At 42.1% G+C, this 288358-nt stretch overlaps 1 protein-coding gene, 2 non-coding genes and 1 pseudogene across 3 annotated transcripts; 3 read left to right on the top strand and 1 right to left on the bottom strand.

Annotated features, from left to right (window-relative positions):
• Window positions 1-5488: 5488 nt before the first annotated feature.
• Window positions 5489-5563, bottom strand: Trnat-ugu. The gene has a single exon. It is a non-coding gene; the product is annotated as a tRNA-Thr (tRNA).
• A 291-nt stretch (window positions 5564-5854) lies between these two features.
• On the top strand, window positions 5855-5929 carry Trnat-ugu. The gene has a single exon. It is a non-coding gene; the product is annotated as a tRNA-Thr (tRNA).
• A 79695-nt stretch (window positions 5930-85624) lies between these two features.
• Window positions 85625-85742, top strand: LOC124607869 (annotated as a pseudogene).
• A 60435-nt stretch (window positions 85743-146177) lies between these two features.
• On the top strand, window positions 146178-281714 carry LOC124606174 (probable sodium/potassium/calcium exchanger CG1090). The gene is made up of 10 exons (XM_047138140.1): window positions 146178-146209; window positions 171465-171516; window positions 183472-183775; window positions 197493-197781; window positions 218669-218943; window positions 247745-247881; window positions 247990-248197; window positions 248321-248422; window positions 266138-266269; window positions 280421-281714. The coding sequence occupies exons 1-10, from the start codon at window positions 146178-146180 to the stop codon at window positions 280618-280620; spliced, it is 1731 nt and encodes a 576-aa protein (XP_046994096.1). The 3' UTR covers window positions 280621-281714.
• The last annotated feature ends 6644 nt before the right edge of the window (window positions 281715-288358 follow it).

Raw genomic sequence — 288358 nt, 5'->3', positions numbered from 1 at the left:
ATTGGAATTATTATATTCTTCTTGAAGTCTGAGGGTATTTCGCCTGTCTCGTACATCTTGGTCACCAGATGGTAGAGTTGTCAGGACTGGTTCTCCCAAGGCCGTCAGTAGTTCTAATGGAATGTTGTCTACTCCCGGGGCCTTGTTTCGACTCAGGTCTTTCAGTACTCTGTCAAACTCTTCACGCAGTATCGTATCTCCCATTTCATCTTCATCTACATCCTCTTCCATTTCCATAATATTGTCCTCAAGTACATCGCCCTTGTATAGACCCTCTATATACTCCTTCCACCTTTCTGCTTTCCCCTCTTTGCTTAGAACTGGGTTTCCATCTGAGCTCTTGATATTCATACAAGTGGCTCTCTTTTCTCCAAAGGTCTCCTTAATTTTCCTGTGGGCTGTATCTATCTTACCCCTCATGAGATAAGCCTCTACATCCTTACATTTGTCCTCTAGCCATGCCTGCTTAGCCATTTTGCACTTTCTGTCGATCTCATTTTTGAGACGTCTGTATTCCTTTTTGCCTGCTTCATTTACTGCATTTTTATATTTTCTCCTTTTAATCAATGAAATTCAGTATTTCTTCTGTTACCCAAGGATTTCTATTAGCCCTCGTCTTTTTACCTACTTGATCCTCTGCTGCCTTCACTACGTCATCCCTCAGAGCTACCCATTCGTCTTCTACTGTATATCTTTCCCCCATTCCTGTCAATTGTTCCCTTATGCTCTCCCTGAAACTCTGTACAACCTCTGCTTTAGTCAGTTTATCCAGGTCCCATCTCCTTAAATTCCCACCTTTTTGCAGTTTCTTCAGTTTTAATCTACAGTTCATAACCAATAGATTGTGGTCAGAGACCACATCTGCCCCTCGAAATGTCCTACAATTTAAAACCTGGTTCCTAAATCTCTGTCTTACCATTATATAATCTATCTGATACCTTTTAGTATACCTCAACATATTTTCGCGAAAAGAGCGTCTTCTGCCATCCAAGAAGTTCCAACTAAGCTCAAAAAGCATTTCCGTAGAACTCTCGCAGCGATAGAACCTGCTGGAAACACAACCAGCGGCATGCCTCTGAATTGCTTCGAAGTTCCTGTGACCATCATCACCATGTACTGTACTGCACGCAAAACTTACTGTCTCAGTTTATCAAGGTGTTCAAAAATGGTTCAAATGGCTCTGAGCACTATGGGACTCAACTGCTGAGGTCATTAGTCCCCTAGAACTTAGAACTAGTTAAACCTAACTAACCTAAGGACATCACAAACATCCATGCCCGAGGCAGGATTCGAACCTGCGACCGTAGCGGTCTTGCGGTTCCAGACTGCAGCGCCTTTAACCGCACGGCCACTTCGGCCGGCTAATCAAGGTGTCTTACAACAACAACTATCTAGCGACAGAGCTCAGTCAGAGTTGCAGTGTTTTACCCCTACAGAAAATACAATTCTTACTCTTATAAAGAGACCCAGATGCCAAGATGATACGATGAGCGCTAGCATACACGCTGTCGTCCAGGAAGTAGACAACAGTAGACCACTGTGGACTTCTCTGTGACGCTCGTACGCAACTGGTAGATAACTGTCTGCGTTGGGTCGTGTGGCCCCTGAATACTGTATAAGCTGACGGGTACAGTCACACTACAGTTCAGAGCAAGTAACGTGCTTTGTGCAGTACTGCGTCCACGTTGACGTCCTGTGGCAGATCTGGCGCCATTCATGAGCTTGAGCAGAACTATGAGCGCAGATTTTTTTTTTCAAAGGTCCGATGGGTCTATGAAGTGGAAACCACTGTGAAAATCAAAAATGTTTTATATGTAAGCTTTAGCTACACCTTCCAGCTATTTCTCTCCACAGTTGCCGCTCTGACTTAAACATTTGTGGTAGCGTTGTATGTAGTGTTTCCTTTCCTCCGATGTGCATTTTCGCGTCTTTAATAAGACAGTAAAATGTTATCGAAGTAAGTAGGGATTGGCAAAATTATATCAATACATCTAAGTATCGATGTTGCTTCTAAGTAGTATCGATATCTACAGCCGTCCTGAAATCCCAAGTAGATGGATTAATCGATAATTAATACTGAGTATTAAAAGCGAAATTTTTATCGTCTATCTTTTCTTGATCGAGAGGTACTATAGTTCATCAAATTACTTGCCCATCCCAACTACTACCATTCTTTGCAATCTGATAGAAAATGTCTTCAATAGGCTTAATTAAATTTGATATTCAGTCCACAAATGAGCACCAAATTCGAAAATGAATGTATGAGTACTGTATATTCAGAATGCTTGTTGCTTCCACGTGTCATTTCTGCAATTGTTAATGATTGGTACAAGGTGCAAAATGTTTACACTTTTTGACAGCACTGTATGAGAATGATGAAAATTATTACTTGCCTCTCCCAACTATGAGGCAGAATGTACCCTTCTCTAACCCTCTTGTTGCCTGGATCAAGAAAAGATAGACGCACTGTAAAAGTAATGGCCACTCGGTACAAAAGTCGCACATATTACTGCATTTGTATTTAATGGAAATGAACTCTGTTGCCTCAAATGTTTAGTCATCATTTCACGCCTGTTTTGTCAGAAATTGCTTAACAACACGTAATATGCCAACCTCTTCTGTTTCGTTCGAAACTGTGGCTTCCTTAGTAAACTTGATTGTGTCCAATAACAGAAGTAGACTGATAGGGAACATATTAAACAAAGCGTTCTGTTAGTGTCCGTCTTTGATGATTATTGATGTCATTACTTAGTTTTTTTTGTAAATCAGTGATTTTACGGAACATTTTGCGTCTTTTATTGCTTAGTGTTAGATGTAATAAGGCACATGTCAGTTTTTAAATGTTGGTTCATCAGTTCTGTGACCTCGATCAGTTTTTTAAAAACTCTTAAGTATTGAAAGATCTACCGAGGCATCGAAATATCGATACTTTCGTCAGGATAATATCGTTACCTCGTATAAATATCGATACAATATCTACCGATGTTTTTATAAATTTAAATTATCCCAGGAAGAAAGGCCAATTCACGTTGCCATCAAGAAAAGAAAACATGTAGTTATGAACATTAGAAAGCATTGAACTTTTCACTGTTCTTGTGGCATAAAAGGATTCTGCAAGAGGTTCTTTCTTTACTTTCGTGAGTTTTGCTACAGGACTAGAAGTCGTCATTGGGAAGCAGCAAACTTGGTGACACAAAACTGTGTTATTGTTGACCATTAATGTAGAGAATTAGTTTGCTTGATAATGATAATCACAATCCGAATTCCTTAAAGTCATAGAGTGCGCGTTTGGCTTACAAATATTGAAATGTGAGAATGGTGGCACGCTTACAGCGTGACAACTTCAGCTGATTTGAAAAGTCAAAAAAATATACAAAATATTTCATTTTACAGGAAACTCAACTACCAAAATAAAGTCGTAAATAACTTTAAATTCTAAGATGGCAAGAACTATGCCCCTTACATGAAGTCATTATAGATCACCGAACGAACATTGAGCGAACAGTAGGGCTGAACAAAAATGATTGACAAGGCACAATGCATCTTGTAGAGGGTATAGTATGGACGTATTGGAATAAGTAATGTTGGGTGATGGTTTTAAAGTAATTCACGTGACATGAAAACTTTGTGGAAACGCATCGATTTACTGGAGGCTAGTTTATCCCAGGGAAGTATTCAGAGTTGACCACGGCTGGGTGGCAGCATGCAGCTGGGGAACGGCAAAGGGAAGCGACAATAGGCAGCTTAGCGTGGCTCAAACTCTGAGAAAGCGGCCTCCAGCTGCCTTAAGATGAGTGACAGTGAGAGGGTGGTTGACCCCATGCTGGTGTACTGGGAAGCAGACAGAGAACTTGTACGCCTGCTGATAAATGTCTGTCGTCACGTTTTCAGTGAAACATGTGAGAAAGCAGTGCAAAGCTATGGTGGAGTAGTCAACAGAGGCCGAAATATGTATGTTCGTGACTATAGAAACTTCACGCTGAATTCACGGTCCGCAGGATCTGAAGTAACTCAGGTGAAGAGCGACAGAATGAAATATGCCAGCCTCCGATGGGAATGTAGGACCAAGGAATTTGAAGTACTCTCCTGGGAGTCAGAATTTCGGAAAAATTCACGGTCCGCAGGATCTGAAGTAACTCAGGTGAAGAGCGACAGAATGAAATATGCCAGCCTCCGATGGGAATGTAGGACCAAGGAATTTGAAGTACTCTCCTGGGAGTCAGAATTTCGGAAAAATTGGTGTTTTATGCAGATGCTAACCTTGATGGGTGGCCTTGGAGGAGCTAAATAGCAGAAGTTGAAAGGAAGGGAAATTTTGTGGGAATTTGTTCACTTCCCAGAGCAGGCATTGGTCGGCACTGGGAAGCGACGCATAATTAACGTGACTTGCACTGCAGCTGGCATAAGTGATTTTGCTGGAGGGGAAACTGAAGCGAAGAGCAGACTGACAGAAGTCTCCATAGGGGTTTTTCTGTTCCCAGTTTGCCTAGAGTGTGGACATGGCGTTCTTTACTCAGCTCACCTGAGAGAGAGAGTGAGCATCTCTGCAGTTTAGGACTTAGCAAACGGAACGATTGAGCTTGGAGATAAAAAGTTTTCATTCAGCTATGTACTGAGCAAGATAGCTAGGAGTGAACAGATGAGTGCAGCCATGCAGCACCACGAGGCTGGCTGACATCCGCACAACGATGACGCCCCGCTACGCTGCCCCGTGCCAGCTTGAGTTAGGCCACTGATTAATTTGTTTCATCACGTCAGCATAGTTTCCATGAGTGTTTCATGGGCCGTATATTGTAGGATTCTTCTCGCACTTCGCATTACGCCTGGCTCAGTCGATAGGAATTAATTTTGATTTATCGTGCTTTACTCCACGTAAACGCAATTTATTCCCACTGCCTGTTAGGAGAGTCATGTAATGTGATGATTGAAGGCCGTGAGCTAAAATAAATTTGTGCTAATCGACTGCATCTGTTTTCAGTCAAGTAGTTTAAATACCAAGTCACTTTATTAATTAATTTTATGTTCAACATTTGCATCTGGTGTTCAATAGCTGAATATAACACCAATGTGCACCCCTTTTTAATTAAAAGGGATCAATTCTGAATCAATTAATGTCAACACTGCACTGCAGTTCAATCAGGAGTCACAGGGCCTTATTACTTTCTTTGCATTATCTGATATTGCGGTAGTGTTGCACTCTCTGTTGATCTGTTAGACAATTAGCTGGGGTGAACACACGCCAAAACCAGATAAGTGATGGGTGGGGTGTTGCAAAATATGTTATTACGGTATTTCACAACTTCCCAGCAGCGCGGCTCGAAGAACAAGAATATCAGTTCTAACTATATATGACGGTAGTATCTGTTCCCGAAAGAGCAGTTACCGTGGATGACCATGCAGCTTTGCTAGAAATGAAATGATAATTAAATAGACACCCTAGCTGCAAGCAGGCGTTTATACACTTCATTGGGGACATGTTGAAAATGTGTGCCCCGACCGGGACTCGAACCCGGGATCTCCTGCTTACATGGCAGACGCTCTATCCATCTGAGCCACCGCGGGCGCAGAGGATAGTGCGTCTGCAGGGACTTATCCCTTGCACGCTCCCTGTGAGATCCACATTCCCAACATGAGTTAAAAATATAGGTTCCCGGCCTTTGATCTTCTTGTGCGAACGCACACGCTATGCCCGAACTCGTACGGGACTTGGTAGATTAATCTGCCACGAGTAATGAGTATGATGGGCAAACATCTATTAGGCGCACTACGAATGTAGTGGTGTGGACATGTTGGGAATGTGGATTTCACGGGGAGCGTGCAAGGGATAAGTCCCTGCAGACGCACTATCCTCTGTGCCCGCGGTGGCTCAGATGGATAGAGCGTCTGCCATGTAAGCAGGAGATCCCGGGTTCGAGTCTCGGTCGGGGCACACATTTTCAACATGTCCCCAATGAAGTGTATCAACGCCTGCTTGCAGCTAGGGTGTATATTTAATTATCATTTCATTTAATATCAGTTCTCTTATTTTTTTACAAAAAAAAGCTCGAAAATTTCATAGATAACTGAGACACCAAAACAATGTTAACACTATGAGAGATAATCTTACCACTAATGTACTTGAAACACAATGACTTGTTACCTGTACCAACTCTCTAATACCCTTGTCGTAGAAGGCAGTCGGCTATACTTTCCGCCAGTTCTTCACGCTGGTCTGTGTGTTGTTGCCTGTGTCAAAATTTTGTCCTCATAGCTATCAGATCGTTGAGCAAAGAGAAGAAAATCAGAGAGAGACAAGTGTGGGTTGTGTTGTGGATGATCAAACACTTCCCATCGGAAACTCTGCACTGACTTCCTTGTTGCAGCTGGCTGAGCGGTTCTAGGCGCTACAGTCAGGAACCGCTGCGGTCGCATGTTCGAGTCCTGCCCCGGGCATGGATGTGTGTGATGTCCTTAGGTTAGTTAGGTTTAAGTAGTTCTAAGTTCTAGGGGACTGATGACCTCAGAAGTTAAGTCCCATAGTGCTCAGAGCCATTTGAACCATTCTGAACCTTGTTGCAGCTGCAGTGTGGCGCCAAGCATTGTCATGAAGAAGGATAATGCCGGTGACAACATTCATCTTCGCTTGTTCTGATTTTCCCTTAGTAGACGATTTTCTCGAAACGTCTGATCCACTCGCTGAACAAGATCGTCGGCTGACATTCGCTTCCTTCCCTGACTGTCTGCGTCATGAACGTCTATGTGTGCTTCAAAGTTCTTGCAGCACTGCCGCACGTTACATGGGCTGCACGAAATTAGATGGAACCCCTCAGCACGAAGAAACCGAATGACAGCACGCACTTCACACTTGGTGGGAGACACTATTGTTCTAGTCGTCTTGTATGCGCTCACTGTGCGCTCGGAATAGAAAAGTGTGATGTGACGTGATAGAGTGGCATATTAGACACACTGCGGAACACATCTACACGAAGCGTCATCGGAGTTTCACTGCAGTTTTAATTTCGTGTCCAGTCGGATCTTGAAATGAAAATAGCTCTCGTATGCTAGCATCTGCCGAGCAGGCAACCCTGCAGGCTTGGGTGTACCGTGGGAGGTCTCAGTGCCCCTTAGCACAGCATAAGTCTTCCTGTAACGTAGTGGACTTCCCACACACCCGGGTATTACTCTAGAATAGGTTATACAAGTGTTATGTATGTCGCTTTCTTTATTGGTGCGCTACACATATTCCGAATTCTCTCTAGAAACTACGGTTACTATTCGCCTTCATTACAATTTATCTAATGTGCTCGTTCCATTTCATGTCATTTCACAACTTTACAGTCATATTTAATTGATTTGATAAGCAGCATACCATTAATATTGTTTTCGGACATCGTAGATGTGGTACTTCTACCCTTCAGTAACTTACTTTTATCCACATTAATTTGATATAATTGACTAAAGGTTGCCTTTGAGAATCATTACACGCCTCAGTTTTAGTAAACATTGAAATATACATTTCTGAAACGCCGCCACTCGTTAGTGAAAGATAGTATCCCTGTTTGCCATCAAAATTGTGTGGAGTAAAATTAAATTATGCTGCATGAAATGTAATTGTAACTACCTGAAAGAAAAGAAGTATTATAGTTTATAAGCCGTCTTCCAATAAAGTAACTAAGTTCACATATTTGCGTGTTTCAACTGATAACCATAATATTCACAGGAAGGCTAATCTACAATCTCGTTAGATATCTATAAACCTACGCTGATCGATTGGTGGAATTAGCGACACTGTTATATATCTGAGATTATCCAACTTTGTAGGTTTAATGTGGAAGAATCACACTAATATTTTGGTGGAGAAGCGTCCGATTGAGTCTTGAGTAATGTTCAGCAGCCACGCACCTTTTCTGAGTTGAATACAGCAAGAGCTGGGCAGACTCAAAGAATAACACTGCCGTGACCAAGATGTACTTGGCGCGAGAGCAGAAGCTGCTGCATGTTATGAAGCCTTTTATAATTCCAAGAATAACATTCGAAGATGCAAGAAAATTATTACTATTATTCTTCCCACACATCATCCGTTAATGGAATTGTATGGGCGCAATAGAATACTGGTCTCATTGTGCCCTCCTCCAAACATTGTACGAGATTTTGGAAGAAAACTTTCGCATGTATTACAAGTTTTTCCACACAGGTCACGACTGTGTGCAATTATAATCATTTGCAGTATCGTAATATGGCATGAAAAGGCAATCGAGCTCAGTGGCACAGCAAGATAACATCCACAGGAGTTGAACAAAAATGTGGAAACACCTAACACGGTGTAGGTAATACGTTGTGATTCGAAACAGATTCCGGTAGTCTCGGAGTGGATAAATGCATTTTCTGTATGGTTTACAAGGGAATCTTATACCAGTCTTCGTGCAAAATAGTGGCTAATTGAGGTAACAATGATAGTAGGGAGGGGGATATCGATCGCGCACCATTCTCTCCGAAATAAGACCGCAAGCCTCAATAATATTGAGCTCTGACGACTGTGGTGGCCAGGAGAGACGCGACAATTAATCTGCGTGCTCGCAAAACCAGCCCTCGACGGCGAGAGCTCTGTGAATAAGGATCCTTCGTCTTGGAACACAGCATCACCATTGGGGAACAAATACTGTACCATCGGATGGACGTAATCAGCGAAAATGGTCACATAATCCGTGACAGTAATGCGACCTTGCAGAGCAACCGTGGGGCCCATGTAATACCACGACACGGCTGCCAAAATCATCAGTGAATCTCCACCGTGTTCACTCTTGGGACGTAAACTCGGCCAGAAATTGGAAACTTTGAAAGAAGACTAATTCGACCTAACGACTTTCTTTCATTCCTCCGTGGTCATGGTTTCATGGCCTTGGCACCATGTTACCCAGTTATAGGTATTTGCATCACTGCTGTATGGTCTGGAATTCCAGCTTGTTGTGAAATTCCCTGGTTATGTTGTTTTGGTACTGACAGCATTCGCGAATGCGACATTCGGCTCTGCAGTGACTTTTGCATTTATGGGCCTCTTATTTCTCCTTACAGTCATGTTGAATTACCGTGTGTCACGATCACTCAACACACACTTTCGTCCGTGTTGTAACTTAGCGGATGTTGTTTTTCCAGTTTCCTAGTGCTTGCACCAACATTTTGCCCAAGTTCGAACGCACTGAGCTCTGATACAATGCAATCACAATTACGCTGAACGCTTTTCTGACTACGAGTAACACTTCTTATATATTGGAGACACTGTGCAGGTGCCTTTCGAGGTCAGCTACCACACCGTCACCTGCTGGCTTGGCTAAAATCTGCACTTTTGTTCAAGCATGTATTTCTCGCGATGTTTCCATTTTTTTTCAACCTCTGTAAATGTACGTCTATAACCCTCAGGACAGCTTCTAATGTGTGCGGAGAGTACGTCTACGGTAACAATGTTTTCCAGTTCCATTATCAAATGCCACAGGGGAAAAACAACTGTTTGTCATCCTTCATGTGATTTTGTTACATCGTGTTCATTCCCCAAGATGTGTGCGATTTGACGTAATATTTTCCCTGACCTTTCCGGAAACATACGCCTCCGGTATGTTCACGTGAAATCTGCCCAAGATGCTCGACGCCTCTCTTGTAACAACCGTTACTGGAGTTTTAAGAGCATGTCCGTAACATAGTCACGTGTACTGACGAACCCCTGATGAACACGCCTCTTTCTTTGGATCTTCTCTGCTCTTTCTGTGTATCTTACCTGGGATTCGGGGCTTGTGAGGCAAGTGTCTTTGTCCAGCCATCGTTATTTAGAAAAGAAATGAAGGATGGAGTTCAAAATTTGGTCGAAATCATTACAGCCGGAGCTCCAGCGCAGTTAAACGAGGACGGTAAAGAAAACCTACGGCGGCCTTGCTGAAAGAATCAACCGGGAATTCACCTAAAGCTATTTTTAGAAAACGCAGTAAATCTAACATGGGCTAGGTATGATATGACGTCGCCCTCCTCATGAAACTCAAGCACTATGGCACCATTTCATTGACTCAGAAAAGCACCCTTTCTTCCTTTTTTCTAGAATCGCACTGTGTGACATATCATTTGTGCCTTTTTATAATCTAACAGCAGAAACTACAATTCATCATCCCAGATCGGTATTGACGGCTCATCTAACAATGAAACCACACGGAAATTGGATTTTTGTAATTTTGTTTAGATTTATGGTATGTGAAGCTCAGAACTGGAATACCAATCATGCAAAGTAAATAGTCGCAACTCTCAAAAATTCTCGAGAAAATAGACTCTGAAATCTTGAAGTTTTCCGAGAGTTTTCAGTAACCTAAAGTAAGATCGATTTCTTTACAGGCAATATTGCTTTCTGATAGAGTGCTTGTCTGCTATACGAGCAGTCTGGGTTCGATTCCCGGCTGATGCAAATTCTTAAGCCAAGGTACGAGCATTTCCGTGAAGTGCAAAATGCGTAAAGATACAGGAACTCGGTGGCGCACGGTACTGGCGATCGGTGGTTTGAGTTTCGTTTCGGTCATCATTTTTTCGTTGTTGTTTTCATTAAGTTCAATATGAATATAAAATTCGTCAAATATATGGTAATTAACACATACTTCATTGACGTTTTTATCTAAAATGAACGTCTTCTATTTATAATTACATAGCACAGGTGAAAACCCAGTTTTCATTGCAAATGTAAATTCTTAATCACTGATTTTTTTATGAAAAATATTAATGAAAATTGTTTCAAAAATTACAATTTTTTTTCATCTTTGTATATAACAAATACGGAGATTCAGGTCGAACATGCACTTTTGGGTTAAAAAAAAATTCTACAGCCAATAATTGAACCTGTGTCGCCTATGTGGGAGACAAGAAGTCTACCAAAGCGCCATACTCTCTATTGGAAAATCGGTCTTGCCCGCCTCGATAGTTGCGCGGTCAGCGCGGCGGATTGGTAAATGTAGGGACCTGAGTTTGATTCTCGGAAAGGTTGGAGATTTTCTTCGCTCGGGGACTGAGTGTTGTGTTGTCCCTAGTTCGTATCGTCCTAATTGACATTACACTGTGGAGATGGCTGAACAGGCACGCCCCAAAAGACAATTTAAAAAAATCGTTCTTAATTTGAGATATTAAAGGTGTTCGGAAAACGTCAAATTCCATTTTCTCGACAATTTTGGGAGTTGCGTCGAATAGCTTTGTGCGACTGATATTTGTGTTCTGATCTTCACGTGCCATAAATGCAAAAATTTCAAAAATACGATTCTTGTAAGCCAAGACTTTGTAAACTCGCCAAGTTCATCTGTCTTGTGTACTGGCGTACTTCACGGCTTATCTACTCCTAAGGTAAATATGAAGTTAAGACAGTTAATTTCATTGAACATAACCTGCACTGTTAACACTGATTGCATTATTTACACACTACTGTGAAACTATGCAGTGAGGTACCGTCGCACGTTCCGTTTGAAATGAAGTGGTGCTGTGTCGTGTATAGTCCATACTCATTATCTTTCTGCAAGGGCAACGTTCTTCAATAGCACTGATAATTACACGCGGTGATGAACAGCACCTGTTAATCTGTTCGGAAAGAGTTTGGCCCTGTGTGTTTGTCACCGGCAATTCCTGCCCATACACTGATACTGGAGCGATCTTGATGGTTCACTTCAATGATCCTAACCAAACCTAACCTAACCTAACATGCCCATACACTGATACTGGAGCGATCTTGATGCTTCACTTCAATGATCCTAACCTAACCTAACATGCCCATACACTGATACTGGAGCGCTCTTGATGCTTCACTTCAATGGTTGCCACAGTTAGCGTCCTCCAAATTGCAACGATTCAGACATCGCAGAGAGCTGCAAAGGTAAGAGAGCCTGCACCACTGAATACTACACACCCGCAGATATCTCAACAAGTTTGTTTCCGAACTTATAATTTGGGAACTTTTCTTTTAGTTTTGACCAGTAGTGCTGGCACAGTAAGGATAAGAGGGTCAGGGAGTGGTAAACGACTGAGCTCACACTCAGCAGAAAATTTTCACAAATTTAGTTCAGCCAAAGAAGGTAGTTCAAAGGCACCAATAAGATATCATAAAAATTGTTTGAATGCGCAAATGAATAAACAGCAAAATAGTTTAAGGGCGCCGATGAGTAAATAAAATCACACTAATGCATGCCACGATTTTAAACTCGGTGACAGAATTCCAAGAAGGAGCGTTAAACTTACAGAATGGCAGTAACCGACGAAGAACGTCAAGGCATCACCCCGAAAAACTTCGTTTAGAAGCCGATATGAGCATATTTACATTCGGCACAGTTCCCCAATAAGGCGCCACACCGGAATTAAACGAGTAGAATAACACAATTAGGTTTTATAGCTCTAAAACAGAAGAAAACACAATATTACCACATGTACAATAACATCCTAAAACAGTAACATACAATTTAAGAAAAGATACCGCTTTTGGGCCTTTCCGATAATTTAACACGCCAAATGAATTTACCAAACCGACGATCCAGTAGTCTTCGGCGTGCACGCAGCCTCGTGATGCCAACTGAGGAGCTACTCGACCGAATAGTAGCGGCTCCTCTCAAAGAAAACCATCATAACGACCGGGAGAGCGGTGTGCTGACCCCACGCCCCTCCTATCCGCATCCCCAGCTGAGGATGATGGGGCGGTCGGATGGTCCCGATGGGCCACTTGTGGCCTGAAGACGGATCCAGTACGCAGTTCACTACACGGCCCCTCTGGTCGAGTCGCACACAGTGAAACCTAGTGCCAGATCAGGCAGTTTACGGCAAGATGTCGTGCAGGAGGTACAATACTGTATTTACAGTTAGATTTAAAGCACAGTAACAAACACAAGTTACCGCTAGCACTCTGTTTGAATCTTAAACGAAAAGAAAACACAAAACTGACACTTTTGTACCACAGTGGTTGGTATCTAATTTCTCAACAACCAGTACAGGATCAGAACGTAACTGATAGGGCACTCGGGCTCCCACGAGCACTATTAAGACTTGACTCACGCGAGTAATGCGTTCAATCGTCTTGGCCACAACAAAGCTCCGTTAAGATCTAATACAGAAGATGGGAGCTCACTTCCGTTGTTAGTCCAGTCAGTTGCTCCTCAAAACAGCTGTTTTCGTAAGAAAATTACGGAAGTCTTTTTCTCGATGGTTTTGTATGTTTTTTGGGATAGTGAATCCGAATTTCATGTTTGCTACCGTGTAGAAGATCGGCTTTACAGAGAAAACCTCAAACTTTTGACACTTTTCAGTTTTTTAAGCATACGTCTAAAACTATACGTTTTTCGAAGCTGTGACTAGAATTAAAGTAGACAATATTTCCTACTGAATGCATTAGTCAAGTTTGATTTTTTGACGAGCTGTATCGGCTCTAGAGCGCGCTGATAAGCAGAGAAATTTTGTTTGTGCGAAATGTCAAAATCGCCCACTCTCTCGCCCTACAACTCGAAAAATATACATGTTACCAACAAAAATACCTAAGCCACGTGAAAGTACATTAAATTTTCTGCAAGAAATGACCGTAACATAAAGTTTTCTCTTAAGTGGGAGGGAAGAAAACAAAAATTACGAAAAATGTCTTCTGCGCCCTACAGCCAAACGAACTCTCCCAACTGTCTGTCTCTCATGGGCGCCATTCTTTCGGTGAATTAAACTTAAAAGAAGCCAAGATTGGCCTGCGCAGGAAAATGAATATGAAATCTGTATGTAATAATGTTCATTATAAAGAAATGAATGTCGATCCCAGGATTAGGTCATTACTTCGAGTAGGTTTACATCCTGAAAGAGAAAGAAGGTATTTAGTGATGTAATATGGATACAAAAAACAATTTAGTTGTGTAGTGAATTATCAGTTGAAGAAATACCTGTTCTGTCGTCATATGTGCGGTGTTTTTTTACTTGTCTCAGTTTGGTTGTTGATGGCTCCAGACAATCTTTCTTGGGCACTAGAAGGTCCATGTGAAGGGTGTTGGCCACTGGAAGGTGCAGGTAAAGGGTCAGGAGCTGTCGAAGATTTCGGCAAAGGATCAGGGGCTGCGACAGCTCCAGGCTGAACATTGAGTTGTTGCTTTTCTTCAGCTGAAAAAAATTTTAATTGAATTGTTAATTTTACGCTAGATAAAAGTGATTAGTGAAGATGCATAATGCTGTATGTCCGAAAGAGCTTCTGAATAACACAGGCACTGTAACAACATATTTATCCTCCGACACTGGGCAAGTGACTTTCAATTTTCTGTGTACGGGAATATACGTAATGAACTTACCAGTGCATGTTGTAAACACATGTCTGACGACCTACAGAACTTTGGGTTTGGCCTTTAGTCATGCTCAGGTAGCCTTATGGTAAGGCGACCGATCGTGGTAAGCGGGATATCAGGGTTCGGGTCCCGGTCTAGCACAAATTTTCACTATCATCATTCCATTATACAACTGATGGTTGTCCATATTCGCAACTGCGATTACATTTCATAACGGCGCTAGTCGTTGCAGTGTGTGTTCCTTCGGACGTGCATGCACGTTCGAAGGAGCTTTGTACCGTACTTCTGAAGAACATAGGCACTGCAAGATCGTCGCGTACCATTTGACTGGGCTATGAATGACGATAATGACTGCCACCACGGTTTCGCAGCGGGAACACCTCAGTAATCTACCTTCGTGGTGGAATTAAACTCTGGACTCACCGCATTAAAATGCTCGAAATCAGCAGTGGAAATGGCACGTGAGAACCGACGACTTTATGTGTTGCTCCCCATCACATAGCCACTTCCACACAATGTACTTCTCAAGCCAGTGTCCATTGTATCGCGCTTCTGCCCCGTCTTCACACCGGCGCATGCGGAACTCAGGTCCTCTCGCGGCGTGCCAAGGACACTGCAGACCATTGACGTCGAAGCATCGCCGCTAAGTTATCAAAATATTGAAACGAACGTATCAACTACCTCCTACAGGAATATGTGATACCACTTTTTAAACACTCTGAATAATTCCCGTCAATCCACTACCTTCAAAATTTAAAATCTATAGTAAGCATTTGATCGATATCTGATTGATTTCTCTTGGCAAACAGTTCTTTGGCTCTCTGACTCAAATTTCCACTTACGAAAACTTGATTTGTCCGCAGCTCGTGGTCGTGCGGTAGCGTTCTCGCTTCCCACGCCCGGATTCGCGGGTTCGATTCCCGGCGGGGTCAGGGATTCATTTTCTCTGCCTCGTGATGACTGGGTGTTGTGTGCTGTCCTTAGGTTAGTTAGATTTAAGTAGTTCTAAGTTCTAGGGGACTGATGACCATAGATGTTAAGTCCCATAGTGCTCAGAGCCATTTGAACCAAAACTTGATTTGACGTGACGTAATATATAGTTTTGACCATAAGAGAAATATGCTTGAGGTTTCCGATCTCTTTCCCTACTAACAATTTTACACATTAATTATATCCAACATTTCGTTACTTAAGTAAATTTTCGTTATATCCTACACACCACGTTCCTAGCTTCCAGGTATAATTGATCCAAAATACGTTCCTGTAACACCTCCGTTTCATGATGAACCTGCAGTGACTCGAAAAGTAGTCATTTTAATTAATATCCACTGCTTAAAACACTGATTACTTTCAATACACAGGGTGGCCAGCGAAGGAGTCCTTGATTTCACCATTAAATATCTCGAAAACTAAGATCTATAGATGACTGCAACAAAAGATGTGTTTATTGTGAAAGCTGCAAGAATTTTATACAGAGGTTATACAGAAGTTTGACCGAGCGAGGTGGCGCAGTAGTTAGCACGCTGGACTCGCATTCGGGAGGACGACGGTTCAAACGTGCCTTCGGCCGTCCTGATTTAGGTTTTCCGTGATTTTCCTAAATCGCTCCACGCAAATGCCCCGATGGTTCCTTTGGAAGGCTACGGCCCGTTTCCTTCCTTATACTTGATTCAGTCCGACTTTGTGCTCTGTCACTAATGACCTCGATGTCAACGGGACGTTAAACCCTATTCTTCCTTCCAGAAGTCTGGAAATAGTTCGAAAAGCTGCTAACAGATGGCGCTGTGCGTCTAGTACAGTATTGCATGTTGCGATAACAACGCCATCAATATTAGCTGTTTTTCGAACTAATTCCAAACTTCTATAAAACTTACTGCTTTCATAATAAACATACTGTTTTTTTTGCACTCATCTGTCGATCCTAGAATCGAAATATATATATTTTTTAATCAGAGACTCCTTCGCTGAGCACCCTGTATGTTGCGTAGACGCAATCTTATTTCAAATTCAAATGCCCTAAATTAGACATTATAGGTTGATATACGTGACGATAAAGATTCAGACTTATTTTGGTAATATTTGATTTTTTCCTAGTACACCATTCACATGACACCTCGGTTCAGTTAATATGTTACAAACATGCTTTGCATGCATATAGACTCGGCGCATTGTGTCATTAACCCAGTCTGTAAATTGTCCTTCAGCCTGATTTAACACTAGTCATGTCACCAATATGAGTTATGCTCGCTTGACACTCAACTGATAGCGTCGCCAGATTCTGGTCAACTTCAGCTGAAAGTTGGCAGTGTGGGTGAAGTGCCAGCAAACACGTAATGAGTGCCATAAGTGTTACTTGCATAGCTGTTAGCGTGTTCGTGTGACGCATGATAGCGAGACTGATTCCAAGCAACTACAATTTAAAAAAAAAGAAAAATCAGTATCATCAAACCCTAAAACCCAAAGAAAAGACGTAGGCCTACGCTCTTGGAGTTGAAAGTTTTAAAAGACGCCTGCCGCGGTAACCGAGCGGTTGTTTAAGTACTTCTAAGTTCTAGGGGACTGATGACCTCAGATGTTAAGTCCCGTAGTGCTCAGAGCCATCTTTTTTTAAAAGACAAACATATTATCTAATAAACGCGTAGACCAGTCAATACACAAATTTACATTCATTGACGCACGAAGAACCTGTCAATAACCAATAAACGTTAGGTTGATTGTAATATACACTCTTTCTAACGTTGTCTGGAGGCAACATTGTCGTAGAAAAAATTAAAAATAGCTCCAGTCCCCTCGCTTAAGACCAAAGTTTCTGGGAGATTTCTGTTTATCGGATGACCCCTTCTATCGCACTCCTAGCTCTCTGGAGGACCGAAAATTCTCTAATAGCACCCCTCCCTCCCTCCCACCTCCTTCCCGATTAAGGCAGGAAATGATATCCGCCAAAGAAGTTCGGTTGAATTGTATCAAATATTTTATGAAACTGCAGCATTAATCACTTGACCCCTCGGCACCTACACGATAACGCCCCTTTTACAACACCAGTAGCTAAACTAGGTATGAAATCAATGTTTAAAATTTTAGAAATACCTTTGCAATCCGACTCTCTCGCTTAAGCTGTGGATTGTGTCAGAACCAATGTGAAGATCTGAATGTATGACCAAAAACAGAAGTACAGAAGATTACTGGTTAGCATGGGACACAATATTCTTGTCTGATGAATTGTATTGGCGGCCGAAAATTTAATCACTTCACAGTGCCAACTGTCCACGTGTAAGAACGTCTTAAATCGTTGATTTGTTTACTACTCACGGTGTCCAGCGAGTTTACGTCAGAGGAATCCAATGAATTTATTTGTATAAAAAGTCCGCCCCGATAGCTGAGTGGTCAGCGTGACGGATTGCCGTCCTACGCGCTCGAATTCGATTCCCGGCAGGGTCGGGTATTTTCTCCGCTAGGGACTGGGTGTTGTGCTGTCTTCATCATCATTTCATCCCCATCCGGCGCGCAGGCCGCCCAATGTGACGTCCAATGTAATAAGACCTGCACCGACGCTGTCGGACCTGCCCAGCAAGGGGCCCCCCGGCCAATGACGCGAAACGCTCATTTCCATTTTCCATTTGTATAAAAACAAAACACAACTGAGATAGCTTTCAGAAAATCTGAAAGGCACGTTCTCGGTCGATTATATGTTGATATATTGTGCCCAAGAGAGGTCTTCCCTCTGAAACAGAATGGTTTGGGGAGGGGGGGGGGGGGGTGACGGAGGTAGATTTGAAGTAGTAGTTCCGAACTATCAAGTGAAATCTTGAAGCAGTTGACAGCCACCGGCTTTTACGAAGCAAAGCCTTAATGCCGACACTGCAGCGTATTTTCATGTAGAAACAGTGATAGTTGCGTCGTCATCGTGTTAAAAAACGCACGTTCCAAACTGGTTTTATTCCTTGCCTCTTCAGGACTCTGGCTATCTTGCTCGTTTTCCGACCACCTAGGAAAATTAAGGAAATGTTGAGACCAGTCAAAGATAGTCTCGGCTTAAGAGTGCCGGGAATTTATACTATTCCTTGCGAATGCGGCAAGAATTACGTGGGCCAGTCTGTAAGAACCGTTGCCGACCGCTGCATCGAGCACCAACGCCACCTGAAATACAGGTATTTGGAAAAATCAGCGGTGGCTGAACATAGCCTGATTAACAAGCATAAGATTTTATTTGAAGAAACCAGAGTAATAGCCCACACATCGAATTACTGGGACTCTGTGATCCGGGAAGCAGTCGAAATTAGACTTAGCGATAATAACTTTAATAGAGACAAAGGCTATGCACTTAGCAACACTTGGAAGAGTGCACTGGATAAAGAAATATCGCAGAGAAAAACTTCTCGCACTTTTCCTCCTGATTTAAGGGATGGCGCTGCAAGCAACGCGGGATAGCAACTACATCTATGGAAGTAGAGGGCACCACTACGCTACGCGCCATATCGCTGACGTATCCCAGCCAATAAGAAGCCGCCCTTTGCATATAAAAGTGGGAACCTCGCTAGTTCACGACGACCACCTCGTCACACGGATGCAGCGCCAACTAGATTTAGTGGACCACTGGACCCACATGAACAAAATAACGGTCAATGCGGAAAAAACCAAAGTTATTGTCTTCACACGTCGGAGACCCATCGTCAATGACCGCCTGCGGATATCAGACCAGCCACTCCCCTGGGCAACAACTGTAAAATACCTGGGAGTGCATCTAGACGCCAAACTGTTGTATAGTCATCACATTATGGAGAAGAAGACGTCTGGCCTCAAAATGCTGGGAGCTCTCCTCCCCTTTCTGAAGAGCTCATACCTCAGCCAACGCACGAAACTCCAGTTGTACCATGCCACAGTCGAACCATCTATTTTGTATGGATCGACCTCTTGGGGTACTACGTGTGCCACTAACTACAAGAAGTTACAGGTTGTACAAAGCAGATGCCTACGATGGATCACAGGAGCCCAATGGTGGATCCGAAATCATGACATTCATCGAGCCTTAAGCGAATCGTACCTCTCAGACAAGGTCAAGGAGAAGGCACGAACTTTATTTCGGAAGTTGGACATGATACGTGACAGTACACCACAACTCACCACAGTAGGTACTGTAGAACCCTTACGCAACCACAAATATAAAGTACCGAAGGCGATAGTATTTGAGCCTCCGTAAATGATATCCCTACGTAATTCTCCATAATTTAAGGACATATCGTCCTTTAGCACTTCTACACACATGTTTTCAAACACATACCAAAAGCAGCGAGTTAAAGGACCCTTCTGTGTGCCCAAACTAAAGCTGAAAGAAGAATAAAAAAAATAGAGAAAATTTTTACCCCTTCCATTCCCTACAGAAGTAAAAATCAACGAAGTTGATCAGACTTCAGCACCACCACACACACACACACACACACACACACACACACACACACACACAAAATAGTTCACGACAGTCAGTTTTAGCCCTGACGACGACCATGGAGGTAGTGGTCGAAAGCTTGGAGATTTATCCTGATTTGACGCGGCATGTACACCGAGAAATTTTTACTCAGGAAATACGTCGCGAAAGACTTCGTAGCCAACTTCGCATCATATTTCTGAACAACACAGGCACTGCAATATCGTATTTTGTAGATGTTTTATGCAGAAAACTTGATGCAATTACTGATAATGCAATTGTCACAGTCGGCCACTTTAGCGTCCCAACGATTAATTGATAAAAGCCACTCAAATATCTGTGACCAAATTTCATACTTTGTGCATTTCACAGCGTGCTGTGCCGTATTTCAGGCGTAACGTCGTTGTTGTTTCCATCAACTGCTCCGAAGCCACGTTGTACCATTGACACATTCAGAACCTAGAAATCTCATTTTACGACTGCTGTCATCCATATTGACAGCGTGCCAGTTTTCAGACAGAGCATGAACACACTGTGACACAGTTCGCAGACTTCCCATGTAAAGGCAGTGACCACAAGCTGCAACATGGTCGCGAATTGAACAGTGACCCGAGTTTGGAATAAATTTTCTTTACTTCATGTCTATGGTCATTTTTTTTTTTTTTTGTCATCAGAATACCGGTTTCGATCTACACTCCTGGAAATGGAAAAAAGAACACATTGACACCGGTGTGTCAGACCCACCATACTTGCTCCGGACACTGCGAGAGGGCTGTACAAGCAATGATCACACGCACGGCACAGCGGACACACCAGGAACCGCGGTGTTGGCCGTCGAATGGCGCTAGCTGCGCAGCATTTGTGCACCGCCGCCGTCAGTGTCAGCCAGTTTGCCGTGGCATACGGAGCTCCATCGCAGTCTTTAACACTGGTAGCATGCCGCGACAGCGTGGACGTGAACCGTATGTGCAGTTGACGGACTTTGAGCGAGGGCGTATAGTGGGCATGCGGGAGGCCGGGTGGACGTACCGCCGAATTGCTCAACACGTGGGGCGTGAGGTCTCCACAGTACATCGATGTTGTCGCCAGTGGTCGGCGGAAGGTGCACGTGCCCGTCGACCTGGGACCGGACCGCAGCGACGCACGGATGCACGCCAAGACCGTAAGATCCTACGCAGTGCCGTAGGGGACCGCACCGCCACTTCCCAGCAAATTAGGGACACTGTTGCTCCTGGGGTATCGGCGAGGACCATTCGCAACCGTCTCCATGAAGCTGGGCTACGGTCCCGCACACCGTTAGGCCGTCTTCCGCTCACGCCCCAACATCGTGCAGCCCGCCTCTAGTGGTGTCGCGACAGGCGTGAATGGAGGGACGAATGGAGACGTGTCGTCTTCAGCGATGAGAGTCGCTTCTGCCTTGGTGCCAATGATGGTCGTATGCGTGTTTGGGGCCGTGCAGGTGAGCGCCACAATCATGACTGCATACGACCGAGGCACACAGGGCCAACACCCGGCATCATGGTGTGGGGAGCGATCTCCTACACTGGCCGTACTCCACTGGTGATCGTCGAGGGGACACTGAATAGTGCACGGTACATCCAAACCGTCATCGAACCCATCGTTCTACCATTCCTAGACCGGCAAGGAAACTTGCTGTTCCAACAGGACAATGCACGTCCGCTTGTATCCCGTGCCACCCAACGTGCTCTAGAAGGTGTAAGTCAACTACCCTGGCCAGCAAGATCTCCGGATCTGTCCCCCATTGAGCATGTTTGGGACTGGATGAAGCGTCGTCTCACGCGGTCTGCACGTCCAGCACGAACGCTGGTCCAACTGAGGCGCCAGGTGGAAATGGCATGGCAAGCCGTTCCACAGGACTACATCCAGCATCTCTACGATCGTCTCCATGGGAGAATAGCAGCCTGCATTGCTGCGAAAGGTGGATATACACTGTACTAGTGCCGACATTGTGCATGCTCTGTTGCCTGTGTCTATGTGCCTGTGGTTCTGTCAGTGTGATCATGTGATGTATCTGACCCCAGGAATGTGTCAATAAAGTTTCCCCTTCCTGGGACAATGAATTCACGGTGTTCTTATTTCAATTTCCAGGAGTGTATAATGACCATCTTCAGTCTGATTTATAAAAACATGTCCTAATATATGGCTCCAGTATATTAGGATACGCTTTTATAAAACAGATCTGTAGATCGTCATAACAGACCGAAATTGGTAGTCTGATGACAAAAAGAATTGTGACCATGGACTTGAAGTAAAGGAAATTTATTAAAGGCAGTGATGTTAAGCGAAACTGCTGCCGATACGTAGGTCATTCCTGATGTAGTCCGACACACAGCTATGATGACTTCGCCGAAGCGCGTAGTAGCAAGAGTGTTATTTGTATTTCAAAAGTAAACAAAGCCGTATTTTGTAAGAAAATACTGATTGGATAATGCATACAGCCCGTGTGGATTATGATTACTCGATATCTGCATACACACGCGGAAATCAGAAACTATTTACGTTATTATACGCCATGAACCAATGTACAGGATGTCCCAGGAGGAATGGTCAGTATTCCAGGATATGACAGGAACGATCTTTCGAAGCAAAAAAAGTCTTACGATCATGTGCTCTAAAATGCACACAGCGATGGACCGACTCTAGCTCGGGGGCCGCATGCAGACCGCCCTCACCGTTCGTTCTTGTTTTATTTTATTTTTTTACTCATCTTTCGTCACCTCCCTAAATGGACAGGGCGGCCCATTGTAGAACTTAGTTGTTTTGAGACCAGGCTATTTGGCATTGGGGCAGTTGAATCCGAATTCGGAATAATAACTTGTCTCACGGCACTACATTTTTGAACTTGTGGCCCTTATGTAATCACAGTAAGGGGTGTGTGACCCGCGCTACTAGCAAGTCTGTACACATCTGCCTTAAGCGCTGTGAGAACTTGTTCATATTCGATACTGTGTAACTCATCTATTCTTCTGAACAAGTGCTCATAGTATTTAAGGTACACATTTTAGAGCCCACGTCTACAGGCCATTTTTTTTTCTTATGATGATACATACTACCTCATGCCTAAATATGGAAAGCAAATCGCCTACAGTAGAAGAGATTTGTTTCACAATACTGAAGGTGAAGAAATGCTTATCGTTCTTTTAGATGTGCGTATTAGACCCCATGTTTACCTCTTGGTTTCGGATCATCGTTCCTGTCACATCTGTGATTGTTGACCATTTCTCCTAGGATACACTGTATTGTGACAATAGCTGTTTCATTGTGTTGTAGACAATATTTATGTTGCCACAGACGGTGACTCACATTGGACAGTGAAAATTCTGGTGATACGAAATCGGTAATGGTAAAATTGTCTGTCAAGTTAGTGAAAAAATGAAGTAAATGTATGCTATCACATTAGAGATGAAAGTAAGTATAGAATGAGAAGGTTGGGATAAGTTGTGGATTCCTTGTCGCTGACTAACTTAATTGATGTATCTTTTATGTCATTTCCTTCTAGTAGTACTCAAGTATAATTTATGTTATTATTTCATTGTTTAGAAATTATATAACTTTTCAGTAATCCAGTTACATATACAGATAGTAGATACGAAGAGATGTGGGCATTCTTATGCAGGGTGACGTTTCGATATATAAGGAAAATAAAACTATATGCAGATAATAGTGGTAGGAATCGGAAAGGTATGTAATAATGTCACGGAAAGTAATATTTATAGAGCTAGAACCACTCTTCTGCAGCTCACAAACTACAGGTTGCAAAAATTGAAACTAATTTGTTCCTACGTGAATTTATCATATTATAATGATTTTGTTGAGCTGATTTGTCTAAACAAAGTACGTTGCTCACAAACTACACGAAGAACTTCGGTAATGAACCATACGAAAGGATCTTGTACTTCGGATACATAGTACTTTCTCTGGACTAGGAGGGCAGAGCTATTTTGAGAATGTGGCGTACGTTTCCTTGTTTTGATTCGCAACGTATTGTCGACAAGAAACAGGAAGTATCTTGCGCGCCTGCTTGTTCTCACACTCACAGGTGGACGTATCCATCGAAAAGTTACTCGGCGTGAATCGTTTTGCAGTTTGTGGAAATTCAAAATAATTATGTACTACATGTGATGGAAGAGCGTAATGTAACGTTAGACAGTTAGATGCTGTGATAGCTTATCGCTTGAAGCGTCCACTGCGTAGTGAGCTAGCCATCCAAAATATTCCTCAACAGACTCTGAGAATAGCTACGAAAACCTCTGTTGAAAGTGTGCGGCGTTTCGATAAACTTGGTAAAGACTTTTTAGATCTGTAATTCTAATACCACTGCATTTCTAATTTTCCTCTGTGGACTAGTTATTTATTATATTTAGCCAAATGGCAGCAGTCTATATAAGCCATGTAATATAGTGCAGTTTCATTGTTGGTACATGCTAGTCAACCTTTTATTCTGATGTAGATGACGCATAGGAGCTCAGATTGGCAAGGTTAGTAACTATCATTAGACATACTTGCTGGACTCCAGTCAGACTGAGGTATTGTTAGTGCTGTTACGGTGTTCTTTGCGAGGCCCAGTTCTTCAACAGCTAGTTGTAAAAAATCGCATGATGCGGAAGGAATGAATCGTGGGTTCCAAAGTGCTACGCCATTCCAGCTAGCACAATGACAGTGCATAGGGTGTCAGTATGAATCGGATACAATGTTCAAGAAGCTGCTCATAAGACACACATTTCAGTTGTGACAAGCGACGCTTGAGATGGTGTAAAGAGCGACGCCATGAACAGTGCATGACTGGAAACAAGTAATTTGCAATGGGAATGACGCTATACGACGTAGCAATCCAGTGAAAGGATCTGGATTTGACGAAAGCCTGCAGAACCTCACCTACCGTCAAGGAGGATTTCAAATTAAACACCTTTCAGCCGTGAATTTCCAACCTTATTTTAACCTTATTTTACTAGGCAACCAGTTTCAGCGCTTTATTACTCCATCTTCAGACCCCTGACCGACGTGTAGGAATAATCTATCTCGCTTATGATCGAAGCAGGGGCCAGCAATATTGGTATTAGTACATATCTACTTGCTACATCGTGTAGGGCCCCCCGCGAGCACGCAGAAGTGCCGCAACCCGATGTGGCATGGACTCGACTAATGTCTGAAATAGTGCTGGAGGGTATTGACACCATGAATCCTGCAGGGCTGCCCATAAATCCGTAGGAGTACAGGGGAGTGGAGATCTCTTCTGAACAGCACATTGCAAGGTATCTCAGATATACTCAGTAATTTTCATGACTGGGGAGTTTGGTGGCCAGCGGAAGTGTTTAAACTAAGAAGAGTGTTCCTGGAGTCACTCCTTAGCAATTCTGGATGTGTGGGGTGTCGCATTTTCCTGCTGGAGTTGCCCAAGTCAGTCGGAATGCACAATCGACATGTATAGATGCAGGTGATGAAACAGGATGCTTACGTACGTGTCACCCGTCAGAGTCGCATCAAGACGTATCAGGGGTACCAATCACTCCAACTGCACACGCCCCATATCATTACAGATCCTCCACCAGCTGCTGACAAGCAGGGACCATGGATTCATGGGGTTGTCTCCATATCTGTACACTCCATCCGCTCGATACAATTTAAAACGGAACTCATCCGACTAGGCAGCATGTTTCCAGTCATCAATAGCCCAATGTCGATGTTGACGGGTCCAGGGGAGGCGTAACGCTTTGTGTCGTGCGGTCATCAAGAGTACACGACTTGGCCTTCGGCTCCGAAATCCCATATCGATGATGTTTCGTTGAATGGTTCGCACGCCGACACGTGATGCTGGCTCAGCACTGAAATCTGCAGCAATTTGCGGAAGGATTGCACTTCTGTCACGTTGCACGATTCTCTTTAGTCGTCGTTGGTACATTTCTTCCAGGATCTTTTTCCGACCGCAGCGATGTCGGAGATTTGTTGTTTTGTCAGATTCCTGATATTCACGATACACTCGTGAAATGGCCATACGGGAAAATCCCCACTTCATCGCTTACCTCGGAGATGCTGTGTCCCATCGCTCGTGCATCGACTAGAACACCATGTTCAGACTCACTTAAATCTTGATAACCTCCCACTTTAGCAGCAGTAACCGATCTAACAACTTCGCCAGACACTTGTCTTATATAGGCGTTGCCGACAGCAGCGCCGTATTCTACCTGTATTCCTATATCTGTATTTCAGTACAGATGCCTATATTAGTTTCTTTGGCGCTTCAGTGTATTTGCACTGAAAATAACCTCTATTACATATAATTAAACTAGGCCAAGGCTAACTATAAACTAAACAATAAACAAAATACACAACAGTGAACATGTCATGTTTTGCCTTTCATTTCACGTATTTCTCCACTTAGGCCCTATATTTCTTAAAGACGTGGTACTTTTCGAGTCCTGGTTTTCTAGAACATGTTTTGCAGTGGTAAACAGTTTCCCTTCTATTACCTTTTACCTTCCTGTTATCGCTCACTGCAGTTTCTTTACTGTTACCCTTTCCATTGGAGTATATGAAGTGTGACTGCTGTGATAGTATCTCTTTGTCATTGAAAGTATACAGTCTTCCCGTCTTTCTTTCGTCTCTGTTCCGTACATTTCCAACCGGAGTTTTCAGAAGTGCCCCTTTTTCCCTTGTGGCGTTTTCGGTTTGTAAGACTTGTAAATGACAAGCCCCATAGATCCAGTAGTGCTCTCATCAATACCTATGCCTTCCTGGAACGCAAAATTCACTGAACTTGTTGTCAAGGCATTGCAGTATGCTTTTCATTGTAGGCCCCCTTGTGACAGTTCCACTTGGAGGTCGTCTTGAAATTGATCCGCCATGGAACATCCAAAAAAATTGAAAAAAATCTTTTTCGACTGATTACATCTTTATAAATTAACGTTTTTGTGTCCATTGTTCAGTGAAGTAATTCTGATATCCGGCTTAGCACACGTGCCCATATTCAGAATAACGCTTACGAACGACTTCATTTCATCGAAAGCAACATCTTGTCAATCTTCGCAGAGTGATCTCTGCTTCAGTGGTTCGAATTTTTTATTTGAAGCCGGCCGGAGTGGCCGAGCGGTTCTAGGCGTTGCAGTCTGGAGCCGCGCGACCGCTACGGTCGCAGGTTCGAATCCTGCCTCGGGCATGGATGTGTGTGATGTCCTTAGGTTAGTTAGATTTAAGTAGTTCTAAGTTCTAGGGGACTAATGACCTCAGCAGTCAAGTCCCATAGTGCTCAGAGCCACTTGAACCATTTTTTTATTTGAATCTTACCATACTCATTTTCATTTTTAGTTATCTCATTTATTAGTTCATGCGTAAAAAATATCCAAAATTCCAGCATCTCGTTAGGACCCTGAAGAGGGGGGGTTTCAATCTACATACAACAGTGAAATTTGTTTTTGCAAAGTGCGGTTGTTTTCTGTATTTTCGCCAATCGTCAGAAGCAGGCTGGTCGTCAGTGTCACTATTATTTGTAGACTTTGCCTGCTCATCTGTAGCAATTTATGTATTTTCACCTTCAAAAATGGTTCAAATGGCTCTGAGCACTATGGGACTCAACTGCTGAGGTTATTAGTCCCCTAGAACTTAGAACTAGTTAAACCTAACTAACCTAAGAACAACACAAACATCCATGCCCGAGGCAGGATTCGAACCTGCGACCGTAGCGGTCTTGCGGTTCCAGACTGCAGCGCCTTTAACCGCACGGCCACTTCGGCCGGCTATATTTTCACCTTCGCTGTCACTGTTTTGTGAACTGTAATTATCATTGTCATTACTCAAATCACTCACACTTTCATCCAATATCTCCAATATTGCTTTAGGATTTTCAAAGAAATTCGGCATTTTTGATGTTACGGTTCCGAACACCGCCTTCGGAGTGAATCAGAAACGTGAAAACAAAACAACAGCAGTATGCGTTCGACAAATGCGTGTTCTCGTCATTATGTCTCTTGCCGACGGATGTCGCAACACATCAGTACAAGAAATACGGCGCTCAAAACTCTGACATACGAGTCACAGAGAATTGAAGTTCGTCTGTTGCGGTATTTACGCGGTCAGGGCTGCCCCTCTGGCCGACCGCTAAGGGTTAATAATGCTATAGACTCTGTCGTTCAAAATGTAATATTATTTCGCTTCTGTGAACATGGAGGGCGACTTTGTGAAGCCGCCTAAGCCGCAGGGGAGGGTGGTAAAGTTGGGGTGCGTGCAGAATGTTAGCGGGAGTGAGGCCGGTCGGCGAGTAAACGGCAACTTGCTTGGGGAATCCCCTTGGGTCACTGACCCAGTGACGTCACCGAGAGCCAATTAGCAGACGGGCTAATGGCGCACTCTGGGCCGCGCCGCTCGCCCCTTGCCGCCGGCAAATTATCGCGGCGCGCGGCAAATAATTATATTCCTGGGTGAGCGAGCGCGCAAGAGTGCGGGCCGCGCCGCTAAATGGTCACCGAGAGCGCGCCGCTGCCGCCTCTGAGCAGGCTCGTTAAAAAGCCGGCCGGCCGTGTAGCCAGCGCCCTTGTTAGAGCTGGCAGTCAGAGAGCAAGGGGTGGCACGCTAGGCTCGCAGCTCTTTTTCCAGCCACTGTTTTACCGAGTAAGGAGCAGGTTTCACTGAGGCGATTCAAATGCGACTTTCGATACAGCATAGTAGACATGCACTTTGGTGGAGTGCATAGGAGCGAAGTTGAAGAGACTTGACAGCGATGCAACTGACGTATCGCCCTGCGCAGCTGTATCGTACGATACACGTGGAGGAAAATGTCAGGTGATCTGATGTGCCTCAAAAAAAAAAATTGTTTTGTACAGAAACAATCCTGTCGGAGGAACGTCCTCAGCTGAGGATTGTGGTAGAGATTGAAAAGACCGCTTCATTTGTAATTTCTTTTATTTTTCAATGCGTTGACCTCGACTGGTTTCGAGCTATTACATGACCATCATCAGGTGTGAAAATTTTGTGCTGTGACCCCGAGTGCCGCGATGGAGAGTACAGGACGCGGTGTACCACCAGCGAGCGGTCTACACTCTCCATTGCGGCGCTCGGGATCACACCTGAAGATGGTCATGTAATACCCCGTAACTTGTCGAAAAAAAATTACAACCGAAGCGGTATTTTTAATCCCTGTTTTATGTAAATACGCATGCAACTCCTATGTCCATACCAAGCGAGGTGGCGCAGTGGTTAGCACACTGGACTCGCATTCGGGAGGACCACGGTTCAATTCCGCGTCCGGCCATCCTGATTTAGGTTTTCCGTGATTTCCCTAAATCGCTCCAGGCAAATGCTGGGATGGTTCCTTTGAAAGGGCGCTGCCGACTTTCTTCTCCATCCTTCCCTAATCCGATGAGACCGATGACCTAGCTGTTTGGTCTCTTTCCCCAAATAATCCAATCCAATCCTATGTCCGTAGTTAGTTTCTCAGTAAATCTTTTACTTTTCGCGTAGAAAATTAAAACCGAAAGTTTTGGGATTTGCATATATTTCTCATTCGATTGTAGTCTGACATCACAGCTTGATAATGCTTGCCCTCTGCTGGTTAGGTAGCAACAAATTGATTCCAACTGGCGGTTGATTTCACATCAGCCTAACAGTTACCAAACCCTCCGTGTAGCTACGTAACATCCTGTACATCCTGTTTCTAGTGGGGATAACCACTCACTACATTTACTACCTTACGAATTTTCTTGTGAACAACTGAACTCCGAAACCAGCAGTACCATTTATGACTGTAATACTAGAAGGGGAAATGAACTCTCTATCCGCCACTGATCCTTATTACGGCACAGAAAGGAATGAGGTTTTCAGCCGCATAAACTATGACCACTTATCTAATGTATTGGCGAATCTAACACACAATGAAATTAACTTCAAATAAGAATTTAATAGATTATAAAATGAACTTCAAACACAAACTGAAATCATACCAGATTGATAGCTCATTCTATTTCATTTCGGTTGCTAGCTCATCGCCAGCTACAAAGATAAATATGTGTGCTTTTTACCTGATGTAACAGCAGAAAATAAATATTGTAAAATATAAGGAAAACCTCGTGTGTTTTTCATTCAAAAAACGGTATATTTTCGTCCTGATGCATGGTGCAATTTCTCGCTAACGTTGGCTATGGATGAATGTTCAATTCGTAAACGGACCATTTTCAACAATTCCCATTCTCAGGAAGTCAAAATAAAGGTTTGCCGTGTCGCTTTTGGACTGTGGATAACAACTGACTTGGTTCTGTTTACGAGGACTGCAGTCACACGGTCCCGGGTTCGATTCCCGGCGGGGTCAGGGATTTTCACCTGCCTCGAGATGACTGGGTGTTTGTGTTGTCCTCATCATTTCATCATCATCCAGGAAAGTGGCGAAATTGGACTGAGCAAAGATTGGATAATTGTACGGGCGCTGATGACCACGCAGTTGAGCGCCCCACAAACCAAACATCATCATCATCATCATGCAGTCACACGTATCGGCTTCTATGCTAGTGTGCTGGGAAGGTACCTACAGCCCTGTGCTCGGGCGACGGCATCCAGCGAGCGGGCAAGGCGGTGACGCGAGATCTGGGATGCAGAACTCGATCGACCATCCTGCCGAAGCTTTAACAGTTTCCCTAAATCATTGCAGCCGAACGTTGGGAAGGTCCGTCATCGAGGACAGACGACACCATTCACATAGGGGGTGACGGAAAGAAACAGAGCTATTGGTAAAACATAATGAACACAGTTGGGGCTTCTACAAGTCATGATATTCTACAGCGGGAATGGTGAGCTATCCGATTCTCAACGGAGTAACCATATATTCGTTACTGAGAACCTGGAGACACTGAAAGAAAGAACGCAAAGTGGTGCACATGTTTAATTGATGATGCCCTAGGGAGCGAAAAGGCAATGAGAAAACATCTTTTATGTTCAGGAGGAAGTTCTGCTCACAGAAACTTTCATAACATAATGTCACATACTCACATAAAATTATTCAGAACAGTCTCAATAGCAACATTATTACTCTGCTGTTAAATAAAATGAGAACCTCCAGTGTAACTAAAATCGACAGTTAAGTAGTAGGACAGACAGTGTTCAAGCATATAAAGGAAAAATCAGAATACGACACATTTCCACAGTGTTGCTTGCACTTAGTAACAAACTACATTATAATTGAATGAGATTTTCACTCTGCAGCGGAGTGTGCGCTGATATGAAACTTCCTGGCAGATTAAAACTGTGTGCCCGACGGAGACTCGAACTCGGGACCTATGCCTTTCGCGGGCAAGTGCTCTACCAACTGAGCTACCGAAGCACGACTCACGCCCGGTACCCACAGCTTTGGAAGGTAGGAGACGAGGTACTGGCAGAAGTAAAGCTGTGGGTACCGGGCGTGAGTCGTGCTTCGGTAGCTCAGTTGGTAGAGCACTTGCCCGCGAAAGGCATAGGTCCCGAGTTCGAGTCTCGGTCGGGCACACAGTTTTAATCTGCCAGGAAGTTTTACATTATAATTAGTAGGAAAATGTTTTTTGATCAATCACCGTATGCTGTAACAAACAGGTTCCACATTTTAGTGTGTATATGAGAAATTACGAAGACAGACTGACGTGTTAGTACTATAATGTACTGTTTTATTTACTGCAGGTAACAGTGTACTAACGTATTGTGTTAATTTTTTGTTTACACGTGTGACTTCTGTCCGTTTCATTATTTTATGCATGATTGCAGTGATACGGGGTGGCTTTATATTATCTAATGCAGCAGTAAGAACTCCCATTATGCAGAATGTTGTAAACAATATTCTGTGAGTATGTGATACCATATTAGGACTGCTTCCGTTAACATGAACACTAATAGCGTTGCACTGATTGTTAAATAGTAAATGTACCCCCATTGCTTTACAGAAGAGCTGAAAGTGACCAAACTTCACAAACCGTAATAAACAAAGACTTATTTTATGAACAGCGCATGGTGATTTTCTGATTTTTTTTTTCCCCTTCAAAACAAGAGATCACTCACTCTACCTGACGTTTCACTGAACGTTTTCATTGTTTCCGCTAACACTCATGACAGCAACGAGAGACAGTAAATATCTTCTATATAATTTGGCAGAGACTCCAGCACGAGGTACATTACTCCAGTACCTACCGAATGAATGTAGAACGAGGCTCTGCAAGCAGCAGATGGAGCCGTTCGTTAGAGCTCTCGCAGCGGCGGGTCACTAGAGAGCCCATTAAAACGTAAATGAGAGAATTAAAACGGAGCCCGGGGGTGCGCTAAGTTCGGGCGTCTGCTCAGATAACTGCCGGGTTCCCAACTTTGCCGGAGCAGCGACGCGAGCCGCTCCAGCTTATCACAGACTGCCTTCCAGTCGTTCAGAACTGTTATAATATGTATATGTTGTCGTGCTGCCGAAACGTCAGAAAAATCATCAAACAAACGTCGGCCGAATAACCAGAGACTGAAGCCAACAGGCAGTTTGTCTATTTAAAACTGTTTATCTGCTCACAAAAAAAATGGTTCAAATGGCTCTGAGCACTATGGGACTCAACTGCTGAGGTCATTAGTCCCCTAGAACTTAGAACTAGTTAAACCTAACTAACCTAAGGACATCACAAACATCCATGCCCGAGGCAGGATTCGAACCTGCGACCGTAGCGGTCTTGCGGTTCCAGACTGCAGCGCCTTTAACCGCACGGCCACTTCGGCCGGCTATCTGCTCACACACTCCAATTATTTCTAAAAGGGGACAACTCACGATTAATAAATTACTCAGGATGAAAGAAGAAAACATTTCACAGCCTAATTTAATGCCGAATATCTTTCTGCCATGTGAAACAATTTATTATATGTATGAAGATGGTAGCTGTTCTTTCGGACATGCCCGAAAGAACAGATACCATATATATTAAGGCTCATCGGCCATTATCGGCCATTTGACCATCTCCTTCTGTGCGGATGCGCAAACAGTGCCCGAACTCTTACGAGAATCGGTAAAAAGCCGCGAGTAATGAGTATAACGGGTAGGGGCGCTATGAATATATTGTGGGACAAGTTGTGAATGTGGATCTCACGGGAGGCGTGCCAGAGAAAAGTCCCTGCAGTCGCACTATCCTCTGTGTCCTCGGTGGCTCAGATGGATAGAGCATCTGCCAGCAGGAGATCCCGGGTTCGAGTTCCGGTCGGGGCACACATTTTCAACTGTCCTCGTTGACTTATATCAACGCCTGTATGCAGCTAGGGGTATTCATTTCATTATTGTCTGAATGTGTCAGGCTAATATCAGCTAGTTTGAAAAATATTTGTAGCTACTATGACGATTTTTTTTTCGCTTGGAGCGAAGTAAATGAGGAAGCAGATATATTTTGAGGTATGTATTTAAATTACATGAAAAGTAAAAGCTTGTATTTTATGAATGACAGTATTTCGAATGCAATAAATGTAATGTAAAGTATATATGTCTGTCTGCATGTACCATTACACAGAAAAATTGCCTTACATAATCATGACATGAAATACACTTAAATGATAACTAATTAACTTACTGTTTCTCATCGCTTTTGAACCTGAACCACTGAATATGTAAATAGTATCTTTACAGTTCTAAGTGTTCTCAAAATTACGCTGAAGTCCATATAAAAACGAATGCGAAACGTGTTACAAATGGTGACTGATCACTTGTTCACAGAAATATAAAATAAGTACGAAACATGTTACAAAAAAGATTGGTCGTAGTCACTTTTCAGTCATCTTCATCTACTTCTGTTGTAGGCTACGTCTTCAACTGATAATAAAAACTTGATACTGTCTATCTATAACATACTTCATTTGTATCTCAATATCACCTTTTTTCTATTTTTTATGGAAACTTCTTGCTTCTGTTTCGGAAGCCTAATGTTATTCTTGGGAAAATATGCCCTGCCTTTCACTAATGTAATTTTGTGGACATTAGAGTGCTCCGAAACAGATCTTAGTAACTACTTTGCTTTACTTTTCTGACCTGTAGTCATAGTAGAGAAACAAATGGGGAGCAACCGAGCAAATGATACTTTATTCTGTTTTCTAGTGCCTCTTCCAATTGTTTCAGTTGACATGACGACCTTTTCGCCTAAAGTGATCCGTCGTGTTTTAAAATTCACCATTTCACCAGATTTTTCTGCGTAAACTGTAAGATGACAAAGGCGACTGGATTCGGTGACAAATGGCATGTACTGATTTGGAATAAGTACTTGGTCACACATTCGTAGTTCATTTTCACAAGAACTAAGTCATGGTCAGACTGCGAAATAGCGGTAGATTTTGTCAAATCTTCCACTGTCTTTTAGTAACATTCTTATAACATATTTTTAACAGTGTCTGAAATAACAGACATTGGTGACAGACCTGCAGCTGTATTAAATTTGTGACATTTATTCGCAGTTGCGAATAAACTTCATAAATTCTTATAACCACATACTGCAATTTTCGCCTCTGCATGCATTGCTGAAAAAGTTGCGTTTTTTTATGGGGACAAAGTACTCAGTGTAAGGTGCACACTTCATTAGAACCTTCCTTGCCTTGGCCCACATGTAACAGCAAAACTACGCCCGTCTGTTTTCATGTTGTGTACCTCAAAATTAAACACCCATAGGTAATAGCATACTAAAGTGATCAGGCTTATCTTTCTTTCGTTATCTTTTTACAATCATTATTTGAAACTTCATACGCTGAGCTACTCACCACAATATTGTAAGTGAAATAGTTAATCAAGTTTTCGATAAAAATCACCGTTTGATTCAGCATGATTTGCCGACTCCTATAAGCTTATATCTAAAACGTGACAGCTCCGGGAGTCGTCCCATGTTAGACATAATTGCAGATTTAAATGCGCTCTTTGCAAGCAGCTAGGCAAAGACGGCCTCCCATTTTAATTCCAGCCGATGCAGCTATGTCTCAAGTAATCGAAATCGAAAAAAATCTGCATTTTCAATTTTTTAGTAACAAACGATTCATCCTGATCGCTCATGGAATTATTAAACATTTGATTTAGGTCAAACTACCCGCGACAGGGGCCTAATATTTAAATCCTCAGAATATGCACAACGGATTATTAAACTGAAATGTTAATAGTTCAGCCCTGGGTCTTCGTCTAACTGCGTTGTGAAGTTACGTCTTCCCTACATGAATGTGAAGTTCTGTTTTCCCTCAGAGATTACAGTTTTCCCAAGAATAAATATTTCTTCCTCCTCATAATTATTTTTCCACTTTAAAATAAAAGCGTACACCAAGACACCTTCAAGCTATCAGTAAGAACTGCTGTAACGCATTTCATCTATAGTTTAAGCTCTTGGTAATATATTTACGGCGCCGTATATTCTTTGTCTATTCTTAAATATTTGACGATGAAAGAGGAACACCGACGTCAGCAGCATGAAGGCATTAAAATAATTCAGTGGTGACAAGCGGAAATTTTTACCGGAATTCGGATTTCCCGCTTTACGCGAGAGGCCATCTTAACTGCTTCGGCTATCCGAGCACGCTTCATATCTGACCAAATTCCCAACTTGTCGCTTACTATTTCCGTAGCCCTCCTGTCCGTTTTCCTCATTGTTCGCACCATCTCGCATGATTCCCTCAAGAGGTCGGACATAGGGTGCATCCACACTGAAGACATCGTGAAATTTTATGAAATGCATTTTAAACATCAGCTGTTTATTTGTGCAATTAGTTATCAACAGGTTTCGGTTATTAACTATCGTCCAGAATGTAGGGTACAACAGATTAGCTAAAAGCATCCCATATTCCTTTGAAGCTGAACAGTATGGGAATTATCCAGTGAAATTGTACAAACACCTGACATAATTTGTCTTAGAATACTGACAGTTAGTCTTCTACGAAAAGTTAATGTTCACTAAATAAAATGTTTATTGAGCCCTTGTTTAACGCTTGTGTAGGAGGGAGGCACTAGTTTAGCTCTAAGTTTGTCACTCCTCACAAATACATGATTAGTATCGTGCTGATCTTTACTAACGATTAGTGTTTCCTTTACCTTGTGGAAAAATTCTGCAGAGTGTAGTTTATCCGTATGTTGCCGTAACTGAGAAGTGAATGCTCGCAGATCTATTTCTTGTTTGTTTTCCGACCTGGCAATGTTAGAGTTGTGCCATACAGCATCTCAGCAGGTATTGAGTTACTTTCTTGTCTCACACAGCAACGCAGTACTAGGAGAATTGTAGAAGTGATATCACTCCATTTACTTTTATCATATTACTGGTGCCTGCCTTCAATGTTCGACGAAATATCTTTATTTTGTCATTTGATTGTGCATGATATGCCGTAGTTTGTGTTAATTTAGAACCACAAATCTGAGCCAATGCACGAAACGGCTCTGATTGGAACTGTGCTCATTAGTCACTCACTATTTGGTTAGGCGCTCCAAATCTAGTGATCCAGGAGTCATAAAATGCTTGTGCCACTGTTCCTGCTGCAACATTACGTTGGGGTCATCAGGTTTTAGCCCTATTGTACCGTTAAACACAAAACATAATATTTTAAATTCAGATATCTTATTAGGAAAGAAAGACAAGTATTACACGCTCTAAACAGAACAGCTGATATCTGGACCTCCTCTCCTATTTCAAATGTCATTTACCTTCAAAGAAAAATAAAGTATACACAAAGAAGAACTATTTACAGAACTGTAGGTTACGTAACCCTGTTCCTTGCCCTACCGTCTTTCTTTAATACTGAAAGACATTAATGTAGTGTGTTAGTTATATCAGTCAGAAGTAATAATACGAGAAAAAATACTTTCAGACATTTCGTTTTCCATTGCGGGGCGGGGTCAAAAATACATAATCATTCGTAATTACCTCCTGGGGTTCGGAAGACGAGTGCGTAGAAAGTACCAGACACACAGACAATAGACACACTTCAATGGAAGAGCATCTATCCAGGTTTTTGACTCACATTACAGGTGCTCAGTATGAGCACCGTTTGTGACGCGGCAAATGTTAATACGTTCGTGCAGTTCATTGACACTAATTTTCCGGGAAGCCGCGACAGTAGCCCGCTTTGGAAATCTGTTCATTGCGCGAACTAATCAGATCTGACAATGAGAAACGGAGCAGAGAGTTAACCATGAATCCTGAAGACAGCACAACCTTTACCTACAAGCTGCAGTTACAAGAATTCTGCAAACCATTAGCATGCGCCCATTTACCAGCGAGACATTGATTCATAGCAATAATATGAACTGAGATTGCCTCACCACGTTGCCGTTCATAGTTGAAGTTCGTAAAGTCGCTAGTGCACAACTTTTCAAAGTCCGTGAACCTACACAAAAATTTCACAAGTCTTTAAACCCGCTCTGCTGTTCAGAGTGAAGAGTCCATTAGTACGACCGTCAAAAACCTCTCCAGCTTCCCGACCTCCTGCAGAAATGCTGCAAGACGCTAGCTAGTCGCCTGAAATATTTACACGCCGCTCATCAGCGCATGCCTTGACTTACCGACCTAGCAAAGAGAACTGACCCAGGTCTACCTGGTCGCTGCCATATAGAGCTGGATCTACAAAACCCACAGCGTCACACATACAGTTTTATTACTATAAAAATTACACATCTAACAACTTTACATTACTCACACTAGCATAATGGTTAGTTTGAGTTGTTAATAATTCCAGTTTGATTGTCTTTATATAATTAAAGCTAACGTAATAACTTTCGCTGGTTGCGCGTGAACCTTGCAACAAATCAAAATTACATTTATCTTATTCCTGCTGTAAGTGTTTCACAACGATTAGGGCTCGAGTTTCACCAGTTTTTCTGTGGTGACATTAGCGTTTTGCATCTTATTCAGTGAAACGATCGAAACTAACGTTATTTACAATTATTTAGTTTAAACCCAAGGACCACCAAACATCTACAGATAGCTATTGTTGTACTCCGTTACACTTATTTTTGCAATTTATATTGTACTAAATAAGTTTTTTTAACCCTCAGAATCAACATTCTGGCTCATACTCAAATTGTACTGCTTTAGTAGAAATTCTGGGGCTGTTTTCCAGTAAGGTTTTTCAAATGGTATTAGGTGGTACTTTGTTCGTTAATACAGCTTAAGGCTTTTAGACTTACTAATTTTTGAAGATAATAAAATGTCCATATTGTGTACTGTCAGTACGTAAAGTTCCATTATATCTGCAAAGTGGCTGGTTAGGTATACTTCCTCGTCTCGTTTTTGTGTATTCTGAATATTTCCTGGCAAGGATTTTACTAATGCGTCAGCTGTGAAACAATTTGCTGCCTCTTGAGTTTTCACCATGGTGGCCCTCTCACGCCAGGCAAGGACTAGCAACGAGCAGCTGGCTGTGAACTCCACTTGCAGCAACCCATCAGGTTACCTACTGCCCATCTAACAGACGAATTATTTTATGGCCCACATATTTTACGAATGACAGAGACTACAGTCTCGTCTGCTGATTAAGCAGACAGTATGAAACATTTATCATCCAGTTTTAGGGCAACTGTTTGGTGAAAAATTTGATTCTTCCGCATCTAACACCCTGATATGTTTACTCGATAAAGGACTGAATTTATTTTCGTTATTCGTCATAGTTCCTGTGTTGCACAAATGTAAGTAAAATGCAGCACAAAATTTTGAAGTGTGTGCAAAAATAAAAACGCACTGCATAGACTTTGAGTTTGGTGCATTTTAAGTCATATGTTCTGCCGTATGAAATGTAGGCAATGTGTCGAAACGGTATTTAAAATTGAGAGGTGAATGATATCGCTTATCGCTCTGAAGATTTTGGTTTTTACATCTGGCGGAGAGGTTGCGTGCAATGTACCCATTCGTATCGCTGTTCATTGTGAAGAATGTGGTCGTGAGAATCGTCATATTTCATAAATGGTTCAAGATATTGAAACAAGGTTTTTTTTCGCAAATGATAGCATATAAAGAGACACATATTTCATTCCATGATTAGTACTCAACTGTATATATATAATCAGGTCGAAGAGGGACTCATCACTGAAGACAACTCTACTCCAGTCAATGAGATTCCACGCCCCAATGAGCGGCGAAGATGTGTCTGGAGACGACGTAGACAGTTATATTGGTTCTGTTATATCCAATCATTTATATACAGTTCTATTATAACGTGATTACTGACACACACACACACACACACACACACACACACACACACACATATATATATATATATATATATATATATATATATAATAAAAATGGATGTTCATATATAGGTTTGTATAAACATATAAACTAGTTTAGCACCCAGCATTGCCTGAGTGTGTATTTATTCCTACCTTCTATTAGTCCATCTCCTCGTTCTCTCTCTCTCTCTCTCTCTCTCTCTCTCTCTGTCCATCTTCACCACCCCATCTCTCTGCCCATCTCCTCTTCCCCCTAATTCCATCTCATCCTTCCCCTGTCTTTGTTACTCTCTTCCTCCCCCTCTCTCTGCCCACCTCCTCCTCCCATTTCTTTATCCATCTCACCCTGCTCTATGTCCATCTCCTCCACTTTGCTTTCGGTGTCCATTTCGCCCTCTTCCCTTTCTCCAACTATTTCCTCCTCCCTTCTGTCTGTTCATCTACTCCTCCCCCATCTCTTTGTGTGTCTCTTCCACCCCTGATCTCTGTCCAACCCTTCCTCTTCCCTTTCCTGTCCATCTCCTCGTCTCCTCTCTCTCTGTCGACTTCCCCCACCCCCATCTCTCTCCATCTCCTTCTTCCCCATACTGTCCAATTCTTGTCCTCCATTCTCTTTCCTCATAATCACACTCACCTCTATAGGAGGCTAGTGGTTCTTCTCCCTACTGTATTTCTTCCCAGATTATAACTAATATATGCACGAAATTTTATTGAAGTCGTTCCAGGGATGTAGCGTGAGCTTTTTACCCATGGCTTTCCTTACATTGTTCAAATGTCAAATATACGCTCTAAGACAAAAAAAGACGCATCACAAAATGAGACGGAAATCGGTAGACGTGACGTTCAAGTACAGACAGACACATGATTACAGTTTCAGAAAAATTGTGTGATTTATTCAAGAGAAAGAGCTTTACAAATTGACCAGATCAATAACGCAGTGGTCGATCTCTTGTGAAAGCAGTTATTTGGCACGGCATTGACTGATAGGGTTCTTGGATGTCCTCCTGAGGCATATCGTATCAAATTCTGTCCAATAGACGCATTAGATAGTCAAAATCTCGAACTCGTTGGAGGACCCTGCCCATAATGCTCGAAACGTTCTCAGTTGAGCGGAGAGCCGGCGACCTTGCTCGCCAACCAAGGGTTTTGCAAGCACAAAGACAAGCAGTAGAAACTCTCGGCAATATCTTGCTGCAATTTCCCATGATAGCTTTACATGAAGAGCAATAAAACAGGGTGTAGTGTATCGCCGACGTGTCGCGGTTCCTTAAGAGCGCCATAGATGACAACTGAAGGAGTCCTGCTGTGAAAAGAAATACCACACGAGACGGTCACTATTGGTTGTCAGGCCGTATAGTGGTTGACAATCCGGTTGTGCATGCCACCGCTGTCCAGGGCATCTCCAGGCGTATCTTCACTGACCGTCAGGGGTCAGTTCGAAGAGAGACTCATCACTAAAGACAACTCTACTCCATTCAATCAGATTCCACGCCCCAATGAGCAGCGAAGATGTCTGGAGACGCCGCAGACAGCAATGGCATACCAACCTATCGCCCGTCTTACGGCCTGACAACCAGGAGTAATCGTCGGTAGTGCCATTTCATTTAATAGCAGGAATATATGAAAGAAAGACGAACTTTGGTGAAGACATTACTATTTTTTTTAATTTTCTTTGCGACGTCATGTGTTACATATTTCATTATTTATGTATTCTTATTTTGACGTAAAGGATTTGACGATTTACCGTCCGCAACATTTAGAAAACCGTTCACCCCTGAACAAATGTATTTTAAGTAAAAGACACACCACGAAGGAATTATCCGAAAGGGACGGAAATCAGTGGCCGTCCGGCATTTGCTAGCGCCTCTCGTTTCCGGGTGGAAACGCCAATTTCGTGAGCAACTGCACCACCACGGAGAAAACTTGCCACCGCTGTTGCCGCGTGCTGCACTGCTGCTCTCTAGTGGGAACCAGCCTTCAAACCGGCGTGCATCAAGAGGTTCCCATCTGTCACCTTACAAAATACATACGCACGCCCACACACAAAGCGAAAGGTTGATCGGCTTCGGAGTTCCCGCTGTGCTCGCTCCCGAGCGTAAGGCCATAGTAATCTCCCAAGGATGCCATATTTTGGTAATGTCTTGTTATACACTGTCCAGTCACATTAATGTGGCTAAAAAGCCTGAATAACCACCTATTGCAGCACGAACGCGCAGAAAGAGTGTCACTGAGATTCTAGAGGGTACCTACAGGGATTTAGCGCCATGCCGTGGTCAGCTCCGCTAGGTTTCACTATTGAGAATCCATTGCGCTAACAGCGCAATTGAGGTGGTCCCTCAGATTCTCGACTGGAGAAACCGAGGAGGCCGGTGGCCAGGGGACTACGGCAAACTCATCCTGGTGCTGTTCACACCACTGCAAGCTGTGTGACACATTGCATTCTCCAGTCGGTAGACGCCATTGTAATGAGTAAAAACAAACTGCTTACAGGGATGGACATGGTCCTGAAGGATAGATGCATAATTGAGTTCATACGTTGTGCCTTCCAGAATGTTCAAATGGCTCTGAGCACTATGGGACTTAACATCTGAGGTCTTCAGTCTCCTAGACCTAGAACTACGTAAACCTAACTAACCTAAGGACATCACACACATCCATGCCCGAGGTAGGATTCGAACCTGTGACCGTAGAAGCCGCGTGGTTCCGCACTGAAGCGCCTAGAGCCGCTCAGCCACAGCGGCCGGCCTTTCCAGAATGACGCGATCACCTAGCGAATGCAACGAAAACTATAACGCTCCCTCTTCCGGCCTGGATTCTACCGATGGTTGTTCTAGGGCTGTACACGTCATCGACTGTCTATCCGACGGAGCACAAAAAGTGATTAATCTGAAAAAGATACCTGTCGTCACTCAGTGGACGTCCGTTTGGCGTACTGGCGTGCAGATTACAGCTTTCGTCACCAATGAACACCAGTCAACACAGGTGCAAGAACCAGGCATCTTATGCGTAGGCCCATACACAGCAACGTTCGCTGAATGGAGCTTGAGGAGAAATTGCTGGTAGCTAGCTCCTTGGTTCGCCTGGGCGGTCAGCTGCTCAACAGTCGAACGTACATTCTCCCATACACAGCTCTGCAGCCGCCGCTAGCCCTGCCCATCTATGGCCCGTGGTGCACCACTGTTGCTATACCGCCAGTTTTGGATAGCGCCATTTTGCCATGCACGATATTCTTAACCACGGTGGCACACGAAGAGTTTACAATCTTAGCCGTCTCGGAAATGCTTCCACCCTTGGCCCTAAAGCTAATGATCATTAGCTTTTGGACTTCAGATAAATCGCTCCGTTTAGGCGTTATGACAACAACTGAACTCTTTTCCGCGTACCGTGACAAGCTTTATATACCCTCCACTGCTAAAGCTGCCACCTGCCGTCCGTGTGTCGTTATTCCTCGGTGAGCTCGAAAATGCACTGCTGGCCATTAAAATTGCTACACCACGAAGATGACGTGCTACAGACGCGAAATTTAACCGACAGGAAGAAGATGCTGTGATATGCAAATGATTAGCTTTTCAGAGAATTCACACAAGGTTGGCGCCGGTGGCGACACCTACAACGTGCTGACATGAGGAAAGTTTCCAACCGATTTCTCGTACACAAACAGCAGTTGACCGGCGTTGCCTGGTGAAACGTTGTTGTGATGCCTCGTCTAAGGAGGAGAAATGCGTACAATCACGTTTCCGACTTTGATAGAGGTCGGATTGTAGCCTATCGCGATTGCGGTTTATCGTATCGCGACACTGCTGCTCGTGTTGGTCGAGGTTCAATGACTGTTAGCAGAATATGGAATCGGTGGGTTCAGGAGGGTAATACAGAACGCCGTGCTGGATCCCAACGGCCTCGTATCACTAGCAGTCGAGATGACAGGCATCTTTTCCGCATGGCTACAACAGATCGTGCAGCCACGTCTCGATCCCTGAATCAACAGATGGGGACGTTTGCAAGACAACAACCATCTGCACGAACAGTTCGACGACGTTTGCAGCAGCATGGACTATCAGCTCGTAGACCATGGCTGCGGTTACCCTTGACGCTGCATCACAGACAGGAGCGCTGCGATGGTGTACTCAACGACGAAACTGGGTGCACGAATGGCAAAACGTCATTTTTTCGGATGACTCCAGGTTCTGTTTACAGCATCATGACGGTCGCATCCGTGTTTGGCAACATCGCGGTGAACGCACATTGGAAGCGTGTATTCGTCATCGCCATACCGGCGTACCACCCGGCGTGATGGTATGGGGTGCCATTGGTTACACGTCTCGGTCACCTCTTGTTCGTACTGACGGCACTTTGAACAGTGGACGTTACATTTCAGATGTGTTACGACCCGTGACTCTACTCTTCATTCGATCTCTGCTAAACCCTACATTTCAGCAGGACAATGCACGACCGCATGTTGCAGGGTTGCAGGTCCTGTACGTGCCTTTCTGGATACAGAAAAAGTTCGACTGCTGCCCAGGCCAGCACATTCTCCAGATCTCACACCAATTGAAGACGTCTGGTCAATGGTGGCCGAGCAACTGGCTCGTCACAATACGTCAGTCACTACTCTTGATGAACTGTGGTATCGTGTTGAAGTTGCATGGGCAGCTGTACCTGTACACGCCATCCAAGCTCTGTTTGACTCAATGTCCAGGCGTATCAAGGCCGTTATTACGGTAAGGGGTGGTTGTTCTGGGTACTGATTTCTCAGGATCTATGCACCCAAAATACGTGAAAATGTAATCACATGTCAGTTCTAGTATAATGTATTTGTCGAATGAATACTCGTTTATCATCTGCATTTCTTCTTGGTGTAGCAGTTTTAATGGCCAGTAGTGTAGGTGGTGGTCACATTATAAAACTGAAATTTATACACCGACTGAGCACGCTAGTGGTGCAGCGACATGTTCGAATTAAAAATGTAAATAAAACAAAGAGTGAGAAGGTTTAACCGCGCCGTAGTTTCGAGGGCGGAGCTCTTGGACGAACAGGAGCAATCTGGTGGAGCCGCTGCAGGAGCCGGTGCCGGCGCTAATGAACCCTTGTAGCAGCGCGCCGGCTGGAAGAAGCCAGACCTGGAGCCGGGGTCCGGGCCAATCAGCCGGATTACGCTGCCCCCGCCCCCAGCTTCCTTTCTCTACGTGCTCCAGCGGCTGTTATACAAGCAGCGACACGCCGAGCGACTTTATTGTTGAGTTGAGATTAAATCTGCACAACTCCCGTACCGTGTAAAAGTAAAGCGACGTCTCTCGTTTATTTGAGCACAGTTGAACTACGCACAGTAAATCACTGGAAGGGAGTATTACGCTGAGTTGTTCAAACTATGAAGAAACTAACTTATCACGTACGCATATTGTATCTCACAGGTTTCATACATATTGCATTTAAAGGGCTATTCGAACAGAACAAACAAATTTCGAACATTTATTGCTTCCAAACGGCAAAAGATAGTAATACAATTCCAATGTTCCTGGATATATTCAATGTGAGTACCATGTTTACACGATAAAATATCAAAACGGTGGCTCATTTCCTGCCTCAAACGAAACAGCTGGTCTCTCGTTATCAAATTCACAGCTTTACCATTGCGATGTCGCAGATTTTCAAGATTGTCAGATTAGGGGGGATAAAAATACCGTATTTTACGCCACAGATAGGTCACAAGACGTGTGGTCCCGGTCGTTGGATTGGAAGAGGAGGAACAGAAGTTGAACTTCAACGCTGGTGACCTCCCAGGTCTCCAGACCTCATACCTTGTGACTTTTGTCTGTGGAGTTACCTAAAAGACACTTTTTACACCCCTATGCCTGACCCTCTTCAAAGTCTGCAACATGGCATTGTTGAAGCTGTGAATTCTATAACGAGGGAACAAAAAGAAGGTTCAAATGGCTCTGAGCACTATGGGACTTAACATCTATGCTCATCAGTCCCCTAGAACTTAGAACTACTTAAACCTAACTAACCTAAGGACATCACACAACACCCAGTCATCACGAGGCAGAGAAAATCCCTGACCCCGCCGGGAATCGAACAACGAGGGAACAGCTGCTCCGTGTGTGACAGGAAATGAACCACCGTTTTGATACCAGACATGTAACACATGATTTTCACTCTGAAAGCATAAAAATTTGAACTTTTCTCTTTCCAGGAATGCTAGAATTATCTTTCTATCTTTTGCAGTTTGGAAGCAATAAATGCTTGAAATCTGTTCCTTCTTTTTGAATAGCCCTGTATTTCACATTTTTACGTAGAAATCTGAGTATTATTTGCTAATTAATGAGAATATGATCTTATGTGTAACCACATGGGCGTACATAGCAGTCGCGTGGACAAGAAAACACTGTCTACTTCAACACAAAAGAAAATTCTAATTCGAAAATCGACATGTATATTGAACACATATATTATGGATATAAAAACACAAGGCTTAATCCCCTGTGAGAATGTGGTTCAATGAAGGCACAAACCATCAAGTTTCCACAAATCGATAAAAATAAAAAAATTAAATACCATATTCCCCTTAAGTTTACTTGGTATATTGGCAATGAATTAACATTATTAATCGTTCTAAGGAGGCATTATATCTTTGTAAAACCAAGCACGTCGTAGCAATTCGATCTACACACAGAGCACTTCTCACAGTCATCACAGATATTCACGTAGATGTAAAACTACACTCGACATGGGTACTATAATTTCCCACTTGTAACCTCCCCTTTCCTAACCAGCCTACTGGACATATTGGAAACTCGAAGCGTGGAAACGATTCAGTGTCCTGCTCTGATTTATCAGGCGTTGCACCGTGGAGTCGATATGCATGCTGACTTGATTTCTGCTGCCGCTCAGGCGTATCAAGCGCTGCATCGGAGATGTCAGGAAGCTGTAGTGCTGAGCTAGAAACAAGAGGAAACACTAAAAACATACACCTACATATACATACTTAACAAATAATAAACAGTGAGAAAGAGAGAGGAATGGTTTAATACTTACTATTGACTGTACGAATAATTTTTTCTGTCTGGAGGTGGTACATCTCGGATGACACTTCATGATGACGATTGACCTTTCACTGTAGAGTACAAAGCACAATTCGCAGGTCTGCTAGTCAAGTACTAGTAGCAAGCCTTGATAATAAGGTTGGATGGTGTGGGTACACGACTGCAACACCACAGAAAATGGAAGAACTGTTTTGGACTGGTAACGTTGGAGAGTACGCTCTTATCTCTAGGCCCATCATTTTGGATTCGAATGTAATTGATGACGTCATGAATCGCCATCTTGTATTTGCTATCTTGAATTCTAAACTTAGAACCACGCAGACTGTCAGTTCCCTCAGGACAGCTATCTTGGATGACTCGCCATCCATACTGCATTAAGGTCAGTCACTTTCAGAATGAGATTTTCACTCTGCAGCGGAGTGTGCGCTGATATGAAACTTCCTGGTAGATTAAAACTGTGTGCCCGACCGAGACTCGAACTCGGAACCTTTGCCTTTCGCGGGCAAGTGCTCTACCATCTGAGCTACTGAAGCTCTCCTGCGCAGGAGAGCTTCTGTAAAGTATGGAAGGTAGGAGACGAGGTACTGGCAGAAGTAAAGCTGTGAGTACCGGGCGTGAGTCGTGCTTCGGTAGCTCAGATGGTAGAGCACTTGCCCGCGAAAGGCAAAGGACCCGAGTTCGAGTCTCGGTCGGGCACACAGTTTTAATCTGCCAGGAAGTTTCATGTCAGTCACTTTGTTTACAATTTTGGAAGGTATTTTGCTACAGTTTTTGGTGAAACATATAGATGTGTGGTGAAGTGTTATGCAGTCCCCCTGTAAAGTGGACAAGTTCTCCAATTTCCCACCATATTCCAACTTCATACAGAACACCCAACGTCCAAACTTCTCCAAAATATTGCAGAGTAGTCTTCATAAGACAAAACTCCTGATAGCCTTAAATAATTCTAAGTTTGATGATTGCTGGAACTATTTCACTACAGTCCTACACACTTTAGTGTCTATAACATAGAAAGCATGTAGAATTTCCTCAAGACAACGTACTGCCACTTTACATCACATCTCCTGATATCAACTAATGTGACCAGCAGAAAGACCTCCTACTGAAGCGCACTTATTGGTGGAATGATGACGACATTCATCAGGAAATGACTTAGAAATCCTGTTGGAGCATGAATGCTTGCTAATGCCAATGCTACACCAGTTAATTACGAGCTTGTTTGACGTCTCACTCACATCTTCAGACACCATCTGTCACAATTTGAAAGAAGACTTATGTATAATGTAAAACACTTACAGTTTGTGACAGGAACATGTAAAGATGCAGTGCTAGGTTGGACACTAGATATAATTATGTTTATAGGAATGATGGCTGGAGTTTAACGTTTCGTCTACATAGATATCAAATTTTCATCACAATAAGGCGTACCTACAGCGAAAACTAGTATTAGTGAAAAAACAATACTGTAACCCATCAAAATAGCGTGTGGACGCTGTGGTACAGTTGACTGATAATCCGTGGTTATGACGCTGCTACTGCGGCCATTTGGAAACCTTTTGCAATCTATGGTATGAATTTTCTGCTACCAACTTACTTAACTTGCCATGGGACCTAGTGTTGGAATCATTGCCTCTGTTACTACTACAACCAATAGTACTCTACCAAATGGACCACATCAAGTCACACATCTTTCTGAAATATTATAGCACATTTTCCTGTCCGAGCACCCTTACAATTGGTCACAAATGATACAGAAATCCGTTTGAAATGTTTGATGTATATTTCAGTCGTTTATGTATCTTGAGATGTAGGTCATTCGTAGTCCAAATCAAAAGGACAACTCTTCCATGTCAGGGACTACTTGCAACATTTGTAACTACAAGACTTTCATACTAATTCTGCTGAGCTACAGACTGAAACCTTAGAAAAGCGACTATGTGGACCCACAGTTCCTTTCAGTTAGGTACAGACCGCTGGGAAACGGATTTCAAAGTAAAAATTGCTGTCTGTGATGAAAAATTGAAAAATAAAGTTGCATCCCCTCTTTATGTTAGAGTCCTTCAACTGAAGATGCATGTAAGATGATATGAAGTACACCACTTCCCTCTCACACCTTGGATATAAATTGGGTCATTCCGTTTTATCGCTTTAGCGATTCTACAGTAAATTATGAGATTCTGTCAGCTCTATACATACCTTTCTCTAGTCATTTGCTTGACAATTATTGTGTGTGTGTGTGTGTGTGTGTGTGTGTGTGTGTGTGTGTGTGTGAGAGAGAGAGAGAGAGAGAGAGAGAGAGAGAGAGAGAGAGAGAGAGAGAGAGAGATAGAGATTTTGGTAATCTAGTGTTCTGTTCTGTTCTTGTTCACTATGCTAGTGCATCATACTATTTAGGTTCTGACGTTAAGTGCTCTTTTTTTTGTCTTCTAACTGGTCTGATGAGGTCCACGACGAATTCCTCTCTGTGCCAACCTCTTCATCTCAGAGTAGCACTTGCATTACTTCCTGAATGTATTCCAATCTCTGTCTACTTCTACAGTTTTACCCTCTAAAACTCCCTCTAGTACCATGGAAGTTACTCCGTGATGACTTAACAGATGTCCTATCATCCTGTCCCTTCTACTTTTCAGTGTTTTCTAAATATTCCTTTCCTCTTCGATTTTGCGCAGAACCTCCTCATTCGTTATGTTATCAGTCCGCCTAATTTTGAACATTCATCTGTAGCAAATGAAGTACTATTCTCGAGACTTACAGAGATTTGAAAGACGCATCATCAACGAATCTAGTGCCATCAGCGCTTTTTCGAGGAACCACAGTGTAACTTTGTTGGTGATTCTCTTCGAAAACGAAATGTTTCTCTCAGTGGAGTCAGGCAGGAGACAATATGACAGATCTACTCTCAGTAGTTCTATCCATAAAGTACTTAAGTTATTTATGATGACACTGACTCATTAGCTCACAGGTCCACATGATGTTAAACCGCGGAAGACAGTATCATAAGAAATCGACTGGAAATGTTGGATGTACAATGTAAAACGATCATAATTCATATGCGGAATCGCTTAAAGTCACCTGAATAGTAGGTCGCTTTCTGTCTGTAGGAGGGATGACTCGAGTTTAACGTACCGCCAAACGCGTGAAATTATTATTACGGTATTCCAAGCTAAAGACTTTCACGCTGCTTCTGCTACGCTGCAAACCTTAGAAAAGCGACTACGTATACTCCACAAGCCTTCATACAACGTGTCGTGGAGTATACCTTACATCACTGTCAGTCGTTTCCTTCCCTATTCCACTCGCAAACAATTATATACTTTTGTACGTTAGGTGTTCTCCGTCAAGTAACTTTAAAAAATTCCAAGTGCCCTGAACTGCTCTTCCATTTTGTTGTCAAGTGTGTGCTGGAAGATAAAGTTCGTGTAGCTGTCTTATGGTCAGTGTTACAAATCAGAGGTGTCACCACGTGAGCAAAATACAGAATATCACATCAGATTCATGATTGGATTGAATAGTTCCTAGTTAATAGCATGCTGTACTTAACGGCGGGTATTAATTTCATTAATTTCTGTACTATATTCCCTGCTTTCAACCCAAAATTCAGTGTTATCGGTACAATATTCGTTTTAAAGGCCTAAGATTGAATCTGGAGAGGGATTCTGCAATTCTTTAGGTACAAATTTCAATGATTCCGGTACTATATTCGCCGGCTGTTATGGATTCCATATGAATGGTTGAAAAAATCACAACTACCGAACCGGTATGTGACGGAGATTTCATAAACACTTGAAGCTATATACCCCAAAGAAACCTGTCAAAGGCTCGTGGTGTGCTGATAGTTCTCATCGGCTACAGCACAGGCGTTTCATCCCCTTATAGTATGACATCGAAGTATGTGGAACTCTACACAGAGCAAACATTGCTAGGTGTAACTATGTTACGTGCTGGAAATAGATATTCCACATTTAAATATTTACGACGTCTCACTCTCGAAAACCAGCAGGACTGGAATAGCTCTCACAAATGTTGTAGAGTGTTTGATACAATTTTGCACTGTCATCATATGAATAATACACGAAATAGCAAACTAGATTTGTGGTTGCGTTGAAGAGTGCCTAGCAAACGGCGTGTTGTTAACGCAAAGGAAAGTTCAGATTTAAAAATTGTTCATGCATTTTTTAGAGAGATAGGTGCAGTAGCGTTTTTCCGTAAGGTGAATAAACACAACAGGTACACATAACAAAGACTTTAGTCATCAATAAAGTAGTCTCCTTCACTGTTTACAACAGACTGCCAGTCTCGATTCCACAACTGTAGAAATCAGATGGTTCTTTGGCGAAGAACTCGTCGAACCATGTTCGGAGCGCATTTTCATCCATAAGGGAAGTTGCTTGAAGGTTGTTCGATAGAGAGCAGAAAAGGTGAAAACTTGAGGGCATAAGATCGGGTGAATAAGGTGGGTACTGAATGACTTTACAACCCATTTCCTGTGTAGTGTTTTTTCAGTCTAGCAGAAAGCTGTCTCATAGTAAATACACTACCAGAAAAAAAGTTAGTACACCCTTTTAGCGGTTTCCAGTTCAGTCAAGATTTATTGCTGCAACAGTGCATATGGAGGACATGAAATGATTATGTTTACAGATCAATAGCAGAAGCAGTTCTGAGGTACCAGATACCGAACCACGCTGAAATAACCATATTAATACGTCGTGTAGCCTCCACTTGCGGATATGTAGATGCTGACTCCGGTGTCCAGTCGATCGTACACATGGCGAATACTCTCCTGGGTTATGTTATTCCACGCCCGCTCGACCTGTTTACGTAGTCCCATAAGAGTTGGTTGAGGAGTCGCATGAGTCACTTCTCATCTCGCCGTATTCCATACGTGCTCGATTGGAGACAAATTCGAAGATCGTGTTGACCAGGCAAATTGCTGCACATCTTGCAGAGCACGTTGAGTTTCAAGGGCAGTGTGTGGGTGAGGATTATCCTGTTGGAACAACACATCACCTTCCTGTTGCAAGAACGACAGAAGAATGGATCTAAAAACATCTGTACATATCGAGCGCTCTTTACCGTCCTCTCTAGAAACACCAAAGGTGATCGAGAGTTATAGCTTATTGAATCCCAGACTATTTGCTCTTGGAGGGGGGGGGGGCAGTGTGTCTTGGACGAATGCACTTTACAAGACAACACTCACAAGGTCTGTGTCGTCACTTGCGTGCAAGCAGAATCTGCTTTCATCGGTGAAGACCACGGAGAGCCATCCCACCTTCCAAGTGATCCACTGACGGCACCGGTCGAGCTCTGCACGTCGGTGCTGTGGCGTGGGTGGAAGACAGGCTAGAGGTGTCTGTGTGCCCGTTGTCCCACTGATAATAACTGGTCCGTACCCGTTCATGTTGGTACGTCAGGGCTCATAAGCCCTCTTACCTGTTCTGTGTAGCTGTACGATCTGCCTTTATAGCCCTTACAATATGACGATCCTGGCGGGCGTCTGTGCAGCGTGGATGTCCAGAACCTCATTTATGGGTGTGAGGATGTTCACGTGACCACTGATACCAGTACTGTTGCACAACTGACGCAGCACGTCCAACTTATGTGGCAGTTCTCCGAAAGGACCATCCCGCCACTCGGAAGGCCACCCGCCATTCGGAAAGCCACAGTTTGACCCCTTTCAAACTCGCTCAGTTGGCTATAGGAAGCACGAGCGCGTCACGGTGACACGGTTGCCTGCTTGCTTTACACTTTTGCACCACAGTGAGCCTTCTGGCTCTGAGCAGTTCCTATTAAATGGAAATGAAATGGAAATGAGCGTTTGGCGTCATTGGCCGGGAGGCCCCTCGCGGGGCAGGTCCGGCCGCCATATCGCAGGTCTTATTACATTCGGCGCCACATTGGGCGACCTGCACGCCGGATGGGGATGAAATGATGATGAACACAACACAACACCCAGTCCCTGAGCGGAGAAAATCTCCGACCCAGCCGGGAATCGAACCCGGGCCCAGAGGACGGCAATCCGTCACGCTGACCACTCAGCTACTGGGGCGGACTCCTATTAAATGTTAGACAACGATGGGACTCTGGTAGCTATGCCACTACCCAACCTGTTGGCGGGCAATGTTGAAATCATTATCAGTTCATCTACTCTCCCCCAGGCAGCACATGCCGTCAACGGATAAAATCGACATCGCCTTTCCAGATGCACTAGTTTTTTTTGCCGGCAGTGTACATTGTCAGTACAAGCTGTCCATTTTCGAAAACCGTTCTGTTCTTCTTGAACAGTGACTCTGCTATTGGCTTCAATCGGTTATTTGATATACCAACGTACAGTTTAAAAGTTGAAATTAATATTCTTATGCCTCCGTAGTTTGTAGGTTTATTTCTTTCCTCTTTCTTAAATATAGAAGGGACGGTTGAGGTTAACCATGTATCAGGGATATTCATTGTAAGACAGCAGGTGTTTAATAGATGAAGAAGGTGGAGAGAGAGCAAAAGTCATTCATTCTTTACGAGTTCTATATTTATACCCTCTGGTCCTGGCGATTTCATATTCTTTCGTTTTTTTATTACTGCCTCTGTCTCTCTCCCAAATAAGTAAGTCAATGTTTTTAATTAATTCTGCGGCCCTATCTTCATGGTCGGTAGAAATGTCTGCTGACATAATTTCACTCTAAGTATCTTCCCCGCCATCCTTCTATCAATCCCTCCCAACCCTGAACGCCACACACTCTTAATCAACAACCCTGGTGTCCTATCGGATCTCATCAATACAACATACCACCAACTCTACATTTACTTACTCTCCATATGCTCTCCCAGCGCTATTTTAACACACTCGCACTCCCTGACAACGAAATCCGGCCTTGCGTCTATTCCTCCTATCAGCTTTAAATCTCTTCTTCCTTTGGTTTCCGAGTTCAGGGCTGCCATCATTCTCCGTCTCTCCTTTTCCCTTCCTTTTCGTGATCACGGCCTGGCTTCCAATTTAGCTATTCGTACCCTCAATTCCATGTTTTCCTACCAGTTATCCTCCCATATTATATCTATCTTCACAACCCAAGACAGCTGAACTACACACATCCACAAAAATTTAACTACCTCAAAGGACTCATCCACATCCCTCTCCTCTTTACTCCTACTCAATACGTGTCCTTCCCATAAAATGGTAGTGAAGTGAATCGTAATGCAGAGCAGTCTTTATTTTAACTTTGTCGCAGCTCATTATCACAAAAAAAATGGCTCTGAGCACTATGGGACTTAACATCTGAGGTCATCAGTCCCCTAGAACTTAGAACTACTTAAACCTAACTAACCTAAGGACATCACACACATCCATGCCCGAGGCGGTCGCGCGGTTCCAGACTGAAGCGCCTAGAACCGCTCGGTCACCGCGGCCGGCTCATTATCACAGTTTTAAATCTCAATTAGCGTTGTCCTGTATGTTATATTTAAATATCGTCGATGAAAATAATCTTTATTATATTTAAAAAACATGGAAATACAGTTAATTCTTTTAAACATTTTATTTCAATCTTGGTAGCTTTTAAACTCTTTTAGCTGAAGAGGTCAGGGACAAGCTGGATCCGTAACAAGGGTGAGCTAGACGGAAAGCACGTTATCGTTACCTATAATAACTTTAACAGAGTGTAACTGAATATTTGCAGCCAACAGCTCGAACAGTTGCAGTCGGGTATCGCAATACTGCCGTTAATAAGTCGTACGAGTACTGTTAAATTTTTGTGGTTAATAGAAGCAACTCTGCGTCAACTAGTCACTTACTTCCCTCCTTCTCCCCTGCATGACTCTCTCTTTATGTTTTTTATTTTCGTCCTACACATAAAACGCGTCTCGGTAATGGGCACCGTGTACGAAGTTTTATTCGTATTACAGCCCCCATCTCGTAATTGCTGTGCGGTGCTCGGCAACAGGAATTTATTTACAGGCCAGTGGCTATCGCGGCTGGAAAAAATGACGTCGGCAGAACCACGCTGATATAGAATAACACAATAAATTAAACGCAGCGAAGTAGCGCTGCGCACATGACGCAGCCAGCAATTTCTGCCGCATAATTCTGATGGCGATGCGATTACGTCCACTGGCAATAGCTGCATTTGCAACCCCTTATTTTTAGTCCTCCACTATGGGTTTCAGTTACAGCGTTGTGCTCGTCATGCAATTGCATACAAAATTATCTTTATACTGTGCAGGTAAGTAGAAGTAAATCAATTTTGGCTTTAAACGTTATGGTAGCAACAAATATACTTTCTGGGAGTTTTGGACTGTAACCACATATTACGAGGGCGAGTGAAATGATAATTACCGATTTCTTACAGTGTCTGGAAGGAGTTTTTCATTTGTTCATCGATCATAAAAATGGTTTGCTCACTAATATAAAATTCACGCTGTTTACCGGAAACCACCTCATGGTTACCATTAACTCAGCGCGCAAAGCTTTCACCATGCATCCCAAAAGAGGGCAGTTTTAAACAGTGATATTTAGAGCTAAAAATATTTGTAACAAGAACCACATAGATTTCCGCACTAAATATCTGGGGAAAGGTGTATCGGAAGAACGGCTATGGTGAAAGAGATATTGAGTTAGCTTTATCTAAGAAACGAAAATACAGAGATAATAAATACAAGCTGATCATCCCGTAAAACTATTCCTCTTCTTCTGAGCCACATCAGATAAAACAGGCAGGGGTCTGAGTGCACTACGCGTTCAGTCGATTTTGCAACCACTCAAGGAAATTAAAAATGTGATACGCATAATATAAGGCAGCCTTGATCTCAGTGTTCCGGAACTTTATAAAATTCCTTGTGAATGAGGTAGCAGTTTTATTGATGAGTCTATACGTCTTTCGGAACACTGTACTGAGCACCGACACCAAGTTAAGCTTCGTGATTTTGACAAATCTGCTGTTTTCGAACACAGTCTCACACGTTTTATGAGACGAAAATCATATGCCATACATCTACCTACTAGAGTTGTGTCACCAAAGAAGGCGTTGCGATCAGACTGCTGACCAACAACATTAACCGAAACAGCATGGAAATGTACTCTTGGTTCTGAAAGGCTAGAGAGAAATAAGTTATCAAATCAGACGCCTACTGCCTTCCTTCAGAAGATTAGAATTATAGCATTATTGGCGAGCGTAAAAAAGAACCATGTGTATGCAGCATAGTACTATAGTCCTATTGCTCATGGTACATATCTTATGTACTAAGATCCATATGACTACAGTGCTATGCTGCATACACAAGATTGTTTTTTATGCTCGTTAATAATGCTATAATTCTAATCTTCTTAAGGAAGACATTAAGCGCCTGAAACCGGCAAGGAAATAAAATTTCTTTTGTGCTGCCCTCCCCCCCCCCCCCCCTCCCTCGCTTTCTCTCTCTCTCTCTCTCTCTCTCTCTCTCACACACACACACACACACACACACACACACACACACACACACTCCATTTCGCGGTAATACAAAATGAGCTGCCAAATTTCTTTTGGCGTACGGACGTTGTTCCTTGTTATTCATTTCACTCTGATAGTTTCTTCTGTGGGTCACTAATGCCAACATGGCATGCGATCGGGAATAGCGACCACACTACTCGTCGGGAAAAGAGGACGAGGTGTTCACCTAAAAAAAAAATGGATCAAATGGCTCTGAGCACTATGGGACTCAACTGCTGAGGTCATTAGTCCCCTAGAACTTAGAACTAGTTAAACCTTACTAACCTAAGGACATCACAAACATCCATGCCCGAGGCAGGATTCGAACCTGCGACCGTAGCGGCCTCGCGGTTCCAGACTGCAGCGCCTTTAACCGCACGGCCACTTCGGCCGGCCTGTTCACCTCAACAAAAACATGAATGATATAAGAGATAAAAATGACTTCTAAACCTTTTATATACAAAGCTATCATCCGCCCTTTGCGGCAATTTTGAATTAATTTTATTATTTAAAACTGTGTCTGTTCTATTTTGTCTAAAATAAAAGTCCGATTTAAAAGGATCTGCTGCAAGCGCATGGTATTCCTTCAGATATCAGGCTGTGAAGATGCCTAGAAAATGTGCCTGGAAATCGAAAAAGGTCCTGTTCCGATTGCACGAGCCACAGTACCCGTTTGGGCACCGAAAATTAATAATTATGAAAGCCTTCTCTTTTTCACTTAAAAATATTTGGTGTGGTGCTTTCTAGTACGTAGATTCAAAATGTGCAAGAGTTAATAACCATGGTCTGGTGAAAATTGAATTTCTCTTTGAGGGGTCACGTTCCACCTCCCCCGCCCCCCCCCCCCCCCCACCCCCCCCCCCCTTTCTATGCGACGCAGGGTGTCACCCTACAATGTCGTTCCCCCTTCAGTGAATTCTCTTCAACGATGAGCCTACATTTTAACTCGTGGAACACTGCATGTATGAAATATATTCCGCACTGAGAAGGGCAGGTTGAGCATCAGAGGGAGTGGAGTGTGAACGTTTGGTGTGGAATTATTGGGGACTATATAATTGGTCTTTAGGTTACTGATGAAATCTCTTCTGCCAAAGTTCTACCGGTTCTCTTACAGGAAGGTCGCAGATTTATGTGATGCCAGCACGATGGGTGACTGGCTCATGAGCTGCTTGTGGCTAGGAAAGCACTCATGTAATCATCTCCTGGCCCTGAACAGGATGTGAAGGTATTGTCATCTGGTGTGTTCGTTCACGTGATTCAGCACCACTGCACGTTTTCTCTGGAGTAAGTTCAAAGACGAAATCTATGCGCTAGTTCCGTGTGTGCAATGGTACTGAAGGAATCCCCTCTGTCTTTCTAGAAGCCTGCAACAACGATTGCAAATTTGTCTTGTAGTACAAGATTGGCATTTCGAATATTTGATGACACAAATGAAATTTTATGGATATGTTTATGAACACTTTCTTATGTTATTTCATTCCATCTTTTTTTGCAGTTTTAGTTTAGATTTTTATCTCAAAATTAAAGCAATGTTAATTTTTTAGTTCAATTCCCAATTTCATAAATCCATTCAATTTCAAAATTAACTTTCTTTAAAGGCTCCAGCGCTGTGCTCGTCAAACGTTTTTGATTAAGTGAAACAATTGCATGCATCTCCTGCAGTCCCGCTGCTTAATCTGTTAGCGAAGTAACAGGCAATGCGGATGGAAGCTGTTTGTATGCAAAATGCCAAAAACATTGAATTTACTTGTTCCAGGGGCATTTGCTGTTTCTCTGGAGCTAACGTGTGCTTTGTGAGTGACAGCTCGTTGCAGACTTACTTCTTACCCCCTGCGTGGCACCCCTCTCGAATAACAATTTTTTGCTAATTCGGTAAATTATCATTCTCGTTGGATACTGTCTATAAGGACACTGATTAGCGTACAATTATGTCCGTTTCGCAATCCTTGTCCATTCTCCTTAAGAAAGTGTAGTCGTTACGTATTTCCTTATTTGAATCTGTAATGCCGGCCGCGGTGGTCTAGCGGTTCTAGGCGCTGCAGTCCGGAACCGCGCGACTGCTACGGTCGCAGGTTCGAATCCTGCCTCGGGCATGGATGTGTGTGATGTCCTTAGGTTAGTTAGGTTTAAGTAGTTCTAAGTTCTAGGGGACTGATGACCACAGATATTAAGTCCCATAGTGCTCAGAGCCATTTTTTTGAATCTGTAATCATTAACTTTCCTTTAATATAATGTTAGAAGCTGAAGAAAGGAATTAATATCTATGCCAATGTTGGGACTCGAACCCGTGTTGGTTCAAATGGCTCTGAGCACTATGGGACTTAACATCTGAGGTCATCAGTCCCCTAGAACTTAGAACTACTTAAGCCTAACTAACTACTTAAACCTAACTAACCTGAGGACATTACACACATCCATGCCCGAGGCAGGATTCGAACCTGCGACCGTAGCGGTCGCGCAGCTCCAGACTGAAGCGCCTAGAACCGCTCGGCCACACCGGCCGGCCGAACCCGTGTCTCCTTGCTCACTAGGCAGGTATAATAGCCATTACACCACCAGAGCAATATAGGTGACAGAATTACACGGATTACCCTAGTCCGCTGCTCTCCCTAACACAAACTTCAGTCCACATCTTCAGCTTACTTTCTTCTTCTTAAATTTAAAACTCGTACGTCTCAAGGAAAATTTAATTCCAAATGAGACATCATTGAATTGATATGAAGACTGGTAAATCCTAAGATTCTCCGATACTACTTGCAGTATTTCAAGGGCAACACCCGATTTAATTCGTGTATTGTGTGTGCGATCATGCAGTGTAAGCTTCCTAAACCCTCGCATCACTCGATGGTCGTCATTACCAGGATTAGAGTTCGAAGTGGAGGCTACGAGCAAAGATGAATTTACGCTTGTTATTTAGTATATATTATATAATATTTTGACACACTCGAAAAATACCTAGAATGTAGAGCATAATATGCTATATGATATCTTACAAACATGTAGTTCGGCAATGTTCCAAATTGCTTTTCTATTCCATCTAATTGTGAAAGTTTATCAGGTAGGCCTTGTCTCTTCTCCAACTAGAATTAAGGAAACCGAATCGCGGAGCAACCAGAGGACGGCATCAGCACATCAAGACCACCAGACCACTTTTCTTTGACACGTGCTCGTTGGGTACCCTTCGGAAAATTGAACGACTATTTTATAAGGGTTGCCTTTGTGTTTTGAGGCTGTACTTATTTGTGAGGAACGGTAGACAGTTGTTTCGTTTATCTGCCTTTATATTCCGAAGAATTAACCGACTACAAACAAGGAAATGCACCATAATCCTCAAAAAATTCCATGTATTTCTCATTAGACCGCTCAGCATAGCTAACTCAGCGGGGAAATTAAATGCGTGAGAAGAAACAGAATCTTTTGTCAAGTCAGCGGTAGTAAGAATCGAGGGCTGGTGCAGGGCTGTTGTACGTCTCTCTCCGACTGGTAGAGGGAGATTCCGACGTCTGCGCACTGAGGCCGGTGCGTGCAAATTAGATGCTTGCGTGGCTTTTTTGCACCGTTGCGTGCGTCCGCTAGCATGCTCGTGCAACATCCACATGCTCCCTGTGCGCACGCGATATTGCGCAGGTGCAGATGCTAAGTCCTGAAAACATACAAAGGAACAGAACAGAAGTACTTATCCAAATTGAGGCCAATTGCAAGCGAGAGTAACTGTGTACAGTCTGATAAGCTGTAGACGTAACGAGATTTGAGCTCGAACCGAAGTGCCACCTGCTGCTGATCTTCAAATGGTAGTTCTGCAGTCCTGCTGTGCACGAAGTTCAGTTCTTTGGATTGTGTCGTCTTGTCTTCATTTTTATATTCGTTTTACAATTGTCTTCTACATGACCTATGCTTCCTCTACTATGCACCTGGATGTTTATATTTCGAAAGTTGCGGATCTTCGTGTAAAAGGCGTACCAGCAGACGTAACGCCAGGCACCCCGTGCACGATTACCGCTCCCCGCCTCAGTGCTCTACTTTGATGACGTGTCGTTGCCCTCTTGTCATGTTATATACCAGGGGTGCCTAAATGCGGCTCTCGCCTCAGACCAGGTCTGCTCTTGTCGACTTGCGACTGCTGTACACGTGCAACCTTGTCGTCGGTTTGAGAGCGCTGTAGACGGAAATTAGTAGTCAAGTGTTGTTTAGTATTTACAAAAGCTAAACGTACACTGAAGCGCCAAAACAGTATTACCACCTGCTAAAAGGTGTGTTGAAGAGGCCTAGACGATACCTGTGGAATATCGCGCTGTTGTCATCAATGATGAGAGTGGGTTCTGTCTGTATGCGAGTGATGGACGTATGCAGTGTGTAACAAAAATGTAAGGCACAAATTGCAGGACATTTTCCTCATGGGTAGACCAAGGAATTAATTTATATGAACATGGGTCTGGAAACGCAGCTCATATTCCCCACTCATTAATCATAGGAAACACACACGAACAGAAGGCACCAGCGTACCACACGCAACTCTTTCTCACATGAGATGTTCAATATGCTCTCCGTGGGCACTGACATATGCATCAGCTCGCCGTCGTACTGAATCCCGGATGCGCCGACGTATCCCTGTAGTATTGCGTGTGGTTTCTCGGCCTTCCATAATACGGGCACAGAAACTGAACGTCTTGTACTGGGGTTCCATACATAAGAGCTTCCAATGCCCCCGCAAATAAAAAGTGCAATGGGTTTAGGTGTGGAGAGAGTGGATCCGAGTCAGTTAGTCCATCTCTACCTATCCATCTGTCACCGATTCTGTTATTTAGAAGCCGACGTACATTAAGATAAAAATGAGGAGGTGCTCCATGGAGCATGAAGTACATTTTGTATCGCACAGCTAAAGGCACATCTGCTAACAGATCAGGTAGAACATCCTCTACTTATTTATGATAATTTTATCCGCTGAGACTGGGCGGAAGAAAGTGAGGCCCTACCGAACAGTCACCAACAATGTCGGCTCAAACGTTGACAGAAAATCTTCGTTGATGACTTGTTTCAACAGATGCGTGAGGATTGACATCTACCCGTACATGCCGACTGTGAAAATCTACAATCTGATCTCTTTGAAACGACGCCTCAACTGTGAACAAGACCGTTGCACAAAAATCAGCGTTGACACTTTGTTTAGTAAACCATTCGCAGAAGAGTACCCGTGCAGAAAAATCAGCTGCTTATAGTACCTGCACACTCTGTAAATGGTGTGCATACAGCTGGTCTTCGTGTATCACTCGCCAGACAGCCATGTTGTCAACATTCAGTGTTGCAGTTACGTGTCTTGTACTGAAACTAGTGTCGTCTTCAAGTGTCGGGGAACCTTCCTTCTGGAAATCTGTCCCCGTATAAACGTTGAGCGCGAGCTAATCCATAAATTAACTGGCCACTGCCAATTCTGCACTTTTGTACACTGCCATTGCACGAGCCAAGTCTGTGATTAGCTCTACGTGGTAACCGGTGTGCTTGCAACGATCGTACTGATTGCTGGAACAGTTGATGTTACCTGTAAAGAAGCAATGACGTACGTCGCATGTAAACAGGGACATGTAAAACAAAACACTGGAGGTGCACAACGTAACCAGACGTGACCAAGAGGGATTGTTCCCCATGATTCTAACGTTCTGTTCTTGTGTGTTTCTCATGATAAATGAGTTGGAGAAAATGAACTGCAACATGGAAACAAAGCGTTTCCAGACCAATCTTCATATAACATAATTTCTTTGTCTACGGGTGAGGAATGTGTCCTGCAGATTTTGCCATACATTTTTGTTACACCCTGTGTGTAGCTTTGGTGAGAGGCTTATTCTGGAGTGCATTCGTTCACATTGCATAGGTCTCTTCACAGGCTTCAGGGGGAAGGGGGAAGGTGGGGGGACAGAAGAGTCACAACTCGCGGTCGCATTTGGTGTTCCTGCAGGGTCAAGTAACCTAAGCGCCGCTACATTGCGCAGGCCACTTTTTCGGCAAGAAGGTAATTTGCTTTTTACGTAGAAAAATGCACGTCCGCATATAGCTGCAGCGAATGAAATTGCTATTCGTGGTGTACAACTACCCTCGCAAGCAAGATCGCCCGATCTCTCGCCAGCTGAACACGTGTGGGACATGATGAAGCTGGAGAGCACCCATTCTCCAGAGACTGCAAGAACAACTGCCGAATAGCAACAAGATGGCTGGGACAGACTGTCGCAGGATGCCATTCGCAACCTCTGTGACCGTTTGCATGCGAGAATACACAACTGCTTTACCGCCAAAGCAGGGTACACTATGTGTTTCTGGAACTGTTTGGGCTTCTTTTACTGTGAGACATGTGTTTCGTGAGTTTTGTCATATACTCCTGCAGTGTTGAACTACCTGTCACAACACTTGTCAATAAAATGACCTTCTGCTCGAGGGCGTTTTTTTGCCGGCAGTGTAGACACCAAGGACAGCTGGGGAGGTTGTAACGTATCCACACCGTCCGGTAATTATATGACACTTGTCTGTGTGACAGTTACCGTCCATCTTCAACAGTCTGCCATTTCAGCATTTTAAGCGTTTATATGATATTCTCTTGTGAGTCAAACAAAACACGTATCTATTTGTGCTGTCCTCTTTTGTCTTCCTTCACTTTTTCCTGAACCAAAATCTGCCGCCTGCTTTTCCTACCATTGAGCCTATAGATCATTCCATTTCATCTACTCATAAAATGTTACGCCCAGATATATTTTTATGCTTTGGAAGATTCCAGTTGTACCTCACAGGTACTGTAGTTCAAATGGTTCAAATGGCTCTGAGCACTATGCGACTAAACTTCTGAGGTCATCAGTCGCCTAGAACTTAGAACTAATTAAACCTAACTAACCTAAGGACATCACACACTTCCATGCCCGAGGCAGGATTCGAACCTGCGACCGTTGCGGTCGCTCGGTTCCAGACTGTAGCGCCTAGAACCGCACGGCCACTCCGGCCGGCGGTACTGTAGTCATAGAATACTACGCTTCTGCTAATTTGCAACTGCACAGTTTTTACATTTCTTCCATAACATTGCATACTTGTCCCTACGTCTTTGTGTATATTTTTTCTTTGTCCAAGTATGCTGATGAGATTGCGCCTGCACCTTAGTGGTCTAAAACAATTATCATCATTATTTTCTTTGTCCATACCCTTTCTGATACAATGTGTAATTTATGCAATAGCAGAGCCAAGAGTGTTAATAAAGATAATGTCTTTTCACGTGTAATTTTTTTTATTTCTGATGAGGACTGGGCCCAGGGTTTTTATGTTATTATTGACTGGAGTGATTTTGCTAACAGCTGTTGAAAATAATTAGTGCGACTGCCGTTTCGAAATTTTATCATTGTCAAGCGTATTGAAAGTCAGCATTCTCAACATATGGAGTAAGCTGGGATTGAAAAGAAAGTAATAGAACGTTAAAACTCAAAAAATGAGTAATAGCTACATGGGATATTAAAGCTCAGTAAACTGCGGTAAGTCATGATGTGCTAGAATATAGTTTCCAGCAGTCTGAAAGCAAATAGCAATAGCGGTGTAAGTATAACTGTACTTCTACGCTCCATGTGAGCATGTGCCATGAAGGGAAACACAAAAACTGCATTCCACGAACATAGGAGCTGAAACTTCATCCACAATTTACACAAAAACCAATCACTCGCGGAGCCACCGTGATGGGAGGATTACAACAGCGGTAAAATCAGAAAAGGGCGTGAATACGCAAAGAGCGTAAGCTTGGGACAGTAAAGATATTAGTACCTGGAGACGATATCTAATGGCTTGGGAAAAGTGTAACCACAATGAGCTAGTGTGATCAGAATACGTACGGTCGTGTAAAATGGTTAACATAGGTAAAACTATAATGCGAATTACAAGTAGATAATGCGTACACATGTAAACATCTACATGATCTGATCAAATGCATCTGGACACCCCTATCTGATGCGTCCACAGCTCGTGGTCTAGTGGCTAGCGTTGCTGACTCTGGATCACGGGGTCCCGGGTTCGATTCCCGGCCGAGTTGGGGATTTTCTCTGCCCGGGGACTGGGTGTTTGTGTTGTCCTAATCATTTCATCATCGTCATCCGTGACAGTTGCTAGATTAGACTGTGTAAGAAATTGGACTGCGAAAAAGTTGGGACTTCTTACGGGCGATGATGACCGCACGATTGACCGCCCCACAAACCAAACATCAACATCATCACCTATCTGATGCAGAATTGACCGCTAGATGCCACGAGAGGCGGACCCGCCAGTGCAAAAGGCGACGGAGAGGAATGTGTCGTCAGTAGAGAAGCAGTTACAGCACAGTGGGCCGGTTAGGAGAGCTCACTGACTTCGAACGTGGATTAACCATTGAATCTCACTTGCGCTACAAATCGATCAGTGACATTCAACCGTTCTAAAGCTGCCCAAGTCAGCTGTTGGTGATTTGACTGAAGTGGAAACGCTAAGGACCCATCAAAACCACGCAAACGTCATGTACTGATTGACAGGGACTCTCGAACATTGGAGAGGATGGTTGCAAAAACTCATACGAAATATTAGGAAAGAATCACTAGTGAGTTCCAAACTGCTACCAGTATTGCAGCCAGCACAAGGTGCGTAGCGAGTTAAAGAGAATGGGGTGATAATGATCGAGCAGCACCTCATAACACGTTTCTGTAGCCGGTGCTAAGAGACGCTTGAGGATACAAGTCATCTGGATTGATGAATCACGATATATCCTGTAGCAATCCGTTGGAACGGTTTGGTTTTGGCAAATGCTCGGAGAACGTAATACGGCACCACGTGTGGCGCCAACAGTGAAGTACAGAGGTGGTGGCGTTACGGTACAGAAGTGTTTTTAGTGGTTAGGGTGTGGTTCGTTTATTACACTTAACAAAGCTCTAAATGCGGAAGGATATGAAGACTTTTGGAGTGTTGTGTACTGTAATGCGAATTAAAAGTTGATCGTACCTGCACACGGAAATACACTTACATCTAAAAAATGGTTCAAATGGCTCTGAGCACTATGGGACTCAACTTCTCAGGGCATTAGTCCCCTAGAACTTAGAACTAATTAAACCTAACTAACCTAAGGACATCACAAACATCCATGCCCGAGGCAGGATTCGAGCCTGCGACCGTAGCGGTCTCGCGGTTCCAGACTGCAGCGCCTAGAACCGCACGGCCACTTCGGCCGGCCTACACTTACATCTAATAGTCATTTATGCTACCATACGTATTTCCATTCAAGCTGTTGAAAACTATGTTGCACAATGTCACCACTTAAGGTTGTAGAATGGGCTTTAACATCCCACGTAAGCACTGTATTTGTTTTCAGTTTTAAAGTTTTTTTGTTCTTGACTTTACTTTAATGTGTAGCGTCATCCTGTCGTCGTACCTGTGCTGTGTCGTAAGTGACGTAGTTTCTTACTTATCACATTTTTATCTCTTCCAAGTATGTTGAACACCACATATCAATTCAAACAGTAAAGACTCACTCAAGATCCTATGTTCTTTGCTGTGTGCCAGAAGTCTTCACTGACTGATATTAATAATTTTCAGATTTAGGTTCCAGGTTCGGCTTACTACAACGTGAGATGGAAAAGATAACAGGATGTGTAGAGCAGGGATGAGGTCTGTGATAAACTTCGTATCTATCTGTCTTCAGTAACCTTCATTATATCGCCCCTGTGCGGGACAATACTTCAACGTTAAAAAAGAAGTAAACAAATAAAATAATAAATTCTTCCCTCTTAAAACTGTCTTGTCGAAATAATTCATCAACCTTTTGTCGTACATCCCTTTAATCATCTCCGGGCTCCAACGTAAAGCAAAAATTATAATTTATTCTTCCAATAAAATTAATTTCTGTGTCCTCCCCAAAAAACAATGCATACAAATACAGAGCAACTATTTATTATCTTCCAGTCTACAACAAATATTTATTGATGGTACATGCTTTGTATATTACAATGAGCAAACATATCTGATAAACTGGAATCAGCACAAGCAAGTCAATTAACCTAAAGTCACGAGTTTTCGATAAAAACCTCACAGATAAAACAGGGACAATATTTGATCGTTGCTCTGAGGGACGATGGCTTTCAACGCGTAACGGCTAGTGACCAGGTATTCACCAGTGCGGCCCGTCTTCAGTGGTTACGTGAAAAGAGAAAAATGGAATTTCTGTAGTCACATAAGATATGTACATATTATTCAAAACATGATAAAAACTTAAATAAAAGTTGTGCTTCATTTATTACACCGGCTGCCGCGAAAAATGAATCTCCCAAATGAATCGGTTACTGAAGAAACCCAATAAGTGATGTATTGTAAACATGACAGAAAAGATAAAAAAAAACTGATCGCTAAATAAACTAGAAACTGTTTGTGAACTGCCTTGACTGTGAGCATTAATACTTACAGAAAGGCATAATGGAAGTGTGTCATGAATTTTAATTACTTATTAAATTTTCGTATAGATAACTTTAAAACTCTGTGACTTACGAGCTTTCAAAACGACATGAACAACATTTTGTTACAGTTTTTTTTTAAAAAACAAAATTTATACTCGTAGCGGTTATTGATGTATCAACTTTATTTGAGTGTGAAAAGTAATAAACATTTACAATACCAATAAACTGCGCCCAACTTCCACAAGAAAAATATTTGAGTACATGGAACTTGTTTCTTAAATGAAAATTAAAACAAAAATTCCAGCTTTTAGTGATACTCCTTATACACATAATTCCGAAAACTTTTAATCTCCTCTTCAAAAATCGTTCAAATGGCTCTGAGCACTATGGGACTTAACAGCTGAAGTCATCAGTCTCCTAGAACTTAGAACTACTTAAACCTAACTAACCTAAGGAGATCACTCATATCCATGCCCGAGGCAGAATTCGAACCTGCGACCGTAGCGGTCGCGCGGTTCCAGACAAGCGCCTAGAACCGCTCGGCCGCTTCGGCCGGCAATCTCCTCTTCCTTAGGCAGGTATCCCTCTGGCCTTTTCAGATCCTCCATTTCCATTATATCAGTTGGAAGATTACTGTAGTTCACTCCGTTTATTGTTGTCGTAATCGTCCTGGAATCACAGGTTACATATCTGAATGTGTGATGTACAAGGTCATTAATCCATTGGCTAACCTTAATAACACGAAAATGATATCTCGAGTGAGGAGAATGGTCATATAGTGATACCTGAAATGATGCTTTCTCACCTTGAGGCGCCGCACTACCGTGGTATTCAATGGAAAATTTGGCTTTCTTGAATGAGGAAGGACAACAAGATTTGTAGGAAACAATATTATTGCCTTCTACAACATTGACTGTGAGTCAGTTATTGCTGGATGCACCAATAATCAGTGACACGTACTCCATCAGTATGTATGCCGTATCACACTTCCTTACCTTTCGGAATCAACAGGCTAAGTATAACACTTACTCGCAAGAAACATTACAACTTAGTGCATCCACTTCTTTGTTATTGTACCCTGTGTCACTCTCGCTATTTTTACTATGTTATACATATACGAACACGTATTTCTAATTATTCTTTTTTTTGCACTAACATAGTTAGCGTCAGAAGATGACAGCTTAAACAAAGAGAAACGCTTCCATCATAAACGCAAACCAATATGCCTCCCTCGATTGGTGGAATTCGTGTTACCGACAGCTGATGCCAACAACACGCACTAGCGGTCAAGCACTGTTACATTGAGAAACCCTGCAACTCAGTGACTCACGGAGTTTCAAACCAATGCAAATATTTACTATCCCCTCATGATCGTTTTACACAGAACACATACGGGCTTTCTATTCGTAATAACTGCCTACCTTCGAACTTCATTTTCCGACATAAAACGAAATCGTCAAATTAGGTGAAACTAACCGATTCAAATAAGTTTGTGTCAACAGACACCAGCTTAGTTCAAATGACAATGTAGCTTTTCAAAATAGTAAAAAGTGGCAGTTAGTCGCTGTTTCCGTTCTAGCTTTATTAGGGCAGATACCGATTTCAAGCAGTAACTAGCCGTCAGCAATACTAAAAATACAAAAAGTACATAGTTATAGTACAGTGTACAAAATTTGCCACTCATGACATGACCTATATAGCTTATATATCACATACAAATATTTCAGAATTGTTATACATGCCCTAGCACGCGTACACCTGTCGTTCGGGTTCCTGTCACAGTTCATTAAAGACTATTGTGCAGTGGAGGTAGACTATTGCAGAGAACGCATCGATTGGCTGTGTGTTGCTCTCTACATTAAGAACGTTATACATGACGTTCATAGGAAAGAAATTATGCTCTCTAATAAAATTTAAAATTTGCACAGGAATTAAATTAAATTATTGACGTTGCTGTACTGATTTACTGCCACATTTATGGTTAACATAACAAAATTTGAAAAAAATGCCAGATTCGTGTTTTTTGAGCCAGTTATTTTGTTAACCTTTAAAAGCATAAGTAACATTAGCTTCAAAAATTTTTTTCTTAAAATTTTAGTAACAGTTAGGAGGTACATGATGACTACTAGAATTGATTTGAAAATTTTTCTTTTTTCATTCTTTTTTAAGCGTCACACCGAGGTACGTGGCTCCTCTTACGTATTGAATAGTTCAAAGAGGGAGACAAATATCACCAAGATAGATCAGTCGTGTTATTTGCCAATCCGTAACGGATGTGGAGAGTATTGATCTCGCAGCCACTTCAAACGGATTTTTACACTACTTGCCATTAAAATTGCTACGCCAAGAAGAAATGCAGATGATAAACGGGTATTCATTGGAGAAATATATTATACTAGAACTGACATCTGATTACATTTTCACGCAATTTGCGTGCATCGATCCTGAGAAATCAGTACCCAGAACAACCACCTCTGGGCGTAATAACGGCCTTGATACGCCTGTACATTGAGTCAAACAGAGCTTGGATGGCGTGTACAGGTACAGCTGCCCATGCAACTTCAACACGATACCACAGTTCATCAAGAGTAGTGATTGGCGTATTGTGACGACCCAGTTGCTCGGCCACCATTGACCAGACGTTTTCAATTTGTGAGAGAATGTGCTGGCCGGGGCATTATCCTGATGAAATGTAGGGTTTCGCAGGGATCGAATGAAGGGTACATCCGCGGGTCGTAACACATCTGAAATGGCACCCCATACCATCACGCCGGGTGATACGCCAGTATGGCGATGACGAATACACGCTTCCAATGTGCGTTCACCGCGATGTCGCCAAACACGGATGCGACCATCATGATGCTGTAAACAGAACCTGGATTCATCCGAAAAAATGACGTTTTCCATTCGTGCACCCAGGTTCTTCGTCGAGTACACCATCGCAGGCGCTCCTGTCAGTGATGCAGCGTCAAGGGTAACCGCAGCCACAATCTCCGAGCTGATAGTCCGTGCTGCTGCAAACGTCGTCGAACTGTTCGTGCAGATGGTTGTTGTCTTGCAAACGTCCCCGTCTGTTGACTCAGGGATCGAGACGTGGTTGCATGATCCGTTACAACCATGCGGATAAGATGCCTGTGATCTCGACTGCTAGTGATACGAGGCCGTTGGGATCCAGCACGGCGTTCTTTATTACCCTCCTGAACCCACCGATTCCATATTCTGCTAACAGTCATTGGATCTCGAGCAACACGAGCAGCAATGTCGCGATACGATAAACAGCAATCGCGATAGGGTACAATCCGACCTTTATCAAACTCGGAAACGTGATGGTACGCATTTCTCCTCCTTAGACGAGGCATCACAACAACGTTTCACGAGGCAACGCCGGTCAACTGCTGTTTGTGTATGAGAAATCGGTTGGAAACATTCCTCATGTCAGCACGTTGTAGGTGTCGCCACCAGCGCCAAGCTTGTGTGAATGCTGTGAAAAGCTAATCATTTGCATATCACAGCATCTTCTTCCTGTCGATTAAATTTCGCGTCTGTAGCACGTCATCTTCGTGGTGTAGCAATTTTAATGACCAGTAGTGTAATTATAAGTATAATAAAAAGAAGATACTGAATTGCTGTTATTAACAAATGTAAATGCATCTAAATCAATATAACTATGTAGGTTCTATATTACAGCTAGTGTACTCGAAGAGCAGTACGTCAACGGCTACTACGTATTGGTAAGAAGTCAGGACCTATTTCGGAACCCCCTGGGTCCAGCCTTCAAATAATTCCCAAAAATGGGCATTTTACATACTGACTTGACCATTAATCAGTTTGCACTTAACATTTTTCTTATGCCAAAAGATCTCGAGCTCTTCCAGGAGGTGTAGGAACGTGCAGCAAACTCATTTAAGACGTCAATGTCGGCAACCTATGTTTGCTCTTAGTCTGCTTTAAAATGACACAATATCGAAACATAAATTCCAAGAAATGTTTCCAGCAGCCATAAATGGATTGACTACGTCCAGTTTGTTATTTTGTTCGTCCCATGTAGGGAGGGCGCGCATAGCGTGGATGCCCACGCTCGCTTTCCGATCTGACATTTCTATACAGCTGGGGGCAAAGTCCGCAAAGCAGATTACAGAGCCAATAGCCTTTCTGGAGCGATACTTATAATGAATACGTGGGAGACTACTTGCGCGAGGAGCCTCATTAGGCAATTCATTAGCGGGCAGCGGCGCGTGCTTGCCGGGTTCGCGGTCTGGGAACCGTGGAACGGCAAAATACGGCCGAGAGACGAGCGGCAGGGCGGGCGAAGAAAAGGCCGGCGTGGGGTCTGCGGGGGCGCGGAGGGCGGCGGGGCTTTCTGATTCTCTTTGTGGGCCCGGCCCGGCTTTGTGCTGTCCATTAGGGGCGTAATGCAGTCTCCCGAGTGCTCAGAGGCGGCCGCCCGTCTTCTGAGCCCGCGGCGAGCTGGCGAAACAGCGGCCCGGCTGCGCCCTCGCGGCCTCTGTGCTGTCCGCAATCTGAATAGATCCAGAGCTGTCTCAACCATCTGGGTCAGTACTCCGCGAACCACTACCAAGTGCCTATCGGTGTGTTATCTTTTTCAGGCTGTCGTCGCGCTGAGGGGGTGTGTGACGTTATTTCAGTGATAACAAAATCGAGTTAAATTTAGAAAGAACTTTTCAGTATGAGCCCACTCATCAGTATGACGTTGCCCCCACCCCCTTCTATGGCCTGGATGGTTGCTCTGATTTGGTTGGAAACGTTGTCATAGAGCTGTTGTATCCTCTCCTAAGGCAAGCTGAACCGTAAGTGTTGCAACTGGCCTTTGATATTCTGCATACTGTCACTGGGATCAGGTTGACGTGCGAGCTGGCCTCACACACGTTCTACTGGGATTAGATATGGGTGACTTGTTAGTCACCGCCGGCCGGTGTGGCCGTGCGATTCTAGGCGCTTCAGTCTGGAACCGCGTGACCGCTACGGTCGCAGGTTCGAATCCTGCCTCGGGCATGGATGTTTGTGATGTCCTTAGGTTAGTTAGGTTTAAGAAGCTCTAAGTTCTAGGGGACTGATGACCACAGATGTTAAGTCCCATAGTACTCAGAGCCATTTGAACCATTTTGTTAGTCACCAGCGTACCTCAGTATGACGTAGATAGTTAATACAGACACGAACCATGTGTAGACGAGGACTATCTTGCTAAAAAATGTCACCACGATAGTGTTGAGTGACTGGTAAAATATGGGGACGCAAGATGTCCGTCACTTACTGTTGTGCCGTCAGCGTTCACTTGACAGTGCCAGCTGTGGCCTTAAATACACCTGATAACTCCGCAAGCAATGACACCAGGAGTAACAGTGCTGTGGCTCTCCAAGACATCAGAAAAACGGGACCTCTCCTCATATCGCCGCTGTACTCGCCGACGATGGTCATCTTCCTTGCCGGCCGCTGTAGGCGAGCGGTTCTGGGCGCTTCAGTCCGGAACCTCGCGGCTGCTACGGGCGCAGGTTAGAATCCTGCCTCGGGCCTGGATGTGTGTGATGTCCTTAGGTTAGTTAAGTTTAAGTAGTTCTAAGTCTAGGGGACTGATGACCTCAGATGTTAAGCCCCAACATTGGGGCAGCTTCATATTCGAATTCCCCACAAATCTGGATACTGCACGATTCGACCAGCAGACCAAATGGTGACCCACAATGAGGCCCATCTCAAACTCTGTGAGGTGGTGATAACGCTGTCCTGTACGAGTGCGTGGTATTTCCATGTCATTCACAGTGGCCATTCAACATCTGACACTGTTCACACCTGGCCTGTATACCGATGCCTTTTCTTTAATCGTTTTCTTCTTCTTGTTTATCCCGGTTTCTTGAGATCTCTTGTGAAGAGACACAATACAACAAGTTCAGCAGTGGTGTATCAATGAAGTTACACAACAGTTAAAATTTAACTTTTGAAACTGCCGGTTTATTGGCATTTGTGGAAAGAAAAACACTCTCACACTCTCATGCAGTCAGCAAACTTCGTGTAACATTTTGTGTGTGTAATGGACCTTACTACGTCGCAAATCGTTCTAACGAATTAATTTAGCTGCTTTACAGTGTTTGCTAGGCTACGTAACCAACAAGATGATACGTGTCTCAATTAAAACTGGCCCTCGATATATTGAATAAACTTTCGGTTCATTTCTTTTGTCGAAATCAGCAGTTGTCTCAAAATTAATTTCCAACTTCGCGCATTAAGTCCAAACGCATTTGAAACTATTGTACTCGATTTAGTGGACAGCTCGTTCACGCACTGGCGTGTAACGTATTTCAAATCGAGCGCGCAGGTTTCAGTTTTCCCGAATGGGCTAAACGACTCTTTTATAGTAAAGTGATGTATCTCTCTCACGTAAAGTTTAAATGAAACTGAATTTACTCTCCATTCGGGTCAAGATAACAAAATAAAATTCACCAGATAGGTCAGCGAACTGTACACGCGCACTTTTAACACTCTAAGTGATGACTCAGAGTAAAAGCCGCACATAAATTGACGCTTTTTTCTATGCATACACAGTTCAAAACACCTTTATGTTAAACAAATAAGTTATGGCATGCACTTACTAACTAAACATTTCCGATTCTGAATAAACTTCAAGAACTTGTATTTCATATTCAATAAAATTTTATCACCTGAGAGAAATTATTAGTTTGCTAAAACGGATTCAGATTACTGTCAACTCGTGTCTGGACGATGACGTCACGAATCGACACTTGCTTGGAATGAACGAAATACCTGTACTGAAAAATACCGTCCGTTGAGTAATTTACTGACTTTTATAACAAATTTGGTGCCCCTTGCATCGCTACACCTGGAAACAACACTGATGCACTCATTTGGCCATTCTCTCTGTCACAGAGAACTGTAGCTCTAATCACTTACATCGCCTCTAGTAGTGTGGAAGTGTACAAAGTTCCGTTCACGTCTGACTATGACACTGTCACATGACAGGTACCATTGTACTGTCAGCTCTCTCAGTCATTGCCGGCCGTGTCCTAAAGTCATACCCAATGGCTCCCCACATTATGACATCGCTGTGTCTCTAGAAAACACTGGAAGAATAGGTCTTCTCCTAAGGTCACCACCGTACTCACCAATGTTGGTCATCCGCACTAGTGCAGAACTGCGATTCATTACTGAACAAAATGTACGCCATTCATCAACATTCCATGTTTCTCACACTCCAAACCGAGACGTGTGTGTTGCGGTATTAACGGTAGCCTACACATGGGACAGTAATTCCCTAGTCCACGTGGTTCTAGCCTCTGACCAGTGGTGCGGCATGACACAGAATTATCAGTAGCAGTGCAGGGAGTCCATTAATTGTTCTCAGATGGGGGTTGCAGATTCAAAGAGGTTACGTTTTGTTTGGTCCACAGCACGGTGATCCTCCCGCGTAGTGGTCAGTCGTGGCCGACCAGAATCTTGACGACTAGTATGCCCGAACTCACATTGCCAAGCAGTTCAACATACCCTCACTGTCACATCCGAATGCGCCACACATCAGAATACTGAACGATTCGACTAGGCAGCCAAATGGCGACCTACAATGAGATCGTTTCAAACTCTATCAGGTGCTGATAACGCCGTCTCAAACTTTTATGCGGTATCACTGTGTCCTTCACACTGATCCGTTAACAGCTCACGCTGTTAACGCCCTTTATATGTCTTACAAGGGCTAGCAACAACAATGAACACGAACAACACCAATGGAGCCTAATGGCCATTCTACCTGTCACAGAAAATTGCAACTTCTATCATTTACATACTCGCGAATGGTGTGTACGTAGCTGCACTGACATCTGACAGTGTCCTCAGAGTGCTTCATTTTTGTTGTCAGGCAGTATAGTATGTGACGCAAGTTGGCAACGAGTCACTTGCAAGTTGCTTCCTGTGTGATTCAGTCAGACATATAGAATTATGAAAGAGAATTTGCGATATCAGCTGTAATCAGACAAACATCACACATGTAAATACAGGGTGACTTTTTCTACCGGTACAAACTCTAGGGATTGGTCGATGAGAGGATACGGAACAAAAAAGGTCTAATGAACTTATGACTGGAAATGTATGGTTTCTATGCTACAGACCATTTATTCAGTCGTACATTGTTACAGAGACTGCGCTCTAATACGCCCTGTACCATGCTGCCACAGTTACAGAATGTTTTGAAAATGGTTTCCATATTCCTCAACGCATGTGCGAAAGTGCTATAGCATGTTCTCTCTCACACGTTCACATGGGTCAGGCTGCATTCGAACAGTGTCAAAAACAGCATGCTCCACATCTAGAATGGGCTCTACATACACGATACTTTTGAGATAGCCCCATAACCAGAAATTGCACAGGTTGAGATCCGATGAACGAGCATGGAAACCATGCATTTCCGGCCGTAAGTTCATTTAGACCTTTTTTGTTCCGTATCATCGATCTATTCCTAGAATTTTTACACGGTGGAAAAAATCACCTTGTATATGATCTGTCACGGCAAAAATGATATCTTTAGCGTGGGTACACTCCTCGTTCGACCTCTACGAGAATCAGGTGAGGCTGCGAGCAATGAGGATAATGGACAGGGGACACTATGCAGTGTGCGACATATGGGAACTTCAGTTGGACGGGAAGCATGCTCGGATAGCCGAAGTTGTTAAGCCAACCACTCGCGATAAGTGGGAAATCTGGATCAAGTCCCGGTCTGGCACAAATTTTCACTGGCGGCCATTGGATTTATTTCAACGCCCAATTGCAGCTGATATCGAAATTTCCTTTTATCATGTATATACGGCTGCAGGATCATGAATGATGCCTCTTGGGACCGAAATAACAGATATCACACATGTAAAGACATAGAATATCACGGCGAAAGAACACTGCAAGGACAGTGAAACAAGCTGAACAAGTCACCGTCATGTTTTATATCCTCAAAACAAAGGAGTATGGCGTAGGACAGTGGCAGAATATGTAAACTAACTACAAAATAACATCTAAATTTTTATAATCAATTACAGCCAGGAACGAAATTATCCCTGATTACAGCAGAATAACACTGTCTCTCAGTAGTGACAGGAGCGTACACTGGTGAGCCAAACAATTATGACCACTTGCTTAATAGTGGGGTGGTCCACCTTTGGAACGCAGTAAAGCAGCGACTCAGAGTACCATGGATTCGCTAAGTCCTCAGCAGGTTTCTGTGGCACCAGATGGCTATGCAAAGATCACGCAGTTCCTGTAAACTATGGCTCAGTGTTTTGTGGTAACACAGCTGGAACCCGATACCGTCCCGGATGTATTCCAGCAGGTTTAGAGGAGGCGAATTTGATGGACAGGACATCACTGTCACATGCTACTCAGAGCAGTATTGCGTGACTGCGGCCTTGTAACACAGACAGTTATCCTGTTGGAAGACGCCATCACCTTTGGTGAATCCATCAACACGAATTTTCACGTAGTCTACAGCTACCATGGTGCTCTCAGTTACTACCTCAAGTCTCATTGACTGCCAGGTGATTGTCCACTATAGCATGATACTGACCCTGCTGGCCTGCATCGGAGGCGCAGTCGATGCCTCGAGCAGCTGTTCGAATTGATGATGTCGTGTCCAGAAACGTTCACCAGCCTGAAGAAACGTGATTCATCCAACCATGCGAAACGTTTCCGTTGATCTACGATCCAATATCTATGATCCAGCGCCCACCGCAATCTTATCTGACGATATCGTTGGATCAGGATCGGAACATGTAGGGGTCGATTGTTGCAGAGCCGCATGATCGGCTATATGCGCTGGACTGTGTGCTCCAAAACACTTGCGTCTGTACCAGCATTGCACACTGTCGTCACATATGCCACAGATCGCAGCCTATCCTGCTTTACATAGCGAGCAAGCCTCCAGCCTCTACATATTGTGATGAGGACTGGACATCCAACACTGTACGCCTAGTTTCAGTTTCACCATTCTTCGACCACTCACCATAGATCTTCACGACGGGAGCACGCAAACAGCTAACCAGCTTCACTATTTCAAATGGTTCAAATGGCTCTGAGCACTATGCGACTTAATAGCTGAGGTCATCAGTCCTCTAGAACTTAGAACTACTTAAACCTAACTAACCTAAGGACATCACACACATCCATGCCCGAGGCAGGATTCGAACCTGCGACCGTAGCGGTTGCGCGGTTCCAGACTGAAGCGCCTAGAAGCGCTCGACCACTCTGGCCGGCAGCTTCACTATTCCCGAGATGCTCGTTCCCAGGCACCGAGCCCTAAAAGTCTGCCCTTTCTCAGAGTCGCTTATAAAAGTAACCGATATCGTCGCTAGAATAATTCCCCATTCTTCTCTGCTCCATTTATGTAGGGTGAACGTTACTAAAACCGACAAATTGCAGGGACGAATTCCTGACCAGAAATGGAGGGAAAGAGGTCTATGAACATGTGTCTGGAAATGGAAGGTGTGCGTGCAAAGACAACAAATCATCTCGGAACACATTATAGAGTTGCATCGCATCCGCGTCACAACAGCTGTTCAAAGTGGCGCACGTTCGTCTGTCTGAAAGGACCCATGATCGCACGGACCCCTAAAAAGGGCTTGAAATATTGTGCGATGTGGTTGGTGTCTGTGAGGGTACTTGTTTTTGTATAGCCAAGCTCTTCTCGGGCGTTTCTATCTTTTTGGCAATACACAAACACCATCTCGGTTTGTTCCCGACATGAATACCGGGCCATTTTGCTGCTTACAGTACGCTGCGTCAATCACACAGCCTGCTACACACAAGGAACACACGGCACTTTGTCAGAGGACCTCTCATTCGTCAGCGTCATATACCGTGGCAACGATGCATTTCCGGACACATGTTCATAGGACCTTTTTTCCTCCATTGCTAGTCAGGAATCCGTCCCTGCAGTTTGTCGGTTTCACTAATGTTCACGCTGTGTACGTTCCTTACTGAGTCTCGTACTCCAATCCACCCAGGCAGCATTTAATCCTGTTGTGGACGGTGGTCGTAAGGTTTTGGCTTATCAGTGTGTGTAGGAGGAAGTAATATGTTGGGTGACTGTTCTAGGAGCGTACACACTCGGAATTTCAACACTAAACCACACCGTAATGCACTACGCCTCTCTTGTAGCCTCTGTCACTGGACTTGGATGTGTATCTCCACTAATCTTTCGCATTTCGTTGTTCCATTTTATCAGTCCTGTCTGGTAAGAGTCCCAGTGCAGTGTGATATAGAGAAAACTTGGCAGCATCGCTGGTGCGCTCTCTGTGTTTGCCCGACGCCACATGTTCCAGTTGTTGTCCATCGTGGTAACTGGCAACGCTGGGGTAAACATCACACTAGAAGTCAGTTGGCAGCCCTGCAGCCAGGCGGACGCGCGTGTACGAAGCTCTCACTAAGTTAAGCGATTAATATTGAAATAAGAGCTAATTTAGTTAATATTACATTTTAGACTACTGCATTTACTTCTTATCTATCGATCTATTGAAGGTTTCGCTTTTCTAAACGTAATTACATCGGAAAGGGAGTATTTCGTAAAGGCCGGCAGTCGCGAAATTGTTTACATACTTCGGCGTAAATTTCGTACGAGCGTAGATATTTGTTTATTGTCTAGACTTAGCGCTTCAAAGTTAAATTAATTCGTGTCTCTCATTCAGAATTTGTGTGGTTAATTAAAAGTTTCTAAAGTAAGTTTATAAGATTGTTTACATTAGTGTTTAGTTACGTATTAGTACAGGTTACGAAACTATTGTGTTGTTGAAGTTTTTTTGTGCTTTTGTGTAACGTTTTGCTATAAAACGATGTGTGACAAGTGTGGTGGTTGCCGTAGAAATTTGAAAGACTGAGTGTTCTCTATAAACTGTAGGTTGTGGTTTCATTCGGGCGAGTGCAGCGGAGAGGAAACGAGGGTAGATAATGAGGCTCTTCCATGGCAGTGTAGGTTATGTAGAAAGGACAGAAAAATCGCGGAACAGGAGGCAAAGATTTGTGCCCTTAAGGCTGAATTAGAAATCGCGAATTTGGAATTATGTAAGCTAAGGCAGGAAAAGGACTCTGGGCGCTGGGAAAAGGTAACAAGCAAAGGGCGAAAACGGGAATCAATTGACAAAACTTAAATTCAGTTAGCAAATCATATTGGCTTGCTATCTGAAGTACTGGAGCAAGGGCCTCATTCAGATGTAGTTAAATGTAGGTTGAAACAGAATACTTGCTTAAAGAAAATAGACAGGTCGGGATCAAACCAGAACAGGAAAAGAAAAATTCTGCTTATAGGTAGCAGTCATGGGAGGGGTATGGGCCAACAGATTCAGGAGAAATTAGGGACAGAGTACCAGGTCACAAGTTTTGTGATACCAAGTGCTAGCATTAGCCAGGTGACAGAAAACATAGGTCAGCTATGCAAGGACTTTGATAAGGAAGATCAGGAAATTATAGTTGGGGGAGCAGGAAACAGCCTCGCTATGAATTCAAGATATAGTATTAGGAGTGACCTGGATAAAATAGGAGCAGAAACTGGACACGCGAATGTGGGGTTTGTGGAGGTCTTTCAGCGCCATGATCAGCCCTAGGTAAACACTGCTGTAAGGCGTGTTAACATTGAGCTGAACGGGATGCTCCAGACACTGGCAAAGTCTCACATGAGTATTGTACCAGTTGATGCTATTGGTAGGTGGGGTTACACCAAATATAGCCTGCACCTTAATAGGAAGGAGAAAGGTAAGTTAACTTCTCCATCAGCAGATACTGTAAGGGGGGCCACAGTCACACAAGGGGTGATCCCTGTGGTTATTGGGACCAGGCAGACAGGTTTTTTAGGTTAAAGCCAAATTCCAGACAGACAACAACCAAGGAAAATAGAAGAAAAGAAACTTCATGCACAGCAAATAGGGATAGAGCTAAGGTTGGTATCAACTTACTTCACCAAAATATCAGGGGAATAAAAAATAAAGTAGATGAGCTGATAATGTGTTTAGAGGATCTCAAAATTAAGAATGAGATTGATATACCTTGTCTGTCTGGGTACCATGTAGCTGTGGGGATGGAAAATGTCAGTATAAATGGGTATAATTTAGCATCTTACACTTGTAGATCTAGTATGGATAAAGGAGGAGTTGCCATATTCATAAAACAAGGGTATAAATACAGAACTGTTGAAGTTAGCAAATTTTGTGTTGATCAGCATTTTGAGGTTTGTGCATGTGAACTTCAGCTAGATAATATTGTGTTGATATTAGCAACAGTGTACAGGTCTCCTCTAGGAGATTGGGAGCTACTCACAAAAAAGTTTGACTCCCTATTATGCTGTCTGTCAGACAAAAAGAAGTAGTTATTGATCTGTGGTGATTTCAGTGTTAACTTTCTAAGCAATTCTGATAGGAAAAGTGAACTAGAAGTTTTGTTAACAACATATAACTTAGAATCAGTGATCAATTTCTCTACACATATACCTCAAGACAGTAGTGGTCTAATAGATAATGTATTTGTACAGCAAGAGGATGTAGGACAAACACATGCTTTCCCTGTGGTAAACGGATTATCTGACCATGACGCACAGCTGACAAACTTACAAAACCTAACAGGGTGTACACTTCAGAAACCATTAAGTAAAAGTGTGAGGGTGCTCAACCCAGTATCTATAGATCACTTTAGAGAAAGTTCAGGAAATGTAAACTGGGAAGATGTATATAATGAGCCAAATGCTATCGATAAATGCAGCATATTTGTTGATAAATTTATATCCATTTTTGAACATTGTTTTCCAAAGAAAATCACTGAATGTAACACCACAAAATTTTTAAGAAACCTTGGATTACTACAGGTATTAAAGTGTCTTCAGAAAGAAAAAGAAAACTGTATGAGACAGCAAGAACTAGTAAAGATCCAGAAGTAGTTTTACATTATAAAAATTATTGTAACATACTGAGAAAAGTTGTAAGGAAATCAAGAAATATGTATGTTAGAGAAAAATAACAACTCCAGCAATAAAATCAAATCAGTATGGAATGTTGTTAGAAGGGAGACAGGAAAAGTAACCACTGGGGTAGGTAGTATTACTGTTAAAGAGAATAAGACCATCTTAAGCAACAGTACACAGGTAGCCAATGTATTTAACAATCACTTCTTAAGAGAGAATAGTTCAAAAGAAAAAACCGGGCAGTACATGGAAGAGTCAGTTTTGAAAAATTTTAGTCAGATTCAGGTTCATCTAACAACCTCTTGTGAAATAAGGAAAATTATTAAATCTTTGAAAAATAAATGTTCTGTTGGAATATATGACATCTCTAACAAGTTATTAAAACAATGTGGAGCAATTACAGCTGATGTTTTGAGTCACATATGTAATACATCACTGACTCAGGGTATTTTTCCAAACAGGTTAAAATATGCCATTTCAGGCCTCTCTACAAGAAGGGGGAAACCACATATGTCAATAATTACCGGCCAGTATCCTTGCTTACAGCATTTTCAAAAATCTTTGAGAAATTAATATACTCAAGAGTGGTTAGCCATCTCAACAGTAATGGGATACTTAGTAAATCACAGTTCGGATTTCAGAAATGCTGTTCCACTGAGACAGCAATATAGAATTTCACTGTCCACATAATAGAGTCTTTAAATAGTAAAATGTCACCAGTATGAATATTCTGTGACTTATACAAACCATTTTACTGTGTGAACCATGACATTATGTTAGAGAAATTACAATTATATGGTATAAATGGAACAGCATACGAGTGGTTTAAGTCATATCTACAGAACCGGAAGCAAAAAGTCTCTTTATATGCTTCAAGTGATTCAAAGGAATTTGCCACTTCATCTAACTGGGTTGAAATTACATTAGGTGTTCCACAAGGTTCGATCATGGGTCCCCTCCTGTTCTTGATGTATGTGAATGATCTCCCTTCTTATGTGAAACAAGATGCTGAACTGACACTGTTTGATGATGATACAAGCATAATTATTAATCCAGTAAAAGAAAGTCCGATAGAAAATGATACAAATAAGGTCTTTGCAAAAGTTATTAATTGGTTTTCTGCGAATGGGCTTGCTCTGAACTTTGAAAAAACACAGTACATCCAATTTTCTGCTGCAAAAAGTATAATTCCTTCAATAAATATAACACATCAAAAGAAGTCAGTAGCCAGGGTAGAGCATACTAAGTTTTTGGGTGTACATATACACTCCTGGAAATTGAAATAAGAACACCGTGAATTCATTGTCCCAGGAAGGGGAAACTTTATTGACACATTCCTGGGGTCAGATACATCACATGATCACACTGACAGAACCACAGGCACATAGACACAGGCAACAGAGCATGCACAATGTCGGCACTAGTACAGTGTATATCTACCTTTCGCAGCAATGCAGGCTGCTATTCTCCCATGGAGACGATCGTAGAGATGCTGGATGTAGTCCTGTGGAACGGCTTGCCATGCCATTTCCACCTGGCGCCTCAGTTGGACCAGCGTTCGTGCTGGACGTGCAGACCGCGTGAGACGACGCTTCATCCAGTCCCAAACATGCTCAATGGGGGACAGATCCGGAGATCTTGCTGGCCAGGGTAGTTGACTTACACCTTCTAGAGCACGTTGGGTGGCACGGGATACATGCGGACGTGCATTGTCCTGTTGGAACAGCAAGTTTCCTTGCCGGTCTAGGAATGGTAGAACGATGGGTTCGATGACGGTTTGGATGTACCGTGCACTATTCAGTGTCCCCTCGACGATCACCAGTGGTGTACGGCCAGTGTAGGAGATCGCTCTCCACACCACGATGCCGGGTGTTGGCCCTGTGTGCCTCGGTCGTATGCAGTCCTGATTGTGGCGCTCACCTGCACGGCGCCAAACACGCATACGACCATCATTGGCACCAAGGCAGAAGCGACTCTCATCGCTGAAGACGACACGTCTCCATTCGTCCCTCCATTCACGCCTGTCGCGACACCACTGGAGGCGGGCTGCACGATGTTGGGGCGTGAGCGGAAGACGGCCTAACGGTGTGCAGGACCGTAGCCCAGCTTCATGGAGACGGTTGCGAATGGTCCTCGCCGATACCCCAGGAGCAACAGTGTCCCTAATTTGCTGGGAAGTGGCGGTGCGGTCCCCTACGGCACTGCGTAGGATCCTACGGTCTTGGCGTGCATCCGTGCGTCGCTGCGGTCCGGTCCCAGGTCGACGGGCACGTGCATCTTCCGCCGACCACTGGCGACAACATTGATGTACTATGGAGACCTCACGCCCCACGTGTTGAGCAATTCGGCGGTACGTCCACCCGGCCTCCCGCATGCCCACTATACGCCCTCGCTCAAAGTCCGTCAACTGCACATATGGTTCACGTCCACGCTGTCGCGGCATGCTACCAGTGTTAAAGAATGCGATGGAGCTCCGTATGCCACGGCAAACTGGCTGACACTGACGGCGGCGGTGCACAAATGCTGCGCAGCTAGCGCCATTCGACGGCCAACACCGCGGTTCCTGGTGTGTCCGCTGTGCCGTGCGTGTGATCATTGCTTGTACAGCCCTCTCGCAGTGTCCGGAGCAAGTATGGTGGGTCTGACACACCGGTGTCAATGTGTTCTTTTTTCCATTTCCAGGAGTGTAGATGAGAATCTTAATTTGAAAATTCATATTTTGGATCTCTTAAAGGGACTAGGTTCAGCAACTTTAGCAATCAGCGTAATTGCCAATTTTGAGGATATAGAAATTAATAAGCTAACATACTTTGCATACTTCCACTCTCTGATGCCATACGGATTAATAGTCTGGGGCAATTCAACACTTAGGCACAAGGTATTCACTGCTCAAAAGAAAGTAGTTAGGATAATGTGTGGGGTTCATAGTCGCAGATCTTGTAGGCATCTGCTTAAAAGGTTAGGAATTCTTACAACTGCTTCACAGTACATTTACTCAGTAATGAATTTTTTTCTCGACAACATGGACCAGTTTAAAATCAACAGCGACATTCATGATTACAATACCATAAAAAAGAAAGACCTACACTATCCATTACTTAACCTATCTTTGGCACAGAGAGGGGTAAAATATGCTGCTATAAAACTTTATGATAAATTACCAGATGAAATAAAATGTCTGACAGACAGCAGTAATAATTTCAAAAACAAATTGAAATCATACCTCCTTGACAACTCCTTCTATACCATAGATGAGTTGTTGAAAATTAGTAAATAAATCTGAACATATAATATATGCATTTTGTGCCATTTAAGGGAATGGGATAAATAATAGAAATGTTTAGGTATAACACTATAATGGAACAAAACTGTTTCCTGTGCGCATTTCTTGTGCATTTGACACGTTCCACATCATAACGGTGTTTCCGTGCTGTTGATCAATGGAACACGTAACTAGCTAACTAACTAACATCGAGCCACTGCGCCTCCTTCTGACTGTCCCTAGAACAAAATATATGCTCAATAAACTATCGTTTGATAACTAATATCCGGCGGGTTTGCGCTGTGCCATCCACAATGGACACTACAGTGAATAGAAGTCTAACCTGAACTGAAAACAAATGCTAAATGGTTTACTTGCATGCCAAAGCTCACACTATAGACTGATGCGACATTATGACGCTGTGGACTGGGACGTCACGTGGTGTACTACCCTTGCCGCTGTGCATCGCCCCACAACTGCCTTATCGAGCGAAATGGCACAGTGATTTGCACACTGGACTCGCATTTGGGAGGATGAAGGTTCAGACTCGCGTCCGACCATCCAGATTTAGGTTTTCTGTGATTTTCGTAACACACTCAAGGCAAATTCCGTGATGGTTCCTTTGAAAGAGCACAGCCGGTTTCCTCCTCCATCCTTAGCATATTCCGAACTTGTGCTCCGTCTCTATTGATGGTGACGGCACATTAAATCCAGTCTTCCTTTCTTCCTTCCCCCACCAACGTCTTTTTCTGTGCACAGCATTACAATAATGAACAAATGGGGCTTTCCTAATCTATGTTATGGTTGGACAACGAGTTCCGTGGATTCTTCCAAAGAATTTGTCAGGCATCTGCCTTTCGTACAATTAGTTACATGTGTTCATTAAATTTTAAACCCCTTTGTATGCATACACTCACATTTTTAATGAATATGATGCCTTGCAGTATTGTGACTGGGGAATATTTTATTAATATGTCATACTGTAAGGAGAGAAAATTCATCCGAAATCCTTGGACGGGCAGGCCTGTGAGATTACGAAATAGTTTCGCATTATGTGACTACCCACTGACATCAGCTATTTGCGACACATGAAAATTTGTGCCGGACCGGGACTCGAACTCAGATTTATCGTAAGCGGCTGCTTTAACCGCTTTGGCTATCCGAACGGGCTTCAAGAACGGATGGAAATTTCCATGTCATGTAGACACAACCCTTATGCTCGCTCAGTTCATGGTTCCCGCACAGGGAGACAGTATATATCCTCATTTTAACGTGTGTAAGCATGTCTGATGGCAATGTATTGTGAAGACGCCGGCACTTTATAAACACAGACATTGTAATCATCAGTAAAGCCCGCGAGGGCTATGAGGCGCCGATGTGGTGGGCAGGATATTTAGAGAAAGCAACGCAACTGGGAACAACTGCTCATACAGTAAGTACATGGTAAATTTTTGTCAGAAGACCAAGAGGCGAAGGTTCGGGGCCGCGCTCGGTGTAAGAATGATTTAGCTACAAGCCTGTCCATAACTTACATTAGGTCACAAAGATAATGCAGGGCGTCGGCTGCAATCATACCGGAGTGGAAAAGACCCTCAATAAACATACATAAGGGCGGACATAGCCATTATCAAAGTATTATCACAGAAGTGTCCAAGTAGTAAGCAGCCAATGTAGCTGAGACGGAGCCAGCGACCTTGGTTGACAGCATCAGCTACTGATAGAGTAGTAGAACTTCAGCCACGAAAAGACAGTAGTACTTCGGGGGGCGCAACTACGACTGATGGATAAGTAGCAAGCTTACAAGTGTCTGAAATATGTTTCACTGATCAGTGTAGAAGAGAGACAGCCTGTTTTTGTCTCGAATATCATTGTAGCGGATTTCATTTGCTAGTAGTCACAAGAAACTAAATACCACTTGTCTCCTATGAGTTCGACCAAGGAGCCAGTGATATGACAGTTAGGCCAAGTGGCCACTGATTTCGTAGTTAGACCAAGTGGCCATTGATTCAGCGGACTGCAGAACAAATGGCAACCATCACTGCATTTGTATCTGAGTGGGGCACTCCAGGTAGTCCGTCTCATAAAGATTAGATGAAGAAGCCAGGTGGGTCTTGTCAATTGATGGTGTGAAGCCCATGTGTAATAGAGCGGAATAATAGTGAAAGGTATTCCAGCTGATGTACACGTGTTAGTGGATTTGGTGGTCAGACACCTTGCATACAAATATGTTCAATGGTAAATAAACTTGTTTAAAGGGTGGATATTATCTAGATACTTTGGCAGACAAGCATTCTTGACAAAGACCCTTCTCTGTTTCCTAGAACCAACCCTAAATGACCAGAACGGCTCTACTCCATCTCGACTCTGTCATAAAGGTTAATCAGCGGAAATCAATTATTACAAACAGAACATATTGTAGTCAACGTCCTGCTTGCGCCACATCAATTACGTATTGGTAGCTTATACCAGTACCGGGCTTGCGACACGAGTGCTCGTAAATGAGTTGAGTTACTGCGGAATATGAGCTCTCTAATAATTTCCAAGAGCTCACTGACAAAGGAACATTCTTTTAAGTGTTGGGGCATGATTTGGTAACTGATCGGTATTTCCGTTGTGTATTTCCCCCTCAGCCAACGGTCTTGCCGCAGTGGTAACACCGGTTCCCGTCAGATCACCGAAGTTAAGCGCTGTCGGGCTGGGCTAGCACTTGGATGGGTGACCATCCGGTCTGCCGAGCGCTGTTGGAAAACGGGGTGCACTCAGCCCTTGTGAGGCAAACTGAGGAACTACTTGATTTAGAAGTAGCGGCTCCGGTCTCGTAAACTGACATACGGCCGGGAGAGCGGTGTGCTGACCACATGCCCCTCCGTATCCGAATCCAGTGTCGCCTGTGGGCTGAGGATGACACGGCGGCCAGGCGGTACGTTTGGCCCTTCATGGCCTGTGCTGGAGGAGTTTAGTTTATTTCCCTTCAAATGAATTCAGTCAAGTGGTCATATTTTTTCTAGTAGCCAACTCAAATGGTCGTTTTCCGTAACGAAGTTGCGGATGTTTTTTCTCAGCGGTTCTGTGTGTTTTTTGGGGTGCTGAATCACAATTCATGTTTTCTTTGTTGTAGGAGGTCGGCCTCAAAACAAAAAACGCAAAAAACCTCAAAGTCTTTCCAGTTTTTCCTGTTTTCAATTATATATCCAGAACTATGCGTTGCTCGAAGATGACCACTCCGTGCAGAATAAAAGTAGACAAAATTTCCTATAAAATGCACTAGTCGTGTTTGATTATATGACGAGCGATAACGGCGCTGGAGCGCGCTGAAAAGCAGCCTTTTTTTTTGCGCTCTATTGGATGAGAAAAATTGCCTGGGTCACCTACAGCCAAACGGAGACGAATAAAAAATTGCGCACATTGCTTCTTTCTTTTCCACATGGAGGTCCCGCTCGAGTGACCCAATTCTGGGTTCGACATTCACTCATTTCATGTCACATGTACATTACTAAGTACATATTTCATATTCATCTTTCTACTGAGTGTGGCCACTCCCGCCGGAGGTTCGAGTCCTCCCTCGGATATGGGTGTGTGTGTTGTTCTTAGTATTAAGTTAGTTTAAGTAGTGTGTAAGTCTAGGGACCGATGACCTCAGCAGTTTGGTCCCTTAGAAATTCATACACATTTGAACGTTCTACTGAGTGTCATGTGCCTAACCTGTTGTAAATATAATTTATTACTGTTTTCATCAAACATGCTTTCTCATCAATACATTCAAAAGAACCTCCGCTCATTATAATACATCGAAAATATAGTGCCCGTGAGAGACTTACAATGGGAGGGGTCGTGTTGCTGTAGGACGCAGAAGGCATTTTTCGTAACTGTCGCTTTGCTTCCTCCCCCATTATGTGAAAATTGAATGTTACTGACGTCTCTCGTAATAAATTTCATTTACTTTCACGTAGTGTAGGTTTTTTAGTTGGTAATATGAATATTTTTTGAGTTGTAGGGGGTGAGAGTGGGAGTTTCTAACGTTTTTATAGAACGGCCAAAAAATGATTGCTCTTCAGAGCACTCTAGCGGCAATACCGCTCGTCATAAAATGAAACGTGACTAGTGCATTTTATAGGAAATTTTGTCTACTCTAATTTTGTATGAGCGTCATCTTCGAGCAACGCATAGTTTTCAAAATACAATCGAAAAACAGAAAAAATCGGAAAAATCTTGAGGTTCTCTGTGTTTCTCCCTGTGAAGCCGACCTCCTTCGAGGCAACAAATACGATATTCTGATTCAGGTCACCAAAAAACATACAGAAACGCTGAGAAAAAACTTCCACAATTTTGTTACGAAAACTACTGCTTTGAACACCAATTGAGTGGACTATAGTGGACACTTCCTTTACTGTGCCTGGCGACACAGGTTCCTGGTTCGGCTCTGAGAAGTAGTTGACGCTGGTGGTAATGAGTTTCAGCGGCGACAAGTCGTGGTTGCGACGTGGGCAGGCGGGCAGCTGAACTATGCTGTCGGTCCGCCTGCTGGAATCGCGGCGTCGATCTGCCGCCCAAGACGACGACAGGCGTTCGTCTCCAGAGGAAGGCGCGCCGATCGATGGCGCCGGAGCTGCCGGATTACCCCGGCGCGGCGGTCTGATGGAACCACAACATTCCGGCCGGTAATCTCCTGCCTGCGGGCAGAGAGGGGGGTGGGGGATGCGGGCGCATCCCAGCCCTGCGTCGTCTCTCTTGTTTCCTGAATTCCAGCTCCAGCAGACTCTCTCCCTAATAAATACACAATTGTCTTGGTCACATTTGTGGCCTTAAGTCACGTTTACCGTTTCGACACGTACAGGTTATCATCAGAACTTCTGTTTTTGGGTCATCACTTTTCTGACGGGTTTGATACGGCCTGCACGAATTTCCCTCGTGTGTCAACCTCTTTATCTCAGAATAGCATTTCCACCCAACGTCGCCCGCATCTCGTGGTCGCGCGGTAGCGTTCTCGCTTCCCACGCCCGGGTTCCCGGGTTCGATTCCCGGCGGGGTCAGGGATTTTCTCTGCCTCGTGATGGCTGGGTGTTGTGTGCTGTCCTTAGGTTAGTTAGGTTTAAGTAGTTCTAAGTTCTAGGGGACTGATGACCATAGATGTTAAGTCCCATAGTGCTCAGAGCCATTTGAACCACCCAACGTCCTCAGTTATTTGTTGAGTATTTTCTACTCTGTCTTCCTCTACAGTATGTACCCACCACAGTTACCTCATCCCTCGTGGAACTTATTCCTTAGTGCCTTAAAATACGTGTCATTGCCCTACACCTTTTTCTTGTCTGTTTCTTCATGTTTCTCTCTTCTGCCGAGAACTTCCTCGTTCTTCACCTTTACCATAAACCTAATTTTCAACATCGTACTGTAGCGCCACATCTCAAACGCTTCGATTCCCTTCCCTGCAGTTTTCTCACTAGCATACGATGCTGTGGTCCAAACTTTCATTATCAGAAATTTCTTTCTCAAATTAAGGCCGATGTTTGATACTACTAGACTTCTTTTGGCCAGGAATGCCCTCTTTGTGTTTGCTATTCTGGTTTTTACGTTCTCATTGCTGCGACCGTCATAAGCTAATTTGATTCCAGGGTAGTAGAATTAGTCCACTACCTGTACCTCCTCGTCCTCAATTTTGACAGTACCTCATTTCCGCAACTCCACACTCCTGTCATTTTTCTACGGTTTACTGTCAATCGTTTTTTTGTGCTCAGTAGACTGTTCATTCCATTCAGGACGCCCTGCAATTCTTCCTATATTTCAATGAGGTAAGGAATGTCGTTGATGAACATTATCATTGGAATTCTTTCACCGTAAATTTGAATCGTACTCCCAAACATTTTGAAAGTGGTCCCCATATATACACAGAAGTGCCAAAGAAACTGGTACACCTGCCCAATATCACGTAGGGCCCCGCGAGCACGCAGAAGTACCTGAACGCGACATAGCATGGACTCGACTAATGTCTGAAGTAATGCTGGAGGGAACTGACACCATGAATCCCACAGGACTGCCCATAAATCTGTAAGAGTACGAGGGGATTGAGGTCTACTCTGAAAAATCCGTAAGAGTACGAAGGGACTGAAGTCTCTTCTGAACAGCACGTCGCAAGCCATCCCAGATATGCTCAATAATGTTCATGTCTGAGGAGTCTGGTGGGCAGCAGAAGTTTTTAAACTCAGAAGAGTGTTCCTGGAGTCACTCTGAAGCAATTGTGGACCTGTGGGGTGTCGCGTTGTTCTGCTGGAATTGCACAAGTTCATCGGAATGCACAATGGACATTAATGGATGCAGGTGATCGGACAGGATGCTTACGTATGTGTCACCTGTCAGAGTCGTAGCTAGACGTATCAGGGGTCCCATATCACTCCAGCTGCACACGCCTCACACCATTACAGACCCTTCACCAGCTTGAACGGTCCCCTTATGACATGCAGGGTCCGTGCATTCATGGAGGTTGTCTCCCTACCTATACACGTCCATCCGCTTGACACAATTTGAAAAGAGACTCGTCCGACCAGGTTACATGTTTGTAGTCATCAACAGTCCAATGTCGGTGTTGACGGGCCCAGGCGAGGCGTAAAGCTTTGTGGGGTGCAGTCATCAAGAGTACACGAATGGGCCTTCGGCTTCGGAAGCCCATATCGATGATGTTTTGTTGAATGTTTCGCACGCTGACACTTATTGATGGCCCAGCATGGAACTCTGCAGCAATTTGCGGAAGGGTTGCACTTCTGTCACGCCGAACGATTCTATTCAGTCGTCATTGGTCCCATTCTTGCGGGAACTTTTTTTAGCCGCAGCTATATCGGAGATTTGATATTTTACAAGATTCCTGATATTGACGGTACAGTCGTGAAATGGTCGTGCGGGTTAATACCCACTTCATCGCTGCCTCGGAGATGCTGTGTCCCATCGCTCGTGCAACGAAACGTTCAAACTCACTTAAATCTTGATAATCTGCTTTGCGGCAGCAGTAACCGATCTAACAACTGCGCCAGAAACTTGCTGTCTTATACAGGGTGGTCCTTTGATCGTGACCGGACCAAGTATCTCACGAAATAAGCGTCAAACGAAAAAACTACAAAGAACGAAACTTGTTTAGCTTGAAGAGGGAAATCAGATGGCGCCATGGTTGGTCTACCAGATGGCGCTGCCATAGGTCAAACGGATATCAACTGCGTTTTTTTAAATAGGAAACTTCATTTTTAATACATACTAGTGTAGTACGTAAAGAAATATGAATGTTTTAGTTGGACCAATTTTTTCGCTTTGTGATATATTGCGCTGTAATAGTCACAAACATATGGCTCACAATTTTAGACGGACAGTTGGTAACAAGTAGGTTTTTTAAATTAAAACACAGAACGTAGGTACGTTTGAACATTTTATTTCGGTTGTTCCAATGTGATACATGTACCTTTGTGAACTTATCATTTCTGAGAACGCATGCTGTTACAGCGTGATTACCTGTAAATACCACATTAATGCAATAAATGCTCAAAATGATGTCCGTCAATCTCAATACATTTGGCAATACGTGTAACGAAATTCCTCTCAACAGCGAGTAGTTCGCCTTCCATAATGTTCGCAGATGCATTAACAGTGCGCTGACGCATGTTGTCAGGCGTTGACGGTGGATCACGATGGCAAATATCCTTCAACTTTCCCCACAAAAAGAAATCCGGGGACGTCGGATCCGGTGAACGTGCGGGCCATGGTTTGGTGCTTCGACGACCAATACACCTGTCATGAAACATGCTATTCAATACCGCTTCAACCACACGCGAGCTATGTGCTGGACATTCATCATGTTGGAAGTACATCGCCATTCTGTCATGCAGTGAAACATCATGTAGTAACGTCGGTAGAACATTACGTAGGAAATCACAATACATTGCACCATTTAGATTTCCATCGATAAAATGGGGGTCAATTATCCTTCCTCCCATAATGCCGCACCATACATTAACCCGCCACGGCCGCTGATGTGCCACTTGTCGCAGCCATCGTGGATTTTCCGTTGCCCAATAGTGCATATTATGCCGGTTTACGTTACCGCAGTTGGTGAATGACGCTTCGTCGCTAAATAGAACGCGTGCAAAAAATCTGTCATCGTCCCGTAATTTCTCTTGTGCCCAGTGGCAGAACTGTACACGACGTTCAAAGTCGTCGCCATGCAATTCCTGGTGCATAGAAATATGGTACGGGTGCAATCGATGTTGATGTTGCATTCTCAACACTGACTTTTTTGAGATTCCCGATTCTCGCGCAATTTGTCTGCTACTGATGTGCGGATTAGCCGCGACAGCAGCTAAAGCACCTACTTGGGCATCACCATTTGTTGCAGATCGTGGTTGACGTTTCACATGTGACTGAACACTGCCTGTTTCCTTAAATAACGTAACTATCCGGCGAACTGTCCGGACACTTGGATGATGTCGTGCAGGATACGGAGCAGCATACTTAGCACATGACGGTTGGGCATTTTGATCACAACAGCCATACATCAACACGATATCGACCTTTTCCGCAATTGGTAAACGGTCCATTTTAGCACTGGTAATGTATCACGAAGCAAATCCCGTCCGCACTGGCGAAATGTTACGTGACACCACGTATTTATACGTTTGTGACTATAACAGCGCCATCTATTACAAAGCGAAAAAAGTGGTCCAGCTGAAAAATTCATAGTTCTTTACGTACTACAAGAATATGTAATAAAAAATTGAGGTTCCTATTTTAAAAAAACGCAGTTGATATTCGTTTGACCTATGGCAGCGCCATCTAGCGGGCCAACCATAGCGCCATCAAGTTTCCCCCTTCAAGCTAAACGAGTTTAGTTCTTCTTAGTTTTTTCGTTTGATGCTTATTTCTTGAGATATTTGGCCCGGTCATTATCAATGGACCACCCTGTATACCGAGCGAGGTGGCGCAGTGGTTAGACACTGGACTCGCATTCGGGAGGACGACGGTTCAATCCCGCGTCCGGTCATACTGATTTAGGTTTTCCGTGATTTCCCTAAATCGCTCCAGGCAAATGCCGGGATGGTTCCTTTCAAAGGGCACGGCCGACTTCCTTCCCCGTCCTTCTCTAATCCGATGAGACCGATGACCTCGCTGTCTGGTCTTCTTCCCCAAAACAACCAACCAACCAACCACCCTGTATAGGCGTTGCCGGCCGCAGTGCCGTATTCTGCCTGTGTACTTATCTCTGTATTTCAATACGCATGCCTATACCAGCTTCTTTGGCGCTTCAGTGTATACAATTTTTCTTAAGTGGGGTCACTTCGGCTTATACCAAGGACTCTGGAGAGCTTAGCGCTGTTTATTAGTAACGTGATTGACATTATTTATCCAGCCCTGAGTGCCAATTCATCTGAAGTTCCGTGATTTTTCAGTTTAATAATAGCCCCAATTTCGGTCCTAGTGAGAAACCTGCGCAAGAGATCAATTGTTGAACTTGAGAACGACGGATCAGCGATCAGATTTTGCTAACATATTTACTAACTTTCTCTTACAGGGTACAGGAGCCTAATGAGTACAGGGCATGGGGGCATCCGCTTTCGAGGACTTCGGCGAGAAATTCTGCAACTAAGTAACTGCATTTCCATCATTTATTCATTATTTTTTGGTCTATGGAATGAGATATTCGATCTCAAAGAGTTAATACTATGAATCACATATATTTAATAGTTGAGAAAAACAGTTAAAGACTGGCATTAGTTATAACAAGTGAGGCCGGGTCTGAACTAAGAAACCGAAACAGTCCGGTGGCCACAAACGTCACAGCACACGACGTCACAAATCAATATCATTGAGTGAGTGGCCGTGCAGCTCTGGCAGCTTAAGAAGCGAAAGGAAGAAAATGAACACTACTTGGCTAGGCTCGGATACCCAGTTTAATGCTGTCCGAGATTACCTGACCTGAAATCCGTCTCTATCCTTTCCGATGCGCGCTCATTGCTCCGCATTGCTCAGACCTCACCGTGGCTAACTCACAGTTAGAGCGGCCGGCGCCGGGGTTTGGCCGCAGCTCTCCGCCCGCCAGTTGCCTCCGTCGACCAGCGACCGTCTCCATACCAATTTGCGCCGAGATTGGAACACTATGGCCGATCCCTATCAAAACGCATGGTCGAAGGCCCTGTCTCAAGACCCCTTCTCTCCACCTAGACTGGGTGCAGAGCATCCTCGCTTAGCCGTCGACCGGTCACTGGGCAGAGGTGAGAAGTAAGTTTCAGACAAATTTGGAGTAAAATTTAAGCTCCCACCCGCATGCCTAAGAGGGAAGAGCCAGTCAGATTCGCTCCGCCTAAGGCAGAAAGTGTGCCCAAAACCACCCATCCAGCGACACGTCGGAGTGAAACTTCCTCTCCCCCAAATATTTAGTCAATTATCAAACATGGTATTTTCCGTTGGTTGACTGGTCGCCGGTGTCCGGTGAAGAAGCTGTCGGGTCCTGAAGGCCCTGGCGCTCGCATTCCTCGGTCGCAGGCCACACTCCAAACCAAGCATTAGCTGCCGCCTATTCGTTCCACGACCACGACTGAAGCTAAAGTTAATGCTATATCTCCGTCCCTCAGTATTGTTCGCGTTTGCATCTCTGAGAAAGCGATGTCAGAGCGAAATAGGTGCCAGAGCAACACCGTCCATTCGGGACAAAGATCCCCTGCTGCTAGCAAGGCCATTTGGCGGCCACCAACACAGCTTCAGAAAGCAGCTGCAAAATCTCGGCGCCCACACGAAAGGCGTCTCCCGGTCGGCCTCTTACCGGACGTTGCAACATTTCCCAATTCGTCCTGCACAACAGAGTGGTGGTAACTAAAACGCTGGCTCAGAAAGCTACCCTGCGTACACAATCACCGTAAGAATCTTAACTGCAAGCAAAAATCTGAAAAGAAATTACTGAAGAAACTTTACACCTTAATCTCGTAGTCACTCACTTATTGATCGAAAACAGAAGTGAGCTAACATCGAAAGGAAATCGCATCAACTCGAATGTGATCAGTATCACTGCAGAAATGAATATGAGGGTTGACCGACAAAGCCGTCACCTCACTCTTTTTTTAATCCCGTCATTGTTTCTTCGATGTCTAGTCTGAACAGTAGGGGAGCAAGACTGAAACCATTTTTAATACGTACTTCGTTTTTGGGCTTCCATTCTTAATGATCCTTCTTGTTCTTGTACATAATGTATATTACCTGTCTTTTCCTGTAGCTTACACCTATTTATCTAAGAATCTGGAACATCTCGCATCATTTGACATTGTCAAATTCTGTTTCTACGTCGACATATCCTACGAATGTGTCTTGATTTTTCTTAAGTCTTCCTTGCGTTATAAAGCGCAACGTCAGACGTGCCTCACGGGTGCCTTTACCTTTCCTGAAGCCAAACTGATCTGCATCTGACATACCCTCAATTTTCTTTTCCATTCTTCCGTATTTATTCTTAGGTACCTGAGCTGTTAAGATGATAGTGCAATAGTTCTCGGACCATCTTCGGAATTGTGTGGATGATATTTTTCCGCGAGTTCTATAATGTGTCTCCTGTCTCATAGAGTCTTCACACCAATTTGAATAGTAGTTTGGCTGCCACAACGATTTTAGAAATTCCGAACGATTGTTATGTATGTCTTCCTCTTTAATTGATCGTATGTCTTCCAGAGCTCTATTAAACGCTAATTCTCGAACCTCGTGTGTCTTCCATATCGACTCCCATTTCTTGTTGTACCACGTCATCAGTTCCCTCCCCTCAAAAGCCTTCCACCTAACCGCTCTCTACTCTTGCGTTCTTAATGTTTTCTCCTTAGCTTTCTGACGGCCATACCTTTTTCGATTTATGCGTATCTTTCGGCAGCTATTTCACTTTGGCTTCCCTCCATTTTCTATTTACTTCATTCCTAAGATACTGTATTCCTGTCTTTTCCTGGGCGTTTTTGATCTTCCTTCTTCTGCTCTCCAAGGTTTCTTCGGAGCTATTTTCCGTGGACTTATATTTGTCTTTTCAATTTCTGTGACTGTCCTATTTAGAGATGTTCGTTCCTCTCCACCTGAATGGCCAACATAGGTATTCATTAATGCAGTATCTACAGCCTTAGAGAACTTTAAACACATATCATTCCTCAGTACTTCAGAGCCCCACTTCTTTCTAAATTGATTCTTCCGAACGATTCCCGTAAACCTCAATCTACTCTCCACTATTACATGAGAACCAAAAACCCAGAAAAGACAAAACACAAAATAATTATAAATTACAGAGTGATGCACGTATTTTTTAACTCTAATTACGAGAACAATTCGGAAAGTAAGGCCCGATAAGTCGCGAAATGGAAATCACAGTGAAAATATGTCTACATCTACATGGATACTCTGCAAATCACACTTAAGTGACTGGCCGAGTGTTCATCGAACCACTATCACAATAATTCTCTATTATTCCTCTCTCAAACAACACGAGGAAAAAACGAACACCTATATCTTTCCGCACAATCTGATTTCCCTTATTTTTTTATGATTGTTTCTCCCTATGTAGGCCGGCGTCAACAAAATATTTTCGCTTTCGAAGGAGAAAGTTGATGAGTGAAATTTCGTGAGAAGATACCACCGCAACGAAAAACGCCTTTGTTTTAATAATTTCCACCCCAAGTCCTGTATCATGTCCGTGGCAGTCTCAGTAATACAAAACCTGCTGCCGTTCTTTGAACTTTCTCGGTGTAGTCCGTCAATCCTGCACACCATGCAGCAGTACTCCAAAAGAGGATGGACAAGCGTAGTGTAGGTAGTCTCTTTAGTAGATCTGTTGCATCTTCTAAGTTTCCTGCCAGTAAAATGCAATCTTTGGTTTGCCTTATTTTCTATGTGTTCTTTCCAATTTAAGTTGTCCGTAACTGTAATTCCTAGGTATTTAGTTGAATTTATGGCCTTTGGATTTGATTGATTTCTCGTGTAACCGAAGTTTAACGGATTCCTTTTAACACCCATGTGGACGACCTCGCACTTTTCATTATTTAGGTCAATTGCAAATTTTGCACCATATAGATATCTTTCCTAAATCGTTTTGCAATATGATGATTGCCTGAAGCGATTTTAGGGAAATCACAGAAAACCTAAATCAGAATGGCTGGATGCGGGTCTGAACCGTCGTACTCCCGAATGCGAGCCCAGTGTGCTAACCGCTGCGCCACCTTGCTCGGTGAGGTTTCGCCTGATTTCATGCAACCCCACTAACCAAACTGTCGTGCATTTCCCTCTTCATGACAATTCTCATCCACACACTGCAGGGGCAATGAGGATGCTACTGCAGCGTTTTCGATGATAGATGCTTGATCACCCACCACACTGCCCGGAGTTGGCACCCTCTGATGTTCACATGAACCGCTCGCTATGAAGACAATATTTCCGCACATACAAAGAACTGCAGACCGGCGCAGAGAAGTAGTGGAAAGCACCGGCGGCTGCCTTCTATGATGAGGTTATTGGAAAGTTGGTACAACGCTACAACAGATATTTGAAGTCTGAGCAGTAATAAGTAAGTGAAAGTTGTAGCAAAGAGCTCCATATAAAACATTTTTGATTTTCATTGTGGTTTCCATTTCGCGATAGATCGGACCTTACTTTCCGAATAGCCCTCGTACTTTTGACGAGCTGAAGAAATCTGTAATCTGCTTTTACTTTGATGTACAGTGGTCAGGGAGTCATGGAAAAAAAATGACGACGCTTGCTCGCAAACTTCATTAACAATCGAGGTAGGCAAATTAGCTTTTTTCCTTTAAATGCAACTGTTATGTCTTTAATTTGCAAGCTGTGTGGTTCTTTGGTTGATAAAGAAGCGAGGAACAGATGCTGTTCATGACAGAAAATTCAGATATTAATTTATTCTACAGCTATTGTCAAATGCTGAAAATAATACATAACTCTGTTGCTCTTGCTGCAGCGTCAGTTGTTAAAAGTAGCACTGAATACTGAAACATACACAGACACAAAAATGTATAAATCTCTCACTCATCACTACAATGCCTATTGAGAAGACATCGAGTCCTGGCCATTATGAAAATCTGTAAATGTTATTCAACTGGGAAACACACTAAATGGGCTCAGTACACGAATGTTCGAACTTAAATACACCCGCCGTTGAGACTCCGGAGAGGATTTAGTCGCATGACATTGGCACTGGCGTAATCTTTCGTGGCCGTCGTGAGGGCTGTAGGAAACGCGGCGGCGTAACTGGCGGAGTGCGTATTTGAAAGCGCGGCTAACTGGATTGCGGACGATACCGCAGGAACTATGCTATTTTTTACGTTAGGACAACAGATCTCGATTAGAGAAAGTCAGTGACATAACCATTCTGTGGATCTAACAAGAAATACAAAATACATCGAATATAAGGATGTTTGTGCTGTTGTTGCCACACAAGGAGTTTACGCCACTCTCCAAGAAAATTTATGCCACCGAGTCAGTAGGCACGTGATGTTTAAGTTGCTGCAGACAGAAACTGTGTCGTCGAGACGACCTGCGTCATCAGTTGTGTGTTGTACTTCGAAGGAGTTAACAGCAGTGCAGTGGAACCACTACTTACAGGATGAAATGATAACTAAATCAAGACCTTAAGCTGTCGACAGGCGTTGATATACGTCAATGGAGACACTGTCAAATGTGTGCCTCGACCGGGACTCGAACTCGGGATCTCCTGCTTACATGGCAGACGCTCTATCAATCTGAGCCACCGAGGGCACAGAGGATACTGCGACTGCAGGGATTTATCCCTTTCACGCTCCCCCTGAGACCTACATTCCCAAATTAATGTCCACACACTACATTCGTAGTGCCCCTGCCCACTACAGTCATTACTCGCGGCAGACAATCTTACCGAGTCCCTCAGAGTTCGGACAATGCGTGTGCATCCTGCGCAGAAGAAGAACGTCAATGGCCGGTTAGCCTTAACTATATATGAAGATTGTATCCGTACTTTCGGACGTGTCCGAAAGAACAGACGCCATCTTCCTATAAACTACTTACAGGGGTCAATTTCTGTAAAAGATTTCTGGGTTATAGTCTAACACAGCATCATGTAAAATGCTGTACCAACATTGCAGCTATAGTTGTAAGTGGGCTTCATGCTGCTTGAAAAACGACGTTGTATGATTTTGGCTAACACCCTCATTCTCTTACACTGGCAGGACGAATAAAATGAGAATAAGTAAAAATCGGATAGGAATCGTGGTGTTTGTAATCAACGCTGTGAGGAAGATTTTGGTTAAACATCAGTTCCGTATGTGCACCCATGGGCGTGAGTATACAGGAATTAAATCCACTCCTGCTGTAGACTGTCGTCCTGTTTCAACAAAGCAATACGAGAATCTATATGTGTGTTAACAAAGCACATACCTTGATCCGTAATACTGCTACAAGCGCTCTTCAAGACTTGCGTTCTTCGTAAGGCAGACGCGACGGAGGACGCGCCCACTGGCCGCAGTATTAGGGTACGGGATGGGGTAGGGTGGGGGAAGGGTGCTCAATCTGCCGGAGGTGGCGTAATTTATTCTGAGCCCCGGATCGATACGGCGGATTGAGTTCACGGAGACAGGGGGAGACGGGGAGGGGGATGATGGGAGGAGCGCAGCCGGCTAATAGCGAGGGCGGACGTCCCGTTACAAGCGTCCACGCACCAGCTGCGTAATGCGTTAGCCAAACCGCAGCAGAATAAAAAAGAAAACGAAAACTTCACTGGAATACATACGGGTGCGAAATAAAATGCTACTATGCTTACATACGTAGCTGTACGTCCTCAGTTGCAACGGAAGGGACCAACCACAGATTACAATCTTTGCATTTTTTCTTATATAAACATGCGGAAAAATGCACCTATCGAAGCACAAAAAAGATGAGTATCCTCCTTTGCATTAAAAAACTCTGGTTGAAAAGTGGTGTTTCAGTTGCCTCATTCTACCTTCCTTAGCACCTTTAAAATTTTTCCCAAATCTTTTGCACGTGAACATATTCGCAGTCTGTTCAACATGAAACTCAACTATCACTCCCACAAGCTCCCTTAATTGTAACTCTTTCACACCCATTAGTCCAGTGCTGAAAGTCACTCACACCCATCCACTCCCACTTGCCTGTTCTCACTCACCCATTCAGCCCAGCTCATTGTCATTGTCCCTGTGTATCTCTCTAACTCTCACTGGCCCCTGTGTTACAGCAACTGTCGCCTCCGTTCTATCCTACTGCTGCTCTCACTGTCATTTCGTCTCTCCTGATCCCTCTTACTGCTGCTATCTCATTCATTCCTTCCCACTGCTGCTGTCTGTTCTTACTGTCACTATCTCTCTCATCCTCGTTGTCACTGTCGTAGACTCTGCATCTCTTTATGACTGGCTCTAGCCCACTTCCATTTTTTCCTACTCTTTGTTCGTATCGAACTGGCACTATCTCCTTCACTCTTTTCCTAATATGTGTCCCTCTCTTTCTCTCACACTGTCATTGTCTCCTTCACTCTTCCTATGACACAACCACGGTCTACTATCTTCCAATATTTATTACTTTTCCACCGCTTTCCCACTGCCACTATCTACTTCTTTCCCAGCTCGAAAAAGCGCGAATATTTTCGCATGCCAAAAAGTGTGAGAAAATTTTTAAAGGCGCTTAGAAAGGTAGAAAAAGGCAACTGGTAACCCACTTTTCAGTCAGGGTCTTAATAAAGACAAAATATTCACATGTTTTGTTGTCCGATAAGAGCATTTTTCTGATGGTTTCCTTCTTTTCCCTGCTCCAGTAGATGTCATATGAAAAGAACTTCATGGGTCAGTAAAATTTTGGTAGTTTACTTATGTGAAATTGAAACAACGAAAAACTAGTTTTAAACCTCATTGATTTTTTTTCATACACCCCAGTATGGATAGGTTTACTGATAAAGAGTCGACCGACACACACCTCGTGTTTCGGTTCACTGAGCATAGTGGAAGAGGGGCACGACGACGCTATGCTGAGCTCTTCCCGCTGCATTGATAGCCACATCGCAGCACTTTTGCATCTGAGGGTTGCTGCATTACCTGTGTTTTGTGTAGTATGTTTTGCTAATTGCTTACATCAGACTTTTCGCTGTTCTGAAGGTATTTTCACAGGAACAAAGGTAAGTGCGGTAACAAACCAAATACATCACAAGTCCAGTATTATTCTGTAACAATACACCGGGGACCACGAATTCCTTATACCAAAACACTTAATAAAAGTCCCTGAAAAACATACGAAAAATTTTTCGGTGCAGTTCGGTCATACAATTGACGAGGTAGGGTGCAGGAACTGTGACCAGACCCCCAAGAAGCCGGAGAAATCACTGTAAAAGAAATTAATCTTTTTAACGAACACTGTAACCAGCCGCTGTTTTTGATAGCTTTGGTTTTTTGTGAGGAAGCGTTTCGGAGTTTCACTCATCTTCAACTGGCGTAATACATCTTCGATAGAATAATAATTTTATAGACTACCCTTTGAAAACTGCAGCTGCCCTTTGTTCGGCAGTTTGTTGTTCCTTTTTCTGCTGCTATCTCCGTCGCACAAACACTTTCAGAAAATAACTATTTATGATGTCCATATAAAGTTAACTAAACCAAAACTGTAATACTGACCAATCATGTTGTTCTCCTACCACCCTATACCTATTTCATTTGGCATTGCCCTCAGCTAATTTGTATACTGAAATGTTTGTGTGTGTGTGTGTGTGTGTGTGTGTGTGTGTGTGTGTGTGTGTGTGTGTGTGTAATTTATAACTTGCAACCTGATTGCTTTATAATGTTTCGTTAAAATGTTAGCTGTCGGTTGTTAAAAAATGCTGAAAACTTTAGCCCTGTAAATAATTAGCTCGTTGTTACAGTACGAGCGTTTTTCTGTTATTAATGTGTCGCACCTCCCACGTATTTTCTTTGCTTGGGTTAGATCTTTGCTCAATGGCAAATAAGTAATATCTTTTTCTAGGGCACATACTTTACTTTGTAAAGAAAAGCATCTAATGCAAAGTGCATGTGTGAAGCTCATACTGACATGAAGAATATTAGGAAGTTTGTTTTCATGCCACAGTGATTATTTCGAATATTTGCGATGTTTTCCCTGCAACTGCTTGTAAATTGTATTGGAAAAGGGTAAAGACCTTAGCAAGACATGCGCCGACCATGGGAACTTACGTTAAGTGTATACACACATCAAAAAAAGTTTTGTATCGCCACGATTCCCAGAACTCCTGAAAATAGAAGTTGACTGTGGATATTGTATCACAGACACAGCCCCTTTGACTGTTCAGAGATGTCACTAAACCCACCCAAAGATGTAAACAACCATGCATGAGCAGCGCCTATTAGACGGAGGGGGTCTGACAACCGATCAATTCCAGTCATTCCACCAGGAAGGAGGTACATGGCTCGAGTTGTCTGTAGTTCAACCATGCCTAGACGGTCAATACCACGGTTCCATCACTTCCGCATTGTTACTTTGTGCCAGGAAAGGCTCTCAACAAGGGGAGTGTCCAGGCGTCTCGGAGTGAACCAAAGTGATTGTTGTTCGGACATGGTGGAGATACAGAGACACAGGTACTATCGATGACATGCCTCGCTCAGGCCGCCCAAGGGCTACTACTGCAGTGGATGGCCGCTACCTACGGATTATGACTCGGAGGAACCCTGACAGCAACGCCACCGTGTTGAATATTGCTTTTCGTGCAGCCACAGGACGCCGTAATACGACTCAAACTGTGCGCAATAGGCTGCATGAGCGCAACTTCACTCCCGATGTCGACGGCGAGGTCCTTCTTTGCAATCACGACACCATGCAGCACGGAACAGATGGGCCCAACAACATTCTGAATGGACCACAGGACTGGCATCACGTTTTCTTCACCGATGAGTGTCGCATATGCCTTCAGCCAGACAATCGTCGGAGACGTGTTTGGAGGCAAGCCGGTCAGGCTAAACGCCTTAGACAAGCTGTCCAGCGAGTGCAGCAAGGTGGAAGTTTCCTGCTGTTTTGGGGTGGCATTATGTGGGGCCGTAACGGCTGTACGATACGTGAATGCCCTCCTCCCACCGGTAGTGCAACCATATCGGCAGCATATTGGCGAGGCATTCGTCTTCATGGACGACAATTCGCGCCCCCATCTTGCACATCTTTTGAATAATTTCCTTCAGGATAACGACATCGCTCGACTCGAGTGGACAGCATATTCTCCAGACATGAACCCTATCGGACATGCCTGGGATAAATTAAACGGGCTGTTTATGGACGACTTGACCCACCAACCACTCTGAGGGATCTACGCCGAATCGCCGTTGAGGAGTGGGACAATCTGGACCAACAGTGCCTTGATGATCTTGTGGATAGTATGCCACGATGAATGCAGGCATGCATCGATGCAAGAGGACGTGCTACTGGGTGGTAGAGGTGCCGGTGTCTGCAGCAATCTGGGCTACCATCTCTGAAGGTCTCGCTGTATGGTGGTACAATATCAAATGTGTGGTTTTCATGAGCAACAAAAAGGGCGGAAATGATGTTTATGTTGATCTCTATTCCAGTTTTCTGTACAGGTTCCAGATCTTTTTTTGATGTGTGTATTTCACCTTATATTTAAACAAATGCTGGCACATTAGCAAGTTTTTGCCATCGAAACAACATATAAAGAGGCGCAAAGCATTCAAATGTTCTTCGGTCAACGACGTGCTAATGATGAGAACATTGACGTAATTAGAAAACATTAGCCATCTGAAGATGGGCATGAATGGCCGAAACAGGTTATGGCATTGAAATAAAGCAATTTAAAAGTATTTCTGGCTGGTCGCTTTATTCACTAGCAGCTGTTATGTAGCGATGACGATTATCGCTGAAACAACTGGTTTTCGGTTAAATCAGGTTCTTCTTTTTTTTTCAATGCCAGTTTAACCGGAGTACGGCTCGAAATAACCTGTACCTGAAACAACCGATTTTAGGTTTTTTACTCCGATTGTTTCCTGTGATTATAGAAATCGAAGAAACCAAAAAATTTTATTCCATCAGTTTAATCATGGAATCAAAATATTAAATACAGAATAAAAATAAATCTTGGTCCTTCCGCCGTTTGCTGCTTTCTTCAAAGGTGGTAGGCGGTTGAATGCTACAAAAAATTATCAGTATTCTCGTATAGATCGTAATTTTTTTAAACTCAGCTCAAAAATAGTATTATAACCGAGGGTCACACCACTGTTTAGGCGCTACAATTAGTCAGTGCTAAAGGGTGAAAACACAGGCTGAAGAACTATTTTTCGTGTTAATTCGTCCGGTTTCTAAAGCTACAAGCAGATAAAGGCATACTGTGCAGACGCAGGCGACAAATCAGCTACTTTCTATTTTTGTTTTGAACTGTGAATGAACTGTTAAGCTTTTTCTTCTTATTTGATGTGGCAAGTTTGTTGTGGTTCATCGCATTCTTGATCTTTTAAAGCAAATGCGGCATAGTACTTCACCGATACCGCAATTTGTAAAATACTTCCTGACTAGGGATAGTGCCAGTCTGTAATACAACTAATGTCCGACGACAACAACGAGCAAGAAACTACTATATAGAAGAGTCGGGCCGAGTCTCGTTTACAGCGTGTACATGCGTACCTTCCAGTAGGCCACGCCACATGGTAGCGGGTACTTTATTGTCTCAGAAAAGTTGCACCAGTCCTTACGCCATGTGTTTGTCACTGGTTTCTGTCGGCATTGTTATTAAAAAAGCACTGATCGCTTTTCCCATTTTATGTAATAACGTAATATTTCAAAGCTATGGAAATCTTACGAATAAAAAAACTCGTTTTAAAAAAAAAAAGATTAATTTAAAAACAAAATATTTTAGCACTGCTGCTTTGGCTAACAGATATTTCGGTTTTTTACCCGGGTATAGATAAAAAATAAAAAATAGCTGTTCTAACAGAGACCAAACAAATGCCAAAAAATCGCAGTTATTCAAATGGTTCAAATAGCTCTATAGGAATTAACATCTGAGGTCATCAATCCCCTAGACTTCGAACTACTAAAACTAACTAACCTAAGGACATCACACACATCCATACCCAAGGCAGGATTCGAACCTGCGACCGTAGAAGCAGCGCGGTTCCGGACTGAAGCGCCTAGAACCGCTCGGCCACAGCGGCCGGCCCAGTTATTCATAACTAAAATACCGGTATCAGTTTCAACTGGCTGATTTTTCCCATCCTTACTTTAGGTTCACTGAGTCAGCGCAGAGCTTACCAAAAATGCAGTTGATAAAAATATTACACTGAAGAAGACATAAATGTGTGGGGGAAAGACTAAAACACGCCCAGGCGTAAAATGAACCAATACAAGTCAGTGGTTAGTTGTGTTTCTTCAAGTAACTGAATCCACAGGCACAGAGATCGACCACCATTATATCGTGGATAAATGAAGTGGTTGGTATTCACACAAGAGAAGTCCGGCTGGGCGGAGCCGGCCTGTTTGCGTATTAGCGTGGAGAGCGCTTTGCTGCGCTGACGGGCCTCGTCCGCGCGACAGAGCGACGTCACGGCGGCTGGCTGGCGGGCCATTAATCTCCTGCAGACACGCGAGCACGGGCGCCACCAACACGGGTGAGGCGAAGCGAAGCAGGCGTCCGGCCGTGACGACACCCGGTCGCGGCCTTCCCGTCACGAGCGCCATATTCTGTCAGTGTTCAGCTGCCTGTGGACACACCATTTACCTTCATTATTTACCCGCCTGTTTGCTTTTGTTTCACCCGGGAAGAAGGATCCTGTGATACTGCCATACTATAGGGCCTGTGCCGCAGTTTACGAACATACGAGAGAAGGATTTTCTTTTATGAGAACCGAACAGCAATTTAAACGTCACTTAGGTCGTTACACATGAGATTCGTTCAAATGGCTCTAAGCACTACGGGTCTTAACATCCTAGACTTAGAACTACTCAAACCTAACTAACCTAAGGACATCACACACAGCCATGCCCGACGCAGGATTCGAACCTGCGACCGTAGCAGCAGTGCGGTTCCGGACTGAAGAGCCTAGAACCGCTCGGCCACATCGGCCGGCGTTACATAGAATATAACCTATCGGAGCAATGATTTAACAGGGGTGGTTGTCGTTGGTTCGAAAACTATTGTTATGTAGGTCTTCATTCGGGTCTATCCTGTGTAAGCCTGTTCGCTCCTGCATACCTATAGCAACCTACATCCATCTGAACCTGCTTCACTGTAGTAAAGTCTTACTCTCCCTCTACAATTTATCCCCCACACCTCACCTCATTACCAAACTGACGATTGCTTCATGTCTCATGGCATGGTCTATCAACCTATCCTTTCTTTTAGTCAAATTGTGCCATAAATTCCTTTTGTCCCTAATTCGATTTAGCACCACCGAATTGGTTTTCGATATACCCTTCCAATCTTCAGCATTCTTCTGCAGCACCAATTACAAAAGCCTTTATTCTGCTCTTGTGTTACATTTTCGTACGTGGCTACAATACAGACAAATAGCTTCAGCAAAGACTTCCCAATTCTTAAATTCCGATTCCATATTAACGAACCAGCGGAAAAGTACTCCTATCGGAGCACAAAAAAAGCAAATATACTCCCGTTTAAAAGATCCAGACTGACAACTGGGGTACCAGCTGCTTCGTTCTACCTCCCTCAGCAGCTTTAAAAAATTTTCTAATAAATTTTGGCATGCGAACACATTCGCGCTATTTTTCAAATGCAGCTCACCTCTTACTCCTGCAAGCTTCTCCCTCACACCCGCTACATCGCCGTAAGCCGCTCATACCCATCCATTCCCACTTGCTCATTCTCACTCACTCATTCAGCACAACTCATTGTCACTATAGACACTCAAATCAAACAAAAAATAATAATAAATAGGCTTTTTGTATCTCTCTAATAGTCACTGTCTCGTGTCTCACAGCCATAGTCCCCTTCGTTCTGCCCTACTATTACAGTCTCGTCTCACTGTCACTGTTTCCCTCTTGCTCTCTCTTACTGCTACTATCTCATTCATTCCTTCATTCATTCAATTATTCATTCATTCATTCCCAGTGCTGCTATCTCTTCTCAGTGGTACTACATATCTCCTCTTCATCAACACAGTAAAAAAGGCTCTGAGCACTATGGGACTTACCATCTGAGGTCATCAGTCCCCTAGAACTTAAACTACTTAAACCTCACTAACCTAAGGACATCACACACACCCAGGCCCGAGGCAGGATTCGAACCTGCGGCCGTAGCAGTCGCACGGTACCGGACTGAAGTGCCTAGAACCGCTCGGCCACTGTGGCCGGCGACATATTCAAAGACTATGTCACTCATTATTATTGGCTCTCACTCACTTCCACTTTCTCCTTCTCTTTATTCCTCTCCCATTCACACTGTTTCGATGATGATGATAATGATGCTTGGTTTGTGGGGCGCTCAACTGCGCGGTTATCAGCGCCCGTACAAATTCCCAACCTGTTCTCAGCCCAATCTCGCCACTTTTCATGAATGATGAGGACAACACAAACACCCAGTCATCTCGAGGCACGTGAAAATCCCTGACCCCGCCGGGAATCGAACCCGGGATCCCGTGCTCGACACACTGTTTCCTTCACTCTTTTCCTAACAATGTTCTGTCACTGTTACTTTCTAACACTGCATTCTTTTCACATTTGTCAGACATCAGCAAAAACACCCTGTGAGTGCGTGAGCATTACTAGAGTAATTCACTGAGGTTAGGGGTGAACCCTTATTCTATGACAGAGAACATCGATGTTTAGCTGTAAAATTGCTTCAATTGTCACATTGATTGTGACATGACAATTTCAGGACAGTTGTCAATATAACGCATTACGTCCTGTTTAGCAGAAATAACACTAATCTCAACAATATCAAATTTAAATAGAAGGCCCTCTACAAGATTTTTCTTACTTCTAGGCAGTGAAGTTGACCAATATGACGACAAATCATCCGATTCCGGTTCTATTTACGGTACTGTTTAGGATGACAATCAAGTGTACGGAGCATGGTTAGTTTTTGTGACAAGATGAGCAAAGGATTACTTAAGGTTGCTCGAGTTCACAGTGGATGCAAGCTGGTGATCCAAAAATTTTACACCTCTCCGAACGGCATTTACCTAATACCCTCAGACTTCAAGAAGAATGTAATAATTCCAATCCCAAAGAAAGCAGGAGTTGACAGATGTGAAACTTACCGCACTATCAGTTTAATAAGCCACGGCTGCAAAATACTAACAGGAATTCTATACATACGAATGGAAAAACTGATAGAAGCCAACCTCGGAGAAGATCAGTTTGGAGTCTGTAGAAATGTTGGAACACGCGAGGCAATACTGATTAAGGAAAGGCAAACCTACGTCTCTAGCATTTGTAGACTTAGAGAAAGCTTTTGACAATGTCGACTGGAATACTCTTTCAAATTCTGAAGGCGGCAGGGGTAAAATACAGGGAGCGAAAGCCTATTTACAAGTTGTACAGAAACTAGATGACAGTTATAAGAGTCGAGGGACATGAAAGGGAAGCAGCGGTTGGGAAGGGAGTGAGACAGAGTTGTAACCTATCCCCGAAGTTATTCAATCTATATACTGAGCAAGCCATAAAGGAAACAAAAGAAAAGTTCGGAGTAGGTATTAAAATCCATGGAGAACAAATAAAAACCTTGAGGTTCGGCGATGACATTGTAATTCGTCAGCAAAGGACGTGGAAGAGCAGCTGAACGAAATGGACAGTGTCTTGAAAGGAGGATATAAGATGAACATCAACAAAAGCGAAACAAGGAGGATAATGGAATGTAGTCGAATTAAGTCGGGTGATGCTGAGGGAATTAGATTAGGAAATGAGACACTTAAAGTAGTAAAGGAGTTTTGCTATTTGGGGAGCAAAATAACTGATGATGGTCGAAGTAGAGAGGATATAAAATGTAGACTGGCAATGGCAAGGAAAGCGTTTCTGAAGAAGAGAAATTTGTTAACATCGAGTATAGATTTAAGTGTCAGGAAGTCGTTTCTGAAAGTATTTGTATGGATTGTAGCCATGTATGGAAGTGAAACGTGGACGATAAATAGTTTAGACAAGAAGAGAATAGAAGCTTCCGAAATGTGGTGCTACAGAAGAATGCTAAAGATTAGATGGGTAGATCACATAACTAATGAGGAGATATTGAATAGAATTGGAGAGAAGAGAAATTTGTGGCACAACTCGACTAGAAGATGGGATAGGTTGGTAGGACATATTCTGAGGTATCAGGGGATCACCAATTTAGCATTGGAGGGCAGCGTGGAGGGTAAAAATGGTAGAGGGAGACCAAGAGATGAATACACTAAACAGATTCAGAAGGATGTACGTTGCAGTAGGTACTGGGAGATGAAGAAGCTTGCACAGGATAGAGTAGCATGGAGAGCTGCATCAAACCAGTCTCTGGACTGAAGACCACAACAACAGGCGAGAAAACATGCACTCATCCCTACTCTGGAAAATATGACGATATACACGTGCACAGATGGAGCAGCATGTATGATTCAACCCTCTCTCAGTTTTCGCAAGAACAACTAACTACGTGGCTGTTTCGTTTCTCCGCTAGTGGAGCTTAACGACTCCTCAGCTAATTTCTAGCTGAATGTCAGCCAAAGTGTTCACAGTGATCACACAAAAATATCTCTTTCGTCGTCATACAGAGCGTGATGCGCCCTGTTCTATACTTGATGCTGGTTCAGAGCAGAGTCTCCGAAGCTTTCGGTGTTGTGTCTTTCGTAACAAACTGTCCCCCACCTGTGTCCTTTCGTGTTTCACGTCACGGCTTTTTCAGACCAATGGGAGCGTTCCTTTCATCTTGTAGAAACTACCCTTGCCAATCGCAAAGGGCCTACTTTTAAACTGCGTTCGCAACATCGGCCCTTTTTCTCCTTCGAAATTTATTTCAGGCAATCGGACATTTTGTGCCCACTCCTGATGCCTAAAAGTTACACGCATACATCAAAAGCTTACCACGGGCCTTTCATGTGATCAACTGCGTTGCTGCCTACTCACCTCGCTGTATTGCCCGGCGCATTCCTTGTCTCTCTCGCTGCCGGTCACCAACCCCTGTTACAATCCGTCCGTTGTATGTGGGCCGTGATGGCGCAACTTGCGTCTGCCCCCAAACTAAAACGTTTCTCCCAGCAGCTTTTTTCACCTTTTGCTCATTGTCATGCAGGATTGGTGTATTAATACCGTCGAATCGCGTGTGTTCCCTTTGCATTACATAGTGTACATTTTGATAGGCAAATCTGCTAACTATCGCCGAAGTATGTCAGGTTTCATGTTCTTCTACTTGTTACGGCGTGTAAAATCTCATGTAAGGTGCGAAATTAACATTCATTCAAGCTGCCACCTTACAACATTGTCTCCTTCGCTCTTTGTACACCACTACCACTGTCTACTATCTTGCAGTATTTATTACTTTTCACTCTCTTTCCCACTGCCACTGTCTCCTTTCTCAGCATAAAAATGTGTGAATCTGAATGCCAAAATGTTTAGGAAAATGGTGAGCAAGGTATATTGAGTCGGTTGGTACCCCACGTTTCAGTCATTTTTTTAAACAGGACCATATTAAAATTCTTTGTGCTCTGACAGGAACATATCCCCGCTGGTTCCCTTTTTTTCCTTGCTACATCTGGGCATGTCGCTCATATGAAAAGAACTTTATGAGTCAGGAAAATTTTGATAGTTTACTTATGTGAAATTGAAAAACGGAGGAACTATTTTTGCACCACAGACCGGATTTTAAGTGCAGAAAAGCTTTTCATGTACTTCAGTACCCTTCCGATAATAACGGAGACACTTTCCAGCGTATTTCTCCTCCTACGTCACCTTATAAACAACGTTTTCACCCCATATTGGTTATTACGTGCGTGTCTTACATTTACAAGTAGGGTAACTTTGAACCTCTGTGTCTTGGGAACGGATAAAGATATACAGAAAATTTGAAAGACTATTCGAGGTCGAGATCTTAGGAATACATCGTAAAAACTTCAACCATTTTCTGTCCATAGCCGTGTGCGAATCTGCGGCTTGGCTTTGATACCTAGAAACCCTGCTTTTTGGATTCTCTCAGGAACCGCCCATGAGCTAAATGGTGCCTTCATAAACCCCTAAGCCACAACGTTGACCAGATGAAAAGCAAAATGAACCAACCGACTTGTTGCATTTGCCTAAGTAGGAGGAAGTGTGTATTATTCAAACTTTGTGTCTATACTGGAGGATAGTTACAGTAAGACGATACTTCTGTCAGGTATATAAATGGTCGCTAGCCCAAGGGCTATCCAAAATCTTCAACCCTACCTTTGTATCGCCAGTAAGACGCGAGGCATGAGACCTGGAATAATCCCGTTTTTATGGGGGGCGATTTGGAACATACTAGGTAGCGCATATTGTCGAATGTGTATCGATTTTGTGCTAACTAGGTATCCCGGTGCGATACCCCTTAGAGATTCGGCTGTACCGCAACACATTCAGCCTTCTCGGGACTGTCTCGCCGTCGACCACGGCAGGTGTGCGGTCAGCGCGGTGGATTGCCAAGTGAAGAGGTCCGGGTTCGATTCCCGGCTGAGTCGTGATTTTTCTCCGTTCAGGGACTGGATGTTGTGTTGTCGTTATGTTCGTATCGTCATCATTGACATTCCACTAATGAGATGGCTTGATCGGCATATTCCGACAGCCAATAAATTAAGAAAGAGATAGCGCCCGTAATAAACACTAGAAGAGTGGTTCCCAAACTTTCTGGGACCATTGCATCGCAGTGCAGTAAGTATTACAACACTGGCGTCTAACTAAGCATAAGAACGAAAAAGAATTTTCTTTGAACATTTTTATTTTCAAAATGACGAAAGGAAAATAATATTTAATTTTTGTAGGTGTTCTATTAAACTACGAATTAATGAGTCAATGAGATAATTTGTAAGGCTTATTTCCAACAACCGTTTTTTAGAATGGTGAAGAAATTCAAAGTAAATCATGATCGCTACTTACAAATCCTCCTCAGCAAATAAGCCTAACTATCAACAATCAAGGGCAGACCCTTCTTGAAAGACCTGTTTCCTTTGCATCGCTCCTCTTTCCAATGACACTTGTTTCACCCACACCCTGCATCCCCATTTACAGTAAACTAAACCAAATTGAAATGTGTGCACTATTTATGTTACTGAACGGTTTACCCGGTTCATGGCACCCAACCTCAGTTGCTGGTTGCTCTGTAAATGACGTCTAGAGGCTACAAAAATCTGATTTTGAGTATTTCATATAATTATTGATTGACTTTAAAAATTCAATATGTTACCGTAATCTACTAATTAACTTATAAATCTTAAGTATTACAGCAAGGAACTGTGTGTATGTCTGAGGCAGCGTAGCTCTGTGCGCAAATACCCAGACTGGATGGATACATCCAGTATTTGAGAATTGGAGTTCTTAATGGCTTGCAACAAACTAAACACACAATTTCAAAGCTTGACGAAACTTTTTTCTCGCTGACATCCCCACAAAATAACGCTAAGAAAAGTGTTTATTCACTTACTACAATTTCTCCACTGACAAAGTAAAATTGCCGCATCAGGCATGACATTTTAATACACTACTTCTTTGCTATTAATTTGATTCGTAACACATTTTGCAGACAGTGTCCACATATAGCACTGAATGTGCTTCCAAAATTATATTATTATATGACACATAGTTCAAAATATATGTTATAAACATTGAGATGTGTGAAAAGGTAGCTTTTGATTAAAATGAAATGGATATTACCCAGATTCCTTATGCAGTGTTTGCTAATGACAGCATTTAGCGACTTCTGACCAACTACAAAACAAAATTATCACACTTTTCTAACCTTTTTCCCGATTGCGTGCAATATTAAATCATTTGTAAAGTGATCAGAGGGTCGAAGCTGTGTAATACACGAAGGTTTGATTCTTTAAGGAATCGGGGCTTACTGATTCATAATATTTTAAGTCACCTACTTCTAAAGTGATAGAAACTGGAAGACTTCAGGCTATAATGCTTTGCGCCTGACTGTTGCCACTAATGATGATGATGATGATGATGATGATGATGATAATAACAATAACAACAATAATAATAATACTGGGTAGGCTATATGACAGTGCAGTAGCCATTACATTGTTATTACTGTATTCTTATGTCAGTTACTTCGCTTATTGTTTTGAAGTGAATAATGAAGCACTTCCTGGTCTATTGCTAGTACTACCTACAACTCGCAAAGTCTTTTTCATGACATATTTAAGCATGTGCGGTGTACAGGGTGTCCCAAAAAACGCCGACTAACTTTAGGGACAGATTCCTTATAAGAAATAAGCAAAAAATGTCAAGAAACGCCGGCCGGGGTGCCGAGCGGTTCTAGGCGCTACAGTCTGGAACCGCACGACCGCTACGGTCGCAGGTTCGAATCCTGCCTCAGGCATGGATGTGTGTGATGTCCTTAGGTTAGTTAGGTTTAAGTAGTTCTAAGTTCTAGAGGACTGATGACCTTAGAAGTTAAGTCCCATAGTGCTCAGAGCCATTTTTTTGTCAAGCAAACATAGGATCTAAAATGCATATTTTAAGACCTATGGGCATTTCGTCATCTTCGCTTATCTGAAATATATCACTTCTACTGAAGAAAGTGCTCATAGCTCTTAAGGAATCCATTTTAGAGCCCATGCTTATACAACATTTTTTTCTTGTTTTGGTCCATACTACCTCCTCCAAAAATGAGAAAAGTAAAATGGTACGTTCATCAGCCCCCACGGCCTGATACACTCACCAATAAGTAAGCAACAGTGATTTCACTTTCTTACAGGATCTCACTTAAGACAAAATGAAATAACTTTTCAAATGACATCTTGGGTTGTCGGGTGTTCTGCCGGATATCAGCGTCGTACTTGCACGATATTTCGGTCACGTAGCTCGAGACCTTCATCAGGTGCAACCTGAGACTGCTCCTCGAGTGGACCTGGTCCAGTATTTATGCCTATGTTTCAATGTTTCAAATGTTTGGATTTAAATACAATTCGTTGTGCTATCGCTTCTGTGATGTGTCCTCCCGACGACAAACCTTTAATTCATGCACTGCGTACTGTTAAGTAGATTCATTTAACTTCATCATTTTCGTAGTTGCTCACTGCTGCACGATGAAGGGTGCATTACAGTACAAACGATCCGTGTAGTGGGTAGACTACATGAGGAAGGTGTTGTTCATACTTTGTTTCAAATCTCAAGTCTCCACTTTATTTTGCCATTCGCTAATAATTGTGCTTGAAGAAAAAATGTAATTATTGGTAACATACAATTAATGTTACTGTCTTCAAAATTGTGATAAAAGTAATTATCTTTTGGATATAACTTAGTTTCATGACCGAAACACAGTTGAACCCTGTCTGTGTTAATCCCTCAGAAAAATTTCTTTTATCTCTCAGGGAGTGATTACCCATAACATGGCAACCATTACTTAGAGACTCTACATGCACTGCTTGTAAACATCAGTATATCTAAGTCAAAAACGAATTACGTACATTGGTTGCGAGTGGTCATTGATTTAAATCAATGGGGAAAGTTGAAATTTTGTGCCAGACTGGGGTTCGAATCTGCATCTCCTGCTTACCAAACAGATGCACTTATCACTGCGTCATCTGGACACAATGGTCTTTGCAACTACATGGGCACCTTAGCGCGCCTCCCGTGAGACCCAGATTCTAAATTTATCCACATACTACTAATATAATGCACCTTGCCCATTATCCTCATTACTCGCGGCTTTTCGCTCATTCCTGTAAGAGTTGGAGCCTGGTGTGTGTCTGCACTGAAGAGATCACTGGCTGTCCTCGCATTAATCATATATCTGTTCGTGTTTGTGTGTGTGTGTGTGTGTGTGTGTGTCTGTAAAATACTGGACGTTCTTTTTAACTGAAGACATTGAAATTTCTCCAAAACTACACAACAGATCAAAGAAAGTTATAATTCCAATTTGCTTGTCTGGGAGGGGGACATCCAATGATCTCATCCCAACCCCTGTGTAGGTGGTGAGGGCAACCTATAAATTTTTAATGGGAACCACCATTGAAATATGGCAAAATCTACATACGTTTTCTAGTAGTGGGACAAACCGATTCTGGCGACATTTTTATATCGAACTGATATCAAATTAATTAATCCAATCAATCAATTGATGAACTAATTAACCCCATCTCTTAATGACATCATGGGTTATCCCCTCAGGGTACTCCCAGCACTCTCCCACCTTCCCTCCCTCTGTCCCTCCATGACGTAATCCAAGATGGCGGCCTGGGAAAAAAATGGCGGAAATTCGCTCAGTCTGTGTCAAGGTGCTGGACTGGGAGGGTGTCAAAATGGTAGGCTAATATAGCATGCAAAAGGCAATTTTAAACAATTTAAGAATATTGGTTACTTATTTCTGAAATCGCAATACATCTCGAAATGAACACTGGTGTTTAAACAAATGCAGGAAGTACTTAGTGCAGCTCTGCAGCCACCATGCGCCGATGCTGTGAGCCTGGCGCACAACTCCGATGGATGGAGTGTGCGCAAGAATGTTTAGTGATCTGAGGCAGTGTAGTTATGTGGTTCCTTTCACTATTGGAATAAAAAAGAAGTACCGCAATTGATTAACATCGTCTGAATTGATTAATTGCCAGCATCAATGTCGCTGTGTATTGAGATTTCAGAAATAAGTAATCAATAATCTTAAACAATTTGTTCAAACAATGCTTTATGCATGCTATATTAGCCTACTGTCATGAGGTCCTCCCAGTCCAGCAGCTTGACACAGACAGAGCGAATTTCCCGCGATTTTCCCCAGGCCGCCATCTTGCATTATGTCATGGGAGGGGAATTAGAGGGAGAGTGAAGGGGACAGGTTGGAAGTACCCTGTGCTGGCAGGGTAACTTCCTTGACATCATCAGGGTGTGTGGGAGGGTAATTAATTGATCTACTAATTAATTTGTATAATTAATTTTATATCAATTTGATATCAAAATTTCGCCAGAACTGGTTTTGTCCCACTACTTTCTGTCTGATGCATTTCTTCGTTTTCCACAGTTGGCGCTGTAACAGGAGGATTAGAAATGGGTACAGAATAGTAAGTTAAGACATGCTAAGCAATGGCCCTTGAAAATCCAGTGGTATGTGGAACCTCACCTCCAAGCAGTACAAATATGACAGGGCAGTATTTCATAACTGCTAACTGAAAACCGTTTTGCAACGTTGTATTGCTCAGACATATCAAACAGGAGGCTACTCAGTGCACCACCATGGCCATGTAGCAAACTACGATGTTTCATAATGGGCAGAACAGTACGACCAGAGCTCATGTATCATGCAGATGTAGAACAAATAGGGGCTCTAAGCATTACAATACTTGCACAGTGTTTACTGGTTTACTGCCTGCACACTTTCCTATCGTTTGGAGAATACAATGCAAGTGGACGATGAATGTTGCAACCACAGAAGAAAAATTTGAAATGATTCTGATTTATGGAGAATGTAGGAGAAATGTTGAGGCTGGTATAGCTTTGTATGCCAAGCGTTTTTCAGAGAGAGCTCTCTCTCTTTCGTTCTATTACAAGGTAGTGAACGCCTCTATGTCTGGTGGTATCATATACAGGGTGGTCCACTGATCGTGACCGGGCGAAATACCTCACGAAATAAGCGTCAAACGAAAAAACTACAAAGAACGAAACTTGTCTAGCTTGAAGGGGGAAACCAGATGGCTCTATGGTTGGCCCGCTAGATGGTGCTGCCATAGGTCAAACGGATATCAACTGCGTTTTTTTAAAAATAGGAACCTCCATTTTTTTCTTACATATTCGTGTAGTACGTAAAGAAGTATGAATGTTTAAGCTGAACCACTTTTTTCGCTTTGTGATAGATGGCGCTGTAATAGTCACAAACATATGGCTCACAATTTTAGACGAACAGTTGGTAACAGGTAGGTTTTTTAAATTAGAATACAGAACGTGGGTAAGTTTGAATACTTTATTTCGGTTCTTTCAATGTGATACATGTACCTTTGTAAACTCATCATTTCTGAGAACGCTTGCTATTACAGCGTGATTACCTGTAAATACCACATTAATGCAATAAATGCTCAAAATGATGTCCGTCAACCTCAATGCCTTTGGCAATACGTGTAACGACGTTTCTCTCAACAGCGAGTAGTTCGCCTTCCGTAATGTTAGCACATGCATTGACAATGCGCAAACGCATGTTCTCAGGCGTTGACGGTGGATCTCGATAGCAAATATCTTCAATTTTCCCCACAGAAAGAAATCCGGGGACGTCGGATCCGGTGAACGTGTGCTTCGACGAGCAGTCCACCTGTCATTAAATATGCTATTCAATACCGCTTCAACCGCACGCGAGCTATGTGCCGGACATCCATCATGTTGGAAGTACATCGCCATTCTGTCATGCAGTGTAACATCTTGTAGTAACATAGGTAGAACATTACGTAGGAAATCACAATACATTGCACCATTTAGATTGCCATCGATAAAATGGGGGCCAATTATCCTTCCTCCCATAATGCCGCACCATACATTAACCCGCCAAGGCCGCTGATGTGCCACCTGTCGCAGCCATCGTGGATTTTCCGTTGCCCAATAGTGCATATTATACCGGTTTACGTTACCGCTGTTGGTGTATGACGCTTCGTCGCTAAATAGAACGCGTGCAAAAAATCTGTCATCGTCCCGTAATTTCTCTTGTGCCCAGTGGAAGAACTGTACAAGACATTGAAAGTCGTCGCCATGCAATTCCTGGTGCATAGAAATGTGGTACGGGTGCAATCGATGTTGATGTAGCATTCTCAACACCGACGTTTTTGAGATTCCCGATTCGCGCCCAATTTGTCTGCTACTGATGTGCGGATTAGCCGCAACAAAATGGTTCAAATGGCTCTGAACACTATGGGACTTAACATCTATGGTCATCAGTCCCCTAGAACTTAGAACTACTTAAACCTAACTAACCTAAGGACATCACACAACACCCAGTCATCACGAGGCAGAGAAAATTCCTGACCCCGCCAGGAATCCAACCCGGGAACCCGGGCGCGGGAAGCAAGAACGCTACCGCACGACCACGAGCTGCGGACTAGCCGCAACAGCAGCTAAAACACCTACTTGGGCATCATCATTTGTTGCAGGTCGTGGTTGACGTTTCACATGTGGCTAAACACTTCCTGTTTCCTTAAATAACGTAACTATCGAGCGAATGGTCCGGACACTTGGATCATGTCGTCCAGGATACCGTGCAGCATACATAACACACGCCCGTTGGGCATTTTGATCACAATAGCCATACATCAACACTATATCGACCTGTTCCGCAATTGGTAAACGGGCTAAAATTGTGAGCCAAATGTTTGTGACTATTACAGCGCCATCTATCACAAAGCGAAAAAAGTGGTCCAACTATAACATTCATATTTCTTTACGCACTACACGAATATGTAATAAAAAATGGGGGTTCCTATTTTAAAAAAGGCAGTTGATATCCGTTTGACCTATGGCAGCGCCATCTAGCGGGCCAACCATAGCGCCATCTGGTTTCCCCCTTCAAGCTAGACGAGTTTCGTTCCTTTAGTTTTTTCGTTTGATGCTTATTTCGTGAGATATTTGGCTCGGTCACTACCCAAGGACCACCCTGTATACTAGTATAAGGAAACGCAGCAAATGTGTTACGGGAGAAACGAATTAAATAGCTGTATTAATGACAGTGCACCACAACCAACAGATAAGCACCTGGCAATTACACTGTGATTCAGATATGTCTGTAGGCAATATTGCCACAATACTGCATCCTCATAAGAATCATTTATAGCATGTGTCACTGCACCAGGATCTTTATGGCACAGATTTCCATAACTGGGTAGTGTTTTGTGAATGGGTATATATTTTTAATATTTGTGGTAAAGTCTTAGGGGACCAAACTGCTAAGGTCATCTGTCCTTAAGCGTACAGGGGAGCCGCACAGACCGTGACAAGGCACCTCAAGACCGTGCGGCTACCCTGCGCGGCTGAATGGGCATATTAACAGCTGCAAACGATACCAACGTTCTTTCCCGAGAAACTATTTCCCGACGAGTCTACGTTCACAAACATGGTAGCGTTAACTGGCATAACGTGTATACTGGAGTCTAGACTATCCACACTGGTTACGGCAAGTTGACCACCAACGTCCTGCATAGTACTGGTAGTTGCTGTTCCAAAAACGTCCGATATTTGCGTCCACTCAACGTGCCGTCGATAAAATAAAGACCAGTGAGTTTGTTCCCCATGATGCCACACCATACGTTAATCAACCAAGGACGTTGATGTTTAAATTAACACCTTATACAGGGTGTTACAAAAAGGTACGGCCAAACTTTCAGAAAAAACATTCCTCACACACAAATAAAGAAAAGATGTTATGTGGACATGTGTCCGGAAATGCTTAGTTTCCATGCTAGAGCTCATTTCAGTTTCTTCAGTATATACTGTACTTCCTCGTTTCGCCGCCAGTTGGCCCAATTGAAGGAAGGTAATGTTGACTTCGGTGCTTGTGTTGACATGCGGCTCATTGCTCTACAGTACTAGCATCAAGCACATCAGTACGTAGCATCAACAGGTTAGTGTTCATCACGAACGTGGTTTTGCAGTCAGTGCAATGTTTACAAATGCGGAGTTGGCAGATGCCCATTTGATGTATGGATTAGCAGTAGCCGTGGCGCGGTACGTTTGTATCGAGACAGATTTCCTGAACGAAGGTGTCCCGACAGGAAGACGTTCGAAGCAATTGATCGGCGTCTTAGGGAGCACGGAACATTCCAGCCTATGACTCGCGACTGGGGAAGACCTAGAACGACGAGGACACCTGCAATGGACGAGGCAATTCTTCGTGCAGTTGACGATAACCCTAATGTCAGCGTCAGAGAAGTTGCTGCTGTACAAGGTAACGCTGACCACGTCACTGTATGGAAAGTGCTACGGGAGAACCAGTTGTTTCCGTACCATGTACACCGTGTGGTACACTTCTGCGAATGGTTCATCCAACAATGTGTCGATCCTTATTTCAGTGCAAATGTTCTCTTTACGGATGAGGCTTCATTCCAACGTGATCAAATTGTCAACTTTTCACAATCAACATGTGTGGGCTGACGAGAATCCGCACGTAATTGTGCAATCACGTCATCAACACAGATTTTCTGTGAACGTTTGGGCAGGCATTGTTGGTGATGTCTTGATTGGGCCCCACGTTCTTCCACCTACGCTCAATGCAGCACGTTATCATGACTTCATACGGGATACTCTACCTGTGCTGCTAGAACATGTGATTCATGCACGATGGAGGTCCTGCACATTTCAGCCGAAGTGTTCGTACGCTTCTCAACAACAGATTCGGTGACCGACGGATTGGTAGAGGCGGACCAATTCCATGGCCTCCACGCTCTCCTGACCTCAACCCTCTTGATTTTCATTTATGGGGTCATTTGAAAGCTCTTGTCTACGCAATCCCGGTACCAAATGTAGAGACTCTTCGTATTGTGGACTGCTGTGATACAATACGCCATTCTCCAGGGCTGCATCAGCGCATCAGGGATTCCATGCGACGGAAGGTGGATGCATGTATCCTCTCTAATGGAGGACATTTTGAACATTTCCTGTAACAAAGTGTTTGAAGTCACGCTGGTACGTTCTGTTGCTGTGTGTTTCCATTCCATGATTAATGTGATTTGAAGAGAAGTAATAAAATGAGCTCTAACATAGAAAGTAAGCGTTTCGGAACACATGTCCACATAACATATTTTCTTTCTTTGTGTGTGAGTAATGTTTCCTGAAAGTTTGGCAGTACCTTTTTGTAACACCCTGTATATGTAACCATATTTACAGCAGGCTTACGGAAAGCTCCACACGGTACTGCAGCGCCAGCATCGCTCCAGGCAGCACCACGATCACTTTAACTATTTCCTACGCCAGTCAGGGGCTATCTAGAAAGAATTTGTGTATGCTCCTGCCGAGCCTGTACTTAACCAGTCACCCGGCGCACAGCCAACCAGTTGTTCCATGAGCTCTGACACATTCCTGGGCACCAGTCTTCTTCAAAAGCAGCCTTGAAGGGCTCCGCCTGCAGTACGCTCCCGAGTCGCCATGCCGCCGCACCGAGCGATCACTTTCTGCCACCAATCACAACTGTGTGAGTCTAGCTTCCACTCTATGAGCCACTACGCCGATTCCGTGCAGCCACTGCTCACCCGCTGACCACGGTGTCGCTGGACGCCGCTCAGCCGTCACCAGGTGCAGCCATTGCTTAGCACTGACCACTGCCTCATGGGACATTGATGGGCGCTGTGAGACATTTCCTGTTTCACTGATCGAACCCAGACTCTCTGTGAATATCCTGTGGTGGATACACTGCTAACCTTACTTCCTATTGTGAAACATTGACTCTTATTTTCTTGTTTTTCTCATTCCATGTTCAGTGACATAATAAAGCACTGTTCATCACAGCGGGTGCATATATGTATATGTGTCGTTCCCCTTTTAGTCACAGACGTAAAACCGGCATTCGTGCTATACACTGCACTTAGCCGCAACATTCATGCGCCATTCACGACACATTTTCAATTCGGTCAACCATTCCGTAACTTTTGACCACGTAATTCATAATCATTCTCAATCGCTGATGCTTCCCCATAATAAGGCTAATTTTAACTAATTGTATGTTACATAAACTACACTTAATGACCTGCAAATGTTTTCGACTTCATACACTGAAGAGCCAAAGTAACCGGTACACCTGCCTAATATTGTGTAGGGCACCCGCGAGCCCCAGAAGTGCAACACGACGTGGCATGGACTCGACTAATGTCTGAAGTAGTACTGGCAGGAACTGACACCATGAATCCTGTTGGGCTGTCCAAAATCCGCAAGAGTACGAGAGGGTGAAGATATCTTCTGAACAGCACGTCGCAAGCCATACCAGATATGCCAACAATGTTCATGTCTGGGGACTCTGGTGGCCAGCGGAAGTATATAAACTTAAAAGAGTGTTTCTGGAGCCACTGTGTAGCGATTTTGGACATGTGGGGTGTCGCATTGTCCTGCTGGAATTGTCCAAGTCTGTCGGAATTCACAATGGACATGAATGAATGAATGCAGATCAGACAGGATGCTTACGTACGTGTCACCTGTCTTAATAGTATCTGGGCGTATCAGGGATCCCATATCGCTCCAACTGCACACGCTCAACACCATTACAGAGTCTCCACCAGCTTGAACAGTCTCCTGCTGACATGCAGGGCCCATGAATTCATGAGGTTGCTCCATACTCGTACACGTCCATCCGATCGATACAATTTGAAACGTGACTCGTCCGACCAGGCAACATGTTTCCAGTCATCAACAGTCCAATGTCAGTGTTGATGGGCCCAGGCGATGTGTAAAGCATTGTGTCGTACAGTCATCAAGGGTATACGAGTGAGCCTTCGGCTCCGAAAGCCCGTATCGATGATATTTCGGTGAATGGTTCGCACGCTGACACTTGTTGATGCCCCAGCACTGAAATCTGCAGCAATTTGCGGAAGGGTTGCACTTATTTCACATTGAACAGTTCTCTTCAGTCGTCGTTCCCGTTCTTGCAGGATGTTTTTCCGGCCACAGCGATGTCGGAGATTTGATATTCACGGTACAGTTGTGAAATGGTCATCTGGGAAAATCCCCACTTCATCGCTACCTCGGAGATGCTGTGTGCCATAGCTCGTGCGCCGACTATAACACTACTTTCAAACTTACTTAAATCTTGATAACCTGCGATTGTAGCAGCAGTAACCGATCTAACAACTGCGCCAGACACTTGTTGTCTTATATTGGCGTTGCCGACCGCAGCGCCATATTCTGCCTGAATATATCTCTCTGTATTTGAATACACATGGCTATACCAGTTTCTTTGGCTCTTCAGTGTAGTTACAAATGCGTTAATGAAACATGCAGAGTGGAGTTTTAAAAAAGACATAGTGATGAGAGAAAATAAAAATATTCGTGAGTGAGAGTAATAAATACAAGGAAGAAAGTTATGTCGAGATATATGACAACCACGGCAGAAAAGTTAACTTTACAGAAATTAATTTCATGAGGCAACGTAATGAAATATTGTCGTTAGGTATTAAAGTCTGCGCATGGAAGTATAATTAATCTGATTTATAATATTTGACTATTACTAGCACCATCATATGGCTAATTTGAACAGAAGCTACGCGAACTCAGTGAAGTTAAAGCAGAAACATGATAGAATACACTGAATTATACAATTCGGAAATTTAAATTTCTCCCAGAGGATGTGATAAACGTAGGCTCTGAAGTGTATTAAAGTGTATACGTTAAGAGCTATGAGCACTTGCTCAGTAGAAGAGATGTTTCACAGTAGTGAAGATGAACAAGTACCTCTAGCTCTTAGGGTATGCATTTTAGAGGCCATGTTTACTGGACGTTTTTGTCTTGTTGTAGTCCATACTACCTCCCCCCAAAGTATGGAAAACAAAGAGCTTACAGTAGAAGAGGTCCATAGTCAGAGGTGTAAGAAAGATTTTCGCATATACCTTTCGACTTAGTCGTTTCCAACCAGAGTCCGTTGCCTCAAATTGATAATTTTACACTTCATCATCATCCCTGAAAGAATTTAACCTCATAGTATTACCCTCTACATTTTTATAATGTCTTTTAATCTTTTTTAAGATTTATGTATGTTTTTTTACGTTTTCGAGAGGCAGGTTGGCGGAATATTTTAATTTTAAATATAGCATTTACTGCTTCCCCCCCCCCCCCCCGGATTATTTATCAGAAAAACATGTTCCGACGTTTTTAATTTATTGAGACGTTTAGTTTCCTATGCCACCCTTTGACATCGTTCGTGGTTCTGTGAAGAAGGAGATGTTGTTCCACTTTCTGGACCTAAACGGGCCAGTCTGGCCGACCGACCGCCCCGTCATCTGCCAATGGCGTCATCGTATGCTTTGTGGAGGTCAAACTAAGACCGCTATTTTCGGTGACCACCCAAACATCTTAGTTTTCAATCCGGAAAAAGTTTTGTATGTATTTTAATTTTTTTCTAGGACCAAATAAAATAAAACAGGAAACACCTTCATCTGCTCTTTTTGCTTACTATTTCGACGTATATGATGGACAGTTGTTTGAATTGTTTCGAACAACTATTATATGTTCCGGCCGTAAGAACAGTTAAATTTTCAGATAGGATTGTTTTGTCCGGAACAAAAAAAATGGCTCTGAGCACTATGGGACTTAACTTCTAAGGTCATCAGTCCCCTAGAACTTAGAACTACTTAAACCTAACTAACCTAAGGACATCACACACATCCATGCCCGAGGCAGGATTCGAACCTGCGACCGTAGCGGTCGTGCGATTCCAGACTGTAGCGCCTAGAACCGCTCGTCCACCCTGGCCGGCTGTCCGGAACAGATCCAGCGTTAGTTGAGTATACGAACTGTATCGTCCGAATAGCTCCTCGTCTTGTTCCACACAATCCAGTCTTGGAGTTATAATTTGGCATATTAGCGACGAAATCAAAACCTTTATCTTACAAATCTTGAAATTCATCTTCAAAACTTTTAAAAACAGGCTTAAATCACAAGTTAGGAAAACTATGGTCGGAAATACCATAGTCCAAAAGCGACTGGTCGGAAGCACCACGGTACCTGTGGCACCTACAATAGGATCGGAAAGGCCACGTAGCCGGCTTGTAGGCTTACGTGTAGTCAGAGAGAAAAAATTACAGTAAATAAGTAACAAGTAATAGATATTCCTTCTTCCACTCTTCACATTAACCGAATTATGTATAGGCAACAAGATCTTGAACCTTGTGAAAGTAACAATGCGGTATACGAAATGGTGGTTATTAGCTGTCTAGAATTTATTATTAGAGCTTCCCAACGGTTTAATGCCAGCAGGGCTTTGATTCTGTTATGTCAAGTGGCTTCCAAATGTGGTGTATGTGTTTCCACTTTGCAGTGGTTTAGATGTTCAGAGTATCTCATTTTAGACTTGGCGCTTGTCTTTCACAGGTAGTCATTGCAGCTTAACTGACGTATTTGTGTGAAACTTCAAATTAATACAGCAAAACGGAGTGTTTGTACCTTGCTTCTAGAGGTCACCAACAACCATTTCGAGTACGTAAACACAACGTTTCTCCTTCATCTCGTACTTTCTTGAAACTTGTATGATTATTCCGATAACTGAGGACAGATTGTACTCTATTCGCCACTTTCTTTTCGAGAGAGGCTTGGCTCATTCACATGCCTTCGGCATCTTTTTAATATCAGAAGTCACTGTACAACACTCTTCTCCAAGCACAGAGGCAACGTAGTATCCATCCCATCCTAGGAGGTTAAAACCTAACCTAGTGTATAGATAGAATAGATTCTACATTAACCTAACCTTTCTTCACCCCGCCCACAACTGACGAACGAGATCCGACGCAGTATGACCAAACAGTCGACCGATGTTATCGGACGACCTCTGGCGACGACTTCTAACAACTATAGTCGGTGCCACTGCGAACGCAGCCGTAGGCCTTAGGCCTGTTCTGACCGGCCGACTATTGCTTACAAGGCAATACGAACACCTGTGTAGAATCGTGGGATCAGCATGTGGTCAGTCTATCCAGTCGTTATTCCAGTAGATTGTGTATTCAAGCAGTACCTGATTTGGCCTCACAAGACAGAGTTGGCTCAGTTCCAGACCTCCCTGCCTCAGAAAAGTCCGAGCAGGTACCGGGAAGCGAACGCTGGTCCTTCCGCACCAAAGGCAATCACACTACTCATTCTGCTACTGAGGCGAACGGAATATAAAAATAAATAGCAGTATTAGGTTCTGGATTCGTTTTCATCGCAGCGGTGGTTAAATGCCTACCTACGTTATTCAGTATTTTTATTATGTCAATTTTGGAATGTGTGTGCATGCATAATTACAGCGTATGCTAATGTGAGGTTTGTACCAGTACAATATAAACAGATACTTCGTAAGTGTTTTGTGACTGTATCCGGGACGAAACGCGAGATTTTAACGCATCGAGAAAGCACAATTAAAATCCTTCGACCACTTTCGCGCATATCCAGATAACTGCCAGCGGCAAGCTCGGAATTTTGGTGCGCAATAATGGAAGACGAAGTTGGCAGCAATTGTGAGAACCGCTCGGAAGCCAGGCCCTGCATTGAGGAGGCCACTTGGCCGCGGGATTACAGAGAACAACGGGAATCCTTAATTAGGACCCTGGGCGTCCGGCATAAAGGCGGGCGCGCTCTGTCTGCTTCCCCTCCCCCTCCCCCCTCTTCACTTTTCCGGAATATATCCGGTCTGGCGCCTGCCGCAGAAGTGGGCTCGCGTCCGCTATCTAAGTTATAAGCAGTGCTACAGCCAAGACGGGAAATTGTAACCAGTCAGCTCTAGAGATTCTGTAGCTGTCTTTGGTGTTATTGTTATGTTCGTCCTGCAATATCGCCACTCGGCATTACTGCCGAAAACACTGTGATACGGACTGGTTGTAACAACCATACACTTCACGAAGGTGTTCCTGGCGGGCATGTGGGCTTCACGTATACGTCACGAATTTTCTCTCCACTAATCTTGAATGCCTCCTATTTGTTTAGTAGGCTAAACTCGGTACATAGCAGATGCAATATGAGCAAAATACCCTGAAAATAATCCCCTATTATACAAGATTTTGACCCAAGAACAATTACTAACGATATCTGACTTCCGTTTAATTGAAATATTCAGAAGTAGGAAATGCTTCCATCGCATAGAGGGAAAAGAAAAAAGCGAATATTTGAATGAATGTAGGGTTACGTTTACACCCTGTAACTTCCCAGCACGGTCTATATATATGTGACTGACATTCCTTATAGGCACATCACTTGCACTGAAGATATGCGGCCTCGCCTTATAAGCTTAATGCCTCCATTAATGAAGACTTCCGGGCTAAGAGGCCGTGGTCGAACAGTAGGAATTGTTCTCCTGACATTTCGTTGCCAACTGCGGGCAGCATCTTCGGAGGTGAGCCAACGACTGGCTGCTAGGCCGTGGAGCTCCTGTTCTCATAGAATGCATAGAGGGCGCCACTATTCGTCACGTGCTGTCGACAGTGAACAATCTCTGACTAACGTCATAACTCTTCATCGAAGGTAATCGATTGTCGCATCGTTAGTTCAAAGCCGACCGCCATATCTTATCTAGCTCGAAGCTTTCTTCTTTTCTGTTAAAATTATTGTGACGTTTATAAATCTCTAAGGCTTCTCTATACATACATGCATAATAATGCGATGTCTTAGTTCCACGATTGCCTCTCTAAATTGTATTTCATGATCTTCGAAAACATGTTCCCCTACAGCGGGCTTGTCGGTGTGTTTCAGACGATAGCTCTTTTTGTGTTCGGTTAGGCGGATATTAACACTTCTTTTCGTTGTTCTAGTACAAACCTTCCCACAACTACGCGGAATTTTATACACTCTAGGGGTTGCAAAAGGGCATCGTGGGTCTTTCGCCGATCTTAAGCATACGCTGACCTTCTTGTGAGTCTAAAGGTTGTTTCAACTCGAAACTTGACCAGAACTTTCCCAGTACGGTCCGTAATACTGTGGATAAATGGAAGAAAAACTTTCCCAGCCGACGATTGTTGTTGTTCTTGCCTGTTTTCGGACACTTTTTCTTCTGCGATGGAGTGCTCGATCTGTCTCATTATCAGCAAATCCATTTTTCTTAAAAGCTGTTCGCAAAAGATCAGTTCCTTTTGCAAATAAACTGGCTTCACATATTTTACTAGCTCTGTCGACCATTGTTTTAATGACAATTCTCTCCTACCTGGGATGAAGGTTCGTATCCTTATGGAGGTAACGAACGGTATGTGTATCTTTCCCATAAATGTTATGATCTAATGTCCCATCTGCCCGTTTAATTACTGAAACATCAAAAAATTAAGCTGTCCATTATTCTTTGTCTCCATAGTAAATTGTATCTTTGGATTAATGCTATTTAAATGCATCAAGAAACCATTCAGTTTCTTTTCACTGTAATGCCGTATCACAAAAGTGTCATCCACATACCGACACCATTCAAATGACTTTTATTGGCTGACTGCAGCACCTGCTGTTTAAAAAATTCCATAGAAAGATTAGCAACAGCTGGATGTAGAGGGCTCCCCATTGCCACTCCTTCAATTTGTTCATACAACTCAGTATTATAATGAAAATAAGTCGTGGATAAGCAATGTCTAAACAAAGCTACTATATGAGTGGGAATCATGAGAAAGAGCTTCGTTAATGGGGATAATGGTGAACATGGATACCACATCAAAACTGACAATGATATCGCTTAGGCTGACAGTAAACTCCTTCAGTTTTTCGATTAAGTTCATAGAATTTTTAATATGATGATCAGTTTATTGTGATATACGGTTGTAACAAGGAGGCGGGATGTCCAGCAAACTCTTGAGTAGGGGATCCAATAGCACTCACTACCAGTCTCAGTGGGACATCAGGCTCAGAGGAACCTTAGATAGCCCATATAATCTAGGAGGGTAAGCTTTCGTTTTGCAAAGATAATTTTTATCCTCGTTAAGAGTGGAAGACATTTTTATTACTCGATTGGTACCTGTTGACACTTTCGTTGTAGGATCCCTTTTCAACTTTTTGTAGGTCGTCACTGATATTCTTGTGGTAGTCTTCACTCTTCAGCACAATGGTAGCATTACCTTATCAGCAGTAAGTACAATAATATTCTTGTCTGCAATAATCTCCCGTAGCGTCTTCTTTCATCCCTGAGACAAATTACTGCTACGTGACTTAGCTTTACGTAGTAGCCTCGCTGTTTCCATCCTAACTTCATAAGCAGAATGTGATAGTAACAGACGAAGCCCCGCCTCTACATTATCTACAATAACCTCTGTGGGAACCTTCAGTGGAGTAATTGCAAAATTTCTTTCTTTCGAGAGAACAGAAATTTCTTCCTTAGAGAATACTTTTCCGGACAAATTAATAACCGTATTGGAATTTTCTGTAATGGATGCTTCATGTCTGCCCTTCTGCAAATCATCAAACATCCTCTTCTCTCTATTAGAAGACACTTGTGCACTAAATTCCATAGATCTAAATGTTAGCTTGTCCACCTGATTCCAACCACAAAAGTGCATTGTGTTGCTAATAAATAAATGGTGATTTAACAGACGACTGCTGGTTACCACCAGCCCTCGACATACATGAGGGACACGCTCCCGTAGCATCGCCAGTTCCATGCGGAAACAGGTACGGTTAGCGTGCGCTGAATGAAACAATCTTCTCACCTTCAGAAACTTCGGAACAGTCCCGGTGTCACAACGTGGCAAAAAAGTGATCGCACAAAGCTACTAAACTTTCTTCTTACGTAGATTCTCCTCCCCGTAGAGGCGTTTAATCATAACGTGTAGGCTTTCGCTGCCGATGTCTTCATTAATGAAGACTTCCGGGCTAAGAAGCGTGGTCGAACAGTAGGAATTCTTTCGCCCGACGTTTCGTTGCCAACTGAGGGCGACATCTTCCGAGGTGAGCTCTATACAGGGTGTTACAAAAAGGTACGGCCAAACTTTCAGGAAACATTCCTCACACACAAATAAAGAAAAGATGTTATGTGGACATGTGTCCGGAAACGCTTAATTTCCATGTTAGAGCTCATTTTAGTTTCGTCAGTATGTACTGTACTTCCTCGATTCACCGCCAGTTGGCCCAATTGAAGGAAGGTAATGTTGACTTCGGTGCTTGTGTTGACATGCGACTCATTGCTCTACAGTACTAGCATCAAGCACATCAGTACGTAGCATCAACAGTTTAGTGTTCATCACGAACGTGGTTTTTCAGTCAGTGCAATGTTTACAAATGCGGAGTTGGCAGATGCCCATTTGATGTATGGATTAGCATTAGCCGTGGCGCGGTACGTTTGTATCGAGACAGATTTCCTGAACGAAGGTGTCCCCACAGGAAGACGTTCGAAGCAATTGATCGGCGTCTTAGGGAGCACGGAACATTCCAGCCTATGACTCGCGACTGGGGAAGACCTAGAACGACGAGGACACCTGCAATGGACGAGGCAATTCTTCGTGCAGTTGACGATAACCCTAATGTCAGCGTCAGAGAAGTTGCTGCTGTACAAGGTAACGCTGACCACGTCACTGTATGGAGAGTGCTACGGGAGAACCAGTTGTTTCCGTACCATGTACACCGTGTGGTACACTTCTGCGAATGGTTCATCCAACAATGTGTCGATCCTTATTTCAGTGCCAATGTTCTCTTTACGGATGAGGCTTCATTCCAACGTGATCAAATTGTCAATTTCTCACAATCAACATGTGTGGGCTGACGAGAATCCGCACGCAATTGTGCAATCACGTCGTCAACACAGATTTTCTGTGAACGTTTGGGCAGGCATTGTTGGTGATGTCTTGATTGGGCCCCAAGTTCTTCCACCTACGCTCAATGCAGCACGTTATCATGATTTCATACGGGATACTCTACCTGTGCTGCTAGAACATGTGATTCATGCACGATGGAGGTCCTGCACATTTCAGCCGAAGTGTTCGTACGCTTCTCAACAACAGATTCGGTGACCGACGGATTGGTAGAGGCGGACCAATTCCATGGCCTCCACGCTCTCCTGACCTCAACCCTCTTGACTTTCATTTATGTGGTCATTTGAAAGGTCTTGTCTACGCAATCCCGGTACCAAATGTAGAGACTCTTTGTATTGTGGACTGCTGTGATACAATACGCCATTCTCCAGGGCTGCATCAGCGCATCAGGGATTCCATGCGACGGAGGGTGGATGCATGTATCCTCGCTAATGGAGGACATTTTGAACATTTCCTGTAACAAAGTGTTTGAAGTCACGCTGGTACGTTCTGTTGTTGTGTGTTTCCATTCCATGATTAATGTGATTTGAAGAGAAGTAATAAAATGAGCTCTAACATGGAAAGTAAGCGTTTCGGAACACATGTCCACATAACATATTTTCTTTCTTTGTGTGTGAGGAATGTTTCCTGAAAGTTTGGCCGTACCTTTTTGTAACACCCTGTATAAACGGAACCTCCAAGACCTAGCAGCCAGTCGTTGGCTCACCTCGGAAGATGCCTGCAGTTGGCAACGAAACGTCAGGAGAAAGAATTTCTACTGTTCGACCACGGCTTCTTAGCCCGGATGTTTTAATTAATGAAGACGCCGGTCGTGAAAGCCTACACGTTATGATAAGCCTAATATATATTCCCGAAAGAACATGGAACATAAGTCACATTGAACGTAGTCTGGAAAAGTATCAAGCCGCGAAGTGTAGTAAAGACTGAATTACCTTACTGGCTGCAAAGAATTCAAAATATTTATGCCCACAGCTTCATATTTTTTTCTAGATAATAATTTACCGGTAGGCACAATAACTCGTTCTCAGCCCAATTACTATCTCACGTAAGAATGTAAGACCAAAAGGAAACAGCTCAACGACCGAGAAAGTTTTCTGAATTACTGGGGGATGTGAATAAATCTAAAGCAATTTAGTACTTTTGCTGGTTATTAATAAGTAACTCAATAAGCAATGGTAACACTAAAATGAAATTGTCCTATGATGGACCATGTGGAGTACAATTCCACGAAATATGAGAATCAGAACAAAGAGAAACTAGATACACTCTGTATCACCAGCAGTAGTACCAAAACAGCGGAAAAGTAATGAACACAGTAGTCTGATCTCACAGTTTTCATACTGATATTGTTTAGTAAATATGGAACTAGATCACACTCTTTTAACCACACACCATTAGGTGGCTTATGGAGTATGATGTAGATCTAGATTAAGCCTGGACACGACTGAGCGTGCATCTATAGCTCTGAAAGCGTTGCAAATAAAATATTACGACAAGCTGCGCCAGCATAGCCACGACCTCATCATAACTCTTGTAGGATACCATGGGAATGACCATCAGAACGCAACATCAGCTCAGTATATGGGGCGTCCTCAAACCAGCCCCGACAAACATAAAGATCAAGTGTGGCTACCAACAAACAGCACAGAATAGAACGCCTTTTTCTAGCATTCACTGGGGCATGCTTCCACTGAAGTTAGTCATAAGAGCATGTGGCTAGTCAGTTGACTACACTTCCAAAGGTATAGACTACAGATATACCATCACTTTTCCAGCCAGCGACTGTAATAAACTTGGTACTCGAGAACCTGGTACTGAATGGCTCTGCAGCGTTTCAGCGGTTCACGTCTCGTGTAATAATTACTCATTTGGAAGGCGACTTTTAATGAACGGCTGTCAACTCTGCGCTTTCTATAGGTGTGTCGCTTGCACAGAAGATATACCACACAGTCGAAGCCTATTGATAGTACTCACCTTAACTCCAGTACCGATCGCTATGGGTGACTGATACGCCTTTTGATAACTGACAATGAGTATTCACTTTCTAAGGACGCCGGAACACGTTTTATTATGATGAGACGTATCCTGGTCAGTGTTTACCACTTCGCTTTCACAATCACTTTCAGTTATTATCACTCACAACTGAAGTAAAACATTTTTAAAATAAGTAATATTTGCACCACCTTCTAGGCACGCCTTTCTCTATGCACATTAACCCAGACTCTTGCCATCCCTTCATGTCAGGCCGTTCTGGAGTCTGTTTTCGAATACACTCCTGGAAATGGAAAAAAGAACACATTGACACCGGTGTGTCAGACCCACCATACTTGCTCCGGACACTGCGAGAGGGCTGTACAAGCAATGATCACACGCACGGCACAGCGGACACACCAGGAACCGCGGTGTTGGCCGTCGAATGGCGCTAGCTGCGCAGCATTTGTGCACCGCCGCCGTCAGTGTCAGCCAGTTTGCCGTGGCATACGGAGCTCCATCGCAGTCTTTAACACTGGTAGCATGCCGCGACAGCGTGGACGTGAACCGTATGTGCAGTTGACGGACTTTGAGCGAGGGCGTATAGTGGGCATGCGGGAGGCCGGGTGGACGTACCGCCGAATTGCTCAACACGTGGGGCGTGAGGTCTCCACAGTACATCGATGTTGTCGCCAGTGGTCGGCGGAAGGTGCACGTGCCCGTCGACCTGGGACCGGACCGCAGCGACGCACGCATGCACGCCAAGACCGTAGGATCCTACGCAGTGCCGTAGGGGACCGCACCGCCACTTCCCAGCAAATTAGGGACACTGTTGCTCCTGGGGTATCGGCGAGGACCATTCGCAACCGTCTCCATGAAGCTGGGCTACGGTCCCGTACACCGTTAGGCCGTCTTCCGCTCACGCCCCAACATCGTGCAGCCCGCCTCCAGTGGTGTCGCGACAGGCGTGAATGGAGGGACGAATGGAGGCGTGTCGTCTTCAGCGATGAGAGTCGCTTCTGCCTTGGTGCCAATGATGGTCGTATGCGTGTTTGGCGCCGTGCAGGTGGGCGCCACAATCAGGACTGCATACGACCGAGGCACACAGGGCCAACACCCGGCATCATGGTGTGGGAAGCGATCTCCTACACTGGCCGTACACCACTGGTGATCGTCGAGGGGACACTGAATAGTGCACGGTACATCCAAACCGTCATCGAACCCATCGTTCTACCATTCCTAGACCGGCAAGGGAACTTGCTGTTCCAACAGGACAATGCACGTCCGCATGTATCCCGTGCCACCCAACGTGCTCTACAAGGTGTAAGTCAACTACCCTGGCCAGCAAGATCTCCGGATCTGTCCCCCATTGAGCATGTTTGGGACTGGATGAAGCGTCGTCTCACGCGGTCTGCACGTCCAGCACGAACGCTGGTCCAACTGAGGCGCCAGGTGGAAATGGCATGGCAAGCCGTTCCACAGGACTACATCCAGCATCTCTACGATCGTCTCCATGGGAGAATAGCAGCCTGCATTGCTGCGAAAGGTGGATATACACTGTACTAGTGCCGACATTGTGCGTGCTCTGTTGCCTGTGTCTATGTGCCTGTGGTTCTGTCAGTGTGATCATGTGATGTATCTGACCCCAGGAATGTGTCAATAAAGTTTCCCCTTCCTGGGACAATGAATTCACGGTGTTCTTATTTCAATTTCCAGGAGTGTACTAACCAGTCAGAGAACAGAAAATGGAACGCTTCTCCGTAGGGGTGTGCTGCGAACAGCCAGTAGGAGACGAGAAACGTATTACTCATTCATTTCATGCAACCAGCGCGTTATCACGACGCAGTAGATGTCTGCCAGTTGCGTTTAACACATGTTGCACAACAAACCGCATTATGTTGCTAGGTTGAGTGTCTCTTAGTAAACCAACACCATGGTTCAGATATGCAGATTTGTAAGGTCTCAGTATAGGATCAATGAGCCAAAAATACTATAGTATCTCAGTCCCTTTTCATTATCTGTCACATCTAAAACTTTACAGCGACCTGAATATCTGATACAAAAAGATAATACTGCTGAGACCGCTAAATATTATGTTTCAGAGCATGCGATACTTCTGTTTATGAGCAAGCCGATTTACATCACAACCCTTCCATCGTGTTGTACCTCATCGTGATTTTCCAAAATCGTTTCAGACGAAGCTATGACAATGTCGACAAGGGTACGGCAGGTTCTTCCCAGCTTGAAACATCTCTTTCTCCTGATGAACAGACTGCCATACAATAATCAAATAATGTGTCAATGTACCTGAAATTCAGACTTCCAACAGTTGTACGATACTTGTCCTTTCACAAAACGGGCCTGTAAAGCGCGATCCCAACACTTGGATAGAGTGTCGTGTATCTTTAAAGTTCACTATCCAACTGCGTTACTTCGGAGTAACGTTCTCCCCTCTTGCACTCTGCGTGAGCTCGTCTTGTCCTATCATTGATCAAAAGGTCAGGCCGCGTTATCCTTGATTCTCATTCACTTTCTGGGGGTAAATTCCGGGGCATAAAATGTGTTCATCATTTTGCATGAATACATGTAATTTGTCAAGATAGGAGAGCAGCATGTAGCCTATATAGAAACGGTGAGCTTCCAACGTAATGAATAGGGCCTATTCCTGACAAGTGAAAAACTTGTCTGACAGCTGAAAAATTGTGTCAGACCGGGTTCGGTCACGGATCTCTTTATTGCGAGCAGTCGCTTTAATCCTTTAAGCCCCCTCGAAAACGTCTGCAGTTTTGTGAATCAAATTTTCAGCGTCTGCATCTGTAACTACACTCTGCAAGCAACATTACAGTGTGGTGGGGCCACTGCGTGAGTAGGAAAGCAGAGAGAATTCAAAAACAGGTAAACATAGAGTGATGCATCACTTCCAGTGAGCAACCTTTCCAAAATATATTGACAGGCATCGGGAAAAGTTGCAGGATTTCGGTAGCCCACGGTTGTGTGATCAGTGCAGGCTTGTGATATATTACTGCTACAACTGATAAGAGATAGGTCATCAAGGAGAGTTCAAGCCAAGATAACGATCTTATCACATCCGGTGTTAGGTTACACACCCGGTGTCAGGTTATACATCCAATGTCAGGTTACCCACTTGAACTCCATGGTCCCCCCACTCCCTTTCCCCAGGGAACCACTGGGGCTGGTCGCGGTGGCCGAGCGGTTCTAGGCGCTTCAGGGGTCGTTAGTCGTGCTTGAAAACTTTTGCCTGTAAGAGCGTTGCACACAAAAGGCGAGGTTTCAGGATCGAGTTCTGCTCCATCACAAGATTGTACTCTGTTACAAAGGTTCAGGTCATTTTCGAAGCGAAAAATTGACGTGGCTCTCTTTGTATGTAGAGGATGCGGCTCATAAAACACTCCACCACAATAAAATGTCATTATTAATGACGGAGAGTATCTTCGCCTGAAGCCGTTAGAGGCGACGCGTGTCACTCCAGCAATGAAGCGATTTACAAACAGTAAGTATAGTGTACACATTTTAATTTGGTTGATTTTAACTGTGGTGTGGGGTGTGGATGAGCAAGTACCGCTAGGGACACGAGTGGTTCGGAAGAAGCATGTTTTGTAACAAGAGTCTACTCTTACTGTGGATAGCTTTCATATTCCAGCGCGCTCGCGTGACCGCACACACACACACACACACACACACACACACACACACACACACAGGTACCACTCAAACACAACACATGGAAAAGAAATATGACATTAAAGATACCGAGCGAGGTGGCGCAGTGGTTAGCATCCTGGACTCGCATTCGGAAGGACGACGGTTCAATCCCGCGTCCGGCCATCCTGATTTAGGTTTTCCGTGATTTCCCTAAATCGCTCCAGGCAAATGCCGGGATGGTTCCTTTGAAAGGGCACGGCCGACTTCCTTCCCCAGCCTTCCCTAATCCTATGACACCGATAACCTCGCTGTTTGGTCTCTTTCCCCAAACAAGCAACCAACCAACATTAAAGATATGTAGATGTGAAAGTAAATTTTTGACTGTGGTAACAATGCAAATAAAAACAAGGAACTGAATGGCTTTTGAGCCGGATTTATGTTATACGATGACCGAAAACCATTCCAATGTAAAATAGGTCGTTAAAGAGTACCAATTGTCACATCGACTCATTGCTTCGTATTTTAATGAAACACCCACCAAAAATAATTATCATTCATCTTTCTTCATTTTAAAAATAAAAGTGTTCAACGAAAATCCTTTTTCATTCTATAGTGGTGATGGTGGGGAGGGGCGGGGGAAGTGGGTTGAGGGGAAGGGTGTGGCGGTGGCGGAGTGAAGACGGAGGCTGGGGGGGGGGGGGGGAGGAGGAAAGTACTAGCTAATATCTGATTGCACTCAGAGGTAATGGTCCAAGAAACGTTGGGTACGACTGATCTAGGGCATATCGAACAATAAGACTGAAATGCGCTCGAATCCAATCATGCTTCAATAATGTGATTTTTGTCGTATGGAGGGGTGCACCCTGTAGCACGTGCAGAAGAACGTTCTGACTGAAATTCTTGTAGAAAGCACCTGCAAGTCATGCTGGGAAAACATGGACCTACCGGATAGCCACGTACGACTCCCATCTTAGACATTTATCTTAAGTTGCTGCTGGTGTATAGCATGACTTGTGCAGAGAGGATCGTTCAACTATGTGCAAAATGAATCGTAACTGTTGATTACAAATTTTAATTGCAGTTTTCCCTGGAAATGTATTGGACGTAAAGTTTCGTTAATAACTCAAAACCAATGATTTCGATCTTGTGTTTCTATGGACATCTTTCGTGTTTCTTTACGAGGAATCCATAGCCAAAGTAATTTTTATATACCTTCGTAATTGCATTGTCACCACCAGCCTTTTGAGGGCGCTAATCCTTATTCTGAGAAGCGCCCTAAATCATATCGACGTCATCAACAACACCAGCACTGTTGGAAACTTCTCCGTGCACTGAGCATCTTGTTGCTGCCGCGTGTCTCCTAAGATCATCTACCTATCCTCCATTAGGTGTTGACTCGTATCTCTTGGAATCCAGCAAAGAATCACCTACTATAAATGTCTAAATATTGTTTAGATGAACATCAGAACAGTTGAATACAAATTATTATTAACACAACGAAACGAAATTAGCTATCTGCTCTTTTGCAGTGTGAAAAGTCAACAACAACTTGTCGCAGATGATACATTTATCTATAATGAAATACAGTCTGAAAAAGCTGACAAATATTCAATCTTATTTTGATACAATTGCAAAGTGGTGCAAACTTGCTACAAATGTTCATAAATGTAAAATTATTCATTTCACTAATCGAAAAAGTAGTATCCCATGACTACAATATCAGTGACCCACCACTGGAAACGGTCAACTCATACAAATACCTGGGTTAAAAATCTGTCGAGATATGAAATGGAACGATAGCATAAGCTCACTCGTAGGTAAAGCAGTTGGCAAACATCGGCTCATTGGTAGACTACCATGGAAATGCGATCATCTACGAACGAGACTGCTTTCAAAACATTTGTACGACCCATCCTGGACGGCCGCGGTGGCCGAGCGGTTCTAGCCTCTTCAGTCCGGAACCGCGCGACTGCTACGGTCACAGGTTCGAATCCTGCCTCGGGCATGGATGTGTGTGATGTCCTTAGGTTGGTTACGTTTAAGTAGTTCTAAGTTCTAGAGGTCTGATGACCTCAGATGTTGACTCCCATAATGCTCAGAGCCATCTGGCCCATCCTAGAATACTGCTCAAGAATGTGAACCCATACCAAGTAGGACTAATGGAGCATTTAACATATACAGAAAGGACATCACGAATGGTCACATGATTGTTTGACCCGTGGGAGAGTATCACGTAAATACTGAACAAATTGAACTGGCAAACGCTTGAAAATAGATGCAAACTATCCCCTGAAAGCCTACTTACAAAATTTCAAGAACCAGCTTTAAGCTTCCGTCGGAATCGAGAAGACGAGATTACATTAATTACAGCGCCCACAGAGCCGTTTCAACAGTCATTCTTTTCACGCTCTATACGTGAAGGGAACGGGAAGATTGACTGGTACAATGAAAAATCCCCTCTGGCGTGCACTTCATAGTGGTTTGCAGAGTATGACTGTAGATGTATATAACAGTGTTAATAGCTACAGTGGTACACAAAAAATGTCCGAATGTATGGCAAACACCGTACTGTTGAGTCTGCACACAGGGACCAGTGACAAAACAGAAAAAAAACGCGAGACTAATGCAGTACTCTTGTTGTTGTTGTTGTTGTTATTGTTGTTGTTGTGGTCTTCAGTCCTGAGACTGGTTTGATGCAGCTCTCCATGCTACTCTATCCTGTGCAAGCTTCTTCATCTCCCAGTACCTACTGCAACCTACATCCTTCTGAATCTGCTTAGTGTATTCATCTCTTGGTCTCGCTCTTCGATTTTTACCCTCCACGCTGCCCTCCAATACTAAATTGGTGATCCCTTGTTGTCTCAGAACATGTCCTACCAGCCGATCTCTTCTTCTAGTCAAGTTGTGCCACAAACTCCTCCCCAATTCTATTCAATAGCTCCTCATTAGTTATGTGATCTACCATCTAATCTTCAGCATTCTTCTGTAGCACCACATTTCGAAAGCTTTTATTCACATCTTGTCTAAACTATTTATCGTCCATGTTTCATTTCCATACATGGCTACACTCCATACAAATACTTTCAGAAACGACTTCCTGACACTTAAATCTATACTCGATGTTAACAAATTTCTCTTCTTCGGAAACGCTTTCCTTGCCATTGCCAGTCGACATTTTATGTCCTCTTTACTTCGACCATCATCAGTTATTTTGTTCCCCAAATAGCAAAACTCCTTTACTACTTTAAGTGTCTCATTTCCTAATCTAATTCCAGTAGTATCACCCGACTTGATTCGACTACATTCCATCATCCTCGTTTTGCTTTTGTTGATGTTCATCTCATATCCTCCTTTCAAGACACTGTCCATTCCGTTCGACTGCTCTTCCAAGTCCTTTGCTGTCTCTGACAGAATTACAATGTCATCGGCGAACCTCAAAGTTTTTATTTCTTCTCCATGGATATTAATACCTACTCCGAATTTTTCTTAGCTTCAACATATCCATTTCCCTTTTTAAATTTTCTAACGTACCTGCCCGATTAAGGGATCTGACATTCCACGCTCCGATCCGTAGAACGCCAGTTTTCTTTCTCCTGATAACGACGTCCTCCTGAGTAGTCCCCGCCCGGAGATCAGAATGGGGGACTATTTTACCTCCGGATTATTTTACCCAAGAGGACGCCATCATCATTTAACCATACAGTAAAGCTGCATGTCTCGGGAAAAATTACGGCTGCACTTTCCCCTTGCTTTCAGCCATTCGCAGTACCAGCACAGCAAGGCCGTTTTGGTTAGTGTTACAAGGCCAGATCAGTCAATCATCCAGACTGTTGCCCCTGCAACTACTGAAAAGGCTGCTGCCCCTCTTCAGGAACCACACGTTTGTCTGGCCTATCAACAGATACCCCTCCGTTGTGGTTGCAGTACTCTTATTATGTAATATCATGTCATTCAACCAAAAACACTGAAAGTTTGCGTATAATCCTGACAAGTTCGTGTTACAATCATTGAGTATGTATATCCATGGAGTGAGCATAGTCTACTGCGCATCTTCTCGGCATCAAACCGGGTTAGTGACATGGGTGTAGGACGACGCAGCTTGTCTACAATTTGCAGCAGTAGCAAAACTTGAATACCACACGTATTTGCCTTGTTTAATGTACGTTTCTGCTCGTCTGAGTTTTAGTGATAGCTATGGTGCAGTATTGTCGTCGCTACAGATATGAAGGAAAGTATGTGAAAGGAGGACTTTGATTGGTATGTACAACAAATGTATATTTGTAAATGTCATATTGATATGAGGCACTTCATATGTTGATAAACATCGAGACAGGGTATTATAAAGTCTTGTATTGTAGAGGAATTTCTGTGATTTGATGGCCATGTATTTACGAGACAAATGCTTGATAAATCTGCAAGGTATTAATTGAAGACATAAAGTCTGTAAATGAGTCTGCAATCATTTTTGGCACTTTATTTTCACAAGTCTGTCTTGGTCACACAGATTTATTAAACTTTATTATGGGTTCGGCATACTGCCGTCCTCAGATGATTAAAATATTCTGTTTTAATCATCTGAGCATGGCAGTGTGCCGAAACGGGTAATAAAGAGTAAGAAATCTGTGTGGTAAAGACGGACTTGTGAAAATAAATCTGCAAGTGTGTCTGAGCCTAGTTTATGCAGGTTCTCAGACCCTTGTGTGTATCTAAGCGTTCCTGCATGTGACAGTTTCCTATCATCATAACATAATTAATTAGAACGGATTCGACCATATGAATTAGTGCAATAAAAATCCTAAAAATTATAGTTGGCTGTCACTTCTTTCATTATTCCGAAATTTGAGCATTGATCTTGATTTTTTTATTTTTTCGTGCTAGTGTATGGTTTTACGTTTCTAATGAGTTGGCGAAAAAATGTTTTAGGTATTTTACTTATCCATAAAAAGCAGAATGGTAAATACAGAAAAACTGAAAACAATAATGGACAAACAAGTGGTTGAAATCGCTTACCGTGTTTCCTGAAACAATCCTATAGTTCCAAATGCGTTGTTTTTCCGTGACGCGTCGCCGCCATCTACAGTGTCGTTGGAACGTAATTAATTAGATCGGAGATTCGACAGTACGAATAAGTGCAATAGAAAACGTAAAAAAAAAAACATTGCTGGCTGTCACTTCTTATCCCGTAACTGAAAAAAAGTGGAAACTGAGCTACGATACTGTGGCGAAAAAGCGTACTACCATTGCTCTTAACATGTTTGCCAACTTCAGTTTCTGGTCTCAAATTTTTTAGATGTCTGTAAAACGCCTATCCAAAGTTTCACGGTACTTCTGAAGGTGATCTGTCTGTAGCAGCGAAGTAACAACACTCAAAATACGCTAAGTGCTATAGGGCTAAAATGCGCCATTCCAAAATCACGTGACTTAAACTCACCCCATAGATGTTCATACTCTATGGTTACGATAGACCGCTGGACTGTGCCGCTGGTAAGAACGAAAAGTGTAGCATCTTTGTGAGCTGATAATGTGATCGTTGGCTTTGCCTTATGTGTTACAGAAATGAGGAAATGGCAGATTGCATTTAATTTTATGTATTCTGAGTTCAAGACCCTTGAATTCTGCCGTCGCAGTATGACAGACGCAAGTATTATCAAAAGTAATTCCCAAAATTGTTATCTACTTTATTAAAGTAAACTTCGTTGCTGATAACTATTGTAACGTGAAAGGCATTCTGCGTGTGTGTTTGTGTAGATGTTACAGTTGGTATCTGTTCTGAGCGCTAAGGTTCCATCTTCTGGAGTGGAAGCGTGCTATTCACTATGCTTTCTTTGAACGAGTAGGCTATGCCATATCCGCTTGCGGTATGACGTACTGTTGCACCCAACCTGTCAATGGATTTAAGTGGAAGATGAAAGCAACCTCAATAGCCTATCTTTCATAAATTAACTTGTGTTTCCGGAAAATGTGCGTAAGGAATGTTCCCTTCTCCTTTGCAGATTCACGGTTTTTCTCCTCCCTACATTTTCTCGTCTGATATTATAAATTCACATAAAAAAATAAAGCAGTTTTCCCGAAACTGTTATACATAATATAAAAAAATAAATAACAGATGCAGCTACGAATTTAGGTATTCTTTGGCCCTCTACAGTAGTGTAGTTACATCCTTGTAATTTAAGTGTTGTAAAATATTCCGGTTTTTTTTAATGGAAACTTTATTATATTGTTTCAAATTGCACCTTATTTGATGTTCATGTATTGCAGCAGACAAAACATTTTCGCTGTCAGTGTTTTTTTCTGGAAAGACTGAAAACAACACAGAATATTTTTCTCTTACAGTGGCATGACACACATCACTGAGACGTGAAACGAAGCGCTTTCGAAAGGTTGAGGCTAACGCATTGTTATTCACTTAGATATTGTTTGAAGATAAAGAAAAATATGAAGTGAAGTGAAATGCGGCTACTGTCTTCGTACAAAATTCCCTCTGAAGTTAATGTCTTGAGCTTTCTTTGTGTTTTACATGCTAGGGAAATGTAAACATTACTACGAACAGAACGTTATCATTGTAGCGTGTCAAATTATATAAAATCTGGATAATTATCGCCTATAGTTTAGAGGATCTATAGCAAATACGGATGACTACTTTAAAATCTACCGGTTATCCTTAAGTCATTTACAACTCTAAAAGCTGAAACTGGGACAGGTTTATATTAGCCGAAACTTGGGATGCCAGAGGAAGATTTACTGAACTGCTGTTAGTGGTTTTAATAGGACTTCTTACCAGGCATTTTTATCATCATTTTGTGATACTTCAGTACTGTGCATATTTTGCCTATAATGTACCATACCCTGCTCAAGAGCGGATTGAAAAAACTCAAAAGGTGCCACACAACATTAACATTTACGTGGCGAAAGTAATTGAAGTCTTTAAAAAGCTGTAATGGTTGTTCATGTATGATAAGGAGAAATCGATGACATGCCCAGAGGTGGCGTTAATGTCAATGAAACTGCGTTGGTATGAGTTGCACAAAATCGTAATTCGAGTGTGAAACGTACGCGACACGGTTTCGAAGTAGGCTGATCGCGTGTTTCGTAGAAATGTATACAATAGAGTACAATGTGTCCATTACAATTGTTTTATGTACTGTTTATCGCCAATGAATATTTATTAGTTCGTTTTCAACAGTAGAGGAAGGGTCGGCTACATTAAAATATGATCGTATTTTTCTTCTAAATGATACGTACGAAAAGAATCACAAGGAGAGGTGTTAGTATAGCACTGGAGAATCGCCGGTTAAAGGTGTGCGGATTAACCAGTTGATGCCACGGGCATGTCATAGTAAGGGCACATTGCTTTTTACCACAAGACTAAATTATGAGACAGCTTTGTGCAAGATGTGTACCGCATCTGCTGAGTGCTTATCAAATGCAAATTGAGAAAATAATTTCTCTATAGTTTTGGGGCGTTTTAAAAAGAATTTAACAGTTTATGTGCACTTCATTGCAATGAACAGAGCTTGATCCTCCACTTTATGCTAGAAACGAAACACCAGTCAATACAATGGACTGAACATTCCACGATTTTTCGAGCGTTCGTCTGGGATATCATTATTTCCTCTTCCGTTATTTAGGCAAATAACCTTTCAGCCACTGTTAAGTCGGTAATTGAGGATTTTTTCTTTAATCTGGCTCAGACGTCACCCACCATGGCCCGTGGCAGTTTTCGGGAACATAACACTTAACTCTGAGAACTTCAAACTATGAAAAAGGAAAAACTAGGTGACTTTGAAAAACACTGACATTACTAATGATCATTTGGTTATTGTGTGCATTAAACTTCCATAAGCTCATGTTATTCAATTGGACTGTGCGTAATGGTTAAAATTAGTTTGAAAATGGTGGCCCTAATGAAAAACGTGTCATGGGTTGACCATCAAGTAATACTCGAATGTATAATTAATGCCAAAAGGATTATCTATTACTAAATGAAACAGGGTGCCAGATTAATTTAATTTGTTACAATTTGCAGTCAGAGAACGTTAACCTGAATTTATTCATAAGATGTGATTGAGAATCATAAGTGGCAAGTATGTAGGGTGTGTGGTTGGTTGACATAAATGGCAAAGACCGGAATATAAGGGAATATGTGAGATCGTGGCCGGCCGGGGTGGCCGAGCGGTTCTAGGCGCTACAGTCTGGAACCGCGCGACCGCTACGATCGCAGGTTCGAATCCAGCCTCGGGCATGGATGTGTGTGATGTCCTTAGGTTAGTTAGGTTTAAGTAGTTTTAAGTTCTAGGGGACTGTTGATCTTAGAAATTAAGTCCCATAGTGCTCAGAGCCATTTGAACCATTTGAGATCGACATCTCATAAATAATTTGTGAAAAATATATGAACTCATGCTGTCTGCTCAGTGATTGCGCGCTTACGCAGCAAGAACGATTAACTAAAGCATATATACTAGATCAAAGAATGAACTGAATGTGCCCTAAAATTTTCCATGAAATAACAAGATTCGAAACAGTCACTTAGCGATGCAAGTCTATGACCAGAACTCGTGATCTAACAAGGAAATGGTCCAATATGTCATGTCAAAATCTCCCCCTGAAATTTTTCACACAGGAAGAATACACCGAAATAAATGTACTGACAAAATTTTAGTTGCTAAGGCGCACATCAGATTTTTTTTTAAGTGTTAAAGTTATCCATTGTTGCCGGACGAAGAACCGCTTACAACAGCAGATCGTGCAGCTTTGCTTGCCTAGCGCGCGAATCTGCGGATAAGCAGGCACAGCCAACGTACTGCCTCCTAGCGCAAAGTCCAAAACGCACGCACGCGATTTTTAAGCGCTCAGACCGTATAATAAATGACACAAATCATTAATTTTTCGAAAACTTGCAATTAATATGGACTGCTAAACTCTTACAGATGTAATTGTTACACAAGTGACTAGTACAGCAAAGAAAATCAAGGCAGTGAATGATGTTACACTACAGACAGCTTCTATAAATTGGCACTTTAATTTGTCAACATGAGATATTATGCAGGGTGAACATTAGTGAAACCGACAAACTGCAAGGACGGATTCCTGACCGGAAATGGAGGAAAGGAGGTCCTATGAATAATTGTTCGGTAATGTATTACTGCTGCGGTAGATCGCGCTGACGAATGGAAGTTCCTCTGACCACGTGCCGTGTGTTCCTTGTGTGATCCAGGCTGTGTGAATGACGCAGCGTACTGTAAGCAGCGGAATGGTCCGGTATTCATGTCGGGGACAAGCCGAGATGGTGTTTGTGTACGGCCAAAAAGATTGAAACGGCCAAGAGGCAGCACGGTTACACCAAAACAAGTTCCCTCGCAGACATCAACCACATCACACAACATTTCAGCCCTTTTCGGGTGTTTGTGTGATCACGGGTCCTTTCAGACAGGCGAAAGTGCAGGAGGTGGTGGACTGTGCGTACACCAGATGTGGAGGACGGGTTCTACAGTATATTTAGACGAATTCTAGTACAAGCTCCAGGCGAGTTGTCCGTCAACATGGTGTAAGCCAAAGTACGAGTATGTGACAACCGCTACTATCCCTATCACCTGCAACGAGTGCAAGGATTATCAGCAGCGGATTTCCCTCTATGGAAAGGATTTTGTCGATAGTTTTTGCAGCAGACCATCAAAATAATGGGATTGCTATCATCAGTCCTCTTTATCGACGAAGTAACCCTTACCAGAACTGGGATCATCAATCTGCATAGTCGTCATCTGTGGGCTACAGGCAATCCTTGGAGAATGGTTGAGGCGTCTCACCAGCATCGGTTCGGCATCAGTGTGTGGACAGGGGTTCATGTAGGCCTTATACTTGGACAAGATATTATTTCACAACGCCTCGACGTAGGGACGTACCTAGACTTCCTGCAGAATGCTCTGCCTCGGCAGCTTGGAGGTGTGCCTCTGGCAATGCGACAGGTTAAGGGGGTTCTGCATGACGGAGCACCACCCCACTTCCGCATTACAGTTCGTCGAAACGTCGACATCTTCCCCGGAAGTTAGATAGGACGCGGCGGCCCTGTAGCTTGGCCTGCAAGCTCATCGTTCATGAACTCCTTGGATTTTTTACCTCCGGGGTACCTGAAAAGCGTTGTGTATGCTGAACCAGTCCCTGATATGCAGACTCGTCAACAGCATGTTCACGACACCAGTGACGCTATTTGGAGAGAGGCCGGAGCGTGCGAGAAAGTGCAGCAATCCATGATGCGACGTGTGAAGAGCTGCAATTCATCCCGTGGAGGCCACTTTGAACATCTGTTGTGACACGAATGCGTTGTAGTTCTGTACTGTGTTCCAGGACTATTTGTTATCGTTGCACGCACACCGTTCATTTCCGGACACGTCGTCATATGACCTTTTTTCCTCCATTTCCAGTCAGAAATCCGCCCCTGTCGGTTTTATTAATTTTCACCCTGTATAACAACTCCTACAGCACATGTCTGATGATAATTTTTGAATAATGTATATATTACTAACAATGAAACAGATCCCTGTTTATTTCCTGTCGTCGTCACAAAAATATTAAATGTCTATTGGATGATGAAAACAACTAGGCACATCTGATAAAAGAAAAATTAGTGCATTCAGGCGCTTCAAAGAATATTTAGCACTGAAGGATGTGCAGATGAGGTCTTTTAAGATCCAGGATGATGAGCTGAAATCAATCTGCAAATTTAAATACCTAGGGTCGTACATACAGAGGGATGAAGGACTGGAAAGCGAGATACAACCCCGAATAAATTGCGGTTGGAACAACTGGAGGAAAATGAATGGAGTGTTGTGTGACAAGAAGGTGAGCATTGGGTCGAAAGGGAAAGTGTACAAGACGGTGGTAAGGCCTGCTATGATATACAGGGCAGAGACACGGCCAATCACAGTACCCCAAGAAAGGAAGATGGAAGTGGCGGAAATGAGGATGCTGAGGTGAATGTGTGGGGTAACAAGGAAGGACAGGATTAGAAATGAATTTCTTAGAGGAGCTGTGAAAGTGGGATCCATGGGGAAAAAGATACAAGAGAGCAGACTAAGGTGGGTACGGACACTTGCAGGGAAAAGGGGAAGAGTATATCGGAAACAGACTTGAAGATATAAAGATTGAAGGAGCGAGAAGGAGAGGAAGACCGAAGATGAGGTGGAAGGATAAGATATCCTGGGACCTAAGGAAGAAAGGATGGAAGAAGGAAGAGGCAATGGATAGAGAACTATGGAGGAGAAGGATCCAGAAGAGCAACGCCGACCCTACGTGGCGTGGGACGAGGGCGACGATTAAGAAGAAGAAGAAGGCGCTTCAGGCTAATTCCTGGTTTTATTTAGACAGAGCATGGATGGAGTAAGACGTGATTGTGGTTGTTATTCTCCTGCTTACCAGGCATACTTGAATTCGTAAGACACAAACTAACAATTCACGAATGACTAAAGTTTAACAGTACTCTTCCGTTGATGAACCTGAAATCACAAAGAGCTATCTGAAATTTTATACTCTGATAATTTTCTGAAAAATGCTTTACACTGTCGAAAAATGTTTTTATTGAGACAGGTGGAACCGACTTATGTTACAGTCTACCCATTCATTGCCTTCCCTTAAAGAGAGAGATGTTTGTTATGTCCAGGGCAAATGTCCAACAAAAGCAAAGCAAGCAAGGTACGGAGATGTTCCCGATGCAATACTGAAAATTATTCTCTTCCATTATTCCAGTTGTTGCTTCATTGATTACAAGATTTCTTTGCAACTAAACAGTCCTTTTGAAATTTATGGCCCTAATTTGCCTTGATGTTCCTGAAGACAGATATAAAGTTGCAGAAACAATAATGATGATACTTGTCACTGGCATTGTTGTATATGGATGTTCATAGCATTCGTCAACTGCACAAGCGACTCTGTCTTTTTTCGTTCGAAATGATAGAATGCGGCTTGCACACAGTTCTTGCACAATACCGGGTTGCCTTTATGCACAGCAGTTTAGGGGATAACAAGAAGCTTCGTCTTCATATCAGCAACGAATTTCTCTATAATATTACCTGCTAACAACGTCCCCCTTCACGTTTACCTGAAGTAAACTTTGTTATTTTGCCACTTTCTTTTCCGTATACTTTGCCGAATCTGTTTAACCAGGCTGAAGAAGCCTGAAAATCAGTAATCTTCATCTCAGTATCGATTCAGAGGGCCCAGTCTTGTAAATATCCCTCGGTGATGGCACACTGACTCCCACAAGCAGTTCTAGATCTTTCGAATAGTTTTTGTTTCACACTTTTGCAAGTTTCAGTTTGGCTCATATTTCGAACTTCGTGTAGATCTTTCTTCCACTTGTACAGTTCGTGTTCAGATTTTACAAAACAAAAAACAAAAACGACTTTGCACGCTGCTAAACTTTAAGCCTTTTCTGGCTCGTTCGTTCAACCAAGATATTTATAGTCTTTTTCTTTATCACTGAGATCTTTTACTGTGCATGTTTTCTTTGGGCTAGAACGAACTGTAATTTTGTTCTGAACTTTAATTAACACAATAACCAATTTTCAAACCATAACTCATGGAATCGTCAGAGTTATTACCTGTTTTTTCTTCCACAATTTCTAATGAAATGTCAATATCATTCGAATGTATGTCCAAGAAATTAACTAATAAATAACACGACGTAAGTCTTCAGAGGAAATAGGTGATTTCAATTGTATACCACGATCTTCTTATTTCATCTTTGTAAGGCTGAAAACATTGACTATGTTCCACTTAACTGTGAAACTCGGAAAGCTGTACCAAGGCAGATACTATTAGCAAGCATATGCGAGCAAAATACATGGAAAATTAATTGAGTTTTATCTCCGGCGTTAACCTCTGACAATATTGTAAAGGAAACTTAATTATTATGGATATTAAATGAATTACAAGTTCGAACGAATAGTATTTGTGAACAGTTGTGTCAGACAAACTGTCAATGAAAACTATGAAATTCACTTTCAAATTACTATTGCATTGTGCTCTGTTATCTGTTTACCAATTGGTCATCACCCAAGGGTATGCGTGTTGCGCATGCACTGTCTGCTACAGCTACACGTAGGGCTGTGCTTTTTTCCAGCCACCTGGCGAATTATGAACTTGGCAATTTTAACCCTTTTTTAATGCTTACTGTGTCTTAGCAACTAAAATTTTGACATTATGTTTCTTTCTGGGTATTCTTCCTGTATAAAAAATCTCAGGGCGCGTTTCGACGTGTCGGATTGGACTGTTCGTTCTATATCTACGTCTATGCCTGGCAAAGGGTTCATCGAACCACTTTCACTATTCTCTATTATTCCAATCTCGTACAGCGCGCGGAAAGAACGAACATCTTCCCGTACGAACTCTGATTTCCCTTATTTTATCATGATGATCGTTTCTCCCTATGTCGGTCGGCTTCAACAAAAGATTTTCGCATTCGCAGGAGAAAGTTGATGACTGAAATTTCGTGAGCAGACTGCTCCGCAACGAAAAACGCCTTTGTTTTAATGATGTCCATCCCAAATCCTGTATCATTTCAGAGACGCTCACTCCCCTGTTTCGTGATAATACGAAACGTGCTGCCCTTCTTTGAACTTTTTCGATGTACTCCGTCAATCCTATCTGGTAAGGATCCCACACCGCGCAGCAGTATTCTAAAAGAGGACGGACAAGCGTATTGTAGCCGGCCTACTTATAATTAGATCTGTTACATTTTCTAAGTGTCCTGCCAATAAAACGATGACTTTAGTTTGCCTTCCCCGCAACATTTTCTATGTGTTCCTTCCAATTTAAGTTGTTCGGAATTCTAATTCCAAGATATTTAATTGAATTTATGGCCTCTAGATTTGACTGATTTATGGTGTAATCGAAGTTTAACGGATTCCTTTTAGCACTCATGTGAATGACCTCACACTTTTCGTTATTCAGGGTGTACTGCCAATTTTCGCACCATACAGATGTCTTACCTAAATCGTTTTGCAATTTGTTTTGATCTTCTAATGACATTACTAGTCGATAAACGACAGCGTCATCTGCAAACAATCTAAGACGGTTGCTCAGATTGTCTCCCAAATCGTTTATGTGGATAAGGAACAGCAGAGGGCCTATGACACTACCTTGGGGAGCACCAGAAATCACTTCAGTTTTACTCGATGATTTTCCGTCAATTAGTACGAACTGTGACCTCTCTGACAGGAAATCATGAATCCAGTCACATAACTGAGACGATATACCATAACCATGCAATTTCACTGCAAGCCGCTTGTGTGGCACAGTATCGAAAGCCTTCTGGAAATACAGAAATACGAAAAATGGGTCTGAGTACTATGGGACTTAACATCTATGGTCATCAGTCCCCTAGAACTTAGAACTACTTAAACCTAACTAACCTAAGGACATCACACAACACCCAGTCATCACGAGGCAGAGAAAATCCCTGACCCCGCCGGGAATCGAACCCGGGAACCCGGGCGCGGGAAGCGAGAACGCTACCGCACGACCACGAGCTGCGGACTAGAAATACGAAATCGATATGAAATCCCTTGTCAATAGCACTCAGCACTTCGTGCGGGTAAAGAGCTAATTGTGTTTCACAAAAACGATGTTTTCTAAATCCATGTTGGCTGTGTCAGTAATGTTGCAAGGCTTACTTGTAGTCTTGAAAGCATGTTTAACTTTTTACAGAGAGAGGGTGCTGGCCTCCCGTCCAACCTGCGGTGTTAAAAAAATGGTTCAAATGGCTCTGAGCACTATGGGACTCAACATCTTAGGTCATAAGTCCCCTAGAACTTAGAACTACTTAAACCTAACTAACCTAAGGACATCACACACACCCATGCCCGAGGCAGGATTCGAACCTGCAACCTTAGCAGTCCCGCGGTTCCGGACTGCAGCGCCAGAACCGCACGGCCACCGCGGCCGGCCCTGCGGTGTTACCCTCACAGCTTACAGGACTGCTGGCTTCTCTTTCAACAGTAGATCACATCTTCAGTCTCCGGCAGCTCACTGAGAAACTGGGTGAATATGCTAAAGATTTGCTTATTTTATTCGTTGATTTTAAGAAGGCCTATGATTGCATACATCACAAGAGCCTGCTCAACTGTTTAAGGGAGTTTGGCATAGCAGAGAAACTCATCAATCTGATAAAGATCTGTCTGAACGAAACACGTGCAAAGGTGAAGATGGGAAATCGCGTAACTGAGGAGTTTGAAATTGTGACAGGACTCAGGCAAGGAGATGGGTTGTCCCCTATCTTGTTCAACTTTGCTCTCGAGAAGATCGTACGCGAGACCTTCCAAGAGAACGAAGGGATTGAAATCGAAGGAAAGAGACTGGCATACTTAGCCTATGCAGACGACATCTGTTTAATCTCTAGGTCGGTAGAGGAGTTGGAGCAAATGACCAAAGCACTACAGGAGGCTTCCAGCAAATTTGGGCTAAACATAAACGAAGCCAAGACAGAGTACTTCGTTATGACGCGTGGTCATTGTCAGACTGCTGATCATCTACAATCACTGCAGGTTGGGGACCATTCCTACAAGAGAGTGCAAGAATTCAAATACCTAGGGGCACTTTTCACTGAGGGCTCGTCATGTGAAGCAGAGATCAATGCCAGAATACAAGCAGGAAACCGATCTTACCACAACCTAGCACAACTGCTTCGGTCCAAATCTCTCTCCAAACAGTTCAAGATTCGACTGTACAAAACCCTGATCTAGCCTGTTGTTCTATATGGCTGTGAGACATGGAGTATCCGGAAACAGGACTTCCATAAGCTCCTTGATTTTGAGAGAAAAGTGCTTCGGAAGATCTTCGGTCCGGTTCTGGATGCAGATACAAGGGAATGGAGAATCAGATACAACCAAGAGCTTGAGGAACTATACCAGCAGCCCAACATAGCAGGAACTGTCAAAGCCAAACGAATGGCCATGTGGCCCGGATGGAGGATCACAGGTGGCCTCGGAAGCTCCTGGATTTCACACCTACGGGAAAGAGACCGCCATGGAGACCCAGGAAGCGTTGGAGGGATGGACTCCATGAAGATTTAAACCAAGTGTCAATAGATGCGGACGAATGGCGAATAGCAGCAATGGACAGAATACAGTGGAGGAGGAAATTTGTAGATGCGTGCGGTCCACTGGGCCTGATCACGTAGTAGTAGTAGTAGTAGTAGTAGTAGTAATAGTAATAGTAGTAGTAGTAGTATGTTGACTGTGTGTCAATAGATAGTTTTCCCTGAAGTAATTCATAATGGTCGAACGCAATATACGCTCCAAAATCATGCTGCATATCGACGTTAATGATATGGGCCTGTAATTTAGTGGATTACTCCTACTACCTTTCTTGAATATTGGTGTGACCGGCGCAACTTTCCAGTCTTTGAGTAAGGATCTTCTAAGTGCTGCTCGTGGGGCAGGGATCCTTCCTCACTACCGAGGATGGAGTGTTTCTACGTTGCCTGTTGTAGAAGAACTGAATTCTTCTCACACTCCAGACTAACTCTCGCCCCTTTATCTGCACAACTTTCTGTGCACCAATAAGACGATTTTACTACACACTGAGAAATGCCACGGTCATAAATAATTGAATAGTTTCCGAGTTTGCAACGTTAACCTATGGAACAATTTTGCCTGACGTCCCCACTCTGCTGTCGAGTTGTCCCTCCAGCCAGTCCGCTGGTTTCACATTCTGGATTTTATGGAAACCAGCCTCAGCTCCTCTCTGCTAAACTATTACTGTTGACTAACATGGAGTGTCGTTTCAAAATTTCCAGTAAGTGGTCTTGCTGTCCCGTGTGAAGAACAGTGCCGCTACGATTCTCACGGAACCACACGGGGCCTTCGGCCTCTCACTCCTAGGAAGGGCTTTTCCAACTTGAAAACAAACTTCTTTGGATCACACCCAGTGCGAAATACCGCTCTGAGACCAGTATGAGTTTAACAGCACGAGGTGCGAAAGGCGGCGAACAATACCGCAGGATGAGCGGCCTAGCTGCCAGGCCGCACAGAACTGTTTGCTGCCTGCTGGTGGTTGCTCCTGAATATACAGGGTGGTGCACGAAATATGTTACCATTTTGTTTTTGAATATAAACTTTGTCAGTACAATCTGAAAGGAACATATACTACAATGAAGAGCCGTCCATGGAGATTTGTTCTAACTGAGGACATGCTTAATATGTCCACCATTTTGTTTCCTAACTTTCTTCAAACGAACACTGAAGTTCGGCAGCATCCCTGAATATGGAAGTTAATGGGAATATAAAAAAAGGGAGGAAGGTTTATCTGTTTAGCAAGAGTAATAGAAGGCAGATTTCAGACTACCTAACAGATCAAAACGAAAATTTATGTTCCGACACTGACAATGTTGAGTGTTTATGGAAAAAGTTCAAGGCAATCGTAAAATGCGTTTTAGACAGGTACGTGCCGAGTAAAACTGTGAGGGACGAGAAAAACCCACCATGGTACAACAACAAACTTAGGAAACTACTGCGAAAGCAAAGAGAGCTTCACTCCAAGTTTAAACGCAGCCAAAACCTCTCAGACAAACAGAAGCTAAACGATGTCAAAGTTAGCGTAAGGAGGGCTATGCGTGAAGCGTTCAGTGAATTCGAAAGTAAAATTCTATGTACCGACTTGACAGAAAATCCTAGGAAGTTCTGGTCTTACGTTAAATCAGTAAGTGGCTCGAAACAGCATATCCAGACACTCCGGGATGATGATGGCATTGAAACAGAGGATGACACGCGTAAAGCTGAAATACTAAACACCTTTTTCCAAAGCTGTTTCACAAAGGAAGACCGCACAGCAGTTCCTTCTCTAAATCATCGCACAAACGAAAAAATGGCTGACATCGAAATAAGTGTCCAAGGAATAGAAAAGCAACTGGAATCACTCAACAGAGGAAAGTCTACTGGACCTGACGGGATACCAAATCGATTCTACACAGAGTACGTGAAGAACTTGCCCCCCTTCTAACAGCCGTGTACCGCAAGTCTCTAGAGGAACGGAAGGTTCCAAATGATTGGAAAAGAGCACAGGTAGTCCCAGTCTTCAAGAAGGGTCGTCGAGCAGATGCGCAAAACTATAGACCTATATCTCTGACGTCGATCTATTGTAGAATTTTAGAACGTTTTTTGCTCGAGTATCATGTCGTTTTTGGAAACCCAGAATCTACTATGTAGGAATCAACATGGATTCCGGAAACAGCGATCGTGTGAGACCCAACTCGCTTTATTTGTTCATGAGACCCAGAAAATATTAGATACAGGCTCCCAGGTAGATGCTATTTTTCTTGGCTTCCGGAAGGCGTTCGATACAGTTCCGCACTGTCGCCTGATAAAGTAAGAGCCTACGGAATATCAGACCAGCTGTGTGGCTGGATTGAAGAGTTTTTAGCAAACAGAACACAGCATGTTGTTATCAATGGAGAGACGTCTACAGACGTTAAAGTAACCTCTGGCGTGCCACAGGGGAGTGTTATGGGACCATTGCTTTTCACAATATATATAAATGACCTAGTAGATAGTGTCGGAAGTTCCATGCGGCTTTTCGCGGATGATGCTGTAGTATACAGAGAAGTTGCAGCATTAGAAAATTGTAGCGAAATGCAGGAAGATCTGCAGCGGATAGGCACTTGGTGCATGGAGTGGCAACTGACCCTTAACATAGACAAATGTAATGTATTGCGAATACATAGAAAGAAGGATCCTTTATTGTATGATTATATGATAGCGGAACAAACACTGGTAGCAGTTACTTCTGTAAAATATCTGGGAGTATGCGTGCGGAACGATTTGAAGTGATCATATAAAATTAATTGTTGGTAAGGCGGGTACCAGGTTGAGATTCACTGGGAGAGTCCTTAGAAAATGTAGTCCATCAACAAAGGAGGTGGCTTACAAAACACTCGTTCGACCTATACTTGAGTATTGCTCATCAGTGTGGGATCCGTACCAGATAGGGTTGATGGAGGAGATAGAGAAGATCCAAAGAAGAGCGGCGCGTTTCGTCACAGGGTTATTTGGTAACCGTGATAGCGTTACGGAGATATTTAACAAACTCAAGTGGCAGACTCTGCAAGAGAGGCGCTCTGCATCGCGGTGTAGCTTGCTCGCCAGGTTTCGAGAGGGTGCGTTTCTGGATGAGGTATCGAATATATTGCTTCCCCCTACTTATACCTCCCGAGGAGATCACGAATGTAAAATTAGAGAGATTAGAGCGCGCACGGAGGCTTTCAGACAGTCGTTCTTCCCGCGAACCATACGCGACTGGAACAGGAAAGGGAGGTAATGACAGTGGCACGTAAAGTGCCCTCCGCCACACACCGTTGGGTGGCTTGTGGAGTATAAATGTAGATGTGTAGGTAGAAGTTAGTGATTACCCTACGGCACATGTCTTCCGTAATTTCACTGCAAGCTTGAAGAACAAGTCTTCCGAGCTCCATTAAATCACGTGGACGTTTCGGGATTTTTTTTTTCTTTAGGTACCCCCAAAGAAAAAAGTCACATGGATTGAGGTCTGGACTATTGGGGGGCCAATTTTGTCCGTCATTGAAGCGACCTGGAAACCTTAGTGAAATGATCCGCATGTCGAAATGCTCGTGTAAAAACTCCAACACAGTATTTGGAGTATGTGACCTTGCTCCACCCTGCATGAACCACTGCGTGTTGAAGGGCAAGGCAGTAGCAAGAAGTTGTGGAATGAAGCTATTGCGAAGCATGCTCAAATAACGCTCGCTGTTCACAGTTTCTTCAAAGAAAAAGGGTCCAATAAGTCCGTGACTGGAAATTGCTGCCCACGCTGTAATCCTCGGAGCATAATGTTGTCGTTCATGAAGCACTTGTGGGTTTTCTGTGGCCCAAAAGCGTACATTTTGTTTGTTAACCACACCGTCTAAATGAAAATGCGCCTCGTCTGAAAACCAAACGTAGTTGAGAGTTTCTTCCCTATCCTCCGCCCACTGAGCAAACAGTAGTCTCTCCTGCTTGTGTTTTTCAGTGAGCTTCTGTGCACAGGTCATCTTGTGTGGGTACATATGGAGGTCACTTTTAAGAATGCGTTGAACAGAGCGTCTGGATATTCCCAGTTGCGCTGCTGCCTTTCTACACGATTTCCCGGGACTTCTCTGTACAGCAACTCGTACCACTTCAATATTCTCCGGCGAACAAACAGGCTTAGGCCGAGGTCGCTTCGCTTCCAATTTGTTCCTTCCTGTACAAATTTATCGTACAACCTGTGGATGGTCTTTTTGCAAGGGACCCATCGTATGTTGAATTGTTGTCGAAAACGCCTCTGAGTGACAACAAGGCTTTTCGTTTCATGAAAAAGTAACACAATTGGCGATCGTTGCTGTGTCGTCAGTCTTCCATTGTCAGCCATTGCTGCTTACTAGTCTCCTAGCGGCAGTATCGTGAATTACACGTCATTTCGTAACTCATTTGTTTTTCCAAGCTCTGCTGGTACTGCTGTAGAGATCCCAGAGGGATATCTAATGTGAGTCGTAAATTGTGAAAGAAACAATTGGTAGCACATTTCGTGCGCCACCCTGTATAAGAGACTTAGTTTCACTTTTCACAAACGAGGTTGTCAGGCGGTGGCCCATCTGGGATTCAGTATTCAGGAAAGTTACAGAAAGGTTTGCGTCCAACTACCATCAGAGTAAAGAAACAGATGAAAGATATTACTTGACAACCTAATCTCAGCAGTCGCTGAAGGTTCCTTGCTATAAACACGACCATTCCTGAACTAACATCAATCAAACTCGAACCAAATAAATTATTCCAGCAATGGACTGCCACATGTAGTCGCTAATTCTATGATATTTTCATTTATTCTAGAAGCAGAAATCCTTGACTCGTTAAAGACTCGAACTCCCATGTATAAGACAGCTTCAAACATCTGATTACTTTGCAAATGAGCTAATCTGTAAAATACTTGACGTTAAGTACATAAGCTCAGAAAATGTTTGGAGAAGGTTTAAAATCACTTTTCCACTGTGTTGGAAGTCGTTAGCTGCTCTCATTATCAAACACTGCATGAAAGTAGACTGGGTAATTTGCGTGTCATGAATTTTGCTGCCGCAAGTCATATACACGGATTCTAACTGTCAATTTTTAAATTCGGTGAATAATTGTATGAAATATTGAAAATTAAATGCAATGAATGTTTCTGTGAAGGACAAAAAAAGTCTCGCTTAACTTTACAGTGAAGGAAAATCTTTGTTTATCTTGGTGCACCAAATCAATAACAAACCAGTAACGAGTATAAAACGAGGCTCCAACAGGAAAGCTAGGAAATCTAAAAGAGCTATCTGAAGACAGATTTGTAATGGACTGAGCTGACAAAAGTCATGGCTTACCTCCTAATACGACGTCGGACCTCCTTTTGCCTGGCCTAATGCAAAACTCAACGTGGCATGTACTCAACAAGTCGATGGAAGTCCCCTGCAGAAATATTCAGCCATGCTGCCTCCATAGCCGTCCATAACTGCAAAAGTGTTGCCGGTGCATATTATGTGCAAACTGATCACTCGAGTATGTCCCATAAATGTTCGATGGGTACCCAAATCATTCACTCGAATTGTCCAGAATAGTACTCGAACCAATCGTGAATAGTTCAAAAAATGTTCAAATGTGTGTGAAATCTTGTGGGACTTAACTGCAAAGGGCATCAGTCCCTAAGCTTACACACTACTTAGCCTAAATTAGGCTAAGGACAAACACACACACCCATGCCCGAGGGAGGACTCGAACCTCCGCCGGGACCAGCCGCACAGTCTATGACTGCAGCGCCCAAGATCGCTCGGCTAATCCCGCGCGGTCGTGAATAGTTGTGGCCTAGTGACAGGGCACATTGTCATCCATAAAAATTCCATCGTTTTTTGGGAACATGAAATCCATGAAAGGCTGCAAATGGTCTCCAAGTATCTGAACATAACCAGGACCCAGTCCATTCCATGTAAACATAGGCATTATGGAGCCACCACAGTGATTCGTTTACAAGTTGGGTTAACGTCTTCGTGGGGTCTGCGCTACACCCGGATCTTACCATCAGCTCTTACCAACTGAAATCGGGACTCATCTGACCAGGCTACGGTTTTTCAGACGTCTAAGGTCCAACCAATATGGTCAAGAGTCCAGGAGAACCGCAGCAGGCAAAATCGTGCTGTTAGCAACGGCACTCGTGTCGGTCGTCTGCTGCCATCGGCCATTAACGCCAGATTTCGTCGCAGTGTTCTAACGGATACGTTCGTCGTACGTCCCACATTAATTTCTGCTGTTATTTTACGCAGAGTTGCCTGTCTGTTAGCCCTGACAACTCTACGCGAGCGCCTCTGCTCTCGGTCGCCAAGTAAAGGCCGTCGGTCAATGCGTTGTCCGTGCTGAAAGGTAATGCCTGAAATTTTGTGTTCGCGGCACACTCTTGACACTATGAATCTAGGAATATTGATTCCGTAATGACTTCCGAAATGGATTGTCCCATGCCTTTAGCTCCAACTACCATTCCTCGTTCAAAGCGTGTTAATTCACGTCGTGCGGCCATAATCGCGTCGGAAACCTTTCCACGTGAATCCCCGAATACGAATGACAGTTCCACCAATGCAATGGCCTTTCATACCTTGTGTACGCGATACTACCGGCATCTGTGTATGTGCATATCGCTACCCCATTACTTTTGTTACCTCAGTGTAAATCTGAAACCGGCAATGGTCTTGTTTCAATAAACTTTTTAAGTCATACATGTGACTAGTTGCACTGCAAATTATAAACCTTATAACTGCACTACAGCCGCGCTTTTCAATAAGTCAGCTATCCACAAAACAGTGTTGCAATATCTGGTTTGATTCTTGTACTGGCAACTCGACGTGTACTCTCCAGATGAATTAACAATCATACAGCCCTCGTGCGTGTGTGCGTCTGTGTGTCTAGGCCAACCTACTTCCGTACCGTGATTTTTGAAACTGTCTCTAACTGATAAAATATTTCATCATTTTTGGCTTGCACTCTAGTCAGCATTATTTCCTCTTGCGCTATTTCAGATGTTATCCTTATCTCGCCACTACAAAGCGAATCGGTAACTGAGGCTCTTGATGGAATATTCTCAGAGGAAGTATCGTATGAGGAAATAATTGTGTCTTGGGTATACACCCAAAAATTATGGAATGTTCAGTCCACCAGGAAAACTTCAACAATAGAAATGAGGAAGAAGTTGCTTGCTCTAAACAAAAAAGTTTTCGGTTTCCTCCTTTGAGAAGGGCATGGTCAGTGTTTTCTGCAAATCGGTGGGGATTGTGCTTATTAGAGTTGGGCAAACTGAAACACCTAACTGTTTCGAAACAAATGAAACAGTACAATGTAATGTTTCGAAACGCTGTTTCGAAACAGTGAAACAGTTTGTGTCTTATAATAGTATAGGCCGTCACATTATATAATCTTGAGTGTCTACTGTATAAATATTGTCATAAAAACACAAATGAGGTGCGAGACCGCCAATCATATCGCAGAAAGTGTGAAACTTTCACTTAGGCGTCTTTGCAGTTCCATATTTCGTGTAGCAGCAAGTGCACTGCTTTCGTGTCATGTGACTTTCATACTTTCCAATTGGCCGAGGTCAGACTTAATGTGTTTGACATAACAGATTTTGCCAAACTCGTTTCCCTGTATTCTAGTGCATAATTTTGATAGGTTTTATGAGTGATAATCTGTATGTGCTCTTGAAAAGGCATATCATGCGATATAATTTATCGAGATAACATCCTGGAAGCGAGGCACTGAATTAACATTTATGAGTATGCCACTCACACTTTTACTACCCGCAGATAAATTTTCCATTGTTTGTCACACAGAGCAGGATGCAAAGTGACTGATGCACACAGATAAAAAAATTACCGTAACAGACTGGAGAATATTGCGCAATGGTCAAATATCGCAGTTTCTCATCAAACATTCACAAGTTAGCTGGATACATCTCATAGTAAGTACACTTGATAGAATAGGAAAACATTTCAAGGTAACTGAAATGCAGAGATTCGTATGTTTCTTTGAAGTATAAAATGCAGACGAAAATTTAAAGCAGTTCCTACAGTGTAATGCCTTTGTGATACCTGTATCATGGCAAATCTGCCTCTACACCACTCATAGTTCTTGCTAAAGAAGTTTGCTTGAGGTACAGGTACATGGAGTTCCCTCAAGTAGTCACAGCAAGCAGATGTATTACCATTTTATTATATACTTGCCCAGGAAATCAGAGATGAAATTACGTTGTTGTAGAAATGCAATTTTTATCATAGTATCTGAACGCCAAAAACAAAAGTATCGAAGTACAATTGTTGATTTGGCTGAGAATTTTTTATCATACACAAGTATCAAGATGCCTATAGTGTAATAACCAAACACAGCACATTTACAAAAATATACACACCAACATATAAATACACAAATCAGATAATTATTCTCAAACACATAAATGAATAAATAACATACTAAAAAAAATTAAACTCACTGAATGGTGAGCAAAAACGTGTCTCCTGTGTGCAACAAATTTGAGAAAAATGTTCTTGTAAGGTAGCTACATGCACAGTTTAGTGGACTAAACAAAATACAATCAAATATAAATTCAGTGCACTCTGTCCAGAGAAGAACAAAATCAATTGAAATTTTCCTGTTTCATTTCTGAGTAGATCTGCTGTGCCTATTCTAAGTTGTAGTTTAGAAATATCATTTTTGATACTTTTTCGCTTGAAAGACGGGATCGTCTGTCTGTTATTGTTTGCCCCTGCTTTGAAAATATGCGCTCACATGGAATAGAGGTGGCCATAATACAAAGACGTCGTTTCATTATTTCAAACAGTGTAGGAAACAACACATGATTTTCTTTCCACCACAGCAATGGATCTTGTGATCTGTGTATCAGTGGCATCTTCATAAATTTATCAAGCTCGACTATACTTGCAGCACGTGGATTGTCTACACTTTGGATCAAGCCACCTACAGCTTGGTCAAAATCTTGCCAAATGTTGCCACTGCTAGAAGTGAATGTGCTCACCTCAACTGGTTTGGCTGGTGGCGGATTTTCTGTAGAACACCGAGTGGGCTTCTGTCGTATTGCACAGCACTTGTTAATTATGGCATCTTTTGTTTCTTTTAATCGATGCCCAGTTTTTGGAAAACCATGCTCCCTGAAGCGAGGATCCAGTAATATTGCCTCACAAGCAATTGCTTTATCTGCAAACTTTTGAACGAGGCGGGTACAGATTCCGTCCTCAAGTTTAGCAATTACTGTATTAGTGGCTTCATTGCTGTGATCTGAGATTTTTAGTCTCAGACAATGACTTTGTAAACCTTTGCTTAATAAGACAACTTTTGACAAGGTTACATTTCAAAAATGGTTCAAATGGCTCTGAGCACTATGGGACTTAACATCTATGGTCATCAGTCCCCTAGAACTTAGAACTACTTAAACCTAACTAACCTAAGGACAGCACACAACACCCAGCCATCACGAGGCAGAGAAAATCCCCGACCCCGCCGGGAATCGAACCCGGGAACCCGGGCGTGGGAAGCGAGAACGCTACCGCACGACCACGAGATGCGGGCAAGGTTACATTTCTTGCACTGCTAATTTCTGTTGTGACTTGTTCAAAAGGAGATAGTATTTCACATGATTTTTCAGTAACTAACCAGTCTTCATTGGACAGTTTTGTTTGTGAATCCACACTGAGGATGGCAAGGGTGCTTTGCAAAGGCTCTTTGATTTTCAAAAGCCTGTCAAACATTTCATATGTGGAGTTCCATCTCGTAGGGCAATCTTGTTTCGGTGTTAAAATAGGAACGCCCATTTGCTTCTGAATATTGTGTAATTTCTCAAGTGCTTGAGGACTTCTTTTGAAAAATTCCACTATTGACTTCACCTTTGCCCTTGTGTCTGTAATTGGTTCAAGGCTTGCTTGTACGATTAAATTCAGTGTATGTGCAAAACAAGGTACATGCCACCATTTGCACATCATCACTGCCTTCACCATATTAGGTGCGTTATCTGTAGTGCAAGCTACAATTTTATTGGTGATACCCCAAGTTGAAGTCACATTTTGTAATTCATTGGAAATGTTTTCTGCTGTATGCTTGTCATGGAATTTAAAACTAGATAACAAATATGACTTCAGATTGCGGTTTTCATCAATGAAGTGAGCAGTCACTGCAATATAATTCCCATTTTTCACAGATGTCCATCCATCAGTTGTAATGCAGATGTAGGATGCAGCTTGCACAGCAGATCTTACTCCCACTAGTGTGCTGTCGAACACTTGAGAGAGTAAACTGTGGGAGAGTGTTTTTCTACTTGGTGGTACATAGTTTTCATTTAATAAATAAGTCATTTTTTTAAACTCTACACTCTCAACTACATTAAATGGAAGGTAGACTTTAACAACAAGTCTTAAAATCTGTTCGTCTATTTTGGCTCGTTTGGATGAAGGTACTGGTCTTGATGCAAATCCAGTAATCTTTGTTTGTTTACCACACCTAACCAGAACTGAACTGGTGGAAGTGCTGGGTATTTCTTGCACAGGTTGTTCATCTTGACGCACAGGCACTGGAATGGCACATTCCTGAACAGTTGCTGTGGAAACTTAACTGGTTTCGTCACTGCCCAGATTCATAAAGACTGATTTCGAACGAGTTTCACTTAAATTAACTGTTGGATGCTTATGTCGCAAGTGTCTGTTTAAGCAAGAAGTTGAACTACTTTTAAACGACAACACTGCCGAGCACAAGTTACATTTAATTTTCTCAGTATTTATCTTCATAAAATAATCCCACACCGGACTTCGTAACGCCATAGCTGAAGACAGAAGAACCAACATGAACTGTACTGGAGGCGGGAAAAAACTGCAGAAACAATTGATACGCTACTGGGATTCCCACATTTCGTTAGTATGGATAATATATACCCGGCCTGCTAATATCCATGCACACAAAAGAAATCATTGTGGAGAATAGGCACATTGACTACAGACTCACAAATAAAGCCACATAATTCGAATAAATGACAATATATAAGAGAAAAAAAATTTTGTCCCTTAAGGTGTTTCGAATCATTACTATAAATCTACCATGCTTCTCAGCCCTTCCCGTTCACCATTACATCATCAATGATCCGTCAATCATATTGCTTTCAAGTGCATCCAATTTACGTATATGTCTAAAAATTTCCACTCTACGCCTTTTCTAATTCAAAATGTTGTAGGTTTACTTGAGTTTTTTAATATGATTACTGTACACCAACAGATAAGCATATGTTATAGGAGATGTGTAATTTAACTGAATGTTTTTCACACTTTTATTATTTTGAATGCGAATAGTGTGCTTTATTTTATTGTTTGTTAGTGTTTATAAAGTATATATTACGCCATTTCGGAATAGAGCAATCAATTAGAAACGAAGCTTTATTTTCGGAAATCTTAAGCTTCATGCTGTTGTGTGTCAAAAGGATTTCGACACTCTTGAAAGAGTTCGATGAAGTAGTATATTAAACGTATTTCCGTATCTGCGCCGCGCCCGAATCTCGTCCGAGACAAAGCGAAATGAAACATTGTTTCGATACAGTTAGTCCGTTCCAAGCACAAGTGGGCTGAAACAGCGTTATTTTGAAACAACGCTACAGTTTCTGTGGCTGGCTCGAGATCGAATCAGGTCCCGTTATCCGACACAGAGCGGAATGAAACACCACTGTTTCGAAACAGTGAAACATAGCCGTTTCTAAACACTGAAACAGTTCCACGTATCGATACACTGTTCCGAAACATAGAAACAGTAGCCAAGTCCAGTGCTTATTGACTATCTGGCAAACAATCAGAGACGAGCCTACTCGGCGAATATGTGTGTCTGTTTTGCACGGGAAGTGAAGGCACTACAGAACAATAACAAAAGTTTGTAGGAAATAATTCGACTGTCAAGATAAAGAACCAGAGCTAGCCAATCAGCTGTACAGATACACATAAAAAGGACTTTGAGGAACACTAGAGGAGAGTTTCACCTAATGTGAGACTTGAACAAACACTTCACTGCTTCTGAGGCATTTCATTGTGTCCGTAGAGCTTGTACAAGAGTTCAACAAGAGCGCCGGCTTATGTCGGCACCAATCACCCCTGTTTCTAGAATTCTGAGACCATCCTCAGTTCAATGGCGCAAGTGGTGAAGGCTGGTAGCCCCAGTCGTGCGGTGGAAGCAGAGCTCACAAATTTGCAGTATCGCACCCAAGGTTGATCGTGGTCCTTTGATTTCGAGCGGAGGGGAGGGTCTCAACCAGAGGCTCCGTCAGTTCTGTGACGGTGTTGGCTGCAGATTCCTGGACCTCCGATATCGGGTGAGGATTTGTAGGATTCTCCTTGATAGGTCAAGGGTGCAGTACACGCATGAAGCGGCTACCCGGGTAGAGGAGTACTTGTGGAGTGCACGTGATGAATTTTAGAAAATGAATCCTTAAACGTATTCTGCGTTCATATATAATACATTTCCTTGAGACAGAGAAAACTTCTGTCCCCAAATCATCACGGGTTTAGAAACTATTGCTCATGCGAAACTCCGATAGCAAATAATGGATGAAGGGCAACAGGCTGATCCCATATTCCTAGATTTCCAGAAAACATTTGGCACGATTTCCCACTGCAGACTGTTAACGAAGATCCGTGTATGCGGACTGGATTCCCAGATATGTGAGTGACTCGAAGGCTACTCAAGTAACAGAACCCAGTACGTATCCGAGATGACGTGCGTTCATCAGAGATAAAGATATCGTCAGGAGTGTCTCAGGGAAGTATGTTAGGACTGCTCCTATTTTCTATGTACATAAATGATCTGGCAGACAACGCGAACAGCAGTCTGCAGCTGTTTGCTCATGATGCTGTGGTGCACGGGAAAGTGTCGAAGATAAGTGACCGCAGGAGGATACAAGATGGATTTGACAATACTTCTAGTTAGTGTGATAAAAGGAACCTAGCTTTAAATGTAGAAAAATGTAATTTAATGCAGATTGGTAGGAAAAACAATCCTGTAGTGTTCGAATACAGTATTAGTGGTGTGCTGCTTGACACTGTCGCATTAATTAAATATCTATGTGTAGCGCTGCAAACTGATGCGAAACGGAATGAGTACGCAAAGGCAGTAGTGTGGAAGGCAATTGGTGGAGTTCGGTTTATTGGGAAAAGTTCAGGGAAGTGTAACTCATTTGTGTGTAGAACACCAATGCGACGTATTATTGAGTACTTGTCGAGTGTTTGTGATCCCCAGCAGCTCGGAGGCATAGAAGCAATTCAGATTGATAGATTTGTTTCCCGTAAGTTCGACCAACACGTGAGTGTTACGGAGATGGTTCGTGAAGTCGAATGGGCATCTGTGGAGGGATGATTACCTATTTTTCGTGAAACACTGTTGGAAAAATTTCGAGAACAGGCATTTTGAGCTGACTGCAGAACACTTCTACTGCCGTCAACGTACATTTCACGTACGGACTGCGAAGACATGATAAAGAAAATTAGGGCTCGTGCGGAGGCACATAGACTGTCGTTTTTTTCTCACTCATGCACCATACTGTGGCTTGCGCAGTATGTATATAGATGTAGAGTTGCAATTCCCTTTGAGAGAAAGAATGGCCATCAGAGTGCACTTTGCAGTTCGCGTTTACTGTTGTTACCTGGAGTCGTGGCGTGGGGAGCCATCACATCTGACTTCACATCTCGGCTGGTAACGACGCGCAGAACTCTGATGCCACAACAGCACATCACAGACATTCTGTGTCTTTATGTGTTACCTCACATGCGACAGTATCGTGCTGCCAATTTTCAACAGGGCAATGCTCGTCTACAAAAAGACGTCCCTAGAAACTGCCTGCATGTTGGTGAGGTACTCCCATATCCAACAACATCCTCACATCAGTCCCCAATAGAACACATGTGGGAACAGCTCTGACGTCAACTCCACCTCAGTATCACAATCGAGTATGTGTTATAACAGCTGTGAGTCATCTTACCTCAGGAGAGGACACAAGAAGATACCCTTCCCAACCGAATCAGTACCTATGTCCAGTCCAGTGGGAGTTCAACGTTATACTGATAATTTGGCTCTTATCGCAAAGTTCTTTGTAAATTTGACTCGATTTGGTAATCACTGAAGTAACATCACGTATCTGCTAGACCCGTGAAGTTTCGTTTCGTCTTCCCATTCTGGTTGCTTCACTTTTATTCAGGCAATATTGTTTTTGTTTTTAATATTATATTTGTAATTACTTGCTACGTTTAAAAATTTTTCTCTTCAGTGTTTCGTATTTTAGTACCAAAAGTTTATTTGCTTTGCATATTAACGTTTTTGTGTGACCAGCAACTAAATAAAAAAATGTTTTTGTTAGAAAACAACTATTCAGGATTTGTTTATTAACATTTCAGTTTGATAATAAATATGAAATTCAAATAAATAAAAGTAAAAAGAGTTCTTATTAGAGATTCGAACCTCCAACCTTCGGGATTACAAGACAGAAATGCTAGGCATACTGTTACAAACTGCTAGGTTCAGAAGTTCGTAATTATTTAAAGTTAACTGCGTTCAGAAATCTTCAAATTAGATTTTTAGGGTGTTTTTGAAAGGTGCATCGTACTCCTTTAGGAAACTGATGTCTGCGACCTGATGTTTGAATCCTGTAAGTATGAAGAAAGTCGAACAGGCCCCAAACTGTAAGGTCTTTTTGTTCAAGGGAACACTAACTAAAATCCAGCAACAATGACCATTAGAGACCTTTTCTTAATATAATGACCATTTTTTGTTTTCTTGTCTTAATCATATTAATCGTAGTGATGGAAAGATGCTAATGGTTTGTAATTATGTTTTGTAAAAGGTAACTAGATTAACTAGCTGTGGTCCACAACAGAACATTTTTATAAAAATAAAACAATTGCAATGTGTTCTATTTACATTTTCTGCAGCTGGTATACCTAATGTTTCAGTATCTTAGAACTATAGATGCTGCACTTACTTGCTGTTACCTTGCGTGTAATAAATGTAAGGTATTTAATTCGTTTCACCACGCAGAGCCTTAACGTAGTTAAATCAGTCACTACATAATTGGTATGTAGATGTAGAATAAAATTTCTGAGTACTACAGTAATGCTACGAAATCATCTCTAGCTGGTAGGATCGATAGAAACGGCTTTCTCTTTTTGAAGTGCTGTAGAAATAAGTACCATTACATGTTTCTAGAAGGACATGTCCTGATCACTCTTTATCAAAATTTACAGAAATAGTCCCATAATCCACTGTACAGGGCATGGCGGGGCGCATATAATATCAACATTATCAGCTTTCAGTCCTAATCCCTTCGCGTATTCAGCGGAGGAACAGACTGTCTATATGCCTTTGTAGGCACCCTAATCTCTCTCATCTTTTTCTCGTGATCCCTACGCGGGATGTGTATTCTTCTTCTTGTTGTTCTTCCGTCTTATCCTGTTTTTCGTACGCGGTCGGCATCGTTATGTGGATTCAAGTAAATGTTAGCGGTAATTGGTGGCCGGATGGCCTTCCTGACGCCACCACTCCCCGCGGAGTGGAATCAGTGCGTCCGACCTATTTGCGTCTAGAGTAATTCGAAGTTCAAGTGTGAGAAAGTTTTCTAAATATTTGTCTAGCGTGGGACGTGCGTACCAGCCTGGTATTTACGTATCTGGATGTGGCAAACCGTTTAAAGCTCAAGTCCAGGCTGGTCGGCTCGCCAGCCATCGTCGTTCTATCTGGGGCAAGTTCGTCTCACCGTATCCTGGAACCGGCACTTTTAACGTGCTCGGACATCCCGGCGGATACGCAAGACATACATTTGTGACAGCATAACCATCGCACAGTCACCTTCAAACACAGCTTCTCTAAATTTACCCAACAGGCTCTCGCGATAACAATGTCGCCTTTTTTTTTTTCCTTTATTGAGTTTCGATTTCCCCCGAAGGGGGCGGGCTGGCAGCAGCTTAGTACGCCGCTCTTCAGCCTACAGAATTTGTTTTAAAAAGATGAGGATAACAAATAATAAAAGCAGGCGATCAAAACGGTGACTTTAATGGTAAAACGGCGGAAAATCGTGGAACTTAAAACATAGAACAAAGGGTTGATGATGCTAATAAAATACATATGAAGCAGACAGGTAGAAGAATAGACAGACAATTAAAAAAACACGGCGACAGTCTGGTTTCTGTTCGCAGGAGATATAAAATTTACACCCAGCGACAGCATGGTTTCTGTTCGCAACAATTTGGATGAACAACACTGAACATTCACTTGAACACTGCACTAAAACATTGGCACAAATACGATATACGACAGCCGAGGGCAGATGGGGGGAACGTGGACAGACGATGGGTAAGGAAAGGGGAGGAAGGAGAGGAAAAAACGAAGTGGGGGGAGGGGGGAAAGAACCGATGGAGGACGAGGACCTATAAGAGGGGGGCGGGTGCTGGGCAGATGCGACAGGGAGTGGGGAAAGGCAGAGGAGGGGGTATACAAAAGGACTCGGGGGGGGGGGGGGGGGCGGGAGAAGTGAGGCAGAGAGGTTATGTTGGGAGAAAACAGGATGGAAGGGGGGGAAGAGGGAGCCCGGGGAAAGGACAGAGGAAAAGAGGGGGTGTGAGGATCAGAGGTGATAGGAGGGATAAATGGAGGGACAGAGGGCATCATCCGGGAGGTGGAGTTGACGGAAGCCACCTTGGGAAAGGAGATGAAGGGTGTAAAGATGGAGGGTAGGGGGCACACAACAGTGAAGACATGGAAGAGGGCGGGGATTGAAGAGGAGAGGAGCAACCCGGGGGGTGAGGGGGATCGAGGTGGTGGGAGGTGTAGAGGATGCGAATAGGTCACCTCTCTTCCAGGGACTCTAATATAAGTTTCCTGAGCTTTTCTGTTACACTTTCGTATGGGCTATACCAGCCTGTTACGATGCTAGCGGCACGTCTTTTAGTTTGTTCATGTTTGTTTTCATACCTATGTGATACGGACTTCAAAGACTGGAATAACACTCTAGAATAGGTTACACTAGGGTCTTGCATATGATTCCCTTTACAGATGCACTGCATTTTCTCAGAATCCTTCCTACTAATTCAGAGGCTCGTTTGAGCATTGCCAGAGGGGTACTATGAAACGCCAGAAAACTCGTGCTACTGCTCATGCGCAGCTACAATGATACGAATCCCGTGCTCTGTGTTTGCTCTGCTCAAATGCTTTCCGTCGCATTTCTGTTTGGAATTTAGTGCATACAGGAACGTCATATGACCATAAGCAGTGCATACAGGAACGTCATATGACCATAAGCAGCAATACGGCATATTGTTCAGGGAGGACGTACGGAGCTGTTATACTTAGGGCAACTGGCAACTGTTTCATCATATCCTAGCCAGATAAAGGATGCAATAAGGAAGCATTTCTTGGCACAATATTTATTTCAAAACTAGACTTTACAGCACAAAGTGCCCCAGTATTTTGCTATGTGGTGACTTTACTCTTCGTACTCTGCAATACAGTTATGCATAATTTCCAATCAGGTTTAAATCTACACAGCGCTGCAAAAATCTAGTGAGAAAAAATACATTTCTTGCGAAAAATAAACAGTTGCTCGTATACACCAGAACTAAGGACAATAAGTTATTTCATCACGATTTCAAACTGTATAAACAATTGACAAGGTTATCTATGAAGCCAAGAAACTGTACAACTCGCAGTTTGTATTCTGCTCTAGGAATATATAAAAAGCGACATGGGCAATTACTACGTTTAACTTCGTTGTTCTGCCAGACTACAATTTACCAAAGAATGGCATTCTGTAAATGTAAGACGAAAGCAAACAAATTAACGTCAAACCTAGAGGAGGTACGAGACTAGTGTTGAACCATGTCTTGTGAACGCAAAACATGGTGTTTCAAGGAAGGCTCATTTGTTTCAAAAGGACCATATTTGAAGTAAAACATTGTAGTCAGTACTACTGATCAAATTTGCCTGTTCATTGTTATTCCTCTTCAAGTGAATATTTACGTGTGTTCGTACACACACATAGCATTAAGAGAGCTTACAGTAAGTCATTAAATAAACGGGACAGCAGAGAATACTCCAAGCCCATCGTAATTTCGTAAACCTCACTAAAATGCATAATTCAGCTCAAATAGAGCATTCTTATGTCCAGATTCACACTGAAAGTACCTGGTATTAAACTTTTCACTGTGGTATTCGTGGTGACAATTATCTTAGAGTACCGGTAACATATTATCTCATGTTTGGCGTAATGCCTTACGTACAAGAAAATGAAAATGTACACTAGAAATTGAGCGAACAGTTGAAACTAGTCAATAGTATGAAATGAAACACTTAGTTTCAAGTAAATTGCATGCCTCTGCGGAAAAGAACAGTTTAGTTTTGACTGTTTAATAAGTCGAATTTCCTTAGAAAACAACAAAAATAACTTCTTGTTCTGCAACACGATTAATGCTTCATCTGCTAATAACGTGGAAACAAAATAAAATCAGTAAAATGAAACTGATAACATATTAGTTTAGTCTTCTGTGATTATGTAAACGTATTTTAATTCACTACCGGTCGCTGTGGCCGAGTGGTTCTAGGCGCTTCAGTCCGGAACTGCGCTGCTGCTACGGTCGCAGGTTCGAATCCGGCCTCGGGCGTAGATGTGTGTGATGTCCTTAGGTAAGTTATGTTTAAGTAGTCCTAAGTCTAGGGGACTGATGACCTCAAATATTAAGTCCCATAGTGCTTAGAGCCATTTGAACCATTTAATTCACTTGATAGATTCAGTTGCCCAAATCCGCTTTTTTTTATTATTATTATTTGGCGGGATAGAAAAACAGCAAAATCACGAAACGTAAACACGAGTCACGTGGAGATTACCCCTTCTCCCCCCTCGCATACGCGGATCTCGCAGTTTGGGAGTGCCAGAAAAATTTGTCCGGGGCATGCCGGTTGCGACTTAGTGATTAAAACACGTCGTGTTTTCACAGTATTAAATAGCACATGCACATGCACATAAAATTGTGCTCGTTTAGTTTATTACTATTTTAACAGTTGCAATTTTATATATTTGAGACTTAAATCTAATTCGGAAAAGGAACTGACAAAATTAAGAATTTATGTATTAAGGATATAGGAAAAACGAAATAGAGGAAAGAATTTAGATTTATAGAATGCCACCGCAGATTCTTTCCAAGAGGGAGTACTTCAGAAGTATAACAAACCTCTCGCTCTTGGCCGGCTACCGACCTATCTACTACTACTACTCGCAGACGATGACGAAGGGCTCAGCAGTCCTTTGAGCGTCTCGTCCTCAGACTGCGTGATACTACGTATAGGTTGGGTTCTACATTTCGTTTACTTTACACGGCAGTATGTGCTGTCTTCTATTTCAGCATTTGTCTAATATTAATCTCAATGTACACTTGTTTTTATGTCATTCCGGTGAACGTCCCTAATCGCTTTTAGTTATGATCCTATGAATAGTTTTTATAGTGTACGTGTTTTTACAATCTGTACCGTGTGTGTGCGATATGTTGTCTCGTATAATGAAGTGATCAATATTGATCCATGCCTAGTGCTACAGGATCCATCTGCGTTAATAGCTAGCAATTCTGGTGTATCACCTAGCCTATATCAGTGCTTTCGATTTAGTCCTTATTCGATGTTATTACATTTTCGCCTGTGCCGCTGTCTCCTGATCTGCTACCACAACTACTTGTCTCTCTCTCTCAACAGTCGTGTCTGTGGAGTCAGTCGTCTCCTGTGCTCGTTGCTACCTGAGCTTTCGTCGCTGGAAGATGTAGCGCCCTAAATATTCCCCTAGATATTCTGTCTGCACAGTCGTTGACACCGTTCCACAAAGTCTGCTGTGTAAGCCATAGTGTTAGTCGCCTCTGCTGCACCCAAGAGTCACAGTATAGAAGTACGTGTTCGAGGGCCCCTCTCTCTCCACAGGCACAGTCAGCCCTCTGCCGAGGTTCCCACGCAGCAAACGCGTGGGGAATGTCTCGTGGCCGACCAAGAAATGAACAGTGACCTAGCTGTCAATAACACGTTTCGTACTCAGTCGCTCCCTGATACTGAGAAAGATGTCGGGAACCTGAGTAGACGACAAAACTTGAGCCTGGAGTGTGGCTAATCTGGTGGTGGTTGTCGTGTTGCAGACGGCGGCGGCGGCGACGGCGATGACGCGGACGCGAACGCGGAGGCGGCGGTGGCGGCCGCAGTGGTGCGCCGCGCTGGTGTCGCTGCTGGTGCTGGTGGCGGCTCACACCAGCTCGCGCGGCGCGCACGCCACCACCACGCCGGTGGCGGCCCACGCCGACGAGGTGAGACGCTCTGCCGGTTCGCTGCACCACTCAAAACTGCTAAAGAAACACATTGCCTGACAAAGAAAAGTGAGGCACCCAGAAGACATGGTGGGACATGAAACTCCACACCCTTTTCGAATATTTAAATGTTTAAAATTGCAAACCTCAGTGACTGCTAGAAGATTAATCAGAGTGCATTAGTGTTCTTCGTGTTCACTTTTGTTACCAAGTGTGGTACAGCCTATAAGGGTGGTTAATGGCTCCTGATGTTCAGTGACTGGTAGAAGGTTAATCAGAGTGCATTAGTATTCTTCGTGTTCACTTTTGCTACCAAGCGAGGTACAGTGTATAAGGAGAGTTAACGGCTCCAGATGTTCAGTGAGTGGTAGAAGGTTAATCAGAGTGCGTTAGTGTTCTTCGTGTTCACTTTTGTTACCAAGTGTTGCACAGTGGATAAGGGGCGTTAACGGCTCCAGATGTTCGGTGACTGGTAGAAGGTTAATCAGAGTGCATTAGTGTTCTTCGTGTTCACTTTTGTTACTGAGTCTGGTATGGTATAAAGGGGGATGAACGGTTCCAGATGTTGAGTGATCACTGTCAAGGGCACATAGACGCCATCTACATGTGTGAAACAGAGTTTTCGGAACCTGGAACATGACAGAGTTTGAAAGGGACTTCATTGCGAGTTTCTATTTGCGAGCCTACCGAATCGTGCAATTTCCGGATTTCTGGGGCATTCGGATGTGACAGTGGCTCGATGTTGTACTGCATGGGAATGTGAGGGCAGGCATACCCATCATCGAGACTTTGGTCAACCACATACGATCACCACAACGGAGGATCGCCATATTGTGCACCAAACACATGATAACCCCTTTACATCTGCGCCTCCCATCTGAGAACAAGTAATGGGTTGCCTGCAACATACTGTGTCATCCCACACCGTGGGCAGGGACTAGCAGCAGCCAGACTTGTGAATTACCGTCCCAGGTACAGCGTGCCCGTAACACCTGCATTTGAAGTGGTGCTGTAATTGGAAAGGATGGACTTCTGATGAATGGAGTCACGTTGTGTTCAGTGATAAACAGTGGTTCTTTATTGCCACAGATGACTGTCATCAGCGAGCGTTACACTGACCCTGCGAGACATCCCACTCTTTCAATGTTCTGGATGGATACTGTGGCGTGACTCTTGGCATCAGGGTGTGTGGACCCATTGGCTCCGACTTGAGTTCACATCTGATAAGGATTAATGAGACTCTGATGTCACCACACTATGTCCTGGACATCCTGCATCCTCGTGTGTTAGCTCTCGTGCCAGAGTATCGTTGTGCCATTTTCTAACAGGACAATACTCGTCCATATATGGCACGTGTCTCTATTGACTGTCTGCAAGATTTTGGGGTACTTGTGTGGCCAGCAAGATCTCCATATTTGTTCCCAAAAAAACACGTGTGGGACCAGCTCCGACATCAACTCTGCCCCAGTAACAGTATTCGTAATGTAAAGCCAAGTTACAACAGCTGTGAGCCATTTTGCCTCAGGAGAGGATACTATGGCTTTATGTGATTCTTCTCAACCAGATAAGTGGATGCATCCAGGCCACAGGAGGTACAACGTCATAATCGTAAGTAGGCTCATACTGCCAAGTTCTTTGTAAATTTGACACTATCTCGTAATCACTTTAGTAAGATCGGATCGCTTTCAACCCGTAAAGTTTCATTTCGTTTGCTCTTTCCCTTTTGTCTGACAGTGTACCTTATTTCGTAATTTCTGGTCTATTGCGAGAACTACCTGCAGTTCGGAGGAGATATTTTCGTGAGGTGTTTACGTATATCTGATGTGTGTGTCTCAGTTTTACTGCCATACAAGCATACTAAAAAGTACTTAGTATGTGTGTAATGGGTGGACTACGTCAAGATGATGATGTTTATACATTCGTTTCACGAGCTGTAACCTCCGCCACGTTGTGTGACGTGTTAAAGGTAGTATTTAAAAAAGAAATGTAATTATTGGTAATTTAAGTGCTCAAGATTATATCTTCTGGAATATTAATAATAATTTTTTCTTGCTTATGTGTTTACACCGTGTTCCATTACAATATTTGTAATATTATATGTATGTGTGTGTGTGTGTGTGTGTGTGTGTGTGTGTGTGTGTGTGTGTAACGTTTGTGTTTTATGATGATGATGATGATGATGATGATGAGAGAAGGGAAAGCGTGAAACCCGGTGCCAGCACATGCCCTACTCCTCGTGGTGGCGCCAAGCTTAACGTCCCCATCCGACGGACGGACCATCACCAACGGTGTTATATGTCCTTACTTCATGAGACACTGCAGAGAGGTTTGAATTTTAACCAAGAACGTTGGCGCAAAGATTGGTGATCAGGTACTTTACGTCACCACCTCTCCTCCTCTTGCCGATCAAATATGGGCAGCGAAAATTTTTTCCACCACCAGAATTCGAACCGGCTTACCCCTGGGTGGGTCGCCCCCTCACAAGCATGCTGTAGTGAATTAATAGTAGTAATTACCTTTTAAAAATAATTTAATTTCCTGACTGAAACACAATTGAATCCTTTTGGTTTTACTTCTCATAAAATTATACTTTACATCTCGGAGGGGTAATTTCACCCTCAGGTCAGCCCACCCGGCTAGCCACGCAGTCTAACGCGCTGCTTCCCGAGCGGGAAGGCGTACCGGTCCCCAGCACAAATCTGCTCGGCGGATTAGTGTCGAGGTCCTGTGTGCCGGCCAGCCTGTGGATGGTTTTTAAGGCGGTTTTCCAAGTGCCTCCGCGAATGCGGGCTGGTTCCCCTTATTCCGGCGATTGCTGCACAAACACTAGCTCCACGTACGCGTACACATAACACTGTTTTACAAAAAAAGCCTTTTTTTCTATTTCTGATAAAAAATATTGTGATCCTAGTTGTATTTTGAGTGCTGAATTGAAAACTGTTTTTGGTTTTTTTCTGTCAGGGATAGTTTATGAGTAATCGCAATTTTATTTCTCTTTGCAGTTTCTGATATAGTGCAGCAAACGTGAGGTGAAATTTGACAAACAAATACACATCTTTATGATGTTATAAGTTCATCACATTAATGGAGGGTTGGCTCTAACATATAACACAGTAACCTTTGTATATACACTTTGAAGCATTTATTTGACATGAGAAATTACAGAAAATTGACAAACAATGAGCCACTGCCTTGTAATGCACATCACTTTTTTCTCTTGTATTGTGAATCTTTCTTCTCTCGAATGATATTCCAGCAAAGGTACCCACTTCCCTTCATAACGTCTTTCTATGGTAGAACTGTCTTTATGGAATCTTTCCCCATGTTCATCCGATACGTCACTACAACTCTCTGTGAAGTAGTCCAGATGAGAGTCCATCATATGTACCTTCAAAGACATATTGCACACAAAATCCTGATATGCTTTGATCATATCCTTCACCATTGCTTTGCAGTTAGTAGCTCTTCTTCTTTCGAGGAAGTTATCCGACACCATCTTGAAACAGTCCCATGCGGTTTTTCCTTTATCAGTTAAACATGCTTCAAAATTTGCATCTTTCTGCAGCTCCCTGATTTGTGGGCCCACAAATACACCTTCCTTTATTTTTGCAGCTGAAAGACGGGGGAATTTGGTACCTAGATATGCAAACCCGCAGCCTGTTGGATCCATGGTCTTCACGAATTGTTTCATCAGGCCAAGTTTGATGTGAAGCGGTGGAAGTAGTATATATTCAGGAGCTACCATACTTTCACGTTGTACAATCTTTTCGCCAACTTTCCATCTTCGCCTAGGCCATTTCTTTTTCACGTAGTGAGAATTTCGGTCTCCACTATCCCACTCGCAAAGAAAACAGGCGTACCTTGTGTAGCCTTGTTGCATTCCCAGTACCATAGCAATTACCTTGAAATCTGCACATATTTTCCATTTGCGTTCATTGTATTTTAATGAATTTAGCGTCCTTTGTACGAATTCGTAATTCTCTTTTGTCAAACTAGCGTAAGCTACTGGAACAGAGGGTATTTTATTTCCGTTATGGAGCAAAACACCCTTCAGACTTGTTTTCGATGCATCTATGAAATGTCTCCACTCCTGTGAAATATAAGTGAAGTTCAACACTTTCATCAGGCCAGCAACGTCATTGCAAAATGTCAGTGCTTGGTCAGTTGGAAAATAAGAAATAAAGGCATGTTCTCTGTGCCTGAACACACTGATTTTAGTACTTTGGTGCAGTAGATTATACTCTTGTAATCTTGAACCAAGCAGCTGCGCCTTTTGTTTACTTAGTCCTAGATGACGTACTAAATCATTTAAATCTGCCTGTGTTAACAAATGTGGCGATGACTCACTTGTGCAATGATATAAAGAATCATCATCTGTGATTTCTTCAGTACTACTTATTTCACTGTCACTCGGAATTTGACCTCGAGCTCTTGAAGGTACTGGAAGGTTGTCGGAAAGCTGCACTGGCATTCTCGCTGAAGGCAGATCTGGGTAAACAATGTGCCTCTTTGACCTTTTGTTAGTAAAACCCTGAATTTTTGTTAGACAGAAATAACAATCAGTAACATGGTCCTTAGGCTCCCTCCACACTATGGGAACAGCAAACAACGCTACATTCTCTTTACCTTTCCACCACTGAATTAGTTTGCAGTAACATGTAGCACAACAGAAATGTGGTGCCCATTCTTTATCTTGGTCTCCTACCTCTACTCCAAAGTAATGTTTGTATGCTTTCTTTATGACTGAAGAAATTTTCTTCCTATTTCTGGCAAAAGTGAACTTCCCACAGATGTAGCAGAAGTTGCCCGGCTTATATCGACATCCACGACGACGTGGCGTTTCTGCAAATTTAAAAATACCACTTTGGTAATAGACCTGTATTAAATTAATAGTAGGGAACTAGAGGAACGCTGATGTGTAAAAACAAGCAGTCGTTTTACCTTCAGCACCAGGCTCTATCAGTTTACACACAGGAACTAAAAAATTCAACAGTGCTCGGAAATATGACAGACAGTTACTTGTCAGCTAAAACACCCACTCGTTAAGACTGACACAAATTGCGGCTAATACCACTGTTGTAAACTCGATGCACCTGCCCCTAGGAGGCGTGAAGCTTTACTGCCGAGACAGCGACCGGCTGTCGCCGTTCGAGTTAATGAGATGTTTCAGGTGGTCTTAATGACATAGGTGTGGCGGGGGATAACCTAATGATGTCTGATTCTTCCCACCTGCTGTTGCACAAGAAATTATCACGTTCTATCACTACTGGATGCGGCAACATACCCGTATTTCTCTATAACGTCTCTGTGTTAACCATGAATTGTGAATATACATATATATATACATATTACATGAAAAGTATCCCTGACAACGATATTTTGTTTACATATTTGAAATTCCCACGGTAAAATGGTCTAGAAGCACATACTTTAATATCAGAAATAGAGCCCATGTCGAACAGTGTAATTACTCTACCATGCAAACATTTGGAGTTACACTCGTCTGGTATGAGACGTTCCCGGCGGGGGAGGGGGAGTGTCCACTGGGAGCCGAACCACACAGTTCAGTGTGGGGCGGCGGTGGGGTGGGTGGACTGCTGTGGCCTGTTGTGTAGTTGTGAACCACTGAGGGCTATGGCGGGACGAATCCTCTCTGTCGTTTCTAGGTCCCCGGTTCAATACACAATACACCCTCAGATTGGGACTCATTGCCCTAGACTATCAATGTATTGCTCAGGGTATCGGGATGTGTGGCTTAAATCGAAAGGTCCCAGAATAATATTAAGCAGATCAAAAACTTTGTTTGTACGTTCCGTGAGCTAAGAAATATTGTGCCGTCAGTGGGCAGCATTGACAATATGCTTGCCAGGCTCATATGTATTTCGTTGAAGTATAGTCTCTGTCCACCCCATGAACCATGGACCTTGCCGTTGGTGGGGAGGCTTGCGTGCCTCAGCGATACAGATGGCCGTACCGTAGGTGCAACCACAACGGAGGGGTATCTGTTGAGAGGCCAGACAAACATGTGGTTCCTGAAGAGGGGCAGCAGCCTTTTCAGTAGTTGCAGGGGCAACAGTCTGGATGATTGACTGATCTGGCCTTGTAACATTAACCAAAACGGCCTTGCTGTGCTGGTACTGCGAACGGCTGAAAGCAAGGGGAAAGTACAGCCGTAATTTTTCCCGAGGGCATGCAGCTTTACTGTATGATTAAATGATGATGGCGTCCTCTTGGGTAAAATATTCCGGAGGTAAAATAGTCCCCCATTCGGATCTCCGGGCGGGGACTACTCAAGAGGACGTCGTTATCAGGAGAAAGAAAACTGGCATTCTACGGATCGGAGCGTGGAATGTCAGATCCCTTAATCGGGCAGGTCGGTTAGAAAATTTAAAAAGGGAAATGGATAGGTTAAAGTTAGATATAGTGGGAATTAGCGAGGTTCGGTGGTAGGAGGAACAAGACTTTTGGTCAGGTGATTACAGGGTTATAAATACAAAATCAAATAGGGGTAATGCAGGAGTAGGTTTAATAATGAATAAAAAAATAGGACTGCGGGTTAGCTACTACAAACAGCATAGTGAACGCATTATTGTGGCCAAGATAGACACAAAGCCTATGCCTACTACAGTAGTACAAGTTTATATGCCAACTAGCTCCGCAGATGATGAAGAAATTGATGAAATGTATGACGAGATAAAAGAAATTATTCAGGTAGTGAAGGGAGACGAAAATTTAATAGTCATGGGTGACTGGAATTCGTCAGTAGGAAAAGGGAGAGAAGGAAACACAGTAGGTGAATATGGATTGGGGGGAAGAAATGAAAGAGGAAGCCGCCTTGTAGAATTTTGCACAGAGCATAACTTAATCATAGCTAACACTTGGTTCAAAAATCATAAAAGAAGGTTGTATACCTGGAAGAATCCTGGAGATACTAATAGATATCAGATAGATTATATAATGGTAAGACAGAGATTTAGGAACCAGGTTTTAAATTGTAAGACATTTCCAGGGGCAGATGTGGATTCTGACCACAATCTATTGGTTATGAACTGCAGATTGAAACTGAAGAAACTGCAAAAAGGTGGGAATTTAAGGAGATGGGACCTGGATAAACTGAAAGAACCAGAGGTTGTACAGAGTTTCAGGGAGAGCGTAAGGGAACAATTGACAGGAATGGGGGAAAGAAATACAGTACAAGAAGAATGGGTAGCTCTGAGGGATGAAGTAGTGAAGGCAGCAGAGGATCAAGTAGGTAAAAAGGCGAGGGCTAATAGAAATCCTTGGGTAACAGAAGAAATATTGAATTTAATTGATGAAAGGAGAAAATATAAAAATGCAGTAAATGAAGCAGGCAAAAGGGAATACAAACGTCTCAAAAATGAAATCGACAGAAAGTGCAAAATGGCTAAGCAGGGATGGCTAGAGGACAAATGTAAGGATGTAGAGGCTTGTCTCACTAGGGGTAAGATAGATACTGCCTACAGGAAAATTAAAGAGACCTTTGAAGAGAAGAGAACCACTTGTATGAATATCAAGAGCTCAGATGGCAACCCAGTTCTAAGCAAAGAAGGGAAGGCAGAAAGGTGGAAGGGGTACATAGAGGGTTTATACAAGGGCGATGTACTTGAGGACAATATTATGGAAATGGAAGAGGATGTAGATGAAGATAAAATGGGAGATAAGATACTGCGTGAAGAGTTTGACAGAGCACTGAAAGACCTGAGTCGAAACAAGGCCCCGGGAGTAGACAACATTCCATTAGAACTACTGATGGCCTTGGGAGAGCCAGTCCTGACAAAACTCTACCATCTGGTGAGCAAGATGTATGAGACAGGCGAAATACCCACAGACTTCAAGAAGAATATAATAATTCCAATACCAAAGAAAGCAGGTGTTGACAGATGTGAAAATTACCGAACTATCAGTTTAATAAGTCACAGCTGCAAAATACTAACGCGAATTCTTTATAGACGAATGGAAAAACTGGTGGAAGCGGACCTCGGGGAAGATCAGTTTGGATTCCGTAGAAATGTTGGAACACGTGAGGCAATACTAACCTTACGACTTATCTTAGAAGAAAGATTAAGAAAAGGCAAACCTACGTTTCTAGCATTTGTAGACTTAGAGAAAGCTTTTGACAACGTTAACTGGAGTACTCTCTTTCAAATTCTGAAGGTGGCAGGGGTAAAATACAGGGAGCGAAAGGCTATTTACAATTTGTACAGAAACCAGATGGCAGTTATAAGAATCGAGGGGCATGAAAGGGAAGCAGTGGTCGGGAAAGGAGTGAGACAGGGTTGTAGCCTCTCCCCGATGTTATTCAATCTCTATATTGAGCAAGCAGTAAAGGAAACAAAAGAAAAATTCGGAGTAGGTATTAAAATTCATGGAGAAGAAGTAAAAACTTTGAGGTTCGCCGATGACATTGTAATTCTGTCAGAGACAGCAAAGGACTTGGAAGAGCAGTTGAACGGAATGGACAGTGTCTTGAAAGGAGGATATAAGATGAACATCAACAAAAGCAAAACGAGGATAATGGAATGTAGTCAAATTAAATCGGGTGATGCTGAGGGGATTAGATTAGAAAATGAGACACTTAAAGTAGTAAAGGAGTTTTGCTATTTAGGGAGTAAAATAACTGATGATGGTCGAAGTAGAGAGGATATAAAATGCAGACTGGCAATGGCAAGGAAATCGTTTCTGAAGAAGAGAAATTTGTTAACATCGAGTATAGATTTAAGTGTCAGGAAGTCGTTTCTGAAAGTACTTGTATGGAGTGTAGCCATGTATGGAAGTGAAACATGGACGATAACCAGTTTGGACAAGAAGAGAATAGAAGCTTTCGAAATGTGGTGCTACAGAAGAATGCTGAAGATAAGGTGGGTAGATCACGTAACTAATGAGGAAGTATTGAATAGGATTGGGGAGAAGAGAAGTTTGTGGCACAACTTGACTAGAAGAAGGGATCGGTTGGTAGGACATGTTTTGAGGCATCAAGGGATCACAAATTTAGCATTGGAGGGCAGCGTGGAGGGTAAAAATCGTAGAGGGAGACCAAGAGATCAATACACTAAGCAGATTCAGAAGGATGTAGGTTGCAGTAGGTACTGGGAGATGAAGAAGCTTGCACAGGATAGAGTAGCATGGAGAGCTGCATCAAACCAGTCTCAGGACTGAAGACCACAACAACAAACATAGTCTCTGTTGTTCTTTATGTTCGCTACCATGTTATCTTATTGAAATGAGTTCTGAACAAGAAGAGAGATCATTCATATCAGATTGCATCGAAATGTGGAAACATTGCCGCCATTGTAGGTTCTTAGAGCGGATGAAAGACAAACAGAATTAAGACAGATACGTGTTGCTCATTACATAGAAAGAGAAATACCCTACAGCAAATAGGAAAAATCTTTTTAAAAAATTTCATCGTTTAAGAACGAATTACAGAATGTTAAACGAATAATAGACAAGGGAAATGACGCAGGCACTGACGAAATACGTAGAGAACCAACATTTCGATGTTTCGAGGAGAAGAGTTTTCTTGCAGATGGCGGCGCTCAGTGAGCACAATGGTATCGCGTAAAATCATTCACCTTTGGAAAAAAATTACACACCGCCTTAGAAACGAAGTGATTGTGACTTAGTTTTTTTTTCCGGCAACCGCATGCGGCATATGTCTTTCGTCTGAAGAACAAGCTGGTCGTAACTGGTGAAATCTTTTTGAAATGCTCATGTGGCTGTGTGGAAAAAAATATTTAAAAAATTTTTTCTGTTGGTCAACCTCAGCTGTCAATACACGATTTCTTGAGAGAATTTTTGACGCTCCTTATACCAAATTTTCATCCACCTTTTCTTCTTCCACTTACAACAAAGCAGAGTAGTCAGCACAGTAACAACGTCTTGATCTTCCACCGTTTCAAACCAGACTAAATATTACACAATATTATAACAAAATTTTACTGAATAGGCTAGGAAGAACTTCAGTAAAACGGTAAACTGTAGTACTCAGTAATTCTGACCATTCGAGACACACCTAACGGCCCGTAGACGACGAGGTCGTTAGAAATGCAATGCTATTTTCAATAGCAGTAGTTTTATTATAGATAACTTTTACAAAGATATGAGACATATCTTGGTATTACAGTTGAAGAACAACAAAAATTACGTGTTTCATACAGTATATATACTTATTTACATACTTAAATGTCTTGGAACAGGTGGTCGGCTGTGTCCTTATTAGTGGGAACCATCTCGTCATTTGTCTGAAATAATTTAGGGAAACCACGGAAAACTTAATACAGGATAGCCCGATAAAGCCTCCACATTCTAGAATACGTGACCAATCTGTTTAAAACAGCGCCACTTCTTTCAGTTTATCCCTAGTGTACAACACTTTTTTACAAAGAAGCATTAATAATACAAAAGGCTAGTGCTACTCTGTTCGTTTCCCAGTCCCAGTAACTGTACACAGTACTCACTAATGATTATACACACACTGTTTCACAAAGTGACGCAACACACACTGTCGTCTGACGTCAGAACCATAGCGACGATGTTTGGTTCTCATTTTGTGTATCACATCTTCACATTTGCTAGCTTGAAAAACACTGTAGTAAGTAAGATATTGAGCTCATCGAGAGGATAAATTGTTTGTATTAAACATTGCATAGTTTTAGGGTAAGGTTTTCCAGAAAAGGCAAAAACAGAAAAGAAATACAGAAGGGAAGAAAAATAAGAAGGGAAAAAATACTGTGAAAGTGTTAAGCAAAATGATAATTTTTTTATTGTTGCTGTTATTTATTTGTGTCATTTTTTGCCAAACTCCTACTCGGTCTTCTTTAAGTAATCTTCACTATATAGAATATCTTGCTTAACATGTTCTTTTTATGTCTTTTTTAGATAAGTTAGTTTTTTGTGCAGTAATTACGAAAGTTATTTTTGATCCGTACAATTCATTGGTAAATGTACCCTTATCCCCGATGTTATTCAATCTGTATATTGAGCAAGCAGTAAAGGAAACAAAAGAAAAATTTGGAGTAGGAATTAAAATCCATGGAGAAAAAAAAACTTTGAGGTCCGCCGATGACATTGTAATTCTGTCAGAAACAGCAAAGAACCTGGTAGAGCAGTTGAACGGAGGGTATAAGATAAACATCAACAAAAGCAAAACGAGGATAATGGAATGTAGTCGAATTAAGTCAGGTGATGCTGAGGGAATTAGATTAGGAAATGAAATACTTAAAGTAACAAAGGTGTTTTGCTATTTGGGGAGCAAAATAACTGATGATGGTCGAAGTAGAGAGGATAGAAAATGTAGACTGGCAATGGCAAGGAAAGTGTTTCTGAAGAAGAAAAATTTGTTAACATCGAGTATAGATTTAAGTGTCAGGAAGTCATTTCTGAAAGTATTTGTATGGAGTGCAGCCATGTATGGAAGTGAAACGTGGACAATAAATAGTTAAGACAGGAAGAGAATAGAATCTTTCGAAATGTGGTGCTACAGAAGAATGCTGAAGATTAGATGGGTAGATCACATAACTAATGAAGAGGTATTGAATAGAATTGGGGAGAAGAGGAGCTTGTGGCACAACTTGACTAGAAGAAGGGATCGGTTGGTAGGACATGTTCTGAGACATCGAGGGATCACCAATTTAGCGTTGGAGGGCAGCGTGGAGGGTAAAAATCGTAGAGGGAGACCAAGAGATGAATACACTAAGCAGATTCAGAAGGATGTAGGCTGCAGTAGGTACTGCGAGATGAAGAAGCTTGCACAGGATAGAGTAGCATGGAGAGCTGCATCAAACCAGTCTCAGGACTGAAGACCACAACAACAAAATCGTTAGTGATTTGGACAGATCTTTACAATGAACTCGTTTAGTCGTTTTGCTTATTATTCTTACGACCCTTCCCTGATGTTTGAGAACTCTGTTCATTGCCTAGTTAACTGTGTTGCAGCTCACGACGCAACCGGCGCCGCCACTGACGCACTCTGACGCGGCGACAAGGGCGACGGCGCCTGCGCCCACGACGACGGGCAAGGCGACCGTGCCGGCGACGACGACGGTGGCGCCGCGGCGCGCGCGCGCGCGGAACTGCACGCCGCCGGCCATCCAGCAGTTCCCGCGGCCGCTGATGGGGCCTGCCGCGCGCAAGGACGGCGGCCTCATCCTGCACATCATCGTCGCCGTCTACACCTTCCTGGGGCTCGCCATTGTCTGCGACGACTACTTCGTCTCCTCGCTAGACCGCATCTGCGAGGGTAACACTTCGTACTCGCGACTAAGTTGGCCTTTTATCGTTGCGCGTGCACTTGGAAACATCGTCAGATACACATAAGTTAACTACTAAGTTTTATCTCGTATAAAGTGCAGTTTAGGAGCCTAAAGGAGGCTCTTTCAGCACTTCACTTAGCCTATATAAATCCTAAAATAGACTTTAAAAAGTATTATGCAGAGAAACCAAACACAATGTAAGATACACCGTATACAAGTGAGCATATTATTATTCATTAAAAACAAGGAAAATGAAAACACGCACAGTTGCACAACACGACAAACAATACACTACTTTAGTGTTCAAACTGATCCCAAACATTTCTAGTTTGTCCAAAATAAAAATACAGTATAAAATACATATAACCATATGCTGGAATAAGTATAATATGTAATTTAATAAATGCCGGATAAAAAAGCAGTTTCAAACATTCAGACTATAGTTCTCGTAGATAGGCCTCTCTCAGCATTGTAATTCGGAAATGATTCTTGCCATAAATGTGTATTTGGCTCTAACGTAAGCCAAGTCCCGTAGGATTGAGGTCTCGTTTGCAAAAGTTACATAGGCGGCATCCTCCAGTAGGTATTGTAGCCTTAATTGCTCTGCTACATAACTGATACCACTTCACCCAACCTAAAAAGTAAACAAGATTAATAACTGACAACTGAAATGAACATTCCATACAAATAGCTTAGACGTGTGGGCAGTGAAAGACGAGGAAAGGAAGATAAGAGTTTAAAGTCTCATGGACGAATATGTCACTGAAGACTGAAAAGAATGCCAACGAAATAGGCCATGTCCCATATTCCTTTCATTGGAACCATCTCTTAAGTGATTTGGGGAGACCATGTAAAACATAAATGTGGACAGTAAATCAAATGGCAGCCTTTGACCTTTTGATACACTTATGCGAAGCAAGTGTCTTATAAATCTTTTGTGTTTTTTTTAAAAATGGAATATGGTTTTAAAGGTGTGGGATAGGGGCAACGCTACACACCATATTCGAAGGAGGCTGGACAGTGACTACAGTGGTGACAGGCTTGATTTTGTCTTGCAGACATCTCAGCCAGCAGACGCTCGAAGACTGACAATAACTTACAGAAAGCTATTTAGAAAATTCCAAATCCAGTTTTTCAGGGCGCTATGTGCGAACATAATACGCAGTGAAATTAAAATTAGGCTACTGCACTAAAGAGCCAAAGAAACTGATACTGCTGCCAAATATCATGTAGGGCCCCTGCGAGCACGCAGAAGTGCCGCAACAAAACGTTGCATGGACTCGACTAATGTCTGAAGTAGTGCTGGAGAGAACTGACACCATCAATCCTGCAGGACTCTCCATAATTCGGTAAGAGTACTAGAGGGTGGAGATTTCTTCTGAACAGCACGTTGCAAGGCATCCCAGATATGCGCAATAATGTTCAACATCTGGGGAGTTTGGTGGGCAGCGGAAGTGTTTAAACTCAGAAGGATGTTCCTGGAGCCACTCTGTAGCAATTCTGGACGTGTGGGGCGTCGCATTATCCTGCTGGAATTGCCCAAGTCTGTCAGAATGCACACTGGACATGAATGAATGCAGGTGATCAGACAGGATGCTTACGTACGTGTTACCTGTCAGAGTCGTATCTAGACGTATCAGGCGTCTCACATCACTCCAACTGCACACGCCCCACACCTTTACAGAGCCTCCACCACCTTGAACAGTCCCCGTCTGAGATGCAGGGCCCATGGATTAATGAGGTTGTCTCCATACTCGTACACATCCGTCCGCTCGATACAATTTGAAACTAGACTCGTCTGACGAGGCAACATGTTTCCAGTCATCAACAGTCCAATGTCGGTGTTGAAGGGCCCAGGCGAGACGTAAAGCTTTGTGCCGTACAGTCATCAAGGGTAGACGAATGGGCCTTCGGCTCTGAAAGCCCGTATCGATGATGTTTCGTCAAATGGTTATCACGCTGACACTTGTTGACCCCCCAGCACTGAAATCTGCAGCAATTTGCGGAAGGGTTGCACTTCTGTCACGTTGAACGCTTCTCTTCTGTCGTCGTTGGTCCCGTTCTTGCAGGATGTTTTTCCGGCCGCAGCGATGTCGTAGATTTGATGTTTTACCAGATTCCTGATATTCACGGTACAGTTGTGAAATGGTCATCTGGGAAAATCCCCACTCATCGCTACCTCGGAGATGCTGTGTCCCATCGCTCGTGCGCGGATTATGACACTACGTTCAAACTTACTTAAATCTTGATAACCTGTCATTGTAGCAGCAGTAACCGACCTAACAACTGCGCCAGACACTTGTTTTATATAGAGTTGCCGACCGCAGCGCCATATTCTACCTGTTTACATATCTCTGTATTTGAAAACGCATGCCTATACCAGTTTCTTTCGCGCTTCATTGTAGAATTGCTTAGAACGAAACAATTAGGCCAACGCCAGCCCTCATCAGCAAATAACAAGGAAGAACTCCAATGCAATTATACAGTGAAAATTACTCTCTGCCAAATACTTCATGTTGGTTTATGGAGAATAGCTGTCGGTCTGTATGAAATCATTTGGCGAGATACTCTTAAAGGCAATGTGGAAAGAAATTATAGCGTACGAAGCAACTCCGTAACAGTTCAGAAATACAGATCGTATTGAAAAGAATAATTCGCATGCGTCTTTTGAACTTCATTCCCTTAACTAATGATCATCTTAAAAAATTCCCTATTCGTGTTTAGACGGTTAAATTATTCATGTTGATATGCAAACAGAGCGCCTTCTGCCACTAAAATGGGCGCCAAACGCATGAAACACTCACATCGAATGTCGAGGAGATGGATAAGAATTTTTTCGATACTGGTCATGGTTTAAGTGAATGTAGTCCGTCCAACACATCTGACTGGTAGCTTTTTTATTTATGTTTCTTCAATACAATCTGTAATCCACGAAAATCGTAGCCCATTTAGGTATGGTTTATCATCCTGCAAAATTCATCATTATTGAGAAACATGACGTCGATTAAGTGGTGCCCAAGGTCATAAAGCAACTGTTTACACTCAGTGATTGATGTAACTGAAGCGCAGGACGGAAGTCTTTGTCATGAAATGAGGACACTAACTCACAGTAGCGCTAGTTCTGCAAGGTTCGCAGGAGAGCTTCTGTAAAGTTTGGAAGGTACGAGACGAGATACTGGCAGAAGTAAAGCTGTGAGGACCGGGCGTGAGTCGTGCTTCGGCAGCTCAGAGCACTTGCCCGCGAAAGGCAAAGGTCCCGAGTTCAAGTCTCGGTTGGGCACACAGTTTTAATCGGAAGTTTCATATCAGCGCACACTCCGCTGCAGAGTGAAAATCTCATTCTGGAAACATCCCCCAGCCTGTGGCTAAGCCATGTCTCCGCAGTATCCTTTCTTTCAGGAGTGCTAGATCTGCAAAGTTCGCAGGAGAGCTTCTGTAAAGTTTGGAAGGTAGGAGACGAGATACTGGCAGAAGTAAAGCTATGAGTACTGCGCGTTAGTCGTGCTTCGGTAGCTCAGATGGTAGAGCACTTGCCCGCGAAAGGCAAAGGTCCCGAGTCGAGTCTCGGTCGGGCACACAGTCTTAATCTGCCAGGAAGTTTCATATAAAAATTTCATCGCAATAGGTACAGAGTTTAGTGATCATTGCTAATGTGTTTCTGCATTTTTGATCGAGAAATCTGTTTTTTACTGAGAATAATAGCCAATAGAAGGAAAGATGACAATAACATTTTTCTTCTTACTCATATTGACTCCACCTGTCCAATACTGAACCCGGTCATTGGCGTTAATTACGTACCGCTTGGAGACGTTTCTTTCATGCTTCAAGGATTCCTACGTATAAGGTCATTAGCGCTTGAAATTGAAATTATTTATTATTAATCAGAGAGTATGTTCGTGACAGGAACGAAATTAAATAAAACTAATAAAAATCAATCGGAACAATTTAAATATGAAATTCATATAGGGCAAAATGCCAGAAATTTTACGAAATTTAATAATGCTTGCCGACACAACCAAAATACAAAGAGGACGTGTTCTCCTTTTGGCGGACGGATGGTAGTAACCCTAAGCTATGATACACTCTGGAGATTGTGCGACGTTAAACGTTGATTTTTTAAACAATGTACGAAATGATACTCTAACTATTATTCCACATTTGAATTTATAAAACCGTAATCGTCTATTTGTGATGGCGCTCCGAGAGTTCACAAAACACACAACAGTCTAGCGATAGGGATATGCCTTCCCATACAGCTTTCGCCAGATGCTTAGGGCTGGTTTATTCAACAGTATATCGTGTGTTACGGGGACCACATTGTCTGGGGCCCTGCCCAGCTTTTCGGGGAAAAATTAACAACTAGCAGTTTATATATATGACGGTAGTATCTGTTCCCGAAAGAACAGTTACCGTGGATGATCATGCAGCTTTGCTAGAAATGAAATGATAATTAAATGGACACCTAGCAGTTTACGACTGAATAAGTACGACAACGCTTTTTAAGACTGTGCGCACACGATTGTGGAGTACTTCTCAAGCACTGGAAAATACGGAGCAGTGATATAAAACTGTTTCCATTTTCGAAGGTGCGAAGAGGCCTTTTGAGGCAATTCTATTTCCTTAAAAATAAGCGCGTAAGGTCTATTTACGTATTACGTTGCACTGCTCATAGGTGCCCGCAAGGGTGCACTCCTTGCCCTCTCCCCCCTTAACAGGTACTTTCTGCTCCAGAATATGGAGTATAGAGTTCTTATTCACTGCAGAATTCTCACTCATTTCTAGAAGTGAGCGGATACCTAACCACCAGTGCTTTGGCATATAATAAGTTTTTTTGTGTCCGTTATAAAATTTAGTTCTTGTAGCATTAGTGGTCTCGAATCTACCCAATTCATTTATATCAAAAATCCAAATTTTAGAGTATTTCCCCGCCTCCTTCCCCCAATCCCCATGGATAAATTTCTGGGGACGCCCATGACACTGCCGTACATTACTACGAACTTACCCCACAATACAGTATTATTAGGTTCACATTGTTAACAAAGATCACCAGAAATTCATGTTTTTTATTTATTCTTGCACCAAACTGCGAGGGCGTGCTGAAAAGTAATACCTCCGAATTTTTATGTGAGAACTCGTAAAGCTTTCTAAATAAAATAAACTTTATTAATAGTCTACATCTTTATACTTCATGTTTACATATTTATTTCTCAACATTCTCACACTGTTGACGAACACATTTCTCTCAACAAGAGACCAGTTCGTTTATAACGTCACCAGTGGCGGATAACTGCGCTTACAAACGACAAAATTTTTTAATATTGTTAAACAGCTTACTAGTTTAAATGAGCCTTAAGAACAAAATTCGACAATACAAGCTTGGAAATATACATAGTTTACTTGGTGACTGAATGGAAATTTAACATTGGGTTTCTGTCTGGAATCATCTTCATGATTGAAACTTCCTGGCAGATTAAAACTGTGTGCCCGACCGAGACTCGAACTCGGGACCTTTGCCTTTCGCGGACAAGTGCTCTACCAACTGAGCTACCGAAGCACGACTCACGACTGGTACTCACAGCTGTACTTCTGCCAGTACCTCGTCTCCTCACGGTTTTAATCTGCCAGGAAGTTTCATATCAGCGCACACTCCGCTGCAGAGTGAATATCTCATTCTGGAAACATCCCCCAGGCTGTGGCTAAGCCATGTCTCCGCAATATCCTTTCTTTCAGGAGTGCTAGTTCTGCAAGGTTCGCAGGAGAGCTTCTGTAAAGTTTGGAAGGTAGGAGACGAGGTACTGGCAGAAGTAAAGCTGTGAGTACCGGTCGTGAGTCGTGCTTCGGTAGCTCAGTTGGTAGAGCACTTGCCCGCGAAAGGCAAAGGTCCCGAGTTCGAGTCTCGGTCGGGCACACAGTTTTAATCTGCCAGGAAGTTTCATATCAGCGCACACTCCGCTGCAGAGTGAATATCTCATTCTTCATGATTGTTCAAAATATTTTAAAGTAAGCTGTCAGGACAGCAATGTACAATACAGTGTTTGAAACGTTATTATTCCGAGAATGTTGTAGGCTTCTACTTAACCCCACTATATTTTCCCCGTGAAAATACCGGGACCACTGAAAAGTTGTGATAAACTAATCAGCAGTTTCTTAAATACTGTAACATGTGTGGGCCTCAGTATGTAAAACCCGACTCTACTTAAATTTCTTGTAGAAATTACGGGGAAGTATCAAGTCAACCCTCAATTACTGTAATTAACGTGAAAGCTCTGTGGTCTTGAATATCTGAGCTTTGATTTAATGATACGCGTTTAACAGAGCATGTTGATACTGGGAATGTTTTACATTTACACATGTTTATACGAAAAGAACATAAACAGAATATCTAATAATGTGTGAAATACACTTCACAACAGTTTAATTTTGTTTATTTATTTACTTAGTTACTTTTTTGTCGAAAAAAGAAGAAGAAACCGGCTTTCGTTTGACTCATTTATTATGCTGCAGCCTGCACGATGTCAAAGTTCCCACTCTGTACAATCGAATAGTACGTGGCATTGCAAATGTTATATTAAACTTCTTAACCAAGCTTTGTTTCTTCGAGGAAAGGTTATTTTTATTTTATGTTAGAACAAAATGAGCATTTGCGTGTAGACATAACAGCAGTGTTCACACAAATGACAACACACCACGTCAACTGCCAACAAGACTACTTAATCTTTGTAGTCTGTCTTCTCTGCCCACAGAAACTGCTAAAATGTTGTAAGAATAAGTGGGATAAGAGTCGATCCAGCACACCTCACTGCAAGAAATTGCAAAAATATTTTGCTTTTTAAACTAGAAAGGCAGTGTCAAGAATATAGAGAACATTTTTGCGTCCCAGGTAAAATTCCGGCGACACGGGAAACAGAAGCCAAAAAGGACTGTCCCGTTTTCTTTACGAGACGAATTCCAGCCGGCAGGTGTACTTCTACTGTTCACTGACAACAGGGAAAGAAGCGACAGTGAAATTAAATTTTTCTGCATTGTCGTTCTTTCATAGCACAGTTACGTCGAGTAATGCGAGTTGGTCAGTTCATCGCTCCATGTTTAATGGAAAAAAATCTTCGTACTCGTGTTCCGTGTTTAAAGTAAAAAGCTTTGTGCTCATGTGCGGCGTAGTACGATTGGAACTGGATACAGCTTTCTTTCTTTCCTTTTACAGTTTTTTTCTTTTGTTTTGACAGTTTGTTGACAATTTTGGAAGTGCCTTAACATGAATAACAGTGAAAAAAGCAAATGTGCACAATTAAGTGGGGGCGTCATTTCGGAAATTATCGAAGGAAAGGCGAGAACGAGAAGACAATGTTCTAAAAACGCTTGGCAGAGTAGATAAATTTTTCGTAGAAAATGATGCTGGTTCGATTTCGAGTTCAAATAGTACGGATAATATTTCTGACACTGCAGCTGTTGTAAAAGAAGTAAATACAGACGAAACAAAAGTTAAAATGAAGAAAAGCAAATTGTTCCTAATTTCACGAAAAACTAAGTGTCGAGTCAGACATTACAAAAAGAAATAACCTCGTTAATGATGATCCTGCAGAATGGTGTGTCAATGAATCAACAATCGACATTTTCTTACAACGTGGCATTAATCAAAATGGTAACGGTGATTTTTCTAAGTCAAGAAGATCAATAGGCGATGAAACCAGATATTTGGGCCAAAATGTTTTTTTACCGTTAACTTTTAAATGGTGAATCAATTTTGCGTGATTTTGAAGTATACTTCTGTAGCACCTGTGATGGTTTTTTTTTGTGCACAATGTAAATTGTTGGGAGGTAAGACGGCGATTGCTATTAATGGTACTGCAAATTGGAAAAATATTACTAATATTTTATCTCAGCATGAGAATTCACTTGACTACAAAAATTCTGAGTTATCACTCTTAAAAAGAAAAAAAGTCACTTGGAACAATAGATAACCATTTAGAGTCATATGTTGAGACAAGAGGAAATGTACTGGTGCAGTGTGTTGAAAAGGGTGTTTGCAGTAGTGAAGAAGCCATAGACTTCCCCTACGTGGACACGTTGAAAGATTCCGTTCATTACATATTGGTCAGTTTATGATGTCTCTTGAACTTATAGCCGAGTTTTATCCTTTTCTGGCAGAGCACATTGAACGATATGGAAATCCTGGGCAGAGACATGCAAGTTATCTTTCTTCATCAATCTGCGATGAAATAATAGGGCTTCTACCTGAACGAATAAAAAGAATTATCATAAGTCAAATAAAACAGGCCAAAGATTTCTCTATAATAGTAGGTTCTAATGCGGACATGAATCAACAATCGAAAGGGAAGCAGTTGTTGGGAAGGGAGTAAGACAGGGTTGTAGCCTCTCCCCGATGTTATTCAATCTGTATATTGAGCAAGCAGTAAAGGAAACAAAAGAAAAATTCGGAGTAGGTATTAAAATCCATGGAGAAGAAATAAAAACTTTGAGGTTCGCCGATGACATTGTAATTCTGCCAGAGACAGCAAAGGACTTGGAAGAGCAGTTGAATGGAATGGATAGCGTCTTGAAAGGAGGATATAAGATGAACATCAACAAAAGCAAAACGAGCATAATGGAATGTAGTCGAATTCAGTCGAGTGATGCTGAGGGAATTAGATTAGTAAATGAGACACTTAAAGTAGTAAAGGAGTTTTGCTATTTGGGGAGAAAAATAACTGATGATGGTCGAAGTAGAGAGGATATAAAACGTAGACTGGCAATGGCAAGGAAAACGTTTCTGAAGAAGAGAAATTTGTTAACATCGAGTATAGATTTAAGTGTCAGGAAGTCATTTCTGAAAGTATTTGTATGTAGTGTAGCCATGTATGGAAGTGAGAAACATGGGCGATAAATAGTTCGGACAAGAAGAGAATAGAAGCTTTCGAAATGTGGTGCTACAGAAAAATGCTGAAGATTAGATGGGTAGATCACATAACTAATGAGGAAGTATTGAATAGGATTGGGGAGAAGAGAAGTTTGTGGCACAACTTGACCAGAAGAAGGGATCGGTTAGTAGGACATGTTCTGAGGCATCAAGGGATCACCAATTTAGTATTGGAGGGCAGCGTGGAGGGTAAAAATCGTAGAGGGAGACCAAGAGATGAATACACTAAGCAGATTCAGAAGGATGTAGGTTGCAGTAGGTACTGGGAGATGAAGAAGCTTGCACAGGATAGAGTAGCATGGAGAGCTGCATCAAACCAGTCTCAGGACTGAAGACCACAACAACAATGCGGACATTTCACATATTGATCAACTATATTTCATATTAAGATATGTGGACGAGAATGGCGAACCTGTTGATCGTTTGCTTCTCTTTTTAACAAACCTGGGACACAAGCACGAAAATTTAGCTGAGGCCGTCTACAAATTCCATTGATATTACTGACTGTAAGGGCCAGTCACATGACAACGCAAGCAATGTGTCAGGAATGTACACTGGTTTGCAGGCACGCATTAAAGAACGAAATCCGAAAGCGCATTATGTGCCTTGAGCAGCACATTCTTTGAATTTACTCGGCACAAGTGCTGCAAGCTGTTGTCGGGAAGCATGTTCATTTTTCAATGTAGTGCAAAACCTTTATAATTTTTTCTCTGCTTCTACACAGCACTGGGATAAACTTCTTTCTTTCATGAAACCAGGAAGCAAAACGGTAAAAAGTTTATCAAAAACACGTTGGGCAGCAAGAGAGAACGCGTGTGTAAGTCCATACGAAAACTGGGCGGGCGTTGTCAATGCCCTCACACATATTGCCAATAATACGTGTGAAAAACCACTTGTGCGAAATGAGGCTTCAGCTTTATTGAATCAACTCGGCAGACTAGAAACGTTATTCATTATGAAAGTTTGAAAGGACATACTCCAGAAATTTAATAGTGTAAATCTGAAATTGCAGAATGTAAATATTGATAATAAAATAGTGCATGAATTACATGACTCACTTGTAGGATTTATTGCATCTATTCGTGGCATGTTCGACTATTATGAAAATAAATCCATGGAGATTGTGACTGATATAGACTTTGAATGCACCTGTAAAAGATCACGAAAACGCAAGCTTCATAATGGCGAAGAAGCGGACTCGGAAGAAATTTTTCTGACTGGAAGGCAAAAATTTTCCCAGTACTCGACAACTTGTAAGCTGAATTAGTGAGGAGGAAGGAAAGGTATAGAGCACTGTTGGACTCCTTCACAGTTTTAAGTAACCTTAAGAACAGTGAATGTGTACATTTCACGGAACTTATGAAATCTTCGGAGATTAGCGATATATAACTCGAAATGAGTAAATTTTTACGAAAAGAGAGGTTACAGTCCGTGTTTCCGGATGTTGACACTGGTCTTAGAATATTTCCATGTATGGCAATTACAAACTGTTCGGCAGAACACTCGTTTTCGGCTCTTAAAAGACTGAAATCGTACCCACGTATATTTTGTCTGAGGAGAGATTGAACGCCTTGTCCATTCTTCACATCGAAGCCCATCTCCTAACTGGTAACCGTCTGAACTATGACGAATTTTCTGCCGTCAAAGCCAGTGGCAAACTTAGCTGACTGGTGAGTTTGTTTATTTATTCATATTAGTTTTAAAAATTTAAGATTATAACGTGATTTTTATTATAACTTACAGCACATTCATTGGGACTTACAAACTACGTATTACCTGTTTATTTTACAATTGCCGATGGCAGAACGCTGAACTAAACCTCGTCTATGTGCAGACGTGACCGAAGGCGCCGGACAATTCTAAACAATGCCCGAATGACCCAGGCCGCTCGGTGCTGTACAGTCAAGTCATACTGATACTGTAGCATATACATTCAAGTTATTAGATTGTAAAACGACAGTTCAGTTTTAATTTTGAACACATCTCTGTAAAAGTACGTATTAATTTCTAATGTATGACACGTTTGCTTCAATTTTTACATCGTAACACAACTTTTTTATTTTCATTTTCAACGGTTTAGTGTAAAAGAACATATTAAAATTGAATGTATAAAAAAATCCGTTGCCTCCTAAACGCTCTGCTGAATTTTTAGGCCATAAAAGAAAAGTTATTTTCCTTGTGTTCGTTTCTGTTGTCTTTCGACAGAAGAATGTGTTAACACAATGCAGTTTTAAGTTTGTTTTATCCGCTGCCGTACACCAAGTAGAGTTCAGGAACCATATTGCATTTTGATTGAGCGTGACTAGAGCACTGATGCGTCCTTCAGAACAACGAATGGCAGAGCACGGAAACAGCTCACAGCGCTCCCACCCAAAACGGCAATTCTGAAGTGATCGGGAAATAGTTATTATTTAAAACATGTTTTTAGGGGGGAGGGGGCGCCGCATATAATATGGTGTGCCTAGGGGCGCAAAATTCTTAGATCCGCCACTGAACGTCACTGTAGAATGTCTGACTTTGCGGACGGAGCCACAACCCCACCTGTGCTTGCACCACATCACTACCAAAATGCAGTCCTCGAAGGTGTTCTATAAGTTCTGGAAACAGATGCACTTTAAGGTTCGGATGTCTGACAACTATTCATTTGTACACTGAAACGCCAAAGAAACTGGTATAGGCATGCGGGAGAGACGTGTAAACAGGCAGAATACGGCCTTGCGGTAGGCAACGCCTATGTAAGACAAAAATGTCTGGCGCAGTTGTTAGATCGGTTACTGCTGCTACAATGGCAGGTTATCAAGATTTAAGTGAGTATGAATGTGGCATTATCATTGATGCACGACACAGCATCTCCGAGGTAGCGATGAAGTGGGAATTTTTCCAGACGACCATTTCACGAATGTGCCGTGAATATCAGGAATCCCATAAAACATCAAATCTCCGACATCGCTGCGGCCGGAAAAACATCCTGCAAGAATAGGACAAACTACGACTGAAGAGAATCGTTCAACGTGACAGAAGTGCAACCCTTCCGCAAATTGCTGCAGATTTCAGTTCTAGGCCATCGACAAGTGTCAGCGTGCGAATCATTCAACGAAACATAATCGATACGGGCTTTCGGAGCCGAAGGCCGATTCGTCTACCCTTGATGACTGCACGACACAAAGCTTTACGCCTCGCCTGGGCCGTTCAACACCGACATTGGACTGTTGATGACTGGAAACATGTTGCCTGGTCTGACGAGTCTCGTTTCAAATTGTATCGAGAGAATGGACATGTACGGATGTGGAGACAACCTCATGAATCCGTGGATGCTAGATGTGAGCAGGGGACTATTCAAGCTAGTGGAAGCTCTGTAATGGTGTGGGGCGTCTGCAGTTGGAGTGATATGGAACTCATGATACGTCTAGATACGACTCTGACAGGTGACACGTACGTAAGCACCCTGTCTGATCACCTGCATCCATTCATGTCCATTGTGCATTCAAACGAACTTGGGCAATTTCGGCAGGACAACGCAACACCCCACACGCCTAGAATTGCTACAGAATAGCTCCAGGAACACTCTTATGAGTTTAAACACTTCCGCTGGCCAACAGACTCCCCAAACACAAATATGATTGAGCATACCTGGGATGCCTTGCAACGTGCTATTCAGGAGAGATCTCCCCCCGTCGTACCCTTACTGATTTAAGAACAGCGCTGCAGGATTCATGGTGTTAGTTTCCTCCAGCACTATTTCAGATACTAGCCGAGTCCTTTCTATGTCGTGTTGCGGCACTTCTGCATGCTCGCGGAGGCCCCACATGATATTAGGTAGGTGTACCAGTTTCTTTGGCTCTTATGTGTATTAAGGTTAGCTGTTTTTGCGATCCTGTGTTATTTTCCTTTCCCTAATTTTGAGTTGAAGCACAGAGTGTCTTTACAGTATGTATGTTTACCACTTTTCGGTGTAAAGTTGTCACGCATGCAGTAATCTTTATCCACTCAGACACACCACTGCACTCATTCTCCAGCTTCCATCTCTAAGCACAACGCAGATTAACCTTTCGCAACGGTCGTGGCATGACATTTGACTGTGTGCAGTAGCTAGTAGCCCTATGGAGCGTGCCGCGGAATTCTCTTCCGTCCAGAGGTCTAAACATTATAAGCTTCTAATACAAGGGACTTATCATTTATAAACAATGTTTGCTTCCCATGCTGTATGTGCGGATCTAATAAGAGTCAACTTTGATAAGTATTTTTAGGGGCTTCTAAAGCATGTCCCACGTAAAACTCGGACACCTCACATAGGGGTTAATCATCTCCACTCAAACTGCTTGTGAAGTGGCCTGTATGCCCATGGCCACCACTTCCAGCATCTCCCATAAACATGTACCCAAATGTTTTTTAACATTACTATTATCTTTTCCTTTTTAGTCAGTTTGTTGTTACTTCAATCTCAGGCGTGAGGCGTACTGGTTTTATGTGGGACACCCTAATGTTGTTCAGAGAATGGTTCAAAAATTATTATGCATAGCATCTGTTATCGCTTAAATAAGTGAAATAAAATTTTACCCGAAGCTGCATTTCCATTTTATGAAAGTAAAATAATAAAATAAATAGTGTTGAATCGGGCCCCTCAGTTTGTCAACTGTAGCGCCATTTGCATATTTAAACGCTCCTGCCTCCGATACATCAGAATATTCATTTATGTGCACCTACTTCTACATTAACATGCTGTTTCAGGGCTATAAGGCACACAGCAGTAGAGCGACTGGGTTAGTAAGACGTGGCTCGAATGTGTGCAGAGCTGAAGCTGTCCCCCGACGTGGCGGGTGCCACCTTCATGGCCGCCGGGTCATCTGCGCCAGAGCTGGCCACTGTCGTCATCGGTGTCTTCTTCGCCAAAGACGACATCGGTGTTTCGGGCGTGATCGGCTCGGCCGTCTTCAACATCATGTTCGTGATCTCGGTGTGCGCGCTGTGCGCCGGCGCCACGCTGCACCTCAACTGGTACCCCATGGTGCGCGACTGCATTTTCTACTCTCTCGCCATCCTCATGATGCTCGTCTCCATCTACAATGAAAGCATTACCTGGTGCGTACGTTATTTCACTCTTGTTCGAAATAAAGTAAGCTTGCATCATTGTTCAGTCACAATAAACCGCATTTTTCATCAGGAATTAGCAGTAATCGTTTCACCTCATTTGAGTTGCACGAATTGTTAAGAGAGAACAAAATTATTACTAAATAAGCATAAAATGCTATCTGTATTATTACTTTAAATGATATTGATATTTTAAGACCTTTTTCCAAAATTCTTTAATGCATGTGTACAAAATAACACATTAAGCCAAGCACTGTTAGCTGCATCATGCGCAAGGTATGCTTTCTTGGGCTCCGTGATTTTCATTGTTTTTAGTAAGATAAACTGACCTTAATGTTCATTTTGGCACAAAATGCATGCATTTTGCATATCTATTTACGTAATGTATGACAACTGCCTGTATCTCTTGTGTACAAACGAGATCACGTGTGTCATAAACCTGTGTCACTAATCTACAGGGTGTCTGAAAAGTCTTTCCCTGATTACATATATTGATAACTCAGGCTATAAGTAAGATACAAATATGAAACTGGTGTCTAATTGTTAACAAACTATCAAAGTTTTTTTCAGACATCAGTAAACTTCCACATGAGCACCCTTGGTAGCACGTAGCACATCTAGGCGATATTCAATTTCCGTCCACACACTAGCCAACATCACTGGAGGGATCGATTCAACGACTGTGGTTATCCATTGCCGCAGGGTTTCGAGATCTGGTACACGTGTTGAGTAGACCTCGTCTTTGACATAACCCCATAAAAAGAAGTCTAATGGGGTTATGTCAGGAGAGTGTGAAGGACAAACCATTGGCCCATCACGACCTATCCATCACCCAGGAAAGGTCATATCGAGATAGGCACGGATGTCCAAACCCCAATGAGGTGGTGCACCGTCTTGCTGAAACAAGACATCGGGTTGATACTGAAGCAGCTGAGGAACAGCATACAGTTACAACATGTCCAGCTACACTGCAGATGTGATGGTAGCCTCAGCGAAGAAGAATGGCCCGATAATTTGATCGTGCAATAGCACGCACCAAACATTCACCTTTGGACTGCCTCTGGTGCACTCCATGACCTCACCATGGGGTTGTGAACCCCAAATGTGCACATTATGGCGATTCACTACTCCACTGACAGAAAAGGTCGCTTCGTTGGAAAAGGCAGCTCGTCTTAGATAACCATCATCGTCCTCAATATGTGATAGCATTTCGACCGCAAAGTCATATCGACGTGTACTGTCATTGGGCAACAATGGAAGTGGAAGTTTACTGATGTGTGAAAAAAACTTTAATAGTTTGTAAACAATTAGACACCAGTTTTATATTTGTTTCGTACTTAGCCTGAGTCATCAATTTATGTAATCAGGGAAAGACTTTTCGGACACCCTGTAGATTTGTGGTCGTCAAACCTTTTTGCTCATGATCCAATACTGACTTTGTGAGGCGGCACCTGAGGCCACAAATATACCAATCATATTATTAGATGGCAACCAACATAAATGACTGTCATGAGCCACCAATAGACTAGCTATGGTAAACGTGCTGTAAGTTTTCCACCAATCGCCAAGCACTGATTGATAAAAGTTGCCACCATTCAGAAAACATTTTGTCAACTGTTCTTGGTTTCGCACTGTTACCACTCTCAATGACCCAAGAGTTGGGACACTGAAATTGCCTGATGATGCAATGTTGCGTTGTTTGTGTGAGTGGATTAGTAATAATTCAAACAATAATTGTACTTATATTTAATTTAAATACGTTATGTAGTATAAAACATGATCACAATGTTTACTGTATGTTTTGAATGCCAGTTTTTATCTACTTAATGTTTTGTACTAAAGAGGTTCAATTTCATTTCATATTGCTTGCTACAAGTAACAGCTTCATTTAAAGATAACCGTCTCTGTAATGCTTATTCAGGGTTCCGTGTAACTTCTGTGTCAAAATCTATAGTGGCTGATCAGTACAAGCTGCATACACACGATTTTTCAGTACTGGAAGACACAATAAAACATTCCGCCTCTCACAATTAATAAGCACTTTGTAAAAGAACGTGATGTATCTTGGTTTTGAATGCTTGCTCAGATACTATGGTGTTAAAGTTCCAGGTCCAGCACACCACACAAAATTTATATTCGTTGAAAGAATGTATCAGTTCTCATAAAAAAATCAAAATTTCTGTAGATGTCGTCTACAACTGATTCCAAATTGTTACAGGTTAATCCAATACTTCATAAAACAAATATTGCACAGTGTAAACAAAACTGAGTTCCAGGTAACCTCATGTCATAAGAGTTGACCAAAGGCATATAGAGACTGAAATGAGCCAATCTTGCACATTTAACAAACGTGCAATTTTTTGCTCCTTTGTAGGTGGGTGTAAAAGCAGTTGCAGAAATTCATATTTTTAATTAACTCTGCCATTAGGTTCTTGGGCAATATCAAAATAAAGAACAGGCATTCTAACTAAAATAACGTATACAGGACATTGATTTTATAGAAGTTCTTCACATATTCCAAAACATAAAACTTGTACATCAAGTCAACTTGATTTCACATCACAAAAGTATTCTCAAGACTTTACTAGATGTCTCTTCACCCACGTGCCTTAAATAACATGAAAATACTACAGGACATATTCTCTCATTGCTGATTTCATGTTTTCTACAAATTAAAATTATTGTTGTGATAATGTGATGAATTTAGTAATGATTTTACATTTGATAGTAACTTAAGCAATTCGTTAATAGCATAATGCATAAATATGCAAGGTTGATTATGTAAACACTGCCAGAAATTAAAATATGAATTACATAATTATTTGCTGATTCAAAAGATGCTAAAATGTTTCCATCAATATCAGATAGGGTACGTTATACAGAACTAAATATTCTTAATTTGAAAGTTTGTGAAATCTAAATGCTGGTGTTGGTTTACAGATAGGCAATGGTGACCTGCTTTGAAAAGCTCATGTAAAAGTTAATACGGCAGTAAATGCACTAATATACAGGGTGAAGAAAAGCAATGCACTTGGGTGTCAGCATGCAATTCCTCATCTACATTCAAGACAAAAGTTTATGTATCAAAATCAGATTGGGTGCATTTTGAAAACACAAGTATGAAAACGAAGAATTGACAAGAGTGTCACATTCTGCAGCACATTAGGATGTACAGAAGAATGTGTATCACCCTATAATGCTGTACCAGGCATCGTAGTTCACTGAATAGACTGATGGAACATCAAACATGCATTTACCCTGAAGCTGTGGTTTGAATCGTCGTCAGGTTCCTATTTTATATTTTAAGCATCCGTTCCCTGTTTCTCATCATTTATAAGTTGGAAATTATTTTGCAATATGACATTAGCCCATCACATGACAGTGGGATCCATTCAATTGCTTGCATATGTCTACTAACTGCGCAGTGTACAAACATAACTGGTCCCGTCAAGTTCGTGTAGGGTGGCTTCCTGATTGGGTACAAGGATGATGAATACATCGATATGCTTTTATTGCTGGGTGCATCTGATAACCAAGCTCCTTCTGCTGCTTCTCATGTGCATGGTACCCTGAAAGGCACCATTCCGATAAGAACAGTTTTCATTGTCTGGAGCAACGTCTTCAGGAAATTGGTAATCGTCGTCCACAAGTAACAGACAGAGGTCTTCCAAGGATTAAGATGCACTTCACAAACAGAGGATGCGATTCTTGAAACCATTCACCATTCACGTCAGCGAAGCAGTTCCAGATATCTGAAAGACTGATTGTTGAGGTGTTGCATGATGAAGAACTGCATCCATATCGTTATATGATCACCGACACCAGTGGCTAGAAGACCGCATCCGGCGAGTACAATTTTGTAAATGGCTTTTCCAATAAGTGCAAGATAACAAACATTTTATAAATAGTGTGATATGGACTAACAAATTTATCTTCACTCATCAAGGTGTTTTCAACCTCCACAATAGACATTATTGGCTGGAACACAACCCACATATCCCCTTGATGTGGCTTTCAGGCACACTTTGACATAAATCTGTGGGATGGAATCATGGGAAGAGTGCCTTTGGTCCCTTACCTGTTGCCGGAGAAGCTGAATGTGCACCTTTATTGTATGTTTTTTTTGCACAAGTTTGCTTGATGCGTGAGAAAATGTTCCACTTGGTGTTTGGTGACAGCTGTGATTCCAGCATGATGAAATGAATGCATGTAACTACACTCACAGAAAAAAAATCACAACACTAAACAATAATTAATGTAGAGCATTGAAATTTTGGGCATATGTTTGTCTAATAACATACAAGGTGTTCAAAAATTCTTGTTACATACTCCTAGGACTGGTAGTGTGGAGTGAGTACATAATATTTTAAATAGGCACTTATGTCCGGGAACGTATTGGTATCATTTCCGAGCTACAATCATTTGAAAACATGTTTGCTAGGTGTGCAAGAGGGTAGCCGGGGTGGGGTGGGGTGGGGGTGGGGGGTGCTTATGTCAGATTGTCTAATATTATTTGACATCTGTCCTACCTCTCTGACTTGGTTTGAGTTTCATTTTTCATTCATGTATCTCTGAGCTTCAGAGCAATTTAGTACGTTTATACAAAATACACGAACATGGTCCTTCTGTATGGAGAAGCTCGCAGTAATGGAAGAACTTCTCACACCTTTGTCAGAATCATTATGCACAACATCCAACCCCATTGTATACCTTTTTCACTACAATTAGACGAGACTTCAAGAAAGGTTTACCTTCACTGTCAGCAGGTGTGATTGTGGTGCTCCAAGGGGTCATCACATGCCCTAACTGGAAGAGGCCGAACTGCATCGTGTTAAAGAGAAACTGTCAATGAGTACATGAGAAATTGTGTGTGCAATAGATGTTGCTTCCAGCACCATCTGGTATGTTGCAGATAACCAACAACTACATCCATACCACCTCTAGCATTCACAGACATGTGAATGAGGCTCGAACCAGGTGAGAGAGGTAGTATACACACCGAGTGACATCACCTAATCCAACATAAGCATCCCCCACCGTGACTACCTTGTTGAAAACTTGCCTAACAAACATGTTTTCAAACGGCTGTAGTACAGAAACAGTATGTTTCTGAACAAGGGTTTCTGCTCAAAATATTGTGTACTAAATCCCCTTTACAAGTCCTAGGAGTTTGTGATAGGAATTTCTGAACAGCCTATATTTATGGATTAACATTGCAAGATCACAGATTAATGTAAGCACGAGACAATCCATTGCAAATACAAAAGGGTGGTAAATTTACAACCTGTGCAATCGCCAGAATGTTGATTGCAGGCATGCAAATGTGTGTCCTTGAAGTAGCCGATTTGCAACAGTTTGCTGTGTCACTGGGGTACCAACTGCTGCTCAAATTGTCACTGCAGATGCAGTATGATGCACCAGAGCCATACTCCAAACACAATGGCCTTCCCTCTCTATGGTGCCATTTGGCTGGTCTTCTGGCAACTGTAAATCCTTGTGACCACCACTCCCAGAATCATGTACAGTGGCTACGTTCCTGCCAAGTCTATCTGCAGTATCACAGAAGGAACGACCTCATTCAAACTCAGTGATGTGTTGATAATGTTGTCTTTGTTGCCTTAAAGGCATTCTTGACTAGCATCAACCCATCACATCTAATCTCATGACTGTTACAGCATGTGATTTGCATCCTCTTATGAAATTTGAGTAGACATCATCTTCCAGATGTAGAAATGTGCCTACCTATTTGGTTTATTCGCACAAGTCCATCTACATCTACATCTACATCTACATTGATACTCCGCAAGCCACCCAACGGTGTGTGGCGGAGGTTGTGATTTTTTTTCCCCATCAGTGTACTTAAATGAACCATTTCCGTGGAAATGGATTGGTTGTTGAGGTCCAATGTTCTGGCTTCCAAGTTCCCCACATCTTAATCTACTATATTTTTATTTGTGGGGACACATAATGAAAGAAGTTTGTAGTACTCTGTTCATAAATGTACATGACTTAATAGCTTGTTTGCCTGTTGCTTTTGCCATGCTGGATACAGATATGTTGCCTAGGGCCGAGCAAAGTATGATACAGCAAGTGACGAAGTGTCTGCAAATGCAAGAAGGCCACTTTGAACATCGGCCCTAAAGTGCATGTTGCTCTTAAGTGTATGTACTGGCTCTGTGAAGATAAGTCTGGATGTCAAATATGCAGAATGGAATTATTGTGCATAGCATAATCTGCAAGCTAGTTTAGCCTACCTATCATGTTTTTTTACCTCAAAGAATACAGACAATGTTACTGTGTCCATTATTATCTTCTTATCTTCTGTTGGCTTTGTTTGTCACATGGACAGAACAAAGTGGCCGTTTATGTCTGTAAGAAGTTCATGTTATGTCTTAATGTTTAAGTGAAGGTAACAGTAACAGAAAGAAATACACAGGATACTGCATTGTGGTGGTTTAAACTGGATACAGTTTGATGGTTAAACTGAAAAAAAAAAGAAAGGGGCGAAAAAGTTTGCTGTGTACGCCACTCGAACATTGGGGAGTTTTCCATTCCCCGTGTTATTGCCTCATCTCACTGAGCTAGGGGGACAGCTCTGGCACAGCACAGAGTACATGCTACCTGTTCTTGGCTGCACTGCATCCAGTTACAGTGTTGCCAGAGTCTCGTTTTTTAAAATTGAGGTTCCGTTAAAAGTATTGATGGGACTAGGTTTTGCCAGATACACTTTTGTCGTGAATTGGGATGGGGAATTGCTTGCCGACCCCCAAGTGCAGCATTTTTTCTGTACCTTGTACAAGACTGCATGTTGTCTGTAAGAAATAGTGCAAATTTCTGTTGACCCAAAATGATCATGATGTCAGTATATTCAGAATCTGTGATTCCATTCTGTCACATTACAAGACAAAAGTGAGATGTTCTCTCTTGACACCAAAGTGCATGAAAGGTCTCTTCTCTGATTTCACATTCATGGATGATTCATCTGTACATTCACTCAGACAGTACAACAGATGAAAATAATATCACCCAACAGATACTATAGTAGTGACTGTCTGAAACTGAAAACATTAAGTAAATTTTTGTCTCTTTAACCAACTGCTGTTTACCTAGTTATTTAATGATAAAATATTTAGTTGAAGCTCTTCACTGATTATTACATAAAACGTATTAGCAGGTCAAGAAATTATTCATCATGGAAAGTCATAAATTCTGTGTTTTAGGTGATTTTGTGTAGATTCTATGTTTTAGGCTGTTTTGTGTACTTCAGAAATAACTTTATAAATCAAATTGAAATTCATACTGTCATTAACTATTATCAGTAAAAATTTCATAACAATCGGGTTGCTAGAAATGTCTTTAATAATACAATCATGCATATTATAATATTTGCTTTCCGTAAACTACATACACGCACCTTAGTGTAACGAAATGGCCAATTCATGTGTAACTTGCAAAAGCATTCTCAAGGGCCTGAGTCACTGCACATGGCAAGAAAGCTTCTGATAGTGTTCTATATATTACTATAAGATTTAGAAATAACTTCAGGTATGCCCCAGAGAAGTGTGTAGGGACCCTCACTGTTCATATTGTATATTAATGACCTGGCAGGGAAAGTAAATAGTAGCCTCAGAATCAGTTATTGTAATTAAATATTGTAATAAAAGCTGTTCAGATATTCAGTCAAATTCTGATTAGATTTCAATGTGGTGAAAAGATTAGCAATTTATAATATCTTAGATTTTCCCAGTGATTTGTTGTCATCTCATAGAATCGGGCGTATTGCAAGTGGTCCACATCCTCCCAACAGAATATTTCGATGTCATAACTCAGTGTCTACATCAGGTGTTTCCTGAGACTGGAAACTCCTGATGAAGGTGCCAAGTTATGATGTCCAAGTCTACCTTGCTGTCCCTTAAAAGTTATACCTCCTCACACTCCATTCCATTATCAAATGATGATTTATTGATGTCGCAGGAAGTGTCCTATTAGCTCGTCAAGCCGGACCACGGTTTTATTCTTCCAATCTGATGCAGTATCTCCTCATTAATTATTAATCTGTCCATCTAGCTTCAGCATTCTTCTATAGCAGCACATTTCAAAAGCTTTGGGTGTCTTCCTTTTTGCACTGTTTATCACCCACATTTCATTCCCGTATCAGGTTATTCTCCATAAAAATACTTTTAAGAAAGATTTTGTAATATTTAAATTTATATTTGGTGTTAACATATTTATCATTTTCAGAAGATATGAAATCAAATGAAGGTGTAGGTTGAGTCATAGACAAAGCAGAAGACAGAATTTTGATTCATTGGTGTGATACTAGGAAAAAGTGCAGTCTGACTACAGAGGAGGTTGCTTGTAAAACACTCACACAACTTGTCCTTTAATATACTCAAGTGTTTGGGATGCATACCGAATAGGACTAACAGGGAATATTGATTGTATACAAAAAAAATTGCAGCATGACTGGCCGCAGTATCTTTTGATCCATGAGGGAGCTGCTGAAAAACATGAACGAGCAGTCTCTTGGAGATAGAATTCAGGTGTCTGTAAAAACACTGTTCACAAAATTTTAAGAACCAATATCACATCATGAATCTAGAAATACACTGCAATCACATATGTATTGGTTCCACAGGAACTGGAGGGCCAAGATTGAACTAATTACAGCCAGCACACAAGCATTTAAGCAATCATTCTTCTCGCACTCCGTAAGTGAATGGAAAGGAAAGGAATAGTAATATGTGGTTCAAAATTGAGTATGCTCTGCCATGCAACTCACAGTGGTTTCCAGAGTGTAGATGTAGATGCCGATTTTCTGTTTCCTGTCTCACATGAGGGGATACCCAAAAAAAATCTTTTTTAAGCTCTATATTTTCAAAATTGTTTACAAAACAACCTTGTTGTTGTTGTTGTTGTTGTTTTTGTGGTCTTCAGTCCTGAGACTGGTTTGATGCAGCTCTCCATGCTACTCTATCCTGTGCAAGCTTCTTCATCTCCCAGTACCTACTGCAACCTACATCCTTCTGAATCTGCTTAGTGTATTCATCTCTTGGTCTCCCTCTACGGTTTTTACCCTCCACGCTGCCCTCCAATACTAAATTGGTGATCCCTTGGTGCCTCAACACATGTCCTACAAACCAATCCCTTCTTCTAGTTAAGTTGTGCCACAAACTTCTCTTCTCCCCAGTCCTATACAATACTTCCTCATTAGTTATGTGATCTACCCATCTAATCTTCAGCATTCTTCTGTAGCACCACATTTCAAAAGCTTCTATTCTCTTCTTGTCCAAACTATTTATCGTCCATGTTTCACTTCCATACATGGCTACACTCCATACAAATACTTTCAGAAATGACTTCCTGACACTTAAATCTATACTCGATGTTAACAAATTTCTCTTCTTCAGAAACGCTTTCCTTGCCATCGCCAGTCTACATTTTATATCCTCTCTACTTCAACCATCATCAGTTATTTTTCTCCCCAAATAGCAAAATTCCTTTACTACTTTAAGCGTCTCATTTCCTAATCTAATTCCCTCAGCATCACTCGACTTAATTCGACTACATTCCATTAAGCTCGTTTTGCTTTTGTTGACGTTCATCTTATGCCCTCCTTTCAAGACACTATCCATCCCATTCAACTGCTCTTCCAAGTCCTTGGCTGTCTCTGACAGAATTACAATGTCATCGGCGAACCTCAAAGTTTTTATTTCTTCTCCATGGATTTTAATACCTACTCCGAATTTTTCTTTTGTTTCCTTCACTGCTTCCTCAATATACAGATTGAATAACATCGGGGAGAGACTGCAACCCTGTCTCACTCCCTTCTCAACCACTGCTTCCCTTTCATGCCCCTCCACTCTTATGACTGCCGTCTGGTTTCTGTACAAATTGTAAATAGCCTTTCGCTCCCTGTATTTTACCCCTGCCACCTTCAGAATTTGAAAGAGTGTATTCCAGTCAACATTGTCAAAAGCTTTCTCTAAGTCTACAAATGCTAGAATGTAGGTTTGCCTTTCCTTAATCTAGCTTCTAAGATAAGTCGTAGGGTCAGTATTGCCTCAAGTGTCCCAACATTTCTACGGAATCCAAACTGATCTTCCCCGAGGTCGGCTTCTACTAGTTTTTCCATTCGTCTGTAAACAATTCCCGTTAGTATTTTGCAGCCATGACTTATTAAACTGATAGTTTGATAATTCCACATTTGTCAACACCTGCTTTCTTTGGGATTGGAATTATTTTATTCTTCTTGAATTCTGAGGGTATTTCCCCTGTTTCATACATCTTGCTCACCAGATGGTAGAGTTTTGTCAGGACTGGCTCTCCTGAGGCCGTCAGTAGTTCTAATGGAATGTTGTCTACTCCAGGGGCCTTGTTTCGACTCAGGTCTTTCAGTGCTCTGTCAAACTCTTCACGCAGTATTATCTCCCATTTAATCTTCATCTACATCCTCTTCCATTTCCATAATATTGTCCTCAAGTACATTGCCCTTGTATAGACCCTCTATGTACTCCTTCCACCTTTTTGCTTTCCCTTCTTTGCTTAGAACTGGGTTTCCATCTGAGCTTTTGATATTCATACAAGTGGTTCTCTTTTCTCTGAAGGTCTCTTTAATTTTCCTGTAGGCTGTATCTATCTTACCCCTAGTGAGATAAGCCTCTACATCCTTACATTTGTCCTCTAGCCATGCCTGCTTAGCCATTTTGCACTTCCTGTCGATCTCATTTTTGAGTCGTTTGTATTCCTTTTTGCCTGCTTCATTTACTGCATTTTTATATTTTCTCCTTTCATCAATTAAATTCAGTATTTATTCTGTCACCCAAGGATTTCTACTAGCCCTCGTCTTCTTACCTACTTGATCCTCTGCTGCCTTCACTACGTCATCCCTCAGAGCTACCCATTCTTCTTCTACTGTATTTCTTTCCCCCATTCCTGTCAATTGTTCCCTTATGCTCTCCCTGAAACTCTGTACAACCTCTGCTTTAGTCAGTTTATCCAGGTCCCATCTCCTTAAATTCCCACCTTTTTGCACTTTCTTCAGTTTTAATCTACAGTTCATAACCAATAGATTGTGGTCAGAGTCCACATCTGCCCCTGGAAATGTCTTACAATTTAAAACCTGGTTCCTAAATCTCTGTCTTACCATTATATAATCTATCTGAAACCTGTCAGTATCTCCAGGCTTCTTCCATGTATACAACCTTCTTTCATGATTCTTGAAACAAGTATTAGCTATGATTAAGTTGTGCTCTGTGCAAAATTCTACCAGGCGGCTTCCTCTTTCATTTCTTACCCCCAATCCATATTCACCTACTATGTTTCCTTCTCTCCCTTTTCGTACTGCCGAATTCCAGTCACCCATGACTATTAAATTTTCATCTCCCTTCATAATCTGAATAATTTCTTTTATTTCATCATACATTTCTTCAATTTCTTCATCATCTGCAGAGCTAGTTGACATATAAACGTGTACTACTGTAGTAGGCGTGAGCTTCGTATCTATCTTGGCCACAATAATGCATTCACTATGCTGTTTGTAGTAACTTACCCACATTCCTATTTTCCTATTCATTATTAAACCTACTCCTGCATTACCCCTATTTGATTTTGTGTTTATAACTCTGTAGTCACCTGACCAGAAATCTTGTTCCTCCTTCCACCGAACTTCACTAATTCCCACTATATCTAACTTTAACCTATCCATTTCCCTTTTTAAATTTTCTAACCTACCTGCCCGATTAAGGGATCTGACATTCCACGCTCCGATCTGTAGAATGCCAGTTTTCTTTCTCCTGATAACGACATCCTCTTGAATAGTCCCCGCCTGGAGATCTGAATGGGGGACTATTTTACCTCCGGAATATTTTACCGAAGAGGACGTCATCATCATTTAACCATACAGTAAAGCTGCATGCCCTTGGGAAAAAATTACGGCCATAGTTTCCCCTTGCTTTCAGCCGTTCGCAGTACCAGCACAGCAAGGCCATTTTGGTTAGTGTTACAAGGCCAGATCAGTCAATCATCCAGACTGTTGCCCTTGCAACTACTGAAAAGGCTGCTGCCCCTCTTCAGGAACCACACGTTTGTCTGGCCTCTCAACAGATACCCCTCCGTTGTGGTTGCACCTACGGTACGGCTATCTGTATCGCTGAGGCACGCAAGCCTCCATACCAACGGCAAGGTCCATGGTTCATGGGGGGTGGGGGGTGGGGGGTAACAACCTTATCCACTTCAAAATATTCTCCGCTACAATTAATACTTTTGTCCCACTGGTGCTACCACTGTTCAAAACATTTTTGTAGTCATCTTTAGAAATGGCTGACAGCTCCTCCCTCATTTTTTCTTGACTTTTTCAATATTGTCAAATCAGTGCCCTTTCATGCCCCTTTTCATGCGTGAAAATAAGAGAAAGACGCATGGAGTCATGTCAGGCGGTAAGGTCCAAGGGGCAGTGGAACCATGCCATTTTTAGCCGGAAACTGTCTAACAGACATGACAGTGTGTGCAGGTGCGTTGTTGTAGTGGAAGAAACAGTCTCCTGTCTGCCACAAATTGGGTCTTTTGTGACAAACAATGTTGCACAATCTTCTTACAACTTCCAAATAAAAGGTTTGATTGACAGTCTGACCTGAGGAAACAATCTCTGAATGAACTGCGTCCTTGGCATCAAAAAAGGAAATCAGCATTGTTTTGATGTTTGATTTGACCTGACATTTTTTTTGGGCTGGGCGATGATGGCATCTTCCATTGGCTTGACTGTTGCTTTGTTTCTGGGTTGTAACCATAGCACCATGACTCATCACCACTTATGACCTTTGACAGAAAATCTGGATCAGTTTCAAGCTGTTGTTTCAAAGCACAACATGTTTCGACTCAATGTTCCTTTTGATTGTCAACCAGAACCCGAGGAACAGACTTGGCAGCAACCCCTTTGTATTTCCAAATCTTCCATTAACATTCGCTAAACGAAGCTCCAAGATAACCCACTAATCTCTGACAGTTGATAAATTGTCTGTCTCCGGTCTGTGAGTACAAGCTCTCGAATTTTTTCAATATTTTTGTCAGTTCGGGCAGTTGATGGACATCCATTATGAGGTTTGTCGCCATTTTCAAATCAAGCAAACCACTATTACACTTGATTTTTTTTCCATAGCATCATCTTGATAAGCTGTTTTCAATGTTAACACAGTTATAACAGCATTTTCACCAAGTAGAAAGCAAAATTTCACAGCTGCACATTGTTCTCTTAAGCTTGCCATCATAAAAACAAAACAAGAACAGAACAGCACTAGCAAAAACGATCACTACAGATGAACAGGACAAGCTAGATCAAGAGCATGGACAGCGCTGAACTGGCAATGAGTTGCATTATACAAGCCTAGCAGCAGAAATACGTACTATACAAGCTCCGCCCCCGGCAATGTTTGTTTTTAGGGGGAGGTGAGGGGGGGGGGGGAGGTGGGAGGGTGTACCCCTCATATCTGCTGGTAAACAGTTAGACTTTTTGGTATATAAAAACCATTCTGAATGTTAGATAATTGTATAGTATATTTAGAAATTATTTTTATTGCTGGAATTTTGTTCGTGAATTGCTCAATTGATTCTGAATTCATTGTTGTTATGAACCACACAAAAAATTAGGGAGTAGGCTAAGTGTAAGAATCTCTAAGTAACTTCTGAAAGATGTTTGGTTATCATATTCTTTCTGCATGCTGCTGTAGAACAAATTTATTTCTTTATTTTTGCTAGCAATCTCACCTGCAGATCCACACAGTGAGAGAGATTTCTAAGTTCAAAGAAGGCAGGTGCCACCTCAGTGTGTTAGCCATCTGGATGCCTAGGGATTCCAGATATGGAGGTTTTTGTTTAGTGTGAACTCAATGATCTCTACTTCTGATAGCTGTAAACCATTTTTATTTATTTAGAATTACATAAAATGAGTTTGTGTGAACTAGTTGTAAGTCTGTCTCATTATTCTCCTGGTTGTGTCTGATATTGGTGCATTTTGTGCCCTTTATCAGTATACTTGTATCATTAAAAATATCATAGTAATTGAAGAGTTACACCGCATCATTTATATGATTTATGTATGTTGAGAACAGGAATAAGCCAAGATCTGAAACTGGTGGGACACCATGTTTTAGTGCTTCCCCACTCCTAATTTGGAGGTATTCTTGTGATATATTTTTTAAATATGATCCTAAATTTTCTGTTGTTAATATATAACTTTACCTATACAAATGGAAGCCTTTAGTGCCATAACATTTTAGTTATCACATTTTAGTTATTTCTGTAACAATTGAGTCTGTAAACCTGATCTTAGCTGGTGCAGTGTACAGGGCATGCGTAAGTAAATTTCCCTGTGTTGTCAGTTGCTGTTAGAACAATTTCATTAAAGTTTGTGGCCAATTATTTGAATCCAACAAATTGTCTCATTGTTACTGTCATGTGAATGTTGAACATCGTTTATCTAACAAAGTTTACTCTTTTAGTGACTCATAATGCTCCACATTACCTTTGCCTTGTTTATCTCAAAATTTATTTGGATAACTAAAGTGTTGTGGTATTGACGGCCTCCTTCCTGTATTGATGCAGTCTTACATTCATAACTGAGTGCAGAGGGTCTCTTTAACAGACTATGTCATAGATATAAAATTAACCCCAGAACAGGAAAACAGAACATGCAGAGTGCTGTAAGGAATGGTACTATGACCATTCTTGTGTTTTATGTACATATGTGATATCCAATTACTTTAAAAGATGGTTCACAAACTACGATATATGCTGAGGATACAAGAATACTTGTCAAGGTCCAAATTCAGTCTTACCAGACACAGCTTAGATCATAATCAGACTCACCGAAAAGTGAATCACAGCTAAGATTTTTAAGTCTTAATCCAACACAGACCTATATTATGCAGTTTCACCAAAACTTTAAAAGCCCCACATTACATGGAACATACTGTGTAAAATTCCTTGGAGTCTAATGGAAAAACAACTTAAAATGGAGTGAACACATATATAAACCAATAAAGAAGCTCATTTCATCTTCTTATGTCCTTAGAAATATCCCTCACTGTACTGACCTAGAGACAAATGCGTTGGGGTGTTTCGCATATTTCAATCTCTTTTGCCCTACATAATTATCTTGTAAAGCAGGGCACCCCAAGGAAATAAAGTGTTTATCATGGCATTCTTACTCACTTGCCAATGCATTTACTTCTTAATTATTTTATTGCTGATAATAAAAATCAATTTTAACTTAATATTGATTTTCACAGTCAAAATGCAAGGCACAAAACTAATTTTCATTTAGACTTTGCTTCCTCGTCAAGAATTCAAAATAGACTCATTTGCTGTTGTGGGAAGACACTTGAATAGCTCCCATCCAACATAAAGCAACACTTTTGTAATCCCTACAAATTCAAAAGAAAACTTAAACATACCTCAGCAATCAACATATCCCAGTGATCACTCTTCCTACCTACAAATTATCTGAAAATCTATATTCAGCAACTGAAGAGTTCTGTTAGCTACATGGCAAATGCCAGTGTTCATTGTAAAGCTTCTTGACAAGCAGTAATGTAATGTAAGTAGAACACATTATTTTCAGATGTAGGTACATATTTTGTTTAAAAAATCCCATTGTAATTAAGTAATGTTTGAGCTACTAATACTAGATAAACAGCAGCTCTGTAATATAACTGAGGAAATAGCAGATTTTTCAAAGTTCCAGCTTTCTTTCTAATTTAGTTGGTTAAACTTAGATGGCATAAGTATGAATAGCATTAAGTAGCTTAGTGATAGTTATCGTTAATACACATGTGATCAAAAGTATCCAGACACCTGGCTGAAAATGGCTTACAAGTTCATGGCACCCTCTATTCGTAATGCTGGAATTCAATGTGGTGTTGGCCCACCCTTAGCCTTGACGACAGCTTCCACTCTCACAGGAATAAGTTCAATCAGGTGCTGGAAGGTTCCTTGGGGAATGACAGCGTATTCTTCATGGAGTGCTGTACTGAGCAGAGGTATTGATGTCAGTCAGTGAGGCCTGGCACGAAGTCGGCGTTCTTAACATCCCAAAGGTGTTCTATAGGATTCAGGTCAGGATTCTGTGCAGGTCAGTCCATTACAGGGATGCTACTGTTTTGTAACCACTCCGCCACAGGCTGTGCATTATGAACAGGTGCTCGATAGCATTGAAAGACGTAATCACCATCCCCGAATTGCTCTTCAACAGTGGGAAGCAAGAAGGTGCTTAAAACATCAATGTAGGCCTGTGCTGTGATAGTGCCATGCAAAACAACAATGAGTGCAAGCCCCCTCCATGAAAAACATGACCACACCATAACACCACCGCCTCTGAATTTTATTGTTGGCACTACACATGCTGCCAGATGATGTTCACCGGGCATTCATCATACCCACACTCTGCCATCGGATCACCATATTGTGTACTGTGATTCGTCAGTCCACACAACATTTTCTCACTGTTCAGTCATCCAATGTTTACCCTCCTTACACCAAACGAGGTTTCGTTTGGCATTTACTGACATGATGTGTGGCTTATGAACAGCTGCTCGACCGTGAAATCCACGTTTTCTCACCTCCTGCCTAACTGTCATAGTACTTGCAGTATATCCTGATGCAGTTTGGAATTCCTGTGTGATGGTCTGGATAGATGTCTGCCTATTACACAGTACGACCCTCTTCAACCGCTGGCAGTCTCTGTAGGCCAACAGACAAGGTTGACTTGTACTCTTTTGTGCTATACATGTCCCTTCATGTTCCCACTTCACTATCACATTGGAAACAGTGAACCTAGATATGTTTAGGAGTGTGAAAATCTTGTGTACAGATGTGTGTCACAAGTGACACCCAATCACCTGACCACATTCGAAGTCCGTGAGTTCCGCGGAGCACCCCATTCTGCTCTCTCACTATGTCTAATTACTACTGAGATTGCTGATATGGAGTACCTGGCAGTAGGTGGCATCAGAATGCACATAATATGAAAAATGTATGTTTTTGGGGGTGTCTGGATACTTTTGATCACACAGTGTATTAAGTTTCTTTGATCTCCTCGTCTTTTGTATATATATACCTTGACTTGTTATATTCTCCTGAATGTTCTACTTATCGAAGGTATCTATGATACATGATGAATGAATGAATGCCTGAATAAAAGAGTGAATGATTTTTGTTTTATTGATGACATAGTATTTTGCTTGTAGTGCCCCTTAAAGTCTTTATTAAAACTAATTCTCTTTATTAAATTGTGTTTTCTCCTCCTGGTGCAATATACTTTAATCTCAGAAACAGCTATCATCATTTTCCACTGTCCTTAAACCACTGTAAAGAAAAACTGGATTCATAGTGTTGTAAGACCATGTTTAAGAAAGGGTTAACTTTCTCATCTACTGTTTATCCTCGGTAAACTTTGTACTATTACACTTATGTACAGAAAAGAACACCTTGAATGACTAGTGATAGGATGTTCATATTCACAGGACATGTATATTAATATGTTCTGCAGAAATGATTAGCATTTGAACCATGTCAGCCTGTGGGTTCAACATCAATATTGACATCACTGCACATCATCATCTAGTGGTAAAATATGCCTGCAGCTCTTGTTGCCACTACAAACTGTAGGTAATGGATCATTCATCCAGGAAATTGCTGGTCGTGTGGGGCAAAGTGTTTCGGCAGTGCAACACTGTGTGCAGAATGGTTCATGGAAGACTGTAGAACATGATGAGATGGATCCGAATGGCACTGCAGCACAGATCTGTGTCTCCTCCTCAGCTTTTACACAACAGTGGATCAGTGCAACACACTGGTCACTATCGGGTGACAGTCCATCGCCATTTGTTACAACGTGGGTTACATGTGCATCGTCCATTTCTCTGCCTACCTCCAACGAATGTGCAGTGGTGTATGGCACAAAATCACTGAGGACAGGAATGGAATCAGATAGTGTTTCTGGACGAATTCAGGTTCTGTTTGTCTGAAAATAATGGTCGCATTTTGGTTCACTGTAGACAGAGGGAGTGGCGTCACAGTGACTGCATTTACGCAAGACATACAGTGCCAGCTCAAGGCCTTATGGTGTGTAGTGCTATTGGGTACAACCACAAATCACAGTTGGTGTGTGTCCAGGGCACTGTGACCTATGTGAATGACATCTTGTGATGGCTAGCCATTCCCTTCCTGCACAACACTCCAAACACCATTTTTCTGCAAGACAATGCATGACCACATGTTGCTGCATAAACAACTGCCTTCTTAGTGTCACAGGATGTCAGCTTTGGTCCACCAGATCACCAGACTTGTTGCCAGTCAAAAATGTGTGGGATATAGTGAAACGACGGGTGCAGTGCTTTGTCCTTATGCCAACCACCATAAATGGAATGCAGCGTGGATGTCTGTACCACAGGACACCATTCACACCTTGTATACATTGATACCGTTATGTGTGGAAAAAGTTATCAGAGCCCATGGTTGTCCCTGTGCCTATTAGCAATGGGACACATGCTGAACCAAGGTGACTAAAATACTAATCATTTCTACAGAACACACTAATGTACATGTCCTGTGAATATGAACGTCCTATCTCTAGTTGTTCAAGGTGTTCTGTTTCTTGTGAACATGAGTGTGTTTGCCCAGTAAATTGTTTGTGAATAAAGTGACAGAGTCAATCTATGGGTGTATACTTTCCCCTTCATAGCTAAATTTTGTTGATAGGGATGTTTTATTGATGCCATTTGATTATTGTGGCCAGAAAGAAAATTTTTGGGGGTTAACATTTATTTTAAGAAAGACAGTTAGATACAGAAACAATTTATGAATTACTGTTTTGATGTTTCTTATTATTGTTGTGAATGTTACTGTTGTGAACAAACCAAAGTTGTATAACAGCATCAAAATCTCCTCAATCAATACTGTTAAAAATGAAGTCACTATTACAGTCACCACATATTGGTGTCTTGCCAGTTATTTTTATTACATTTCCACAGTACTCTCTCTAGTTGTGTGATAAAGTTCAAAACATTGTCTGTTGGAGTCTGTACTATGTCAGAACCACTATCTTGTATGAGTCCAAGTCTGTTACTGACTTATAACATTCAAGAGCTGTCAGTTAGGCCCATGGATTTATTCCACTTTTTGTGCATATAGCCATGCCCTCTTTACTACTATTATGGCCACAGTAATGTGTTATTAATTTGTATTCATTCAGGAGTGTGCACCTGGATTTTCCATTGTTTGATTTTTGTCCAATTACTATGACTTTCAAATGACGTTTTACTTTGCACAACACATCTGTAGAAATATCTTTTGGTTTCTAAAATTGATGTAACCCTGCAAAAAGCTTTGTATTTATCAGGCTTTGAATGTTTTTTATGAAAAAGTTGCACATGGAGGGTAAAAATGTAGAGTGAGACTAGTTCTTGAAGACAGTAAGAAGGTTCAAATTTATAAAGGGAACAGTTATTACATGGATATGAAAAGACTTGAGATGGACAGCATGGTGACCTGCACTGAACCACTCTTCAGACTCATGACTGTAACTTAAAACTGGCAAGCGGCTTTGCACAAAAGATTGTCTGTACCTTGGACTGGCATTCAGTTTGCCTGAAGGAAGGTCTTTACCTTGGGCTTTGAGATATTGGTTGCAGTTGCCCTCAATTTGTGAGAACCATGAACACATGGTGTATCCAGTGATAACCCAAACTGTCACAATCAAGTGTTTATGCTGTTGAAAAATGCATGATGGCAGATAGCACCTAGCAAATAGGTCTCCATCACTGAAGTGCAGAGGGAAGAGAAATTCTTATGAAAACACTACATTTTATCCCTCAGTTTTGCCACTGGTAGAAACAATTGTAGCTTCTGGGCAATGGAAGCTGATACAGTAATGCATGCGTCCAGTACAGTGTGGGCTGAGAGCACTGAATTGTTGACAGATGTTTCACATCTGGTGCAGGGCTCTAGTGTTGAGTAAATACTTGGAAAAAACTATATGACCCCCTGTTTTGTGGATAAAGTGGAGGTCATCCCATACTACAGTCACGTTATGTCATCTATAATACCTGAGCATCACTGCATACAACCCTCTTATATCCACTAATTCCTTGCATATCACATTGTCACAGCATGATGCCTGAAAGTAGGAGTGAAGGTTACAGTTTAATATTTAGTAAACAACAATGGGGAAGAAAGGTATTCGTATACTTTTTGAAGAAAGCATCCCAGCATTCATGTTGTGCAGTTTGGGGAGACAACAGAAAATTTTGATGGTTAGATTGGGAATCAAATTCTAGTCGTTAGGGCCCAGGTCTTAGTCGCTATGCCATGTTGCTTGGCTCGTGTACACTGCAAAATGTTGTATGAGGAACCCATTTCCTGGAGGCCAGTCACTACACCCTCATCCAAACTCACCCATATGCTGATACTGTGCCCTTTGATATCAGTGACATAATTGACACTCACTTCCATGTTTTCATTTTGACAGTCCCTCATTAGCTGAGCTTGCTGTACCATGGACCTTTCTGATTACAAAGAGAGGCACTTACTTCTTCAACCACTTTGAGGGCTCAGCTGATTCTATAAGTGTATTCCCTATCTGTCACCATTAATCATTTATTGCTGGTACATTGTGTTAAACGTCCTAGTTTGATTTCATTCAGGCCATTCTTTTTGAGTATTGCAGTTTCAACAAATGTTAGTGTAACTTAATCATTCTGCAATGTGCTTACTATATGCAGTATGCTAAATGCTAATTAATAAAATTAAGCACAGTAGTCAAGCATTCTTAACTGCAATTGGGAATCTCAAGAGCACATTCTCATACTCCACAACATGTTGGCAGGATCGAGTCCTTCACGATGCTGGTGATGTATGGGGCATACTGTGTGGTGCTGCACTACAATGCACGACTGGAGCGCTGGGCCCAGACACTGCCAGTACCCTGTCGTGTGCAGGCTCCAGAAGAGGAGTCTGCACTCGTATCTTACCGACATCTAGAGGAGGATCGCTCTCGCCGACCATCTTACACCAGCCCACAGCAGTCAATGGACAAGCAGCAACTGAGCTTCAGTACAACGAATCAGGGACAGTCACCAATTCAGCAAGAGTACTCAACTGGTAAGCTTGAGAGTAGGCAACAGGACAGGAAGAACACAGTGCAAACACTGTACTGAAGTTTTCAGCTTCCTATATCCTTACAGGTTTTTTTAATAAAGCACACATGTGAAATGATCCATTAACTTGCTTCATTGGGAAAAACACACAATATAACTAAGTTTAAACCTGTTGCTTCAAAGATGCTTTGTTCTTGATATTGTGATCTATCTCAATCAGCCACTAACTTCTTTTCATTAAATATTTTTCTTTCAACAGTGATTGAGATCAGTAAGAGATCCTTAATCAGAGTTCCATACAATTTACAGAGAATCGTTTTTACTTATGAACTATAACTGCCCAATTCGTAAAAATCTTTATCTTGCAGTATCTCCTATTAAGTGATGTCAAATAAGCAAAAATGACATACTAACACAGAAAGTAGATACTGATGATGCTAATATCTGTCTAAATGTGATTACAAGCAGCTGACACTTAAATTATTGGGATTATAACTTGGTAATAAATTCAGTTAACAAATTTAACTAAGAGGAGATTACCCCAGAACTGCTAAAACATCAAAACAAATCTAAATTTATCTGTGGTAATAGTGGTTTACCTCTGTGGCTGTTGGCTGAATTACTTGAAGAACTATATAGTGAGCACCCACTTTTTATGTAGCATTATTTATGATAAGACACACTACATGCTTTTGCAAACTGGAGAGGAGCCTGAAACAAATCTCTGCAAAACTAAAGCTGTATAAATAGTGGCTGGTTTTCATACTTTTTCAAGTAAACAAATCTTTATTTCAATGCAGAAGTTGTCAGATGTAGGTCACATCAATATGAAAAATCTAATATACTTGACTTACTTTCATTCCATAATGTCACATGGTATCATTTTTTGGGAAGGGAAGGAGGAGGGGGAGGGGGGTTGGTAACTCATCCAGCCAAGCTAAAGTTTCTTAAATGCTGAAGCAGGTAATACAATTATTTGTGGTGTGAACTCAGGAACATCCTGCAGAGTTATATTCAGGGAACTGGGAATACTTACTACTGCTTTCCAATTTACTTATTCCTGAGTGAAACTTGTCATAAATTAAATATACTGGTACCTTTTTCAAAGAAACAGTTTAGTTAATGGAACCAATACTGGAAATAAGAATAATCTTGATATTACTTTGGTCCAGAAAGGTGTCCAGTATTCAGGAATATACATTTCCAGTAATTAGCCAGCAGCTATGAAACGTTTAATTACTAATAAAGACTGAGAGGATTTACTGGTGACCAACTTTCCTAATCCATTGATGAAATTTTGTAGTGGAACTGATTGATGTATATCTTAAATGAAAATAAGTTCCAAATTTTGTGACTTATTTCACATTACGAGTATCATTTCACATTAACGAGTATCATTTCACTAAGCATCTGTGGAAGGACTATCAGCATGTCTTTTTTTTTTATAAATATGTATTATTAGCAAACCTGGCAATTCTTCAAAACTGCTACATATATATTTCAGTTGGATATGCATCCTAATCTTATTCTTGCCCCACTCTCTGTTCATGTATTCTGGCCCCTTCTCTTTGTCTATCACATCATCCCCCTCTTTCTGTCCAACTCCTCCTCCTCCTCCTCCTCCTCCTCTTTCACACCTCTCTCTTCCTCCCCCTCTCCCACTGTCCATCTCCTCCTACCCTTCTCTCTCACTGTCCATCTCCCACCTCTGTCCATCTTCTCTTCTACCTCCCCCCTCTTTCTGACCTTGAGCCTTTTCTTATTGTTAATGGAAACAAAACCTTGGTTTGGACTTGAAGTCACATAAATGAGTGGGTAAGTTGGCTGGGATCATTGGTATACGAGCTATGAGAGAGAACTCTCAGCTCCTGGATCTGCAGGGATAATAGCTTCAATTACAATATTTCATATAGTTTTAGTCCTCTCCCTTCCCCCCACCCCTCCATCACCCCTGCAAGAAGGATAGGTTGCAGGACGCAGTTGCTGTTCCTGGTTCGATCGGTGGACTGCCATGGGTGGCAAGTGGCAAGTGGCGAGGCAGAGAGTTGGCTTGTCTAGCACACTCTCTTTACCAGGTTCTAGCTAAAAACATTCAATTAACATACTCATTGATTACGAGTCTGTGCTAAGATCAATGAAATGGTTGGAGTGTGTACTTACCGTGTTGGTTTCGATGACTTTTCTCCATCAGTTCAATGTTAATTGGAGTGTATAATATTAATTGGTTTACTGCAGAAATCCCAGGAGTCAATGAGAAAAGCTGATGATATTAAATAATTTACACCAACAGAAAGTCTGCATTTTTTGTTAATGTCTATATTGTTCCAGAGAATTCGCATAATGCACAGCTCAAAGGAACTGCCTTTACAGATCGTGTACTGAAACTAACTGGAAACAACAGCCACTCAACTGCCTATATAGTTTCTTAACAACACAAGTTCTTTAATAGTATTGCTCAACAAAGTCCCATTAACTTAGTTATAATTAAAATTGGTTGTTTCGTAAGAAACTACAGTTACAATTTTGAAGATAATAAATGACTGATTATAATAAATGTGATTTCAAAAATTACTTTTCAAATTTAGTATCAAAATTCTTCTTGAGAAATGTGACTAACATTAGTTGATACAAAAGATTAATATATTGTTTATTACAACAGGAATTTTGATGTTAACATATTTTGAACTACTTTAGATAATGCAGAAATAGATTTTGAGGTTCAAATTTTACATAATAATCTTGATACTACAAAAAAGATGGTTCCTACTCAACATATAGCAGAGGTGTCGAGTCACAGAGAGGCACAACAAAACGAGCTTTTGGCCAACAAAACAGACCCCCCCCCCCCCCCCCCCCGCACACACACACACACACATATGACCACAGTCTGTGGCAGCTGAAGCCAGATTACGAGCAGCAGCGCGTGATGTGAGAGGCAACTGTGAAAATATTGTTTTGACCCAATGATCTAATTAGTAATCTGTTTATGACAGAAATTTTAAAACTTGTAGTTACAGAATTAATTACAATGAATCTGATTTGAGGTTTTTATAGAAACATAATCTCTTTAGAGTGAATGGAACTTTCAATGCATTAGTTAGCCAGAAATCTGTCCAATTTCAGGGTGTAAGAAATAATCAAATTTTGACAATTAATTTGCCATTTCATGACTGAATTGATTTTAACACTGACATTTCTGTGTGATTGTTACCTGATAGTTACACAACTGAAATTATTAGTTTTTCTCTAAATTTTGTAAAATTGATTACAATAAGATACCTTTCCATTAATTAATGATCCCTGTTAATTATATTTAAACGAGTGTAGTTGACTAAATGGGTGTGTTACATTATATATATATCTTGTGTACAGGGCTACTTGATATAATACAGAGCACCAAAAGTTGTGTTTTAACATTTGCTATACTGTGTGTAATGTGCATCATATAATAAATAAAGACTTGGTACCAAACAGTTTATATAAGGATCCCCATAGTATGTACTATCACAGGTGATATGCAACAGACTCTGTGGCATCATATCATAAGCTCAGCAAGGGGGTAACACCCTACCATACTGCCATCCAGGACAGGGGGCGGCGGCGTACCGTGATCAACAGGCATAGTCAGGCTGAGCTGCGGGGGCACGGCTTGTGGTGGATGTTGTGGGCAGCTCTGTTGGGCAGGTGGTGGAGTAAACAATGTGCAGTCTCCTCTCTCAGGTTCCAAGTGCTGCCTGCCGGGTCAGCATCATCATCCAGGATATTGCTTTTGCTCCTTGATGGCACCTTAATTTTGATGATCAGTGTTGATCAGTGGTGTGCAATGGTTAGTAAGGCTGACCATATGTGCCAGTTTCAGTCGTTCGATGGATAAAGTGCAAGCAGTGCTGTGGAGATGTACATAAAAGGTCTTCTTCCCATGCTTGAACACTAGCCTGAGTACTGCATGTGGAGGGCTGGCTGGCTCGCAGGCATCCACCAAGAGCATGACATGCATGCAGGTTCGGAGGTCCCATTGCATGAAGGATTTGTGCTCACTGTGGCATTTCGGGTGCACTGGGTGCAAGTCAGCTGTGCTCACTGTGGCATTTTGGATGCACCAGGTGCAGGCCAGCAGTGCAGTTGTACAGCTGCTATACAAAGGTCAGGGTGCAGGTGGTAGCTGGCAGGTCTGCAGCTTGATTAAGTCACCTGGGATGGCAAGCAGGTAAACAGCTTTGGTGGTGGATGCACCCAAGTTGGTTTTGTGGGCCAGCAGGAAGTCTAGGAGAACTAGCAGCATAGCTACAGACCATGTTATGGATTGACAGGCAATGGCAGCTTTTGGTGTCCTGTGGAATATCTCCACCATGCTATTTGCAGCAGGGGGGTAACCAGTCGTAAAATGGTTGGGCATGTCTCAAGTATTGGTGAGCATTTTAAACAGGCAAGATGTGAACTGTCATCCATCGCCCATTGTCACATGGTGGGGGTACCCAATACACAAGACCCTGGTGTCCATGAAAGCCTTGGTCACTGTTTCTGCCATGTTGTCGGCCAATGGCATGGCTTCCAGCCACTGAGTGAATCTGTCAATGATGGTGAGTATGTACCAATGGCCTTTTGATGATGGAAGGGGCCCACAAGGTCAGTATGGGCAAAGGGAAACAATGGTCCTTTGGGGGAAAGAATAGGGGTGTGCACCTCCCTGGGTGGGGGGAGGGGGGCGGGGGAGGCTGGTTAGGGGTGGAAATTCAGAAAGAGGGTCAGCAAAGGAGTCGGGAGGCAGATGCAAGCCCATTCGGCGCAACCTAGCTGGATACCAGGACAGACAAAATGCTCCTGCATGATGGACGCTGTGTTGGGACAGGTCATGGAGGTATTTGAATGCCTCTTTGCAGAAGTGCAAGAGGGGGGGGGGGGGGGGCGAAGTAGAGGCACATGCACTATGCAAAGTCGGCTGGGTGTCTGAAACACGTGCAACAATATTCTTGAGGCCTGCCACGTGCCACGTGTCAGTTGTGAACTGTGCCATGTATTCCTGTTGATGGAACCGCCTAAGAGAAATCTGCGTGCCTTCCTTTTGACAAAATCTCATAGAGGCAGTGGTCAGTGAAGACTGTGAAGTGGCCTCCTCCTGCTAAGGGGTAGGAAAACTTCACTGCCTCATATACAGTCAGGAGCATGCAGTCATGTGTAGCCTAGTTCCACTACAGCAGAGAGAGTTTCATGGAAAAGAATGGCAGCCACTGCCAGAAACGTTCAATACATTGTTTACTGATGGCACCCAAGGCAGATTCGCTGGCACCAGTAGTGATCCTGAGTGGTGTGATCAGGCAATGAAGGGTCTGGAGGGCAGCATGCGAAAGGTCATGTTGTGTTTGTTCAAAATTCTCTGTCAGTTGTACCGTCCAGGGCATGGGCCTGCTACCTCCATTGTAGTCACAGCATTGAGTCATGCTTGCACATTTGTAGCATTCTTCAAGTGGTGCCAGAAAAAATTTCCATCCCAAGGAACCTGCAGAGTTGTCTGAAAGTTGTGAGGTACAGGAATTCAACATTGGCTCAGACTTTCTTGTTGAGCAGGCAGGAACCCATGGGTGATATCTTGTGTCTGAGGATGTCCATCTCTGGAACACCAAAAGTGCACCTCTCCTTGTTGATTGTAGCTGTCACATCTTGGAGGTGTGAAAATACCTCCTAGAGTTGCCAGCAGTGCTCCATGAAATCATGTGAGTAGATGAGGACATTATCCAGGTCGGCAGAGCAACCCGAGGAGCCGCATAGGTCATTGTTGAGAAAGCACTGCCCAGTCTGGGCAGTGTTCTGGAGACCAAAAGACATAAATATGCTTTGGAAAAGACCAAAAGGGATGTCTATTGCCATCTTCTCCATGTCCTCCAGAACACAGTCTACTTTGCAGATGATGGTTGCACTGGACAGATCTGTTCTGTAAATGTGGAAGAGGGGCACTGGTTAGCAGTAGGGAACTATCCTGGCATTGAGGGCCTGAAAGTCACCACACAGGCACCAAATGACATCTTTGTTTTGGGACGAGGTGTAGAGCAGAAGCCCATGAGCTCTTTGAGTGGTTGAGCATACCAGCCGTGATCACAGCTTGAATATCAGTCTGTGCGGCTCTATGCTCCAGCTGAAGGCAGCATGGGTGACAGAAGACTAGGGGCTCAGTGTCATTGTGATGCAGTGGTGCAATGTATTGTGATATACTTCCCAGAGGGGTGGTTGTGGGCAGTGCTGGAAGAATGACGGGGATGAGGAGAGGAAATTCAGTGAAGAATATGACAATAACTTGATGACAAAATGGGTTGCAGGATAGGATCTACAAGGAATGGTACAGTGAGACATGCCATCAACAAATGATGATTCACTTGGCCGAGGAAGAGGCCATACTGTGCGATGAAGCCAGTGCCAGGGATAGGGTCCATAATGTCAGCCACAATGAAGGCCCATGTGAAGTCTATGCTGAGGCCAATATTGATGTACTGGGTGTGGGACCTGTAGTTTGTGATTATGGAGCCATTCACCACAGTGAGAAGGAGATGGGGGCCAAAGGAAAGTAACAGTTCACAGGGATAGACCAAGAAACTGGAGCTGGTGTCAACAGGTAGGCTGCTGGGGAGGATGGGTTCCAATGATAGTGCATGAACAATTACTGAGAAATAAAGTAGCAGCCATGTGCACATCCAGCCAGGTGCCACCAATGTTAGGGGGCAATGTACACTGTGCCTGGCAGTTTGTGGTGTCATTGCTAAAACGCTCGTGATACCGACACACTGGATGGCCCAGCTGCAACTAATTTGGAGGGGGGGGGGGGGGAGGGAGGTTTTGAACATGTGCAGACATGCACATGGTGGTGGTAGGCATCACAGGATGCGAACAGGTACAGCAAGGGATGGGGGCTGCACACAATCCAGGGTGAAGGTACTACTACTACTACTACTACTACTACTGCTAATTCATCTTGCCAATCATCTGGATGAAAGCTACTCTATGTCTGTGGAGGGTTTGTAGGATGTGGAGAGTGTCTGTGCTTGTACATACTGTATGTGTGGTTGACTGTGCAAAGGGTCATCGCGATGCTGCACAGCGATGGTGTGGGGGTGATGGGACACCGAGACCCTGTCCACCATGGTGGCTGCCGCATCAGTGTTCATATAATAGTGCATGGGTGACACCGTGCAGGTTGCAGTGGACAGACACATGACTCAATTCGCAAGCAGTAGCATTTCAGGAATAATCATAGGCTCGGCAAGTGTGTGGAGGTGCTGGAGGAGTTGTGAGGTCCACATGTTGACACATTCATCCAATGAAAATAGTATGCATGTGTACTGCATTTCTCATGTAGCCACCCATGCCATCAGCTAGTCTTTTGGGGCATGGAATCTGCCAGACTGTGGCAGGCATGCAATGATTTCACATGCCTCCATGGTGATTAAAGGCTCCAGCTGCACAACTTTTAGTGTGAACACTAATCAAAGAGCTTGCAAATATTGCCTCCGCAGAAAGAACCCACAGCCAGAGGGTTGCGGGAGATGAAAGGCAGCACATGGATCGTGGCACAGGTCAGCTGGGGGGTAGATGGGAGGAGGGATGTGCCCCGGGGCAGTGATGGGCTCTGCGAGCTGCACACAGTGGTGAAGGAAAGTATGAAACCCAGCTATATGCATTTGCATTTGTACATCAGAGGGTGGGGTGAGCGGGGGTTGTGGTTGCTGGATACTCGAATGTAGCAGTAAGTCAGGATCAGACTCATCCTGAAACATCGTTGCATGCCTGCCACAGTCTGGCAGATTCCATGCCCCAAAAGACTAGCTGATGGCATGGGTGGCTACATGAGAAATGCAGTGCACAAGCGTACTATTTTCATTGGATGAATGTGTCAACATGTGGACCTCACAACTCCTGCAGCACCTCCACGCACTTGCCAAGCCTATGATTATTCCTGAAATGCTACTACTTGCGAATTTGGTCATGTGTCTGTCCACTGCAACCTGCACGGTGTCACCCAAGCATTAGTGTTAGTGCTGGAACAGCAGTGTAGTACACTGCGATACACAGGTGGCCCAGTGTGGCAAGCATTAGCCAGGTGATGGGGCAGCAATACATTGGCAGTTTCTCAGTGCGAATGCACATGGTGTGGAGCATGACTTGGGGGCATGGATTCAGCTGTGCTCACTAGTGTGAACACAACAGGTGGATACTGTGGGTTTGCTATGCATGGAGGGTAAAATGGATGGTAAAGCATGGGAGTAATGTAACAAAAGATGTCTGCATACTAAACAGTTCCTTTATCAGAAGGTTAACGGGTGCAGTAAAAATGTCTCTCAATCACATCCGTCAGGTAATGCCCACCACGCATGATGGTGTTTAGAGTACACACAAGAGGTGCCCACCATCCATGTGTGAGGAATCTGTGACTAAAGCAAATACAAAATACAAATAACTTGAACATAAACTTGACACCAAAGGAACATTAAATCACTGCACTCGTCATGTGGACAATTCAGCGTCTGCGCAGGAAGTGCCTGGAACTGGGGATGCTTCCTGTAATATTCTTTAGGGGGAAACCCAATATTCTGTAGCAAAGAGGTGCATGACAGAGAAAACTCTTGTCCTTGGATGAACACAGATTGTGTGTGGTTTTTCTTCGGCAGGTGACACGTCATCTGCTACAGCCTGAAATTGTCTGATAGAGCAGATGGGTGGTGTCCACAAACATGTGGTAGTTCTGGTACCGAGCGCCACAGTTTACGAATCTGTGCCAAATGGCATGGACCTCTATTACAACTAGAGGTCTCTGCAGCCTTTGCACTGTAAGCTGTGGCTGCACGTGTTCCTGGTTAATGTGAGGGCACCACGGTGGAGCACGTGGTCACAGCAGCCAATAGTGATGTATCCTATCCTGTATTTAAGTGCCTCCCTCCCACTCAGTGAGGCAGTCTGATATTTGCATGAGTCTATCAACATCTCACATACAGACAGCATGTTTACATTACTTTGTTTCCATGTACGAGTGGATGTTGTGGATTCGTGAGGTTGTCACTTGTGCCCCCATTGCTTCTTGCATGTTGTTGTTCGTAAGGTCTTGCTCGGTCGTCCGTCATTGTTCATGTCCGTCCTTTCCTGTTCGTTTGTTCGTGGGCCACTCCCATTTGGTACCGCCGTGCTTCATTCTCAGCAACCTCATCACCTGAATGGTTGCGGTTACAACAGTAGTGTGTTGCCACATCACAATAATCAGTTCAATTGAAGAGGAATGGACTTCTCTAAAAAGGGCAGTCACAGAAGCTAGATAGATAAATAAAGATCGAGTTAGATAACTCTGAAGGAACTTTGAGCAACGAGCAACATAAAAAATACTTCAGTGTTTTGATGACAGAAGGCAGTACAAACATGTCCTGGGAAAGGCAGGAACACAGAAAGCTAAGTCACTTAGGAATGAAGTAAACTGAAATTGCATGAAACAAGTCAAAATGCCTGCAAGAAAAATGGAAACAAAAATTGTTGTAGAGAAAACTGATGCATCATGTGGAAGAGTCAAAACAACTTTCAGGGAAATCAAAATCAAATGTGTTAACATTAAAACTGCAAGAGAAATTCCCCTATTAAATGCAGAGGAGAGAGTGCTTAGGTGGAAATAGTATATTGAAGGCCTTTACAAGGATGACGAAATGTCTAATGAAATTGTAGGTGAAATAGTAGTCGATAGGGAAGACACAGCTGATCCAGTATTGTAGAGTGAGAGTTTAAAAGAGCTTTGGAAGACTTGCAGTCAAATAAGGTGGAAAGCATAGATGCCATTCCTTCAGAATTTCTAAAATTATTGGGGTTAGTGGCAACTAAATGACTATTCACATTAGTTTGTAGAATCTCTGAGACATGTGATCAAACTTTTTGAAATCATTATCTACAAAATCCCGAAAATGGTAAGTGAGAACTATTTCACAATCAGCTTAACAGCTAATGCATCCAAGATGCTCATAAGAATATTACACAGAAGGATGGAAAGGAAAATTGAGGATCTTTTAGATGATTAGTTTGGCTTTACAAAAGTTAAAGGCCCCAGAAAGGTAGCTCTGACAATGTGCTTAGTAATGGAAGCAAGACATAAGAAAAATCAAGACACATTCACAGTATTTGTTGACACAGATAAAGTCTTCAACATGTAAAATGACGCAAGAGTTTAAAAATTCTCTGGAACATAGGTTTAAGCTGAGAATGGAAGACCATGAACAAAATGCTCAGATTAGAAAGGGACAGGGATGTATGTTTTTGCCCCTACTATTCAATCTATGCATTGAAGAAGCTGGATGGAAATTAAAGGAAGTTTCAAGAGTGAGATTAAAATTCAGTGTGAAAGGATATTAGTGGTAAGATTTTCTGATTATTTTGCTTATCCTCAGTGAAAATGAGGAACAATTGCAGGATGTGTTAAATGTAATGAGCATTCTAATGAGCACATATTATGCAGAGAGCAAACCCAAGAAAGAAGATTAGTGATCAGCTTAACAGCAAAACTGGGGACCATAAAGCAGGCAAATTGTGTTGCCTTGAAAGCAAAATAACACATTACATACAAACCAAGGAGTACATAAAAATTACCCTAGAGCAGGCAAAGCACAAAGAGCATTCCTGGCCAAAAGAGGCCCATTAGAATCAAACATAGGTCTGAATTTGAGGACGAAATTTCTGAGAATGTGCATCCAGAGCACAGCATTGTATATAAATGAAATGAAATGATCATATGGCATTGTTGGCCGGGAGGTCCCATTCAGGTTCGGCCGCCAAGTGCAAATCTTATTTCAGTTGGCGCCACATTGGGCAACTTGCGACTGATGATGAGGACAACACAACACCCAGTCCCCAAGTGGAAAAAATCTCCAACCCAGCTGGGAATCGAACCTGGGCCCAGTGCATGGGAGCAAGCACGTTACCACCCAGTTAAGTAGGTGGACTGCATTGTGTAGAAGTGTTGTTATGTTAGTAATATAGCACCATATTTCAGCTTTTGCTGTTACTATTGATGAGGTGATGAACTATCTTTTTGTTGTTCCTTTGTCTTCCTGGGTATATGATGTAATTTTAATATGTGCATACAAGTTTTATAAATGATGTAACTGTTACCTATCCATACCAACATGTTTGTGAACACCAAAATGTTCTCTAATAGGTTATGGGCTTTTTTAAATCTGTTATATTGTCTTCAGATTTAAGTCTGATAAAAGCTACTGCTGTAGTTACAGACAAACTAAAGGGAAAAAAAATGATTACAAATGGAAATTTGGAAAAAATCATGGGGTTATGCGACGGATACAAGTACCCTTACTAATACAGAGAAGGATGCAGATGTGTGGGCCATTTCCTTCTGGAAATGCAGGTAATGCACATTTATATTTATATTTCTTATTGTTTGTAGTCATCAAATGATGGAAAACACAACAAAGTCACAGAAAGCTTGAGATACCCTGGAAAACCTGCTTGCTGGTTGGAATAAAACTTGGTGAATGGATCTCTGGGATGCTCTGTTGGACACCACATTATTTAGATTTTAGGGATGTGTTCATAATTGTGTGACTCGTATTCTGGCTATAACCAACAGACATCAGACCATGGCCAAACCAGCCAATGACTAATTGCACTCATTATGCTGAGAGGTTTACCGAAAGTTTGTCTGCCTACTGGATGGGTATATAATCCAGTACCATGGATTAAAATTTCACATCAGAAAACATCAAGGAAAAATTTCTAAATGGATGAGTGGAAGAGTACCTGAAGTTGAACAAAGGTGGTGCTGATTCTGCTTTATTCACAAAGCATTTTAAGAAATCACAGAAGCATTTTTATAAAGCCCATCAGAAAATGAAATGTTTCAATTGCTAGAAGTATGGTCACCTCATTCTGACTATCCCCAGAGACAAAAATATAGAAGTATCCCAAGAGAACATATAAGTCATTATTTAGTGTACTAAGTTAGTCAGATTTCAGTGAGAATGAGTGGTTCATTGATTCTGGAGCACTGTCACATGTTCTTCAAGAAAGATATGGCTTCAAGATTTTGTACCAAGGCGCCAGCTGTAAGTGAAGATTACTGTGTGTTCTGGCTGAGTGAACTCCATGCTGAACAGGGCAAGGCATGGGAAGTAGTGGAAAATAGGAGGTGCAGGAAGTGACAGTGCAGACATTGACCAAGACCCGGATTACATCACTGAGGTGGACATTCTGCCAATGGACCCTGACGCTCCAGAAGGTGACCAGTGAGTCAGAAGGTCAGCCTTGGTATACAAACCCAAAAGTTCAGGCAACAGTTTTCCAATCATTGCTTTGTATGTTGATGATTTTTATGTATTTCGTAATAACAGTCTGATCAGAGACAAGTTGTACAAGGGGTTATCTGATGAGTTTGAAATTAAAGATCTAGGAGAAGGAAAGCCCTGCATAGGTATGTGTATAGCAAGAAACTGGGAATAAGGTAATTTAAAATTTGACCAGAAGGGTTATACTGTAGATGTGCTTGACTGCATTGATTGTACTTATGAATGAACATCAGTGGAGGATGCAATAAAGCTTTGGGATGTGCAGGGTGAAAAGGTTCAAGTGCCATATCTGGAACTTGTAGGATGTTTGCTGTGTATCAGTACTAATACAATACCTGACATGTCTTATGCAACAAGAATTTAAGCCAGTATAATTCTAAGTTTATTAGTGTGTGTTGGAGGGCAGCAAAAAGAGCCTTCATTAATTCAAGGGTACTAGGTACTATGGTGTTGGGTTTAACTGTGGGAATTTTAAAGCTCTGTATGTAACTGGTTTTGTTGACCTAAATTTTGTAGATGATTTAACTACTTGGTTGGTGCTTACGGGATGCTTTTCTGTTGGGGAAAAATATAATTTCTTAGGAGAGTAAGAAACTGAATGATGTTGCCACGTTGACTACTGAAGGTGAATGTGCAGCATTAAATTCTGCAGCCAAAGTCATATTGTATTTGAGACAACTGTTCGGAGAATTTTTAAATAATAAGCATCAAAACCTGGAATCATTTTTCATGACAACTATAGTTCTGTTAAACTGTAACTAAAACCTATTTTGCATTCTAAGCTGAAACATATTTGTGTTATTTATTAGATAATGTGTGAAGAGAAGTGACATTGTTGTTAAGTACTTGCAGACAAAGAAAATATCTGCTGATGTAGTAACTAAAACCACTTGCTAGGGAGCAACACATGAATCTTACATGTAAGTAGAAAATGTCATTGGATAAAGTAGTAGTGTTTTGTGTTGGTAATCTGGTACATTATTTCATCTTTGTTATAACCATCTGTGAGGTGGTGGACTATCTTTGTTTTCTGTTTCCTTTATCATCCTGTGTGTACAATCCAATACTCATGTGCGCATACAAGTATTATGAATGATGTAATTGTTATTGTGAATTGTGGGCTGTTGGAAAATGGAAAAGGAGAGAATTGAAGCTTTTGAGATATGGTGCCATGGAAAGATGTTGAAAATTGGGTGGAATGGTAAGAAATAATGTGCTTCTCCACAGAATCATCAAGGAGAGAAACAAGTGGAAAACTGACAAGGAGGAGGAACAGAATGCTGGGACATGCGTCAAGTTATTAAAAAAGACTTGAGCAAGCGATAGAGGATAAAAACTGTAGTGGCAGACAGAGATTGGAATATATTGAACAAATAACTTAAGATGTTCAGTGCCAGTGCTACTCTGGCATGGGAGAGTAATTTGTAGCAGGCTTCATTCAACCAGTCAGAAGAAATGACTAAAAAAAGAAAAAGAAAAAAATTAAGTAGATCTGACCTAGCTTAAAAAATGAGACTGAGAGAAAGTTCACGGCTTCACAGACTTGGCAAATCAACCAAACAACAAATCCAACAGGCTACGTACTCTGAAAAGCTGAAAGGTAGTGTGATTTCACAGCTTTGACACCACTTACAAATATTGGTGGAGCCTATATTAATGCCTAACCTTACACCGTGGGAAATATGGACAAGCAAACTGCCTCATGAAATTAAAACATTTTTCATGTGCAACAAAGGACTCCCACAGGAGATTAAGTTATGGTTAGTAGATTGTGTTTTCAAGTTGCAAGATGGCTGCACTCAATACCCAGCATCCACCAACAGTACTTACACTCAACAGACACCTTGTGTACCAATGTAGATGACGATTACCAAATGCACCTTATCACTTCTGAGCCTGTCAGCACGCCATGCAGAGAGCAGCAACAGCCATCTCAATCTTTCCTGCAGCAGGTACTACCTGAACAGCACTGCGTACATCCAAAATGTCCAATGCTGCCAACACTAGTCATCACTCTCCAGCGGCTGAAGTACACTGCACCCAGCTGACAACAAGCTGCCAGGCACCACCCACCTCTCAGGGAATGGATAGTGACCAACATATTGTGCACAGCATCATCATGCTTAAGTTGTTCTTTCTTGTGAAGATCAAACGACACCCACAACCTTCACTAGATGTCAGAGGTCATGATACTAAAACATGCTTTAGAACCACCAGTGTAAACTGAACAACTTAGGTCCCACTATCAGCCATCAGCAGTGGCCAACTCTATTTAAGTGACCAGAATATCGACCAGCATTTACTGGTGGACTCTGCCTCTGAACTCAGCACTGTCCTGGTCCCCACTACTCTTCAACTGACAGTAATATTTTATGCCACCTCAGGGTGGTGAATGGACTGATCATTATAACATATGGTACTGCCACACATAACATTAATTTTGACAATGGACTGACTTTCAAGTGGACCTTCCTACAGGTAGACAAGAACAAACACTGTTAGCAGTAGATTTTCTTCACCACTTTCATCCAAGTCCAGCACTCTTTTGTTAAATGTCTAATGTTTGCATCTTGGGCACAATCAGGAGACCTTCAATTCAGGCTCACTAATGCACTTCAGACACCAGTGTAGGTGCTTCAGCAATTACATTCATCACTCACTCAGGTAGTAGATGCTAAGCCTCAGCTCCTATCATTGTTACCTCCATCTTCCACTAATATGGATAGCCTACTTTCACAGGACTTTAAACTCACAGACATTTGACATAACATGGAGGACCAAAAAAATCAGAGTGCATAACTTCATCCCGAACACTTGGGATAATAATGAATGTGCCCACCTCAACAAGTTACTGACCTAGGATTTACTTAAATTGGATTCAGTAGACACTTCTAAGAATGTGAAGACATGCTGCTGCCAAATATATGCTATGAACACCTTTCAACACTGCATAAAGCTGTTAGAATCATGGCAGACTTCTCCACCTTCCTACTGCAGCCACCTCCTTTCTGCATCTATGAATCACATACAGGTTAGTGACACTGCAATTTGTGACTGGACAATTGTTGACAATTACTCTCCCATATGTGCATTTGGTGCATCACACACCTAAACAACCATGGCATTAAGTGTAACATGCTTAAAGTGGCTGTAGATGAATTGCCCTCAGACAGCTCTTCAGCTTTACCAATCTATTTGGCTTCAAAAAAGAATGACATATTTCATATGTGTGGGGATCATAGTTCACTCAATGCCAGACGCATCCCTGATTAATATCCTGTACCCAACACCCAAGAACTCTTCCCATTAATTATCAGATGCTTCCATTTACCGTGTCTTAGACTGTGAGAAGGCATACTTGCCAATGTCGATGGCAACAGAGGACTTTCCTAAAACTGCTATTATTATCGCCTTCAGATTATTTGATTTTTTTGATTCAGACTGAAAAATGTGGCACAAATGCAGCACAGATTCATCACTCTCCATTGCACAAACTCCCATTTTACTTTCGATACCTGGACAGTAATTAATTTTTTCTTCTTCACCACATGAGCATGAAATCTCCTTAAACTAGTTTTTAACATCCTGGAATAGTTAGGCATAATGATGAACATAAAAAAATGCCACTTATGACAACAAGAAGTAACATTTGTAGGTCACTCGATTTCATCAGAGAGGATCAGACTAGTGAAGGAAAGGACTGAATTGATTCAGATAAAACCTAGGCCCTGAACTTACAAGAAACTTCGTATACCTTTGGGCTTGATCGATTTCCTGGCATCACATTCCACAGGCAGCAGCTATCCAAGCACATCTCACCAATGCCCTTTCCAATACAAACAATAAGGAAAAATGAAGTGTTCCATAGTTGGAAGGTATTTTACAAGTTTATGAATGTATCAAAAAGTAGTTACTGAAAGCAGTGAGGTCAGCTGACTCTTTTGGCATGTCCTGCCTCTGTATCACTGCTGACACTAGTGGCACCCATCACCACAGTTTTACAACAGTGAATAGTATCCAGCAGCCTCTACATTTTTTCTCCTGCAAGTTAAAAAGATATCCCAGCATTTGAGGTCAGCATGCAGCCACGAGTTACTAGCACTTTAAGAGGTAGTGAAATACAAGGTCCGGCAGAAAAACCTCCCCTTTAAGGAAAGCTAATAAAAACAAAACCAAATAAGGTAGAACAATTTTATCTATACTAAATAAAAGTACATATTATGCCATTTTAGAAAATACTCTTATGGTCTTACTTTTTAAATAAAACATCCCTTAAATGGCTTCCTGCACTGTCGACACACTGTTTGAGTCTTTCCCTGAAGTTATTCATTACTCTTTGAGTCATTTCAGGTGGAATAGCTTCAACCTCTTGTGTAATTGCTTCTTTCAGGGCTCGTAAAGATTGTGGACGTTGTTCATAAACTTTTGCTTTTAAATAGCCCCAAAGAAAGAAATCACAGGGCGTTAAGTCCGGCGATCGTGGGGGCCAGCCAATGTCTCCACGCAACGAGATCACATGTCCAGGAAACATTTCCTTCACCAATGCCAGTGACTGCCGCGCTGTGTGGGCAGTAGCACCATCTTGCTGGAACCACACGTTCTCTATTTCACCAAAAAGCTCCCTTAGTTGCGGTTGGAGAAAGTCGCGGAGCATGGCACAATAGCGTTCACTGTTGACGGTTAAATTCCTGTCATTTTCTTCGAAAAAGTAAGGACCGATCACTCCGGAATTGTAAACAGCACACCATACTGTTACTTTAGGGCTATGAAGTGGTCGTTGATGAAGTTCTTGGGGATTGTGTTCACACCAGTACCTGCAATTTTGGCTGTTCACTGTTCCGGCAAGGTGAAAGTGTGCTTCATCAGAAAAAATCACAATATCGTTGGGACGAATGTTCCGAAGAAGGTCTTGGCACAAACTTACACGGACACCACAGTCTCGTTCACTCAGTTCCTGCGTAGTTACAATTTTGTAAGGATGCATTTTAAGATCTCGATGCAAGATTCTTCTCACACTTCGATCAGATTTCCGTAATGCTGCCGCATGCTTTTTAGCGGATCGTCGAGGAGATTGTTGAACTGAAGCTCTAACTGCATCAACATTTCCGGGGCCTGTTGCAGTCCGTGGTCGTCCAGGTAGTTTCCTTTTTAATGCGGAACCTGTCTCACGAAAGTTAGCAACCCAAGAATAAATTGTTTTCTTATCGGGAACAGGGTCCCGTCGTCCGAGCGCAAAGCGAATGCGAAAAGCACGTTGAGTATTAATAGGCGATTCGCCATTTTGAATAAAATCTTCCACTACGAAGACACGATGTTCACCAGACCACGCCATGGCGTACACTGAAAACGGCACGTAGGCAGCTACTTAACGACGCGCCCCCCACCACTCTGCTCCTTCTACTGTCCGCTGCACGTTACTTTGTAATCGGGGAGTTTTTTATGCCGGACCCTGTACTTCAGTGGACACATCAAAGGCCTACTCCTCACACTTTCCATGAATCACAGCCCATTGTTTCATGCCATCTACGTTCTTAGGAGGGACATTTCCACTGCCACGTCAGTTCATTGCTCAACTTTAAACAGACATCAGACATATGACCGAGGGAGAAAACATAGTGGCAGACTATGACTCAGATTAATGCCTGCGGCACTCTCACTGATTTCAGTGATTTAGCTGCAGCACAAGAGCAAAACAAACAATCCCAAGATGAGCTTGTGGTTCCCAACATTAATATACTCAACTCTATCATACATTTATTGTGTAGCACATCACAGGATGGACCACTACCCTTAGTCCCAGGAAAATGATCTTTGACATTTTACACAATCTGCATCCAGTGGTGTGCCATGGCATGAACCGATTTTGGAACACTTAGTCTGGTCATGAATTAAGGCAACTGCAGGAAATGATCATGTGCCTGCATTCTTTGCCAGCATAGCAAAACCAGATGCCATGCATTCAAACTGCATGAACATGAAAGGTAGTATTGGCCCTACATATTACCTGAGAAGACAGGCAGTTTTCTAGTGGAAAAACACTCCTGTCGGAGAGCAAAAAAATGTGAATTTCTTCCTGTTTATTTACAAGGTTCTGACTGAAAAGTGGGGTACCACCTGCCTCATTCTGCATTCCTCAGCACCTGTAAAAATTTTCCCAAATATTTTCACATGTGATCATGTTCACACTCTTTATAATATGCAACTCACCTCTAACACCCACAGGCTCCCCTAACTGTAACTCGCTCACAGCCATTAGTCCATCGCTGTAAGTCGCTCATATCCATCTGCCTCCACTTGCCCATTCTCACTCACTCATTCAGCCCAGTCTTTATCTTTTTGTGTCTCTCTGTCATTGTCTCCAGTGTCACAGCTGCAGTCTCCTTCACTCCACACTCCACACTCCACACTCTCCCCTCACTGCCACTGCCTGCCATTTGCTTTCTCTTACTGCTAATATTTCATTCCTTCCTTCTCACTGCTGCTGTCTCTTCACACTGTCACTCCCTCTCTCTCTCTCTCTCTCTCTCTCTCTCTCTCTCTCTCTCTCTCTCTCTCTTTTCCTCATTGTCATTGTCATGCACTCTGTCTCTCATTATCACTGGCTCTCACCAACTTCAACTTTCTCCTTCTCTTTATTCCTCTCCTACTGGCACTGTCTCCTTCACTCTTTCCCTAGCACTGTTCTGTCACTGTCAACTATGTTCCACTGCCAATGTGTTCCTCTCTTTCTCTCACACTGCCATTGTCTCCTACACTCTTTGTATACCACAACCACTGTCCACTATCTTCCAGTATCTGTTACTTTTCCGTCCTTTTCCCACTCACACACTCTCCTTCTCTCTCACCATAAAAAATGCAAATATGCTCAAATGCCAAAATATTTGGTAAAGCTTTTAAAGGTTCTGAGGAAGGGAGAATGAGGCAGTTGGTACTTACTTTTCAGTCAGAGTCTTTTAAACACACAGGAACATATTCGCATTTTTTGTTCTCCAATTGGAGTATTTTTCTGCCAGTTCCCTTCTTTTGCAGCAGGACATGTCACTAATATAAAATGAAATGTATTGGTCAGCAAAATTTTGACAGTTTACTTGTATGAAATTGAAATAGAGCAAAACGAATTTTACTCCTCAGATCGGATTTTACGTCCAAAAAAAATTTTTGTGTGTGCTTCAGCACAACAACATCAGGTTCCCAGAACCCTTACGATGATAATGGAGACACTTTACAGCATATTTCTCCATGCTACATCACTTTATAAACTTTGTTTTTGCCTCACACTGGATTCTACAAGTGTATTTTATGAGTGCAACTGAAGTAACTCTGAACATCGTTATCCTGGAAATGGCTAAAAATTTCAAGAAGATTTTCAGGGTTATTAGAGATTGGAATCTTAGGGGTATATCATAATAATGTCTACCATTTGCTGTGCATAGCTGTCTAGGAATCTACAGCTCAGTTTTGGTACTCAAGAACTGTGTTTTTGAGGTGTTTCTTGCTAATACTGGATAGTAGAGTAACTATGACCCTCTGTGTCTTGGAAACTGGTAAAGATATCAAGAAAATTTTCAAGGTTGTTTAAGATTGGGACTGTACAAATGTTGTTGTGGTCTTCAGTCCTGAGACTGGTTTGATGCAGCTCTCCATGCTACTCTATCCTGTGCAAGCTTCTTCATCTCCCAGTACCTACTACAACCTACATCCTTCTGAATCTGCTTAGTGTATTCATCTCTTGGTCTCCCTCTACGATTTTTACCCTCCACACTGCCCTCCAATACTAAATTGGTGATCCCTTGATGCCTCAGAACATGTCCTACCAACCGATCCCTTCTTCTGGTCAAGTTGTGCCACAAACTTCTCTTCTCCCCAATCCTATTCAATACTTCCTCATTAGTTATGTGATCTACCCATCTAATCTTCAGCATTCTTCTGTAGCACCACATTTCAAAAGCTTCTATTGTCTTCTTGTCCAAACTATTTATCGTCCATGTTTCACTTCCATACATGGCTACACTCCATACAAATACTTTCAGAAACGGCTTCCTGACACTTAAATCAATACTCGATGTTCACAAATTTCTCTTCTTCAGAAATGCTTTCCTTGCCATTGCCAGTCTACATTTTATATCCTCTCTGCTTTGACCATCATCAGTTATTTTGCTCCCCAAATAGCAAAACTCCTTGACTACTTTAAGTGTCTCATTTCCTAATCTAATTCCCTCAGCATCACTCGATTTAATTCGACTACATTCCATTATCCTCGTTTTGCTTTTGTTGATGTTCAACTTATATCCTCCTTTCAAGACCCTGTCCATTCCGTTCAACTGCTCTTGCAAGTCCTTTGCTGTCTCTGACAGAATTTCAATGTCATCAGCGAACCTCTTCTCCATGGATTTTAATACCTACTCCGAATTTTTCTTTTGTTTCCTTCACTGCTTGCTCAATATAGAGATTGAATAACATCAGGGAGAGGGCACAACCCTGTCTCACTCCCTTCCCAACCACTGCTTCTCTTTGATGTCCCTCGACTCTTATAACTGCCATCTGGTTTCTGTACAAATTGTAAATAGCTTTTCGCTCTCTGTATTTTACCCCTGCGACCTTCAGAATTTGAAAGAGAGTATTCCAGTCAATATTGTCAAAAGCTTTCTCTAAGTCTCCAAATGCTAGAAACGTAGGTTTGCCTTTCCTTAATCTAGCTTCTAAGATAAGTCGTAGGGTCAGTATTGCCTCAAGTGTCCCAACATTTCTACGAAATCCAAACTGATCTTCCCTGAGGTCGGCTTCTACTAGTATTTCCATTCGTCTGTAAAGAATTCATGTTAGTATTTTGCAGCTATGACTTATTAAACTGATAGTTCAGTAATTTTCACATATGTCAATACCTGCTTCCTTTGCGATTGGAATTATTATATTTTTCTTGAAGTCTGAGGGTATTTCGCCTGTCTCGTACATCTTGCTCACCAGATGGTAGAGTTTTGTCAGAACTGGCTCTCCCAAGGCTTTCAGTAGTTCTAATGGAATGTTGTCTACTCCCGGGGCCTTGTTTCGATTCAGGTCTTTCAGTGCTCTGTCAAACTCTTCACGCAGTATCATATCCCCCATTTCATCTTCATCTACATCCTCTTCCATTTCCATAATATTGTCCCCAAGTACATCGCCCTTGTATAGACCCTCTATATACTCCTTCCACCTTTCTGCTTTCCCTTCTTTGCTTAGAACTGGGTTTCCATCTGAGCTCTTGGTATTCATACAAGTGGTTCTCTTTTCTCCAAAGGTCTCTTTAATTTTCCTGTAGGCAATATCTATCTTACACCTAGTGAGATAAGCCTCTACATCTTTACATTTGTCCTCTAGCCACCTCTGCTTAGCCATCGTGCACTTCCTGTCGATCACATTTTTGAGACATTTGTATTCCTTTTTGCCTGCTTCACTTCTCCTTAAATTATCACCTTTTTGTAGTTTCTTCAGTTTTAATCTACAGTTCATAACCAATAGATTGTGGTCAGAGTCCACATCTGCCCCTGGAAATGTCTTACAATTTAAAACCTGGTTCCTAAATCTCTGTCTTACCATTATATGATCTATCTGAAACCTGTCAGTATCTCCAGGCTTCTTCCATGTATACAACCTTCTTTTATGATTCTTGAACCAGGTGTTAGGTATGATTAAGTTGTGCTCTGTGCAAAATTCTACCATCTGGCTTCCTCTTTCATTTCTTACCCCCAATCCATATTCACCTACTACGTTTCCTTCTCTCCCTTTTCCTACTGATGAATTCCAGTCACCCATGACTATTAAATTTTCGTCTCCCTTCACTGTCTGAATAATTTCTTTTATTTCATCATACATTTCTTCAACTTCTTCATCATCTGCAGAGCTTGTTGGCATGTAAACTTGTACTACTGTGGTAGGCGTGGGCTTCGTATCTATCTTGGCCACAATAATGCGTTCACTATACTTTTTGTAGTAGCTTACCCACATTCCTATTATCCTATTCATTATTAAACCTACTCCTGCATTACCCCTATTCGCTTTTGTGTTTATAACCCTGTAGTCACCCGACCAGAAGTCTTATTCCTCCTGCCACCAAACTTCACTAATTCCCACTATATCTAACTTTAACCTATCCATTTCCCTTTTTAAATTTTCTAACCTACCTGCCCAATTAAGGGATCTGACATTCCACGCTCCAATCCGGAGAACGCCAGTTTTCTTTCTCCTGATAACGACATCCTCTTGAGTAGTCCCCGCCCGGAGATCCGAATGGGGGACTATTTTACCTCCAGAATATTTTATCCAAGAGCATGCCATCATCATTCAACCATACAGTAAAGCTGCATGCCCTCGGGAAAAATTACGGCTGTAGTTTCCCCTTGCTTTCAGCTGTTCGCAGTACCAGCACAGCAAGGCCATTTTGGTTAGTGTTACGAGGCCAGATCAGTCAATCATCCAGACTGTTGCCCCTGCAACTACTGAAAAGGCTGCTGCCCCTCTTCAGGAACCACACCTTTGTCTGGCCTCTCAACAGATACCATACCCCTCCATTGTGGTTGCACCTACGGTACGGCTATCTGTATCGCTGAGGCGCACAAGCCTCCCCACCAATGGCAAGGTCCATGTTTCATGGGGTGGGGGGGGGGGGGGGGGGGGGGGGACCGTACAAATATATTGTAAAAATTTCAGTCATTTATTATGCATAGCCATCTTGCAATCCATTTGGTTAAAAAAAATGGTCAAGAAATACTTTTTTCAAGTTTTCTGATGAGCTGCTGCTGAACTAATGGTGCCTCCACAACCACCTAAGGCCCCTCCACAACTACCTAAGGCCCACCATAGACCACATAAATGCAAAAAGAACCAACCTATTGCTCCATTTGCATAAACTGGAGGAATTGTGTGCCGGCCGCGGTGGTCTAGCGGTTCTAGGCGCTCAGTCCTGAACCGTGCGACTGCTACGGTCGTAGGTTCGAATCCTGCCTCGGGCATGGATGTGTGTGCTATCCTTAGGTTAGTTAGGTTTAAGTAGTTCTAAGTTCTAGGGGACTGATGACCACAGATGTTAAGTCCCATAGTGCTCAGAGCCATTTGAACCATTTTTTTGAGGAAGTGTGTAATATTCATATTTTGACCCTGCACTGCAGGGTAGTGACACTAAGATGATCCTTCCGTTGGGTACACAAATAGTCCCTTGTCCAAGGGATATACAAAATTCTAGACCCTACTTTTCAGTCACAAATAGAACCTGTGATATAGATACCAGATATATCTAATTTGTATGGATGAAATGAAATGTCGTGTGGCTATGGCCTCCCATCGGTTAGACAAGTCTTTTTACTTGATACCACTTCTGCAACTTGTGTGTCGAGTTTTTATGAATGGCATTTTGGAACACACTGAATAGCATTCTGTTGCATGTGTACCAGTAACATTTGTAAATTAGAGAAAGTTTCTGACAATGTTGTATGGAATATATTCTTTTAAATTCTGAAATTAGCAAGTATAAAATACAGGGAACCAAATTTTATTTACAACTTCTAGAGAAACCAGTCTGTAGTTGTAAGAGTCAAAGGACTAGAAAGAGAAGCAGTGGTTGAAAAGGGAGTGAGATATGGTTGTAGCTCATTCCTGATGTTATTCAATCTGTACATAAGCAGTGGTTGAAAAGGGAGTGAGATGTGGTTGTAGCCCAGTCTTGATGTTATTCAAACATTGATCAAGCATTAAAGAAAACCAAGCAGTAATTTGGAAAGAGAATTAAAGTTCAGAGAGAGTGAAAATAGATCTGGCAATTCTAAGAGAATTTGCTTAGGGTATGAGATGCTAAAAGTAACATGTGAGTTTTGCTCAATAAACAGTCCACATGAGAAAAACTAGAAGATTTTTAAATGTGGTGCTACAGAAGAATACCAAAGATTATATGGGCAGATCAGAAAACAGATGAAGAGTTATTGACCTGAACAGAAATTTATTCCATAGTTTGGTCATATGAAGGGTAGGACATCCTGGGGCATCAAGGAACAGTCAGTTTGGTGACAGGAAAGTGTGGTGACTATATTGAGAAGATTCAAATGATTGTAAGTTGCAGTACTTATGAAGAGATAAAGATATTTTCACAGTATAAATTAGTTTGGAGGTGTGTATCACACCCATTTTCTGACTAAGATCATAGTAACAATGACTGTGATGTGATGTAGTGACAATGCATTTCAAATTTAAGTGCAGGGCTCTAAACTGTCAGCAAACCAAATTCTCTAAGTTTTCCTTTTGCAGTTCAGCTCATGCTTTGCGTAAATTTGACTGCACTGCACTGAAAGAGCTTCTTCATTATAACTTCACTCTGTGATTTTCTATTTCACGTGTTTACACAATGCAGTAATCATCAGAAAAATATGTATAAACTATTAAGTGCATAATGTCGAGACTATTTGTGGATGATGTTGCTGAATGTAGAGAAGCCACAACCCTAAAAAATTGTGGCAAAATGAAGTATACCTGCAGAGTTTCAGTGCTTGGTGCAGGGACTGCCAGTTCGTACTCAACATATGTAATATATTGTTCACAAATAAATGGAAATACTCATTACAAGGTTGCCACACAGTTACTAGAAGCAGTCGTAGCCATTAAATATCTGGGAATATGTGTAGGGAGCAATTTAAAGAGAATCAACATAGAAAAAGCAGATGCCAGACTGAGATTCATTGAAAGAATCCTCAAAAAATGTAATTCGCCCACAAAGGAGGTCGCTTACAAAACTCTCATTCAACTGTCATTAGAGTATTGCTCTAGGATTGATAAAGGAGGTGAGAAGATTCAAAGAATAGAGGGCAGGTTTTTTCACTGGTTTGTTTAGTAAGTGTGAAGCGAGCCTGGAGATACTCATCCAACTCTAATGACAGACATTACAAGAGAGGCATTATACATCATGGGGTGATTTACTGTTAAAATTCCAGGAATGTACATTCCTAGAGATGTCAGCAAATATACTGCTACCTCCTATGTATAACTCATGCAAAGATGACGAAGGTAAAATTACAGAGATTCAAGCTCACACAGAGGCTTATCAACAGTCATTCTTTCTGTTCTCCATTTGTGACAGAAAAGAGAAGTGAGGGAAGTGACAATGGTAAACAAAGTATTTTCCATCATACACAATAAGAGAATGTATGGGGTACCTATTTAGATATAGAAGTGGAAATTGTTTGATGAACATGGTCATATAGCCAACAGGAACTGAGAGAGGAGGCATCAGATGAAAAATGTTTCATAATTCAGGCAGATAGATTACAGGAATACAACATAAAACACCTTCTGCAAGGAGAGAATGTTCTATATAGTCTCAATATTCTGAATTTCATGGATCAGACAAACATTGTGTTAATAACGAACTCTCAGAATGTTATGTAACACACAATTATTAACTTACAAATCACCGTGAGAAGAGGGGATTACCCTTCGAGCCTGCTCATTTCCACTCCACAACTCTAATCACTACCACAAGCTGGACAACATAAAGATAGCAGCAATAGTATTTTCCATATATCTCCATGTAGAAATATGATTACTCTACTGTGCAGTTTACTCAGAAACAAATACTCTTAACAGCTAATATACAGTGTGTATATGCCCCAGGACCACAGAGAAATCTGGGAAAAAACCAGGGAATTCTTCCATGTAGGAGAAATCCAGGAAAAACCTGGATGTTTTTTTAGAATTCCAGGAATTCTTCATTGTTTTAGTTTTCAGTTAATTTCGCCTACTACTGCAGAATGACACTGCAACAATAAAACAGACAAGGGAACAGCACCAAAACAAAATGTTGGCTGTAAAGAACAGCAAAACACAGTCCACACTCAAGCATCTGCCGACAGTAAAATGTGTCAAAGATTATGCATTACTCATAACAACAAACTGCTTTGAGTGCATCTTTCTCATGGGCCTCGTTTTAATTAGTGTGACGTCACAACTGCCTACATTTCTAATAGGTCGCAGAAAAATGTTGTGAATGATGGTTTGAGAAATGTTACTTTTAAAGTAAATTTTCTTTACATAAGACAAATTATGTTACATGTGGAGAATGTACAATGAATTTCTTGAATCATGGAGCATTAGACTCTTATTCATAACTTATCACTGAGGGTTGGGCACTTACGAGGGAACCTCCCCATCGCACCCCCCTCAGATTTAGTTATAAGTTGTTACAGTGGATAGGCCTTGAAAAACTGAACACAGATCAATCGAGAAAACAGGAAGAAGTTGTGAGGAACTATGAAAAAGTAAGCAAAATATACAAACTGAGTAGTCCATACGCAACATAAGCTACATTTACGACGGTGTGAGCTCAGGAGCACTGTGGTCCCGTGGTTAGCATGAGCAGCTGCAGAACGGGAGGTCCTTGGTTCAAGTCTTCCCTCTAGTAAAAAATTTAGTTTTTTATTTTCAGACAATTATTATCTGTCCGTCCGTCTGTCCGTCCGATGCGAGGTAACTGCGCCGTGGTATGGGGATGCTACACCTAAACAGAAAAATTTGAAAACGTTAAAAACATATGTTTTGACAGAGCACAGGGAAAACTGTGCAACTGTGAAACTGTTGCATTCATTTGTTGCAGTTTATGTGACAAACTCTTATGTTTTCATCACTTTTTTGAGAGTGATTATCACATCCACAAGAAAACCTAAATCAGGCAAGGTAGAAGAATCTTTTTACCCATTCGCCAAGTGTACAAGTTAGGTGGGTCGAAAATATATTCCTGTCATGTGACACACATGCCGTCACCAGTGTCGTATAGAATATAACAGACGTGTTTTCCTGTGGAGGAATCGGTTGACCTATGACCTTGTGATCAAATGTTTTCGGTTCCCATTAGAGAGGTACGTCCTTTCGTCTACTAATTGCACAGTTTTGCGTTGCAGTTGCAAAACACAGACACTAAACTTATTACAGTGAACAGAGGTGTCAATAAACGAATGGACAGATCATAACTTTGTGAAAATAAGAAAAGTAAAATATTCACTCGAGGAAAGACTTGAACCAAGGACCTCTCAGTTTGCAATTACTCACACTAACCACGGGACCATGGCGCTCCTGAACCCACACTTTCCTTGATGTTGCCTATCTTAAATGCATGGAGTACTCAGTTTGTATATTTTGCTTATTTTTTTTCATAGTTCCACACAACTTCTTCCTGTTTTCTCGATTGATCTGTGTTCAGTTTTTCAAGGCCTATCAACTGTGCCAACTTACAACTAAATCTGAGGGGGGTGCGATGGGAAGGTTCCCTTTTTAGAAAAATTTCAGGCTCAGTAAACCAGACATTTATGCCACTATTTAAAATTTTACTGGCACATTTTTGTTTGATGTATCTTAAAGGGTAACACATGCCAAAAAAGACCAAGTTTCAAGGATAGTTTTGCATATTTACTTTAGTTCTTTCATAGATTACAAATTATGCAGTAATGATGCCAGAAAGTATATAATTATCATTCAAAAAAAGTACAAAGTGAGTTCTTGAGCAGTTTCACCTATAATTGGCTTTTCTGTGAAAAAGTCAGAGTTCTCAGTGGAACATGTATTCATACAGATAACCTGTGAAATATTTGGTGCACAGCAGTAAAATTTATGATCATGCTTGTCATAAATATGTAGCTGCTGCAATTTAGACTGTGCTCTTAGGATCCTGTCTAACCACGCCCTCAGAAAAAAAAACAGCAAAAAAATTTTGATGACCAATGTTATACGTGAAAGCTTAGCTTTTCTTGTAGCCACACTGTATCTATATTCATTCAAACTATGAACTTCCCTTTTTGTGTGTTCATGCTACTTAACAATGATGTTGCTATTGGCTGACTACATCATATATCCTATTCTCTGGATATCTACTGTCTTTGGTTGGCAAGATCATGTGACATGAGTTATGATTGGCTGACAAAAGCACATTTCAATCTCAATTTCAGCGCTTTGAAAGCTACTGTGTTGTATTTGGTGAAATTTGTGTTTATATTTTCATAGTATGAAAATATGCAGGATAAACATCACCACGTAACAAAGATCTTTCCAAAATGCATTGTTGTTCACAGGGTTTTATTTACTAAAGTGCCAGAAAGTCCTGTGGCAGTGTGTAAAACATTCACTATTCAAAGGACTGATAAGGTTTACAGTTCCGGGGGAAAGTGTACTGTCACTTAACATAGTAAAAATGTACTTTCAGCTGGGGTATAGTGTATTGTCACCTGAGAAAAAGTGTATTTTTATGTGGGAAATCTGGGAAAAATCAATGACTTTTTTTGTTCTTGTATACAGCCTGATATAGCATTTATCACCACCATATTTTGCTACATGTCACACTATATATTACTTATAACAGCATATTTATTTTCCTAATGGAAACCTGCTTATGACAAAGATGACAGACTCACCAGTTTCTAAAAATAAGTTTAATTCTGAATGTAGATGAGAAGGAAATAATCTCTCTGCATACTATTTCCCTGTTAGACATGGAGAAAGGCCCAACTCCACAGCAGCAGGAGTTGCAGCAGCCAACAGGAGGGCCACCACCTGTGCCTCCACCTCCAGCAGCAATCCCACCAACCACTGACTACTACAAACCTAAGGACTACAATGTTCCTGATGTAAGTAATAAGAGCTGGTCTAATATACCAGGCTGTTCATTCCTTATTTAACTAGCGATATTGAGGCAATGATGTTGAAATATGAATGTTGCAAAACCTCACTTTCAGGTTTCTCCATTAGTTATGCCAACTGATGCAGGAATGTGGGAAAAGATTTCATGGGGAGTAACTTTACCCATCCATGCATTCTGTCGCGCAACCATGCCAGACTGCAGGAAAGAGAAATGGCGTCACTGGTACCCTTTTACATTCCTCGTGTCAATGGTTTGGATCTCATTTTACTCTTACATAATGGTCTGGATGATCACAATTATAGGTGAGGAATTACTTTTAATAAGAATATTGCATTCTTTTTTATTCTCGAGTTGATAACCAATTGCAGGTTTTGTGTAATGAGAAGACATGGACTGAAAGAAATTATGGTGTCTTTGTGTTCCAGGTAGTACACTTGGGATACCAGACACAGTGATGGGTCTGACTTTCATGGCAGCTGGCGTTAGTGTCCCTGATGCACTCTCCAGCTTGGCAGTTGTCAAAGAAGGTGGGCAGTATCATTTTTGCATATTGCTACATCATGAAAAATGAAAATTAATTGTTTTCCCCTTCACATTAATTTTAAACTTGTGATCTTTATCATTTAACTCATCACTCATTTATTTCTTGGTGTCTTCCTAGTGGGACAGTTGTTGAAACTGTGACATTTCTTTTATCTGCAAAGTCCACCTTTTTGAATTAATTGAATGCTTTTCAATAACAGGCAGACAAGTTATGCTTCATTTATTTTTCCACATAGATTAAATATAGTGTTAGATACCAGTTCACATATGACAAAATATAATACTCCTTAACACTGATTCATTTCACTGATTCATTCACTCACCATGTTCTGTAAACCCTGCCATGAACAAAAGCCCTCAAGGATGAGGAACAAGTCAAGTTATACATTGATATGCTTAAGCAGCCACTGCTGGCTTCAGCTGTAATTTATGATTACTGTTAATCTATTCAAACTGATAATTATGGTAATTACTGGTAGAGTACTTTATATATCTAAGTTAGGAGAAAAACAATTACTTAGGAAAAAAATTCTACAGCCTCTCTTTATATACTTCTCAGCTGCTGTTTTTATCTAATACCTCAAACAAACCGTTTATGTAATTTTACACAGACCATTATCAGTTCTTTATACACTGGAAAAATGGGGATCTGTCTAATATAGGTATTAGACTTATGCAGAATTTACATTCTTGAATCCAAGACTTCATTAAACTATAGAAGGAATAGCTAATGGTATTCCTTTACTTTGCTTCTGAAAGGTTGGGGTTTCCAATCTTCTGCCTGATCTCCTCTGATAACCTGTTATACGAGAGTGATCCCATAAGTACCCGGCCTGACTGAGAGATGGCAGCCATTGTTGAAAAATCTCTCTGGATTAGAATGTATACAATCTATAAAGCATATGTTTCAAGTTTGAAGACATCACATTGCTTAGTATTTGTTTGACAGCCATCAGTAGTGAAAATTGTGAGTGAACTTGTGAAAATGGAGAAAATTAGTCATCGTTATGTGATACAATTTTATTTTTTTCTGAAAGGCTTCAGTGCAACCAATATTAAAGCTGAGCTACATTCTACTTTGGGAGAGTCTGCTCCTTTCTTGACAACAGTAAAATATTGGATAGCCAAGTTTAAATGAGGCCGTACGAGCTGCCAAGACGAGCATCGCAGTGGTCAACCAAATGAGGTGACTACTCCAGAATAGTAAAGAAAATCCACAAAACAGTACTGGATGATCATTGACTGAAAGTGCGAGAGCTAGCAGACATAGTAATTTCAAAAAATGCGGTACATTGCATATTAATTTAAAATTTGGACATGAGAAAACTGTGTGCAAGTTTTGTGCCACATTTGCTCACACTCGATCAAAAACAATGTCATGAAAATGTTTCAGTTGAGTGTTTAGTGAAGTTTTGCAGCAACAAAGCAGATTTTTTGCACCATTTTATAACCATGGAGTCTGCAGCTCGTGGTCGTGCGGTAGTGTTCTCGCTTCCCATGCACGGGTTCCCGGGTTCGATTCCCGGCGGGGTCAGGGATTTTCTCTGCCTTGTGATGACTGGGTGTTGTGTGCTGTCCTTAGGTTAGTTAGGTTTAAGTAGTTCTAAGTTCTAGGGGACTGATGGCCATAGATGTTAAGTCCCATAGTGCTCAGAGCCGTTTGAACAATTTTTTTTTATAAGCATGGATGAATCATGGGTCCACTACTTCACTCCTGACACAAAAGAAGAATCAAAGCAATGAACACAAATTGAAGAACCAACTCCAAAGAAGGCAAAGACCATTTCATCTGCAGACGAGGTCATGGCTTCGGGGTTTTGGGTTGCACATGGGATAATTCTCATTGACTACCTTGAAAAATGGAAAACTATCAATGGTGAGTATTATGGGAAGTTATTGCAACATTTGGGTGAAGAAATCAAGCAAAAACAACTGCATTTGGTCAAGAAGAAAGTGTTGTTTCTTCAGGGCAATGTGCCAGCTCACAAGTCCATTATTGCAATGGTCAAAATTAATGAATTAAAGTTTGAATTGCTACCTCATGCACCCTATTCACCAGATTTAGCCCCCTCGGATTATTTTCTGTTCCCAGACTTGCAAAAATGGCTTGGTGCTCGAAGATTTTCAACAAATGAAGACATGATGTTGGCAGTTAATAGTTATTTTGAGAAGTTAGATAGTTCTCATTATTAAAAGGGTATCGAACTTATTGAACATCGCTGGGAAAAGTGTATAGAGCTGAAAGGAGATTATGTTGAAAAATAAATATATTTTTTTCCAAAATTTTTGTGTTTTCTTTTATGGGACCACCCTCATTGACTTTTGGATCATAATATAAAACTCCTTTAAGAACACTACAGGGAGTTGCATAGTCTATATGTAAGTTATTTCTACTTCTAGTATTATGGTTTTGAATTGCAGAGTTCATCATAAACTCACTCTTGTTATTAACAACAAATACCATAAGTCAGTATGTGTATTGACATGTAGGTGTAAGGATCTTCAGATTCCTGAAGAAACCTCTGTAAGATATTTCATTTTCAACTTTTCACACTATTCATGTTGTACACTTCTGTGAAATAAATACTTTTTTCTCCTTGGTTTCAATGCCCCAGAAGATTACGTCTCAGGACAGAACTGAGAGAAAGTACGTAAAGTGGCCTAGCAATTGACACATTGAGAGAGACAGGCACAACTGTGCTTCTTACTTACTTCTCAATCTTCTTCTACTGGTGCCATCTCAGTTTATTATCCATCTAGATGCTCAGGAACTCCACACAGGGAGCCTCATCCAGTGTGTGCCCATTGATCTCTACTTTTGGTACCTGTAAGTCATTTTATGTGTTTGGAACTGCACAATACGAGTTTTTCTAAGGTTAAGAGCTAAGCTGTTGGCTGTGAATCAGTTGTAAGCCTTTTCCAATATTCTCTTTGTTATGTGTGACATGAATGTGTTTGCGCCCTTTATGAATATACTTGTCATCAACAAACATTACAGTTTTTGAAGAGTCCTTCAGTCTTCCATAAAAATCATTTATGTGAACCAAGAACAGGAGTGGACCAAGCACTGAACCTTGTGCACACCATAGTTAATATTCCTCACTCTGAATTTAATCTTATTCTTGGCGTATCATTTGTTAACATGCCCCCTGTTTTATGTTGTTAAGGTGTGACTTCATCTGTGCAAGGAGAAGACAATTAATGCCATTCTATTTTAGTTTCCCTAATAGAATTTTATGTTCTACACAATCAAATGCCTTGAAGATTATAATTGAAACTTCCTGTCAGATTAAAACTGTGTGTCAGACCAAGACTCAAACTACCGAGTTTGAGTCTCGGTCCAGCACACAGTTTTAGGCTGCCAGGAAGTTTCATACCAGCGCACACCCTGCTGAAGAGTGAAAATTTCATTCAAGATTATAATTAATGCTAATAGGGTTATTTTCCTTGTTGGGTTCTATTAGAATTATGTTTGTGAGATGATGTATTGCCTTCTCAGAACAGAAGCCTCTGAAGGAGTCACACTGAGCTGTTCTTAAGAGGTTATTCTCAGAAAGATGGTTCAGTACTCTGTTGTAAGCTACTTTCTCAGAAAAATTTATATATATAGAAGGTGCTACCCAAAATATTTGGGACTGGTGATGCCATCTGTTGAAAACCTTACCTTTGGACTAATGGTCACCATCACCCTTGAAGTAATTCCCATCAGCACGTACACACCGGTCCTAGCACTTCTGCCACTGGTCAAACGTTTTCTGGAAGTCCTGTTCTTTGAGGGTGTTTGTCACCACCAGCAATGCTTCTTGAATCCTCTCTAGAGCATTGAACTGACGGCCTTTCAACTTGAGTTTCAGTTTCAGGAATAACACAAAGTCACAAGGTGCCAAATCTGGCAACTACGGAGGGTGGGGTAAACTGCCATGTTGTTTTTTGCCAAAAAGGTCCTGGTGAGCAAAGTCGTGTGACAGGGCATGTTGTCGTGATGCAGCAGTCAGTTCTCTTGATGCCAAAGTTCGGACTGATGTCACGTTTTCATGGAGCCATTGCAAAACATCACAGTAGTATATGGAATTCACTGTCTGGTTGGGTGGGACAAATTCTTTGTGCACAATTCCCTTGGTATCAAAGAAAATGATGATCATGCTCTTCACTTTGCTCTTCACCTTTCTCACTTTTTTGGGTCTTGGAGAGCCTGGGCTCTTTCACTGGGACAATTGTTGCTTTGTCTCTAGGTCATAACCGTAAATCCAGCTCTTGTCACTGATGATAACTCGTGACAAGAAGGTTGGACCATCAGATGCGATCTGACGAAGGTCCGTGCACACTTCAACATGCTGCATGATGCATGCCCAATTCATCAGTCAACATTTGTTGACATGTCCCATAACCAATACCCACTTCATCCACACGAACCAGTTGTTGAAATTTGGCAACAATGTCTACTGTTGTGAGGCTAACAGGCCTTCCAGAGTGAGCATCATCTTTGACGTCTGTACAACCAGCCCTGAACCGAGCATGCCACTCAAACACACACGTATGGCTCATGCTCTGTCCCCCAAACACTTGTTGAGTCATTGTGAGGATCTCCATAGCATTTTTCATGAGATTCACACAGAATTTGATACACATGCGCTGTTCTGTTTGCAGATCCATCGTAAAATCGCAACACACTAAACACAGAGTATTGTGGAAATCACTGTGGACATGCAACATGTCCTCCCATCTGAATGCCACTCCGCACACTGACTCATCAGATATGCAGCTCTTGTCACCTAGTGGTGCCAAGATCTACTACTCCTACTTTCCAGATGGCAGCACCAGTCCTGAAAATTTTGGATTCTACCTTATATATCATCATAGCCAGAAGAGTTGGTATCTTTAGTGACCCAATGATTTTTGTGATATCTCTAATGCATAAGTTGGCAAAACCGATATCTGGTGGTGGAATATGAGTTACTTGTCTTAAGTACATTTACTGGCTCTGCTTTTAAGGAACCATTTTTTTTCCAGCTACTCTTAGGGAGAATTCGTTGAATTTAGTAGCTCCTCATAAATCCACAGCCTCTGGTGGGCCCATAGGTACTGACCACCCGCCATGCCATCCTCTGCCAAAGGCGTCATTGTATATGGTACAGAGAGGCATAGGGTCAGCACATTGCTCTTCAACCATTGTCAGCTTTTGCGACTTGGAGCCATTGATACTCAGTCATGAAGCTTCTCAGTTGGCAGCACGAGCCTGTGTGCACCCCATTCCAGTCCTCTCACCACATAAAAATTGCTGGCATTACCGGGAACTGAACGTGGGTCCTCTGCAAGACCATCGGCTGTGCTAACCTCTCAGCCACAGATCTGGATGAATTTAATAGCTACTGTCATCTGGGGGTGGAACATCATTTACTTTGCTGAGTTTACTTATTCCATTCCTTACAATGCAGTAAATTGTTCTTGTATTGTTATTTCTGTTACTTTTAATTTTTTGTGTGTTATTACACAATTTTTAGCTTTTTGATGATGTGGAAGAAATTTGCAATATTGCTTGTTGAGCATTTTTAAGTCTTGATTAGAGCTAGTCCTTAGCATTAAATAAAGCTCTCTGTGTCTAGTACAAAATATTCTGATACCGGATGTTAGCCACTGTTCTTCTTGGCATCCACTTGATCCATGTTAGCCACTGTTTTTTTTGGCATCCACTTGATCCATTGAAAAATGAAAATTGTATTCATAATGCTGTAATAACATATTTAGAATGGAATTACATTCTATGTGTATTTTGTGGCCTTGGTAAACTTCTTCCCATTTTTGACCTGTAATTTCTCTTTGGCTAGTTAACTGAGTCATTGTTTATAATTATGTGAAATTTTACTTTTCATTTCTTAATTAAACCTGTTTGATGAGAATGCATTATTGCTGCAGTTTCACCATCATAGTCAGATAAACCATTTATTATGGGACTCATATCAATTTTGCTAAATACAGTGGGATTTAGAAATTATCAATTAGAGTTGTCTTGTGTCCTGTTCTTGTTGGAAATGTTGCTGTGGGGTTGAATCAGAGTTCGAGTATTCTTCCTAACTGAAGATTGAAAACAGAAAATGTTGTAACTGCCTTCCACAAAATGTGTTTTCAGTGGCAATGTGTTTTCAGTACTCTGTTGCATGTCTACATTTATTCAAAGTGTCAAATCATGAATAAAACACATCAAACATTCCTTATTTGATGTTGCATTGTCTTTGTGCCATGTGTCTAAGTCCCCTCCATTTAACCTGGGAAGGTTTCAAGGTTGGTGGTTAGTGGGCACAGGTCTTTGAGCTGTGACAGAGATTTTTCAATTATAGAGAAATGAGTGAAGGTAGGCAAGGCCTTTCTTCCACAGGATTTACGCAAAATTATTGACTCAGCTAAAGCTATGATCTCATTCCATGTTTCCAATGCATACAACTGACTCCTTTGATTTTTAAAGATACAGCTTAAACATTGTTGTCAGTACAGATCTATAAGATATGCAAGTGCAGTATAATCAAAGTAGCTCAGAGTTATACATCTCAAATAGCTATGTAAAAATTCTTATTCTGAAACAAAAGAATGCAAAAATGTCAATATATTTAAAAAAGGAAAGGCAATGGCAGATGTATATCATGCATGTTTCATCTGAAAGACCAGCCATTTTTATCAGCTGCAAAAGAGAAAGACATGTCTACGATGTTGCCATTATTTCCTGGACAGTAGAAGGAGTTTTGCAGGAAACATTGCAATGTCAGATCCCAAGAATGGTGTTGTTTAAGAAATGCAAGCCAATACTGAGAGATTTTTTTCTTAAATTTAATTGTGTAACTCTCTTGTAAAAAATTTGAAAGAAATGACAAATGATTTTTGTTGGCTACAGTTCTAATAATTTTATTACTGCTGTATTTCTTTACTTGAATATCACAAATAAAATATAGTGCCCCTGCAATAATAGAAGTTGAAACAAAAACTTTCTTCTTGGCACTTAAAATGAGTCAGTTTTTTGGTATGACATTCAGAACGTCCTTAAGAATATCTTTTTAATTTTTTTGATAAAAATAAATCAAATTGTTTGCACATTATAAATAGGTATAATTTAGTTTCTAACAAAGACTGCTGGATACCAAGACACACATGTCTGCAGGAACATTGCATGGTACATCTTAAAAAAACACAGGCACTGCAATATCGCCTCGTGGCTAATGTCCATGCTGTCTTAGTAATGTAAAAGATTTAGTTATCCATCACAGTCCCTACTCCATTCCTTCACACATATTTTGTGGATAGGTGCAGTCATGAATAGTTTTGCTGCCAATGTTTTGTTGCATGATTATCATCATCATCTTCAGGTATTACTGGTCTTTGATTCCTCCAGTTGTGATTATTTTGCCTCTCGTACTAGTACTTGTGCCACTGGTGGTTGGTGTTTGGCATTTACTCAGGCTCATACCTCTGTTCTTGTCATTTTTGCTTGTTACAGTCGTTACTACAGTTATTGTAACCAATACTGTGTTGTTCACCCTGAGCATCCATTTGATGTTTGTGGCGGGTACGACAGTCACCTGACGTGTGTTACCTGTGACCATTACGAGTGCCAGAAACCATGGCTTGACTTGTCCTAGTCTTTATGTCCTCTTGTATCAGGTCGATTGAGTCATAAATTCCTCTGAGTTTGATTCTGATATATGTATTAACTTCTCATGTACATCAATGGGAAATTTCCCCCTTAGGATCTGCAGAATGTCATGATGTGACATTAGCTCTCCTCAGTACCACATCTTGTTCACATATTTTTCAAATTAATGTCTCAGGCTTTGTTGATGGATGCTGAAGAGTTCCAGATTGAGCACTTCTTTCCTGAGCCATTCCTGTTACCATTTGACCAATGATTGTCCAGAAACGATCTTTCAAACTCAGTCATATATACAACTATTCTGCTGTCTTGCAGCACTTTGTGAATATATCCACTCACAGATCTGATTTTTTGGACATCATTTCATGAGTGCAGTAAAGCACAGCAGAATGCACAAATAAATAAATACAAAGAGATGGATATTCTTTTTATCTGGCAGAAAAGTCTGGAACTGTTGGTGCGTCATCAAATCCCCTTCCATGAATACTGACGTACCGTTCAGTGCAGCACCCATCATGTATTGCATTTTGTTGCGACAGATGAGCAGCTGCTCATATTCCCCTCATGTGTGTCTGATTTATCGGTGCTTTCAGGTTTGTGTCTTACTGAGTGAGTGCCACGCACAAGCTCTTTAATCGTCATCTAATCCCATATTTACTAAGTCAGTCTGCTTGCTAATGGCACCGTTACATTGCAGAAAATCTTTTACTTTCTGTTCTTTTATCTCATTGAGCTCACTTTTTGGTGCATTTGTCAAACCTTCACATTCATTTAAGATGAGTAGCCACCTGAACTATTTTATTGTTGGTTTCTTTTGCAATTCTTTCATCATTTACAAATGTCCACTTAGCAAATTTGGCTGCAAATCACTCACTTTCCAAATCAGATTGTTCATTTTTTCTGTTAAAGAAATAAGTTACTAACATGTTTGGACAATTGACAAGTGATTTCAGGTTGTGATTCCTAAGACTGATTTAGTTCTCCTACCTCATCAGTTAATTTTGTGATAGCTTCAGATAGTCCAGTCTGAGCTTGTTTCAATTCTGTAATTTCAGTAGAGATTTTATCTTGTTTTTCCAACATAGCTTTCTGTTTCGCCATCATAGCACCTGTTTGATTCAATATTTTGGACATTTTCACAAATACAATGGTATAAAAAGTTATTATTTCACTAAACCACATCAATATGTCCTATCATACAGGAGACAGTGTGTTACATTTTTGGAACTAAGAACTTTAATTATTTTTTCTTTTATCCTTTTTATACCCTTATACACAATGTGCATACTTCCTTGTTCAGCTAACAATTAGCAACAAAGATCTTTAAGTTGTAAATATTATAATCAATTCTGAAGATGGCAGGCCCTATTTGCTGAACCATCAATTGAGTAAACAATTACCCGACTACTCATAATAAGCACCACATGGAACAGAAACAACAAGGATATGAATGGATAATTCGTGAATGAAAATAATAATAATAATAATAATTTGTTAAAGTTCTCACCAATAAATTATTTAATTTATGTAGCAACATCTGCTACAATCACGCTTACAAGTTTATCAATTTAAATGATACAATATGGCTAATTTGGTCTATCTCTACTCAGTATGTCCATTCAGTACAATTACAAGACATGAGTAAATCTATAGATTGAATATTCAGTAGAAAGAAGCCACAGGATAATTGAGGGCCAGGCAGTGATTTAAAATATGTGTCTTAGTGCCTTTGACAGATAGCGTGTACACAATAACTACTCTGATTCATAACCCAGTGATTGACATTTAGAAAACACTGTAGTATGTAAATAATTAGACTTCAGATTCATTTCCACCAGGAACAGCATGCTCCATGGCCATATTAATGAGATCCAAGCTAGAAGCAAGGGCAGCATCAGTCATAAATTTTTAATCTGTTTGTTGCAGATCAATTTCAGCTACAGTGTAGCTATCTTCACTACAGTTACATGCCATGTGAATTTCTATTTATGATGAGTCATCATGACTTGAATGTAATTGCACTGAAGATAGCTACATAGTAGCTAAATCAGTCTGCAATAAACAGATTAAAAATTTATGACTGATGCTGGACTTCCCCCTATCTTGGATCTAAAATGTTATAGAGTTGCAATTCTCTGTGACAGGTAGAGTGGTCACCAGAGTGCATAAGTGTTCTTATTACCAGGCTTGTTAGAGCATGAGCAGCATCAGATGTTGAGTGATCACTGTGAAAGGTGTGAAGATGCCGTGTACTTGTGTGAGACAGTATTATAAGTATTTGACACCGCCATAAGGCAGGATCGCAATATTGTGCACCAAGCACATCGTAATCCCTTTACATATGCACCTGCAATATGAGAGCAACATCCTGCATTGTCTGGCACCATCGGTTGTAGATTAACAAACAGTTGCCGGACTAAGAAATTATCGCCCCATGCGCAGGCTGCCATTAACACCACATCACAAATGACTGTGCTTGGAATGGTGCCATCACCTGGAAGCATGTCCATGACTGCTTATGAATGGCATCACACTGTGTTCAGTGATGAATCGTGGTTCTGCACTACCCTAGATAGCCATCATTGGCGAATACGGTGGTGACGTTGAGAGAGGTCCCATTCTTCCAATGTTTTGGAAAAGCACTGTGGTGTTACTTGTGGCATCATGGTATGAGAAGCCAATTTGTATAGTTTCAGGTTCATGACTGGTAGCGGTCGAGGGAACTCTGATGGCACAAGTGTATGCCATGGACATCCTGCATCCTTGTGTGTTACCTCTCAGGCGAAAGTATCACTGTGCTATTTTTTCACAGGGCAATTCTTGTCCACACATAGTGCTTGTCTCTCAGTGTGTGTGTGTGTGTGTGTGTGTGTGTGTGTGTGTGTGTGTGTTTTATCTACAGGATATTCCAAAAGTACTTTTACAAACTTTGGGGACAGGTTCCTTACACGAAAACAAGAAAAAATGCCAAGTAAACATGAGCTCTAAAATGCATATCTTAAGAGCTATGAGCACTTGTTCATCTTTGCTACTGTGAAACACATCTCCTCTATTGAAGAAGTTCATATCTGCTACTGTCAAACACATCTCTTTTATTAAGGAAGTAGTCACATTCAAACATTGCTGCAACAACTAATGTGGGCGTATCATGTAGTTGTGTGCAATAGTCAAGGTTACTGATAATGGATGCTTTCCCAACTTTATCTGTGGAGCGAGATGCTCCATATGTTTGTGAGGAAACACCACTGATTCTCATTTTTGAGGTGATATTGCAATTTCATTTTTAATCAGTCAAGTAATATGGCAGCTTGAAGTGTGCTATGACATATCATCAGAAGTTGAAATTTCTCTGCATGAAGTTTAGTACTGGCCACTCATTCTATCCTTGTAATTTTACATTTTTTAAGTGAATAGGTCTGTTCATTTTGATGCACTTAAATTTAGTAAATGGGCCTGTTCAGATACTTGTAACTGGAGTAGGAGGAGTTGTCAACAATTTTGTGAATTTATTTTTAAAACTGTTTTCAATGTCTGTCAGTTACTTTAATTTGCAACAGACATCAAATATTTTTATAGCAACACAGTTTGGTCCTTTCTGTTCAAAAGTAAGCTTACATTGTGAGAAGTGAGGACTATTTTTGATCTTGGTGCTGTATAGTTAACTCTTACTATTATTTTCAGTCTGTGACCAGTTCTTAACAACAGATTTAATGAGAAAGTGCATTTACTAGTTGGTTAGTGTTTGCATACAAACATTTTTTAACAATTGCTCTCATGAGATTTGAGAATGTGTACCAGACACCTGATGTTTTAACATTGGTCATACACAGAACAGACAAGAGGTTAGAATGTTGGTGTTGTGACTCGCCGATCATTCAAAGCACCGCCGCGCAATTACGCACGTCCTCTACGTGTGGTGCTGTCTGCCAGCCATGCAGCAGCTGCGCCACCGAAGCGGCCAGCCGAGCAGTGGCCGCTAGACTGGGACTCAGTGCTCATTCGAATGTTAACGTGTGCACATGTCTTGGTTGTCAACTTACTCTGTGACTTATATGTGTTGTGTCATTCTGAAATATATGTGTTCAACTTGACGTTGTAAGAGTTGGATGTACACGGTGTGCACCTGTGGCCAAACACACATATAGCATGAATTATGATTTGACTATTGTGCTTGGATTTAAAACATGACTGAGTTTAAAAACTCAGGCAATATGTTGATGGATGTTTTGTTATTTCTGTAACTTAATGGTCAAAACGTTTCTAGATTATATGACAGCAGTGTCATAAAGTGAAGTTATCGTGTTACGGTGTTTTACGATGGTGAGAAGCAACCATGCATAAAACTTAACATGAAATACACTGATCAGCCAGAACAGTATGATTGCTGACCTACTATCCAGGTGACAGCAGCATTACCTGGCAAGGAATGACTGCTAGTCACACACATGTATGGTGCATGTAGTATCAGTGAGCGTGCTGTCCATGTGAAGAATGGGGAAGGCGCACAATCTGTCTGAGTTTGACCATGGATAGATTGTGATGACCTGAAGGCTCAGCATAAGTATTTCAGAAACTACATGACTTTTGGGGTGTTTGAGGAGTGCTATAGCGTGCATCTTCAACACATGGTGAAACCAAGGGGAAACCACTTTGAGATATCGTGGGGCTGGGCAGACTCATAAAACAGGTGGTGACCTGTGTTGGAAATAACATCACACTTTAATGCTGGACAGGAAACAAGTGAGTGTGAGCACACAGTGCACCAAACACTCCTAACAATGGGCCTCTGCAGCTGACAACCCATGTATGTATCAATGTTAACAATCTTGTGACAGCCAGAGTGAGAGCACCAGCAGCAGCGAGTACTGTTTGTATAAAGCGTTTATTTTGCATTTTGTTTACGACCTTCCACTAAGGAAGGGATTCTATTTGTGTTTATCTGCTCTGCATAGTATCTAACAGTTCTTGATAAAACTTTACGTAGTTTTTGTGTTAGATTTCTTAGTGTTTTCTTGATCGTTTAGAACAGAAAGCGCCCTACAACCGTCTTTTGTTTGTTTCGCGGCCGTTAGCCACTAGTCACTTGAATCAGCAGTTGTCTTGTGACAGCCAGAGCGAGAGCACCAGCAGCAGTGAGTACTGTTTGTATAAAGCGTTTTTGTACTTATTTGCTGCGCTTAGCTTTTAAATAGTTTTTCTGGGAAAACCTAGCGTAGTTTTCGCGTCTCGTATTTCAGTGAGTGTTTCTTGATTATCAGAGTAGCTCATCAGAAGATTATCTTGGGAATTTGTCACCGTATAGAGTAGGGTAAACATAGTCATGTGTAGGGACTGTGGTTGTTGTGAGCGGACGCAAGGAGAATTGGCCACTCTTCGGGGGCAGGTGGAGGCTTTGTCTGTTAGGCTCATCGAGCTCGAGGCGCAGGCATCGGCTCGTAGTGGCGTTGGGGCAACTGTGGTGAGACCTATGCCTACTTCAGTGGCCTTGGAATCACATGGAACCCCTGATGTCGCTGCATCTTCCGGCAGTGAGCATCTTACCGGTCAGCCATCACTCCAGGGTGAATGGCGGACAGTGGTGGGCTCGCGCGTGCCTGGCCGAAAGGCGAAGGTGGGATCTGGCCGCGTGGCAGCTGCCTTATCCCTTTCCAGCAGGTACGGGGTGCTTCCTAGTGGTGATGACATCGTTTCCGAGCCACCACAGGATGCCTCGCCTGTTGGGCCAGTGGCCGATTCTCCGGCAAGGTCCCGACAGTCACAGAGGGCGGGCCTATTAGTTATAGGGAGCTCCAACGTTAGGCGGGTTATGGAGCCCCTCAGGAAAATAGCGGGTAGGTCGGGGAAGAATGCCAGTGTGCACTCGGTGTGCTTGCCGGGGGGTCTCGTCCGTAATGTGGAGGAGGCCCTTCCGGCAGCTATTGAACGCACTGGGTGTGACCAGCTGCAGATAGTAGCACATGTCGGAACGAATGACGCCTGCCGCTTGGGTTCTGAGGCCATCCTTGGTTCCTTCCGGCGGCTGGCTGATTTGGTGAAGACAACCAGCATCACACGCGGAGTGCAAGCTGAGCTTAATATCTGCAGCATAGTGCCCAGAGTCAATCGCGGTCCTCTGGTTTGGAGCCGTGTGGAGGGTCTAAACCAGAGGCTCAGACGACTCTGCGACTATAATGGTTGCAAATTCATCGACCTCCGTTATTGGGTGGAGAACTGTAGGGCCCCCCTAGACAGGTCAGGCGTGCACTACACACCGGAAGCAGCTACTAGGGTAGCAGAGTACGTGTGGCGTGCACACGGGGGTTTTTTAGGTTAGAGGGACCCCCCCTTGGGCGAAACGATAAAATACCTGACGGCTTACCAGAGAGGACATTATCATCGTTGATAAAGAACGTCCGTCCTCAGAGACCAAAAACAGGAAAAGTTAACGTAATATTGGTAAACTGCAGGAGTATCCAGGGCAAGGTTCCTGAATTAGTATCTCTTATTGAAGGAAATAGTGCGCATATAGTATTAGGAACGGAAAGTTGGTTAAAACTGGAAGAGAACAGTAACGAAATCCTAGACACAGAATGGAATATATACCGCAAGGATAGGATAAACGCCAATGGTGGAGGAGTATTTATAGCAGTAAAGAATTCAATAATATCCAGTGAAGTTATTAGCGAATGCGAACGTGAAATAATCTGGGTTAAGTTAAGTATCAAAGGTGGGTCAGATATGATAGTCGGATGCTTCTATAGACCACCTGCATCAGCAACCGTAGTAGTTGAGCGCCTCAGAGAGAACCTGCAGAACGTCGTGAAGAAGTTTCGTGATCATACTATTGTAATAGGGGGAGACTTCAATCTACCAGGTATAGAATGGGATAGTCACACAATCAGAACTGGAGCCAGGGATAGAGACTCTTGTGACATTATCCTGACTGCCTTGTCCGAGAATTACTTCGAGCAGATAGTTAGAGAACCAACTCGTGAAGCTAACGTTTTAGACCTCATAGCAACAAATAGACCGGAACTTTTCGACTCCGTGAATGTAGAAGAGGGTATCAGTGATCATAAGTCAGTGGTTGCATCAATGACTACAAGTGTAATAAGAAATGCCAAGAAAGGAAGGAAAATATATTTGCTTAACAAGAGTGATAGGGCACAAATCGCAGAATATCTGAGTGACCACCATCAAACGTTCATTTCTGAGGAAGAGGATGTGGAACAAAAATGGAAAAAATTCAGAAACATCGTCCAGTACGCCTTAGATAAGTTCGTACCGACTAAGGTCCAAAGCGAGGGGAAAGATCCACCGTGGTATAACAATCATGTACGAAAGGTACTACGGAAACAAAGAAAGCTTCATCATAGGTTTAAGAGTAGTCGAATCATAGCTGATAAGGAAAAGCTGAACGAAGCGAAAAAGAGCGTAAAGAGAGCAATGAGAGAAGCATTCAACGAATTCGAACATAAAACATTGGCAAACAATCTAAACAAGAACCCTAAAAAGTTTTGGTCATATGTAAAATCGGTAAGCGGATCTAAATCCCCTATTCAGTCACTCGTTGACCACGATGGCACCGAAACAGAGGACGACCGAAGAAAGGCAGAAATACTGAATTCAGTGTTCCGAAACTGTTTCACTGCGGAAAATCGTAACACGGTCCCTGACTTCAGCCGTCGCACGGACGCCAAAATGGAAAATATTGAAATAAACGATATCGGAATTGAAAAACAACTGCTGTCACTTAGTAGCGGAAAAGCATCCGGACCAGACGAGATACCCTTAAGATTCTACAGTGATTATGCTAAAGAACTTGCCCCCTTTCTATCAGCAATTTATCGTAGATCGCTGGAAGAACGTAAAGTACCTAGCGACTGGAAGAAAGCGCAGGTCGTTCCCATTTTCAAGAAGGGTCATAAATCAGATGCGAATAATTATAGGCCTATTTCGCTTACGTCAATCTGTTGTAGAATAATGGAACATGTTTTGTGTTCTTGTATTATGACGTTCTTAGATAATACAAATCTCCTTCATCATAACCAACATGGATTCCGCAAACAGAGATCATGTGAAACTCAGCTCGCCCTATTTGCCCAAGAAATTCACAGTGCCGTAGACACTGGCGAGCAGATTGATGCCGTATTCCTGGACTTCAGGAAGGCATTTGATACGGTTCCGCACTTACGTTTAGTGAAAAAAATACGAGCTTACGGAATATCGGACCAGGTTTGTGATTGGATTCAGGATTTCCTAGAAGAAAGAACACAACATGTCATTCTTAACGGTTCAAAATCTGCAGATGTAGAGGTAATTTCGGGAGTACCGCAGGGAAGCGTGATAGGACCTTTATTGTTTACAATATACATAAATGACTTAGTTGACAACATCGGTAGCTCCGTGAGGCTATTTGCAGATGACACGGTTGTCTACAAGAAAGTAGCAACATCAGAAGACTCGTACGTACTCCAGGAGGACCTGCAGAGGATTAATGCATGGTGCGACAGCTGGCAGCTTTCCCTAAACGTAGATAAATGTAAAATAATGCGCATACATAGGGGCAGAAATCCATTCCAGTACGATTATGCCATAGGTGGTAAATCATTGGAAGCGGTAACGACCGTAAAATACTTAGGAGTTACTATCCGGAGCGATCTGAAGTGGAATGATCTCATAAAACAAATAGTGGGAAAAGCAGGCGCCAGGTTGAGATTCATAGGAAGAATTCTAAGAAAATGTGACTCATCGACGAAAGAAGTAGCTTACAAAACGCTTGTTCGTCCGATTCTTGAGTATTGCTCATCAGTATGGGACCCTTACCAGGTTGGATTAATAGAAGAGATAGACATGATCCAGCGAAAAGCAGCGCGATTCGTCATGGGGACATTTAGTCAGCGCGGGAGCGTTACGGAGATGCTGAACAAGCTCCAGTGGCGGACACTTCAAGAAAGGCGTTACGCAATACGGAGAGGTTTATTATTGAAATTACGAGAGAGCACATTCCGGGAAGAGATGGGCAACATATTACTACCGCCCACATATATCTCGCGTAATGATCACAACGAAAAGATCCGAGAAATTAGAGCAAATACGGAGACTTACAAGCAGTCGTTCTTCCCACGCACAATTCGCGAATGGAACAGGGAAGGGGGGATCAGATAGTGGTACAATAAGTACCCTCCGCCACACACCGTAAGGTGGCTCGCGGAGTATAGATGTAGATGTAGATGTAGAATATCTGCAACTAGAACTGAAATGGGCATGCAACCAGCAGCACTGGATGGTGGCACAGTAGGGAGTGTTGCAGGGTCTGATGAACCTGATACCATCTTCATTACGCCAATGGGAGGGCACGAAGCCATCATCTTCCAGGTAAACAGCTTCTTGAGAACTGTATTGTGGGATGGAGACAAGCTGGCAGCGGCTCCATTATGAGCTGGGAAACATTCATGTGGGTATCCATGGGTTCAGTGGAGCTCATGCACATCACCATAATGGCCAGGGAGTACTTTACATTAGTTGCAGACCATGTACACCCCTTCGTGAAGGTCATGTTTCTCGATGGCAGTGGTGGTTTTCAACAAGATAATGTACCATGTCACGAGGACAGGAGTGTGGTGGAGTGGCTCAAGGAACACAATGGCATTTTCCAATTGATGTGCTGGCCCCTCAACTTGCCAGATCTGAACCTGATCGAACACATCTGGGATGTGACTGAACATTATGTCAAAGCTCATCGCCCCTCCCTCCCTGGAATTTACGGGAATTAAGTGACTTTTGTGTGTATATGTGATGCCAACTCCCCCCGCAACCTACCATTCCATAATGTGTCGCCACTGTTACCCATGCCAAGGGCACACATACCAGCTATTAAATAGGTGGTCATAATGTTCTGCTGATCATTGTATATCATGCTTGTCTCAGATTTTAAATATATGCAAATCATGCAAGTGATATCAGAATCAGAGGCATATAATGCTAGAGATCTTAGCTAGAACTTCTCTGGAGCAGTTGTTTTCTGCAACCATATTCAAAGACTATGAATGTAGAATACTGAGTTACTTTCTCCTCTGTACAGGGTATGGTGATATGGCAGTTTCAAATGCAGTGGGCAGTAATGTGTTTGATATACTGATCTGTCTTGGGCTTCCATGGTTTATGCAGACTGCAATTATAAATCCAGGTAGCACAGTTAATGTCTATAGCAAAGGTAAGTGTCTAATGTAAAAGTTATGCTATGTAGTAACAAGAATTGAATTAGTGACCCTTTCTATTTAGACTCTTTATCATAGAGTAATTATAATATGAAGATTTAACTTTTATGCCCATAAACAAGTAGACATGAAATTGAAATAAAAGACAAGGTCTTTCTGTCCTGTTTGTGAAGATAATGCAAGTGGCTTCAAAAGTTCAAGATACATTAATCTTTCAGTGGCCACCTGGAATTTTTCTGTCTTCTCTTTAGAATGTCAATTTTTATCTACCATTAGTCATATATATATTTTTATATTTTATTATTGTTTATGATGTTTTAATGTTGGCATTATAGAGACAATGTATGAGGAGTGTTCAGAAGAAAAGGTATAAACAACACTGTGGGTGTAATTGAAGTCTTTACAAAAGTAATCAGCAGAGGACTGAGCATAACTATCCCACTGTTTCACGAGCTAAAGGATTTCTCTATCTAAAGGATTTCTCTATCTATCACAGGAGCCAGTCCTCTACTATGTACTTCGCTTTGTCATCTGGCTTGAAGAACTTCCTTTTGGGATGTCTTTTTAGCAGACCAAACAGATGGAAGTTATAGGGTGACAAGTTCGGGCTGTAGGGAGATGCTCACACTACCCCCATATGAACCTAGCCATTATACTTTGTGTCACCTTGGAGATGTGAGGACACACATTATTGTGTAATGAAATCCCTCCTTCCACAAGTAGCCATGACTGTTTGCTCTTGATAGACTTGCATGGGCTATGGAGTGTCTCATTGTACACCTCATTCATAATGGTTTTTCCGTGCTTGAGGAATTCAATTAGTATTTGGCCTTGGACATTGGTAAGGACAGTGAACATCACCATGCCTGCTGAAGGCACAGCTTTCAATTTCATAGGAGGAGGTGACAAAGCTACATCCACATCCCTAGATGCCGCACTAGATTATCCCAAAGTAGTGTAGGCAACTTTTGACTCTCCCGTAGTAGCATAGGGAACTTTTGACTGGTTTGGTTGTTTTGACATTTCATAGCTTCTCATTTGAACACTCCTTATACTTCATGATAAGTGCTAGTTACGTACTCAAAACAAACTTACAGTGGGAAGTCCTGGATAGAACAATAATATGGAAAGGATAGACTGCTACTCACCACGTACATTAGATGTAGAGTTGCTTACAGGCAGAATGAAAAAGACTGGTAAAATATTAAGCTTTCAAACAAAGTCCTTCTTCTGAAATACAAGATACACACACACTTTCACACATGCATGACTCTTACTTACTCATGGGCAGTCGGGCTCCATTGCCCAGAGACAGTGGCCACGTTTGTGTGTTTTCTATTTCAAAAGAAGGGCTTTGTGTGAAAGCTTAATATTTTACCAGTCTCTTTCACTGTCCCTGTCTGTGAATCTAACCCTCCTCTATGTGGTGAATAACAACATGTCCTTTCCATATTGTTGTTACTCAGAACAGTGTTACTTTAATTATTTATTAATTTATTTTCAGCCAGCTTATTTTATGTTAGATTCATTATGGCACACATATTATCAGAAATTTTAAATCCAGTACTAACAAATAACTATGACAGTAGTAAGTAACTAAAGCAGAAGAAAAGGACAGTTTAAATTTTGTCATGAAAAGTGGAACAACAAAGACAAATTACAAGCAGGTAGATTTAAACCGAAGGCACTTTGTACATGATAGAAACACTGGCAGATGCAGAAAAAGAGGAATGTTATACAACACAATAGATAAACAACATTGGCCAAGAGATTTTTTAGATAACTCCTCATTTATGAAAAAATATTGTACCAGCGTTCATAGAAAAGTCGAATAACAAAGCAGAATTAAACACATAGCTGTGCATATGTATTTTGTATAATACATCTCCAAATAACACAGAGAATTGACTATGAGGTCTGCTTTTAAACATTCAAAATGGCAATTAAAGTAGGCCCACAGTTTAGAAAAAGAAGTCCAAAATTTCTTGTTACTTCAGACCTGAGTTTTTTTTTTTGTAGCTAAATCTTGAAAATGTTTCAAAGACAGCAATTAAACAGCATCACATCCTACTTGTTGTTCACTTCATAGCTGTTGCATAGCAGTCAGAAGCTTCTTCAGTATATGTGATTTCAAGCTTTCTCAGTATAAAACCTTCTCAGGTGATATGCTGATGGTGCCATAGTCTTGTTGCAACATTTCAATGAGTATGTTATCCATCATCTACAGGCAAAAAGTCAGGATGTGCTGACCTCTTCTGTTGGTGGGCCAGTCACACAGCTCTGGAAGCAGATGCCACACCAGTGGTGGAGATATGCAGTGTGGTCAGTGATAGGGAAACACAAGATGGCCCCAGTGTGGACATTGAGTCCTAGTGTCTATCCATTCTGACCACAGATGTCACTGTCTTTGGAACAGATATTTTCATAAGTGCAGAATCCCACACTGTGCTGAGTTGAAACGCTCTATCCCAGTTTATTAGGTTGTTGTGCAGACCAAGTATCCCAATGTGCCACCCGGACTTCTCTTGAACAAAATTTCCAAGAAGAATGATAGGCTTCTATTCTCTTCTGTCTCCATGGTGATCTTGATGCTGCTCGGAATGCCATTGAGTTGACACAGAAACTCCTGTAGATTTTCTCTGTCATGTGGTCACACTACAAATGTGTCATATACGTATTTGTAGAATGCCTTCAGTTTTATGTGGACAGTATTCAGTGCTACATCATCAAAGCACTCCATATATAGATTAGCCATACCCAGTGCTAAGGGGGAACCCATGGCAACCCCATCTATTTGCTTGTCAAATTTTCCACCAGGTTTGAAATAAGTGGTGGTTAGTACACATCAAAGGAGTTTCAATGTGTTCTCATCAAACTTTCCCTCAAGTAGAGCTGAGGAATCTTCCAGTGACATACAGATGAAAAGTGAATTCACATCAAAGGTGACTTGTAGGTCCTTCTCATCAAAACGTAACTCATGTAGTACTTTCATAAATTCTGTGGAGTTCTTGACTTGGTGTAGGCAGTGACCCACAAGAGGTTTGTGCCAAATGTTTGACTGTCCTGTACGTTGATGGGTTTATGGTCTTCAACACAGACCACAGTGAATCTCCCGTTGATGGGTTTATGGTCTTCAACACAGGCCACAGTGAATCTCCCTCCTTTCATATTTTTGGGACGCCATCTGGTTGTGTTAGTGCTGGCACCCTGGCGTAAAGCCTGCTGATGGTTTTCCTATCCACTCCTGAGCTGTAGAATAGCTCAATGGTTTCATGTGTCACAGATGTTATTGCATCTTTCCCCACTTGTTTAGTACCAGATCTTACAATGAAGTTTCAATCTTTTGCCAGTAGTCTTCTGGCTTCAGTAGCCCTGTCACATTGCCTTTATCTGCTGCTAAGACCACTACATCCTTGTTACCACATAGGGCCAGGGGCTCACTGTGTTCTGCTGCCAAAATGTTGTTCTTTAGCATTCTTACTTTCTCAAGGACCCCACATGTCTCCCTTCTCACTTCTTCAGCAGCCTCTGAAGGGAGTCTATGTATGGCTTGCTCATTATTGCTGAGGATGCATGTTTCAGTAACATTCTTGGAACTGGAGCAAATTTTAGGCCTTTTGACAGCACAGAAATTGTTGGCTCATCCAGTTCTCTCTCTGTCAGCTTAGTGATGGTCTTAACATTGCTGACATTGCCTTCCTGCTGTTGAGCCCATGGAAGCTGGAGAAACTAGTCACACTATTCTTGGTGTCTTTTTTCTGGTAGATCTCCATGCTTGCATAAGTGTGCTATGCATCCATTCCCAGGTATGTGCTAGGAGACTGAAAGCCAGGAACAAGTGGTGAGTGAGCAAAGCTCTTGCATTCTTGTTGAGTTCCAGTCTGATAACATAGCTGAACTAGCCTGTCATAATATGCATCTTGTCCTTGTCATGTTGATAGGATGCTGTTAGTTAGAAAACTGTGGTATCACTTCCTTATCCCGACAGCACAGCAAGAAGGCCAGTTGCTGAGCAACTCTGTTGCCTTGATTTGAAGTTTTTGTAGCATCATGTAGCTTCACTGGATATCCTCCCCATAGTGGTGTGATGTATGTGATTGCAGATTTTTTGGCATATTCCAGTGATAATATCTTCCTGAGCAATCAGCCAAGTGGTGGCCGTGTCTTGTCACAATGTTTCAATGAGTTTCATACTCATCATCTTCAGGCGAAGTGTTGGGATGCCGTGTTCTGCATATCTATATTTCCACTGGACCTCCAGAAGTGCTGGTGATGAGGGAATGTGGTGTAGCCAGTGGTGCAGGTAAAGAGAGAGAACTGGATGAGCCAACAATTTCTGTGCTGTCCAAAGGCCTAAACTTTGTTCCAGTTCCAAAAATGTTACCAAAATGTGAATCATCAGCAACATCAAGCAAGCCATATGTGTGCTGTCTTTGGAGGTCACTAAAAAAGTGGCAAGGGAAACTTGCAAGATCTTTGGGAAGTCAAGAATGCCAAAGAACAACATTTCAGCAGTATAACACAGTGTGCTACTGGCCCAGTATGATGACTAGGAAATAGTGGTCTTAGCAGCAGATAAAGGCAGAGTGACAGTACTACTTAAGTCAGAAGCCTAATGGCAGAAGATCAAAACGTAACTGGAAGATCCGTAATACAAACAAGTAGGGAAGGATGTGACGACATTTGTGTTATGTGAGACCATCAATCTAGTCTGAAGCTCAGGACAGGATACGAATACCATCAGAAGGCTTTACCCCAGGGCACTGGCACCAACGTAACTATATGGCCTCCCAGAAATCTGCAGGAGGGAGTTCCACTTCAGCCTGTTGCCAAATATCTGGCACAGCCGCTAAAACCTCTCATGTGTCACTGTCACTACTATGTCAAGAACTCCACACATTTTGTGAAGGTACTTGCTTGGACAAGAAGAACCTACTAGTCAGCTTTGATGTATTGCCACTTTTAACCCAGGTGATGCTGCTTCACTCTGTTCGAAGGACACTTCAATGAGGACACAGGGAAACTCTTTTGACATGTAGTAACCTCCGTTAATTTCAAATGTGGTGGGAAATTCTATGAGCAAATAGGTAGAATTGCCATGAGTTCCTCCTTAGCTCTGGGTCAGACTAATGTGTGCATGGAGCACGCTTCGAAGATGTAGCACTGAATAACGCCCACCTAAAATTGAAGGCATTCTGCAGATATGTAGATGACACATTTTTTGTGTGGCCACATGGCAGAGAAAATGTACACAAGTTCCTATATAACCTGAATGGTATTAATGATAGCATCGAGTTCACCATGGACATAGAAGAAAATGAAAGGCTACCATTCTGGGACATTTTGGTCAAGAGTAGTTCAGACAGCACATTGGGACACTCAGTTTATAGGAAAAGGATGCACTCAGACCCTTACCTTAACTCTTGGAGTTGCCACCATCCAGCACATTTCAACTTGGTAACAAACATCGTAGCACATAGAACCAGGTCCATCTGCAACAGGAAGAGCTTGCCGAATGAGTTACAGCATCTGCGGGAAACTTTCTGAAAAAATGGTTACAAAAATAGACGTGAATAAGATGTGCCTTAAAGACAGGAAAGAGGAGGGAGGACTAACCAGAAGAAGAGGAAGAAGGCAAGCATTCCTGCCATTTTCAAGTGCACCAACAGAAGAGAATGGAAGAGAAGAATGGAAAAACATCAAATAAAGACCATTTTCCATTCAACAAAGAAAATTAGGATATGCTTTGCTTGAAAAAAAGTCCGCTAGAACTGCAGACCCTGAGTGTTCACAGTATTGAGTGTGAATGTGGGACACAATACATTGGACAGACATAGCGATGCATTTCCCAATGTCCTACAGAACACATCAGAAATATTTGACTAGGGCAGACAAACAAGCCTGAGTTGGCAGAGCCTCAGTGCATCATGTTTCTCCACAACTATCTGTGGCACATCTACAACTACATCCACTTAGATACTCTGCAAGCCACCGTACAGAGCGTGATGGAGCGTACCCTGTACCACTACTTGTCATTTCCTTTCCAGTTTCATTTGCAAATAGAGTGAGGGAAAAACAATTGTATATATGCCCCCATATGAGCCCTAATTTCTCATATCTTATCTTTGTGGTCCTGATGCACAATGTATGCTGTTAGCAGTATAATTGTTTGGCAGCCAGTTTCAAATGCTGCTACTCTAAATTTTCTCAGTAGTGTTTCTCGAAAACAACATCGCCTTCCCTCCAGGGATTTCCATTTGAGTTCCTGAAGCATCTCTGTAACACTTACATTTTTTTTGAACCTATCAATAACAAATCTAACAGGCCACCTCTGAATTGCTATGATGTCTTCCTTCAATCCGACCTGGTATGGATCCCAAACACTCACTCAAGAATATATTGCACCAGCATCCTGTATGTGGTCTCCTTTACAGGTGAACCACTCTTTCCTAAAATTCTCCCAATAAAATGAAGTTGACCCTTCCTACCACAGGTCTCACACGCCCATTCCACCTCATATTGCTTTGCAAGATTATGCCCAGGTATTTAAATGACTTGACTGTGTCAAGCAGGACAGTAGTAATACTGTATGTGAACATTACAGGTTTGATCTTCCTACTCATCTGAATTAACTTAAATTTTTCCACATTTAGGGCTAGCTGCCATTTGTCACACCAACTGGAAGTTTTGTCTAAGTCATCTTGTATCTTTCTACAGTCAGTCAACTTTGGTGCCTTACCATACACCATGGCATCATCAGTGAAGAACCACAGATTGCTGCCCACCCTGTCCACCAAATCATTTTTGTATATAAAGAACAACAGTGGTCCTACCACACTTCCCTGGGGTACTTCTGACAATACCCTTGTCTCTGATGAACACTCACTGTCGAGGACAACATACTGGGTTCTGTTATTTAAGAAATCTTCAAGCCACTCGCATATCTGTGAACTTACTCCATATGCTTATACCTTTGTTAACAGCCTGCAATGGCACACTGTGTCAGATGCTTTCCAGAAATCTCGAAATATGGAATCTGCCTGTTGCCCTACATCCATAGTTCTCAGTATATCGTGTGAGGAAAGGACAAGCCGAGTTTCACATGAATGATGCTTTCGAAAACAATGCTGATTCATGGACATAAGCTTCTCAGTCTCAAAAAAGTTTATTATCTTCGAACTGAGAATATGTTCAAGGATTCTTTAATCAAACAGAGTTTAGGGATATTTTTCTGTAATTTTGCAGGTCTGGTCTTTTACCATTCTTATATACTGTTATTACTTGCATTCTTCCAGTTGCTCGAGACTTGTACTGGGTGAGAGATCCACGATAAATCCAAGCTAGGTAAGGGGCTAATGCTGCAGAGTACTCTTTGTAAAATCAAACTGGAATTCCATCCAGAAGTGGTGATTTATTTGCTTTAAAACTTCGAGTTGTTTCTCTATGCTTATTACTGTGTCATCCATATGGGAGTCTGTCTGATGGTCAAATAACAGTATGTCTGTACAATTCTCCTGTGCAAACAATTTCTTGAACTTGAAGTTTAAAACTTTGACTTTTGTTTTGCTATCTTCAACTGCCACACCAGAATGATGTACAAGGGACTGACCAGAACTATCTCGGGGTCTCATCCATATCTTTTGCTGAGGTGTGATAGTGGTAGTTGTCATATGCTTATCACATAGATCTTTTCACAGATGTACAAATCTCTACTAACCTTCGCTTGTCATCATTTATGCATTCCCTGTTAAAAAGAGAGTGCAACAGCCTTTGCTTCCTCGGCCTCTGCTGAATTTTGTTATTAAACCAAGGTGGGTGTTTTCCATCCTTTATCTACTTACTGGGTACATAAATCACCATACTGCAATTTTTAATCTGCTTAAACTTTGCCTATAATTCCTCTACATGCATCTTACTGGAACTAAGTGATGCCAATTCACTGTCTAAGGGAGATGTCAATAACTGCTTATCTGCTCTGTGTAGCAGAAACACTCTCTTAGGTTTCTTGAATGATTTATTAACTTTTGTAATCATAGTTACTATAGTGACATCATGATCACTAATCCCTCTTTCTATACAACACTGTAGATAAGGTCCAACCAATTTGTAGCTATAAGTTCTAAGATATTTCCATTGTGTATTGGCTGTCGGTCTAGCTGCTCAAGACAATTTTCAGAAAACGTGTTGAAAAGTATTTTGCATGAGTGTCTGTCTGTACCCCCACAATCAATCCATACACATCTCAATCTATAATTGGCAGGTTAAAAGTCACCTTCAACTAGTATTACATGGTCTGGGTATTTACACGCTGTCAACAGTAGACTTTCTTTGAATGACTCTAGATCTGTCACAACAGAATAAGTTGGCTGGTAAAAAACGCGCTACAATTAACTTGGTTTGACCTACACCTGTTACACGCAACCATATGACTTCACTGTCACACTCAACTTTCAGTCAAAGTGTCTCTATTCTGAAAGCCATTTGGTTTCCCTCATTGCATATTGACTGGTGAGTGTTTTTCAGAGAACCTCAAACTACTGCCAAGCCTAAAAATCCCTCATGCACATTCCACAAGTACTCTGCTACGCAAGTAGGTGCTATCTTTGTATAGTGCACCCCTGACCTATCAAGGGGAGTCCTACAAATCCCCACATTGTAATGCAGCTCTAGAAATCTGCACCTAAGACTATCACAGAGGCGACGAAGACTTTGGTTGAGACTCTCCACTTGGTTCCAAACCAAAGAACCCCCATTCCCCCATCACCACCATAGATAGCACCCACCTCCAGAGTTGCATGATTATCCTGCCAGCAGAAGAGACCAGTGGTCCAGTGGCTATATGCATACACAGAACACGTCATCCCAGCACTTTGTCTGATGACAATGATACAAAACTCATTGAAACGTTTTAGATGGATAGTGAACAGGTGATTTCTTGGCAATTAGACACCCCACACAATTGCTATGAATGCTATGTTAACTGGTACTCACGCTGTGTGCTATTCATTATGCTGGAGACACAACTCAAACTAACCAACAAAATGCAGGTAATTCTTCTCTTTTTAAATAATCATAGAGTGGAGCAGACAAAAAAATCCAGAAATTCTCAGCATCAGTGTTTTGTTTCTTTTCTTTAGAATACAAGGAGTACAAAGGGTTAAACATCCACTTAAAGTGAATACAATGCAGATATGACTGACACATATGCTGTGGAAGACTGGGATTAGCTCCAAATACTATAGCAAGCATCCTGAATTGCCAAATGTCCTTCACATTTGGATTATCAGTTTACTTGAATGATCTGTGTCCTAAAGTGACCCCACAAGTAGATATCCACTGATTTCAGGCTGGTGATCTGCTAACCAAATTGCTGGCCCTGAGCAGTGTGTATTCATTTATTGCCTTCATCTGTAAATAAAGTGTGCTGGTATGTGATACTCTATGTACACTAGAATAAATAAGCCACACTCCTTCCAGTAATTGTGACAAGTCATGTCAAAACAGCATTAATAAGTGTAATGGCCAGGCTGGAAAGATTTATGGTCAAATTAGTATCCACCAATAATGCTTATCCAGATACTCAGACAAATAGTTTCTTAGAAATGAAATCCCCCATACTTCAAGTGGGATGATGTGTTTTCATACATGATTAAAGATCTGTGGAAGTCACATAGGATGTTCATGTGTAGCAGAATTTTTACATTTGCATAAATAATAAAAAATATCAGAGATTAACTCTTCTCATACTCATGGTTTATATGAAAACAGTCATCAACATTGTGTGAAATTTGGCTTTGCCTCCACTTGCAATTAAGTCAGGCCAGTTGGGTTGAAGGAGTATCTGCTCCGACTTACAGTAATATGTGTGCCAACTGTCTTACACTGGAATGCGTGACATAACAGGGTATGATGGATGCAATTCTTTCCTGAAATGCTGATATGTAAGTTAGCACCAGAATTCAGGACACTGTGTTCAGTGTTTAACTGCTGATGGCCACTTCACAGTAATTTTCAAATGGAGTACATGTTGCACACAATGGCTATGCATCTGCTAAATCTATGTCAATTCCTTGTTGCTTCACTCAATGCTCAATGTTGCACCAAGTGAAGAACTGTCTGCCATATAATGTACCTCCACAAGATAATTTAAAGTCTGGTTTTTAAATCTATGTTGTTCTGCAACATAATCTGTCTGTAACTTTCCAATGTCCCTGAGTGTCTGCCAGCTATATGAGATTCTTTCATGATTCTTAAGTCAGGAGTTAACAATTATTTAATTGTAGTCTGTTCAAAATTTTCTCAAGCAGTTTCCCCTTTCACTCCTTTCCCACAGTCCATGTTTATTACTGTTCTTCTCTTCCTTTTCTTACTATACACATCAAAAAAAGTTTTGTATCACCTCGGTTCCAAGAGTTCTGGAACCTGTATAGAATACTGGAATAGAGATCAACATAAACATCATTTGTGGCCTTTTCATTGCTCATGAAAACCACAGATTGCATGTTGTACCACCATACAGCGAGAATAGAGGTGGGGGTCCAGCTTGTTGTACGCACCGGTGCCTCTGATACCCAGTAGCATGTCCTCTTGCATTGATGCATGCCTGTATTCATCGTGGCATACTATCCACAAGTTCATCAAGGCACTGTTGGTACAGATTGTCTCACTCCTCAACAGCGATTTGGTGTAGATACCTCAGTGGTTGGTGGGTCACATTGTCCATAAACAGCCCATTCCAATCTATCCCAGGCACATTCGATTGGGTTCATGTCTGGAGAACATGCTGGCCACTCTAGTTGAGTGATAATGTTATCCTGAAGGAAGTCATTCACGAGATGTGCACGATGGGCACGCGAATTGTCGTCCATGAGAACATGCCTAGCCAATTTGCTGCTGATATGGTTGCACTATTGGTCGGAGGATGGCATTCACGTATCGTGCAGCCCTTATGGCGCTTCCCATGGCCACCAGTGGCGTACATTGGCCCCACATAATGCCACCCCAAAACAGCAGAGAACCTTCACCTTTCTGCACTCCCTGTGCAGTGTGTCTAAGGCGTTCAGCCTGACCTGGTTATCTCCAAACATGTCTCTGACTATTGTCTGGTTGAAGGCATATGCAACACTCATAGGTGAAGGGAACATGATGCCAATCCTGAGTGGTCCATTTGGTATATTGTTGGACCCATTTGTACTGCACTGCATGGTGTCATCGTTGCAAAGACGGACGTCTCCATGGACGTCAGGAGTGAAGTTGCGCATCAAGGAGCCTATTGCGCACCGTTTGAGTTGTAAGATGACATCCTGTGGATGCACGAAAATCATTATTCAACAAGGTGGCTTTGCTGTCAGGGTTCCTCTGAGCCATAATCCATAGGTAGTGGTCATCCACTGCAGTAGTAGCCCTTGGGTGGCCTGAGCGGGGCATGTCTGCAGTTCCTGTCTCTCTGTATTGCCTCCATGTCCGAACGACATCACTTTGGTTCACTCCAAGACACCTGGACAATTCCCTTCTTGAGAGTCCTCCCTGGCACAAAATAATAATGCGGACATGATCAAACCACAGTATTGACCGTCAAGGCTTGGTTGAACTACAGACAACACGAGCCATGTACCTCCTTCCTGGTGGAATGACTGGAATTGATCGGCTGTTGGACCCACTCCGTCTAATAGGTGCTGCTTGTGCATGGTTGTTTACATCTTTGGGCAGGTTTAGTGACATCTCTGCACAGTCAAAGGGACTGTGCCTGTGATACAATATCCACAGTCAACGTCTTATCTTCAGGAGTTCTGGGAACCGGGATGATGCAAAACTTTTTTTGGTGTGTGTCAGTCCTCAGCCATAATTAAATTTTCATCTCCATTAACAAACTGAATAATTTATTTTATAACAACATATATTTCTTCAATATTTTCATTATCTACAGAGCTGATAGGCATATACACTTATGCTACTGTTGTCGATCTTCTTATTTTCTTATTCATTGTTAGACCTACTTCTGCATTCCCCTTTCTTTGATTTTCTGTTGGTAAACCTTTTCTCAACTGACCAGAAGTCCTATTCTTCCTGCCACTGCAGTTCACTACCCACCACTTTATCTAGCTTTGCTCTATCCACTCTTCTCTTCAAATTCTCTAACCTTCCTATTTAATTATGACATCTAACATTCCATGCTCTGACCCATAAAAAGCCAGATTTGTGTTTCCTGATGAGATCTTCCTGAGCAGTCCTCATGCAGAGATTGAAATAGGGGACAACTTTACTTTTGGAATCTTTTACCATGCAGTAAATCACACGGCAAATCTGAGTGTCAGCAGGGAATTTGAAAGCTATAGTTACCCCTTGTTTTTATCTGTTAACATTATCTCACTTAGTTAGGCCATGTTGACTAATGTTGAAAGGCCAGATCAATCATCCAGTCTGCTGGCCCTGTAACTACTCCTCAGAGACCATTTTTTTAGCCTGGCCTCTCTCCACAGATATCCTTTTGATGTGCTTGCACGTAGCCAGTAACTATCTGTATTATTGAGGCACATACGCCACTCTATCATTGTCATGGGGGAGACATAAATATTATTTTGACAAAAATGGTAATTATTGAATACCTTATAAAAGTACTAAGACTCATAAAAAAGCTCGTACAAGGAATCAAGGATTATAATGAGCTCATATGAAACAAATAACTGTCAAATTTTAATAAAAAATATGTGATAAGAGTGTACCACACCATCTACCCTTTTTATAACTGATATTAATCATATCTGGCCAAATGCATAGGCTCTTTAAGAAATAATAATAATATAATTTTAGTTACATTTTACTTTCAGTTATAAAATACTAACTGAATTAACTTTTCTGTTTTATTTGTAAGAAATTTTGGAATGGCTCTGAATTGGCCACTAGTGATTGTAAAGTCTTGTGGAAGACATAACAAACAAATAATAATTTTATATTTGCCAGATTGCAGTAAAATGTCATTGTATTCTGTATCAAATTTAGAGACATAAAGATCATTCTTATCTATCATACTGCTCCTGGCTGGTCTCCCCCTCCCTATAGGTCTGTGTCACACTTGGCTGTTATGCTACTGGAAATATAAATCAACAAAACAGTCGTTAAAAGTACTTGAGGTAATCTCTGTCAAAAGCCACAAAAACACATTCTTGTGTGGATTGCTCCCATCTCACAAATAGTCAGTTACATCTTGCACATTTTCTTCTACAGTATTAGTATTAGTTTCTTCATATCTAAAACTAGCTCCTATCCTTGAGCAGAATATAACCCACATTCTCTTTCATGCAGTTTTCCAAATTCCCAGAAGTAATATAACTGATTACTTTCCAGACATAACTTTTTTACATACACATTTTGCCTATTTTGTATAAATAAAGATCGCAGATAACTCCCTAGTGATGAATATATCTAGTTTTTTAATTAACACTTGGTTGGATTTGGCATGTTTACTTTCAAATAACCCTCATATCACTAGACATTAAACAGCCCCAACCTGAGAGGCAATGTAAGCTACCAGTATTTTCATGACAATATCATGGTCTCACTTTTCAATAATTCTTTACAAGAGACACTTAATCATCATCCTTAAATCAAACCAGAATCTTTGTTGTCATTGAATATCAGAGGTACATCACAATCAGCATGCTATCCCTCACTGTAGTTGTAAACAATGTAAGTACTTCATGATAATATAACTCTACTTTAACCTAGACAATGAATTATGTAAATACAGTTTAAAAATGTAATCCTGCCTATTTATAACAATTTCCAGTGACAACTATTGCACAAAAAAATGTTCAGAGGTTAACAAAACCTATTCTGTTTTATTCTGTGACAGGAGCATTGAGCTTTCTCAGCACCAATGCTGTTACTCATTTTGCACAAATCTTGAAAACATGTTATTTTATATCAGTTGCACAATCACAGTTAATAACTTGTAGAGGAGTTGAATGATAACTAAATGTGTCAAATTGAATTTTTGATATAGAAGCAGACTTGTTGACGATTTAAAATTTTAAAAGTTACTGTAGGTTTCAATCTTGTGTTCGGTGAATCACTTATAAAAGTCTATCCTATTTCACACATTTCTTTGATGAAGGCTGAAATAAGACAACTGGATGCTCTTCTTTCAGGTCTTACATATTCAACTTTGTCTCTGCTGTCAACTGTTGTATTTCTAGTGGTTACAACCCATCTTAATGGTTGGAAACTTGACAAGAAGTATGGTGTCATTCTGATGGTATGGTATTTGTTGTTCATCACTTTCGCCAGTTTATATGAACTTAATGTATTTGGGTATATGAACCCACCAGAATGTCATAGTGACTTCTGAATTCAGTTTCCTATAGCATTACAGCTTTGCAAAACGCTGAATTGTTATAAAATACAGATGTGTTCAGAATTAACTGTCAGAGATGGGAGGTGTCTGACATGTAAGAAACTAAATATATGATCTGTTTAATTTATATAGGAATAGAGTCTTGTATTGAGTATTTAAGAATGAATGGTAAATGTTGTTTACTTTTTTAAATGACATAGAGGCTATAAGAGTTGTTTACTCTTAATAATTTATACCAAGTTGAAGAGCCACTCTTGTGCATAGATAATAGAAAAATTATATAGCAGAAAAGCCATCTGATGACTATTCATTCTTAAGCTTCCAAACGAGACAGAATAAGAATGATGATTGCTTTGGCCTAATTCTGCAGCGACTTCATATTGAGCCGAAATTTTGTGTGTGTGTGTGTGTGTGTGTGTGTGTGTGTGTGTGTGTGTGTGATCTTGTTGTATGGCTCTGTGTTGTGTTTTTGCTGACAGTTATATTACAAAGTCACACTGTGTGTTCAAGTGTGTTAACAAATTGTAACACAAGCCATAAATGCTTAGACATAGAACTTGAAAACTTTTTGATGTATCAGTTCACTGACAGCATTGGCTAATGAAGCTGACAGCCTGCATCATCTGAAAAAATTGTATCACTTACTAGACAATTTTTCAATGTGTAAAAAACAAAATATTTTGTAAAGATGTTATAAAACCAGGACACACAACTTAACAAATATTTGGGAAGTGATAGTGTTGTTTATAATAATGATATACATGTTATTTGATGGTTTCTGACAGTTTATCACAAGAAGATTGATTTGAAACAAATAACACACAGAGCTATATGGCTCTTATCTCGCACATAAGCTGTTACTGTTGGAAATACTATTTAAAGAAAAAATACAAAAAAATTGGATATTTTTGAGGTTAGTTGGTTGTTGATGTAAATACAAAGAAAAACTGTAGAACTAATTTGATATGAAGTGTGAGAATGACAGGATAGATTTTGTTTAGAAAAAGATATGTGGTCAAATAAACTGTATGTACAACATATGACAATAATTAAAGCCTTATTGTAATACTTGTCCTGTTACCTTAAAGCTCATAATCTAGCTTCTAATGTACAAGTGTTTTAGATTTTAGCTCACTCAGACATGAACAGAAAAATTCTAGCTCATGTGATATACAACCTGTAAATTATTGTGAATCTTTGTTTCCTAGAAGAGCTGCATTTATAATACAAGGCCACCAAAATCCATTTGTTTCCAGGTACCTTTCCTTCACAACTAATACAAACAAGAAACTATCTGATCTAATATGACAGGAGAGCTCTACTAATTTAGTTATTACTGTGGGAAACACATGGCTAATAACTGCAGATTTAATTGTGCTTGTTAAGACTGACCATCATGTAGACACCTTTTCTGTGGTTGGGTTTCTGCTTACACTAACATGAATATAAGAGCATTTGCTGTACATCTGGAAAACTGAGTGAGATATTTGTGAACTAAAAAAAATCACATTGTTTAACTTTGTTCTTATTTTTGAGAGTCTGAATAACTGTTGTTTCTTATTAACCACATAAATGTGGCAAAAGCATATGTGTGACATATTGTATGCCACCAAAAATACAGTTCACTGTTAACCTGACAGAGAAACAAAATTAAATTCTAACACTATTCTAGGACTATATAATTCAAATGTCAAAATTAAATGTGTAATTGCTTTTGTAAGCTAAGCCAAACAATGAAGGAAAACACATTCGATTAATTTCAGTTGTGCTCTCAGGCTGTTCTGTCATGTATTGCTCAAATAATAGTTCACAAAATGATTCATGTCATAGAAAAACAACTACTTAAAATGTGCTTTTATGATACCCTATGCTACAATAACAGTCATGTTAAAGAAAGAAACAAAACAGTTGAGAACCACATTCCTTTTGTATTCTGTATTCTCTGTGCTCTCAATTCCACAGCTAATTACATCCATTTCTTTTAACCAAACAGCATTTTTGTGTTTCATTTATCACGAAATAATGTTAAAATGTCTTCAAGTTGCTTCTCTAAATTTGGAAATTTACTATTAAATTTTGGTTTTATGCATTTGTTTCACATTAACATCTATGTGCTATTCCAGTATCATACCTGATTAATTATCTTTCTGTGTACTTTACTAGAACACCATTCCTGTTATCCTTGATTCCTCTGTTCTTCTTGTGTAAACAAACACTTCAGAAATCTGACACATAAAATTTCATATAAATATTACAGTCAAATTTACAGAAAATAAAAAAACGAATATCTGCTTTGCGAATCAGAACTTACGTGCAGATAGTTTACATATAGTTACATAAACTTCTTCAGGTCAACAATATGCTGCCCAGTTAGTCCAAAAACAGCTTTCTTGTGCCATTTCTTCATCACATGAATAAGCTTGTCACATAAGTGTACATTCATTGATCAGTACATTTATTATCTTCATGTCATGACTGTTGTTAGAAAGATGAGGTTGTGTGCTCTCATGAAATATCTCAGAGCAGCCTTGCAAACAACTTTTAGTAACATGAACATCAGCCTCACTACACCAGAGAAGTAATATCTGCCATGAGATCCTTAAATAAAAAAATCTGGTGGTTATGATAAACTATCAGGGAAGTTAGTTAAAAGTGTTGTTCTGAATTCAGTATCATATTAAGTTATTTTTATAATCAGTTGTTGACCACTGGAACATTTTGCAATTGGCTGAAATATGCTGACAGACTTCTGTCCAGTTTCAATATTGCCAGCATTCTCAGAAATTTTTGAAAATACAATACATGGCTGACTTCTTAACCATATGACTACAAATAACATAATGTCAAAGCAACAATTTGGGTTTCTAAAGGGCTTGTATATTGAGAAAGCTATTTACACATATAATCACAATGAACTGAATTCATTAGGCACTTAATTACTGACCACTAGTGAGCTATCAAAGGCATTTGGCTACAAATCACAATGTTGTTTTAAGTAAATAAAAAAAATATTAGTGTAAAAGGAACTGCTGCAATATTGGACAAATCATGTCTCTTTGACAGGTTCAAAGGATGTTAATAGGAAGGAGCTGTGAGTCACCCTCCACATAGGTAGAAATTGCATGTGATGTTCCAAAAGACTCCATCTTAGGGCCCTTACTTTTTCTTGTGTATATTAAGGACCTTTCACAATTGACATTACCAGATGCAAAGTTTGATTTGGTTGCAGATGATACAGAAATTGTAGAAAAAATTATTTCAGGTATAGTCACAAAAAGAATGGTTAATGACATTTTCATGGATATTAATAAATGATTCTTAGCTATTTCTTTGTATTCAACATTGGAAAGACACACCATATGCAAATCAGAACTTGAAAGACGTTTACTCCCAGCATATGTCTAAAGTATGACAACAAGGCGACAGAGGTGTTAAATTCTTGGAATTACGTGTGATAATACATTTAATTGGTAACAGCTTATTACAGAACTGGTGAAGGGCCTAAAGACAGTCTCATTTGAAATGTGTATCTTGTCAGTCACATGGGAACTAAAATAAAAAAGGTAGCACAGCTTGCTTACTTTCATTCCATAATGTCACACAGGATCATTTGTTGGGTTAACTATTAAACTGAAGTTTTCTGAGTCCAAAAATGTGTAATACTTGTGCTAAGAACTCAAGAATCCCTTGCAGAAGATATTCAAGGAAGTGAGCATACTAGCTATTGCAACAAAATATATGTATTGCTTAATAATATTTGTCATAAATAATATATCTTTATCAGACCAGCAGCTCAGTTCATGGGGACAGTACTGAAAGTAAAAATGAAGATTTAAAGTAAATTACTTCAGTCCAGGAAGGTATCCATTATTTATTTTCAGTAACTTCCCAGCAGTCATTGGTAGTTTAACTACTAATAAATTTCAATTTAAGAGGAGTTTAAAGGATTTATTGGGAGCCAATTCCCATTCAGTTGACAAATTTATTGGTAGAAGTAGTTGATTTATATATTATTAGTAGTGTCAAATGATGTGAGTGTTATGTAAAATCTGACTTATGCACATCTTCAGTTCACTTGAGTGATCAATGGATTAACTGTTGTAAACTGATTTACTGTTTGATGATGCGTACTACAATGGCCTAAGAATTACCTCAGGGTATTCCACACATATATGTTTTGCGACAAGGTTGTTGTTATCTCTTGCATGAAATACATTTAAGGTATTTTTCACTAATTCCACATTGATGTGGACCCTTTCACAAAGGATTTGTGGAAGGGGCATTAGCATCTCGCTTTTTTTTAGAAATGTGTTATGTATTCTTGTTTTATATGTTTTACATTCTTGAGGATTACTTCCTCAATGATCTATGGAACAAAATGTATATCTAATCTAAACAGTATCATCCAAGCCTTGAAAACTTTAATCACACACATTTCTGGGACTTCAGCTACCTCCCGTATGCTCTGAGGCAATGGATACTTGCTCAAAATCCCACTTTCATTCTTCAAAGTACTATTACCTTGCCTGCCCAGTTTTTGTTGCATCTGATTCCATCCCTGTCCCATTCCCTGCTCTCAGATCCTACATCACTTGGGACGTTACACTGTGGATGACACAGGTGCAAGAAATTTCCCATTCATTCACCCAGTATCTTCTATTCCAGCCCAACCACTGACATTTCTTACCCAACCAAAGGCAGAATCACATGTGAAGCAGCCACACCATATATATTCTGCATGGGTATTTCCACTAACGAACTATCAACTTGCATCACTTGGCACTGATAAACAGCAAACAAATGCCAGTTGCACTTAACCTATTGCTGAGCACTCTCTGTCCTCAAAATCCTCCTGGTCTAGATCTCCACTAGTTCCAATCCTCATCTGCCCTTCACTCACTCCCTTACCATCAACATCCCTTCTCAATTTCCTCCCCATGCCTCCCCTGTAATAACCCTGTCCCTTATTTCCTCATTTGTATGTACATCTGCCTGACATCCACCAAAGTGGATCAGTGGTTGAGACAATGAACTCATATATGGAAGGACAGAGGTTCAGTGCACATATACAAATAATCTTTATTTTGTATTTCCACCTTTCTCTTCCAAATTACCACTCATAAATAAACTGACAATGACAATGACAATGAACTCATACATGGAAGGACAGAGGTTCAGTGCACATATACAAATAATCTTTATTTTGTATTTCCACCTTTCTCTTCCAAATTACCACTCATAAATAAAAAGTGTTTCAATTATCGTGAAGATGTGTGTGTGAGGACAATGGGGGTGGGGGACAGGAGGGGGAAGGGGGCGGCACAAGTGCATGCACATCCATGTGAATGTGCATTTGCATGAGAGAGGGAGGGGAGTTTGTGCTTAAAGTTAGAAAAGAAAGGAAGTTCATGCTATTTTATGGGTTGTTGCACAGGGGTGGACTAAAATATAGAAACACCAAAAATGCAATGCATTACCTTGCCTAATATGGCATTCTAAACAACTTCCAGTCATCTCAGAAAGGTTTTCAAGGAAATCTATACTATTCTTCCCTCGAAATAGTGGCAAGTACAGGTAACAGTGATAGAGGTGGATAGCAATCATGTGCCTTTCCCTCTGAAGTAGACCACAAAGGCTCAACAATTCTGAGATCTGGTGACTGTGGTGACCATGGGAGATGTGACAATTCATCCTCATGCTCAAAAAACCAGTCTTGGATGAGGTGAGCTGTGTGAACAGGTGCCCTGTCATCTTGGAACACAGCGTCACAATTCGGGAACAAATATTGTACTATTGGATGGATCCGATCAGCCAAAATGGTCACATAATCCTCAGTAGTAATGCAGTCTTGCAGAGAATCTTGGGGCCCATGGAATACCATGATATGACATCCCAAATCATAATTGAACATCTGCCATGTTTCACTCTTGAGATATAAATTCAAGAGCAGTCCAGGCACATACAGAGATACTATTATGCAATTCAAACATGGAAATCTGTTTGCAAGTTTGTCAGAGGTATCTTTCTGTAAAATCTTGTTGGGCTCATTAAAAAATAACTGAGCCAGAGGCTGTAAAATGAAAAATGGTACAGTGATTATAGTGCCATTATCTGCAGAAGGAGGTGTGGCCAGTATAAAAGCACTGAGGCCACAAACTCACCACTAGTGCGACATGGGCACACACCCATGTGAAGACGGAAAGAGCATGTGCACACATTGATTGTCCAGTGCATTCAGTAGTGCTGGAAACAGTGAAATATTAGCTTCAAAAGAAAAGCAAACTGGTGTAGTGTATTTCCCTATAGCAGAAGGAAAGCAGGGAACAGAAATATGGTGAAGAATGACAGGGAACAGAAATACGGTGAAGAATGACACAAATTTACAGAGAACTTTGAATGTCCATTGCAGTTCAAATGCTCACTCCAACCTTTGGGGCAGTCGCTACCACTGTAACTTGCTGATGTTCAGTAGTAAAGCATCCACCTGCTGAACAAAGATATGTGGCATTCGAGATTGTGCATCATTGGGCAATGATCATTCGTGCCATGCCTTGACCTGTGTGATGCATGTGCAGTGCTCTTCATACTTTGTACCATTCTTTAATGAATTTCCATTCCCCACCCTCCTCCTGCTGTCAGGAAATGCACTACACCCCATTGCCCTTCTTTTTTTCAGCATGTGTTAGGGTAGTGGATACTTGATGCTGTCTTCTCGTGGTCATTTGCCCATGTCCTTCTAGTGGCAAATTCAGGGCCTCACCACTCTTTTTGGGACAACATATTCTTCTGTAGGCAATGGCGTTATGATGCCATCTGCAGTTTTCATTTTACAGCCTCTGGCTCAATTCTTTTTGAGTTTCCCTAACATGTGCCTATGAATGGTGAAAACGCATGTGGTAAAATGTAGTTCAAGATGACTCCTTATTTAGGATTTCATGATAGGTTTTTATTTGTTTCAGAATGCCTAAAATATAATCAAATAAGTGCTTTTTAAAGATATTTTCATGAGTACCTACTCCATTGTGAGCTCTAGATAAGAAGATAAATGTATAAGGTGATATTTTCTGACTGACAAGTGAGGTGTGTTGCTACTGTCACAAGAACTACTCCAGGCTCAAAACAGTTATTTCTCAAACAAGTGGAAACATATGAATGATACAAAAACTTTTGTGACCCATCTTCCATGGCAACAGTTGTTTATTACACTTGCATAAGTAAATTACAAGATGAAACAAAGATCGCAAGGAAAAAATTGTCCTGAGCCACAAGAAAATTAAAGAAGTTGCAGCCTCATTCAATTGTAGACACAGGTTAAACTAAATACCCACTAAGTGCTGTATAATAACACTGATGTAGTAGTATTGATAGACAGTGGTGAAAACTACCATAATAGTTAGTTCACTCAGCTGAATAAATTTACCAGCCTATAGGCATTGGCATTTAACTTCACTCTAACAGCCTCACATGAAGGTGTAGTGTTCTTGCAAAACAATAAGAGCTGATTGCCGTGTTATTCAGCAGAGTGTGAATTGTGTCAGCTCCTACTGAATCATCAATTAGTTGAAAACAGCATCAGCTGACTTCCAAAAAATAACACTAAGCTTGTGGCCATTCAGCCAGCTAGCTGGTCTAATGTCTCAGCCAGATATGCTGTCTTCGTTGCCGGCAGCACCCCTGGCTAGATGTAGACATAATGGCACTTGACAATAGTTCTGTGTCTTCCATTGGTGCT

Source organism: Schistocerca americana, chromosome 3, assembly GCF_021461395.2.
Source record: "Schistocerca americana isolate TAMUIC-IGC-003095 chromosome 3, iqSchAmer2.1, whole genome shotgun sequence".
Lineage (NCBI taxonomy): Eukaryota > Metazoa > Arthropoda > Insecta > Orthoptera > Acrididae > Schistocerca > Schistocerca americana.
Note: the sequence above shows the minus strand (reverse complement) of the source record. Positions and strands in the feature narration are given on the sequence as shown.

Coding starts and splice junctions, on each gene's coding strand:
- LOC124606174 (XM_047138140.1), top strand. CDS start 146,178: ATGGGGAAAAAGATACAAGAGAGCAGACTAAG. Junction 218,944..247,744: donor TCAGCAAGAGTACTCAACTG/GTAAGCTTGAGA, acceptor TTTCCCTGTTAG/ACATGGAGAAAGGCCCAACT. Junction 248,198..248,320: donor CTGGATGATCACAATTATAG/GTGAGGAATTAC, acceptor TTTGTGTTCCAG/GTAGTACACTTGGGATACCA.